Source organism: Colossoma macropomum, unplaced genomic scaffold (genome assembly GCF_904425465.1).
Source record: "Colossoma macropomum unplaced genomic scaffold, Colossoma_macropomum, whole genome shotgun sequence".
NCBI lineage: Eukaryota > Metazoa > Chordata > Actinopteri > Characiformes > Serrasalmidae > Colossoma > Colossoma macropomum.
This window is the reverse complement of record NW_023494793.1, coordinates 28,361,423-28,581,796: the sequence shown is the minus strand read 5'-3', so window position 1 is coordinate 28,581,796 and position 220,374 is coordinate 28,361,423. Positions and strand designations below refer to the sequence as shown.

The window sequence follows — 220,374 nt, the reverse complement described above, 5'->3', positions numbered from 1 at the left end:
AACCAACTTTATCAGGAGAAAAAGTATCACAAATGACCCTGAGTTCCTCTGTAGAACTGTAGTGGAAATTCTCAGCAGATCCAGCATCTTTCAGTACTGGAACTGAAGTTTGTTAGGCTCTATTCTTCTTTTCTTAGGATCATTTTTGGTCTAAATTAACATGCTATATTTTGAAAGTGAGAGGCATGAGCACAGAGGCGGAGCTAGAACTTTAAGAATGGGGTGGTGAGGTAAGACCCAGAGATTTTATTGCTGTGTCACACTGACAAGAAAAAGAGCATTACTGAATTAAAATGACATAAAACGTGATGTGTTGGTTTTTCTCTGTACATGAATAAATCTGTCCATCGTTTCCACATGAATAAAATATTACATCAGCACAACTAAACTGAAAGACAAACTGTAGATGTAAATCTTAGTCATTCGTGAGGATTTGATGAATTTGAGTCAAGTAAATTAAATGTGTCATTGATTGTAAAGCCAGCCAGAAAGCACTGTATAATCTAACCTACAACACCTGCATGTATTCAACTGTAAAAATAGTATGATAAGTGATTATAGCTCATTTTTGATAGATCAGTCATCTTACAATCAATAGCCTATACATAATGTAGCTCACAGAGCAGCAATGCTGAAGGGACCCAGTGCTCATTCACTCGCCTGTTTGCTCAGCAGTTCAACCAATCAGAGCAAGATATGCTAATTATTAAATGCAGCATCATCAGACTCATAATTGACTGGTAACTATTTTAATGGCATAAATCATAAATGATGCTTTAATAATGACAGCTGACTGGTGATGGCTGACTGTCACACTTTCCATAACCAGGGTGACCAGAAGTGTGGCTATGCTTCAGGCTACACCACTGCATGAGCAACAATAAAGCAGTCTAAATGCTGTCACCAACACATCAGCATAAAACACCAAAAGGGAACTGAGCAATAGTTATTTTCTTTTTGATATAAGTAAAAATATATGAAAAGAATGGATCTATCAAAATTAAGTGCATAGAACTGAGGAAGTGCTTGTAACCAGTTACTTGCAGTTGACATTTGTACTCAATAATTCAAATGCATTAGCATTACAAATGCAGCCTTAGCATGTAAATATAGTGCCTAATTAGCAGATAAATAACAATGTAATTACATAGTTTGAATATGTATATGCTATAACTGTGTTGGGAGCAGAGAAATGGTCTAATATGCAGTAGATAAGCAGTTGAGGACCAGTTGCTCCACTGCTTACCTACTGCATAGGCACAATAACCTACCACACATACAGGTTAGACACATTACCTACAAATTTGAATGTAGGTTTGAAATTTATTTTTTAGAATTTTATGACAGTATTATACTTCTCTGACATTCCTGCAGAACTCTATTAGTACTAGTCTTATATGTCCAAAAGTATCCAGATACCCTTTTAATTAGTCAATTCAGCTACTTTAAATTGATGACAGGGGTTCACTTCCTCACACAGCCTGTATAATCTTCATGGAAAAGCATACCAATAGAATGGGACACTGGGAATGGGAACAACAGCGCATGAGCCTATGGTCACTAAAGGCCTATGCCTAGCATCAGCTAGATGGGTATGAGACCCCCCATCATTGGGCTGTGGAGCAGCGGAACTGTGTTCTTTGGAGTTATGGAGCTCCATCCAATACCTCTGGAATGAGCTGGAGTGGCATTTGTGAACCAGAACTAATCATCCAACATCGGTACCTCATCTCACTAATGCTGTTTTGGCTGAATGCAATCAAATCCAATCAAAACATACTGTTTCTCGTGAATAAATGTATGTCTAAATCCAACTAAGCAAACATTTGGTGTACACAGAACTAGGTTTACAGTATTGAATTTAAATGCTCTAACAAACAGAAAACAACATTCATTGAGTATGTTTAGTTGTAGAGCTGAACAAATGAAAGAAACCAAGAGAGCGACCCTGCAGCATCATGGTCACACGCTTCTTAAGGGAATTTTTAAAAAGGGCAAATGCTTTTACCTCAGGCATGCTTGGTCTACGGTTAGTCCCTTAGGCCTAGCAACATTGTGAAATAAATAAATAAATGAAACGTGGCCTAAGAAGCCTAAGAAGAGGCCCACAGTCACTTCACATTTTTTTACATTCTGTATCTGAGCACACCTGGACAGGCTAATCAGCTCTGTACAGGGCGTGATGAGTTGGTCCAGGTGTGATGAGTTCTGGAATAGAATAACAAAGCAAAGAATGAGGGCAAATAGATCATTTGCAAACATAATGAGGTCCGCAAAGAAGAGAAAGTCTGAAGTATAAAATAACTCTTGTTTTATTAGGCTCATAAAACCCTGGAGTATCAGCAGTCAAAATAACAGGGCTACTACCAAACTGGGAATATTTCCAGTGCTGTAGAAATAAAAAAGGGAATATTTCCATTTGAGAATGTGTATTTTCACTTTCTGCTATTTATACTCAGACTTAAATGAACAAAATACTAAAATGCTGATATTGCTTAACTGGGAATTCACTTCATTCATAAAGGACACAAATTCATGTGATCAAAACTGGAATGTGAGTAAATACTAATGGTTATTAGGTTTACTCAAAGTAGGACTATGCTTTATGTAAGTGTGACAGTAATGCAATACAAAATAGTTCCTGTTATAAACAATACTGGACAGTTGTTCTATTTGGAAAAAAAACTGCTAAGAGCTGATAAGAACAGATGATATGAGATACAGTAAGTGCATTGCATTTGGGAAACCTTATACAGCACATAATAACTGCAACATTTCATTATGCTTTATTCAGCTCAGGTACTGGTGAGCATATCAGAAGAAGTTCTCTGAAAACATCTGTGAGGCAGCTTTGTATCATATTTGCCCATGGCTGCTTATACATTTCTTTTTTGTTCCTAAACCTCAATGCTGTGCTCACAGGCTGTTCTTACCTCTTTAAATCTTTGCTCCACTCTGTTAGGTCCTATAACTTAAGTCTTCAGAACTTCAGAACAGTCAGAACCAAATTCATATCCATTCCAAATGTAGAAGCCTGTGCAGCTCAGTAAGGGCTATGGAATCATCAAGTGCTGAACAAGCACACATCAAGACACTGGAGTGATTTAGGAAAAGTAGCATAAAAATGACCCATTTAGCCACTCTTACCTTAACTTCCCTACTTTCTCTTTCAACTCTTCAACTCTCTTACAACTTCCTTGCTTTTCCAACTGCTTGCCTCTGCCTTTGGGTTCTCTCTAAAGTCCTATAACTGCATTCGTTTTACCAAAGGAGGAACTACAATATTAGTGATTTTAAACCAGTAAGAATCTGCAGTGTACATCGTACATAGAAGTAATAATTCCTGGATTGAACTCTGTAAAAGTAAACTTGTTTAAATCGAACTGTCCTGACACAAAAACCTTCTAATAGTCACGGCGATGCTCCGTGTTTTTATTGTTATTGAGTGTCCTGTGGTGGAACGCTGATGTCTACATCTTGGCTATGGCCTTTCAATCCAAGATACCTGTGGTAATTTATGGAAATTACACAAACACTTTAATCCGTACAAATTAGCCAGTCAAATCCCGTACAAATTACATTATGGAACCTCCTGTGGAAAACGAATCCAGCTTCAGTACGCCTTTCTCATTTTCTCTCGCTCTCCTGGACTGAAGTCATTTAGTATGAAATCACACAGTTCATCTCATCAGACAGGTCTTCCTCAAAGCGGCCGACTGGTTGCCCTGCTGTGCTTCGACTCAGCAAGTCAGTTGCGGCTGTCTCCATCTCGTCCAGGGTCATGTGACATGCATCAGCGATCTCGCGTTTTGCAAAGTCTACAAATTTTGGATCTTTAGCGTAGAGACCCAAGCCCTCAGATATCAGGATCTAAGAAGATTAGAAGAAGACAACAGAAACACAATGATTCCGTTTCAGTAATCCAAGAAGATAATTACACACGTACAAGCCCACACAAACACATTTCAATGTTGCACATAAAAAATTAAAAGTTCATCCAGCAAAACGTGTAGACAGCTGCACCAATTACAGCATACAGCATAAATAATCTCCTGAAAAAAGGAGTTTGCAGCAAGTACACAAACCATGGTGTAAGCTGTCTCCATGTCACATTATCTAAATGTGTAATAGACCTTCATTAAAGCCACTGTCAACATGGTTTATATTTCAAGAAATATATATAAACTAAAACAATTCAATAGTAGATAAATGATAGTAATAGTAAAAAAATCCAAGCTGCTGCCTCCTCAGAACTGTGTGGGCGTGTCAGAACTTGAAATGATTGACAGTAGCGTCTCTGCAAATGTAAACAACGCGGCTGCAGTGGCAGAGCAGAGCGACACTGCTACACGTTTGAGCCCCCCCGCAGGAAAACAGACCACTTTGTTCTACTTGACTGGTCTCTGAATGGTGAATAAAATTACAAGAACAAGCCGTCTGATGAACATTTTTTAGAGATTAGCTACATTTTGCAGCGAATGTTGGAGAACTCAGTCTTGTATCTTATGACGGGTAGACCATGGACATATGGTGTCCAAAATTGAAAGCTTAGCAGCACTAACGTTATATCTGAAGGTCACACAAGCTCTTTTCATGAGTCAGCATGGTCATATTTGAGGACACGTGTCTTCTTGTGAATCACGCCTGTACAATTGTGGGGAAACACTGTGAGCCTTGATGTTTGGAGAGTAGCTAACATATAATTTTATTCCTACAGTTATGGTAGACAACTAGCTATTGCACTCTCGTTAATAAAGTTAATCGCTTATAGTAGGATCCAGCAACAAGTGTCTAACACCCTTCCAGAAGAATGGAAGCTGTTATAGCTGCACAGAGGGGACCAACTCCATATTAATGCCTATGGAGGTGTAATGTATAAAGCTACTGCAGGTGTAATGTGTAGGTGTCCACATACTTTTGTCCATATAGTGTAGCTGCTGCTACTATACTGCTACTTATAGATAATATTATGTCATATAGTGTAAGAAACCACATAAGCAAGTCTACTTGACTTTTGCTTAACAATCTGTTGTGGTTTGAGGCAAATGTGTAATGATTTATACATGCAGTTTGCTTGATGCTATTAGTGGGATATACATTTCCATTACTTGTTAGCCACTTTAGCCTCATGGCTCCATTACAAACTTTTTTTTTTTTAACTGAGAGTTCAGCTGTACTGACCGACTCCACAAGACTGTCTGCGCTTCCCTTCTCCACGAAGCTGGGGCTGTGCTGGGAGGGCACCCTCAAGGTGGTGTATGTTCGCTGCTGCTGGGACATGGGGATACCCTGGCCTGTGTTCCACCCAGCCCGGGCTGAGGCCGGCAGGCTGGCGCTGCCGTTGGTGTCGCCCCACACTGGCTGAGTGCCCCCCACCTCATCCACCAAGATGAGGGGGGCATAGAGAAGGCGGCCCTTCTTTGCCTGGCTGTTTGCCCAGGAGGCCGATGAAGCAGCTGAGGACACACTGCTGCGCCGTGAGTCATAACTGTTTTGTGTCTGCAGGAGATGAAGGTTTGACATTGACATCATATATATTATAAATGGTTTCGCTTATAGATATAGAAAAAATGGCTTAAAAATACATTGTGCAAAACATATTTACTGTTCAGTGTTTTTATAACACTATAGTTCTACAATTCTAGTTGTTAGTAGTTTTCTTTATTCATTTAGGGCAGACATGCTAACAATACGTTGATGTATTCTACCTAGCATCGGCACCGAAATCTAAATTTTAATATAATTACAAACCTAACGTAAAGTAACTAAGCAGCTGAAGCATTACCTGTGCATGTGTTCTGGAAGGAGGGGAGTTCTGGTGGTAAGTGCCGGGGATGGGTATATCATCCATACTGTCCTGTCTCCTCAAACACTGTATATTAAAATTTGGCTTCCGTCCTAACAAAGTCAAAGGGAGTGTAAGGCATTCAATGGGGCAGCGAAAATATCATGAGGTAATTAATATGATTAGCTGCTGTGTACGGGACATGTTTATTTACGACCAGTGAATTTTTAAAATAAAAATACACTGCAGAAGCAAACAGCTTTTTCACCTGAAGGTGTTGGAGGAAGGAGGCGTCGTCGAGCTGCATATCCTTTACCATTTTGTCCGTTACCATTGTAACCGTTAGTGCTGTGTCCGCTGGCACTGTAACCGTTACTGGAGTAACCGTTCCCAGAGTAACTATTACTTTGGTAAGTGTTCCCGTTGTAGACATTTTGAGGGTAAGTGCTCCCATTGTAGCCATTTGCTGGCTGCACATTGCTTTGGTAACCATCACTGGCTGTGGTGACATTGTCTGGCTGTGCTGGGGCCACACTGCCATTAGCAGCACTGGGCACTGGAGAGGGTGTGGTCTGCTCTCGAGGTGGGGCTTCTGGATACCACTGTCTGTAGAAAGAGGGTTTACACAAATAGGAAAATTTGTTTTTTTATTCCCCTTAACATTTTTAATACTCAGTTTACCTATCCATTCTCTTCCCACAAAAGCCCACAAAAGTTATGCTAGACAAGCTTTACAGAAAATACCAGTCAACCTAATGAGACATTAGCACACAAATCTTTTGGCAAAACATCTCATTTTAATTTTAAACAATTAATTTTGTATGCATGCGACCGGTCGATTTTCAACTGCTGTCGATTTCAACGTGTCTGTGATTAACAGCACAGTCCAACACAGTAGCGTTGCATTTTAAACTGGAAACTCAATGGGCCTCATTCACCAACCGTTCTTTAGAATCATTTTTTCTTGAAACCCACTTATACAGATTTCACGAAGATTCTGACACTCACCAGTGTTTTCTTATTCAGGATTTGTTCTTAGGTAAGAACAGAATCTACACACTCAGGAGCACAAAGGTGTGAACAAGTCTGCGCTTTAAGAACATGTCATGATTCCGACATTAACTTTTCTTAGGACCGTTGTCAAGAACAGATTTAAGAAAAACTGGGGAAGATATTGGTGAATGGAGCCTATTGTTATCACAATATAAGTGTCTAATTTAAAAAATGTTTAGTTGCATGTAAATTTTTGAAAAACTCCAAATTACGTTTTATTGATTTTTAAGTGAAAATAAGTGAACAAATCCTCTACAAAGAACACTTAAACATGGCATTTTGCACATTTTAGCACACACCTTTCTGTTTTTACCTTTAGCAAAAAAATAAAATCTAAAATGTGACATACATTTTGTGTATAAATGTGCATGTTTTTAAAATTTATTTTAAGCCAGTGTTCTGCTCTATTGTCTTTTGTTTGCCAATTCAAACCCACTAGTTAGGTTTCCTCCTACCACATGATGCTAGAAGCTGGAAGGGTGAAGGCTAGCGCTTGCTTCCTCTGAGACATTCTTCAAAACTGGTTCAACTTTGCAGCAGTGGAACAAATAGGTTTGTGGGTGGAGCATGAATAGGCCAATTTGAAATATGGCGAAATTGAGATATAAAAGACTAGACACTCCTTACTCTGATGGACACGTGTGTCACCACATCTTTACAAACTTCCAAATGCAGCTGCAGACCAACCTCAATGAGAACACTGATTTCATCCCAGTGTGTTTTTTGTGCCCAAAATTGAACTGGTCAGTGTCACATAACACAGCTAAGATATACAGCAGCAATTTTACAATATAAGGCAGCAAACATAAAGATACAGTACACACATACACACAAAGACCTTATTCAACAGTAATTTCAGCTCATAATATCCTAATTAAGTTCTATTTCTGTCTAGTTCTGCATGTTTCCTATGACTATTATGCGGGTTCTATTTATTATGTATTGCTATCTGTCGCTGCCTCGGCTGTAAACAACATCCTGAACAGTAGCTTACTTGTTCCCATTTAAACAGTGTTCTGTTGTGGGTGAATACATAACCCTCTCAACATCCTCTCACTTGCTCAATAATCTTCTCGTCTGTTTTGTATCACCTTCCTCAGTCGTACTGGCTCATTTGTCAGTCTCCAGCTGACAGCTTTACTCACCTATCATGTGAAGCTGTGCTCTCAGTCTCTTCCTTGGTGATGTGACTCTGTTCTGCTGCAGTCGTCACTGCTGCTTCTCCTCCTGTCACGTCCGCACCTCCTCCTCCTCCTCCTTCACTGCCGCCTACTCCACCCTGCACTGCTGTGTCTGGAGGAGGTGGGAACTCAGCGCTGGGTGGCCTAAAGAACAGAGATTAGGCCATGTGTCAAACTCCAGTCCTGGCGGGTCACTGCACTGCAGGTGTCAGCATTATAGCTCATTTAACACACCTGATTCAACTCATCAGGTAAACTGCAAATAGCGAGTTGAATTCGGAGTGATAGAAGAGGGAGAACACTGATCTTGACAGAGCTGTGGCCCGCCAGAAACTGAGTTTGACACGCCTGGATTAGATGGAGACTCCATGGGAGTTAAACTCCTCTTTTAAGCTGCTTTGAAGTCATGGCAAGAAGATAATTTCATCAATTTCTCAGCACACCTTAAAATGCACTGACCTCAATTGTTTAGAGGTAGCAAAAACTAATGCTTTTAGGAATATGTTTAAGGAATATTCAGGCATTTTTCAACCTAATCTCGATTTACTCCATCTGTCTCATACCAATTGTTACTATGACAGATATTTTTGATGCCTGTTTACATGAAATTCTCCTACAAGTGAAACCAAGAGATGAGAGAATGTCTTACCGAAACTGCTCTTAAGAAGTTTTATCCAACTGACAGAATACAGCATCTGCCCAGTGGCTAGTTATACTGGCCACTGGCTGTTACACTGGCTATTATACATGTGTTTTTCTGTTGTTTTCAAAATACAGAGAGACTTTACTGTTGATTATTATGGACAGTCAACAGTCATCAGTCTTTAAGGTACAAAAATAGCACAAAATTAGAAAATGGTCTGGTAAAGTCAATTATGGCTGTTTTGGCTGCATAAAACACACAGATGGCTTAAGTGGACCTCAGGAAAAAATAAAATACAAGAAAAATGTAGTATATGGGACTCGTGTCTGTATCCCTACAGCAGTGTGCAACAAGCATATGTAAAACCACCTGCAGCCAATATGTGCCTGATTGTGCTCTAGCAGTCCAAAACCTCCAAGGTGAGTTCTTTCAACGAGGACTGTCACAGAAATGAAAAAATCAAGGATCTGTCCTTGAAACTGCTCTCAAAGAAAAATCCTATTCCAGTAATTTATAAAAGGTAGGTTATGAATGGGAATCTTATTTGAACAGATGCACTAAATGTGTATAAGCTCATTCATTTTCAATATGTCATAAAGATATACTTCCCTAATGTCTCTTCAATATTTTCAGTTGTAAGCAAAGGTCTGATCACCCCCCATAAATGTTTTGTTGATTTTCTAAGTGAAAATAAGCTAACTCATCCTTTACAGAGAACAAACTTAAATATGGCATTTTCTGCAGACGTTTGTGCACAATTTCTATTTATTTGCTGAGTTTGACATATTTGAAAACCTAAACTATAAAATGTGCCGTAACGTTTTGCAAAAGTCACACTTTATGTTTTTTTTTCAGCAAATAAACAGTAATTGTGCATTAAAATGTGCAGACGTGTGTTCTTTGTAGAGGATGTACACCTATGTTCACTTAGAAAATCAACAAAACATGGAATTTGTCCAGGGGTGCCCAAACATTTGTGCACAACTGTGCATAAAAAAAAAAAAACTGAAGATTTTTTGCAGCCCAAGTTGCCACCATACAACATAATTTTAGTGTCTAAACAGCAGATCTAGAAGCCTCCTTTGCAAGCACTTCAGTGCTCTGTGATTCTAGCAGATGTAGCTACTTAATACAGCAGTTGATGGCTTTTATGCAATTTTAATATATAATTATGCCTGATGTTGCCCAAAAATTGCCCAGCTGGTTTGGATTTAGTTAAAAGATCTTAAAGCTGTAATATGTTTGTGCATCTGAGAGACAGAGTGTTTAGATCCTTCAAATGGTGCACATTGCCAGACGCTGTAAATTACAGAAATTACAACATCTGGATTTCATGCCAAACATTTCTATCCAACACAGTGCAGCTCTCAGGCAAAAATCACAGCTTTAAAGAAATACATCACCCGAAAATGCTAACATTACTAACAGCAAACAAATCCCAGTGTGGACCACCTAGCATCTGATCTGCGTATGCTAGCTGGTCCCCACCACTTTTCATTACTAATTAACAGAGTTAGCAATTTTGGATAATGTATTGATTTTGCAAAGCAAAATGATGCTAATTGGCGTTAGCAGCGGCTAATTTGGAATGCTAGCCTCTAATTTGAACGCTTCTGCTTGATGGTTTGTTCTCGTTTTTGCTGTGCTTGCCTTGAGCCGATATTTAGTGCCCAGAGTGAGTTGAGTTTGTAGTGACTGGCGGCCCACCTTCTGGGCAGGGGTGAGCGCCTCAGAGGCTGCTCCATCACCACCTCATTATTGGAGAGAGCTGAGGTCGGCCGCAAGTCCTCCAGAGCCTCCTCCAGCATCAGGGTCCCGGTGGGGATTCTGGACATTGGCTCAATGCTGACCATCACCTCATCCAGGTGTGGGGGCAAAGGCGTGCCCCCTGGGGTGGACATGGAAGCTGCATCACTGAACACACTGTCACTCTGTGGGCAGTCAGAGGGTAAAGGGCAATTTATCATTATGCTATGATTATCATGATTCTATTATGATAGTCATATTAAATATTACACTGCCTGTCAAACATTTGGGGATGCCTATGTTTTTATACAAATGAGCATGTTTAATGTTTACAGTTTGCAGAAACGTACTATAAGTCTAAATACAGTGCTACTTTGGGAATAAAGCCAAAGGCCACACATTTTGTCCCATTTTAATGATGTCAGCACTGATCAGCATTCAAACGTTTCAGGTGTTTAGACTAAGTTTGGGCCAAAAGCGCTTCAATATATATTTTAAACAATAATTTTTAAACAATAATAAGCCTGCTCTTCATACCAAAAGAGACATTTTGATGCGGAGAGTAGTAGTTCGTTAGTAAATAGTGTCACAGGCACATGAAAAAGGCAATGGTGAAATGACTTTGTATTGAAAATATGTTTACGCATCCTCTACCAAGAACACACTTCTGCACATTTTAATGCACACTTACTGTCTATTTGCTCAATTTCACATACTGGGAAAAATACAACACACAGTGTGGTCTGTGCAAACGTTACGGCACATTTTTTTCCCCCAATATGTTAAACTCATAGAAACTCAAATAAATAGAAATTGTGCCCTAAAATTTGTAGAGAAATTGCAGAAAAAAAATGTTCTCTGTAGAGGATTCACTTATTTTCACTTAGAAAATCAACGAAATGTCATTTGACGAGCAGTGTCAAAACGTTTGCATTACACAGCAGCTGTTTTACATTAACAAATATATTTTGGTAACACTTAATAATAACAGGCCCCCTATAAATAGCAACTTAATCATTACCTCATTGTTTGTTATTGATAGCTAATAATTATATAATTGTTAAGCAATTAATAAGAACTATCTGTTGAGTTATTAACCAGTGAAGTGTAATAAGTAATAATATAAATCATTATACATTCATTATAAAAAGCCTTATAACAAGAGTCAAATTAATGGTTAATAATATTTTAAAAAATTCTATATATTTATATATTTATAAACTGCATAATAACGACTAAGCATCAAGTTTATACATAACAAAGTAGCAAGACGGTAAATAATTACTTAATCGTTTAAACAGTTCATCATCTTCATTATTATTAATTGATTTTAGGCAACTAAGTAAATGCTTAACATTTCAAATTATATAATTTATGAGTTGTGAGTATTAAATAATTAAATCATTATTAACAAACTACATTATTAATTAGGATTCTACACTTCAGTATGACTATTTGTATGCCAATAAGTAAACAGTTACAATTCAAGTAGTATAATTTATTCTATGTAACTATTATATAATTATTAACAAGATATTAGATAATGATTACGCATTTTTTTTTAGAAAGTAACAGTAATGAATTCAAATTAAAAAGCAAGTTGTTCTCAAACTTTCTATGTAAAGTGTAAGTCAAGTAAGTGTAGTGTAGCATAATTATGAATATCAAATTATTGATACTTTGTCTAATGTAAGAATATGTTATGCCAAAATAGTCCTTTGATTGTTATATGGTGAGGAAAATGTGACCCACCCTAAAGAACTCCTCCTCCTCTGTCATCTCTCCATCAAACCCCTCCTCCTGCCCCTCCTCCATAGCCATGGCCAGCCGCATCTCTGGGGCCAGATCCTGCAGGGTCCGCAGCCCAGCCTATGCCAGCAGCAGAGTGGGGTTATAGAGAGGAAGAGCAAGAAAACCTTTGTAATTTCATGTTTTTTTGAACCATGAAATTCAGTCTCTAGATCCTGGCGATAATAACATAACATCCAATACACAGTTGCATTAGCCTCAGTCTATCACTCTGGTGAAAACTCACCCAAAGACCAAAAAAAGTGCAATAAGGAAACTGGCCACAGATTTTTTTTTCTGTTTGACATAAATAGCTGACATGTGGTGGGAGACCACTTTGGCACTGCCTATCCAACCATTATTTAAAATTGTTCGTAACCCTTAGGCTTCATTTCTCTAGAATTTTGGAAAAAGAAGGGAAAAAAAACAAAAATAGCTTCTGGCAACAGTTTTCTCAAAAATCACCTCACATATATCCACAACTCACCCTTATTTTATAGCAATGTGACTTGTTCTAAATCAGGTAGTACCTTTTTATCTCCTTGTGCATTTTGTGTGAGGAAATTGGACGCTGTTTGACCAATTTTGATTTCGTCTTCAGATTCTTGCTCAGCAAAGCTTTAAGAACCTCTTGCTTTAATATTTTTCAAAGAAAAGTTTAAAAAATCCATTATGGGAATCAACTGATTTATTTTTTATAACTGTGCACCTGAAGTGAGGCTGACTTGTCCTTTCCCTTCTTCTTCTTTTCTTTCTCTTTCCTTTTACGGTACTTCTTGAAGTAATCCTGGATGAGGAAACTGGCATAGAACTTTCCAGCTGTCACCTCATCTCCTAGGAAAAAAAACGAGAGAGAGATGACAAAAGATAGTTTTGCACATGCACATTTTTGCATATGCAAAAACCCCAACATATACCTACGTAACACTACTTTGTAGCACTGCTAAAATATATACATCCAGATTCTAAGCGTTTCAGAATGTGGTGCACAGTGGATAGTGTAGTTTTTTTACCTGCAGGGGGCGGTATAACTTCATCTAAGAGCTTAGGCTTGGTGCGCTTCCAAATCTTCTTAATAATGGCTCTCAGCTCTTCATTCTCCTGGTCAATCGGTCCTGAGGGAAACCGAGCATTAAAACCAAGCACAAATTCAATTAAGCTGTTGAATCAATCACACAAAACCAAGGTTATTTAGCATTAATTATTTGCTTTAATTTTTAATGTGTTTGATTTTGTTGGCCAGACCAAGGACACTGGTTTGCCACGTGTCCTTGTTGATTTATAGCGGGACATATTTTAACCACCATATTTATGAGTAGTGAAAAGGCAGATGTTTTGAAGGTTACCCTGTAGTGCTCATATGAATAAATGTTATTAGGGTGAATGTGAATGTGAATGACTATGTCTCTGTGTATGCTGACCTTCAGTTTTAATCTTGAGCGAATTCCTCACGAGAGCAAACAAGGTAGCATTGAAGGACACCGTGCCATCGGGATGGAGTGGCACGTTCATAGCAACCAGCCTCTGCAGGAATTATGGGATGGGAGAGAGTGAGAGAGAGAGAGAGAGAGAGAGAGAGAGAGAGAGAGAGAGATTGTAATAGGATTTCTGAGGCAGGAGGAGGACACTGAGAGCTAAATACAGTTGACAGAGTGAGTGTGTCAGCGGCTTGCTGGGTCTCTCAAACAACTGCAGCTTTGGTCGCCACGCTGGTTCCCTCATATGTAAAAAGTAAACTTAACTTTTCCTGGAACTGTACTTTTATTGTGTTGTTTTATATAGCCAACACTATAGCAATAGGCTGTACTACTTACCCTACAGGCAACTCGATGAGGACAGAGTTTGCCAAAGCCCAGCGGTGGCTGAATTCTGCGTAACATGGTCACAACATCCAGGTGCTTAATTCTTCCTCTGCAACCAAATACATATACATAAACACTATGCCTTTAAAATAACTATGTCTTTATATGTTTGTATATAACAGAAATGAACTCATAAGCTGCTGTAAACTGTTATACCACATTACTTAGCTTTGTTACTGTTTATTACAGTGGTTGTTTTTTCTCATAAATTTATATATAGACAGTTGAAGAGGTTTCTTACGTGGCTTCTGGATCATAGTCTGACCACACTCTCTTAAACTCATCCAGATGGTGAGTGCCCAGCACTGTCCAGTCTCTGGTCAGATACTCAAAGTTGTCCATGATGACAGCAATAAACAAATTAATGATCTGAAATGTGAAGATGAAATGTGAAGTGTGAAGTGTGAAATGTGAAGATACATGTACTTGGTTATAATATATGGATCATTCTACCCAATTTGGTTCAAAGTCAGAGATGAAAATCCATTTGAGACTTTTAACTGACTTGGACTTTAGAGTAAAATCCTTTTAAAGCCTTTATGTCAGTATAATGTCATCTACTTCAAAAACATCTTATGACATCTTACGATAACTGGCATAAGCGGAATATCCATAAATATTTAAATACTGCTTTAGAAAAACATGGTTCAAAGCTTATGCTTGTGTTATGAAGTCCCTATGAGCATAGCCTTCCATAAAGTGTTCCCCAAAAATTTTACTCTCTCTCTTTTTCACTCACCAGAAAGGCGCAGAGAGCGAAGAAGCTGATAAAGTACAGGTAAGCAAGGTTACTTCCACAGGTGTACTCCTCTCCCGGCTCAAAGTCCGACTCGGGGTCACACCGTCGTCCCGGCAACGCTGCCAGCATAATCTCCTGCCACTGCTCTCCTGTTGCACATCTAAAGTAGAAAAGGAGAGTCAACGTGTCAGTCAGTGCAGTACAAAGTCATTATTAAAGGAATAATTCAGGGTATTTTGACTATCTGACTCATTTGTGACACATGGAAAATAAGCCAGTTGTGACAATAAGTTTGTCATGTTTCTCAGTACTTGAAAAGTATATAGCAGCAGTGGGCAGCACAGCGAAAATTTATATCATAGCATAATTAAGATTTTCTGATGGCTTCAGTATTTATCATGGCATAGTCTGCTTATGTATATTTTTCAAATAAAACCGTTTTGGATACTTAAGTAAACCTAACAAAGACATATAATTATGAAATGGCCCTTTCACTTTTAATAAGAACCATTTTCAAGCACTTAATATTACAGACATTCACGTTATCGGTATTAGTTGAAAAGCTATGGTGCCTCTTGGCTTGTAGCAAGGACCAGGAGACCTCAGTGTCCTTTGAAGCAGCTGGATGAGCGAGTCATGCCGTAGGCGGTGCACACGGAAAGACAGCTAGTCTCCACACAAGGCTAAAGGATAACAACTAACCCCAAGAGACTGGCTTTTCCTTCCACTTTCTTTTCCCTGTATAACTCATTGACAGATTATAATCTACTTCTTCAATAGCAAACTGGACTAACCTACTTTAGACTGAAACTCTCTACACAAGAGGTGTTTTGCGCTGTAGCTATGTTGCATTATGTGCAGAATAATTTCAACTGGTAAACCGGATGAACTGATAAAACCCCAACTACTAGTGTATAGTGTTGAGCACAGAGTGCAACTCAGTTTCAAATTTGTATGTTCACATATTTTAAACATTTATTCATGGAACTGCCCTTGCCCTATTTTATAAGTGTATTTCCAGTCAATGTATTTCCAGTCAATGAGTCTTCTTTTCTTTTCTAAGTAGAGGGAATCATGTCAAAATAATTGCAAATGATGATCAATCATACGCTAAAGAAGTGATTGAGCAGAGGTTGAAGAAAGGTGAGGTGTTCCTTAGCATACATATATGAGTAGCATACAACAAAAACTGTAGAAAATGGCATAAGGAGAGTTTGATGTGATTTTAATTGTAATAGCAATAAGATAACAGCTCATCCTCACCTGAAGAGCAGCAGCACTGCCATGAAGAAGGTCTGAAAGTTGTTATTCCGATTGAGCTCTGTGCTGTCATCTATAGCAATCTTCCCAAATATCTGTCATTGAAGCAGAGAGTAAAAAGTGTTAAAGAGATAAGAAAGAAAGCAGAAGAGGAAAGAACCAAAAAAGAGAAAATGACAAAAAATGAACATGCCTGCATCCCAATTACACCATAAATGAAAAAGATCATAGCAATGAGAAGGCCAACGTAAGGTAAGGCCTGGGGGGGAGAAGATGCACAAATAATAAAATTCAAAATAAATGAGTGGCATCAAAATGTACAATTGTAAAAACTGCCGATACACTTTTCGAGATCGTTTTAAGTTATATGTAGAAGACTTGGAGTTTAAAACAGACCTGTAAGGATTTAACAAAGGTCCAGAGAAGAGTGCGAATGCCCTCCCCCTTGCTGAGCAGCTTGACCAATCGCATGACTCGGAAGAGACGGAAGAACGTGATGGACACCTTCGAACTCTCTCCATCTCCCTTCCCCTAAGAAAGAGACATGGTCATAAACAAGAGATAAACACATATAGCATTTATGTGAATCCACAAACTGAAAAAATATTCAGTCAAAGTTCTTCTTCTTGTCTTTCCATTATGTTTTTTTCTACGCACAATTTTTTGTTGTTTTGGCTGCCAATGCTTGGCTGCTATTCAGAGAATCAACTATGCTATGCAGAACATCTAATCAGACACTGGGTGTTACTCTTTTGCACACTATTTTCATCTTTTATCCTGAATATTTGTATTAAATAACCGCCATAAATGGAAGCTGAGTTTGTGCTGAACATGTAACTGAATGATAGTGAATGAACAGTCAGAAATAGGAAGATATGCCTTGGTGGCCGCTTTTAGTCTTAGATCTTACAGGACTAAACGTGAAGTTCCACTGTTTTTTCAAAATGTATACATAATTCTGTCACTGAGATGTGAAATGGTACATTGTACAGAAACTTATGGATTCTTTATACTAGTGGTGTCTAATTCCTATTTATCATCACCACAGCTAACAATTCAGACTGCAAGCTTCTTTCTAATGCTGTATTTCACATCAAACCACTCTGAATGACTTAACCATTTAAATATGCATTTTGATAAATCATTAGGGTGCTGAACTCCACTGATCAAAAAAAAATCAGTATAATTAAACAGTCAAGACTTAAACAAAGCCATTCAGAGTGGTTTGATGTTTAATGCTCTGTTCTATATTCAGAATTGTTCACGGTGGTGGTGATAGGAACCAGACGTCTGAAGAGTTTAATGCTTCTAAACGCTCCCTCACTGAGAGTTATTACATGAACCACGTATGAATACCCTGAGACATTCTGATAGTTTTAATACACGGTATTGGCTTGAAACATATTTTTTAAAACTTCTTTCATAGTATATGCAGGGCATGGCGGCAAAATAGTCCCAAAAGAACAGTTATTTTAAATTGACCACTATTTCACTACTACCCACATTACATGTAAAAATCCAGAAGATGTCTAGGTTTACAGGTCACTTTGGACTGTAAATAATCACCACCATTGGGAAAAAGAGTAAGTAACTGTCTCTACATGAACAATTTCACATCATCAGCACCTCAGAGACAGAATTACAGAATTCTGAAATATATAAATGAATTCCCCTTTAAGAACATGAAATAGCTATCACAAGATAATGGTTAAGTTTTAACATGACAAGTTATATTGTCATAGAGCAAACACTTACCTCTCCATGACCTCCTCCACCCTGAAAGAGGGACACAAGGTTCCAGAAACATGGCAGAGAAGGAAAAGAGATGAGAAAGGGGACTGAACAGAACACTGCAGAACACTGTAACCATGTGTTAAAAATGTGAAGGATGAATGCAGTAGCAGGGGAATCAATGTGGCACAGATGCCTCGACCTAAAGAGACTTCAATAACTTGAATTATTATAAATAAAAAACAAATAGCAAAACATATGAACAAACAAATGTAGACAAGGCTGTGTATCAACTGCTAGCAGGCTGAAATACTCACACTAAACTCTGCAATCATGATATCCACCAAACTCCCCACCACTATCAAAGCATCAAAGGAATTCCAGGCATCTATAAAATAGTGCTACAGCACACAGAGAGGAAGAGAGAATGTGAAAGACAATAGAGAAAAGCCATAAACATCACTGCCTGTGTACTGTACTGTTCACGTCTAGCAATGAAGAATATGTTATACCATTAAACAGGCATTTCAAGCCATTGTGAAGCAAAGCGTGTCTTACGTATGGCCGCAGAGCGAGCAGTTTGATGATCATCTCAATGGTGAAGAGTGTGGTGAAGATCATGTTCAGGATGTCCATGACAAAGTTAAACAGCTTGGACTGCTCATAGTGCTGTTTGGATAAAGACATTTAAACATTCACACTCATCTCCTGAGCTCAGAAAGTAACGGACTAAATAATTAAATCTGTAGCTTCATACTACGGTTAAGACACATGACAATATTTTATCGTATCTTGATAAATTACATCACAATATGTCACAATATACTTTTCTGAGCATGTAGTGGATTTCATTAGTGCTTAAAAAACACTGCCCAACTGCACACTTCATTACAAAAGCATAATCAGTCCTCTTTAAGTGAAATTAACTGCAGCTCAGTATGTATTATGTTATATAGGTGACACTGTGGCATTGCTGGTGCATTCTGTCTGTTCCAACCCATCTAACCCCAAAAAATATTGCAAAAATGTCTTCAAAGCCTATGTGTATTATCTGTTAACAGCTCTGCACTGTACCAAAAAGTTTGAACACACCTACTCTGAGAACACTCACCTCCTTTTACAATATACATATCAAAACTTAAAAAATAACACATATGTAAATACAAAAAGACCAATAATTGAGCAAATCAAAACTCTTTTCACTTGTAGATTCTTTTTTTGGTATTCTCTTAAGCAGCTTCATGAGGAATCACCTAAAATGATTTTCTGACAGACTTGAAGAAGATATGCTGAAAGTTTGTTTCAAAATTAATTTTAAATGGACCATTTGTGCTGTGAATATGAACTCATGCACAGACATCCACTTTTATATGATCAACTTTTACATTATTTCTATTCGTCCTAAGCCTTTACATCAAAATGTCATGCAAACTTTTTTTTATTCTTTTTTTGGGGAATAATTTTTCTGCTTTTCTTCCCTATTTAGTCTTTGCTAGTTCCTCCTGCTGACTAGGTCTCCCTCAGTCACACGACTCTACTAAGCTGAGAGGCTGAAGAGTAGCATGTGCACCTTCTGAGACATGTACGACACCACCGCATCTTTTCAAACTTAGCTCAACATGATGCTTAGAGGAGATTGCTAACTGCCAATTCTGTTACTTCAGCTAACAGATGCCTGCATTGGCTCGCACTGCGCTGAGAGATGTGGAAGAGTTAGGATCATCCTACCCACAAGACAGAGATCAGTTACGCTGTCTTGAACAGCCAGACACGGATGACTGTGGCATCACTGGGGATCATGATAGAGCCAACACTTAGACAGCTGTGCCACTTGGGAGCCCGTGTCATCCAAATGTTTTGACTGGTACTGTAATACGTGCATGATTTTGAAAGCGTGCAGCAAGTATGTGTGCGTGTGCGTGTGTGTGTGTGTGTGTGTTACACACCTGTACAGCCAGCGTAAGTGTGTTGAGCAGAATGAGAACAAACATAATGTACTCAAACTGAGAGGAGTTGACGATCTTCCAGAACTTTAGCTGTGACGGGTTTTTGGGTATGTAGATCTTTATAGGTTGAGCTTTCAAAGCATAATACACACACTGCCTCTGTAGATTGAACAAGACACACAGAGAGAAAAAGGAAGAGTAAAGCTCAGGGCATATATGCTACATTCCTATACAGTTTATGAATTGTTCATTAATTAAATGTTAATTCAGAATTATGGTAAATAAACATTATGTGACTTATCAAATCAAGTCTCAGCTTAAACTGATTAATACTGACTTGATTTTTGTTCAACTCGCAGTTTTTGAACTCGGCCTCTCCCTGTTCACGGAACGTGATGATGACGAAGCCCACGAAGATGTTCATCATGAAGAAGGCAATGATGATGATGTAGATGATGAAGAAGATGGAGATCTCTACACGGTAGTTGTAGATGGGGCCTCTGTTCTCAGCATTGGCATCAATAGCTTTATACAGAAGCCTGAAGGTGAGAACATTTGCACCAAAATAGTTAGAATACAAATCTCAGAGAAAAGTTTTATTTTATTAGGAAAGAGGTGCAAATCTGATTCAATTACTATTCTTTAGTAAACAATTCAGTGCAGCATGAAATCTCTAACTGTATCATGTTTAAATTATTTTGGTACGAATAAGACAGACAATAAAAATAATACTGTTTTCATTGGAAAACAATCTGCAATCTCATACTTTTTTGAATGATCCGCAACTGATGCAGTTAAGTTGTACCCTTCAGATCGATGTGCCTACAATAATAGTGCATATGGTAATAATGAACGTTCTATGAACTCACTGAGGCCAGCCTTCAAATGTCGAGACGGTGAAGAGAGCTAGCATCCCCATCAGCACGTTATCAAAGTTAAAGTCACTGTTCACCCAAAACCTCTCCTTTACCATGGGGTGATTCATATCCCCATCCTTATACACCACAAACGTGCCCCTGCACAACATATAGACAGTTATTAGTAAGCAGCATGTTAAGGTATTACATTGAAATATATAAGACAAATAGAACTAAAGGTTTCATTTTCATTTATTTTCATTTAGTCTATAACGGATTTTAGTTGTTATGTTTTTTATGTTTTTATATTATTTTTTATATTTCTTACACTTTTTCTACAAAGATTTGTTTTGTAGATTTAAATGACCAGTATGAACTAACATACTTGCACTCTTCTGGTGTGTGTTTGGCCTCGTCTGTGCACCGATAGAAACGACCCTGCAATAGCAAACAGCAGCCACATTAGACCTGCTGCAGTGTTCTGCAGGCTTTGTGAACATGTACTGAAGTGAAATATTAAGATTACCTTGAAGAGCTGCACGCCGATACAGGCGAACATGAACTGAAGGAGAGTGGTGACAATGAGGATGTTGCCGATGGTGCGGATAGCCACAAACACACACTGGATCACGCTCTGGGAAAAGAAACATGAAATCAGAACTCAAACTGAGAAACACTGAGCTTGAAGACATCAAATGTTAGATACATGTAAAGTAATAGTTTGGTAACAAATCAAATTTACAGAATTTCCCTAACAATCCAAATATAGTTGATCAACCAAGACATGTTTGGCGTCTGAAGTTTATTTCTTTAGTATTGCACTGGAGCTATGAGGCTAATTTTACTAACAACAAGAATGTACAGAAGTACAGAAATCAAAAATCAGGTTTCAAGATGGCTGCTACAATGTTCTTAGCTGTGCAATGAGTTGTTGTCCAATTTTATAGATAACAGTATGAATACAGTGTCAGAAACCACAAAAGCAAGTCTATTTGTGATTACTTAACGACTCGATATGGTTCGAGGCAAGTGTGTGATGCCTAAATCCTAAACTTAAAGCTCATAGTCCACCAATCAGGCATTCAGCCTGCACAACACTTATGGGTGGGGTACTTCCATCACTTTGTAAATACATTAGATATAGTCAGATATAATCATTTCAGTAAGTTGCAACTCTACCTTCAGTCCTTTGGCGCGGTTGATGGCTCGGAGTGGCCTGAGCACTCGCAGCACTCTCAAAATCTTCACCACGGAGATAGCACTCGAACTAGAGAAAAGTAGCAAACAGTCATCAGAGCAAAGAATACGGGGAGGAAGGAAAGACAGATAGATGGACCGATGGAAGGATGGATAGGTAAATGGATTGATGGATTAATAGATGGAAGGATGAACGAGTGGATGGATGAATGGATAGGTAAATTGATGGATGGATGGATGGTTTGATGGATGGATCAATGGATTAATAGATGGGAGGATGAACGAGTGGATGGATGAATGGATAGGTAAATTGATGGATGGATGGATGGTTTGATGAATGGATTAATAGATGGGAGGATGAATGAGCGAAGGGATGAATAAATAGGTAAACAGATGCATAGATGGATGGATGGATGGATAGAGGGGTAGCTGGACATTTAGATGGAGGGATGCAGAATTGATGGATAGGTACAGAATTGATGGATAGTTGGATATACTGATGCTAAATGGATGTATAGTTGGATATACTGATGCTAAATGGATGGATAGTTGGATATACTAATGCTGAATGGATGTATAGTTGGATATACCGATGCTAAATGGATGGATAGTTGGATATACTGATGCTAAATGGATGGATAGTTGGATATACCGATGCTAAATGGATGGATAGTTGGATATACTGATGCTGAATGGATGTATAGTTGGATATACTGATGCTAAATGGATGTATAGTTGGATATACTGATGCTAAATGGATGGATAGTTGGATATACGGATGCTGAATGGATGGATAGTTGGATATACTGATGCTGAATGGATGGATAGTTGGATATACTGATGCTAAATGGATGGACAGTTGGATATACTGATGCTGAATGGATGGATAGGTGGATATACTGATGCTAAATGGATGGATAGTTGGATATACTGATGCTGAATGGATGGATAGTTGGATATACTGATGCTAAATGGATGGACAGTTGGATATACTGATGCTGAATGGATGGATAGTTGGATATACTGATGCTAAATGGATGGACAGTTGGATATACTGATGCTGAATGGATGGATAGGTGGATATACTGATGCTAAATGGATGGATAGTTGGATATACTGATGCTGAATGGATGGATAGTTGGATATACTGATGCTAAATGGATGGACAGTTGGATATACTGATGCTGAATGGATGGATAGGTGGATATACTGATGCTAAATGGATGGATAGTTGGATATACTGATGCTGAATGGATGGATAGTTGGATATACTGATGCTAAATGGATGGATAGTTGGATATACTGATGCTGAATGGATGGATAGTTGGATATAATGATGCTAAATGGATGGATAGTTGGATATACTCATGCTGAACGCATTGATAGTTGGATATACTGATGCTGAATGGATGGATAGTTGGATATAATGATGCTAAATGGATGGATAGTTGGATATACTCATGCTGAACGCATTGATAGTTGGATATACTGATGGTGAATGGATAAACGTATAGCACTTACTGCAGAAAGAAAGATATCAGGGACACGCTGACGACCAGTAGATCTAATAGATTGAAGGCATTTCTGCAGAAAGAGCCAGGATGAAGGAAAGCGCCATATACCGTCATCTACAATCACACAGACAAACACAAAAAACAGTTCATACATCAATATTGTGTCTAATAATTTCAAGACCACGGAGAGTTTCATCAGAGTTTGACGAGAGTGAATAAACAAAAAAATAAATAAATAAAAAATAAAATAAATTTACCCATTTCAAAATATTATGTGCACTTGCTCACACAAATCTAACGACACTGAGCGTTCAGTCAGGTTTACCTTCAGTATGATCTCAATGGTGAAGACAGTGGTGAAAACATAATCAGCATAGCCCAGCATCTAGGTGAAGGTGGAATGACAGAAGGAAGAAGTAATTACAGCAGCAAGTAAGACAGCACAGCGAATTAATTCATTTAAATTCATTCATGGCAAGGAGGTACATGCAGGGTGTTGTAAAGCAAAGAAGTCCACAGAGAAAACATTTTTATCCAGATTTACCACAATTTTAGTATATTCAACATTACATATAACAATTCAGAAGACACTGCAGGTTCATTGGTGGTTTTAGATAGCAAATAAAATGGCTATATTTGGATTTCGGATATCATGACTTCTGGTTCCTATCACCACCACTGTAAAGAAAATATGTTTCAAATTACATCAATAAGGTTTTTATACAATGTACCATTTAACATTTAAGCACTCTGAATGACTGTTTACATCTCACTGATTGAAGTATGCAGAGATTTTGAAATGGTGGAACATCCTGGAGGAGCTCAGCTATAAGGCGATCAAAATCTTGTCTAAGGGGGCCAGTAAAAATTTCTCTTTTCTTCAAAACATGATCCTTGTCCTGTACAAGCTTTTGCTGACTTACGACATTGCGGACAGAATGGGTTTTGATGGGGTCTTCTGCAGCCAGAGAGAAACTACTGAGGATGATGAAGATGAGGATGAAGTTGGTGAAGTAAGGATGGTAAATGAGGTTGTGACAGGCCACTCGGAGGCTGGACACACATGAAATCAAGGGAATGGTCAAATTCAAGGTCAGCGATAACAAACTAATTTGTGATAGCTGTTGCAATTATTGCAATTACTATCAGCTGCTGTATAAAATATATTAAGATTTGATCACTTACCAGTTTTTCTTCCCAAGGATGAAAAAGGAGCTGCCATCAGGAATGGGGACGATTTTCTCTTTAGGTTGAAAACTTTCCACTTTCATTGGAACGCTACCTTAAGAGTGAAAAGCAAAAATAAGAGTGTAAATCAGCCAAATGATTTAATGTTTGCCACTGAAACTTTGATGAACTGTCAGCTTCAGATGTTCATCAGTGATAATTACATTTCAGACTGTTTTAGTCCTGGGGGCAGCACTAAGACTGTAGCATCTCTTTTAGTAAACAGGAAACATCAACTTTATGCTGTTCCATTACTGAACCACCAAACGTCAACCGTCATTTACATCTACATCTGCAGTTAACTTTCATCCTGGCTGAATTTACCCTCTAGACCCTCAATCGCTCTCAACTCTTCATTCTCCTCCCAGTCATCCGCCTCATTCTGGAGAGAAGGAAAAAGAGGGAGAGCGGAAAAGCAAAGAGGAGAAAAAGGAACAGAAAACATAAAATGAGACCATCGGCAGCTGATAGCAGATACGACAAAAGAAACACAACAATAGAAGGTCTTACTCCAGCCTCATCTTCCTCTCTGTCTTCATCGTCCTCCCACTCCTCCTCTTCTGGCTTCACCTCCCTTTAAAACAGATCAATTTAATTCTGAAACTGTCTTTATGTCACTCAACTGCTAATCCTATTTATAATTAACAAGTAATTATTAAATAATTAAAATAAAATATTAGTTAACATTATGATGCTGAATAAAGTTGTGTAAAAACTGTTCAAAATCATGAAGAAAACTAAGAATGTCTATGTCAATTGGAAGTACTTCTTTATGTGGTGCAAAAAGTATAGTAGTTTTGTCACAGACTATGCATTATTCAGATTTTATTAAAGATTAATATGTGGGAAGGCGTTTACTGTTTTTTCTTTTTGCTGCCACTTCCGGCCAAGTTGTCCACTGCGATAGCCAAAAAGACATTCAGCAGGATGTCTGGCAACAGTGCAAGTAAAGGGCACAACTCAAAAATCAGTTATCAGTTTTGTCTAATTCAGTATTAAGTTGCATTAATACTTCCACAATGACTAGTACTAATTTCCACTCCAGTTGAACCCTGTATAAAAATATGACAATTAAAAATATAAATGTAAAAAAGAAAAATGTAAACCACAGATTTTAAACCTGGCTACTATATTTAAATGAGAAAAGCTACCTACTTTTCCTAAATTATTTTTCATCTTCTTTATTGCCTCGTCTTAAACATTTCCTATTATAAAACAAACAGCCATTTAGTGTTAAAGTGAAAACCGAAGATAGCTACTGTATTAAGTATGACAATCATGTCAGTTAATGGGTTACAAACTAATGCTAGCAATCTTGGTTTCTAGTGGCAATTCTCGCTGCCCACCTGCTCAGATATAACCTATATTCTGAAGCATTTTGCTGCATCTTCCTTTAGCTGCACTGAATTTGAAGCTTAGAATTAGAAGCTTAGAAGCTTTGAATTAGGCTAAATTTAACCTACTGTACTAGACTCATGAGCTGACCATTTATCCACTCCGACATCTCTCGAAAGGATACAGTTACCACATACGAAGAGAATTACAAAGTAGATGCAGACGATCATGTTGGGAAAAACAGGCCCACCGTACGCCATGATTCCATCATACATCACTGAGTTCCAGTCCTCTCCAGTCAGAATCTACAGCAAGAAATTCACACTCATAACTTTAACAGTACAACTGTTCAGACTGTAAAATTTTAACTGATACGTTCAATTTATGTTTATATTGGAACAGAAAAAAAAAAAAGTTGTTGTTGAGCGTACAATCATTTGCATTGTTTACATTCAGTGTTGACATCAACCCTGTTGACACAGGATGTAAATCAAACATAAATGCAATTCACAATGTAACTACCTCTGTAATTAATGTTGTGACTGTATAATTTAAATTGAAATAATTATGAACTGCAAATTGAATGTACAGAAAAGACAATAACAACTCGACCCCAGGGCTATAAAATTCATAATCATAATTATGTCCATGGCTATTACATTTATATGGCATTCCTGTTTATGCACAACACATTGCAGAGAAGTTGTGGTGATTGGACCTGGCTAAAACAGCACAACAGAGGTAACAGAGACAACTTCTAGTGACATTTGCGATAGCCTGGCAACGGTGACGGTTACCTGGAAGCAAGTGAGCAGGGCGGAGGGAAAGGTGTCGAAGGTGCTTCTCTTCATCTGAGTCTCGTCGAAGTTGAACTTGCCTCCGAACAGCTGCATGCCAAGCAGAGCGAAGATGATGAGGAAGAGGAAGAGCAGCAGCAGCAAAGAGCAGATGGCCTTCATCGAGTTCAGCAGAGAAGTGACCAGATCTGAGAGAGCGGCCCAGTGACTATGAGACAGAGAGAGACAGAGAGAGAGAAAGAGCGCGATGCTAGTCAGTGCAGGCGTCTGTTGGCTGATGTAACAGATCTGGCGGTCGGTGCTTTCCTCTGAGTGCATTCGGCTGTCCAGTGATGGTGCGTAAGCGGCAGTTTGAAAAGATGCGGTGGTGCTGCACAGGTCTCAGAAGAAGCCTGTGCTAGCTTATGCCCTCCTAGCACTGGTGGTATTGTGTGATTGAGGGAGTCCTAACTAGTGGGTGGAACTGGATATGACTAAATTTGGGGAAAAAATTGGGGAAAATCCAAAAAATGGATATAAAAAATATTGCATATCAGCATCGGCCCAGAACTCCCATACCTACCCTAAAAACTGCATACCTAAAACAGCATTAGCAGCCATCTGGAAATGTGAAATTTGTCAGTATGGATAATACAATGTCAGACTGTGTCAAAACTAAAGAAGCAAACTTGACACTGACTTGGCTGATGGCCTGATGGCAACAAAGCAAAAAGCTGCTCAAACTGAATTTCTCATTGAATTAGCACTTTAAATCAAATCAAATGTAAATTAGCTGTTTTTTATTGTATGACTATAAAATATGGGCAAGAAACCCAGCCAAAGAACAATAAACTGATTATGATCATATTATGCTAAGGAATAGATCACTGACTCACCGGGTGACTTTGAAGATTCGGAGCAGGCGGACGCAGCGCAGCACAGAGATGCCAATGGGTGGGATCACATCCAGCTCCACCAGCACTGTCTCTAGTATCCCACCACAGACCACGAAGCAGTCAAAACGATTAAACAGGGCTGTGAAGTAGATCTGGAAGCCGAAGCTGTACAACTTCATCAGCATCTCCATGGTGAACAATGCCAGCAGGATCTTATTGGCACGTTCTGAGGAAAACAGAGTAAATCTTTAAAATGGATAAAGTATTTTTGTCTATTTTTATACATAGCATTACCATGGAACTCCAAACAGAAGCTCCACATTTATTGTTTGGTCTGTGTGTGTGCGTGTGTGTGTGTGTGTGTGTGTGTGTGTGTGTGTAAATGTAAACTGTGTGTTAATGAATCTTCACATACCCTGTATATCAGTGAGCCACTGTGGCTGGCCGTAATGCTCTGAAGCACTCGCGGCTGTGTTGAGAAACACCAGCAGCAGCACCAGCCAGTAGAAGTTGCTGGACTTCACCGCCACCCGACAGTTCTTCCTTATGACCAGGTTCAAATGGTACAGCTGCTCACTGAACAACAAGAGAGAAGAGCAGTCAGTGAAAACAGAAGGTGGGAAACGATGATGTCATACAACAAAAACTGTGACGAAACTGAAGTGTGAGTATACACGTTTGACTTACCAGAAACTTATAGCCATCAGCTTTGCCCTAAAATAAAAGAATAAGACTCAATCAGCTTTCAGGTCTATTATTATAGCATAGCTGCAGCAAAAAAACAACAACAACAACAACAAATAACCTACATATCGTCACTGTCAATGTGTAAATCCTCCATCTCTATTTTTGTTTTTTACATAATCTGAAAAGAGCAGCTGTCATTCACATTGTGTAAAAATTAAATGGACAAACAGAAACGGTCCAAAATTACGTTATATTAATTCAATTAAATTACATTATAAGTTGAGAATTTTTATCCTTCTCTTTAAAAGGATATCAGAGATTTTGGAGACGCAAGGTTTTATTTTGACAGCAAGTTTGAAATCACTCGTCATATTCTTATTATTTAAATCTGTCAGATTGTAAAGGATAACTATATTTAGAATATATGTTTCACAATACTTCAAATACTTGGGAAAACAGGAAGTTATTTAATGCATATCTTGATGTACAGCTTATCTGAGTAATTTAGAATCATCTATAGCTCTGTTCATCAAGTTGTACAGGACCAGCATATTAGAATCATTTTATTCATGTTTCTGCATCTAAATTGGTTTTATATTATTGAAAACACATTTTATGCTTTTGAACATTGATTTGAAACTTTTAATTAGTACTATATTATATACTATAATTATAAAATAATGTAAAATAACAAATGATTGTATGTTACTGTATAGAAGCGCAGCAGCCATTGTCATCATCCAGGAAAGCCTCAAACTCTGAGTCTGAATCCGATTCTGTGAAAAGATTGTATCCAACATCTACATTGAACGATCTGGTTTATCCAAAGGACAAACAAAAGCTAAATGATGATGAATGAACAATGACAATAATAAATTAATAATGCTCTTTGAGAAAGAAGAATAATTTTAAAATAATATGTCATTAATTTAAGAAAATATTGTCAACATATCAAAATAATGAGATCTTGAGATTTTTTTCCACTATATATATATATACAAACTCTGTCATAATATATGTATATAACACAGCACAAAATGTTAGTAGATCTGAAGAACCAGAATAATTTTCTGTATTAATAAAGTTGAAAATGAAGAGCTTTCATAATACCTCCATCTTCATTGTGTTTATACCAGCCGTATTTCTTCATCATCTTTTTCTTCGCCACCACAGCACCTTTAAATGAATTTGTAGTTGAAGTGAAGTGAGACCATAAGAATTTAACACAGTTTCAGGTGGGCGTGCAGTGATTTATGCTTGTAGTTCACACAATGTAGGTAATGTAGGTAACAAGTGAGCTTCTATTACTTGTTACTTACATTAACCTTGTAGCTCCAGTTTGTGCTTAGTGCTGTATTTTATCCAAACTATATCTTGTTTTGTGCATGTATGTGTGTGGTGGCTCACGTTTATTGCCATCTTCGTCCATGTCCTCAGCCTCAATGAGCCAGTCCATGTAGCCCACCATGTCCTCTTCCATCTGCTGCTTCTCCTGAGCCTTCTGCAGCTCTCCACGACAAACAGCCTTCTCTCTTTCCTTAGAGAACTCACTGAACACACAAATGCAAGAATATCATCCAAAGCACACTCATCAATTCAGTCAAATCTGACTGTTCAATTGATTGCAAAACTCTTTCTTTCTGAGTCAAGCCTCCCTTAATGTTGCTACATCCTTCAAACATTTATCTCAGACAATCTGGTAGGATCTGCAGTGCTTGTTATAATAAAAGTAGCGCAAAGGAAAATTCAGAAGCACACAGATAAGTACATCTGAAACGTGGAGTTTTTCCTTTGCCTGATAAAGGAGGGAACGTTTAGAGAAACTGTGATTGGCTGAGAGGCATGTGTATCATAGTTTTGCAAAACGGTCAGATGGAGATATCATGCTGGCCTTCTGCAAAACAGACAAGTATATGAAAGCTTCTCACCCGCTCAACACACCCAATACAAGGTTCAGGACAAAAAAGGAGCCAAAGATGACCAGAGACACAAAGTAAATCCAGGGCAGCTCAAAACCAATTGCATCGTTCATCTGGAGGGAGAAAGACAGAGAAAGAAAGAGAGCGAACAGCAGATTAAATACAAATGATGTAATATGGAGATCTGTTTTTTCACTTATTATCCTTTTTAATATGCTTAAAGTGATAATTTGGCAAAAAAAACCCCACAAATGTCCCCTTACCCCTAATGTAACTGAGCAAAAGTATGGCACCAATTCAGGCTGCTATGCTATAAAGTGTCAGAAACCATATTACCAACTCTATTTTATTTAACTGTCTGTGTTTTGAACCAAGTGACCAAAACTTACTGGCTACATTTGGGTAAAGCTTAAAATTGTGTAAATGTCATTTTCCCAAACTATCCCTTTAAATGAAAACAAGTGGCATTCATAGTACAGTAATGCAGTGCTTTAACTTGATACAAGTACTGACCAAGGATCTGCCACAGTGCTGCACTGACCGAGAGAGGGGAGAGAGAGTAAACAGAGGTTCTATACCCAATACAAAACGTCAGTCCACCCCTCCATAGTGATGCACTGGAAGACAGTGAGCATGGCGAAGAAGATGTTGTCGAAGTTGGTGATGCCGCCGTTAGGACCCTCCCAGCCTCCTCTGCACTCAGTATTGTTTCCCACACAGAAACGACCGTTACCCGCAAATGCACACGGCGTGGGGTCATCATCAACATACAGCTCTGCAGGACACATGAGAGAAAACAACATGTTCTCCAAAAAGGTGCTTAAGCCCACTTTCTAGACATTTTTAAAGACTTTCAGTAACAAATGTTTTGAATAGCTTAATTTTTGTTATCTATTTATTTATCTCCCTTTTTTGGGACTGCTGACCACCAACTGTAGTTGTTCTGAGTTCATTGTATGAGTGTTTTTGAAAAGCAATAGAACATAATATGGAAAAAAGTGCTTAAGTCCTGCTACTCTAGTAGTTACAGAAAAAAAGTACACTTTTGCCTTCAAAGTATATATATATATATATATATATATCCCATACGCTCCAATCAGTCTGGTTAACCCTGAGCCACAATTAATTACACATCCTATAGGGATGTTCTGTACCACTTTTTGGGTCCCCAATACTAATAATTAATAATAATCGATCAATGCTACAGCAAAATCACTTTTAGTATGTGCACAATTTGGAATCCACAATCGTTCATTTGCCTCCTGCTGTGTTTAATATTTATGTAGCCTCTTTCAAAATCTAATGAAAAGTTAGTTTGCAGTCTTGTTTCATGGAAACGATCTATCATTTCCATCTTTTTTCTTTTTTTTGTAATAAAGAGTGTTGATATTCATATTATTTTGTGTGTGTGTGTGTGTGTTACCTGTCCCGACATAGAAGCAGGTTTTGTGCATCCTGCCGATGAACAGCTCCAGGCCGATGATGGCGTAAATGATGATGACAAACATGACCAACAGGCCGATGTGCAGCAGAGGAACCATAGCCTTCATAATAGAGTTCAACACAATCTGCAGACCTACATGCGCATAGATACACATACGGTTACAATAATAAACCCTCAAAAGTGCCATGACACATTCAACAGCGAGGCCTGCATCATGAAGTCTTTGAGTGGGACAATTCCAATATTTTATTCATATAATAATAATAATAATAATAATAATAAAAATAATTGTAGTAATTTTATTCTTATTGTTGCTTTTACTGTTACTATTATTACAATTATGACTAACCGATCATTCATTATTAATACAATTATGATTAGTGGTAATACTTTTTAATAAAATCACTACAAGATAATGAAAAAGCACCACTGATAAATAATTGTTTTCATATCAATCATAGGATTATCTTCAAATGTTAAATCTGGGATCCTGCCCTATCTTGGGGCACCTCCATGGTTTCCGGATGCCCCTTTCATGCTTCAGTTGTCATGCTGATACACACAACACACACACACACACACACACACACACACACACACACACCAACACACGCACTTACTGGGCACACCAGAGACGAGGCGGAGTGGCCGCAATACTCTGAAGGCTCGGAGGGCTTTTACGTCCAGACCTCCGGGTTTACCTGCTGCATGATGAGCATCACCAGGTTTGTGTTCCCCCATCTCTGCTACCACACTAAACAGCCTGCACACACAAACATACACCCAGCACAAACCCTTCACACACTGCAGGCTTGGGCAACATGATGATATATTACCACTGAGCAATATGCTTTTCTGAGTATATCATGGATTTTGTCAGTGCTTCTAACACGGAAAACTGAATGTATTAAAAAAAAAGATTAATTTGTCTAATATTTAGACCAAATATAGACAGGCTGTAAGCAACAACCAGCATCTAGTAACTGCATAAACTACATGGTAACATTATGCCATGGTTTTTTATATGTACTTTCACTTTCACCAAGGCCCAATCCCATTCCTTCTTTTTACCCCGACCCCTTGTTTTCGAGTGTCACCCTAACACTACTGGGTAGTGGTTAAAAACTTGCCCTACGAAATGGGACAACCGTCAAATTAAAAAACACATCGCTTCATTAACAACCTATTAGCGCTGCTCGGCAGGCGACCCAGCGCGTCTTCGGTGATAGCAGAGAGGGGAGAAGTTCAGCTCCTCCAGCTTTAGTTACATTTAGGGCATCCAATGCCTTCAAAGAGGGGGAATAAGACAATCATTTATTATCCCCCACTCCAATTATTTGGTGATACGAAGCTGAAGTCAGCTATTCACCAGCTTCTTATTCGAATTTTCCCGTTCCATCTTAAATGGTGCAGCAGTTACATTCTGGCGCTTCTGGCGTCAATACTGCCGGACTATTTAAGGTGGAACGGGAAAGTTAGCTAGCTGCGGAGAAATTAGCATGCTATTAGCGATTTTTTTTGTGTGTTTGTTATGAAGAAAACGACCATAATACATTGAAACGACATTAAACTAAGATAATACAATAGTTATCGTATTTTTTAACGGAGAAAATTCTCACATTTGTGGGTTTCTTTGGTCGCTCGTGCATCTTTTTTTTTTTCATAACACTCCTTTTGGAGGGCCATGTAGCCCTAACACTTCGCCCTACCCCTCTATCTCAACTAAAATTGGGACACACATACCCTAGACGTGAACGCGCAAAACAGAGGGCTAAGGGCTAAGTGGTAGGGGCAAGGGGTGAAATGGGATTGGGCCCAATTGTTTAATTTTTCCTCCTATCCTTCTTAAATTATATTTAATTTTTGCAAGCATTCAATAAAAAAATCAAGGTCACAGATTTCCATGGCCTTTTTCAGATGTGGAGTACCTCATTGACCTGGCTTGTGACCGAGTGAATTAGTGAGTGACAAAGTGACTAAGTGGGTGAGTGAGTGAGTTATTGTGCTGAGTAACTGACTCATTCGCTGAGTAACTCACTTACTGACTTACTCTCTCAGTCACCCACTCACTCACTCGTTTAGTCACTCACTCATTCACTCGCTCATTCAGTCACACACTTATTCACTCATTCATTTAATCCTTCACTCAGTCACTCACGTTTAGCAGGCTTAAGACGGTATCTACTGTGGTGCGCCGCAATAGTGACACTGGGTGTTCTTTAAATTTGGCATTACTGTTCTGCTGGGGCATTCTGTCTGCTGCAACTTTTTTTTTTTTGCTCTTTGAGCCACCTTTAACATACTATTCAGACTGCAGTTTTACGTGAGGAGATTGGCTAATGTAATTTTTTCCAGTGTTTTAGTGCCGCTCAAATGCAGCACATCAGTCACTTTTGTGGAATCGAGGGTATCACACAAACCCGACAATGACGATGACGAAATCCAGTAAGTTCCAGCCGCTGCGGATGTAGGCACTAGGGTGCATGACCAGACCATAGGCCAGGATCTTTGTGAAGGTCTCAATAGTGAAAATCACCAGAAAGATGTATTCCACTTGTTCCTAAGGAGAGACGTACAGGATATAGAGGAGGTGAAAGTGAATCAGAATGGACTAAACTAAAAGAAAAAAAAGTAGAAACATGCGTGTGACATGCTTCACCACCATTCTGAACAATTCTACCCTCTTGAGATGGTTCTTCCGGGGTTCTTTAGTAAAGAAAATGGTTCTAAATAGAACAATAAACACTCAAAGAACCCTTTGCATGATTAATGGGTTCTTTGCATTGTGAAAGAGTTCTTTAGATTGATGGAGGATGTGCTGTAGATGTTTCTGTGTATAACATTTTTGAAAAACTATATGGCACCAAATAGGGGTTTTTCTATTGCTACAATGTCAAGTTTGTAACAGAAGAACCTTTTTTGGTGCTATATAGAACCCTATTTAAAAAGGTTCTTTTAGAACAATCTATGGCACATTTTCCGATCAATCTGAAGAACACTTTCATGAGGCAAAGAGCCCTTTAATCAAGCAAAGGCTTCTTTGTGCGCTCATGGTTCTATATAGAAGAACCCTTGAAGAACCATCTTTTTTAAAAGTGTAGGTGGAATTCCCCTCATTATTGTCAAATAGACTTGCTTATGTGATTTTTTTTTTTCTTAGTCTTTATCATCTAAATGATTGACTGCACAAAACTAAAAACACAAACTATGGATACTGAACTTGCCTTGGTTCATTTTGAAGGAGAGAACTGAGTAATTTAGCCAAAACATTACCATACAGACGTAATGGTTAATGGATGGTTCAGATGTATTAAATTGATAATATATTTTAAGACAACAGTTTTAATATCATAGAGCATGATCGTTAGGCTATTATTTCTGGGGCAAAAGTACAAACTGCTAATGCCAGTGACACACACCGCATATTTTACTGTAGGTGAATTAGATGTAGGTTGTAGGTCAGAGCAACGCTGATAGTAGTTCTCTTTATCTGACACTCACTCACACCCTCCCTCTCACCTGCTTCAGCATACTGAGCTCATTAGCTTGTTGCCCTGTTGGCCCAGTCACTAAGACGCTAGTGCTAAAGGCTGAAGGTGCTCTCAGTAATTCATACTCTCATTATAATGCTAATGCTCATCATGCTAAGGACATTGATAGACTGTCGTTTGGTCATTATCAGCAATAAGTGTCCAATATTACAGAATTACAATGCCTACGTCTCATCACATGTAACGGATCAGCCCAAGCCATTTCCTTAGAAAAAATAATAATGTTTTTCAGTTTTCCAGTGTGCAAAAAAAAACACAGAGGCTTCCATTAGCCAAAACATTACCATACAGATGTAGTGGTTAAACGATGGTTTAGACATATTAAACTAGCATAAATTAGAATGAATGAGTATAGAATGAGTCAGCAAGCAACTCCAATATATCGCTAATATAACCAATGACAGAGTCTTAATCATACATCCCCATCCTGATTTTACTTCCCTTGGTTTCTGGTCACAATTTTCACAATGTTACTAGATGAATCATATGTCAGGGCTGTCAATCAACAACTCTGGAAGGAACCTCAAAAGTCAAAGGTAGATATATATGTATGTATGTGCTGACTTTTTGTGAATATGTTTGTAAATAAACGCAACAAAACTAGCAGACAACTGATTTAAAGTCAGTGACAAGTTTTACAGTTAACTGTAATGATATGCATGACAATGACAAGAACATGCTAACTTGCTATCTCTGCCCGAGGGTCCTGGGACGTGAAAATGCACCCAATCAGTCATTTTTGTGGAATCGAGGGTATCACACAAACACATACATACGTATATTTTCACTCAGGGAAGTGAAATCAGGACGTGGATGTGAGACTGGGTAGCATAGTGAACAGTCCATGCTCACTATTTTTTTCAGGGAGTGAAAGTTCCAGTGCACTAAAACATGTTTTACAATAAAAACCTTATTCTCTGAGTGTCTCTCTGAGACACACCCTTGGCTGTATCAATTTCAGAACTGAAATCCAATAAGATGATCCTCCAATATGGACTAGAATGATCTGTGCTGAAATGCTTATCCCAAATGGAAACAGTGTCACCTTTAAATAAACATACTTATTCCATTTTTCTGAGATCAGTTTACTGATGACTTTGACTCAATGTAGTGGTGTTGAATTCAATACAATAGCAAATTTAAAAATATAACAAAGTGAGCAAACATTCTGAAACTGACCCAGCTTTTCCTTAATTTGTAATATAGGACAGACTCTGTTAGAGGCTAAAAAAAAAACAAGACAAGAATCGCTTTCTTTTCTTACTCTGAAAATACATGGATAATAATACACTCAACACATGAGCTGAGGATTTACACAGTTTTTGCTCCTAAGAGTGGCCTGTGTCGGGACAGATGGTGAACGTCCTGATCCTGTTTGGAGCACTTTCTCTCTCTAATGTCATTAGTGCACTACACAACCTTCACCTTAGACTAACAAGGTTTCAAACATTAGTACATAAACCAGAGCACATCACAAACATTCAGTCTAATTCATTAACATGTGTGCATTCATTGTGTACATTAACATGTGCAGAAAATGTGATGTTGAGAAACATTTTTGTGGCGTTTTTGGTTGTGTTTACTTATTTTTACTTCAATAATCAACAAAATATGTATTTTGGCCAGGGGTGCCCAAAATTTTGCATACAACTATGTACTACAGAGTTCAGCGAGAATGCTCCAAACACGTGGTCAGTAATTTACGGATTTTATTTTGCCTTAGTTCTGTTGCAGTTTTATGATAACAGCCATGTTAGTGCACTTATGCTGTATTTGAGTGCCAAAATGTTGTAGCATATTTATGCATGATTTGTGCTAAATAGCCAGTTCTTACATTTTCTGTAGCATGTTTCATTTAAGAATTTTAAATGCCTGTTTTGGCCCGTTAAAGAGCAAATGTTATTTATATTGCAACTGTGCAAATTTATATTGAAATGTGCTAGTGTGTTTCATGTGTTCATTTAGCCCACATAGCGTGAGCGTTGGATTAAAAAATGGCTAATGAAGTAGAAATGAATCAGAATAAAAATTCACCAGAGTATCACTATATTTTACCATGTTTTTTTTTGGTAATAAACGGTAAATTGTTGGTAAATAATTAAAATTTTATGTAATGTTTGTGCTGGTAAACACACAACTAATGCAGAGATAAATGGTTTTAAACATTTTTGATCAGTGTGCTACAACACTTTACGAAGATTTGCAGTGATATCTCAGCTGAACTGGTGAGAGGTCACGAGCTGTGTCAGAGGGATGAAGGAGAGGTCTTGGATAGGCCATTTTTAGTTTGTAACAAATATGGAGAGTAAAGGAGCATCATTACCAGATTGTGATTGGTGGCATTGGAATCGTCTTCAGGAAACGGCTTCGATACACCGAGGGCAACACAGTTAGCAAAGATGGCTAACAAGATAAATATATCAAAGGGCTTAAGAGACTAGGTTAAGGGGCACAAAATTACAGGCACAGAAAAGGAAAGGATTCAAGTGGGTTATGCATGTCAACAACCTGAAATCTGAGCTGAAATAAGCTGACGTTTGGTGAATTTGGCTGCACTAAAAGATAGAATGCAAAAGCTGTTGGATACAAAGTACAGTAGTAGGCAGAGGAACATCAGTTTGCTAGCATTGTCAAGTCTGCTTAGACCTAATTAGCTTATCAGGTCAACAGCTGTTGCCAGCATTTACACAAACACACATGCACACCCTGCATACACCGCCTGTCAAAAGTTTTGGGACACTTTCTAAATTTAAATTTTTGAATTGTGAAGAATAAAAGAAGTAAGAATAAAACTCCTGCAAAGGTTTCTTTGGGAGCATAAAATTTGTTAATAGTCTTGGTATATTTTGCATCACTCAGCTTCATATACAAGTGTCTTCTTTGGTATTAAAAGGTTTTGCCTGAATGATAGTTTGACAGCTTTCTTTTCCAAATTATTGTTAAAAGCACATACCAAAGGTAGTTTAAGCACCTGAAAGGTTTGTGCGTTAATGAGTGCTTCAAGGGGTGGATTACTGTTGGGCTAGTGGGCCCAGCACCCAGGGGACTCTGACTGCTGGGGGTTCTGGGGGGGTTTCGGATCATGCAAAAATTAGACCAACAAATTGCCCTTGAATATGTAATGACTACATAACTGAAACAAAGGTCCTGCTGCCCATACCTCACTGTCATATTTAAAATAATTAAAATCCCTCTAACACACAAAACGTGTACAGAAAATAATGCACATTCATTTGTTTATACACGAGTCCCCAAAGACGTTTGTTCCCGGGGGCCTGGTGAGACCACGACCTGTCCCTGGTCACAACAAGGGGATAAAAAAAGTGGGGTCTGGCATATTTTACAAAAACTGGTACAAATATTTATACATGATAAATAAAAAAGTGAACTTTTGACAGGCAGTGCATACACGCTATACACACACATACAGGGTGAAGGATATTTCCACTCCACTAGGGCGAGAGCGGCCATGCGGATGGGGTTGCTGAGAGTCAGGCAGCACAGTGCTCTGGGGGCTCGTAGTTTGGACTTATTGGCCTGCATCTGCTTCTTGGCCCCTCCAGTCCTCCTGCGGCCCCCGCCCGAGCCCGTCGAGTTGAGTGTGTCGGACTTGTGGAGGTCACCCACGAGCCCCACAGCAGCTCCATCTGAGAGAAAGGCAAAGAGGTCATTTACACTACTGTTTTAGACACTTTCAGACAATATGAAACGGCAACAAGCCAACATGAAATCCAAATGGATCTTTTTTACCTTCTTAGTTTATGTCCCTGGTCAAATGAATTCATCACAAGACAAAATTCTTCTTTTCCTGTAATCTTTGATCAAAGTGTAGTGATTTTGTCCACCTCTAAAACTCTGAAAAAACTAAAAACTGATTTTTTGGTAACGTCACTGTGCACCACTAAAAAATCATGTTTTTAATATCATGTTTCACCATCCAGAATTCATTGCATTTTAAATCACTAGGCAGAGGGGTTGACGATACATAAATGTAAAGAGATTCTTTATTATATTATGTATAAATATATAGAATCTCTTCAGATATTATATTATGTATAGATATAAAGAGATTCTTTATAGCTATACCTAATATAATTTTAAATTTAAATTTGTTGTTCCCAAAATTGAGATACTGAACATCTAAGAATGTCTAAAACCACAATTTACTGCCTAGTAAATTCCTATTCTAAAGTTATTATTATATATTACAAAGTAACAAAAAATATTCTTATGCTTATCTTAAGCAATTTCAAATTTGAACAGTAAGGTACGTGTAATGTGGAGTTAATGTAACAAGATTTTGTGATTTTCAACACCTCTATTGGTCAATTCACCATGACATTTTTAAACAGTGTAAAGCACATCTGCAGATGAACAAAAATGGAGATACATGCTTTTTTTGGACAGCAACAATAAGAAACACAGAGGACAATTAACCATGTCAAGCTGAATTTAAAATAGCCAAAGCTGCACTGTCCTTATGTAGGGATAACCTGAAACCATGCATAATACAATAAGGTTAAAAAGTGCACCCTGAATATGAATGTGCATACAAGTCCAAATAGAAAAGACATTGAACCTAATCAGAATATTAATGACAGACATATTATTCATGTTATTGATAAATAAGTGACGCTTTAAAGGAGAACCTTTATTCAATGATGTGGTATTGGTTATTTGTGTTGGCTGGGCTTCTGTACAGAGATACTCCTCTTCAATAGGCATAACAGAGGTGAACAGATCAATATAATAGTGTCAATAAGATCACCCTTTAAGAAAGCATCCTCAAACTGTTTTCTTTTAGCAGTAACTTTAAAGAGGATGTGAATTATAGATGTATAACACAGTATCAGGGAGGTTCTCTGAACTAGCTGTGCATTTATATTGCTAATTGGTGGGCATTGTGGGGAGGCAGGTGAGACAAGATATTATTGGTTAATATTGTTTTTCCCTGCCCACTGAAAGGTGAGCATTACATTTTGAGGGATATCACGATGTTCCATGATATCCTGAAAGGTCAGTTTCGATTTCAGGTTGACTTCGATCTTGATTTGTGGATTTGGATGTGCTTTTCATGGTGAAAAAGTGGGAAGAGATGATTGCAAATATCTGTGCAGGACAGGAACTACTTTTCCTTCTACACTCTCCCTCCACTACTCATACACACACTCCTATGGAGTTTTTTGTAATGGTAATCCACTATAGTTACTGTTATATCAAAACCCTGTAACTTTTCTTTTTACATCATTTGAAAACATCAGCTGCCATTTACACTGTGTGAACAGCTTATTACAAATGACCAACAAAAATGGTCCCAAATCAAATCTTGTTACCTTAACCCATATTAACTAATCATTCAAATATTTTAAATTGGTCATTCTGCCATATAGCTTTAGATACTTTTGGTAGGATCCTTATCACAGTTTCCAGTCTTTCCAGTTCCTCTACTGATTTAAATGTCACAATGTCAATTAAGAAATGGTTAAATTGGTGCACTACTGAATTCAGGCCTGACGTTTCATATTCTGACCAACTAAACATCGGCCCTATGTTAGGTTTTATTGCCAATAACGTTTACCTGAATGTACATCTCTGTCTGCAGAACATACACTTGTTATAGTGTGTTACAGTGAGTTATAGTGCGTAACAGCATTTATGTTTTTAACGTGCTTATGAACAGACATTATAATGAAAAGTGCCTTTTTAAAGCTATATAGTCTTGTTTATAAAGTGTTAGGCAAGTTACTATAACTGCTTATAAGCAATTATACAAGCTTATGCATATAGAAGCATATGGACTGGATTGGACTGATGTTTCAAACCAATATTTGATATTTATTGCATATTGTATTTATTGTATACTGGAAGAGGTGCTAAAGTGTCCATATTTTACAGATTTTACTGCATCCACAGCTCAAATAAATACATATAATTCTCCTTAAACCTAATCCAGCTGGATTTAGCTCCAATTTCTAACCTTTATAAATGTATGTGTATCGGCATCGGCAGATATGCACACGAAAAACAGTGAATATCGGCGTCAGTCCATATTCCCGTATCAGCGCATCCAATTTTAACACACAATCCCCAGGCAGTAAATCGAACATCTTTGCTGATCCAGCTGGAGCCTCAGTCCACTGATCTAGCCCAGCTTTCCCAAGCTCCAGTTACCCTGCACTGCACTGTAGGGATGTACAGATATGGAAACCGTGGGATGGTGATATATGACACTGGTCATGCACATTTCCACCAGTGTCAATACACAAACATTTATAAAACATAGAAATTAGGACTAAACACACCTGGATCATAATTGCACAGAAATAAAGCACTTATGTCTTTAGCAATAATGCAAATGCATTTAAACAAATAAAATGCAGACCTTTTTAGAGCCCAGCATCACTTAAACACTCAATACTCAATAAATACGTCATCAAAAATCAGTCTGAAATAATGGCCAAGTCTAAACCTGTCAGATGCCGATCATTTTTGTAATAATTATCCACCAATACCGATATGGTTTTGATATCAGTGTGCATCTGTAATGCACAGGTTTGAATTTTCTTACATCTGAGGTGTCATCAGCTAATAAGTCCTACTTGAGCTGAATCGGCTGTTTACCAAAGTGTGCAGGTGTGCTGCAAGACTAGAGTTGACCTAGTCAGTGCATACAGTATTATTACAGCCTAGTGAGGTCACATCTTCCTGAGATGATGGAGTGAGAATGCAGAGAAATAACCAACTGGCAAGACGGGCAGGCAGAGAAGACATATGGCCAGAGCTGGATACCTGAACAGAAAGGTGCCCTATATGGGATCTGACAGATGTGACCTAGTTCTTCTGAGTGAGGACTGCACCAGCCTCAGAGCACCTGAGAAAGCTCAAAAGCTGAAGGCCACTCAACGCATTGAGAACAATGTAAAAAATACACAGTATAAGATGTCATTATTATGATTACTGAATATTTTTAATACAGCATAGCCACAAATTAATATATTAAGGCCACGAGTTAAGTTTCTCTTAACTCGTGGCGTCAACATATTAATTCGTGATATCAATATATTAATTTGTGGCCTCAATATAGTAAATTGTGACCACGTCTTATTAAGAATAATCACCATTTCAGTTTAGGAGCTCCGTAAAAAACATGCAAAATGAACCTACGCTAAAATGAGGCCATGGCTCACATAAAGCTGATGAATCCAGTCCTCCAAACGTGGAGGACTGAATGTCCCACAGTAATTCAGTTCATTCTGTAACTTAAACCCATATGCAGGTTTAACTCACCTTTAGGCGCTGCGTCCATCTCTTCAGCTTCAGTAGACCAACTTTAATTCTCCTCACCATGAAATATTCCCCTCCTTGAGCAAACTGAAGCTCTTCTGTCTCCACGAACCATCCACAAATCCGGTCAATTCGCCTTCATTTCAATCAAAAAGTAGTCTAGTCCACCTTAAAAGGTTCTCCAGTGGCACAAGTACGTGCCAGGGTTTACATGTTCACCTGAATTTATACCTTTGAAGAACCTATGACGAAAATGAAGAGCTTGTGGTGAGTGAGAAAAAATGAGGGGAAAATGATGAACTGCCTAATGTAGGTGTTTAATATTGTTTCCTCAGGCTCCTTAGCAATTGTCTGTAGTAGGCTAAGCTTTGTGTTCTGGATTAGCCCATTTGAGCCGGTTAACGGGGATGACCATGCTGAAATCTTCTACAGGGAGGTGGGGAGAGGACGAAATTTCTAGTCGGTCAGTCAAACCTTTTTAAAAAACCTGAGGCGTTTGGTTTTCGAGGCCTGTCGCTCCATTATGAACGCAAATATTCACACAGCTAGCTAAGTTAGTTAGCCAAGTGACTGCGAAAGATGCCACAGCTATCATACATTCTGTTTAATGTAGAACGAAAACTCGAAAAAGTCAGAGAATAAAGAGACAATGTTCATACAGGCAGATGACTACGAAGCAGAAGTTAGCTTCTTATTCTAATTTTCCGTTCCGCCTTAAAAGGTGCCCCGGCTATACATACTGTTTAAGGTGGAACGACAAATTCGAGTAAGAAGTCAGAGAATAAGGTGCCTCATCTACTGAGAAGGGTAATATATTACTGACTATAGGCTGCTTAAACATTACACTCATGAAGCGACTGACAACACTTTTCTAATGCGATAAAAATAGAGACCTTTTCTAACAATGAGAAAATGAAACCCAAAATACCCTAAATAAAAACTTTATAAGGTGTACCAGCGTCTGAGTGTTAAAGCAGTGTCTTCAATATTTTTTATGAAGTGGCAAAGCGCCCCCTCCTGGAGACAAACAGAAGCACACACTGCGCATGTCTGAAAGCTCAGTGGATTTAAAATCACTTGCAAAGGATTCAAGAAATCCACGACAGGGTAACGTGTATTGTACACTTTAAATACATACTGCATGACAAAATACACAAAAGAAGAGAAGAACATGTTTTTTTTTCTTCAGGCAGACTTACAAAAGGCAGACTTGGCAAAAACAGAATACAAATAGGCACAAAATATCCTTACACCAAGATCAAGTTCATTGGATTCAAAAGAAAATAAAGTCTCCCAGCCTAAAGTGAAAATCTACAAATTTTTAAAAATATTCTGCGTAATTCAAACCTTAAGATGTGAGCCATTCAGAGCAGAAATGTGAAATCTACTGCAATTTTTACAGTGGTGGTGCAAGGAGCCAGACGTCTGAACAGTTTAATGCCTCTAAAAGCTCCCTTACAGCACACTATAGCTATGCAACAGGGTTTGGGCTGGTTTTCAAACACACTCAGGTTGTTGTAAGGAAAAACAGTACCCAGATTAAGATTCCCAGATTAAGCACTATTTTACCATAATCAAGAGTATATAAAACACAGAAGACACATTTAGGCTCACAGCTTATTTTGGAGAGTAAATAAAATGGCTATATTTACATCATAGACATCGTCACACCTGGTTCCTATCAGCACCACTGTAAAAAATCTGATTCTGTAAGTTTCTCTACAGTAAACCATTTCACATCTAACCGCTCTGGATGAATCTGTTTACACCCCAAAGACTGAGTTATGAAACTCTGAAAAAGCAGAGGAATTCCTCTTTAAATATAATCATCTGTACTGTCCTTCACTGTTTTTGAGTTATTACATGTCCTCAAAGCTGTCCTTAATGTATGAAAGGATAATACTTGAGTATTTATACAGTCTGTTTCATCATTGGGGTCTGAATGCAGACAGGTTACAGGTATGGCAAAGAGATTCAGTCTGGCATTTGAACATTCAGTAAAATAGTGTCTTTCAGACACACTGGAAGAAATAAGCTGTGCACACAATTTAACATAAAATGCTTCAGTAAAGGTACTTACATAAATCTCAACTCAAAGGATCAAATTATATAACCATCCGTAGTGTATAATTCAAATCAAATCAAAGTTAGCAAAAGAGCATTTAAGGTCTATAACATTTTCATTAACAGTGACATCTGTCTTGATTAGACTTTATGTATCATTACTGACTGTATGTCAAAAATTACAAAAGACATGGTTTGCATTATGTGGTAATGTTGGATTAAGTGCAACGGATGTGAGAAGAAAAACTTCATCTTCATTAATTGGTGAAGGTTTGTACTGATGTAAACGAGTAATGCATAATGGAGGCATTATGGGCTTACAGGCATAATCTGTATGTGTGCATCATGAACACCAAAAACAATTACAACAAAGTATATCTTTGGAAGCGATACACTTTAACACAAACAATGAATGTAAAACAATGTTAATATTTTTCCTTGCTTGCCTCAATGCAGCAAAATCACAAGCATTAAATCAAAACCTACAGTAAAATCATCTCAGACATTCACTGTAGGTCTTCATTTAACGTGGTTTTACTTGCACCTTGTCTTTAGTGAAAAGTCATTTTAAGTCCATTGTACTTCATTTAAATGTATCCCCTCCTTCCTTCCATTCATACTCCGCCCAAAATGAACCTTTTTCACCTTTTTCTAGGCCTTCCCTGAATATGTGGGGAAATATTGGCACCATAATAAAAACACATAGCTAATAATGTTGATTACGAAAGGCCCTAGAGGAAGGTTACTGAAGATTAATGTAGGTCAGAGACATACACTATGACCCTGCCTCTTGCTCTTGACCTAGTGCTTCCAGTAGCAGGCCCATGGGTGTCCTCTTCAGCCCTATGCTCTCCAACTTGTTCTCCAGTTTATTCTTTAAGCTTCTCAGCCTCACAGAGGCATGGATCAGGATCACTGAAGGAAAAGGGATGGAACAGAATTTGAACAGAAAGCATAGGAAAGACATAGACAAAGCACGTTCTTTACATAATCTTAAAGCAGGAGTGCACAACTCCAGTCCTGGAGGGACGGTGTCCAGCAAAGTTTGGTAGTTCTCCTGCTCAAACACACCCACTAAACCTGGCAATTAACAGTTGAGTTGAATCAGCGGTGTTTGAGTGGGAAAGTCATCAAACTGTCCTTGACACCAGCCTTCTAGGATTGGAGTTGTGCATCCCTGTCTTGAAGGTGTAACAATCCAACTTTATCATATTTTCATTGAATATTAGCTTCTTAATTCAGTATGCACATCTTAAAGAATACATGCAACGGACCAGAGCAAAGTACTCACTTTAATACTGATTATACTGCATAAAGCTTAATAAAAATGAAACCAGCAAGCCCACAATAGTGGCAGACCCTCTGAAAATATTGCTGCCTCTTTACCTTAAAATCGAGAGCAGTGAGGAGAAGCACACTTTCCGCATGCATATATTAGCTCAAGGAGAACATATTTGCTCATGGGTAGGGCATCATTATAAAATACTGTACTTTTCTAACATTGAATGCTCTAATAAAGCGTTTCTCAAACTAGGGGCACCACAGGGGTAGAAAAATCTCAGAAGCTCTGTCTCTATGTAGTCGTTTTTAATTCTGTTAGTGTATAAAATTTGTATACACTTTAGTATATACCAACAAATTACTATCCACAATCACTCTACACTTCCTCTTAATCTGCCATAACTCTTGTACGTGCAGGTCAGCAATAGCTTTTGTAAGACAATGTCCTTGAGAGGCCCATGACACTAAACGGGGCCTTTTAGCTTAAGAAGTGCTGTGCTAATAAAATCAAAATGGAAATATTACAATGTGAACAAAAGGTAGATTTTCAGGCACTCCTTATTTTAGCTGCATCGACAAATGTACAGAATCGATACATCACTGTAACAAACCCAATTTTATGAACTGTTACATCCGTACAAAAACTGTATCATACAGATGGATAGACAGACTTTACTGGTCCCCGAAAGAGAAATATGGGTGTTTGATTGATCCCCAGGAGGCAATATGGGAAATATGTAACAATACATTCTATTAAGAATCTGTGACAGCCAATATTGACAATAATTTGCAATGTATTTTATGTTCGTACAGGGAAATACAAGCTAATTGTCTTGAATGAGCACTTCCTCCACTAAGACATACAAAAAAGGAACATTCACAGCTTGCACTATGTCTTAGTGGATTAGGCCCAGTGCCCGACATGCAACCTGAAGAATTTGCTGCCCGTTTACAGGCTTTACCAGGCGACACCAGATTCAATCTAAACGACTCAGCAACAGAACACAACTTTAGGTGGGAGATACTAACATAGAATGGGAAAGGTGATGCCAAAGAGGAAGACGGCCACCCCTCCCAGGACGGAGAGCAGCAGATAGCTGGAGCCCAGGATAGCCACCAGACAGATAGAAGGGTGGTTTCTCCTAAAGCGTCTGATCACAGCCTTGTTCTCCGCAGCCCACACAAAGCCCAGAAACACCAGAACCACCACAACTGCCCCGAGAGTGAGCTGAAATGGCTGGAAATACCTGTGAAAGGTAAGAGTTTCAACAGTAAACATGAGGCGTAAGGTGAGAAGAGTCAAAGGAAAAGAGTATGGCATGGTATACACAAAGACAGGCTCACTTAATGCCAATAAATGGGACATATGATCTTATTGTAAGCAAAACAAGCCCTTCTGAGAAATCAAAGCACATTACATTAATCAGGTCCAAATAAAGAACAACTTTTGGAAGAACTGCATGTTTTAATTAGGATTATATCCCTTCAAACCACTTAATAGGCTTTTAAAGCAGTTTACAGTGTCTTCTAATTCAACATTTTTGCCCAGAGGTAAAATCAAGTTGCACACTGCTTTTTCCATTGCGCTTAATTGCCTCGAGCAGAGAGTAGCCCACCACAAACACCACAAAGAAAGCTTAGACCACCCCTGCCTTTTTGGTCAAAAGAAGAACCAGCATGTTTGGGCATTTTCGAAACTTAACTTTGGTCTAAAACAGCTGAATCCAGCAGGTTCTCAGTGGACAACACATCACAAGACAACAGATGTCCTGAATGGACGAACACGTCACGGTTGTTTCCTTACCCGACAAGGAGCAGCACCGCAAACGCGGATACGAAATAGTTCGTCTGGTAATACAGTAAGTTGTTAATTATCCGGTTGTTCCATCTCTCTAAATTGCGAACATCTGGCGCGGAGAATCTGGCCGAGCTCAGAAGAAAATCATCTAGGCTTCGCAAAGGCGGAGGCTGAACGTCCACCATTTTCGATGGTCGTGTAGGACTACATTACCCAGCTTGCAATGCGAAACGTTCAGCTGATTGGGCTGCAAAATTTCCACAAAAATAATGCCTAATTTTTTTCTACGTCCTTATTTTACAACTGTAGAAATATTTTTACTTTTAGTGTTAGAAATTTCCAGAATACAATTCAGGGCTGTTGACTACTGAAACATCCTGATACGTAGAAGTAACTATGTGGGAAAGGTTACGGTGTTCAGATTACTGATTTCACAAAATAAATAAATATATAAAAATATAATCTTTAACCTTAAGGACAACTTTATTAAAGCAATGTAATCAGATTAATTTCCGTTATTTTTGGATTACTTGCCTTTTTTTTAAGTCATTCAATTAAATAAAAACAAGAAAAAAATAATTTCAACAAGACAGCATTTATAAAACAAAATGACGTCATCATTTTCTTAACTCTGTGTGCTATTTGTACATCTATTTGGAAATATTATAAAATATTTTGGTGAAGATAATCAGGTATTCAAAAAAAGCATGTTTAAATAATTAAGAACATTAAATAAATGATGTATGATCTTCTACTGTTTTAAAATGACACTGTGGTGTAGAAACGCAGAGGTGAGGACATAAGCACATAAGGACATACTGTGTCTCACAGAAATGGCCACTGATCAGATGTTTAGCAAACTGGGGCAATTTTAGTACATATAAGAGACAAATTTGACAAATGACAAACTTGCTAAATGTAAGCTGATAGATTTGTACAGTGTAAGTTGTGTGAGTTATTGTTCTGTAGACCAACTGATAGCATGTTAATGCTGCACTATGTAAGATTTGGGGATTTGGACCTCTCTGGTACAAATATTTAATTGCATGCAACATGCAGAAGACCTGACTTTTAAATGATTATTTCAGGCTTTACAGGGTGACTCGCAGCAGCGCGCGCACACACACACACACACACACACACACACACACACACACACACACATTTAACTTGTTTTCTTCCTGACTCATCAATGCTACTTCTTTCAGTTTTAACAACCTTTGATAGCTTTAAACTGTTTATGCTTAAGACTCCTGTGCCTAAAGCTCTCCACAAGGGAGCTGTTAACACTAAAGTATGTTTTCTCTGCATCATTGAAAGAGAGGAAACTGATTGCTGAACTAACAGTGGACTTTAAGTTTCTATGTTTTCTGAATGGTTCACTATAAAGCTGCAACATACAAAGTAAACAATATGCTACTTGAATGTCATACGAGCTTCAGAAGTCTGTATTTAAGCCACAGATGCCATAAGTTGCATTAAACCCAATGTGAGACAAGTCCCAATTTAAATAATGAAGTCTGAAGTTTGTGTAGATGAATGAAGTTTCATCTGGACGCATATCATGTACGCGTATCATATGTATGTAAACTATATTAACGTCTGCTGCTTTAACAAAAACTTGAACACTCCAGATAAGTCAACCATAAAACACTTTATTTATACATCAACATTCTCTTATTCCTATCAATAGTTTACCATAAATAAATAACGCGTCAACAAAAACGACTAAAACAGACATGACTTAAGTCCCTTCCCCTCAACCTAAAATCAAAGAGATAATAAATGAAGGGCAAAAAATGGAAAGAGTGAAGTTTAGGATGAAGGTATGCAAGAGTACATTGTACAGTGAAAATGTGATTTAGGAGCAACTAATTTTTAAATAACCAGCTTTCCGATGTGATGTGAGAAGTGAAGATGACAAATATTCAGGTGGTGGAGGTCCTTTTAACAAAATAGATGTAAAATTCCTCAAATATAAAGATGTGATTTTCCTGTTTGTAGCACTGAATGTTTTGTTTTAAAAAACTACATCTATATTGAGGCATATTGATGCAACACTACTTATTTAGCGTAGTATTCTAATGCATCATTTTGTCAGTATCATCTTAACAATAGTGGTCAAAGTGATACTCCCTCCAACGTCTGACTATGGATATGGATTTTGCTGTTGTTTTGTCAGCTCATTTTCTAAACTGAATAAATGAATTGCCTACACAATCATACAAATAATAATAATGATAATAATAATCATATTGATATTCACATTATGCACCTTAGCAAACAAAAGCTGCTAGAACTTCCCTGTTCAATAAGAACAAATACTGAAGTGTATATCACAGCTCATACATAAATAATATAAATGACTTACTGCCCCTGAGCAATTACCATATATGCAGACTTCAGGGAGGATAAGGTGAAGAGGCAAGTTGTCTCCAGAGGGCACCTTAACAATTGTGAAGGTTGAAGATAGTAAAACCTCCCAGTCTGCAGAGTCACAGTCACCATAACAACATGCTAAGTTTACTGGTATTGTCCATAGCCACGACTGTCTTGCCCGTGGCCCCCGTCTTTAGGAGGAAGCTGGCTAGGGTCCTCCAGAAATGGACTCGCTGGAGAAGGAAGGAAAGTGTGAACAAAAAGCAATGTTAGCACTTCAGTCTCAAGCCCTACTTGAGCTGGATAAGTTTTGACCTAGGAAGGCCTGACAGCCTGACAGTACTAACTGAGGTGTGAATGTCCTTCTGTAATCAAGTGAATCCAGAGCCCCCTCAGTAACAGTAGTCTTGTTCCAGTTCACCTCACACTAATGGAATAACGAAATCCGCTGGACACCGCTGTGCGGTGCATTGTTATTATTACTGAAAGTGGAGCCTGTTGCGTAATGCTGAGGTGAACATCCAGACAATGTGGTGATTGGGAGAAATTACATAGTGACTTATAATAACTCATACTAATTGCACTCTTTACACTAAACACACACACACACACACACACACACACACACACACACACACACACACACACACACAAAAAAAAGCTGTATTAAGTGATGTTAAGACTTACGGTTCTGGAACTGCTGTGCTGTGTATCTGGTGAGTAGGATGCCAAAGCCCTCAATCAGGGCCAGCAGAATTCCCCCCATCATGGCAGAGCCAACCATGGCCAACGGCCCACCTGAGAAAACCAACACACACGAGCTAAATGGGCAAAATCAAATTTAGAAAATCACCAGATCTCAGATCTTCTTACTTCCAGGAAATGATGTCATTGTGCTTAATAGTGTGCAAAATTGTAGGGCTGTATATGATCGCTGGTGGGACAAAAGCTTCTATTTTGAAAATCTGAAAAATTAGCTGCCCTTTACATTATAGAAATGGAAACAGAACATTAGAAAATACCGGAATAAATATCCAATAAATATTGGAATAAATAATTTCAGTATAAACTTCCATTTCATATTTTTTCCTCACTCCCCTGTAAAGTTACAACAAGGTTTTATTCTGACAGAGACGGTATAGAGTATACACAGAGTATACAGGGACCTTAAAAAGTGACATCTCTTTGCCTTAAAAATAAGCTATTAAAAAAAGTTTAAGAAAAAAGTTACAAATAAAAGCACTGTGATATACATAATATATACCAGAATATCAATATTTTTCATATCATTTTAAAGCAAAATTACTTTCACTTTTGTAGCCTTGTAACTTCATGTGTACACCATCTATTGGCCACTTCCTCAATTATTTAGCATATCTGAGATGGTTAGTCAGGAAGCTGTGTGTGATTTCCCATAGATAAACTGACCCTATTTAAAGTTGTATAGGTTCACAATGCATGGAGCCCATTGTGGTACTTTTATGGAATGATTTTTTTTGCACTTGTGCACCGTTATCTCTAAGGAGGCCAATAATTTCATCAGCTGCATAAGTGAAGATATAAGTGGTCTAATAACACTGTGGGCCACAGTTTGATTGCCCCTCCTGTGCTGCCAGTAGTTGACTGCTGTCTGCAGTCACTAGTGCTGTTGTAATGCCGTTAAACACTCACTGCGTGCTGCCAAGATGGCTCCGGTCATGGCTCCACTAGTGATTGAGTTCCAGGGGTCCTCTTTCCCCCTCAGTCGGACCAGGCCACAGTCTATTGTGGAGAAGAGCCCTCCCCATACTGCAAAACTACCTGTAACACACAGCCATTTCAGTACAGATCAGAGCTTTTATTTCACTTGAATTCAAGCAGTAACAGCTATGCAATAAAGCAATTTTTACAGGAAAGGAAGTTGGTGTGGTGATATTTTAAGCAGCATGTACACAGAGACATCATTCTAAATGGCATCCCAAACACTGTTTTCCATGTAATAGCTATAATGTGGAGACAGGCGGCAACACAGCTCTACACGTCACTGATACAGCCAAGATAACTAAAGCACTTAAAAAATACATACATACATACATTATATATATATATATATATATATATATATATATATATATATATATATATATATATATACACACACACACACACAGGGTAAGTATTGGCAGCGACTTCATGATACGATATTAATTTCAATATGAGCTTCACAGTACATACTACAACTTAAGCTCCACTATACGATAAATATTGTGGAATAAGCTTCATTATATGATACACTGCTGATTTGTGCCAGCTCTTATTCATTACTAGTAACATGTAACATGAACATTTCTGGATCAAGTACTCAGTGGAGTGAAATACTGATCCACTCTATGAATTCAGGTCAGTCCCTGCATCTCTGCTATAGAAGGAAAACAAAGAGGCAGCAGTAGAACAGAGAGCACAAAAGACAAACTCACCTCCAATCTGAGGTGCTCTAATTCTCACAGCGTTCGCACTCCCTTTCAGTCGGTGTCGTACGCCCTGAGAAACAGAGGCAATTTTTCAGAATCCTGATAAACTCAACATGAAATAACTTAAAAAATAAAAGATAATATATCTATAATATAATATAACTTATGTTTTTATTCAGGTCACTGAAACGTACCACAGGCGCATTCCTGAAGCCTTTGATGGACTGAAACACCCCCCCACCTATGGCCCCCATCGTAAACGCACCACCACAGTCATCTACTATTCTCCATGGACTGAGAGAGAGAGAGAGAGAGAGAGAGAGAGAGTGTACAAATAAAGAGAGATAGGGTAGGAGTGGGAGAGAGACAAAGAAAAATAGAGGAAGAAGTATAAGACAGGGAAAAAGAGAGAAAGGAGTGAGAGAGAGAAACAGAAGACAGAAGGACAAAGACAAAGGGAGTCAGAAAACAGCAAGAAAACAAAAAAGGAAGAGAGCAAGAGAGTGAGGTAAAAGAGAGAAAGAAGAATGCAGTGAGAGAGAAATCAAAGACAGAAGCAGGACGCAGATGGACAGCAGAAAGAGCAAGAGAAAAAAGAAAATAGTGAACAAATGAGACGAAAACGAGAGAGAGAGAGAGAGGAGAGAGAGAGAGAGAGAGAGAGAGAGATTGACATGACAGCATCGTTAACTTAACAAGCTTTGTTTACTGAACTGAGGGAGAGTAAATGAGACGGCATGAATGAAATCCTTAATCTCTGCACTTGCTGCATTTGAACAGACAGGGAAATGTCTTGAGAAGCTTTTATAAGTCACTCTGTATCAGTATTAAATGACCCGGCTAACTGAGGGAATCCGCTCTGTGAAACGGTCAGCTGCGTTTGTTTGATAGCTACATCTATTGAACGTTATCTCCTCGACCCTGAAGTGTTTATGTGCTGCTAAGTTAGCTCCGCTGGCTAACTACGGGAGCTAATGGAAGACGCGCAGACACGGGCGAGGAGGCCGCGTCCTCTAAGGAGCTATTTTAAACCTCTGTTTTTGGCGTGACGAGTCGGTCTACTCGAGGAGTAAAGCTGTCACAGAAGTTGTACTTTACCAAGGTTCACGGGCATATTCCTCCATGATCGACTGCTGACGTCAGTGCCCTGACGCAGCTGCCTGCTGGGCTATTTAGCGCCATCTGCTGTCGAGGACTGATGTTCTCTCTTTTTCAGCTTCAAACACAACTAGTGCGTTGCAAATTATAATACATTTATTTTTGAAAAGCAGCACACCCAAATACGACGCAGTGCTCACATGTCCGAGATAAAATGAGAAAATCCAGACCACTCAGCCATCACTGAGCGCTGTACTGCTCCTTCCGAGACCACTAGGGGGCGGCGCGTGACGTCATTCGGTGCGACGAGTGAAGCTGTTTGCCTCCTTTGAATGAGACGCTAGAAGTGTGTGGCTTTTAAAGGTAAATAAAGCTAATATTTAATTAATTTATTAGTTTTTACAAGTTGTGTACATGTGACGCGTATCTTCTGTCAGTTTGCGTAGTTATCCAGCTACAGTATTGCTGACAGTAGCTTAAAAAGCAGCCCGGTGAAGCTAACTAAGCTAACTCATGGCTAACTGTAAAGGCTGGGGTTGGTGTTTGGCTGTTTTGTAGCTATTGAGTCTGCAAAATAACACCCTTAATGCTTAATACCCTTAAAAGTGCAGCGGCTGATTCAAAGTTGGGTCACACCAACAGGGAGGATATGTTTTTCAGCAGGTGTTTCGAAAACTGATAGGAAGATCTATGCTTTATTCTAGAATGACACTCTTTATGTTGTACATGTAATTGCAACTTGGAGCAAGCCTGTTAAAAATAGCGTTATCTGTTGGAAGAAGGCTTGGATGCCTTCAAATAAGTATTTGCTGCTAAATAAAGACAAAGAGGTTTCTTATAAACTTATCCACCAAATTTATCCAGTAAAATCCATTTTGGTATCAAGATTTAAGGTGCCGGTTGATATAAACTGTACTTTTTGTGTTTTACAGCCAAAAATACTTTTTCACAAAGCCTGTTATGGCTGTGTGACCACACTCGAAGACCATGGCACAGTACTTGAAGCTTTGTCTTGGACTTTTATAGTGATTTTAACTTTATTTAGAAAATGATTTATTTTAGGTTTATAAATTATGGAAATAATTGAAAAATTATTAGAAAAAATGTAATATACATTTACATTTATGGCATTTGGCAGACGCTCTTATCCAGAGTGACTTACAATGTAATCATTTTTACACAGGTAGGCGAAGGTAGTGTTAGGAGTCTTGCCCAAGGACTCTTACTGGTATAGTATAGGGTGCTTACCCAGGCAGGGGATTGAACCCCAGTCTACAGCATAGAAGGCAGAGTTGTGTCATTTGAAATCTTTATCTACCTCCTGCTATTAAAAAAAAAAACTGAGAAAACCTGCAACCTGTGTTCTAATTTTGGAATTTTTGAGTAAGTAATCTGTTTTATAATATCATACCTAGATTCTCTTATTTCCTTTCTTTTCTTGATATTTCCACTTATCCACCCAGCCACCCATCAACCCACTCATCCACCCATCATCCAACTTATCCAACCAGCCATCCATCAACCCACTCATCCACTCATCCTCCACTCATCCACCCATCAACCCACTCATCTACCTATCCATCCATCCACCCACAATTTTATTGTAGTTTATTGTAGCCATATGAGCTCATGATTGAACCTTTGCATATTTAACCAAACAAAACACTAGTGATGGTCTAAAGGCTTAAACATTTCCTTGTTGTAGTATGAGTTCAGATGAAGATACATTTACCACTGAGTGTAACTTTTAATAGCAATAATGTGATGGTGGTTAGACATTTGACAAAATAACTTCCTTGATGGCAGAGCATTCTTAATTTATCTTGCTAAGCCAATGTTACTCTGCATCTCTAAACAAAAGTCTTTGGTGAAACTGTAACTTGTTTGACTAGAATGCAGTGATGGACTTATTATACCTTATATACCTTATTATTGTATACCAGCACGTGTCTGTCACGGATCACAGCTTTTGTCAAATTACTAATGGTGGTTTGCCAGATATTCAATCAGTGTTTTTTTGTGCTTCCCCAGATGCCTCTGCCACCAGCTCTTCTGGCTCGTTTGGCCAAGAGAGGAATCCTGAAACAGTCAGAGCATGGTAAGATGTCAGTTCACATTGTCAAGCCACTGCACTTCTTGACTTAGCATTAACTTTTTCACCTGTGACTGACTGGATGTATATGCTTGTCTCTTCCTGTCATTAGAAACTGAAGAGGAAATCATCGCAGAGGACTATGATGACAACAATGTAGACTACGAAGCCACAAGGATCGAAAATTTACCCACTAACTGGTACAAAGTTCTGGATCCCACCAGGTAAGTGGTCCAGACTGTAATAGATTTATAATAACGGTTTTCACATGATCACATGAGCACTCCTAAATATATAGATATATTCTCATGACTAAATATAAGCAAGCAGTACTGTTTTTCACTACTGCTATGTGGATCTATATGTACTGAATATATAAACCTAAATAACAGAGTGTGAACATTTGGTCTAAAAACCTTCTCCTTTGTGACCCCCTCATCCAAACCTTTGACCCACATTTTACATTTACATGTGCCCTTACCTATAAATAGCAATACGTTATCTGTCAAAGCTTGGGAACATTCTGCTACCAGAAACTTCTGCGTTTGAAAAAACATCCATAGTTAATTTTATTGCTGCATACACCATGCTCAACAGCTCTTTGCTGATGGATCTACATAGAAATTATAATCTGTCCAATTGGAAGGAAAAATAGTTTTGCATCACTCCATGGCATGTGTTTCCGCAGCTTTACTTTCCTTCAGTGCTTCCTTTGTATAATTCAGAAATGAATATCTAGTGACACAGAGTCCTTTGTGTTTGTCCTCAGTGGCCTTCCGTACTACTGGAATGTGGAGACAGACTTGGTGTCCTGGTTGTCCCCCAATGACCCTGCTGCAGTCATCACTAAAGCGGTCAAGAAGCAGAGAGGTAAAGAGCTGAAGGAAGAAGTGCCTCAATATAATCACTCTAAAATTCATGATTTCACCCAATGACACAGAAGTAATGTGCTGCTCAAATTTGGTTCTTGATGTTCCCAAACTGCCTATTTTGCATGTTTGAGATGCTGCTCTGATGAGATGCTGCTTCATGCACATGACCGTTCAAAAGTTTGGAATCACTGTTTCCAATAATATGAGCCCTGTAAAATGATTCTAATATGATGCTATAACTTCTTATGTTTCAAATAATCTGAGCAGGGCCATTGAAGATTCAGTAATCATTGAGAAAGAAATATGACATTGATGATGATAACTTAAAAACTTTTTAAAAACTATTTGTATTGTATTGATAATTATGGTATGGCTTTCAAAAAACTAGAAGTATTGAATGGAAAATAAAAATACCTCCTGGCATCGAGTGTATAATGGTTAACATAATATGTGTCCTAACTTGTGCTTTTTCTTAGTGGAGATTGTGGATGAACGAGGGGATGGTCACCATGAGAAGTCGGAGAGAGAGCGAGAACGTGAACGAGAGCGAGAGAGAGAGCGTGACCGGGACAGAGACAGGGAGCGAGAGAGAGACGATGGGCGGGACAGAGACAGGGACAGGGATCGGGACCGGGACAGAGACAGAGAGAGAGACAGGGACAGAGACAGACGAGTGAGAAGAGAGGACAGCGGCCCATACAACAAATCAAAGAGAGGTAACCAGTGCATTTCTAAGCATACACTTGAAGCAGAAGGGTAATGTTTTTGACAGGGTTTCTCATACGAATGAATGCTAGCAGGGACCAGCTAGCATCATGAAAATGCAACGTTTCTGATAATGAATGAATGATAGCAGGGATCAGTTGGCATTATGAAATGCTGTTGTTTTTGACCACATTTATAATGATAAAGAAATGCTAGTAGGGACCATTTAGCATTAACATTATGAAACATTAACATTAGCAACATGAAAATGCTGGCGAATTTGACAACATTTATGACAAGGAATGGACATTGGCCGGGACTTGTTTGCATTCTAACAATGCTTGAGTTTCTGACAACATTATTGACAACTAATAAACACTAATGTGAACCGGTTACTATTTTACATATGAGATTATGCTAGTGTATTTAGTGCTAGTCATGTTAGAATGTTAAACGTGTCCTTTAAACCTGATATTATTTCTGCTTCAACCTGTAGTCCTCAAAAAGCATGATTGAACTCAGGCTCTTCATCTCTTTATTCTTTTTATATAGGGGGAAGCCGAAAGCAGGAAGAGATGGATCCCATGGATCCTAGTGCCTACTCAGACGCTCCAAGGTAAGAACAGAATTTACTTACATTTATACAGTGTATCTTTTTTTTTATCTGGATTATGTGTTCCCCCTATACTTGTGTTCTCTGGCAATAAAATAAGCAATTTTATGATTTGAATTGATCGTCAATTCAAATCATAGTCGATTTATCTTGTGCGCACAGTTCCATCTGACAGAAAAAAGGTTTTATAAAAGAGGATTTTTGGGGTTCTTCAGTCAGAGATTTACAGCCTTATTGTAGATCAGCACTCTAGTCTGATGTATAACCACTCTTGTATGTTCTGCTGATGTTTGTGTCTACAGAGGCTCGTGGTCCACTGGTCTGCCTAAGCGTAATGAAGCTAAAACAGGAGCAGACACCACAGCAGCAGGACCCCTGTTCCAGCAGAGGCCATACCCCAGCCCTGGAGCCGTGCTGAGGGCCAACGCTGAGCTCACCAGACGTCTGGAGGAGGAGGAAGATGATGACTGAGCAGGAACACAGCAGCCATAGAGCCTTTCTAACAACTCGGGGAGTAATAAATATCAACATGTGGCAATAGAAAACACATACCATTTTTAAAACTATACACATAACTATGATAACTCTGGCTCACAAAAGGGCTGAAAAAAAGTTTATAAAGGCTCTATAGGGTTACTTGCTGTATTAATATGCCACACTTGTAATGGCAACCCCACATATGTCCTGGTTTGATGGTCTCTTGCTGGTATGCCCGATTGACATTCAGTGCATTTGTAAATATACATTGTATTATACATTTTGTAGTAAGACAATGCAGTGCTTCTTTTAACTGTGAATGTTCTGGAAGATATTAATGTAAAAAGGAACTGTTTTATTTCCTGGCAAATTAAACCTTTTTTGCATAAACACAAGTTATAATTTGTATTTTAAGAAAATCTTCAATGTAGGTCATTTGAGTTTTATTATAAAATGGCAGGCAGTATAAGATGAAAGAGCATTACAGCCACTCTGGGACTGGCTCTAGGTTTTTGAACAGAGAGTTGTAGTGTTGCTATTTTTTGAAAACCTTTGTAGAAGCAGTATTAGATTCAGCTTTAAAAACCTACTTTGAATTCTGGTTGATGGGCACAAAAATACAGTAGCTAAAAATATTTCTAAATTACAGTGAAGCATGCTGGCAAATATGTCAGAAAAACTTTGTAGACTAATATACCAAAAAAATGTTATTATTTAGGCGATCCACAATGTATCAGCTGCCAGTACGTTATTTACCAAGAAATGGGAAAATATATTATTTGCGGCCTGATATCGGAATTACGGCCTATAACTACAACCAATAATTTAGCACCCTATTTCCCTTTGCTGCAATACCAGAATGATAATACCACAATAAAAGTCCTTGGGAAAGACTCCTACTACTGAACCCAAACCAGTTGAAAATATAATTGTCCAGGTTACCATAACTTATGTACATTCATGATAGTACTAAAAATATTTATAGATATGGTATAATTTTGCAAGAAATCTTGCAAATGTTTGCAAAAGAATGTTTAACACTCAAATATCTCACCATTGTGTTTGATGACCAAGGACAGTTTATATAAACTTGAATTTTATTATAAAAACATAACAGTGCAGAGATTCTTATGTCACAAATACAAAATCTAAACAGCCTGACTACTACAAATGTCATTTTCCAGATGAGGTGGGCACAGTTTATACAGCTGGCAGAGAAGAATGATCCAGCTCGTCTTTTTTCCCCCCAATATGTAAATATGTGCAGTCTTTCCAGCCAACAATAACATGACCTTAAGAGGACAATCAATGTCCGTGATCAGGGGAGGAAAAGCCTGTTCAGAGTCAGTCACGGTCCAGCACACCATGGCGTAACATCTAACTCAATCAAGTCATGGTTGGAGACTATGCATGACAAGGCGAGACAGCGGTGTGGTCCCTGGTCTGAACAATATGCAACCTGCAACATGTCACACTAGGGCTGTTGGTGATGGGCTGGTTCTGTGTGTTCTGCTGTGCTTCTCAATGGTCTCCACCCACGTAGTGGCAGATAGCGTCATAGTCCAGAGTAAAGATCTGCTCTTCGTAGCGGTCCAACTGCACCATGGCCCGACACTTCTCCTTGTCTCGCTTCAGAATGCGGCCCACCTGCCCCCCACCACACAAACACATTAATCCAGTCACATTCTATTTAAGATAATATGGTAAAATTATAAAAAGTAAATTAATCTTATACCGTTTCAGTATTTACTGAAATATATGCATATATTCATATACTGTACAGGTTACAACTTAAGAGTATAAGGGTGTGGTACCTGTCCTCTGTGTTCACCCAGCACCACCATAATAGAGTCGGCATCACCTTTGGGCACGATGGTTTCTAGCATTGTCTGTTTTACATCTAACAGAAAAAGAGAGGAAACAAACATCTCAAAACATGGCTCAATTTACCAAGTAGTTTCTCAAAGGCCAGACATAAATGTGCTAAATATAAATGTTCCTCACCATCCAGGAGTCGCCCTTCGTCTGTACGACACACACAGACGTGTGGAGTGAGGACATCTTCAATCCTCATCTAAACAGAATAAACAAATCGGAGTTAACCACAGAAAATATCAATCTATATGTATTATATACATTGAGCGGCCAGTTTGTTAGATAGGGACCAATAGTCCCTTTGTGGACCCAGCTGATAATTGTGCAGCAACAGATGGACTGCAGTCAGTAATTGTGATACAAAGTACATCTACATGTTAGGTGATTCTAATATGAAAATATTCAAGGGGTGTAATAAAATGGCAACAGATTATAGAATCTGCATTAACACCACAGCTGTGGATACCAATGACTCTAAGCAAAACTCAGTGGAGTGTTTCACATATACATATATATATATATATATATATATATATATATATATATATATATATATATATATATATATATATAATATATATAGTATATAGTATATGTGTGCATAAACAGTTAGTCCAGTAACATGTATTCAGCATATTTTTAAAAACAATTTGAAATTTCAGATTTGATGCACTGAAACACAGCAGCTAGCAGCAGGAGTGGACGGTACCTTAGAGTTGTAGTATCTGCCTCCTTTGAAGGTTTTATCTATGAATCGCACACGGAGGTCCCTCTGGAGCCAGGAAGGGGCAGGAGGAGAGGTCCGAGACTCTTTCACAGGAGGAGGCTTCTCTCTAATTTGAAGAAAGCTTCAGTGTCACAGTGCCACTCACCAGGTACAAAACCATCACATTCTTTTACAGGCTTAATTAGTTACAGCAGATGTTTCAGGGATGGAATCAAATACCAAAGGTGACCGAGCCTGCTGGACAGCAAGACAGGTGTCTAATTAGAAGCTATTTTTAGCTCAGTTTTTATTTGGATCAGACATATTGTTCATTTTTGCTGTTTACACTGCATTTATTCACCAAAATGAACTGAGAGGCAATTAGAGGCGTCACCTGTCTGCACTTGTTTCCTGGTGTTTTCTCTTCTTCTGGTGGCGCTCTTGCTCTTTCTCTCTCTCCCTCTCTCTTTCCGAGTGCCTATCCTTTCTTCGTTCGTCTCTGCCATTCGAGCTTGACTCTTTCTCCTCCCGCCTCTGCTGCTCTCGGGCTCTCTCTTTCTCTCGCTCCTTTTCTCGTTCTTTCTCTTTCTCCTTTTCCTTGTGTGCTTTGCTGAGGCGACCTGGAAAAGGGAGAGACACAGCATATAAAAATTGAAATAAATGTTAATTAGCCCAAATGTTGCACATTGCAATACGGGCATCACTGAAGGCTGCAATGTGCAAATGAGACTGCTAATCAACCACAATGTTTTTTTTATTGTGTGCTGTGAGCACCTGACAATTCACAAGTGTTTGTGTTTTGATGAATGGAATCCAACAAAACAATGTAATTTAACAAAAGTCAAAATGACACAAACCAATCTTTGATCATGTGTATCACAGGGTGCATCACAATATTTAGTAGTATAATCTCAATACTATTGACTCTCTATTGAGTTTATGGTTAAACACACACGCAAGTGAAAAAAAGAAAAAACAATCTTGATGGAAGAGCTGCCATTTTGATGGACATTAGACGCATGTCTAGGGCAGCCAGCGTGGACTGAAACACTGATTAAAATGGAAGCATATCTGTTCTGGCAGAAAACACTTCACGAATGCGTCCAGCATTATGATGGTTCCCGAACGCAGACAACGTGCTATTCATAGCATTCATGTATTTATAGAATCACAACAAAATCAAAGCAAAGCTTCTTATCAGCAATTGCAAACTCTTTGATATGAGGGCTCTAAACTAGGTCTGTACGTGTATGCTTGTGTAAGTGTTCTCAGAGCAGCTTATGAGAAAAGTGAGCATTCCAGACCATCTTGCTTGCGAACACAAAAATAAAAGATGAAACAATGCTGTTTTGGGTGAAAACAGCAGCTCTCCTGACAACTCAAACAGCATCTGTCATAGTAGAACCAGTTCTACAATAGGAACTCTTTTGACCTTTAACACACTCTCTCCCTCTCTCTCTCCCCAACATTTCAGAACAGTAGTTACCAACTTGGATCTTGGGGCTGCCTCTGCAGTTTCACACTGGAGAGGGTTTAAGCTTGAATGCATCACAAACTGCAGAAAAACTTTGGATACTATTGACTTCAAGTCAGCAACAGCTATGAAGACACAGGGAAAATAAATGTTGCCAACAGCCATGCAATAAGCCAATAATTAGGCCTAGGTTTCTGTTAGCAAAGATTTTCATTTGAGACTGGTCGAAAACATACGACAGGTAATGTTCACACTAGACTATCTCAAAGATTGTTGTTTTTGCACTGATGTAAGACCAGGAAAACTGGTATATATTGGTGGAGTATAAGCTTTAATTACTTGTTACATTAGCCTTGTAGTTCCAGCACAAAACTAACAAAGCCAACTTAAGACACCAAGCATATCTGGGTCTACTGACTATATTTGGGGTAAGACCCCATTGCGTACCTTTGATTTGGAGTCTTTTACATAAAAGCAGTTTTAACAATGGAGATGCCTCAGATATACTGGTGAAAAAAGCCAGAGACTCACTGAGGTCTTTGCTGTATTTGTCATATTCTTTTTGAGGGACTAGGCGTAGAGAGTACTGGCTGATGGTCACTGACTTTCCTCCAATGGCCAGTTTCACCACCACTCTGGCATTGTCTGGATCCACTCCTTCTATCTGAGAAAGAATAAAAGAGAGGGAGAGAGTGGGACAAAAAGAGAGAGAGACAGATTGAATCAGAGAATGCCTTAGGCTACATTTAGACAGTAGAACAAAGTGCTAAAATGAGATTTGCTTTTCATTGGTTCACATTATCAGCATACAATCATTTGTTAAAACAATGGCATGAGTTAAGAATGTATTCTAGACTTGATTTGATAAGATACAACCTCTGGTCATTTATAATACATCTGGAAATATGGGACCAATTCATGCTATGTTGGGAAAATCAGACTGATTACTCAAAAGTAGGCTTAAATGCATGAAAATGATTCCAAATACACCAGTTAAATTCAAAATAAGGGAAGTCTCTGCCTATCTTCGCCTATCTTCAGAGAGTCTGGTGTGTTTCACACCTTACCACAGCCAAGAACCACTACTTTGACAAGCAAAATAACCAACCATAGATTGTTGTTTTTGTATGACATGTATGGGCAGGTAATTTTTAAAATGGGGCTACAACAAAAACACAACCCAGGAAACAAATTGGTATGTGCATCAGCAAACATTTTTCTTTTATTTTCAAACATGAAGCACATATAAAATCCCAAAACTCGCCACTTTTCAGTGGTGTCTGGCTAGACTTTTCAGTCTTTTTTCTCACATGCGAGCTTTTCAGCTCACCAGTCCTTTTGTTGCTGCTGCTGCACGTCCCTCTCTCTGTTTCCTTTCTGCTCATTTTAAAGGCAGCCACGCTGCCAAAGCTGAATCAGCATCAGCTTGCTTTCATTAAAGGCAGGGTGAGCACCTGAGCTGAGAGGAAAAGAGGGTCCGCTGCCCAGCCTCCACTCCGCAGCTCGGTCACCAGACTCAAACATCAAGTCTATTAGAATGGCCTCGCTGTGGGACAGTAGGCAGTGCCTAGGAGGCGGGGCTCCTACCCAGCCCTCGCGGTTGTCATCCTCCCCATTGGGCTGCCTCTGCGCCATGGGTTCAGGCCCCACCTTCCTGCAGGCTCTCATGGCTGCCATCAGAGCCCGGGGGACGGGCGCCTGGCACACATGCGATTACTCTTTTGAGAGCTTCATAGAAAACTCTTCAATAATTTTCATAAATGTGACGCCATGAACTTCACAAACTTAACAATCTATCTACTATATTGATACCTCTGAAAGGCTCACATCATAGTGCGCACAGCAGGCAACTGTTTGGGCAAGTGTGTGTCCCGTTGAGCTGACAAAAATTACTGCATGTAAGTGCGTTTACACAGACGTCAGAATGAAACTGACAAAATCCATATAGTTGGGGATCTTAGCTTTCCACAGATATCAGATGCTCCTGTGTGCATGTGGGTGGCGCATCTGAAGCTGAGACTAACATAAGGGTATCACTATAACAGCTTGCATTTATGGACAGCCATTCTCACCTTTCCATACAGGTCTTTATGGGCTCCACCCTGAACCTGCACACACCCTCCAGGTCCCAGCACCAGCGCCTCATCTTCTTTTCCCCTCTCATCCCCGGGCTTAGGGGGCCGCCGAGGCCCTGAGGGCTCCAGGTCCTTAACAGCAGAGCGATCAGCTCCCAAACCCAGGCCTTTAGGCCTTAACTGGTGTTCTATAGGCTTAACATCTCTAAAAGAAACAGAGAGAGATGAAGAGACATGGGCATGTGACACATAAAGCTATCACTGAGGGAGTAACAAATTATTACTCTTTTAGAAATTACTGAGCCCTTAGAATTGATCACTGGCGATAGCAAAGGCATGTTGTAATTTAATATATACCGACCAGCCTCTTAACACACTCACTGTCCATTTTATCAGCTCCACTGACCATACAGGTCCACTTTGTAGATCTACAATACAGAGTGTAGTCCATCTGTTTCTCTGCATACGTTTTTGGCCCCTTTTTGCCCTGTTCTTCAGTGGTCAGGACCCCCACAGGACCACCACAGAGCAGGTATTAGAGCAGGTACTACTATTGGATGGTGGATCATTCTCAGCACTGCAGTGATACAGACGTGGTGGTGGTGGTGTGTTAGTGTGTGTTGTGCTGGTACAAGTGGATCAGACACAGCAGTACTGCTGGAGTGCACCTTAGTGCCACTGCTGAACTGAGAACAGTCCACCAACCAAAATATCCAGCCAACAGCGTCCTGTGGGCAGCATCCTGTGACCACTGATGAAGGACTAGAGGATGACCAACACAAACTGTGCAGCAACAGATGAGCTATCGTCTCTGACTTTACATCTACAAGGTGGACCAACAAGGTAGGGGTGACAGTGTCACTGCAGTGCTGAGAATGATCCACCACCCAAATAATACCTGCTCTGTTGTGGTCCTGACCATTAAACAACAGTGTGAAAGGAGAATAACAAAGGAAACAAATGGATTACAGTCTGTAACTGTAGAACTACAAAGTGCACCTATATGGTAAGTAGAAGTGATAAAATGGACAAAGAGCATAGATACAAAGTGTACTTACTGAATCGGTGTACTCTTTTAGCTTAAATTCTTTTGAAAAATGTAAATTCTAAGCTTTTAATAGTTACCACATTTGCGTTACGAAACAGAAGAGGAAATATTTTATTAGGATTTGATTGTAATTTGAGTTTTTGTGTATACAGCCTTGTTGTGCAGAAAGAAAAAACATCCTTTACATTTTTGTTATGGTTTTGTAAGTGACATCAAGAGGAAAAAGGGGGCATACATGATACATAATGTAAATATGTAATTATAAATTAAATACTTATGAAATACAAATTGACAACAATAATGCTACTTGGATTTTAAGAGCATAATGAGAGGAACGCACATGCACCTAGCTCACAGTAGCGTGCAATAGATTTGTTCCTAAATACCCTCCTCTCCCAATAAGCTCTTAAACAGAGCAGTCTGCCCTCCTGCTTGTCTGTATGAGCACAGATGTGCTTTACGGGTTTGAGATTAAAAAGGGCATGGACTTGATGCCTCGAACATTTCAATCCCGCCAGCACGCCCATATAATTCCTCACTGAATTTGCGACATGAAAACATAATCTCTTGTCATTACTGCCCCTTCCCTGTATGATTATCCTAATATGAGCATGACGCTGACATGTCACAAGAGGGGTAAACTTTCTTTCTAATGACAGTGGGCTCCTAGTGACAATTTTTCACCTTACCCCAGGCTTCACTGAAAAAGCTACCTAATGCAGAAGAGATGCACATGATATATAACAATATATCATTCATCTAACATACAGGAAATCCATTCAGCACTTTGCAGTCATAGGATTAGTCTATTCTTTGATAGAGGCTTTTAATTGTACAGATTTTGTTTTTCTAAGGTATTATAAGCAAGACTAGCTTACTGTTTGAAGGTGCGACCAATGCCCACTCCCTCCTTCCAGCCCATTCCCTTCAGCATGGCCATTCCATATGCCGTCACTGGCACACGCTCGTAATCTGCCTCTGTGGACTAAAGCAGAGAAAACCAAAAAATATTATTAAGTAGGTTACTATTCTAACGAGATGGGTCTTCTGGACATAATGGCCAGTAAGATGGTTATTCTTTTTCTAACCTCAGGATAAAAAAACAAAAAAAAACAAAACAGAAAACAAATTTAAATGAACATTCTCAAATTATCTTACCAACTAATTATAATACCACATTTTTTCAGTATTTACTGTGTCACCCTCTGCCTTTATTACAGTTTCCATTCTTTTGGGAGATGTGCATTTAGATTTCCAACAAAATCTGCACGAATATATTCACATATTTTTTAGAAGCATTTTCTTACGAGCCAAGGAATCCTAATTACAAATTTAGACTCACCAGTCCATGAAAACCTTACTCTACAACCAAGTTCTGGTCTTTTAGTTCAATTGTTCTTTTTTGTCTATTTCCTTTTCTCAAATTCTGCTTCTGACAGCCACACACCCTTTTGGAAAGATGGACAGAAACATCTGTGGATTTTTCAGATTTGAAGCAAAGTGGAGCTTGATTTTCTCTTCTCTCTCTCTCTCTCTCTCTTGCAAAGATGAAGGCTTTAAGTACTGTTTACCTAATGTTGACAGTTTACTGGATATACGAGATACTATAGAGTACATAAAGCATTAAATGTTACATAGAATGACACAACAACCACATAGTTACCAATTCATAACAAGGCATCGATCAAAATATCGCTTTTCATAAATGGAAATAAATCATACTACATAAATATGAAGATTATAAAGCAATTAACCTATTATGGAAAAGAACTAGCACAGTGGCAGTGATGACTGCTTTTTGCTTATACAACTGCTTTACTTTCTACTCATTTACATAGTATAGTTTCTTTTTTCAATCTGTAAAAACTAAGCCATTTAACTGCTCTCCATGTTTTAGGTGATTGAATGTTTGACGTAAACCTCACCTGGTAATTACTCTCATTAATCGTAGTGCCTGAATAATTAAATGGTGAAACAATATGATTATCACTGGACTTAATACAATGTTATACATCACTGAAACCATTAAGCATCCCATCCTCAACACACACACAATGCTAAACAAACCTACTAATTATAAATACACTTCATCCTGCAGTAGATGTGATAATTTGCCTCCTTACAGAAAGGGTGCAGTTCCCTCTTAATGACTTTCACCACAAAGGAACACAGCTAACACTTCCACTTGCACTGAGCTGAGTAAATGCACAACTGTGATTCTGCGTGTTATGAGACGCAGTATGGAGGAGGAGGTGGAGGTGGGAGAGGGGTCGAGATCGAGAGAGAGAGAGAGAGAGAGAGAGAGAGAGAGAGAGAGAGAGAGAGAATTATGCTGAGTAAGCACTGTGGACCTGGCAGTGGAGTGCTTCATCACTCATTTCATTAAGACACGTCCTTTTCTTCAGAACACAAACGTACGTGCCCCCACAGACACATACACAGACGCACATACACACACATGCCAGTATACACCGTGTTTGGAGGAGCTGTTGCATGTGTACACGATCTTGAATTACCCCCTGCTGACACAGCCATATGCAAATGACTGAACCAGACAGAGCCAAGACCAATACACTATGGACTTGAGCCTCATCGATATGAACATTTTATAATTGCTACTGGAGCTAAAAAATTCAGACAACTGATAATATATAGTCGGCTGATGTAATTTCTGATTCTTTACTGTTAAAACAGTATAAAACAGTAAAAATTTACACTGTAAAACTATTACACTGTATTCTTTTAGTTAAATAGTGATGTTCTGGGTGAGATGTTCTTCAGTTCTCAACTGTCACACTTCTAATACTCACATTCTTCATTCAAGCAATAGAACACGAGAGCCGTAAACGTGGCATTTAATATGTTTTAATGTTAGCAATTCTTCCGCCAAATTATAGTTCCTTAACAAGCAGCGTGTTGTTACCTCAGAGTAACGAACTCCGCTCACTCACTGCACAGCCGGCAATTTGTTCTCCAGCTCCTTACACAGACCAACACATTAAACTCATTTCACACTTAGTTTTTTCGATATTAAAGTTGTTTTGTTCCGGCCAGTCTGTAAAGCATTTTACAGCCCATTTTGTTTGGCGAATGGTATTCGGTTCATTTCTGGTTTAGGTGTTCTTCTGTCTGTTCTTCTCACAGCTGCCGACTGAAAACCTTGCTCAGTGGTAATGGCAGTTTGGGAATTTAGTGTAGTCTCATCTTCAGAGTCTGACCAAATCGGCTGTCGGTCATATATAATCTTAAAAGTGTCCATTTTCTGTTTGTGCGCAAAGTAAGAAGTAAAAATGTTCAAATGGCTTGAGCGTCTCCTACAGCTGTCAAAGCTCCGTCTCAGTGGAGTGATACAGTATCTGCGAAAAACCGGTTAGAATGCTTCTCGACCAATCAGCTTGCGTGGCCAGCACTAACTGTTGTATAAATTAATACAGCACTTGAGCGGAGTGTTCTTTGCAGCTTTGATTTTTATTAATTGCCTCGTATTTTAGCTTTCATTAGTTCTTTCATAGAAAAGATGTGTTAGTGTTATACAATGACATCATGCTAAAAGTTACAATTTGAATAAATGTGTTATACTAACATACTCAGATACCAAGTGATACCAAAGCAAATATCCTGATACCAGTACTGGTATTTTCAAATGGGGAATTCTGTGTGAGCTCTACATTGAAAACCAGCAAAAAAGTGGCCATTAAAACTATACTTGAAAACCTTGAATTAGTATTAAATAAACTGAGACTAAACTGTCCGTTTAGGGAAAGAACCCAATAATCCAAATGATCTGCCATTTTAGAGCATTCAATAATCTCCTGGCTGACTGTGCCTGTGTGTGAGAAGCAGAGGAGGGGGATGTGAAGATTCTCAAAAAGAACTCATTTCTAATAGTTACGCCGCAGCCCAGAAAAATAAAACAAAAAAATGCTAATTACTGAGTTGGCTATATCAGCTGATACTATTGGCCAACTAATCTATTGGCCAGGCTTTACTATGCACTCGTACAGCACAAATAAAGAAGAAAAAAGCCAGAAACAAGTGTCGCATAGAAAGAGCAGTATTGGTGAATAATTACAGGGCCTAATTCACGAAGTTTCTGTATGTTCAGCAGAAATTTAATACTTAAGAATGTGTATTGCACACACTTTGTACTTAAATGTAGTAACAAGTAACATTTCATTTTTAAAGTAATTTAACTAATTATTAATTACATTTAAATCTTCTAAATAGCAGTGTTGTCTTATGTCTCTACTGTTGTACAGATATCTTTACATCTCCATGATCACTTGTGCTAAAAACTGAACAATGCAAACACCGCCAATACAAAATACTGCCTCCACTCACTGACTCTGCCTCCAGATTGTTGATTCTGCAAATGCTGTGGTCTGCAGCCCAATGACTAATTACACAAAGGTTTGAAGGTCAGTAAATTAGTTTCTCATATTTAGGAACTCTAAAAAGAACTCGTTAGCATATGATATTTTCTATATTCTGTATATCAATTAAGGCAACTGTTTTCTTTGTATTGAGCATAAAGATTGCAATCATCGCTGTTACTGTTGTGCTAATGATGGCTACATTTGGCTGTATTTCCTAGACGTTTAACCCTCTTACAATATTCCACATAAACAGGCCTGTCACATTCATGAAATTATAATTGACAAACTGCCATAAAATAACTGTGATTAACAATTCAATTGTCCAGCAAATGACAAACACAACACCAGCTCCAAGACCAGTTAAATAAACATTCTGTACCGCTGCTCTCTAAACGTGTAATAGCAGCAAGTCAGAAGCTGAACTTTCACTGTTTTTTTTTAAGTCTCATGACATGTCTCAATAAATATATTTGAATAATGCATGCAGCATAAACAAATCATTGTGAAAGCTAACATCTGCTCAAATAATAATGGTCAGGCAATTATGTAATAACTGTGACAGGCCTATACATAACACAGACACACAGACATTCTTCTGTCTGGAGATCATATTCACACCATGAATGTCTCATGTCCATAATGTTGAGCCTTTTGTTGCTACAATCAAATTCCAGAATATGCACTGTCTTAAAACGTCTGTCTAGCCTCTATATAAGAAATTCTTCATCTGATCAGTTATCTGAAGCTCAACTCCTCCACTGGTTGCATTCTTCTGGTAAGTAAAGACTGGCTGATCACCCTTCTAGCAGGCTCTCTATAAGACTTGTTTGGCTAAAATCCTTTAAACTTCTTTCCTCCTTTTTCTGACTTACCGACTCAGGTCGAAGGTCCACTTTGACATGGTCGCCGTCCTCAAAGCCCGTCGGGGCCTGGTTCTGCATGAGCAGAGGAATGGACAAGTTCTGGTCGATCTGAGGGCCATTCTTCCATCTTTCCTGCTGCTTCTGAGACTCTGCGGGAGGACAAAAGGGAGTATTCAAGTAACATTCTAGGCATGATTTACAGCATTAAAGTGGTAGTTGAGCAAAAAATTAACATTTCCACAGCAGTAACATCTGCGAAACTAATATACTGAATATTTACAGGACAGACATAGGGCATTTATCCTATGCTGGAAAACTGTGTTTTTCCCAATATAAAGCATTGGCAATTAACATGAAGCTGCAAAATGTAAGTGAAGTAATTCCCACAATAAGTAAGCAGGTTTGACTTGACTGGAATTAGAAGTACACAAGAAATGCCTTCCTATGATATGCAATGCTCTCAGACAAGCCCAAAAGGATACAGAGATAAGAACAAGCATTACTCATATTTATACAGTGACTTAGCTCTGTACCCTGTAGAAACAGACTGACGTGCAGTGTTTTCATCTGGTCATACTGCAGGTATCAAGTTACGTCACTTGACAGAGGTGTTTAGGTGAAAGATGTTCTTGTGGGCTTACAAATGTCAATGGTTGCCCTAAAACAAAAGAGGACTGCCCTTTCACAAGCAAGTATAGTTATAACGAGCAAATAAGAACGTGTCCATACCTTCAATAAGCTCTCTGACAGCCTGAGACTCCACAGAGTCCTGCTCATCAGGCTGAGAGTTTCCTTTCTCGTCTCTCTTGTCACTCTGTTTCGCTCCTTCTTCTCTGTACCAGCGGTTTTTGTGGATGAGCGGAATGATTAGCTCCTTTGGTTTCTCCGCTGGTTTCGTGCTGCACATAATTTAATATAACAGAGGAAAGAAACCGTTAAACCGCAGTCTTTCATTCAAAATCTGGTTAGCAACCGCTAAAGGCTAAAACAACTTTTTATTAGCTTTCACGAATCAGACCAAATATTATGTATTACGTGAACACGTTAAATTATAATCAAAAATAAATCACGTTCATTTTACCATTAGCGAACTTAGCAGCTAACCAGCTAACCGGTACCGTATCTTCAGTACGTTAGGTTGGTTTAGCCAGCTAGCTTGTAGCATTAGCCTACCTCTTCAGCTCCTTGCCTTCGACTTCTATTAAATAATCTCGCTCCTCTGGCTTCTCGGACTTCGCCTTGATTAGCGTTTTACTAAAACCAAAAGAAATTGGACCTGGTTTCGTTTTTCCATCATCTGTCTTTAACGTCTCCGCATTACCCTCGCTTTCTCGTTGCCGCTCCAGCGAGGCCATGTTTGATGAGCGTGGGGTGCTGCTGGGAAATGTAGTCTAATTGGGCAGTTTTTTCCTAACCAGGGAAAGAAAAATAACAATACATTTCCCAGAATGCAACACATTGTGTACGTTCCATGACCGACCACAGATGAACCTTAGGTAAAGCTACATAGCTAGATCACTCAGTGTTGTGCTCATTGGACGGCTGGTACTAGAAATGCAGGGGAACGATTGGCTACTTGCATTATATGCCAGAAATATGTCATTTTTAGCGATACATCGTTTATTTTTGTAAATGAAACTAACATTTCTAAATCTAACTGAGACTTTCAGCTGACATATCTTCATATTATTTGGACGTTTACAATTTGACTGGTAATTAGTCATATATATGAGAGTAGTTTTTGGCAGATGGCAGTAACGTATACATATACAAACGTTCTTTCTGAATCAAACATACGTAGATTAATCCATACCTTATTGCCCCACCCGCGGTTGTCTCATTACTAGAACATCAGTTCTGCGTCCCCTACCACACACCTCCATACTTTAACTTCTGCACTATTTTTACATACTATTTAGTGTGCTAGCATGTGGTTTTGGACACCGTATAGGTGCTGTTTTTCCTTTTATCTGCTTTCTTTTGTTGTGCCGCTACAAACACACATACACAGTTCAAACCCACCTAAAAGATTTAACTCTACAGCCACCAACCTATAAGGTTTAACAGTTAGAAACAGTGTTAATAACATTTCAAATTGAGAGGTTAACACACTATTGTACAGCTGTTCAGGCATTATTCAGCTTTATAAAGCCAACATTCCCCTTAAAGCCAAATTTCCCCTCATAGTTCATTATCGATTACCATTAATCAATAATGATTGTCAATAATAGTGGATAGTGAACATGATCTGTTTCCTGCTGCCATTTGGAAGAAAGGTTCATTAGTATAGATTTATTATTATGTGTTGTAAACATGAGGAGATGAGAACCCAAGATTAATTTCAACTAGCTCTCTTATAGAAAGGTATTACATTGTCACTGAGGTGGCAACCCTCAAGTCATTGCTGTGGTACCTTTAAAGATATGTCTTTAGTACAATTAGGGGAAGCAATTGCTCCATATTCTATTGCATTTATATATATTTTTAAGATGCACTGACATACGTACAGTCTCGACTCTCAGCTTTTTTATGTGCAAATATTCCCCTAGGAAAGTGAAAATAGTGAACCTGTAAAACCTATGACCCTATGACCACTGTACCTCTGAGAGTACGCTGACATTGTTTGTTCCTCGGTGAAGAGAAATGTACCTGTACTGTACCCTTTATGTCTGACAGTGCGAGAGTGATTCATCGAGTGATTCATAAAGTGTGACACTAGAAGACAAGTAGACCTGCTGACCATGAACTACCCTGGAGAGTTTGGCCAAATGTCCACTTCTGCCCCAAGCAATGAGTGCCAAATGTCCCTAACACAATTTTAATCCGGATCATATTAAAAGTGCGTTCACTTTAATTTAACTTTAATTAAGTTACTCTTCGCCTTTTAACCTTCCTTCTCGCTTATCTGTGCATTTTAACGAAACTGCCAAAGTACCTGACGCGTTTTACACTGTAGGGGCGGTTCTTCTCCCTTATTACTTCTTTTCCCTCCCCTCATCCCCCGTCTCTCTCTCCCGGTATCGCTTCTTTATCCTTTTTACGCTTTTGTTTCCCCGTGTCTGGGAGGGATATTCCACACCATGCGGCCGTGAGCACAGCTCTTACCCCGTGGGAGGGTCGCAGGATGCCTCGGCTACTCCGGAGCAGTGAGACCCTCGGGACGTCCCTGACACGGTTCCCCGAGTTTAACATCAACACCTCGCCGCTTTGAGCCGCTTTTTTTCTCCAGCGCCGCCTTCAATATGTAACCCTCCACCTTCCACAGTGGAGAAAATCCGTCAAACTGGAGAGTTAAATTACGCCCGGGGAGGGGGGAGACACCATGCTGAGGAGGGACGGGGAACTGAAGGTAAGGTTGCGATACGAATGTCTCTGTGAAAGTGTGAAAGTCAGTCGATAAGCTGTTGACAGAATGATAACCTGATGTTAAAGCTGCATCCTTCAGCGGTTTCGACGTGTTTCATTGTTGTTTAACGTTACGGTGTCCAAAACGCCACATCGCCTCGGACTGTCTCCGTTTATCGAAGAGTCTCGACCGTTTTTGTGTCAAACCGCTATCGCTTTTTTTCCTCCTGTCACAGATCACTGCTGCTCTCGTGCTCAGCTGGCTAACGTCCCTCTCTGAGCATCTCTCTGAGCTCGCGCTCAGTTCTGTGGCGTTTAAAAGTTCTCAGCGGTCGTTTTCAGGCAGTCTGCCGTTGAACCGTTTCTTCTGGCGAACATTTATTTTATGTTTTGTGTATTTTTTGTAAAAAAGATTTTTTAAAAATCGCTTTTCGTCTTTTGGCCGTTTAGGGGTCAAGTCTAGTTCGAGGTCAATGTATATAGACGCGTTTAAACGGGCTCTTTTTGAACGGCTGAACTGCTTGAGGAGAATGTGTGTGTGTCAGAGGCCACGCAGGTGAGTTTTAATATAAATACTGGTATTGGGTGTGTGTGTGTGTGTGTCAAAGTGAATGTGGGTGTGTGAGAGAGTAAGATGGCAGTGGCAGATATCTAAACTCACAGATATGTAGAGGCTAAACTAGGCTAATACTTCACTTTTCTCAAATAAAAGTGAGGCCACGCTCATCTGTAACTAGCATACAACTGTTCATCTATTTAACGCAACTGAACGTTGAAGGGGAGCTCCGCGGAATTTTCAAAATTTCTGTATAATTCAGTCACTGAGATGTAAACAAAGTCAATTGGCGTAGTTTGATGTGAAATACTCCGTTCTGGGGAAACTTACCGAGTCAGAATAGTTTATAGTGGTAGTGACAGGATACGTCCAAAGAGTTTAATGCCTCTAAAAGCTAGCTACATAACAGAAAATATTACACTTGAGTAAGATGAGTAAGAATATCCTGCCTTGTGCCTGAGGCATTGTTTTGCGATAGTTGTGAGGTAAGCTTTTGGTCTTAAGTGTATTTTACATATATATCCATGACGAAGAGGTACAGCCAGGGCGTCATAAAGCAAAATACCTATCAGATTTTATTTTACCATTATTTTACCATGATCAGCGATTTTGTACAGCTGAACTGCTGAGGAGAATGTGTCAGAGACCATGCAGGTGAGTTTTAATTTAAATACTGGTATTGGGTATGTGTGTGTTTGTTTGTCAAAGTGAATGAGGGTGTGTGAGAGAGTAAGATGGCAGTGGTAGATAACTAAAATGACTGATATGTGAAGGCTGTACTAGTAAAGCACTTCACATTTCTCAAATAAATGTGAGGTAACATAATATCTGTTTAATGCAACTGAATATTGAAGAGAAATTTCATTGAGTTTTCTAAATTTCTTTATAATTAAAACATTGAGATGTAAACAAAAGTCATAAAAATGCATAGGTTCACTGGTCATTTTGGGTATTAAATAAAATGGCTATATTTGCCATCACAAAAGAATAGTATAAAGACATCAGTATGTTTTTCTACAATGAATCATTTCACATCAGACCACTCTGAATGACTTTGTTTACATCTTAATAATTCAACTGTCTGTATCCATACATTCAAAAAATGATGTAATTTCCATTTGAGTTGAATGTACAGAATTCCACTAAATGTAATTCTAATCATAAACCTGACCGTAACTTCAACACAAAACTTAATCCTAAACTTAAAACCAACCTTAACTTAAACTTTAATCCAAAACCTAACCCTGACTTTAACTTCAACTCAAAACCTAAACCAGACCCTAGCTTTAACTTAATTCCTAAACCTAATCTAAAACCAGACCCTAACATTATTGATAATCAAGTTTCACTAGATAGTTTTTTAAACAATTAACGCATCTGCAGATCATCTCTAGGGGATTCTTCATATAAAGTGTGACAGGGAGTGACTTTTAAACTACTTTCAGTCATGTAACTAAACCTCACTGCTTAAATGTCTTTTTTTTCAGTGTAATACATTGTTATATATTAGTGCATAGTCTTATTATGGACAGATATCTCTAATGGAAAGGAAAGTTATTTACATATAAAAAAGTACAACAAAAAACAGTTGTTTGTTGTACGTTTAGCATTAAAGGACACTTAGGTTAAGGTTTCTGTTTGGTTTGGAGACTAGTTTAGTGGTTGTGTGGTTCTGGGCACATGCAGGGTTAGGAATGTAAGGGAATACTCAGAATATGTGTAGAAAATACAGAAATAAAGTATCTGTATTGAGTCCACATTACATTTTCAGATTAAGTATTCATAATACAGTTTTTTCACCGTTTTTGGAGAAAACCTTTAAAATACATATTCAGTAAATAAAAAAAAACAATCTTATTAGAAACACCATTATTACTTGTTTATTAACAATCTTAAAATACGTGCCTGGTGTGACTCTGAACTCTAAAGCTCTTTACAAACACTGAAGTTCCTGCTAAAGCCTGAGTAGACTGATAAATCAATGTGATGAGCCAGTTATTATTCTTAGCGTTACTGAGCTCTTTTGAGGGATGGCTGAACTGGACAGTCTCCTCAGTTGTGGACATGTTTGCAAGTGTTAGCCTGAGCATTGGTGTTGTACTTTACTCATGCATGCATTTCATGGCATAGTGTTACATGTCATTAACTGAAAATCACGTGTGATTTATCAAATTGTGTTCCAAATGGATTCTACATACATTGAATACATCAAGAACAAACTATTCCGTATTTGGTTATCAAGCTATCACTACTTTTTGAAAGTATTCAGTTCAACTGAGGTCATGTGTGTGTGAATGTGTTACTACTTTCATGTCCAGCATTCATTGCCCTTACATTATCATCATCATCAGGTGTGAGAGCTATCTGGATTTCCCAAGTGAGTGATTTCTGTGAGCTTTTATTTCCGCATCACTTGGTAATTGATGTGTATCAGGTGTGTATGTATGGAGAACATGTATAAACATAGCTATTATGTGTGTCTTAAGGGGACTTGTCTTGTGAGTACAAGTGTGATGTTCTTGTGTGTCACTTATCTTTGTGTGTATTTATGTTTTTAGGAATACTACTATTTCATTGCTAAGTTTTGGTTGGAAACAAAGAGTTAACTTCTTGGAATGCCCAACAGAAAACTGTCCAATCAGGATTTTTTCCTTTTAGTTTTAGCTAAGTAGATACAGCCAAGCAAGCTCTCCCATTGGTCTTCAGGAACTAGACTGGAGGCTTCACACATTGGATTAACTACCAACATAATTAGGAAGTGACAGTGGAATCAACCAATCATGTTGTGATTTCCAATGGGTGGGGCCAATTTAGTGGGCAAAAACATCACTCTAGGCCTTCTGGAAGTCTTAGACGTGTCACTGACTGTGAATCTGAAATATGAAACCAATGAATTTCAGTCAGATGTTATACATGGGAAACAGCAGCTTCACAGAAAAATTTAGTTAAAAAGGCATTTTTAGAACCAACTTTATGAAAGTAACCTACTTGAGAAGAGAATTTATTTGAAATCCATGCCTTCGTGATTGACTAGTTCATAGTTCAAAAAAATACAGAACATTTTTGATTTATAGGTCCCCACAAGTAAATAGATAAAGTTTTAAAAATAAAATTTTATTTTTTTAAATGACAAAAAAGAAAGAAAGAGTCCAAAAGATTCCCTTTGAATCTTGAGGTTAAGGTTGTGGTTGGGTTAGGTGTAGGCTGAGCATTATTCAGGTACAGTAATACAGAAAGACAGGAATACAAACATGTGTGTGTGTGTGTATGACGCAAGGTGTGTCCTGTCCTGTACTGAAGTGATGAATGCTGTGACCCTGACTTTACTATGTGTTGCAGTAGGCTCTCGAAGCAGTCAAGGTTACACTACTATTATGAGTCATTTATTAAGTATGGCAATGAGAGAGAAATAAAGATACAGGGTGATAAACAAAGAGAGGATTAGAAAAAGAAAAGATGGAGGGAAGGACTTGATCTATCATGACACCCAGGATAAGCTTGTATCCGTCTTTGACAGTCACAGTGTCTAATGCTGCATCTGTGAGCGTGCACTCATGGATGTCCATATTGTTGCTGTCATATTAAAACCTTGTAACTCCATATTTTTATACTGATTGTCATTTTAAAAACACAGCCACCCTATACACTTTGTTTTGACAAATTGACTAATAGAAGTGGTTCAAAATACTTGAAATATAAAATTGTTACATTAATTTAAATTAAAAGTTTAGAATTTTTTTTCTTTTCCTGTAAAGCTACCGTTTCAGAGATACAAGGTTTTGTTATAACATCATGTGTAATTTTGCTCTTTTCCATTCTCTAATCCTCTTAATTTCTGACATTAGACCAATTCCTTCTGACATCAGACCAATTGCTGACCAATTAGTCCTAAAGCCTCTTATTGTAGTCAGCTGGCTGTTGCACAGTGTGATCTTCATTTGGGCTGATATGATAACTGAGGGTTCGCTGATGAGACCATACAGATTGCCTGCTTTAGTTCAGCCTACAGAGTTCATGTGTTTTGCCTGCTCATTAATTGTCTGATCATATGCAGGGCGCACGCTTCACCTTCATACATATTCAAGGAGATGTGGTGGAGGTGTGATGGGAGAGAGAGCCGGGTAGAGAGACGAGAGAGAGAGAGTAAGATGGTGGGATAACGGGCTGCAGTTTATCCTTGACAGAATAGGGCAGAGATCCGCTGACAATTCTCCATCTGTGAGTTCTCTCCGGATTGTCTGCTTTGTTATTGTTTGCTCATATCTCTTTTATTCAAGGCCACTATTTTATACTCTTTGCTATCCTGAAGGAATCAATTACTATGTTTGCGTGCATACCAGTAGTTCGATATTAGTCTCAAACTAGACAACCTATGTAGTTTAAGATATGACCATGTAAACAGCTCAGTTCAGTTCTCATGATCTTACTAATGTTGATCTAAGGTTAGTGCAATTAAAATGTGGTTCAGGTCAAGATTTGCCAGAAAACTTAAGATACGTTTGGATATGTAAGTTGCTCACACAAGCGGTGATTTTACATTAAGTCAGACTGTCCTGGCATGCATGTAAACAGACTATAAATAAACTAGAGGTCAGCACAGGCATTAGAATTGAAGCCTGAACTCGAACCCTTACCTGCAAATTTAAGATGTGACCAGATCAGGCCTGACTGGTACTGCTAAATTTCAAACCCAAACCTGCTTACACACCCTAATGTTCACAGAGATGGATTATCTCAGACACAATTTTACAGTGCTTTGCGTTGTTACTAAGAGCTTAAGTTGATGGATGGAAAATGTCATGCTGGGATATTTCACACATCTGTAATAGAGTAACAGTATTTATTATCAGTATATTTTTATGCTATTACTGATCGTACGTAGCGGAGAACAACATCCATTCTCTGATCAACTGTTAACCCTGTAAGTTCCTCTGACTAGTGCTGCTAGTTGCAGAAATGCTTAACACACTTCAAGTGAGCTTAACAAGCAACGATCTTTAAACCCAGCACATCCTTCTCATCATCAGTGGTGTAATAGCGATGTCCTGTTGATCTTCTTCTCTGATTTTCTTCAGGGGCAAGTTCACCCACGGCTGAGACTCTGGCTATTCCCATCGCAGCTATAGACCATAACGTTACTAGAGAGATCCAGCTTGAGCCTGAAAAACTGTCCTGAACAGGCACAAAATCCAATATATTGTTGGGTCCCTTCGGCTTCCGTTAGGCAGCAGACCTCTTAAAATCCCAGGCTTATTATTCGGTATTACTATAGGGACTTCAAAGCAAACTGGCTAAGCTGTCGTTGGGTTATAGAAGTGTGTAATAAAACTCTTGGCCCGCCAGTGGGCCCTGGCCATTTAAGGGGTTAAATGGACTATGCATATGAACATAAATATTGTATTCAACATGGAACTCAGTTCAAAAATGTGGTTTTGGACCCACAGAAAAAGCAACACATTGTAAACTTCAAAATTCACCTTCTAAATGTAGATAGATAAAATGCAACAGTGTACGAATTTATAAATTCCTTTAACGCTTTGCCCAACATTGACAAATGTTGCTGCACGAAGGCAATCAATGCGCTGCATCGCTTCGAACCTTGTTTGTTGAAGAGGTTCACTGAACTGAAGCAGCATTTAGGCATTATATTGTTCCTTATATTCCAACAGTTTAACCCACTAGTCAATACCTTTACTGTTCTTCCTCTTTCTTCATTATCCTGGCCAAATGGGCCTTGACATGTCGGTTGCTCAGAACAACTACGAATATAAATCAGAGAATTGATGGATGGTCCAGGCTGCGTGGATATTGAAAGCAAAAAGAGCTGTCCCCCGTTAAATTGTTACAAGCAGAAAGAGCCACACACAGCCTTGAGGCAGAGCCTTGCATCGTGGCCCAGAAGAAGGAACAGGAGGAGGGGAGTGAGGATCAATATCAGGTGACAAGAAGGAGAGGAGCGAGAGAGAGATGGAGCAAGACAGAGAGAAGGGCAGATGAAGTGATGGTGTAGGAAAGGAGCAAAAGGGCGAATGAAAAGGAGACGAGTAAGGGATGAAGAAATGTACAGGAAAGGGACGACAGAGAAGGAGAACGAGACGTAAAGCAGGGGACAGGAAAAGAGGGATAGAGGGAGCAGGAAGATGAAGAGGGAGGACAAGAAAGAGAGAAAGGGTGGGAGGGAGAAAGAGATGGAGGGGGAGAGAAAAGGAGGAAGGCAGAGAGGGTCACCTTCAGTGATTGAGACTGATTCAGCACAATCTCCTCCCACTCGGGTTACTGCACTGTGACCTAGCAGAGAATGCTGGGGGCTAGGAATGGGCAAAAATACATGACGATACACAGCATATATCATGGTATTTAATTTTTTGTAGTAAGTTGGACCAGTGGTGCTGCGTTTTAAAGTGCTATCAAAGCAATCTAATGCTTTTTGGTTTTATTCAGTGTTTCACATTCTGTCTAGTTAAACAGAGCCAGTTATTAGCTCCTCAGAGGAAGTTTTTTAGTCCAAAGCAGATTTTTGCTTGCTGTTATGGAGTTAGCTTGTTGCAGGACAAGAGAAAGTTCCTCAGTCCAAAGGAGATCATTCATCATTGAGGAGTTAGCCTGTTGCCAGCTGAAAGTTTCTTAGTCTGAAGAAGATTTTTACCCACTGACACAGAGTTAGCTCATTGCTGGCTGAGAGAAAGTTCCTTAATATGAAGACTTTCCACTCGCTGCTACAGAATATGCATTACAAAGAAATCTAACGTTTTATTTCTAAGGCACTGCAAATGCAATACCATTAATAAAATGCAGACATTTTGTTGCAGTAGCCCAGGGTCCCAAACGTTTTACTCTTCCAGAGTATAATAAATTCGTTATCAAATATCAGTTTAAAATCTCGATCAAATCTAAGTCAAATGCCGATAATTTTTTAAGCAATCTTTCTAAATTTTAGCTGCTCATACTGATATCATTCCGATTTAATCATGCTTTGCTAAAAAATCCAATTCTACGTAATGAATTTATGTTAGAGTTTAGATTGGCCTTGTAATGTTGAGTTTAAAATACTACATACCAAACTGGACCATGTTGTTGTGGCTAACTGAAACTATGCATTAATGACAAATTTCCCCTTAAGCTAATGAAAACTCAATCACAGACACGATAAGCTGAGTTGTGCTCTACAGATTCTCATTAGGTTGAATGCATGCACATGGTGACATAATTTGTCACAATGGCGATAACATATTGTCCTATCACCCACTCCTACAGGGGTCTCACAGGCCAAGCCTTTGTATTGTTTCATCCCCCATCTCTATCTCTCCTCATCCCTCATTCACCCTGTCTGTTTAAACTCACCTCTTCCTCTCCTCTCTTTCCTCTCATCACTCATTTTTTTCTACGCCCCCATCTCTCCTGAAACACAAACCTTAGAGTGTTTACAGTGCATCGTCTGATGTCGTGTCTTTCTCCCTCTCGCGCATAGATCTCTTGTCATTCCTGTCGGCTCACAGCTGTTGTGCCTTTCGTGGCTCCATCATTTCATGTTATTCAAAGCCCTGTGCCTTGTTTTGCAAATTCGTTATGTTGCTCTGCCTTGTCCGTTTTTTCCCCTCCAGTTCCTTATATCCCATTGTGTCTGCAGATGCACAATTCTCTCTCTAGCTTAAAACCTCTATCCATCATCCTCTCATTCTGGAGTCGTTAATCACCGCTGTCTCAATTACCTCTTATCTCTCTCCCATAATTGGCACTGTTTAGCTAAGCTCATGTAAAATCCAGATAAATTAAAAGCCTTTGAGCCTTTGATCGCACCTTGTCGATTTGGCCCAACGCTGACAAGTTGTGTTAAGAATAAATTTGGTAAAGAATTCATCTATGTACAATTTCGATGTTATTTTTTCGTACATGAAAGTACCAAGCTGGCATGTTTTCTCCAGCAGAGCAAAACAATAAGAAAAAGAAAACACACTGAACACTAATCATGAGATTAGAAGCTCAGAATATCCAGCGTGTTGTTACTGACATTCACTATCTCATGCAGTAGATTTACACTGATCTGCAAAACTGATTGACATGAGCTTTTCTCATGGGTATAAAGTCCAGCGTGCGTACGTATGTGTGCGTGAGCGCCCCTTTTAGAATGAGAGTTATTTGGTGTGTACTTTTCATCCTGCTGGCATTTAATCTTTCATTTTTAAATCTGCCATGGCTGACAGTAGTGCATTTGCCACTCCAGTGCCCTAGATCCAGACAGGAATGAGCAGCAGCAGGGAGTTTCATCAGATGACCCCATGACCAATACTACTGGCTGATGATCAGACACAAAATTTAACGTGTTAATACCAATATGTGGTCTTAACGAATATAGCATACACGTGCCTGGTTGACTGCAACAGACTGGAGGTTGTTGGTAATAGAAGACAGCTTGGCTGACCTCCAGGCTTTCCCAGTAGAGGATGATGTAAGATTAGGGTCAGAGCAGTCAAATACAGGTTAGGAAAGGCAGGGACATCAACTTTGCTTAAAACCAAGCTATTGCAACCTACGGGGCTTCGTAGGTTTCAGGTTGTATTATGTTAGAGGGATTATAGCCTAGTGTGTTTGACAGAGGGTATGATGCAGAAACTTCAAATTGTTAAGCACCATTAGGCTACTGAGATTAATTCTACGTTGTGCACAATATGGACGTAAAATCTGATTTTGGATAAAGTTGTTGGATATTGCGATGATGATATGAAAAGCTTTAATTTAATTATAATTAAAAAATCATCTCCCTGACCTTTCTGTTTCAACATATGGACAAAATGGACAGTGAGCGTAGAAACGTAAGAGATGGTCATAATGTTATGCCTGATCGGTGTGTATATATATATATATATATATATATATATATATATATATACACACACACACATATATTCTTGGGGTGCTACGTAGCAGCTTAGCATATGTCACCAGTATACAAAAATATGCTAGAGTATGCTACTTAAACTTTGATGATCAATTGTATGGTATGTCATGAATACATGTGTACATGTCCTATTATATGTGTAAGCTGTATTATATACCTTGTTACAATGTACCAAAGCAGGTGGCCACATGTAGGGGAGTGTTAACCTTAGATAGATGCCACCAGAGTCCTCAAGTTCAAATGAATTGAAAGATTAAAAAAAGACATTGAAGACTCCAGGTCAACACAGGTCAAATCATTAATATCCCCAGCAATTCCTTAGGAGAAAAACCTGTTCCTTTTCTATAGCAGTTCATTCATCTTCCCACAACTCATTAGCTCTCGTTATGACCTGGGTCTTTCTTAGCTGTCAGAAATTTCCCTCACTCTTATGCAGTAAGAACAAAATAAATAAGCAGGCCTAGACCAACTTTTGCTTAGTGTGCTTGGCAAAACCAATATAGTAAAATGAGCCAGTCAGTGGTGATCTTTTATTGTTTGTTTGTTTGTTTTTTTTGCTGGCCTGCATGTTCACCACCAGCATACCCCTTATAAGCAGTAAAACTTCCCATGACGTTTATATTGCGGTCATATTTTACACAAAGCACACTGCCCCTCCATTACTGGCTTTAGTGTACAGGGATATTTGGTCATCTGTTGTTGGTGAATAAATGGTCACCATTTGCCCATATCAGGCAAGTTGATGTATTTAAGCAAGAGCTTTCTGTGGAACTATTTAATAGGAATATAACAACACAGTCAGCTGAAGTTTGATTCAGTTCATGATACTGGTTTCACAGTTTGGGATATTTTGAAAAAAAATTGAAAAAAGACAACTGCATCCATGTTGTTGCACAACCTACTAATGAGATTATAGCTGGGAGGCCTGGGTCTGGGAGTGTTTCATATGATACTGAATGTGCTGGTGAGGGTTAACCTAATAAAACTAAGTGTCTCACCAGTAGGAGGGATAACAGTGCATCATGACATTGTGATATTGCAATGCAAGACTGTGACAATGCACATTGCCAAGGTGTGACAATGCTTTGTGGAAAACAAACAAAGCCAAAAATTCTTACATATTTAATTAGCTGTTGTAATATTACTTTAAATAAAAAATAATAATGTGCTTGCTTGGAGAAAAATCATAGTGCCTTCAACATAAAGGAAGCCCTGTGTATCTTCAATGTGGACATGCATGCATCGTAACTCACACATTTAAGCACGTTAAAGGGGCCTTTACCTAATTCTCAGAATGGATTTTTGGCGAGATTAACTTTTTTGAATCTGTCTCCAGAAGTGTTCATGTTGGCCATAGTAAAATGTATCAGAACTTTCCATGTGCTTTTGCATTTACTATCACTGTGTAAAAGATGCACAAGCATTTCTTTATTGTTGGGTGCACTATAATTGTTTTCATTTTAGAGCACAGTTTGGATTGGTAAGCACTTTATTTGTTTAGTTTTCTTTGCATTCAACAGCATTGAGAAATTACATTATTAAAAGAAGAGCATGTAGCACGTTTTGCCTTAGAAGGTTAAGTAGATTGCAAGCTTTCCAACAAGGCAGTTGCACTGGATGGCATAATTAGTGGAATGATATGGATGATGGTACCTCTCAAGGTTTCTTCCTTTTGCTCTTTGGGGGTTTTTCCTTCCACTGTCGCCACTGGCTTGCTCATGGGGGCTTGGACCCGTATTTTTCTGTAAAGCTGCTTTGTGACAATGCCTGTTGTAAAAAGCGCGATATAAATAAACTTTGACTTGACCTGACTTGATATCACCACCACAATACATATTGTCACATTTTTGCTACTTGATGTCTTGTTGTACAGTGTTTTGTAAATAATCAACAAATTAACATTTAAAGTTACTATTTCCCCCATTGTAGGTTCATGTGAAGGACTCATATGTTTGTTGTATTGGTGCTGCATGTTGTTCCCCAAAAAAACTCAAAATTTAACGTTTCATGATAAATGAACCAATAGATATGGTCCAAAATTTCTGGTACAATTTTAATTTAAAGTTAAGAATCTTTCTTCATTCTTTTAAACAGTTGCTATTTTGGAGATATAAAGTTGTTACAACAGCAACAATATATTGGCATATAAGAAGGTACACAGGTAGGTGTGAGATTTCAGCTAAAACAATGTTAAATTTGCAATGGTGACTGAGTTGTTGATAAGAAATGCTCACCCAACAGACATAGCCAAGCCTCTTTGTTATATTCAACATTCCTTGTACAGTACAGCAAAATTTTCAAAACTATAGTAAACACCTTCAGTATTGTTGTAATGGATACACAGCACCAAGGTTATTGTAATGCTCAAGGGACTGTGATTAAGCTTAAGGATCTCAGCTGTTGCAGAGCATGTGATGGCTGCTTGAGACGACTGATGTGTGACACACACACTTCCAAGCTCATTCTGTGACACAGAACAAGCCTGGCAGTTGTTTTTACAATGGGACTGGGACAAGCAGACCGTTACTAAAGCTGACAGCCTATCATTTACAAAGACATGCTCTAATGAGAGGACGAAGGGTAGGAGAGTACTTCTTGACTGAAGGATGTTTGAATTACTTCAGGGCCAATCTTGAGCGGGGTGATAGGAATCATATTAGGGGAGACTGGGGTTGGTTGGCACAGTTTTCATCTCTCTGTCATACATCCACAGTGCTGTACATTAGGATAACCAAGCTATCATCAAATATAAGCTTAAGATCTTGGCTACAAACAGACATGTTAAATGTTGCAAAGTACTTGCTGAGGTTAATTAATTCCTGATTTAAGTCATATTGTGTCTTCCCCCAACATGTGTTTGGTTGGCACACGTTATGGTGATGGTTGGCACAGTGGCCGTTTCTGATACAGAGGTCGAACAGAAACAATTATAGATTTTAATTTAAAACGCAACTAAAAGCACAAACAACCAAATAACCAAACCAAATACATTTTTCGAAAAAAATAAACATTAGACATATACACTTCACAATATGTGCAAGAACAACTAGAGAAACTATTGTGTCACTTTTTCAGAACTTTCTAACATTTCTTTGAAATATTCCTCTGTCATTTAAAAATTGAGAAGCATTGGTAATCATTAGAGCATATATGTACAGTACCGTGCAAGGCTCAGACCACCTTTCAACAAAAACAAATCATTAAACATTAGGGAAAATCATGCTTCACTCTTGCTTCAAATTTGGAAAAAAAATCTGTCCATCCTTCCATATGAGAAAAGGAAATAGACACCAGATCAAGAAGCTTCTGGTATTCTCAGAACAATGGACTGACCACCCCAGAGCCGACACCTCATTGAATGTTACCTGAGGTTACTTGGATTGTGAGAAGCAGAAAATATAACCAATTTCTATGACAAAACTTTGGAGATGTGGAAAAATATCCCTTCAGATTTCATTGAAAATCTGACAGCAAATCTTCTGAAAAGAATGGAAGCTGTAATAAAGAAAAAGAGACACTGAAAAATTAACATTATATTTAGTTGTACTTGTGTTTTGACTGGAAATGAAATAAATGAAGGATGGCCTCTCCTCCATTAAGGGATTTTAAAAATGCACTGTAGGTCAAAACATGGTCAAAAAACCTGTTGTAAAACATGTGTCAGCCATCAGGTAGCTTACAATGAAGGGTGGCCTGATGTTTTTACATTACTATACCTCTTGTCCATGAATGGATTTTAAAAAATACATTGTAGGCCAAAACATTAGCAAAAAAAAATATTGTAAAACAATATGTCAGCCATCAGGTTAATTAATGGAAAGAATTAAAGAAATTATGGGTGGTCTATTACTTTTGCACTGTACTGTATATGTAGGCAGGTGCGCCATCCAACTCCACCAACACACATATTGTTATCCAGCTTGTCACAGCCTTTGAAAAAATATATATTTTTAAAATAGCTGATTCCCATCTGTGTTAACAAAACTGTGAATAATATATTCAGTAACTCCCTCTGAAACATTTATTAAATGTTCTTACTCCAAGAGCCACACACAAAAAAATGGAAATGTTATCCCGACCTTACACAGTCTGTGACCTTCAGATGTCTTGACAAAGTAGATGAGGGTCAAGAGGACAACGTTTTAATGTTGCATTTTTGTGACTGTCCCCTTTTCTGACCTGAAAATTAAAACATAGCACAAAGAACATCTTACTAGAGAGATTCTTCCTGACTGTTTTATTTTAACCTATTATTTGCCCATCTCTATCTCTCTCTTTCATCACACTCCCATGAAATTAGACATGCTCTTAATTAAGCCATCTCCTCTCAAAAGATCTTCAGTGATTTATGCACTCCATCAGAAAAGCAGGCGGGATTTTGTCCTTTCTAAAACCCTCGCTGGGCCTGCCTTCCCAGAATGCCTAAACAAATTCATTAGCTACTGAGAAAGGGTCCATTTTGCGATCCATTCAGCTCTCATTGAGGGGATTATGCACATTAACCCCCCCTCCCTTTAACTTAAAAGAAAGCCACAGCATACTGTAGTGTGAAATTGATCTATCAAAGGATTAAACCTGCAGTACAGATAGTACACAGTGGGGATTTTTTTCCGCAACTGAACATCTGTTACGAAATCTGTGAGATTCCAGCTTGCATTTTTTTAGGTTAGACTAAAACTTTCAAACTTTTTTATCAGTGATTCTGCGTTTATCTGAAAGCTTCTTCATTTAGTTTTAATTATATTTGAGGGGCAGGGGCATCTCTTCTTTATCTTACTTCATTAATTGAGGCTGCTCGCAGAGCTAATAAACGCTGATCGTTCTGGGAAGCTTAATTAGCACCAGACAATGAAGAGTAATTGGTTTTAGTCATATGCAACTTTCAGACTCACCAAAAAGTTGCTACCTAATCAAATATTGACTTCAGTCACCTGAAAATCACTCTGTTATATAGAGTTGCAGCACTCTGGGAGTAATTCATCAGCAATAGTAACTTCAGCTTTTGTACAAAACACCATTGTCATTAGAAATAGATAGGAGAGTTAACCAAACACGATCAATCCTTCAGAAAAAAGAACAAACTAACAAATGATGTGAGAGAAGAGCAAGTCAGTTTGCAAATCTTTCTTAAAGGGTTTTGTAGAGCTAAACTTAATGAGTAAGTGAAAAGAACTTGTTGACTCCACTCCCTGCACCAGCGTGGGAAAAAGTATTGCGAGGTGAAAACTGAGCCAGTGATTTCATTTTGTCAAATGTTATTGCACATGTAAAGTAGTCTAACATATATAATATAATCAGACAAATGGGGGAAGAAGTCCCACTTGAGAACAGTATCCATTTACTGTAAAGTAAACCATATCCTTTTACACTCGTTAATGGCCTCTGGCTTTTTGGTGCAGATCTGCAGGCAAAATTCCAATAAAGAAGCACTCTATGAATCATAAATAGGTCATTAATAGGGGTAAAATGTAAATGTTACTCTTCATGCAGTTGAACAGGTTTGAGTTGAAAATGCTTTTGATAATCTTCTCATATTGCCACAGCAGCATCATCTGTGGATGTTCATAGCAATTGGACAGATACTTCTCACCCTCAAGACTGTTTTTATACCATAAAAGTAACCTTTTTCATCATAAGTGTTTTTTTTCGATTACTATGTTTGTGTAGAAGTCACAGAATTCACACTTATGTGACTCACCCACTTGGTGGCTGCAATACAGCACTGTTAATAACTCACAGTGAGAGCTAGCCAGGCTAAAGTACAGCCTCCACATGACAGGGCTATTTTTAATGTTACAAGTAACCTTCCTAAACTAAACAAAAAAAGAAGTCTGAGTCCATCCATAAAACTGAAAAACATTCAAGCTAGTTGGATTTCGGGCACTTTTTTGCACAGCTTAATCAAAAACATACTATAGATGGCTTGTAAATAAAATAGATACTTTCTGCTCTGCTTTGTAGCCAAACAAATATATATTTGCCATGACACTAATCATTTATTTGGATTTATATGTTTTTTATGTATTTAGATTGCAAAACTCATCTGCATTAAACAGCATAGAATTGTTTTGAATTAATTGCATTTGCATCAAATTTACCAGACTTTTTAACGACCGTTACAACTATCCTTGGTACAGTTAACGCCACATATGGGGTAAGTTGTGATGCACTCCTGTCACTTTTGGCTGAATCATTCATAAGCAGCGAATGTTGGCAACAGAGTTTCTGTTTACATTAGTAGCAGATATGTGTAGGTTACTTGTATGAAAAATATTCATCTTCCTCAAATACTTAAAGAATTATTTAGAAACAAACTAAACGTGTTATGCCCCACTCTCCCCTGCATAGTGTTACCAAGATGGGAAGATTGCGAAAAACACCCCAGAGCAGTTTCAGCTATGATAAATACTTCAAGAGGCAGCGACTCGTGCCACACATACATTTCTTCATTATCTCTCAAAGCAGATCAACTAACACTACATGTGCCTAAATGGTTTCATTCACTCCTATTCCTAGCCCCCAGCACTAGTTATTAATATTCACATTAATGAAAAGGCAGGAAAGTTCCAAGAATAGCTTAACAGCTAAAAATAGCCTTTTTCGGGACTGAGACATTACAGATAGATCTAGGAAAAGAGCTATGGTGAAGCCAGATTGTTTGCTCATGTGTTGGTATAAGATTTCACTGGTGAGTTGGCCAAGTGGAATGAGGGGGGATGAAAACAGATCGCAGGGCCATGGGAAAGGATGTGTAAACGGATATAGAGCGGTCAGCTCTTTGCTGACCTTAAGGGTCAGCATTTTCAATACAGTGCCCTTTACAACAGGGTGCATCTCTGTGCATGGCCATTTACCTGCAGTATCCTGACTTGTCTTAAGGGAGACAGACTGATGTCATTTCAGTAAAGTTGTGCAAGTTACATAACATCTGCATAAATTTCTACACTGTGGTGGAACTAATAATGTTCTGTCATTTCAAATGATTATGATTATCTACTGTAGATTCTAAAGCATATGCAGAATCAGATACATTAATCTGGGCATGTAAACTATAGGGAAGCAAAGTGAACAACAACATGCTGAGCACAGTCAATGCAAATTGTGATTAATTTTCACCATCAGCAGGTTTGGTGTTCGACGCTGGAGATGACAAGGCGGGTTTTCATCCTTCTCCTGAGAGACGCAGTCTTGACCTTTTGTTATAGATACAACGCCTGAGAGCCAGGCTGACACTGCGAAGTGATGTGCATGCGAAGCAACACAGCCCAGCAGTTTTTCCAGCATTTGTGTGGACTTGCGTGTGAGTTCTATGTGTCATTGACGGCGGGAGACATCTTAAACCAGCAGGTCCTCTCCCTAAATGATGTTTCTAGACATTCGAGTGTGTAATGAGGAATTAAACTTGAACTTTAAATTCCGTGCATTTAGCTGAGTTCCCCATTAAGTAGATGTACTGGTAAGTTAGGTTATCTGGGTGATTCCACGATTAGAGTGCCATTTAGCACCTGTAATTCTTAGAAATTAAACTTTATTTCTATCATTTTTCAACATTCACTCCAAGAAAACACGCATTTAACCATTCAAAAATTGTGTTAACCCATGTCAGAAATCTATTTTTTTTTGCAAGGGTTCTTTGTTAATAATGTATTAAATGAGTAACAAGGTAATAGGGTTGAGTTATTTAGCATAGTATTACCAAATACACACTTAACTAGCATCCATGCTAATGGCTTGAGGACATGAAGGACATTCTAACAATTTACTTAAAATTTACTTTTTAAATGAATACTTTTTTTGAGTAATTTACTTTTAGCTTATTTTTTGGATAACAGGGTTGAATAAAGAATATTGAATAACAATAAAACAAATGTTCTTCAGGAAATGTGGATGATGCAGCTTCCTGTTGAACATATGGTTTGTAGAATATTCCAGATATTTCAAATTCAGGGCACAGTTGGCTGAAAAACAAAAAAAGTTGACAATAAATAAAAACGGTTTACATAAAATAAACATACTAAAATTATTACAGTACATGCTACAGTATGTGTCACAAAATGTTACTTCCTTAACATCAAATATGGTTAACAAAGATCATTTGATCATCCAAAGCAAGGAATTCCTTTTTTTAGTTGTTCTTTGTTCTGTGGCTCTGTGATATGTGCATTTCAAAAACTGGCTATAAATGGTATAGGCATGCTAGAGGGAGCTTTCTTTTCTGCTTCTATTGTTTTGCTGTGTCCTGCTTATTAAGTGGAATGTCATGTTTTCAGGTGGTATTAAACTTGTAGTGGAGAAGTTCTTGGGTGTTGTTTCTCCTCCTGATACTTGACATGTACAGAGATCATAAATCGCTTGTGTGATGTCCTTTATAGAAACGGTACTGTGCTGATGCTGTAGGCCTATTTAATCTTTGTTACTTTTGGTCAAAATTTTCAGCCTTTTTGTCTTTCGGTGGCTGAAATTTTGGTGCATCTGTAGGTTTTATTAATGATTTAAGTTAGATAGGCTGTTGTGATGGACTCGTGACGTATGTTTAAAATGTGCTTTGCCTTTACCTCACATACATTTTTGTAAATGTAATATCAAGGGATCACAAATAGCACCCCAATCCCCACTACTCTGGGCAATTGAGACAAGACAGTAAAATTGTTTTAACCCAGTAACCCTAAGAGTAAACAGCATACACTACTCTATATTACAGCTGATTATGTATGCATAGTGACTGAGCTCTCTCAGCAACCTGCATACAATTATAAGTTCCTCTGTGAGTTTGCTGTGTGTAAACAAGCGTGAGTGTGCAAGTGCCGGAGTTATTCTAACCACAGAAGGCTTCACAGTGGGACAGCAAAAAGTGAGGAGGAGACACAGAGCATGAAAAATAGGGTAAACAGTGTGTGTGTGTGTGTGTGTGTGCAGATATATCACTAGCCCTATGACTTTCAGCTCCCTTACCTAATCAATCCACCCATTGACCATGCTTTAGCTCAATATCAACCCAACCAAAATACCAACAGTGCCACGTGCTTAGTGAAAACGTTTTCAGGGCTGTGTGTGTGTGTGTATGTGTGTGTGCGCATCCTGGTCCTCTGGCCATAGACACCTGAGCTCTACTGCTCCAAGGTCATTCACAGGATTCCTCTTCTTGTGCCAGTAGCAGTCGGCATGGTGCCTGGCTCAATCTATCTCCGTCTCTGTAGTGACTGTAGAAAAAAAAAAATCCCTATCCTCCTATCAGCTGCAGGACCTCCAGGAGGTGGGGCCAGATAAATGACCAATCGGCCAATCATTCAAGTGGAAACAATTAGTCATGTCTCCTCAGCTGCTCCACGCTGTGTAATTAGCCTCGTTAAGCCTGGTGGGTAGGCTCGCTCAAGGGGACACACGGACGCATCCATTACCGTGGTTACTCCCTCTGTCCTGTGGTCACATGTAGATGGGTTGTCCATCCCACGTGTCTTTATTTCTTGTTCGGGTGGATACATTGATCTCCAGTTAGGACATATTGGATCTTGTCAACCCCTACAGAATGTGATGAGGGACAGTTACGAGGGAAGGCCAAGCTAACAACGTCATTTTGCATGGGTAACAAATCACTGTACTTGAGTATTATAACGGTTCTAGGGTTCTAAAACTCGCCTTCCCCCACCAGGTTGCCCTGCAGGCCCATGAACTAGTGAATACAGTGAAGGTCAAAATGGTCAGTGTTTCTACCAGGGCTGAGAAGAAACAAAATACATGTAATGAGATTTACGTATTTACAATCCAGAAAAAGTAAGTGTAATCCATTCCAGTCAGCACTCAGATTACAGATGCTTTTGAAAAGTCAGATGATTGCTTGTAGGATTGCATTTATGTTTAACAGAAAAAAGTAGATAGATTTCCAAGCATTTCGATCCATTTCCACGCATGAATCTATAGGCTGAAACAAAAGAAATATTCAAGTGAATCAGGCACTGTGATGATAAAAATGATGTTAAGGGAAATAGATATAACTGAGGTCTAGTATTCAGTTACATTTTAATGAAATTTAATAGCAACCTTGGTTTAAGATTTTCCAATGTTTTTCCAAGGACAGTACTGTGAGAGTCAGAGACCACTTTTAATTTTTTAAAATTCCTTTCAAAACATATATAAACTACAAGTTAATCATTTCTCGATGTCAGAAAAGAAACAGAAACAATATATTTAACAGAAAAATGCACAGAAGCCTCAACATTTCAAAATTACTTCTCATGATCTAAGTAAGCTAAACACATACAGTGATGTTGAGGTCTGGGCTCTGGGGTGGACAGTCCATTGTTCTGAGAAAACCAGCAGCTTCCTTTTTATATTTATAAATTTTCTTCTTTTTGTCTAATTCCTTTTCCCAGTAATGGCTTCTTGACAGCTACACATCCCTTCATCTTTATTGTACTATGCCTTATTTTGTTAGTGTCTACTTCTTCCTTCTATCATGTTTTCTCAGTCCGTTTTCATTGTTGCCTTCTGTTCCTTTGGCCTCTCTGACTCCAATTTCCTCCAAATGTCCTCTACTTTTTACCTTCTTTCCCTTTGTGACTCGACACTGTGCTCTCTTCTTGCTTTCGCTATCTCTTTCTGTCAGCCTTGCGTGGTCTCTCACCATCTGTCTTATCTTCTTCTCCTTCTTTGTTTATCTCCCTCTTGGACAATTGGTCTTGCTGGTTACCTGTGCGTCATCGTCTCACTAAAGTTGGCCACCGCTCTGAGTTGTGTATTCGGTGTGGCCGATGAGGGTTTGACCTGACAGCCCTGTTCCCATACTGTCAACTCTTGAGACTTTCTCTCGCCAACTGCACCTGCCCCTCACGCTGGTCACAGCCAACTGTCACTTTACGGGGCATCCTGTGCCTGCAAAGAGCTTTCATGAGCCAAAAGTCCTTCAATGTCTCAGCCTGGCTGTGACACTGTTTGAGGATCCGTCTTGTGGAATTTCACCTGCTGAAAAAAGTGGACGCTTCGCTGACTTTGATAGATGTTGCAGATTCACTCCAGGTATCCTCAGTGCAATTGGTTGAGCAGTTATGACGTCTTTTTTGATTTTTATGTCATGTGAATTTCATAGTGTACTCACAGGCCAAACAAGCTTCTAATGAGAAATATATTCTTTTAAGTTACACTACTGCTACAAGCCTGATCCATTTAAACTACTGTTGTGTGTGGAAGCCTGTGTGCACTTGTGTTTTGCAAACATTGGCCCATATTCATGAAGCTTCTCTGAATAGTATTGCTGATCCAGGATCTGGTCCCATTAGTAATGCCATAGTAAATAAGAGTGGAATCTGATCATAGATCAGTAGTCCTACTGTGAGAAACTTCATAAACACAGGACACTGAATGTCTCTCAACATGACATAGGTAGGGTATACATAAACAAACCAGTGGAAAATCTTTCTCAGTCTATGTAGTCTGCTTTCTTTGAATTGGTTCACTTATCTAGCAACATGGAGCCTTTAGCTTGAGAATATCTTTCAGTGATGCGGAACAAACATGCACAGACAACAGCTGACATATTTACAATGTGCATATGGTATGATGCAAAATTAGCACGTTAATTATACTACCATAGAAACATGTATGTTTGGTTTCTGAGCCATAATAAGCAATAGTAATGTGGTCATACAGTTATGTAATTACACATGGCATAATGCTGTAAGACTTGCGTGAACTCTTTTCATGATGTGATAGCCTCTCATATTGTTTGACTGCATTTATTGAATGAGACAATAGTATTGCAGTACTGTGCAAAAGTCAACGCACACACTTTCATTCATTCAATGTCTAGTCAAAACGTCCAATAAGTACACATTATTCTTTTTCAGTGTCAAAATAAGCAGGACACATATATTTAACAGAAAATTACACAGAAGCCTCTAAGTATAATATCAAATTTATCAGTATTTAATTTGTCCATTCTTTCTTTTGTGCACCCTACGGCCACTTTCGCTTTTCCTTCCTTCCCATCTTAAAAACGAGTTACAGCTGTTTCCTACCAACAAAAGCTGTTCCCAGTGGTACTACTGGCATTATGTTCCACTTCAAAGAGCCACTAACATTCACACAAGCAAAGACCCCAACACACCTTAGGTACCTCGCACATTTCTTTCTCATGTGTGTATAAAATGACGATGATTTGGAAAAAATATTATTTGTGCGCCACACAGCACAGAAAAAAACAGATCTGTGTTGCTTTAAGACAAAAACATTTGTACAATCTGCTAATGTGAACATAGACCTTAATTTGGAATCAGAATATCTTGGATCTTGAGAAGCAGAAAGTACAATCAAATTCAGACTGAACTTGTGCAGAAAAGTGTCCCTGCATATTTCTTTGAAAAACTGAAAGCAAGTCTCCCTAAAAGAATGGAAACTGTATAAAAGTAAAGTGTAGATACGCCCAATACAGAAAATTTCATATTATATTTAGTTATTTATTAGTTATTTATCATATTGTACTTTGCACTCAAAAGCTGCCACATTTTCTTAATTAATGTATTCCCACCACTTCCTGTTCACTGTGCTCTGATGCATTAAGTCCATACAAAATAGTAAATACTACAACAAATAATAAATAATAATGCATGTCCTGTATATTATCAGTAGTGTTCTTGAATTTTAAATGATACAACCTATGATGAATAAAGTGCGTGTAGTGTATATTCCACCTCCTGCAGAGTAAGCATCTGTTGATTCGTCATCTGTTGAGTCCCAAATGTGCCTCTCAAATGAATGCAAATAAGAGGACTCTGTTCAGGGCTGTTTGGGGTTGGCATTGACCCCATGACTTCTGTGATTTATTTTAGCAATTTTTAGTCTAGCTTTCATAGCTTTCAGCTTTATGATATTATTTAAAGAGGGTCATCTGTTGTGTGTACTCTACGGTTTAAAGCACAACATTTATTGAATGAAACTAGCTGTTGGTCTAGAATGTCCTTTACAGCCTCTGTGGCATACAGAGAGTAGAATATTAGATTTAAGCATAAATTTAATTCTCTCTCTCCTCTGTTCGTCTCTCCCTCTCTCTTGCTCTCTCTCTCTCTCTCTCTCTCTCTCTCTCTCTCTCTCACTCTCTCTCTCAGTTCGTTGGCCATGTCTAAGGTGGCTGTGAAGAAGCTGCACTGGCGCTCCAAAGTGCAGGAGACATTTGTGCCCCTAGTGGGCAGCTCTGGAGAACTGGGTGTGGCCATAGGGGGCGGGGCCGATTATGGCGAGTTCCCATTCGTCACCTCTGCCCCAGGAGGTGGGATCACAGTCGGCGATGTAATCTTGGAGATTGGCGGGACCCCTGTTTTGGGGATGACTTTAGGTGACGTTCGTGGAGTGCTCAACTCCTGCCCCCATCCCATTCGCATCAAGACCGTCTCACCAGGTAATGAAGAAAAGTATTACACAGAGCAGCGTTAAGTTAACCTATGTTCTGCCCACAAATGCATTTTTCATAGAAACTAGAGTTTCCTGGTTAAAATGCTACACTATTGAGCTGGACTATGTTGTCATAACTATTGGAAACTAGGCAGGTTGGGATCAACAATGTTACTTTAATTGCACACCAATTTTTTTTTCAGTCTATACAAAAAGATGGATAAAAATCAGTATTTTCTAAAATTAATAATGCATTCTAAATTCAGACTAGGGCTGTCAAGCAATTAAAATAAAAGATTGCAATTAGTTGCATTATTCAAATTTGACTCTAAAAAGAGGTATTACAATTTAAGAAGCAGTACATTATGTTATAGCGATATGAGTAATCAAAATATGCTTCATCAGAATGTATTCATTTGTTTCAGAAATACAGTGACATTGTTATCATCTTGTAAAAGCAGGGTTTGCTTGAACATGAAAATCACGAGACCATAGAGTAAACACAGTTTCCAGTTTTCATCAACAACATCCAATGATATCATAAATATCATATACAGTATGCAGTCAGTGGTTCCAGCTTTTGTAGCCCTCTCTTGTTCATACAGCTTGTTGAATTATCCATAGGTGTCCCATGAGAACTGTCTAACTTAGTCTGGGAAAGATATCACTTTAGTCATTTAAAAACCATACTTGAATGAGAGGGCTACAATTGAAGGTTCTATCATAGCAAATACATTTCAAAAGCACCTGGGCTTCAGCCTAATCTGCTATGGATGGTCTGAAGGAAAATGCAGCGTTAAACAAATTAGTGGCATTAAGAAATTATTGTATCAACACGTTATTAACACATTTACTTTGACAGCCTTAGTTTAGACAAAAACTGAGGTATGTGGATGACATTTTCACCAATTTTCTGTAAAGCTCGCCTTGCAGCAATTGCAACGGAGGAACACATTTGTGGCAGGAATTTGGGTAGCTCAGTTATACTTGGGGTTTAATATCTAATGTCTCTCAAGAGGTCAGTAGAATTTTTTGAGTGCTTTAACATTTAATACAGCCACAGCTTCTCAAAAGTGACACTCAAACACAAGGATAGCATAGACAAGATGTAGTTCTGTAGGCCTAATTTATTTTGACAAGGTCATTGAGAGTTTGCTAAACATGATCAAGTGGATTTGATTTTGTCTGTACCCGCAGGCCATGCTTCGGCCACTGCTGTAATGGATGTGTTTGCATGGAACAATATGTCACACCTGACCATGACTCCCCCTGCCTTCTCAGCTCAGATTGATGACCAACAGTTCCTCAGTAGTCCCCTTAATCGCTCTCTATCTCTCCCTCTCCTTCTGAATAAATATGTGGCCATCTCTCACCTCTCTAACCCTTGATCCGAAGGTCACTGTTACCATAACTACAATACTGATACTGTAACTTGTTGTGCTTCATCAAATAGCTTATATATTCTTTAAGATTAAGCCAGTCTATGCATGCATCCTTTTGTGTGTGAGGCCATGCATTGTATCGCTTTTGTACATCAACCCAATGTTCCGGACAAAATAGCCTTTTCTAAATCTGGTATATCTATTTTAGTGCAGATCAATACGTATTGTCTCTGCTGAAATTCATCTAAAAGGTTTGTTTTTTGGTCATAGCTACAGAATCATTTAAGTTCATGCTGTGTTTCATTTTAACTTTTGTGCTTTATTGTATGGAAAGATTTTGATAAGCCAGTAATAGTTAATTAAGCTGAATTAAGGACATTTAAACAAATGGCCAAAAGGCAAACGGTACAACAGAATGATGGACCAGAATAGTATTCATTAAGGTACCAGTGTTTTGTGTGTATCTTTGTGTCTCAGTATGTCGGGCTGATGTCAGAACTAATGTTCTATTATAGCTATGAAATATGTTTTATTAGCTGGGCTGATGTTTTGTTGGTGAGGGGTGGGGTCAGTGCATCCCGGTGGCTGTCTGTCATTGTGACGGGCGGGAGAGGCACATGGGTGATCTTTAACGGCCAAGTGGCTTGTCATCAGAGCCCATAAAGCACTCCAGACCAAATGAATAGCTCAGCCAAGCTGAGTGGAGTGTTGGGCTGCCGGCAGGCATCTCTGAACTGTAACCTAAGATGCTGTGGGAGTGTGCACGTGTGTGTGTTTGTTTCTGCACATGTTCATAATGAATCTTAAAGGGCCCATATACTGCATTTTTCTTGTATTTCAGTTTTTTCCCTTAAGAAGTTTTAAATATCAAAAATGGTCAGAATTAATTTTTACTTGACCACTTTTTAAGCTCTCTTCATCCCTGAAAATAAAACAGGCTGTTTTTGTTACTGTGCCTTTAAGACTGAAATATGATAACTGAGCTCTGCTCTGATTGGCTGACCTGTATTGTGACCATAGACAGTATACATAAACTGGATCCAGTCATCCCTGCAGTTTTTGATGGGGACCAGGTGAGGTCAGTCGTGTCGCTTCCTTTAATCTGCTTCTCGTGCAGTGGACGGCGGGAACGTGTAAAACTGTGCAGGCACCCTAATAACGCAAATCTCCAGCATGCAGTGCGTCTACTGTTTATAGAAGCATTTTTACAGTTGTTTGTACCGTAGAGTTGTCTGTACCTGAGAAAAACAGAGCAGGAGAAGTACAGCACAATAAACACCAATGGGCCCAACTAGACATGTATTACATTACTGATTATTATAGAATTAACAAATACATAAATAAATGAATAAAAATAATTGTAAAAAGTTATTGTGGTAATAATAATAATAGTAATTATTATATAGTGAAACTGCTCTGTACTTTGTATTATTAACGAATTTCTACTTCTAATGTTGAAATGTCTCTTTGAGTTGTACATTTATCACAAAACTTTCTGTACTGTCATGGAAAAATGTTTATTTTGAAGCTATAAAGTGACTGACAGGCCTGTGGATAAAATGTCGGAGAGTCCAGTCTCTCTAGAAGAGGACAGGGTCATAAGGTAATCTAAAAGACTGAAGACAGCCCAAAATGAATAGAAGAAAAAAAAAATTACGGTCTCCATGGTGTCTGAAGTGAAGTAAATGACGCTTTTGGTTGCTTTGTCCTGCGTTGCTTTCAAAATCCTTTCATTTACTTACATAATTACCAAATACATGATCTATCTAACAATTTACAAATGCTACACAGTGCTGCAAACTAGGAGAGTGCTGCTGGTTAGCATTAGCTGTTAGCATAGCTAGCATGATAACAGCTCTGCTCACCACAGAAGATGTTAAATTCTGTCTACCTAAAGCACAGACAAAAGTTAAGATTATTAAAAATAATGTTTAAAATCTGAGGGAGTAAAGTCAAGCAACCACCGAGGGAACAGAAACATGAGATTAAAACTGTTTTGTGGTGTATGGACCTACAGGTGTATCAGGTAGCTTAAACAGATTTAAAACAGTCCACCCATCACAGTACAGGCTTGATTTTACTAACTGGTGCGCTGCTGGCACAAGTTTAGATGATAAAAACTGACAGAGCAGAAGTCGAGTGAGTGATAGAATGCCGAAATTTTCGTATTTAGTGTGTCCACTTTTTACCTTTATTACAGTTTCCATTTTTTTTGGGAGACTTAATTTCAGTTGATCTTGTAAAAATGTAACACTGTCGTGTGTTGTTCTGAGGGAAACTGGAGTTTTCCACTTTGCTGTTTTGTTAATTTGCTGCTCGTTGGTTGATCCATAGTTCTCCCGCGATCATCGTCCTGCATACTCTTCTAAATTAGTGATACTGATGGCATCAGCAATGAGTTTTTCTTGTAAATGATACTTAAGACTCTGGTACTCCAGTGATAAACAAATTCACGTTATGGCAGTAGCTGAAAATAACTCAGAGGGAGAGCCATTAATGGAAGTCGCCATTCAAAAGCTGCATTTGAACTAGAGTGCTTCGGTCACAAAGTCAGTCACAGCAACTTACAGCAAGTGAGCAGCTTTGCTTCAGGGTGGATTAACAGAAGGCTTGAAGGGTCAGACTAGGGGAACGCTTAAAATTGTTAAGAAATGAGTGGTGTCAATCATTTATCGCATTGACATCAGCTAGAATCCCTAGCCTAGTTAGTGATACAGCCGCGCCATCTCTGCTTTCTTAGTCATGTCCTTGGCAGTGCGTTCTTGGCAACGTGCTTATGTGTGCTCATACAGGCACTCATATTTCGGAGTAGGAAAGGATAACATGCTCCAAATATGAGCAAAACCGTGACATTTCAGTATTCAAATACTGGCACCTCAAACAGTTAATGGAGTATCTGAGTACCCCTGCATGTCTCTTTTTATTGACACATGACGCCATACTGAAAAAGTAGTTTTATTGGTCTTTTTTTCTGTGCTTCTTTTCTAACTTGTTTACGTGAATTCAGCTTGCACTGTGTCTGAATTAATTCCTGCTTCCCGTTGGTTGATTATAAAACACCTTTAAGATGTGCAAAGGTTAATCAATACTGCCTCCAGAGTGCTAATGTGTGTGGGTATATGTGTGTGTGTGTGTGTGTGTGTGTGTGTGTGTGTGTGTGTCTATGTGTCTGCATCTTTGTGTTTTTGCAAGCTTTCAAGTTTGCAGGTTTAGAGGTTGGTAAGGACACTGTTGCATGTGTGAGTGTGAATGTTAATTTCTGGGACACATTTTCATTTTGTTTGTTTATGGAATCAAAACAACTCTCTCTTTCTCTCTCTCTGTCAGGCTCAACGCTGTGTAAGGATCTGAGGTTGTACCTGAGTAAATGTTTTACGCCTGGATCCATGGACAGTCAACTTCAGCAGGTCATACGAGAAAATCTCTACCTGCGTGCTGTTCCCTGTGAGTCTCTCATACACATACACACATGAACATACACATACTTACATAGAGGAGAGTAAGGCACGATCTAATACAACCTAATTTGTTTTTTGCTAAATAATTTCAAAAGTATTTGAGCAAGATTTGTACATTTTATTTAAGTAGTCTATGCATCTCTGCGACAAATGTAGATTTGGGTTTCCAGCACCTACACTGTAAAACATAATGATAGCACTAACTTAATTATTTTGCTTTACTTTACCGATTTGTTTAAATTACTAATACAAATCTAGTAACATATATTGTTTCTTGTATAATCCTTATATAATGTTACTTGGGTAAGTCCTACAGGCTGAAAAGTCAGCTTCCCAGCATTTTTAGCAGGGTTTGTTGGGTTCTGTTAAATAAATTTTTCTCATTTTTAATTTATAAATATAATTCTCTTTGCAAATTATGCACTTTTTATTTTTAATAAAAAATAAATGTTAAATGTGAAGTTTGGACGCCTTTTACATGTTTTTTTTTAATCTCACCATGATGATGTGTTTCAAGCCTGTCATGATGAATGATAACATAATGGCAAATATGCATTAAATTATTAGAATTCTCATAAATGGGTGAATCTGTTCTTATCTAAGCCATTTATTCATTACTGCACAAAACAGTCCATTGAATATAATGGAGCTGTTTTAATTGATGCCAGCACCATGTATATATATTGGGCTGTTTGAGTTAACTTCACTTGCTGCAGAAGTGTGAATCACTGAAAATTAGAAAGTAACTCATTTATAAACTCATATATAAAGTTATATAAGCTTGAACCTGTTAAGTAAAATGATTTTTAAAGGAAAGTCAACTATTTTAAGTTTACACTGTACCATTTATAATCAGTTCAGTGAAAAGCGTCAGAATGCAAACATTACATCTTACTTAACAAACTAACAGTTGGAGGGGCTGATTGTAAGAATCTATTAAAACAAGTCTAGTAAATTGATGCAAACACAATTAAGTCAGTACAATTTTGTGTTCTTTGAACCAGATGAGATTTCCAACAAAAATACATAAAAATATATTCATCAAAATAAATATGATTACTGAAAAGAGGCTGTGTCAAATGTGGCTAATTGATTTTAAGTAGAAGAGCCAATATAAGTAGTATGCAATGCATATGTATATCTGTAGTATGTTTTTAATGAACCAGCACATAAAAACTTCCAAAACATCAACTGTTTTGAATTGATGTGGAGGGATATAGACTTCTCTCATTGTTTAGTTTAGAAGGCTTAGTTGTAACACTGTGTTAAAACTAACCCTGCCATGTGGAGGCTGTACATTAGACTGGCTAGCTCTCACTGTGAATTGTTTATAAACTTCAAAATGGTGCTGTGTTACAGCCACCAAGAGGGTGATAAAATAATATAGATGTGAATAATTCTGTGACTGATACAGACAACTCAGTTATCAAAAACACTTACGATGAAAAAAGTTCAATCTTGAGACATATCTATCCGATTGCTGTAAAAATTTGCTGATGAAGTTCTTATGGGAATACATGCACATGACTAAAAGCACAGTGAACTTGAATCTGTTTCACTACATAAAATATCCATGTTACATTTTATGCTGCCTTAGTTTGTGCCCTGCTCTCCACGTTATAACCTGACACCTGAATACATTCAGCAGCACATTTCAAATAGTGCTTAGCCATGTAACAACTCTGCAAGTACCAAACATGATCTTGTCTGCATTTTTAGGCGAGATGTGCTTGTGGTTAATGTCTGAGGTACATCTCACAAAAGGTTGTGTTAAAAGTTTCACATGTCTACAATTTGTGTGAAACAGTGTATAACATATTTACATAATTTCTTGCGTGATCTTTACTAGGCATGGTTCCCTAGCTTATATCTGACACACAGACTCTTCAGACTGGAAGAGTACGTGGCTGTCGCCAAGAAGCTAGTTTTAATTGGTGTGAGATCCGTTCTTCAGAAAGCTGCCACTGACACCTTTGCAGAAAGAGTGTGCAAAAAGACAGAGGGGAAGAGGAAGAGGAGAGAGAACAAGGAAAGAGGGCATTTTCAGCGAGGAGTTGGGTTGCCAGATTTCAGCCATGGCAAAACTGTGCAGGCCGTGGTAGGGTGTGGGGTGAAAAGGTGGGACAGGAATGGAGGATGGATGGGTTAGAGAGTTGGAGGAGGTGTTCAGCAAGCATCCAATTTGTCTTTATCGCATCAATATGCAGATGCATTCTGTCATTTCTAATGTTTTTTGTGTTTTAAATGGCCCATATAAGGAAAAACTGAATGTTCCTCATTTTGTAATGAAAGCATGTGATTCACTATGTACATACTGTTAATCTTACAAAAAATACCATTTATTCCTCTGCGCATACAGTCCAAACATGGAAACTAAACTGCTAAAACAGTGCATTTTGAATTCATATCTTTTATGATATCCTAAAAACCAACATATTTACACGTCTGCCTATGGGCTGATTTTTTTATTTTTTAATGGGGCACAGTACAGGGCAGCCAATAACAACAGGGTTTATATACATATATCAGTTATAAAGGCCCTTTGTCAAAAACAGTCATTGTGAAAAACAGTCAGTGAAAATTGCCAAATACCTGTAAATCTAAATGAATTTGGTATAAATCATTGAAATAGCTTGCAAATTCTCAATACTGATCAAGATTTATGTTTGCCTATTGAAATTATTTTGAAACCAACTAAACTGACTAAGATTTGTGTCTGTTATTTAGGTAGATCTGGATGGTATTTAGGTGCTATCTAGCAGAGTTCCAGTCTGACTCATTTCTCTCCTTATCCGATATAACATTACAACACATCTGTCTCTAAAAAGGTTGCCACCTATCCATGGGGTTCTTTTGGATTAGGTTGCCTGTTTTGGAACACAAAATGTCCAGAAATCCAAGCATTTTCATATGTTAGTATTTCTTAGGAAGTTTAAACTACTTCCAGTCAAACCATTTGTCCACGTAGAGACAATCGTTTGGGAAAGGTGCCCTGATGGTAATACACTAAATGGCGAAAGTATATGGACACTAGACCACCTATATGAGCTTGTTGGAAATCCCTTTCCAAAACCATGGGCATTATTTTGGAGTTGCGGACTATTATGGACTCCATTATTATGGAGTAGACCATTATCACTCCTCTAAACTTTACTGTTATCACTATGCATTCTGGTAGGTGGTGTTCTCCTGGCGTCAGCCAAACCCAAATCATCCAATGATACAGGGTCCAGGGATTTCACAGGGCTGAGGTGGCACACCTAAACTCTTGGCCTCAGAAATTGAATAAAAGAACTATGTAAATGAAAGATCATACCTGAATTTATAGTTAATTATAAAATGATTACAGTTGTTAAGGATTTCAATTACTTTACTCAAGTACTTGTTCGAAAACGCTAACGAGTATTGGAAACTTGTTAAATGCTCTTCGGGCCAGTCTTAATTTAGAATGAGATTCGACTGGACATTCTAACGACAGCACCAACCAGACACCAGACAATGACACTCAAAACTGAGAGTACCAGCGGAGTGATGTATGAATGAACTGTAATCAATGCTGTCGAGATGTCTTTTTTTTTGGTTCCACTTTCTTTTTGTTTCTTTTCACCCTCTATCTCCTCCTCTAACCCTTCTTTGTCTCTCACACTTTCACATCCGCCCTTTTCCTCACCATGCTGCTGCCTTTTCTCTGCTCTCACTCTCTCCCTCAGTGCTGTGTTTAACCCTAATTATCTTTTAGGTAATTTATTTGACATTTAAATCATCACATTAAGATGAGAGACAGATTTGGATTAGCCGCTATCGGAATCATAATCCGTAATTACGCAGATGGAGTTCTGCCAGTTAATAAAGAAATGGAAACATAGCTCTGTGAAAATGCTGGAAAATCAGAGATCTTCTCTCTTGCACGCTCTCTCTTCCCCTCTCTCACCCTCCCTCTTTCTTTCATGCTTCCCCTCTTTTATCTTTGTTCGTTCTGTGCTATCAAAATAGTGCTTGAAATTCTGAGAACAGAACATTAAATGGTGAGAGCGCTACATTAATCTGAACACATAATGACAGTCACTGAGTACTCGTTAAGACTCTGCTTGGGAGCACATATTTAGCTAAATCCAGTCAGTATTGCCCTTTACTCTAAGTATTTAAGTACACCTGGCCTCATTTGTCAAATGTAAGCATAGATTTTTGCACAAAAAAGCATATACAGCTACCTGGTGGGATTTATCAAAGTCATGTAAAGCAGTGATGAGAGAATAAAAAGGCCTCGTCTGGTGTGAGATCTCATCTGAGCGTAAAGTGCCTAAGGCACGTTCATAGTGATGAACTACCATATGCATCAATTTACTGCCATTTTTAGTGAAAACTTCTCACATTGAAATGCACAAACTAGAACAGCCCCGTATGAGAAACAGAAGGGCAAACCTTTAGATGAGGGAAAAAGCGCAAACCTGATTTTATAAGTGGCTTGTATGGGCCATTTTTGCACAGTCATTCCATAAGCTTATTAATATTAATTGCGTTGAAGCAGTGGACATGATTGAGTCAAATATTTGGTGTGACCAAATGCACTTAAATGCAAATATGCTGCAGATGTACTGTGTGTTATGAATATAGCAGGGATGCTAAGAAAGGCCAAGCTAAGAATCGACAGATTTTTTTTCTAAGTACAGGACTGGTTTTCGAACAATGTATTATTTTTATTTTGGCTGATCTGTGTTGTAGTTTTGTAATGTAAACAAAATGAGACAGGTAAGTACACTTGTGCTATATTTGAATGCTTCAGCTACACCTGTACCATGTTGTTGCATAATTATGCATGACTTATGCTAAATAGCTAGTAGCCTCTTAATTTCAATGTAATCAAATGTTATTTGATTCATGTTATTTAAAAATGCTCAGTTCAAAGATAAATATTAATTCAATGGCGTAGGAAATTGTAAAGCAGAGATTTGCTTAAAAACCTTAATAAAATATGTCCCTCACCACTGTAGCTTGGTGAGTAGTTTACTTTATTGTAGAATTACGAGGCTGTGTCTCTTTGCAAGTTGTTCTGTTCAGGGCACTCGCTAACATTGCTAATGTTGACATTGGTTGAATGGGAAGAATTTAACCTGGTTGACTTTTTCTTTCTTTTTTTTGGTTAAAAGAAGCTGTTTCCTCTGTTTTCCTGCGCTGCTCTTTACTGGCACATTCAATCAGCCTCACAACCTGGTCAGGACTTTCAGTCATTTTTAAAGACACTTTACCACTGACTTCCATGCATATTTATTAGCTTATTATTTACATATTCGAGGGCAGTTGCACACCTTTTCCTTACATATTTATTTATTTACTGTGCTATGTGGAATTTATTATGAAAGTATCCCACTGTCATTTGCAACTTTCCATAGGAAAAGAATGTACACAGAATTTAGAGCTGTTACAAAGGTTAACACTTATGTTATGACATTTATAATGACAACATTCAACGTATGTGTGAAGATGCTCACTATCGATTATATTTTATAACTGAACAAAATAACAAAATAAGTAACTAAAATCTTTATTGGAACAAAATAAGTATGTAACATGTAATGAGTGTGTATAGAATGTGATAGAATGTCCCTCTTTGGTGGTGTGTCGTCTGACCTCCCTAAACTTTAAAGGAGGTTCTTTACACTTGCAAATCTCATTTGTAAAAATATACAAAAATCTAAAGAAGCATCAGTTGAAAGGCTCTTTAGGGAACCAAAATAGGTTCTACTGTGGCATTACTCCAAAGATTCCTTTGTGGCATCTTTTTAGAGTTTATTACACACTTCTGTAAATTAAGAATAATTCAGCCAGCTTGGACTGTAGTGCATGTAGTTACTGAATAATAAGTCAGTAGATCCAATAAGCCTGGACATGAACTAACAAGGTGAAACAGATGAAACTCATTTCATTTTGAATTCATTCTAAAATGACTTAAATAAAAAAATAAAAACACTATGCATAAAACTACACGTGTCCATCAGGCTCTTTTTTTTACGATCAGAGAGCGCAGTAGGGGATTTAAAATATGCATTATAATCATGCAAACTGATTACCAACTAATTGCCAGTGCATTAAGGTAAATTTGAATCAGTGAAAGCGCTTGTCTGATTGTAAGCAGGTTTGATAACTAATGAACCTTGTGATGTGCACAGTCACTGATTTCATTCTCACCCTGCTCTGTTGCTACCCACACAGTTCATTCTGCGGACATGCAGACATGTAGTCCACTCTGCCCTGGCCAAGTCTGGTGTGTTTGTGTGTGTGTGTGTGTTATAGAGACGCGACTCCGGTAATCTCTGGTTTATACTGTGAAGTAGGTCATGTTGAGCTCGATGCTGCCCACCGCCTGCCAAGCCCTCACCCTATTTGCTACGAACTCACCCCCACACATGCATGCACACACAAACGCACACATAAACGCTGTTGGCGGTGTGTCTTGAGCTTTGGCAGTGGAGAAATGTTACCATGTCTTAGAATTTGACAACATACGCGACAAGTGTCTGCTAAAGTGTAAATATACACATACAAACGATGCATTCATGCATCTCAGACACGCTGATCACCGCCACAGACATGCGCACATGTGCTGAAGACGCAGATTGCACTGTCCTCATTTTCTCTCCTCTGGGGGTCGTTGCCTTCAGTCTGAGTCGTGATGAAGTCGTGGAGGTCGTAAGGAGGAGGGGCGAATGCCTCCTTCGCCACAGCTGCCTGCTTCAGCGCATGCAGGGCATCGCTTAACGTTGCTAAATTTAGTTAAAAAAAAAACAAAACACTTGTTTGGCCTAACAGATTTGTTTACAGATGTTTCCCACAGCTGTATTTTATTGTTGCGGAAGGATGGGACTAACCCAACCAATCTGAGTCCGTTATATAAATGATGTAATGAATTGTGGGCCCACAAACAGGCTGAGGGTTTAAGAGGTTACCAGTAACGCACTGATCTGATTTCTGATCTAGATCAGTATCAACACTTATGTTGATTATGCAGATTGATACACGTTTGGTACATTTTCTTAATCATAGTTGTCAAAATATTGTAACCATTCAACCAAGTTTATAAATCTTACAGAACAGTGTGATTAAATAATTTTACAATCCTAACAAGAATGTTGGTATATGACCATTAAAAATATGGATTAATAAATATTTAGTGCAAAGACAAATGAAGAGTTTCATTCAGTGTTTCAGCTATTATTCTTTTCAATCCTCTTGTTGTGGATAGAATGGATGTGGACCATTCTACCAAATTAGTTTCAAACTTCGGTTCCCAACCCCAAAAAACCCTATTTTAAAAAATATACTCAGACATTTTATATTTACAAGGATTATGTAAATGTTATGATCTATTTAAACCCAAGACATTAATAGAAATAGTAATAAACTAAATATATACAAGATTATTATTTATAGGGTGCTTTCTATTGAGAGGTAGCTGTCACAAACTCTAACCCCTTGAGAAACTTGTGAAAATAGTACTGACTAAAATAGTCATTTTTTTGTTTTGTTACAATATTTTTTTAAAGATCTTTTTAAATTTATTTTAAATTAAAGTTGAAAGAGTTAGATTGATCATGAGTGTAATTTTTAAATAAAAAACTTTATTCAAAAAATGTCCCATGTTTTTATGTCACTAGGAAACATAAACATTTTTTAGTCCATAGGCAGAGCCTTATTTTTGCTGCAAATGAGACTGCATCCCTCTCCCTCATGGCCGCGTATTGTTCAGATAGATCACATTAGTTTGAAGTGAATGTGTCCCAAAGTCTGGAAATCAAATGCTGTGTACTTGTATATAGCTGAAATGTCAATAAAGCCTCTTGAATTTGAACCTCTTGAAAATTGGTGTGTAACAGTATTGATTGTCACACTTTCTTCAATTAAGTAATTAAGATTTTTGTGTTTTAATAAAATTATTATGATTTTACTTGTGTACACTTGGCCCTGCGATAGACAGGCAACCTGTCCAGGGTGTATCCTGCCTTCCGCCTAATGACTGCTGGGATAGGCTCCAGCTCCCCCAGAAGGGAGGAGCTCTATCCCAGAAGGATAAGTGGCTTAGAAATTGTGTGTGTGTGTGTGTGTACTATTCAAAGCTGTGTCTGCTAGCCATGTACTGGCTAGCATTTTTGAATTATACTAAAAATAAGCTAAAATTGTCACTACCAAAACAGTCACTACTGAAACATTTGATAAAGTTTCAGAAGTTTTATAATTGTTTTGGTTGTAACAGAATGAAATGTTCACTTAATTATTTTAATAAAATTAACATAATTAAGGCACAGGGTCATCCAAAGCAAAGTGATTTTAGTATAAAGCTCAGTCAGGTAAAAGTCTGAAATATGTTTTCAACTCTGACTACCAGTTTGGTAGAATGATCCATGTGCAAAAGTGTAGAATGAACTTCAAATATTATTTTTTTTACTACTAGGGAAGGGCATTTCAGTCAAATTTGATAAAAAAAGCACCACCTAGCATCTTACCATTGCTACATTAAGCCCAGATTACTAATCCAGGGTAAGTGACGTAGATATAAATGTACAATGAGAAAGGCTGAATGGCATATCGTTTCTTGTCTAGTGTCCAGTAGTTTTAGATGGCTGCAGTATTTTTTCCATGCTTCCTTCTTTGGATTAAACAGGAAAGAACCTCTGACCAAAATGTAAACTGCAGGCTCTAAACTGACACAACACAATAAATGCCAAAACAAGTAAACTTAAAGGAAGCAGTGGTGTAACATATTTCTCTTGTGTGCAACCATGTGACATAATAAAATTATGAAATATTTTTTTTCTGTGTAATTCCTACTAACCGGAGCATTAATTTTTCATTTTCATTCATTTTTTCTCCTTTGTGTCTAAGATGTAGTGTTTAATTTCCTGTATGTTATGTTAGAATGAAAAACATGTGCCTTAAACAGAGCATCGATATTAGGTCAGTTCTGGTGTTGGAAAGTTGGATTGGTGCAATCTTAATTAATACATATGTCGTTACATTAAAAAACACCATACCAGTGAAGGTTTTTCTGTGAAAGCATACAGGTATCAGTATGGCATAACTGCCATTTAAATTTTCAACAGTTGGCTGTGTAGATAAGAGCGCATTGCTGTGTAGTCCACGTGCATCGCCCTTTAAATGAGGCATTGCTGCTGAGTGGATTTTTTTCAGGCTGAGCCGAAGGCACTGTGTATGTTTCCACTAAGCCAGGCAGACAGGGCGAGCTGCCACATCCTCGGGCTGGCATCTCTAATCTGACTCGACTTGGCTGGGGAAAATCAGAACAAACAGTTTGGACAGCATCACATATGCACAGTGTAGCAAGCTTACAGTCCGGTTCGGTGGCCAAATTAAAAATGTGCAGAGCAAGTTCGCAGTAACAGACGCAGGGATTGGCAGCGACAGAACATGCTGCCCAATCAATGAATGCATCGCTGCTGTTACAACTGTAGTTTTCCTGCTCTGCTGTTGAAGTAAGTCAATCGGAACAAATACCACAGTTTTCAGGTGATGCATGTGGGTTGTGAAATGATGTGAAGTGAGAATTTTATAGCTCTATACAGGCTCAGTTAAATACAGCTGAGAAGTTGTTCACTTTAAGGTCGTATCCGTGGAGACAGGGTCATCTGGCAAATCAGTAGAAACCCTTGGGATATTAATGTCCATCTTTATAATCCTATTATGCACATGTTTGAAGTCTGTGTGTGTGTATGTGTGTGTGTGTGTGAGTGATTCTCTGGCCATTATGTCCAGTCAGGCTGTTTTAGAGTAAATGAGCAGTTAAAGTGTCATATTGCACAGCACACTATGTTGTATGTGCTTCATGTTAAATAACTGCAGAAGACTATATAACAGAACCTGCTCACAGTAAACAATCTGAATAATTCTTGCTGTAGATGTTACATATACAGTGCTGTACAAGTGACCACTCTTAGGGACAAGTTATTTGTTTCCCAGTATACATTTCTGAGATTACATATGAGGTAATCCACTGGCACAAAGAAGAAGACAGTCAAAGGGAAAATAGGTGAAAAACAAGAGTTTCCAAAACTGGCCACCCAAATTGTCGGCGTATAAACTGTAGTTAAAGCTTACATCTTTAAGAGATAGAAGAAAATCAAGCTGCTTCAGATCTGAAAAAATCCACAGGTGTCCATTCTTCCACTGTGAGAAGACAACTCAGTGGGTCTGAAAGGATGTGTAGCTGTCAAGAAGCCCTTATTTAGAAAAGGAAATAGTGAAAAAAAATTTGCAAATCAAACAAAGAAGCTGCTGGTGTTCTCAGAACAATGGACTGACCACCCCAGAGTCCAGACCTCAACATCAGTGTATTTGGGATTACTTGGATTGTGAGAAGCAAAAATGCAAGCAACTTCCAAGACTGAACCTTGGATTTGGGGAAAATATCCTTGCTGATTTCTTTGAAAAACTGAAAGCAAGTCTTCTAAAAAGAACAGAAGCTGTAATAAAGGAGAAGGGTGGAAACACTAAGTATTTGAAAATTATTTAGTTGTTGAGGATTCTGTGTTTTTTGTTACATTTATATCTTGTATAACTTGTACTGTTTGGACTGGAAATTACATAAATGAAAGGTGGTCTCTGACTTTTGCACAGTACTGTATCATCCTCAAACAGAACACTTTGGTGGCGTCTCTCATGAATGTATGTCCATATTAAAATGTGTAAAGCTTGTGAGTAAGCAAGAGGTCAGCAGAAATCCCCAGGAGCAGAATCAGCTATTTTTACACCATTTATTATGACATTCAGTGCAATTCTGTGACTAGAGGTTATTTTATGCTTTTAATTCATCTCTCTCTCTCTCCCTCTCTCTCTCTCTCTCTCTATTTTTATCTGTTCATCTCTCCTATAGTTCTTTGTTTTGACCCTAATTTATTCAAATTTGAATTCAAATACTTTACTATACAAGAGAAGTGGATGCACTTATGTAATTATTGTTCATTCTTTAAACCAAAGCAATGGAATAGTGTGAAGAGAGAGAGAGAGAGAGAGAAAGAGAGAATGAGTGAGAGAGTGAGGAGAGAGAGAATGAGCGAGAGAGTGTGGACAGTAGGAATGAGCGAGAGAGTGAGGAGAAAGAATGAGCAAGAGAGTGAGACAAGAGAGGGAGAGAATGAGCGAGAGAGTGAGAAGAGAGAGAGAATGAGCGAGAGAGTGAGGAAAGAAAGAATGAGTGAGAGAGTGAGGAGAAAGAATGAGCGAGAGAGTGAGGAGAGAATGAGTGACAGAGTGAGAAGAGAGAGAGAGAGTGAGCAAGAGAGTGAGACGAGAGAGGGAGAGAGAATGAGCGAGAGAGTGAGAAGAGAGAGAGAGTGAGTGAGAAGAGAGAGAGAGAGAGAGAGAGAGAGAATGCTTCACACATATTCAACAGCTTGAAAGTAGGGCATAAAATATTATACCTCTTAAGCAAATTAAGTAACAGTGGGACATTTATCAAAAATTCATGAAGTAGAATCATATTAAAAAGCTGCTTCAATGTTTAAGTGACTCCAAAGAGAATAGGCTACACACTGTTGAAACTGCTTTGCTGCTGGTTGCGTTTCATGTATTTCATGCAAAAATCCTCCTATAACCTCTGTAAGGACAGAACTGACTCACAGATATGACTGAATCTGTTGAAAATGTCCTTTGGTATGTATTTCATTACAGGATAAAATATAGTTAAATGAATTTTTTTATTAAACTTAATTTGCCCCCTAGCACAATATGTTTACCCCAAAGCTTGTTCATTAATTTTTGCTTTTTGTGCCATGAGCATTTGAGCAGCCTCCTCACCACAGTGGACATGATTAGCATCATTGTGTCCTTCACCCTATCTTCACCCTTAGAGAGGCACATAGAAATACTTAAAGACATATAAGAGAACTGAGCTGTTTACATTCAGCTGTTTGGATATATGTTGTAATTTTTGTGATTTCTTGTTTTTCAGAAGAGAAATGCATGTGGGTCAGTATGCATCTTATATGTATTATATGTATTTTAACAATCACTTTCTTAGTAGTCAAAGCTGTTATAGAAAAAGAGACTGAATTACTGTTGAATTGCAATCAAAGGAGTGATGAGGCTCTAGTTGTGTTGTGCCGGATTGTGTCTTGAATGAATGAATTTGTTTGTAATATCATCCAATCAAATTAGTCTGTTAGGTAGGCCTATCACAACTATTACATAATCTGCTGATGACAGTTATATGAGATGATTGCAGTTATTTAAACTGACCACGGTTGTGTTCCACTGCTGTTACATGTTTATGTCAGAGATGTTCATGAGTCGCTTCATGTGAGCCTGAGTTTCTAGTCTGAGGTGTGAGTCAGAGTCAAGTCTCGAGTCTTTAGTAGAGAGTTTTAGTTTAGTCTTCGTATGAGGTGCAGGTACTATGTTTTACAAAAGGAAACACCAGCTATAAACCTGTCAGGTTCGGCACGGCTTCAAATAACGAGTCTATCGTTACAGGAAAACCTGTCTGATGGACAGAAGTGAAGTGCTACATGTGCTTTTTAAAGGAAAGAGGCAAGACAACTCAAAAGTTAGCTAGTCTGTAGTTTGTATAGCAAGAATGCTAGCTAGAATGAGAGAGACCTATATGAGAGACTTATAAACCTGAAACTAAAAGCCATAATAAAGTTTCAAAATCATATTTGAAATCACTTGTAAAACCTGACCAAAAATAGTTTGTAGCATTTTCCTCAAATAACGCACGAAAAAAATTGTTTTTGCAGCTTATTTTAGCTATTGCGCATACTCATATCTCCACAACTAGGGAGGGCTTTTACCGCTTGCGGCTTTACTACAAGCTGATTGGCTCTTTTTTATTATAGCATAGACATGATGTTGAGCATAATGAGTTTCACTATTCATTTTTCACCCAGTGAACTGTTTCATACTGCTTTTTAATGTCTAATACTGTGTCTGTCGATATGTTTGAAGCTACTAATCAGCAAATTTGGCCACTTTAGGCTTGCATTTTAATAGTTGCATGCAATGAGCAAAAGATTTTTTAATGAAATTATTTATATGAAAATGAAACGTCAGCAAAATATCATAATTGTGACAGGCTTACTAGTAGGAAATTATTTCTGTTACATTTGTTAGTATTGACAGCCTCAAGGTAGAGCTGTCATGCAGATTGTGTTAAAGTTTAAGTACAATCCCATGTAACATTTCCCCTTTTACAAGAAAGCATACTACTGTTGACCCTTCTGAATGTCACTATGTGTATCCTGTGATTATTTATTGATTAAACTACTAAATAATGACATTTAGAGACATTTTCTATTATCTTGCATTCTATTAATCAATATGCAATGAGGCAGTGTGCGTCTCTGCATGATTTTTTTTGTGAGGTTGAGAATTCTCTTGGCCTTCATCAAATACGTAGGCACACACACACGCTCAAACTCCCTTAGGGTCACTCTTCTTATTGGACAGGCTACCCATCACAAACTCCTTCCCCTTCCCTGATGGCTTCTGGTCTTGCGGTGATTGACGTGTGCTGGGTGTGGTGATAAACAGCTTGGTCTAAGTACACCACTGGGCCTCTGGCTGTGTGAGCTATGGCTGAATATGTCAATACACACACACGCACGCGCACACACACACACACACACACATTCACACAATGCAATAAAGTTCAGAATGCAGCACCTCAGGGGTGAAAAGGACGAATAATGTTCAAGTCGAAATGCATCATGGGATTTCACTATCGGGTTCTTAATTTGAGAATTTGGAAGTGTGTGTGTGTGTGTGTTTGTAAGTGTGTCAGATCACACAAGATAGTGAGAAGGACGAGGGAAAGGAAGATTGATGGCATGCCAGTGTGTTACCATTCAGAGCCTGTAGGAAGGCACATGTCAGGATTTAGATGGTTGAACAGTGTGATCAGACTGGGTGTTGTCATTATAAGCCTGTTAACCTCTACATCACAAGAGGATGTTGGATGCTTTAAAAGGATGATAAGATAGACAAGACCCCCCCTTAAAGTACAAAACACTAGCTGTGTTCCAAACAGGGCTGCATTTTTAGATCGCTGTGTCATAAAATGCTTTCCTATCAGAAAAATCCCTCTAATAATGAAGCCTACATTACTGTGTAAAAGTGAAAGACCAGTCTTCATTTATTTAATTTACAGTCAGTACGTCCATTAAGTGCAAGCTATCCATTTTTCAGCATTAGAAAAAAACAGAAAATTACACAGACCTGTCCAGGTTGTATCCTGCCTTCCGCCCATTGACCGCTGGGATAGGCTCCAGTTTCCCCCATGAACCAGAAGGATAAGCGGCTTAGAAAATGTGTGTGTATGTGTGTGTGTGTGTGTACACAGACACCTTTTTTACACAGATACCTTTTTTCAATACTTAGTGTGCCTGTATTGCAGTTTCCATTCTTTTCGGAAAACTTGCTTTCAGCTTTTCAAAGAAATCTGCAGGGAATATTTTTCTGTACCTCCAAAGTTCAGTTTTAGTTGATTAACTTCTGCTTCTCACAACCCAACTAATTCTAAGCACATTCAGTAATGTTAAGCAAAATGGCTATTTTTGCATTGTAAATGTTGTGACCCCTTATTCCAATTCTTTCTGTATTTAATATGCATTTTGCTCTCCGTTGCATCCTGTAGGTACGACCAGACAGCCTCGAGATGGGGAGATCACAGGAGTGGATTATAACTTTGTGTCTGTCGAGGAGTTCTTCTCTCTAGAGGAATCAGGAGCTCTTTTGGAGAGTGGCAAGTTTAAAGGTCAGCTCACACTCAGGACATTCCTTCTGGTTGTTCAAATTGCACCATAGTATCTCATCTATTTTATCAGTAAAAGGACACATTGCTCTGAGTTCTGTTCATTCACATTAGAGCTACATGCTCCTCACACTGTGAATAAAAGGAGCAGTGGGGACTAAGAGATCTCAGACCTGGTCTCTGTTCAACAATACACTAGACGTCCTCTATCATCACCTGGTTTTTTCCCTCTCTGACTTTGGTTCAGTCTAGGTAACATTCAGTTGAGCCTTTCTGTCTTGTATCGTCTTTCCATTTTGAGATGACCTAGCCTAAGTGCCATTTCAATACTTACATGATACTCCTCTTCCTTGAAGGAGTTTGCAGAGCCTGCAAAGAATGAAAAGTTATATGAGGTCTCTTGGCATAAGCATTCATTCAGTCCCTGCTTAAGGAGCAAGATGCCTCCTTACAGCATAAGTGGGCCATGAATCAGTCAGACTGCTTCATTTTCTGCATTTTCCTTTTTTAACCCTGTAATGCAGGGGCAAAAAAGCTGCCATTTAATCAACTCTTCTTTGTCAATAATGTGATTTGTTAGTGCTCCTGTCTTATTTATTTATTTATTTAGCAAAGATTATAGCAACGCCAAAAAGTAGTTCGTTTTTATTTTGTTTGTGTCCCAAACTATCATTTTGAGAAAGCAGACAAATGAATAAAAACATAACACCTAATCTACTGCGATTAAACCAATTGGTAATAAGCGCTTTCATAGCAGTGTGAGCACACTTGCTCAAAAACTGTCACAGTGCATCCAGCAATAAAGACAGTATTGAGCTTTTTCTATACGGTGATTGGAAATACAGTAGCGTACAGAAAGGTCCACTTCCACATGCTGATCTATTTTATTATGACCAACACGGACATACACACATCAACTGCTCTGGGGGCAGATTTTAATGAGTCATAGGTCACAAAGCCAAAGTCTCTGAATGTATTGCTAGTAAGACATTAGATTTAATACCATCACTTATTGTTTTGTAATAGATGATATAGACCAATGTGTGTTTGTCCAGTAAGCGATATATACCAGAGACCAAAGTGATGTGACCCAGAGAATTTAGCCATGCAAGTACTCCCGAGACATCATTATTATATGTATACTGTACGGTTGTTAGCCTCATTGTGGTGCACCTGGTCAAATTGCATGTTTTGGTAATTTTCAAAGTGAAAATAAGTGAACACATCCTCTACAGAGAGCACACTTCTGCACATTTTAACACATCACAAAAAAATAATAAAACATAAACATGTGGCCAGTGCAAAAGTAATGGTACATTTTATTTTGTATGTTTTATTTTTTCCAAAAAGTTAAACTCAGCAAAAGATCAATTGCCACCATCCAGGCAACACTGCTCTACCACTGTAAGGCTACGTTGTCTTGTCGAACTCCACAGCATTTTAATATTGCAGTAGAATATACAGAGTCTCATTGCTTAAATGATCCTTTTTAATATTCAGCACTGGTGTTACCGCCTGGGTAGCGCTTGCAGGGTCTACACATGAGTTACAACTCTCAGGGGCGGGATCACTCCCGCTCTTGATTAAGAGAGTGAGATGTATTAGCATAAAAGATGCTGCGACGTTTACACAGAGCCATAAACGTCATTCTCACCTTGTCAGACCGGCGAGTGCTATGATTTACATTCTGCTGCAAAGGCAAGCTACTCAGTCAATAACTGGCAAGCCTTATATGTGGCTTAAAAACCACAAGGAGAACAAAATAAGCACTTCAAGACTATTCTTGGGAAAGAAGTGGAGAAAAACAGTAGTACTGCCTTTGCTCAGCGTTTCTGTTCTTTCTGGAGTAGAATCTTAGAAAAAAAGTGCTACATCAAAGCATTCTTGCATTGATTACTCACTGCCAAAAATATCAAGTTGACCTTGATATCTTGAGTGTCTCATTACTGTAAATATGAGAAACAGCATTGATATGTTACTAATAATACATAGTATGTGTTCCTTAAACATCTAGCTTCTGTGTCTGTGTTACATGATATAAAAGGGAAACTGCAGATTCAGCAGCCATGTGTGTTTATATTGATTATGCCATTACCTCGCTTATTTGTTCTGTGCTACATGCTAAAGTACAGTCTCAGTGCAGCAACTCCCCACATAGATACACTTAAAGGAGAATACTACAGTTCACAGAGATGTAAAGAAAAGTCACTTCACAGTCGTTTGATGTGAAATGATGTAGAGGAACCTAGACTTCTTTACAGTGGAGGTAATAGGAATCAGAATCAGGGGTTACAATGCCTGCAATGCAAAAAAAGGTACAATTCAAAACTGGCAATGTGGCAGCGAATGTATGTGTTTTTTGAGTGTGTATATATATATATAATGTTGATAATAGTAAACTAGTGAAAAAAATGCTACTTTGCCTTATAATGGCCTGCATGTAACTCACGAGCACAAATGTATTTAAAAAAAAGTTTTAGGTCTAAAGCATATCTCAAAACTAGTCGTAGGGCAGCATATACGTAGACATTGCATGTTGTAGCCTTATGTGAGGTAGCTTTTGGCGGCATTAAACTCTTTGGACGTCTGGTTCCTACCATCACTGCTGTGAACAATTTGTCGGCAAGTTTGTCTAGAGCGGAGCATTTCACAAAGATTCTGATTTTTATATTGATATACAGTAGCATGTTTGAGGTCCTTGGTCAAACTACCTGTCTTTCTTAATTTTCTAAATGATAAATAAGTTATACATCCTCTACAGAGAACATACTTCTGGACGTTATAGTAGCAATATTACTGTTTGTTTGCTGAATTTCTTTATATGGAAAAAATGTGGCCTGTGCAAAAGTCACAACACATTTTGAACTTGAGGTAGTTTTTTCAATATTTTAAACTCAGCAAATAAATATAAACTAAAATTTAGCACAAAAATTTGGTGAAAATGGCATATTTAAATGTATTCCCTGTAGATTATGTGTTCACTTATTTTCACTCAGAAAATTTCCAAACATGTACTTTGACTGGGGCTGTTCAAACTTTTGCATACGACTTTATGTTGATATTGGCTAAAGGCCGTTATAGTGTTGTAACAGATATGCCAAAGCTCAGGCCACTATGGTTGAGATAGAGAACGAGAAATTCTTTATCCAGCAGTAGATAAAATACTCAAGGCTCTTTTCCACTTTCTTTCTCTTTCAGGGAACTATTATGGAACCCCTCGGCCAGTCCACATCGGTCCAGAGAGCCCCCCAATCACCTACCAGGAGCACCGCAACCTGCTGAGGAAGTTTCGTACACGCAGCAAGTCCCTCAGTAACCTGGAGAAAGCAGCTGAGGAGGGCTACAACAGTGAGGAAGATTCCGGTCTCTCAGGTAGGGGGAGAAGAGTGAAGAAAGAGAAGGGATGTAAACAATACCTGAGTATTGACTTGGAGGTGCTTTAGTTTTGTGTATAATAATGGAAGCAGTGAAATAGAAAAGTGTGTAACAGAAATGCTAGAAATTATACTATTCAAACCAGACTTAGTTAGTCCTTTTGATAGTCTGTGTAACATTGTTAGTGGCAAAGTCCTCAGAATCCTGCCTTCTTTTAAGCTTTTGTGGCTGCATTTCAGAAGTTGAATCATGACAAAATATTCTTGTGGTTTCCAAATGACCAGATGATTCACACCTTAAAAAGAAATTCCACCAGTCTAAAATAACGCACAGTCAAATTGTTAAAATGAATTCCAAAGTGATTCAGAGTAGTTTGATGTGTCCCCAGCGACTTTTTTTTAATTTCCTTATTTTTGCAATTTACCAGTATTTTACGCTTATCAACATTACATATAACAGCTCAGCAGACACGTGTAGGCTCACTGATCGATTTGGACAGTAAATAAAATGACTATGTTTGTGTTGTAGACATTGTGACCCCTGGTTCTTATCGCCGCCACTGTAAAGACATCCAAGTCGGTAAGTTTCACAATGAACATCAAAACACTCTGAATGACTTTGTTTACATCTCAACAATTGAATTATACAGAAATTTTCAATAAATCGGTGGGATTCTCTTTTAAGTAGCCAACAGAAATATTTGTTCTGCAGTTCAGGTGGAAATGTTCATTGTGAGATCTTGCAAATGCATTGAACTCGAAAGAAAAGAACTGCAATAAATGGTCAGTGAGCTGTCTAGTTTATGAGACTACAGCAGCAATCTAAGTTTAGCATTTACAATGATATTTTGCTTTAGTTATAATAGTTGCAGTAGTACACACTTAAAAATATGGTTCTTCAAGTGTTCTTTGGCAAAGGCAATGGTTCTATTTTGAACCATGAGTTCTATATAAAACTATTTCATGCTTACATGGTTCTTTGCCAGGTAAAATTGTTCAGATTGATGGAGAATGTGTTGTATATGGTTCTATATTGAATCTTTTTGAAAATACCTCCATATAGCACCAAAAAGGGTTCTGCTATTGTTCCAGGCTACATCATAACAATAGAAGAACCCTTTTTTGTGCTATATAGAACCATTTTCAAAAGTTTTTATATAGAACTGTATACAACCTATGAACAATCTTTTTTAAATGTGTAGTAGTAGATAAATGTGCTAATTAGAAGTGTATATTTATGACCAAGGAACTGTCCAGGGTCCTGAACTTTAGACTCTTCCTTATGCAGTTTCAACCAGTGCTCTTGATGAAGTGTCCAGATAAAACACAACACCTGTGTTTATTTGTGTGTGTGTGTGTTAAGGGTTATGTCCATACTGGGAGCATGCTAATTAGCTTAGCACTGGGGGGGCAGGTTGCAGCTGTTCTGGTCCCAGCTGGGGATGCTTACGGTTTAAATTAATAAAGCTGGAGAAAATATTTTACAGCTGGGTCATATACATGCTGCACTCCTTATACATGAGACACTGAACAGATGCTATGTTGCATTACTGTAATCATTAAGCTGTTTGGAAAGAATAATTCTTCAAATAGTAGTTGTGGTGCTCCCTCGGTTTTGCATCTTATGAGGTAATTCAAATTAATTTTATGTTCATTTAGTTTTAAGCATATATTCTGCTGAAGATAATAGGACATAGCAAATACTGATAACAAATATAACAGTAAAACTTAAAATTTTAGAAACATAATAGTGATAGCTTCATTATCTTGCAGTGAATTATAAGTCGTTTATAACTCAAAAGAGGAAATGGGAAGAATGTCATTTGATCTCATGTATATCAGCAATACTGTTCTAATAATTAGTGTTTTTTGGTCAAAGCTTTGCCAGTATTTAAGCTCACTGTCTTCTATTGATAGGGGAAAACCTTAGATTAGAGGTCTGCATGAGCATGAAATTGAAGACCAAACCTGTCCATAAAATCCTTAGCTTTCTGTTGACTATTCCACCAATCTAAGCTGTTTCATTTAGGGGCAAGTTCACCCACTTCTCAAACTTCAGAACTACCCCAAATAGTTTTTACTATATTAGTATTAGTATTACTATATTATAATGTTACTAGAGAGAGAGAGAGAAATAGAGAGAGAGCATGTAGAGTCTAGGCATATTTCTTTATACAAAATATCACTCATTAGGAAACAAACAAAACTTGACCCAAGCTTGATGTTGTATGTGGGAAAAAAACAGCCCAAATCTGTCTCAGAACCCAACATTTTGTCAGCCCTCAACAGGTAGCAGACCTCTATTTGAATGACAGGTTGTAACACAAAAAAACTTTTTATTAGGAGACCTAATGAAAAATAAGAGGGAATTAACAGGACCCATAAGCATAGAGCATTATGGGTAGCACCACCCTCTAGTTCTACAGTATTTGTATTATTTAAGACTGTGCTTTTTAGCTGTTTGTTTTAGTTTAAGAAGTGCTACAGTTGAGACCTGAAAATCATATGAGTCACTAAAGTACCATTTAACTAAAACTAGAGTGAAAAGTTGTTATATAAAATATACATTTAAAACAACTTTGGCCGATATTAGCAGTTGTCTGAATTTTTTAGCTTGCAATCAGTATCGGTATTGACTGATAAAGATCAAAGATGAACAGTAAATCAGTCAGCAGGCCAGTTGCTTCATAAAGTGCAGCAGAATATCATGGACAACAAATCTAATTTCTTTGTCTCAAAACTTGAAGTTATGTGCCAGGTAGAAGAGTAACAATACAACATGTCATATTGTGTCATTCAATATGACCTTCTCAATTCAATACACACAGGACTCAAACAATACATTTAACAGAGTGGAGCAAATTAAGTACTCAGTTTAACATGATTATACTGCATGAAGTATAATAAAGATTAAACATGCAAGCCCACATTGAGGCAGGCCCTCTTTCCTTTGAAAATATTGCTTCCTCTTCACCTTAAAATGTAGAGCAGGGAGTAAAAGCAAACTCACTGTAAGTGGATGGAGCATTACTGTAAAATTTTGTACTTTTGTAATGTTGACTACTCTAATAAACTGAAAATGGAAACATTAACAGACAGATTTTCAGGCACAGTTTTCACTGTATTGAATAATTGTACTGAATCAAGACACCACCATGCTGTATAAAAATGAATTATGAATTTTGTGAATCGTTACACCCCAAGTACCAGGTATAATGGCAACACAGTGGAAGTGCCTGGGGTATTGGAAGGGATATTGTATGCCACCCAGGAATCAAACCAGCAGTCTCGTAGCTTCCAAAGTGGAGCCTTCTAATCTTCCATCTAATCACAACTGATGTGTGATTGAGAGCTTATTGAGATTCTCTGAGGCAGACACTACTATCTTGAGCCAGAATCTTACTAGGAACCCAATAATGAGACTAGCTACTGAGAAGAAAGCTGTTCAGTTGTTTACACAGTTCTGTTGTATGACAATACAATAAGTTGTGGCTAAAGTTTACTGCAAACTGTTGCAATAATATGCTGTTATATGCGTTAGAGACCAAAGCAAAACCTTTGAAGGAGCAGTGAAGAGGTTGATGATTGGATAACCCTTTTTTCCGTTGACCAGTCGATGGTTCTCTTATTGCTTTTTGGACTCACATATTGCTCTAACATGTGTTAAGGGCTTTAGTAAATCCTTAGTGAGTTTGGCTCTTTTCTGATGGATGTAAGTGGATGTCACTTCAATCCACAATTCACTAAAACTGTCCATTCAACTCTTTCATAAGTTCACTTTAGTTTTGTTTGTCTGTGCACTTTTGCTGCACTGGCCCTCTTGTCTCGCGGGAAGTGGCACGGATGTCACAAAGCCATCGATCAAACTGTACTATCGCAGCCAATCAACAGTGGAAGCTTACATAGTGATCTGTCTCTATGGATTAGATATGCTTTTCCCTCAGTCAAAATGGAGGGGGAGAATGCTGACCTCACTTAGATGCAGATATTGACACGGTACTGATTTCCTTTGGACTTTGGACGGAAGTCATTGAACTTCTGTGCACAAGACAGAAATCTGGTTCTGTTGTTAGTTGGATGAATCTGCTGCTTGTAGCACTGGCACTGTCTATAACATTATGAGGCAGTATAGCATGCGGTCCAGTTGATGAAACCACTGTAGAGCTGTTATCATCTTTAATAAGGGTGAACCAATTTCAGTGCACCCTTGAAAAGTTTTAAAAATAAACATTTGAATCAGTCTATCAAAAATGTAAAACTATATCACTGCTATGCCTCTTTCTCTTCCAAGGGTCTCTCATGTGCCGTCTTTGTGTGGAAACTACTGTCAGTGATCAAAAGGCCTCTAGGTGCATCCTGTCTATTTTTGTGTTGTTTATAAGTCAGTCGCACAGTATTGTAAGATCATTATTTTGCACAAGGACATACTCAACGATCTTCTGTTCTGAAATAACATTTGTATTATAGCTTTATTTTACCATTATATCTGAGCCAAATCAAGTTCTGTAGTACATAATTAGAACTTTAAATAAACAAAGACATTATTAACACATAAAATGTTAAAAATCAAATCCAATCTTGCCTTGAAAATAACAAACAAACCTGCAAATATGTATTATTACCCCCTAATCCTCCCTCTGCCAGCCTCCCAATGGCCATTTTACCAGCAGAATGGAAATCAAGTTAATTTGCTGGACCTGCAGAAATTGAATTTTATGACTACTGAGAAAAGGGATTAATAGATCCTGCATTGTAACACTTTCTTTACCTGACTTCTTTTTCTGTCTGCTATCAGTAATAATAATTTGACAGACTGATGTTAAGGTTATGATAACTAGACTAGGTGCCTGTTTTGACATGAATAAAGACCTTTGATCACAATCTTCCTCTTTTAGTGCTTTTTTGTTTCAAAATTTCTTACCTTTATTTCAAATTTCTTCCTGCTACTGGTGTTTTAGGTGGCTCGGGAGGTGCTAGCAGTGTCCCCGCCCCCACATTATCCCCCAGCCAATCACGTGACTCCAGTGGAGGGGACGGTAGTGCCTTGGAGAATGGTGGTGGACCTGGCAGAGGGAGACGGGGGGCGGGGCTGGAAACCTGGGAGATGACCTACAGTGACTCAGGGGAACCATACTTTACAGAGTAAGACATCTGTTCATGACCATATAGTACTGTTGTAATATTTATATTCTCCCAAATCCTGATGCTGAGTTTAGTGTTTGTTTTTTTGAGGTAGTACACTTTATATTACAGAGTGGTTCAAGATAAGAGGACGAAACAATTAATGCAGTATAGTGAATGAATGTCATAATGTAAATTATTACAACCAATACTGTATAATGCATGTGTGCAGTGTGTAGAACTGTGCAGTGATATCTTCTGTGTTTTTCAATAACAGTCTTGTAGTGACTCTAGGGTGCTTGTCTTTTTCTCATGCCAATACTGACATCTTGTGTTGTCATGTTGTTTTGCAGTCATCAGCCCAAGCCAGCCTCCTGGCATAGCCGCCGCACATCAAGCAGAGAGACGGTTTGCATGACTGAATGTAAGAACTAAGAATGTAATCTCTGTTATCACACATCTATTCCATTCTATTTTAAAGAATGAGAATACCATAACATTGGATAACAAAAGATAATAATGTACTGCTACACAAATGATTTCTTATTATGTTATGTATTTATGTATTATAAAATATCCCTTGCCATTTCATAAAGATGCACTCTAGAATTAGTAGTAGGTGCCTGACAGTGAGAGTAATAGATTAGTTACAGGTGTCATGATCTATTAAGACTTGGCCAATGCTCCATATGTAACACTAGAGGGTGCTGTAATAATATATTGCTGCATTTGTCACGGTGTGAGTCCGACAGACTCATAATGACTTCAGAATATTTATTTATTTGTTTGTTTGTTTGTTGTTCACTATTCCACAAGCTTCTTTAGGGTTTAAACAGTTTCTGCAGATACATGATACATACATTTTTTCCCCCTTCATCTGATTCCCTTTCCTCATATTGAACCTGGCTTTTCCTTTCCTCTCCGTCCTCTCAGTGGGAGAGTTTACAGATCAGCCAGAAGAGTTGAGGGGTTACTCACTCCACACTCGGATTTGTAAGGGTCCTCGTGGCTTCGGCTTCAACATTGTAGGGGGCAGCCGACCCAGAGAATTCCTACAGGTCTACAGCATCACACCCGGAGGACCCCCCACTCTCAACCCAGGTAACCAACCCAAGCACACATATGACAGCTGCAGCAGTTGCAGGTGGTTTGATTAGTGTCTAAAAGTTCAAATTTATTTTAGAGAACTTTTTTTGCACTAATAAAAAAATCTGCTAAACTAATGATTCTCACTATGTTTATTTTGCCTTGCAATATATTAAAAACCGAACAAAACACAAAATGTGACATGATTTAAAATCATTGGGCATTATTTTGACAAAAATTATTTATGTTTGTTGTGTCAGGAATATGACTAGATTAAATAGATTAATCAGAGCCCCCACAGAAATTAACAGTTGTATGCAAAAGTTTGGGTACCCCTAGTTCAGATGACATTGCGTTGATTTTCTAAGTGACAATAAGTTAACAAATCCTATACAGAGAGCACACTTCTGTATGTTTTAATGTACAATTACTGTTTGTTTTGCTAAATTTAACATATTGAGAAAAAATAAAACATACAATGTGGCCTGTGCAAAAGTTATGGCACGTTTTGTTTTTTATGTTTTTTTCCAAAATGTTAAACACAAATACATAGAAATTATGCCTTAAAATGTGCAGAAAATTTAAGTTTGTTCCCTATAGAGAATGTGTTCAATCAGTAAAACATGTAAAATGACCAGGGTTGTTCAGGCTGTTGCAGACACCTGTTTGTGGAATGTACTGTTATTTGTTAGCTTTTAATTTTAATTCGTTAGAGAGCTTTTTAACATTGCATTTCAATTTTGCCCCAGTGAAGGCCAGCTAGGCCAAAACATTGACAGCGTGACTTGATAAATAGTGGTGCTTTCAGAGGTATGGTCCATGACTAACTTTACTGATGTGAGAACTTCAACTATTCTTCACCTATTTCAATGTTTTTGTGATTTGTTAAAGACTATATTTGAATATTGCAGCAATATTACATATCAACGTTTGAAAACCCAATATTACAACAACAGTTAACAAGCAGTATATTATGCAGAAAAACAATATTTCTGCCCTTGCCAAATAGATCCTGTAGTCAGAGTATCCTCAGGAGAAATTAATTTTATTATTAAATCTATTATTAAATTGCTAAGAGCTTTCTAAAGAGCCAGAGCTTGCAAACTGCATTTTCCTGTTAGAGGCTTAGCCTGTTGGAATTACAGTCACAAAATTAGTATCATTTACATTCACAGAATTAGTATCATAGCCACAGAATTAGCTTAATGCTATGGTATAGATAGACAGTATAGTCTGTTGGCTACAGATAGTTGCAGCATATTGGCCTGGGTTCTGCTGATAGTATATGACGGAGAATCTGAGAATAGATTGTAAACGAGACAGCAGTGTGGTCAGTCTGCAGGAGGGTCATATGTCACAGTCAGAGGACGTGCAGCACTGGATTACAGAGCTTTATGGCTGTCTACTAATGGACATTTGCTTTTATCTTTCTCTCTCTTTCTCTCTCTCTCTTTCTCTCTCTCACACACATGCACACACACACACACACACACACACACACACACACTGACCACAAACAGACACTGGGGAGAGGGGAAAGTCTGCAGCACTGATGAATCTTGCATAATGAATAAAAGCTAAATGAAAGTATAGCAGTGAATGTCAGTAAAATTAAATATGTAAATGGTACCTAAAGGGAAATTCTATCGATTTTCACAGTTTCTACACAATTCACAAAATGTTTTTTTGTGATTTTGATACAAAATAGTGTATTGCAGATGAATACATTGACTCAAATATCTTAGTAACAATGGATAGCAATGTCTACAGTGGAAATATATCCGATTTATTTACTATCAAAAATGGCTAGTCAATCTACATAATTTTATATGTAATGTTGAAAATGGGAAAATAATAGCACATCTGAAGAAAAATCATTTTAGGAGACTGTTTTGCCTTACTCTGTACATCCTGCATGTACAGTACTGTGTGAAGGTCAGGCTCCCTTCATTTATTTAATTTCCAGTCAATTTTAGTATAGGTTTTCCTAGAGATATTTCTGAGGAGAGGAGATATGAGATAATATACCCGTATAAGGAAAAGGTAAGTCAAAAGAAGCAGCTTCCAAAAATGAAAAGAAAATTAAAAGATACAGAGAAAATTGGACATCCGTGCAAGACCTGATAGACCACCAAAACTGTCAGCATCAGATAAACAGCACCTAAAAAATCTGAAAAATCCATGTGTTTCTGTCCATCCTTCCACTGTGAGAAGACAACTTAGTGACTCTGAAAGGATGTGTAGCTGTTACTGAGTAAAAGAAATAAACAAAAAAGAAGAAAATATGCAAATCAAACAACGAAGTTGCTGATGTTCTCAGAGCAATGGACTGGCCACCCCAGAGTCCAGACCTCAACATCAATGGTTTTGTTTAGGATTATTTTGATTGTGAGAAACTGTAGAAAATGCAGCCAGCTTCTAAGGATGAATTTTGAAGGTATAGAAAATATCCCCTGCAGATCTCTTGGGAAAACTGAAAACAAATCTCTTGAAAAGGAAGGAAGCTGTAATAAAGGCAAAGAGTGGACACACTAAATAAAGAAAAAAATATATTTAGTTCTATTTAATTCTTTGTCATTTTCTGTTTCTTTTTTCCTGATGATAAAAAAAGATAACCTGTACTTAATGGCTGTTTTGACCAGAAAGCATATAAATGAAGTGTGGTCTCTGATTTTGCTCAGTACTGTATCTCTCCTCCATGATTGCATCACATTTTACATTTTTAGGCCAAGCAACAACGTCTTAGGCATCAGGTAACATATTTATAACTATTTAATGTAAAAATGGTGCTTTTAGAGACATTAAATGCTTCAGACGTCTGGTTCATATTACTATGAACAATTCCGACTCTGTACGTTTCTCTAGAACAGAGCATTTCATATCAGACCACCCTGAATGACTATGTTTATGCATTAAGAATTTAATTATTCAGAAAATTTGAAAAACCTGTGAAATTTCTGTTTAATAGTTACTGTCTTTGCATGGATAAGAACTAGAGCATCCTTTGCTGGACTATAAGACATATGAAAGGTGACAGGACTCAATAAGTAACAGTATAAAACAGTGTACTTATGCAGGTCGATGCTGACCCTAGTGGACGTTCTCTCTCTCTGTCTCTCACGCTGGACCAGATCTTTTATTGTATGATCCTATGCAGCATCTCAATCTCTCCCTAATCCTAATGGCCCGTGTACTGTAATCCAGCAGTGCTCGGGCCAGTACTCTCTCTAGCTTCTCTCACTTTCTGTCTTTTTCTCTCACTTGCCTATTTTCCCATTGCCTTTCTAAATTTTTTCCTCTGCACGGAATTCATTAAAAAGTATATTTTGATAATAGATATATTTAGGGATCAAGACATTGAACCAAGTGCTTAGTGAGCGACCATAATGAGAAATGCCATTAGGGTGGCAATATGAATATCGTCTCTTCAATCTTACACAATCGTAATTAAACCAACATAATTCAAAGACTCTCCCACGAAATTCAGTGCACTTACAGAATGGAGGAGTTGTGGTAGCGTGAAGTCTATTGGTTTTTACAGCATTAAGTGAAGAGGCAATTAGCAGGCTCCTTTGCTCCATTGCGCTGCACCAATGTGTCAGGCAGTTTGTCACTTTCTCAGTAAGTTTGGCAACATAACCTTCCCCCCCACATTCTTTAGGTCCCTCATCAAAAAAACAACCCAAACATTCTGAGCCAGATGTATGAGAGCAGATGCAGCGCAAAATGGGCTGTGGTGCAGCCGCTATATGTACCCACAGTGCACTCCTGAGTTTTAATGATGCAGCAAAATACTGGATTAGAAGAGTGGACAAAACAGAAAACGGAATTGCAGTGATGAAGGGATAGCGGTGTTAATAAATTAAGTTTTCCCTAACATTTTATAGGGATATAATTCTGTTGCACATAAAAAGCAGAATTTCTGAAACAGTGACACAGACTGTAAGAGCATATTTCGGTCCTGTCGTCACATTTTGTGCTTTGCCTGCTCACTCAAGTACCTCTCAACTTGAAATAGTGTTATTTTGAAGGCAAATATTTTTTAAGCACTTCTCATGTTGCCTTGCTGCCACTATTACTGCTTCTATAGTTAAAGGAAGCCTCCTATAAACATTATCATGAAACCAGCTGCTACTTGTTGCTCAAAAATAAACTTAATCGAGTGGAATATGTAATCAGATGCATTACTAATACCTCTGACCCTTGTCTGCACAATCCTTCCCCAAATGCATGAGGGAGAGAAGCACATTCTGAGTTTCCCATATGCATGCACCATAAATTACTTGTTCAGACTTGTGTGCCAGTTTCGTACATAACAAGAGGGCAGAATGCGTCTCATTTTCGCCTGAAACTGGTGCAAAAAGCTTAGGTCAAAAACATACTCAACACAAATGACAACAGTCAACTAACGCATTACAAACACAGTCTGAGGCTGGTAGAACTGTTGGTCTGTCATGACATTTGACTAGTTGAAAGCGTACTGGCAGTCTAAAACATCTCAGCCAGGCTAGGCTGTCACTATAGCAGTGCTCAGAATGAATGATGTCATGGCACATTTTAGTATGTGACAATGTGCAAAACTGTGTTTGCATAGCGTGAAGCGTCTGCGTTAGTGTGAAGCAAAGCGTGAAGCATCTGTGTATATTGGGTACATTGGGTGCTCAGCATACTATGACTATGGACTGTCAAGAGCATTAGATGTTTACTGTTGTTTGAATAAAAGAATAAGTCTTCCACATTCACATTCTCACATTTAAATTTACCTGCTAGTTACTGTTTTCCAAGTTCTATGAAAGTGAGTTTATATAAGGTAGTCTCTTAACACAACACTATTAGCTTTCCCGTCACAATTTCAGTATCAGTTGCACCGTTAGATGATATCTAATAGTGTACTAATTTTTACCATTTTCTATTTTGTCCTCTAGCGGATATCCTCGTGTACATCAATGACTGTTGTGTGCTGGGCACGTCTCATAAGGAAGTGGTAGAGTTGCTTAAGGCTGTTCCTGTGGGCCAGAGTGTGGATGTGGTGGTCCAAAGGGGCTACCCCATGCTCTACAACCCTGACGGCTGCCCCAAACAGCGCCGTCCTGGGCTTCTGGATGCCCGAGAACCTGCTTTAAAACCTCCACCTCCACCTCCACCCACCACTACCCAGCCGCAGCCCCAGGCCCTACTCCCAACACTAGCACAGCTCAACCTCAACGGGATGACATCAAGTGCTGAGGGGAGGTACGCTCGAGCCCTCGCAGGAAGGGCGTCCAGGTTGAGTCTGGATGCCAACGGCAATGCTTCGCATTTTTCTCCTCCTCCAAGAACTCCACCTTATTATGCATACTCCAATGGGAGTGAGAGTGGCTTCCTGAGGCCACCTCGTTCTGCAAGAGGGATCAGGCGGCTGCAGAGTGCAGACCTGGCCAGCCAAAGCGACAGCGAGGTGGTGTCAGCTATAGGATCACACAGGTAATGTTAATGGGAACCACAGAAAAATTCACAGTACAACTCACAGCTTATTTTAAAATCAATGTGAATTGGAAACATAGTGCATTTTCTTTATGTACTTTGATGCCTTTCTGAGGTGGTATCAGTTAACTGGGCATTTTGCTCAATGATAGGTGTGGAGGGGTCAAATATGACATCATTGTTTAAGTTTTCCTGGTGCGTTTTCTTTTGCTGACTTTTCCACTACCCTCTCAGGGCCTCCCTCATCCGAAACCACAACAACAACTCCCTCTGCCCTCCATCGCCTGTGCGCTTTTACTCCACCAAGTCCTCTGAAAGTGACCTCTCTTCCTATGCCCCGACACCACCCACCTCTCGATCACCCCTCCGTTACACAGAGACCGGTTCTGCACCCAGCTCTTCTTCCCCGGATGGAGGGCGCAGATACTCGCAGCTTCGAAAGCCCCAGCGCTCCCTGCTCACCCCTCCCACCAGCGCCCACTCAGACGGACCATACTTCACCTTCAACAGTGGCGCCAGTGTCAGCAGTGGCAGCCCCGGCAGCAGCATCCCCTCACCAGGGGCGACAAGTGGTGGCAGTGGGGTCAGGCCCGGAGGCAGAGAGCTGGTGCCAGTCGCCCTGGCCAAGTGTGAGGAGGGCAGAGGGATGGGGTTCAGCGTGATGGCTGGCGGGCATGGAGGGAGATTGACAATGGTGAAGAGAGTGTGGGACCGGCAGCAGTGTCACGGCCTTCAGCCTGGAGACATCATAATGAAGATCAACGGAGCCGACGTGCAAAGCCTTAGCTTCACTCAGGTATACATGGGTAAAAATGGCTTAGTCAAGCTGTTGTTGTTTGGCTATACATTTAGAATTATTTTAATGTGATTACATAACTACATACAGTATTGTACAAAAGTCAGATTTATTGAATTTTCTGTCAAAAACGGCTTTATATACAAGTTATTAATTTTTAAGCCTCAGAAAAGAAAAAAAAAACATTTAACAGAAAATTACACATAAGCCTCAATAACTAAATATATTTTTTTTCACTATTTAGTGTGCCCTCCAAAGTTCAGTCTTAGGAGTTGTAGTTAGCGTTGAGTTGTCTTCTCACGATAGACAAATGGACAGGGACACAGATTTTTTCAGATCTGAAGCAAGAGCAGACCTTTATTGTCTCCTGTTCCTCAAACAGAAAGCTCTAAGTAGTTTATCCAATGGAGACAGTTTTGGTGATCTCATTTTCACTACATCTTTTAATTATGTTTGGATCTGCAGTTTTGGAAGCTCTTGTTTTTTCACTTATTTTCTTTTGACTTTCCCCTTCATTATGCAAGTGAATTATGTTATCACCCAGAAATATCTCCTTTAGATACAAAACCTTGAAGGCAGCTAAGGTATGTTTGGGAAGTAGGTTGTTTGTTTGGAGTCTTTGCAGGTGAACAAAATGTCAGTGACTCTTTGGCAACAGCTTGGTTTGGTTTTAGTATTGGAAGGATGGAATAGTTAAAGTGGCAGTAGTGTGCACAAAAGTAAAGAGTGGACTTAAATGCTGATAGATTTGATATTATTATTATTAGTGTTGTAGGCCTTTATGTAATTTTCTATTAAATATGTTTCCTGTTTTTTTTGACACTGAAAATGTAGCTTGTAATTAATGGCCATTTTGTTTGTAAATTAAATAAATAAAAGAGTGGTATTTGCACTTTAAAGGTTTTGTCCCTCTTGTTTCAAACATAATTACAAAAATAATTGCAAAAAATTACAACATGCTTATTTTATCCCCTCTGATAACTGTGATGTCTAAGGTTGGCCTGATACTGAGATGTGGAAGTAGAAAATAAAATGTTGAATATCATTCCAGGTTCAGCGAATTCTGCAGGAACACACAAGTATAGGAGAGGTCATTCTGCTGGTTCAGAGAGGAGGCAAGTGACATACAGAGCTGTTCAGTTTCAGATTCTACCAAATGGACAAAAACCCATCATTTTGCTGATTAGAATAACTCAAGGTGTTTCTAATTCACAAACTGACAGTTTACCCACTGTTTCTCCTTCTTTATTATTTCTGTTTCCAGGCTCTTCACATTCTCCAATTTCTCCAAACTCTATGCATCAACACAGCTCCACACCACCACGCCCTGCTTCTGCCTCGCAAGTCCCTCTCGCCAACAGTCCACCTGTGCCACGGAACGCCATGACCCCACCTCCTCAAACACTGGTGCGCTCCTCGCTAGTCCAGAGCACCAGCTTCTTAGACTCAGTACCTGTCACACTGACGCTGGAGCCACGTGATTGGATGAGCTCTGAGGATGGTGGGACTGCACTCAGCCCCAGAGTGAGGATAGAGGAGAAGGTTCGGCCTCCTGCACTGCAGGGATTCGAGGTGGAGCTCAAGAGGAGGCCAGGAGAAGGATTCGGATTTGTTATTGCGTCACAGGATGTGGAGAATGGGAGAGGTGAGTACTTCGACAACACTGAAGTATAAACATGGTACCAAAGATGTCTTCTAGGATTTCAGGAAGCTCCGATTTTTTTGAAGCTCTCTTGTTTGTGTTCATGTTTAACGTACTGCATGGAAGTCAGAGATCATCCTTGATCGATTTAAATTACAGTGAAGTACAGTTTATTCAGTTTTGGGAGGTATTTCTAAAGAGCATGTAGAATCAGTGCTATCTGTAAGCTACTTTGTATCACTATGTAAAAGATACACAAGACTTCTTTTATTTCTGGATGCACTCTAATAGTTTCTCTATTGAGCTCCTCAGCCTTAGGGGGTTAATGCTTTCCACTTTGAGAGGAGAAAATAACACTCTATGCTTGCTTCAGATTTGAAAAAAATCCACAGGTGTTTCTGTCCAACCTTCCACTGTGAGAAGACGTTCAACACTATGAGTCTGAAAGGATGTGCAGCTGTCAAGAAGCCCTTAGTGAGAAAAGGAAACAGACAAAAAGAAAAATTTGCAAATCAAACAAATAAGCTGCTGGTGTTCTCAGAGAAATGGACTGACCAGCCCAGAATCCAGACCTTACAAAATATGTTTGAGATTTTTTTGGATTATGAGAAGCAGAAAATGCAAACAACTTCCAAGGTATAAGTCTTCTAAGTGGAAAAATATCCCTGCAGATTTCTAGGAAAAACTGAAAGCAAGTCTCCCTTGAAAAGAAGCTGTAATAAAGGCAAAGTCTGGGCACACTAAATATTCAAACATTTGATATTTGATTTGAGGCTTCTGTGTAATGTACTAAATTTATATTTTCTGTCTTTTTTGCAACACTGAAAAATGAATAACTTTTACGCAATAGTTGTTTTGACTGGAAATTACATTAATGAAGGGTGATCTCTGACTTTTGCACCAAACTGTAGTTTTCTTGGTGGCAAATAAGTTTCTTTCTGCAGTAGCTGATTTTTAAATCCCTTTGTGCTTGACACTCATAAGCCTTAAAAAAAGATGACCCAAATGCTGGTTACATAGATGTACCCTCAGCCTCATAGAACTCATGACACACAGGGGGATTCATAAGTCAAATTCTCATCCTGGGCATGTTTGGAAATACCTGAATACTTACGTGTGTGATCATGTATCATCATATATATTGTCTGTGAGTTTAGTGCCACCTGCTGGTGCACAGTGTGTTTTGGCCTCAGGTTCATAGTTTGTGTTTAATTAGTCTCTGGGCACACTTACAGTGAGGTATTCGATCTCTCAGACAGATTGGAGGCAAAGTTGATTAACTTTGATTTAGTCTTTTCCTAGTTTAATGAGCAAAGCCGGAACCTCCATGAAGCCCTTAAATGTAGCCTGCAAAGTGAGTAAGAGAAAACAGACTTTCTTTGATATGCTAATAGTTCTGCTGTGTATTTAACAGCATTGGGCCACACTAACTGACTACAAATAGCTTCAGGAAGCTTTAATTTTGATCCATGTCGCTCCCTACTCCTTTATGAACAGATATAGTTCTTTGTCTAGGGATATGTAAATTATGTAAAATAAGTTGTGGTTGTAAATGAATGCCTGTACTCTAAAGTTATAATTTAAACCATAAGAAGAATCTCTGTTTAATAATAAATTGTTAAATATTTTTATGACTTTTGTTATGTCCCTGGAAACTACTAAAAGTGGAATAGGAACATCCTTAAGTCTTAACACTTGTCACTCCAACACCAGCAATTATACTTCATTCACAAATATTTGTGTTTTGTTCTCTAAACTTGCAGATATTGAACCTGAGTTGTGGTGCATGAAGCCATATTAGTCTGCTCACTGCACACTAAGCTAATGCTAGCCTTTAGTGCTAATGAGGAGTAGCTCGTATAATGGTTTTGCACACAAAAACAAGTTTGCTGCCACAGGTTTGAGGTTCATTTTCAAAATGTTTGTCAGTGAAGCATCAGTGAGCAAGAATCTGTGCTGTGGTGTGTGAAGCAGTTTTACCTGCTTGCTATGCTAACGCTAGACAAAATAAAATCCAATAAAGAAATTTAGATTTAAAAAATGTATTTGATGACATTACATTGTTTTGTTACTAAAATACGTAAAAAATACAAATGTAAAAGGAAAAGAAGAATTTAATAAGTTATATATAGCTTGAAAATATGTTTCGCTCATTGGGTCAGGGGGTCAAGTGTCGTTATAGGCCACTTTGGCCCACTGGACACACTTTGGGCAGCCCTGCTGTAGTGCTAACAAGGACAATGGAGCAAGAGTAGCTTACCTAACACATGACAAATATGTTGGCTCCCTCAGAGTTGATTCTTTAACCTCTAAACTTGCATCAGTGGGGCTTCAGTAAGCCAGAATCAAACCTGTGCTGTGGTGTGTGAAGCTATAGCATACTAAGCTGCTGCTAACATTGTAAGCTCTACAACATATTTGCCAGTTTATTAGAAAGATATAGAATATAAATTTGACACCGTTGTCATTTTAAATAACACCATATCTATTTTAGTCAACTGCAAACTGCACTGTTTAAACATCTCAAATATTAAGTTAGCTGTGTTAGTGCATGAGTGTATTTTAGTATTGGACCTTGATAGGTTCAGTGTTTGATGTACAAAACTAAGCTGCTACGTAGCGTCTACAAAAAGCTTTTTTTGGAAAATCTGAGAAAGCCTGTGTTTTAAACTTTTAGGCTTTAAGTAACAGATACATTTTTGTAGAAATTGACAGATTTGTCTTATATGAACTTGAACTTTACTGATAATGACTCAGCACTTTTAATGCTAAGGCCTTCTAACCACACACACACACACTCTACCGTCCTCCCGCTCTACCCTACCTAAACCCATGATGACCTAATTTTGTGCAGTGCGCCTTTGATTTTTAACGAGGCCATGGCATCACTAAGTGCTTAGGCTTCTAAAAAAATGTCCCTAGTGTTACAGTGCCTGCTGTGGGTGTTGGCTGTTGTGAGGTGTTCTTGTTTGAGTTTGAGCGATAGACGCCAGATTGAATTAAGGACGCTCGACCAAGCTGAAATACTAAAACAGCATAAAATCACAAGTGTGAAATTATCACCTGAGGAGTCTGCTGGAGGCTGGGGTATTTACACAGCCATGAACTGAAAAACTTACTCAAGATTAAGAAACTTTTTGCAGACATAAAAAAGAGCTGGCAGCAAACAGTCTTAGTGGTCATATGACTTTGTAAGTCAGGAATAAAGAGTTGAATGTTGCCCTTTGCGTTGGAGCATGGAACAAAGGATAAACCAAAATTAATTAAGATTAGACAAAATGAGTTGCATATTGAGCAATATAAAAGCAGTATGTGGTAAAATGGAATGTTAGAACAAATTTGTGAAGAAATATTTGTCCATTTTTTAACCTCTTCTTTGCTGCATTTGTAGCATATGGATTATCACAGACAGTAATTTTGACATATTTCCACCCTGATTTCAATCCAGAAGGATAAGTGGAAGTTAGAAGATGTGTGTGTGTGTGTGTCATTTCACATAATGGTTTTACATAATTTACAAATTTGAAGCACCAGTACAGGCCTTTTAGCAGCTAGAACACAAGTGATGGCCAATAAGAGTTTTTGGAATGACCTCTGTTTATATTTATTGTTGATGAGGAGTTTCAAAAGAAGATTTCTTCCACATTTTGATCTGGTAGACTTTGGTATGGAAAGCAACAGATTTTTAACAAATAAAGCAATGAGCGGTATAGTTTACAACTGTATTGCATTTGCATAGTTTTTGAACAAACATAGTTGTTGACGAATTAAGTGGATCATTCTACAGCGATTACGTACATTTCGTCTCAGTGTGTCAAATCTTTCTTATTTTCCTGTTAAAACCACTCCAGTTTTCTCCTGGGGAGCTGGGCCTTGATTTCTGAGCTTGTCAGCTTTTTGACTGCTGATGAGTATACATGTCTAAACTAAACAAATTATACTGCACATTTTGTCGTCTTTATGTTTGAAATGTTTTCGTATTGCTCTACTTAGATTTGGCCGTTTTGCTAAATGAGAGATCATTGACCATTTGTGTGAGGCTCAATATCAGCTGGATTAGGATGAAAAACACTGGAATATTTCTTTAATTTCTCTGTGCTTCTTTGAGAAAAAATGAGCAACATTTGTTTTTTAGTGCAGCCTTAACATAAGCACTGCTATTTTGGTTTCCTGAGGAGGACATATTTGTTAAGGGTTTATTTTTAGCTTTCGTTGGGTTTTAAATTATTGTAGGGTGGAAGCTGAAGAAAAACTGAAATTTAACAGGCTATATGTAGCCAGTCAGCAGTATTTGTTACATAATCTGTGACACTGTAAACTGATGGCCTTGCCTATTAGCTGTTCAGCCAAACACTAATGACCATATTCTGTCTTGCTTCTGCCCTTGTCGAAGACAAGTAGCATTTGACTGCTGAGTTATCAGAAAGATATTTTTGGCTCATGTATGTGTGTGCATGTGTTTGTGTGTTGTTGTAAATGAAGTCAAGATTTGAAGTCTGAGCACTATGAAATAACATATGGGACAGCTATAGGGGAGCAAAGTGAAAGGAGCAAAACAACCAAGATTTGCGTTTTCATTATGCTATGAGGTAGATTTATGTACACTGTACATATGTTTGCATCAAATATTAGTGTAAGTATAGGTGCCTTAATAAGTGATTACCAGGTTACAATTCAAGTTTTTAACAGATAATCTGTATCTGTATCTGTAACAGAATACATTTTCAAAGTAACCACCCCACCCTGGCAATCAATGAGAGCACAAGTGAAAGCTCTTTTGATAAAGCAAAACAAAAAAGCTACTGCTAGCTGTAAGTTTATCACAGAAGTACACTGAATCTGAAGTATTTACAAGTAAAACACACCACTGATCCCGGCAATATCGTACCCTGGATTACACTGGACACTGGCTTGTGGGACAACTATGGCTCAACCAATGAGCAGCAAACTAACAAAAGCAACAGCAATCAGAAAGCTTGACACAAGACATAACGTATGAGAGCGAGAGGCTCTCAGTGGATGTTAGTGATGAAAATTGGAAACTATTTACCCTGTTTTCATGTTTCATGCGTTCATTTGATTTTCATGTTCAGGTTCATGCAAGCCTGTATTGGCATAGTAATATTATTGTATTACTGTAAGTATTAACCCTATTGAACTGGCAATCCGTTTAGCCCCTTAAGTTTAATACTGCTACCAGAAGAGTTATGGCCCATGCATGTCCAAGTTAACCTGTAAAATCTGAGCTTTCTGTGACCTAACATGTTTGTATCACTGTTTAATGAAGGCACAAGGCTTCATTTATTATTGGATGCGCTGTGGTTTTACATAGTAAGTATGTAAGCTCATTCAGAGAATAGTTCTAATCGGTAAGAGCTTGTCATTCATTTGTTTATTCAGAGAAACTTAAAATGTGATTGATGCATGACTTACTTTCCTATTCATATGTTTTCCTGTTTCAGAAAGGCAGTTTGTGACACAAAGTAAATAACAATCTATGAATTCTTTAGCAGATTAAATGAAAGAAATGTATTAGCCATGTATTGTTGTTAATAAATCTGCTGTCAATATATTGTGCACACGCAGTAAAAACGTGTACTTGAAGGAGAGAAACACACAGGGGACAAACAAATATATCAAGATAAAGAGAAAATGTAGATAAAAAATATGTCATCAGTGAGAGAGAGAGAGAGAGAGAGAGAGAGGGATAGAGGGGGAAATATAAAGATAGAGGGCATTGGATGGAGGGGGGAAAAATGCCAGTGTGCAAAATGCGAGGGGGTGAATGATCAATAAATCAATAGAGCGATTATCCAGGTTGAAGCAGCATGTCAGTGGGGATGCGAGTGTGTGGCTAGGGGTTTAATACGTATGTCACTAAATGGACCTATTGACTATTTTTCCACGCACAGCTTCACATCTGACGTTAATCTGCTTATACACTCTGCTCTGCTGCAAGGACAGGGTATATATAAATATATGTATTTGGATTTTTATATATATATATATATGTGTGTGTGTGTGTGTGTGTGTGTGTGTACAATTTCATGATGAATGGACCAAATGAAATGGCCCAAAATGACTTGGGAAAAATGTCAATATGTAAAATATGTTAAAGTGATCCGCACTGTTGGACTGGGTGGACTGGAGTTGATTTGGAATGAAAGGATGTGTTCACCAAAATAGCACCAATGCAGTGTGCAGCAGATTAGCATGGTCTAGCCTAGAGCTAATCGTGCACAGCTTATTAATTTAGACTGATTGGTCTTCTGTGTCTGCCTTTCTCATTTTCCTCTCTTTCCTCCAGTCTCTCTCCCAGCCTCTTTCTGATTCTCTCTTGGTTTCTAAGCACCAAGAGAAGTTGCAGGGAGGGACACAAGGGACAGGTTGATTACCAGTTTTAATGAAATACCATGATGTAAAACCCAGTGGTAATTATACAGTTTCAAATTTTAATCATTCTGATAACTATGTACATTGTGAAGACACTGCAGATCCAGTTTGCAGTGTTGTTTAAGAACTTGTTGCTCTGTGAAAACCGTAACAGATGTAGTTGATTTTTGATTATTTTGTAGCTGAGGTTGAGGTTATAAAGAGATAATGGTTCAGCAAAAAGTCTGTCAATACTGTACCAATGATAAAATGATCTCAGCCTATGTAATGTAATTCAGTGTTTTTCAGAGCTCATCAGGATATTTTAACAATTCTTAAACAATGTCAAAAAATGTATCATTTTGGTCACTGATATCATGATAGGATTTTTTTTTTATCTCATTCTATCCCTGGTTGTATGTTTTATCCAGGTGCCTTCATGGGGGAACATCAGTTTTGACCTTGGCCCTATGTTCCCAGGGTGCTATTTTCAGGGTTCTATGTTCCCAGGGTCTTGTGTTCAGGCCACTACGTTCACAGAATCCTATGTTTAGGGCCCTCTGTCCCCAGAGTCTTATGTTCAGGACCCTGTGTTCCCATTGATTATATGTTCAGGGCCTTACCAGAATCTTATGTTCAGGGCCTTATGTTTTCATGACAATGTGTTCAGGTTCAAGGTTCAGGTGTGCAGGGTGCTATATTCAGGGCCCTGTGTTCCCAGGGTTCTATGTTCAGGGCCTTATGTTCCTAGAGTCCTGAGTTCAGGGCTCTGAGTTCCCAGGGTTCTGTATTCCCAGGTCCTATGTTCACTGTCTTGTTTTCCCAGGATCCTATGTTCAGGATCCAAAATTCCCAGGGTCCTGTGTTTGAGGCCCTGTGTTCCTGGGGTCCTATGTTCCTGTGTTCTCTTACAGAAATTTTCTTGGAAACTCTGTGATCCTGGCCCCACGTTTCAGTCCCGTGTGTTCTTAATAGTGTTTCCTCAACATGAAAATAAAACTAACATTCACACTTCTGGTATACTTACAAATGTATATATTCTGATATAAAATGTTCACTAAGTCTGAAATTGAATTCTGTAAGTGTTATTTTGATAGTAGACATCTCTATAACATTAGAAATGTACAAATGAACACGAATTCAGTGAAAATCAAGCAACAAGAATTCCTTTTTTTAAAAAAAGTAGGTAGATTGTGAGCTAGTTGAGCTGGAGTGAGCTGGTTCCAGATTTTGCTTTTGGGTGACTATATGATTCGAGGAACCCTTTTATAGGTGCCCTGGTATGCTTCTCTTAATTTCTTCTTGTTGGTCTAAATTTCTTGAAGCCCTCCTATCTTTAATACTTACTAGCGCTACAGCACAGCATGTCAGCTACACAGTTTAGAACAAAATGTGCTATGAAAAATAAATTCCTATGTATCTGTTATAGAGCAAGGTTGGCATCACTCTTCATGTTCAACTCCTGCTTCTCTGTCCTGCGTTGGAAAGCCTCACTGATGTTCACCCTTGTTGCTCTGATTTGTCATTTTCTTTTTATTTCACTTTTGTTTGGCAGTGTGAGGTTATAGGTAGAGATGAAATTGGCAGTTTTGGTGTTTTTTTCTTTACCATTGTTTCTTTGAAGACCTAACAAGCTGTCGCATTGAGTCTTATCACGACTAGCCATATGGCAAGGCTATGCTGTGAACACACAATATGATTATGATTAACAGGCATGTAGATGCGCCTCCTTTATGTGGTTGGTTGAACGTTGGGTGGTCTACTTTATTTGGTTTTTCTGCTATTTGCAGAGACTGATTGTTGTATTGATACCTGCTGGAATGTGAAGAACATTTTGCCAAGAAAGTGAATTGAAAATCACTGACCCTCCCTTTAAAGCTAAATCTATACACCAGCACACCAAGAGTCTATGCTAATACCATCTCATCCTTCTATGAACAATAAAAATAGAATATAGGACAATGTTCAAAACATTTTTGGGCACTTTATGCATGATTAACTGTAAAGTTAATATAACAAATTAATATAACACTTAATATCTGTAAAATGTAGTCATAAAATTATGACCCACTCTAAATATAGCACGATTTAATCTGGAACATCTTTGTGATTATACAGCACAGAAATATGGTTCAAACATTTTGAGATTAGAGGCGCCCTTTCCATTCCATTTTACCGCTGCATTGTATGGGACTTAGATCCAAAGTTCTGAAGCTATGAAGATGGGTTGAGATACACGTCATCTGCCTCTCACCGTGTGTAATTGGTGGATTCGTGTGTCCATCTACATTTTGTGTGAAACTGACTAATAGACACTCAGGAAATCACTAAGGACTGACCCATCACGACGGAAACCCTTCATTCTTCATTAAGTCCACATCAGAGACACGTGAAATGGTGAGCAAAATGTTTGAATTTGCCGCAGCAGTTTTGGAAAGTAACAGCGAAGATAATAACATATTGGTTTCATGTTATATGCCAGTGCTTTTAAGATGAAATTAACAAGATGCCTTTAGACCCCAGACGGTTAAGGTTAGAGACCTCTGATATAAGGTAAAGTTAAGCTTCTAAGACAAAAAAACATAGAATGCAAGAAATGCACTAGCATGAATTTGTTGATTATAGACATCTGTGAATGGAAAGGCCTTTTTTAAGGTTTATTTTAATGTGAACAGGCACCAGAAGCAGACAAGGATTGCCCCCAAGCCTGAACGTTTCTAGCCCTGGATAAAATGCTGTCATACATATACACATAAATGTATTTATGCATTATAGATGTGTTTATATGTATTGTGTGCTAAGCATATATTCTGTGTGCTCCTATCTGACATTTGTTGTTATTGGGAATCAGTATTATGGTAGTTCCAGATTTTAAGAGAAAAATGTAATGTAAACAAAGCAGTTTAATATTTAGGATGGTCAGTTTTCACTTTGGGATAGCTCACAAGCACATACTAAAATGTAATTTCTGAGTTGCAGCACTACGAGTTGTAGTGTGCTTTAATCCTAAAAGTACACACACACACACACACACACACACACACACAGAGTGAGGAGGGATCATGCCTGTTATGAGCCCCCACTGCAATTCAATTTGTTCTGTTGGCATAACCAGCATGCGTCTACAGCGCCAAAGCCAGATTACACTCATAGGTACATCCTCCCTCATCCTCTCATCTGCTTTCTGCATCAGTTTATACATATCCACATCTACTCCATCTCTCTCCCTCCCTCCCTCTCTCTCTCTCTCTCTCTCTCTTCCTCTTCTCTCATTTCCCCTTCTCTCCTGTCCTTCTCTCACTCCCTCTCTCTTATTTTCCCCTCTCTCTGTTTTTCCCATCACCCCCCTCCCTCGCTCTGCAGTGGTTTTAAACATTCTCTTTCCTTCCTCTCGCTCACCCTCATTCGCTCCTCCCATCACTCTTTCTCTCTACCTCACTGTCTTTACTCCCTCCTTCTTCTCTGACCGTCTGCCTTTCGCCCGCTCTCTCTCTCTCTCTCTCTCTCACTCATCTGCTCTCAGATGCTGAAGATAAAAATGAGCGCGCTACCTTGAGCAGCTCTCTCAGTGAGAGACGGAGGCATGCTTTGTTTTTGTTTTTTTATTTTTCTTTCCTTTTTTCTTTTTTCTGAAATTTTGTTTACTTGTTTGCTCACACACACGCTGCGCTCGTTCTCTTGCGCTGGCCGGCATTTTCCATGTGACTGCTCTCACATGTGTTGGGATTTAAGAGGAGTGTGATCTAGCATCAGGACCCTGCCACACACACGCTGAGCCATGTTGGAAAGACTGCAGTCAGCCCTGAAAAGTGTGAAGGAATCCAAACGTAACTATATGTCTTCTCTTGTTTCATGTTTTTCTGCTTTCTTTCCTCTGCCAGTAGCTGAGGAGCTGTAATTGCTGTAATTTCCCAGTAGACTTGAGCCTGGTGATGCTGTAGCTTCAGTGCAGACCTCTGTAGCAACATGCAGTATAAGTGTGAGGTCTGCTCGCATTTATGAGACCACACACTTAAGGGATGCATTTCATGATTTGCCAAGGTTCTTTTATCTAAAACATGAACTAAGAAAAAGCTTGAATATGAAGACATTTAACTACACCTTGTCTGTGGTTGATATAAACATTTGTTGGGTGCATTGCAGCATGTGTTTTCATGACAGTGATTCTTGTTTTAATATTATTATCTGTTTGTAAGTTTACTGTCTGAAGAGAAATATATGTAAAGGTTTAAGAAATTATATCACAGAGACCTCACTCATACACTTACAAGCACACATCACCAAGGGCCTTTGATGGGGATTCCCTCCTCTGACTGTTCCAACAGAAGGCCTACTGCATTCACTGTCTCACCATGCTATTATAGGCTAATCAATACCAGCCACACATGCAATATTACCACTGTGTACTAATGGTGTAGTTCTGTAATTAATTAATTAATGTAAGTATTGTGAGTGTTTTAGGAATGAGTCAGAGAAGTTTTGGATATTTGAAGTCATGAACGTTAAAAATTGGGTAGTAAATTAGGATTTTTGATATGCAAACTAGCTCCTCTGTAACATTATATTGTTTAGTCCAAAGAAATAAACGTAGAAAGACTGGTGCAGGCATCTAAAAGCTACCGCACACTAGATGAAAAGCTCTGTGTTGTAGCAGCAGAGGCTCTCTGCCACCAGATAGCAGACAGTACAAAGTGCAGCTGTAGCACATAGGGAGCGATGCAGGAGAGCACAGATGAACAAAAAAAAAAACTCAAGTTCATTTTGCACTTTACTCATGTAGATTTAATGGAATAAAACTTCTAACTTCATTTTGTGAATTTAGTGTTTGGTATCAGCTAAACCTGCTGTTTTCAAGCTAAAAGGTGAAATAAGCTGTGACGTGACTAGGTTAGTAACATTAACTGAGGTGCAAACAGGTGATTAGCATTGGTCTGTTTATCTTTAAGACTTTAGATTGACTGCTTTTCTTGGTGTAAATTTCAAGCCACATGTCACCTGATGTGGATTTGTGGGAAGTAGTTTTTTTTTTAACTCAAAAAAAGTGCTTGGAAGAATTGTTCATTCAACGAATTTGTTTAGTTTGAATATGAAGTAATTATTTAGGTTGAACTGATGAACGATTTTTTTACAGTGTGTTTAGTTTTATGAATCAACCCATGAAATATAGTCTTCTCAAAAGTCATAATGTCTACAGCACTGCAGCCCTGTGCTCTTTCTGTATAGAACTAAGCTAGAAAAAGCATCTGTACTTGGTGCTGTCATGGTTAATGTCCCAGCCAGCTTTGGTTTGTGCTTTTGGTGAGGGCTTTAAAAAGCATGAGCTCCCTTTATGGGTCAGTATGTGTTAGGCCCTGAGACAGCACACTGCAGCATGGATAAGCGTTTTTGTTTATGTGTGTGTGTGATGGAGAGATCTGTGTGCGTTCAACTTCTGACATCTAATGAAAAATGCATCAATTTGAATTTGAGCCTTGATTTATAATGCAAACATCACTAGTTGCTGTAATGAACAAGTTTACAATAGTAATACAAAAAGTCTGTAGTAATAATAGTAGTACATGTATACTACAAGTACATTGTAGTACATTGTTTACTACAAGCTCTTTTGGAGGGCTGCTTTTTCCACAAACAGGCTACTGAAGAAGGAAGCCAGATAGCTAGCATTACTGCTAGAAAGCCAAAAAGCACACCTGTATTTATTAGTTTTCAAGTCAATACATTATTCGAATATTGGACTGAGGGATTCTCAGTGGTTGTATGGAATATTTCTTTTCTTTACAATGCATGCTGGGTATTGCAGTGCAAGAATGATGAAAAATACAAAAAGGATGCAAAATCATGAGTTCTAAAAAAAATTGTATAACATGACGAATAACATAAGTGCAACTTTTACAATAGAATGCCTCTATAATAATGTTGCATCATTAGTTATATAAATGAAAACAATGTAGTCCAGGGCAGGTCTAATACATGTACACTACTGAGGATTAAAAATGCAATGATTGTTTAAATTTTTATGGCTGATTCCGATTTCTATGCAGCCAATTCACCCTTTTTTTTAACACTACTTTTTATTCGCCAAACCTCCGGTATGAACAACGTTTTTGTTTTATAATGAGCCAAACTTGAGTTTCAAATCAGTTGCCTATTTAAATAACAATTAAAGTGCTACATTGAAAGCAAGAGGCAACTGGCAGTTTAGCACAGTCATGCATAATTATGCTATGACATTTTTGTACAAGTGTAGCAGCAGCATTCAAATACAGCCTGAGTGCATGTATGCAGTGTAGTATGTAGTAATCTCTTTCTTTCTCTCTCTCTGTCTCTTTCCCTGTCTCTCACATTGCACTTATATGTGTGGTTTTCTAAACCAGCCAGTATTACTGTGCTAACTTGTGTGTTTCAGTTGTGGAGCGCTTTTATTATGATGAAGAGGATGATGATGGTGAGATGGGAGGAGGACTGTTGCTGCTACTGAATTTTAATTACTACCAGCACTGTTAATCAGGCTCTGATGCAAATAGCTGTGTGTGTGTTTGTGTGTGTGTGTGTGTGTGTGTGTGTGTTTCTGTGTGTGTGTGTGTGTGTGTTTGTGCGTGTCTTGTGCTTTGCACATGCTTCGGCTTAAATCCATAGCTTACTTTGCGCTTGAAGGTAGTCCAGTGTATCAAGGCTAAGCCTAGTAAGTGTATGTGTGTGTGTGTGTGTGTGTGTGCGTGTGTGTGTGCGTGTGTGTGTGTGCGCGCGCTTATGTGTGTGAGGTCAGATTTAATATGAAAAGAGTATTAAAAGCCCAGTTCGAGCATTAGAACCAAAGCTAGCTCAAGTAAATGAACATATATGTCCCATGTACAACAATAGATCAGACCCTCCAAGAACATCTAGAATTTAACTTCTGCATAAGTTACAATGTGTTGAAATTAGTTCAGATTGAACAGACCAACATGACATCATTTCCGGCAGCATTGAGAAAAGACATTGTGTCTGTGACAGCATGAATAACGTGCGCTTGGAATTAAACATAAGATTTCTGAAATGAAAACCCGGGACATTTCCAGTTTGCTGGTCAATATACCATTAAAATATTCAATGTTTTTATCTATGAAATAAAAAAGGGGGAGATTTCCAGTTTTTATGTATTTTGACCATGTAACTGTTGTACTGTAATAAACTATGGTGATAAAATTGGGTACCATTATGGCAGTAAAATGAGACCCGTGACTACAGAAAAAAGACTTGTGGCTACAGGAAAGGACCTGTGACTATAGCCCAATAGCCAGACCCTAAACATACACCTGGGCTAACTCCAGTTCTGAAGAGACAGAGACGGCTGCTGTCAACATATGCCATATGTCATATATTAATGGATGGATGAAAAAGTGACTCAGTTTAAAAAAATTATGCACCATTTGTAGATTGCATGTAAGTAGACTGTATGCCTACACAGTCATTTTCCATTCATGGATGTTTTTAATACAAGTCTACCTATCAACTGGTAGTCAGGTAACCCCACAGCAGTATTCTCTAAAACTAAGCAAGCAAATGGTAGAAGTGGTTAGTTGATAGCAGCAGCCCTCTGTTGGCCAAAACAAGCACAATGCAAGACGTCTGCCCATCTGCTCTGCTGCAGGTCTTTCTTAGGACTTTCTGGTGTGTTTTTAATTCATAGTTAGAAACGAGGACATTTCTGGAGACACCTCCAGCTGGGGACAGGCCAACAAAACAGGGATGTTTGGTCACCTTTATTGAAAATGGTAATCTCAGGCTTGGGTGCAGCTGCTCAGCTATGGGAACCAAACCCATGAAGCTTCTGATGAACAGTTCTTTTGACGGCATTGCTTCCAGAGGCAGTTTGGATTTTTATATGCAGTCCTATTCTTTGAGCCTGTGTGGCCTACAACTACATGACTGACTTATTGTTGTTCCTAGTTGTTTCTACTGCACTGTCACAGCACTTACTGTTACCTAGGGCAGCTCTAGCAGGACTTGACAAACATGACTTGTTGGAAGGGTGGCATCCTATGGAGATGGCATAAGTAGTTAGCAGTTGGTGTGATTGAAATATCTCAAACTGTGTCCATGTACTTTTGGCAATATAATGTATTAAATGTAAATGTAAATTTCAGCCAGAGCGGTTCTACTAGGTACTGGCAACATATTGGATATGAGTCAAATTTCAGTACTGCGTGTGAAAGTGGCCCAAATTGAAAACAAAAACATCTGATTGAACTGTGTTTTTGCTGTAGCTGTTTACAACACCACACAACAAACAGATTTGTGTCATATATGAAAACAAAGATGGTATTTAGGCCCATTTTACCTGCATCTCTATAAGCTGAGATTTGTTTTTTGTCTGTTAGTAACTGTTAATGGTCCAGTTCTGAATCAAAGTAAAACTTTGTTAACTCTGAAGTACAGGCCCTCTGATAGTGTTGCATATGGCAGCTGAGTGAAGCTATCCAAGTGGACATGCTGAGTGTATTGTTTGGGACGGAACAGAGGACAGCGTGCAAGTTTAAATGTCAGCTTGGCTTTATAGACGGATGAGCTTGCATTCTGTATGCGCGCACTGTTTACCATGTTTGATGGCTTATATAACAACTCCGGCTCAACCTCTGAGACACAGCAGCACCCACCGTACTGTGAGATAGAGTGAGTGAGTGATAAGTGGCACAGAGACAATGCGGAGAGAATTGTCAGTAAGATTTAAAAACGAAACAAAAGGACGGACAGGTGCCAAGCAGGGAAAGAGGAGAAGAAGAGAAGTACAGGGAAGAAAGAGAGGGTCACACAAGGATGACAGAGAGAGCTAGAGAAGAGGAGGGGACAGATGGGGAGAGAAAGGAAAGAGAAAAAAGTTTGAAGAGATAGTTTTCCTTAGGGCTTAATGGTTGTGTTGGCTTTCTTTCTTTTATTAACCTAAATGTACTGAAGCAACAAAGCATTGCAAAACAAAGGATGATGGGTCAACAACAAAAAAAAAACACAAATAGGAGAGAGAGAGAAATATAGATATAGACATCACCATATTTTACTGCTATAGAGCTTGTGTGTTTCCCGGGGCAGTAACAGTGTGAGTCATGCTGGTTGCAGCATTGTTAGAAAACTAATGATTTCAGTGGCAGGATTGCAGCCAACTGCTGCATCTCTCTGTTTCTATCTGGGTCTTTCTCTCTATCTCTGAGACTATGGAACCATCTCATTTTAAACAGACTATTTATAATATTTAAATTTATTTTAAAAGGTATTTTTTCATAAAAACTATACAATACAGCACAACAGTCATAAACCTTACATTTATTTGATTTCCAGTCAAATTAAGTACATTTTATTTATTTTTCACTGTCAGAAAATAAGCAGAAAACATATTGTTACTGCAGAACGAAATCTTGTGTCTCCTTTTCTGTTGTATGTAATTTTTTTTACATAATTTTAAAATGACAACTGCCTTTAACATTGTGTCAATTTCAATTTCATGACAAATTGGCCTACAGAAATGGTCAAAAATGACTTAGAAATTTATAAAATCTCACTCCATGAACAAGGTTTGTTCCAAAAGCAATAAATTTAACAGAAAAGCCTCCAACATTAATTTGTCTACTCTTTACTTCTGTGCAGCTACTGCTATTTTAACTCCTCCATTCTTGTACTTTCCCAAAGGAGTGACTGACATTAGGTTCCCCTTCAGAGAGACACTAACATTCACACAAGCAACTACCCAAGCGCACCTTAGCTACCTCGCAAATTTCTTACTCATGTGCGTCTAAAATGACTCAATGAGATATTTCTGAGGAGATCAGATATAAGATAATCTATGTGTATAAGAAAGAAGAAAGTCAAAGGAAAATCTGGACAAAAAATTGTTAAAATGGGACTCCTAACAACTGTGCAAGACCTGGTAGACGACCAAAAACCCCATCAGATAAACAGTACTTTTTACATTTTTTAGACAGAGGACAAAATCAAGCTCCACTCTTACTTTGTATCTACTGTATCTGCAGGTGTTTCTGTCCATCCTTCCACTGCGAGAAGACAACTCAGCGCAATGAGTCTGAAAGGGTGATTAGCTGTTAAGAAGCCCTTACTGAGAAAAGGAAACAGACAATTTTGCACTGAATTTGTGCTGCTCGCAGACTGGGAATAGTTAGCAAAATGACAAATTAACCTTGTAGGATCAATAAAGTACATCGAACACCAAGACTGTGTCATGTGAAATGTGGAGTAAGGTATGTGGACGGATGAGTCTACATTGTCTTCCATTTTTTGGATTGTGAGAAGCAGAAAATGCAACCAGCTTCTAAAACTTATAGAGGTGTAGAAAAATGTCTGCAGACTAAGGTGAATGGTCCTAAAATAAGACACGGGTCGAAACAGAATTCAAGGCTGAGTAGAAAGGTAGACACAGTTACTGAGGCAGAAACGGCTACTGACTAAGAGACAAATGAACACTTATCTCCGACCGCCCACAAAGCACCTGGATGATCCACATGAGGTCTGTATGCTTTATGGACACATGAAGCAAAAGTGGAACTTTTAGGTCAGCACGCTCCTCGGTAAAAGTTGGAGAATATGAAAGGTGAAGCCTCGTTATGAGACATTTTGTGATGAGTCTGAGAAATGAAGCTGAAGCAAAGATGGATCAGGCAGCAAAACACTAGAAGTGAGCAGTATAGCAAAATATAATACCACACTACTTGAAGTCTGATACAATACTTGAACTTGATAAATTGGAAACTACTCCACATAGAAGCCCCTTTAAAATTTCTTTTTAATGAAGCATGCAGCTGGTTATTGTTTTTAAAGCCCTCATGATAACTTAGGTATCATCAAGACATCATTTATTATGATATTGTCACCCACCCCTGCAAGACCCAAGAAATTGTACATGAGGATGGTTTGAGAAGATCATGTAAGTTTAAGAAGGAGATATGAACCACACTAGCAGAGTTTCTATTTAAATGTTTTGCAAATTTGAAGCGAATTTCCAAAAAGTCAGTAAAAGAAGTGTTTCCAATCACTCTTATGAGCAAATTTCCAAAGATAACATCATATTCTTGCAATGTATGGCACAAGACAAGAGTCTCACTCACCGTACATAGAGGGCTTTGAATTTTTATTCTGACAGCCCTCTGTCAACTATTCAGGGCTGTAGCTCTAACAGACACCAAGCGAAGCAGGTAGTGGCCCTTTAATGAGGTTGCGGTCCCACTTCACCATTGCCCACCAAACCCCTGGGAACGTCAGTCCAGACGTATCACTGATGGCTGTGTCACAGTTTGCACACTACCGTACTAAATATTAAAATAATAATGGCACCATGCGGTCTATTATTTTGATCTGCCATTATATTTGGCATCAGTTGGAGAGTGAACATATGACTTTTGCTTCTGCAATGTCACCTTTTATTCATGTCCATCACCATTTCCACCATTTCCAACACTTTCCTAACTCATTGAAGTGTAAAAATGTGTTTTTTTGTGATCTTAAGGCTTTTTTTTGTCCATTCAGACATTTTTTAGCACATTTTCAAAATTTGCATAAAAGAGGTAAATGGAGAACACTTCAGAACCTGAGGTGAGAAATCTGTGCCAGAAAACCCAAAAATGTGTTTTTTCTTTAGTTGAATTTGCGAGTCTGATCAGAACAACATGCTCAGTCTAATAGCTGGCTTTGTTTAAAGGTGAGCATTCTCTGAATGTCAAAATTATGCAAATTTATCAAAACTCATACTGTACCTTTTTAACAGCATTGTGACTTTCTGGTATAATGGTCAATTAATTGTGAAAGGAGGTCTCTCAACCTCTTCTAGAGTTTAGAAGTAGTGAGACTGCAGTGTTAGCATTAAATCAGATCAAACCACAGCATCAGTCCACTGGGCTAATGGAACCCCATGTTAGATAGTGGAGAGTTTGCTACCATTAATAGAATAGCCCCTGGGCTAGCGAGAGACAGGAGGAAATACAGTTTAGTACTGTTGTCTCTTCTGAAAGTTTAGCATGAATATTTCCCTTTGAGATAAAGTGAGCTAGTCAGCATTAAACATCAATGAAGATCTCTGCTCACTGAGAGTTTGGCCCCAAGAGACAGAGCGTGTGTGTGTGTTCCTAAGTAGGTCAGCACAGGACGACTTGCTGTTCTGCGTTAATGGCACGCACTAATGGAGAGAGTCATATTGAGTTTAATTTGGGGACAGAAGCATTGGACTCATATCAGACCAACAGTCTGTGCACGTACATGTGACTTTAGCATTTTCATCCTAGCTGCCACTCATGACAAGCCAAGCCAAACTAAGAGAAGTTAGAGAATGCACAGTAACCCTGGTGCTACAAGTGGAAAGTTTAAAAAACTGTTTGCAAAGAAAATGATGTATTTGTTAGACTCTCTAGTAACTGACCTTTGCATGTTCTGGCTAGCTTTACAGAACATTGGCAAAAATCTCATTCAATTTTATTTTTCAAAATATGTGGATTATTCATATTTGCTGCATTTGTTTACAGGTACTACTTAATGTTGAGTTTCTAGTTTAAAGGGCTACAGAATACTGTTTTGGCAGATCAAATCTAGCCATGTTGAAAACAACAAAAATACAGAATTTGCTGCCATGCCTGCCATATGGATATGAAATGAATCATTTGAATAAATGACACACTCTAAACGTAGGCATTTTATAGTTGTTGTCATGTGCTACAATGGCTCATTAGGTTGAATTGAATTTTTTGGTAACCTTCTATAAACTTTGTCCAACATTGCAACAGCTGCGATGAAGGAACACATTTGTAAGGTAGATTAATCCTTGAAAATAAGAATTATTGACCTGGTGTTTGTTGGAACGTCTCTACTCAGTGTGCATCATAGATCTGGAGGGTTATTTCACAAGGTCAGATTTCTCAGTTAGCTGGATTGCCTAATATGAATGTCTCCTTTTGAGCTCTGAGACTGCTTGTTGGGGTAGCTACTGAAGTATTCCATTGCACATCACTAATTACTTTTCTCAAACTGTAAAGGAATTAATAATAAAGTAGCTTTTTCATAATTTGAAAAACATTGCTAAAGTTCTGCATTTTCTATCCCATGTATTTGTCATACTGTATTGCTTTACTGTAATTCTCTTTTTACTGGCTTCCTAAGAAAAAAGACATCCTCTAAAACTTACACAAAACGCTGCAGCACAGATCCTAACAAAAACAAAAAAAACAGTGCCTGTCACTCCATTCAGAAAGAACTAGACTGAAAAGCTGCCTGAAAGAGCATCTTTTAAGATATATTAAATTATTTTATTAGCTTTTAAAGCTTCTGCATAACTCAGAGAAATTTGTCTTTTTATGTTCCAACATAAATCTCCAGATCTGCAGATACTGGCCTTCTGCAAATACCTTCCATAAAATACAGAAAACAGGGAGAGGCTGCTCTCTGTATTATGCTTCTGCACTGTGGAACTCAATTTCACCTTTTATTAGGCAGTCAAGTTCAGTACACACTTCTGAGCAACAAGAATTCAATTTCCACTTTTTTCCAGTTTTTGTATTTGTCTTTTTAAATTGAGCTTTATTATTGCTTCACATGATTTTAATTAGTAAACTTGACTTTCATTTGTTAATTTTTGTTTTTTATATTACTATCACCCAACTAAAATAAAAGAAAATCTAACTTTTCTAATACTGTTAAAACTTAAATAACCACTTAAACTTTGATCTGCCACTGGTATAAAAAGTACATTAAGTTATTGTTGTTGTTGTTGTTGTCATTACTCATTACTTTTGTGTTACTCTCTAAAACTCCTCTGCTCTGAACAGATCGCCAGTTATTCTTGATTAAAATGATGTACAGAGAAACTAGACAGTAGAAACTGTTCAAAAACAGCTGAATAAATCTCTGTAAAGCTAACAGAGATGTTCCTGAATGAAAATCAAGTCTGTGTAGTTGAGGTCCTCCTCAGTAAGGGAGTCTTTGTTTATCAGTTTCATATTAGCGTGATTAGATTGTTTGCCAGGTTTCAGGTGCTTCCTGTGTTTGCACTACAAGCAGTTGCTGCTAGCACATACATAGACAGCCACAAATACCCTGTATAGTTCATGTTTTTTATATACTTTGTTTGTGTGGGTTACGTTTGTAGTGGTGTTAGTTTTAATACTGTTATGTGGATATATGCATATGTTTTTGCACCATTGACTAACTAGATTTCCTCCCTGGATAATAAAGTTGACTTGACTTGATATAGAAGAAATTGATATTTTAAATGCACTGCACGAAAATAATATTGTTCTCTTAGAGACACATGAGTAACACAAGCAACAAAAGACCTATTAATTCAGTAGCTGTAGTGTGGTTACAGTAATTGTAACTATAATACTATAATGAGTAACACAAGCAACAAAACACCTATTAATACAGTAACTGTGATTATAGTGACTGTAACTATAATGCTTCACACTACTTCATTACAGAAAAAAAAACTCACATTACTGTAATTTGTTACTTTGAATCACATTAAGCCCCAACACAGGAGAAATAGCTCCTCCTGCATTTTCCAGTCCTTTCACTGTTTTTAGCTTAAGCCTTTTAGACCTTCTGCTTCTGCTGCAGGTCCTTTCTCAGTCTATCTACGAATGACTGATGCCTTTGAAGGCCACCCAGGAATGAGTCTGACATTGAGAGAGATACATAGATAGACGCAGAGGGAGAGAGAGAGAGAGAAAGTAAGAGACAGAACGTTTTTGGCCGTGCTGATGAATAATTGCACTCTCATAGGCACGCTCTGTCTTTCTCTCCATCCCCTTCAAATGCTCCCCACTTTTCTACTCCCATCCATCATTTATCTATCTGTCCTCCTCTTCGCTCTGGGGAGGACTCTTGGGTACTTCTAAATTATTTTATTCTTTACATATCTTCAAGGGAATGTTAATTTCTTCTGTCATTCTATCCATCAATGCCTGTGTACAGCCTGAGATGTAGAAAGTGTGGATTTTTTCCACTCACCAGTATTCAAGAGTCATTTTACTTCTTCACTACTTCAGCTTCTTCACGGTAGCAGTGGCGGGGATTTTAGAAATCAAAATTACTCACTAAACTGGATAATCTAAGTCCAAATTGAATACTGCCTAATAGTAATAATTATAAGTAATGATGACAGTAATAATGTCCCCTATCTCTTATACTATTGGACAGTTAGTAGTAATTATTAGTAATTTTGCTTTGTGTCATACCACTGCAGTGCCATTTATTTGTAGAATTAATTTTAGGCAATATAACACAGACTTTATTAAATATTAGTGTGATCAATTACAAATCTCAATTCCAAAAATGATGGGTAGGTGAAATGCTAATAAAAACAAGAAAAAGTGATTTGTAAATTCACTCTGGCCTTTATTTGACAGTACAATAAAAAATGTTTTTTTTTGGTTTACCTTATCAATTTATTGTTTTGGTAAATGTATGTTTATTCTGAAATGGATGCCAGACTAGGAACATTGCAAAATGTTCAACAAATATCTTAAACAGATAATGCAATCATACTTGAGTTTTTCTAGGAGCATCCAGGAATGAGCAAGAATGGGTCAAGGCTCACCGCTTTGCCAAAAAATGCGTTAGTGAATAATCCAACAGTTTAAAAACAACATTCCTGAATGAGTAATTGCAATGATTTAAGGTATTTCACCTCCTATATTGCACAATATCATTAAAAGATTCAGGGAATCCAAAGAGATTTCTTTGTGTAACAGGCAAGGCTGAAAACCACAACTGATTGACCGTGACCTTTGATCCTTTAGATAACACTGCATTATACAGCATGCATTATACCACATGGGCTCATTTTACAAACTGCTGTGAATAAATGCTGTTTGTCACTGTATCCAGAAATACAAGTTAAGACTGCACTATGCACAGCCATATGTCACAGTCCAAAAATGCTGCTGACTTTTTTGGGCACATCTGAAATGGAAATGTGTATTGTGGTCTGATAAGTCAACCTTTCAGTTCATGCAAATAATGAACATTGTGTCCTCCAGGCCAAGAAGGAAAATGACTGTCCAGATTGTTACCAGTGTAAAGTTCAAAAGCCAGTAAATAAAGCGTGTAATAGTGTGGTGTGTGTTAATCTGATACTGAATAATATCTGAGAGTACAGGTGCTAGACGTGCAATATACAGTAAAAATGTCCCCGTATGAAAAATCCCTTTTTGGTTTTAATAGCATTTCTCGTACTGTCCCAACATTTTTGAAATTGAGGCTCATATAATCAGTTACCTAACTTTACAAAATTGATGCAGCCGTGTCACTACCTTTAAATCGATGCTTCATTCTCATTGGCTAGCATCGCTCTGTATCAGGGAGATAGGAACTAAACCTACCCTCTCCCCCAATGAGAATTGAGCCAGTGCTCACAGTGACACCTCCTAAGCTGATAGCACCACACAAGAACCCTGCTTTGACTTTTTTGACTAAACATTGCTTGAACAAGTTGAGCATTTGGGCTAGGAGTTGATACTGAAAAGAACTGATGCCAGGCAGTCAAAAACTTTGGACTCGATTTCACGCAGTGATGTTCAAGTTTTCCTGCACCAGCACACACGGAATGAGAGATATTCTGTTGTCACTGTCTAGACTAGGGGTCACCAGTCTCATCCGCGAAGGGCCAGTGTGGCTGCAGGTTTTTCAAAATTTGTGACCCCTGATAGTCCAGTTGAATTTTACTTCAGACGAAAGGGAAAGAAAGTCAAATGTACAATTTGTAATGCAAATTGGCCTACAGTCAAAGAGCATTGTCAGAGCCAAAACAACTACCCACCAGAAGGGGTTGACAGAGGAGAATCAGCTACAAGCCAGCCCCTGTTAGTTAGATTATTTGGTGGAGTCAGCTCTAATGACCATGTGTTTTGCTTTCAGCCATTACATGATCATTGAGTGCTTTAATCTTTGTATTGCTTTGTATTGATCCAAACCTTCATCTCATCTCTCCCACTTCCCTTCTCTCTCTCTTTCTCTCTCTCTCTCTCTCTCTCACACACACACACACACACACACACGCACACACACAGTCATATCCTCCTGGCAGGGTTGAGATGGGTTGACCATGGCCAGTGAAACAGCAATACATTGGAGTTATTAGCATTGATGGTTTGATCCTGGGCCAGGGCTAACAGTTCATAACCACAGGTTTATTAGAGCTCTGCAGGAGTCCACTACCATCAGCATGCTCCTGACACCTCACCTAGAGCTATGCTTAACCACTAAGACTTGTCTGAATTGTCTGTTCATTACCTGTGATGGCAGACACTGGAAGTGATATGTGACAGACTGAAGATTAACTCCATTACTACTCTGAAATATGGATACTGCACTAATGATGTTCTTAATGTGTTTTTGTAATTCAGACTTATCTGCCTCACCTCTTCTTTAAAACTGCACCTTTTTAGTACTTTTCAACTTTTTCTTTTTTTTTTTCCTCTTACTTTTTCTCTGTCTGTCTCTCAGATGGCCTATACATACTCTGCCCACGGATGTGTACTATTGTAGAAACTGTTGCAAGGTTGGACAAGCTATACAGAACCCTGACAAAAATGCCATTTAAAGTGATGAGAAATAGTAGGACAATTTATTTAAAGTAGCTACTTAATATTGAGTTGCCAGTGTAAAATGGGACATAATTGAGCTGGGCTATGTTGTAGCTGATCAAGACTAGACGACTAATGCTAACGATTCCTAACTTAATTACATGACAAAGCTACTACATGCGATTTATTCTAACAGTTTGAACTGCATAGTCAGTTATTTTGTTGTGCACTAGTTTGGGATTAGATTGAATGAGATTTGTTTCTACATTCTGTAAAGCTTGTCCAACCTTGCAACAGTTGCTACTATACAGTACATTTCTGTGCATGGATAGGTCAGTTTGTGTCATTGGCATTACTTTATCTTGTACAATAGTGCCAAAGCTGTAGAAATTCAGCTTGTACTAAACAAACAATATATTTCTCTCTCTCTCTTCATGTCCAGCGGTGTCTCTGCTGCCCCATCGTTTTGTGACGGTACGTCGGGGCAGTCCTGCTGCGCGGAGCGGGCAGATCCGTCCAGGGGACCGGCTGGAGGCTGTGGAGGGACGCAGTGTGGTCACCCTGCCCCACAGGGAGCTGGCACAGATACTGCGCCGAGCCGGAAACACACTCCGCCTCACCATCGTCCCACGCTCCAGTGCCCGTGAGTGATAGCAGACACACGACACAAGGCCTTTGAATGAGAAACAGACAATAAAATCTGAAATGTGCTAACACAGTCCAGCTCACACATACAGTACAAACACATCCAGGTACACGTAGAAATCTTTTTGTCAATTGCCTCTTGCCCTTTGGATCACTATAGCTAAATACTGCTATGCCTGTGTCTAAACCTAACCCTAACCTTAATCTCAGTAGTATATGCAAATCTTTTGGCTCTTTTGGATACAGCCAGGCTAACTCTCACATTGGTTAGGCTTTCTTTAGCTAAACTGGTGGCCTAATGTGTCAGATTAGCCACCAAGACAAATGCAGTGGCAGTGGAGCTAAACAATAATGTTTTGATTTACATTGGGTGAGAACAATTTGTTGAAAAAAGTGTCACTCTAGGCCTAGATACGTCACTGACTGCAGTCCAGTCAGTTGTTAGAAAAGGAAAACAGGAGCCACTCTGTGTCTGGGATCTTTACTAGAAGAGTCATGGTAGAAATGCTACGCACATGGTAAAATGTATGTTAATATATCTGTTACAAACTTTATATAAAACATAGAATGTCTTTTACAAGCTTTAAATGTCTGCGTTTTATGTACAACGGGCAACACGTTCATGTGAATCACTGTTAGCTCGGCACTAACATACTGTTAGAATCCCACAGACGTAGAGGTATAGAGCTAAATGATATATGCATGTTTATTCTTTAATTTATATGTAAAGTCAATGTAGTATTTGAAACATCATTTAAAAAATGCTAGATACTCTTCCATTGTGTGAATATTTTGTGAGTCCTGATGAGTGGACCAATAGGAAAAGTCCAAAATTTATTGATATAAAATATCATTCCGTTAATGTACATTAAGGTTACCGTTTCAGGAATAAAGATACATTTTACATACATATTCTATATTTTGAATCTTAACCATACTGTACTTTCTCACCTTTCCTCGTCTTTCCTCGCCTTTTCCTCCTCTGTTCTGTTTTCTTTGCTACTCTCTCCTCTCCCTTCTCTCAGATTCCTCCGAGAACTCAGACTATGATACCAGTTACAGAAGCCGAAAGTCTCACAGGTTTAAACAGAAGGTGAGGCAATATATCACCCTCTATTGCTTACTTTTAGAGTTGGTATGGCAGCACATGGCTTTCAGAGACTAACCCTTTCTGTCGCTCTGTCTCTCTATGCCTTTCTCTCTCTCTCGCTGTCACTCACACAGCAGGACACTTCGCGGTACTACAGTGTGGATCTGGAGAGAGGGCCCACTGGTTTTGGCTTCAGTCTGAGAGGGGGGAGTGAGTATAACATGGGCCTTTATGTTCTGGGCCTGATGGAGGGAGGACCAGCCTCACGCAGCCGCAAGATACAGGTGTGTGTATGTGTGTGTCTACGTGTGTTGCTTTCATACATTTTTATGATGAAAATGCCTTGACTTTGTAGAAAACCCAGAGAAATAAAGGGTAAAGAAGAGTGTCAGGACCTACGAAGTGAGATTACAAAAAAGCTTTTATTCTGTTAAGTTTTGGGTTAGCTTTAGGGTTAGGCTCAGAAAATCTTTATGACATATAGAAACTTAAAACATATATATTATATACTTATCCCATGTATATCACTACCATATAATATAGTCACATCATACATATTGGACATATATAACCCCACATCTTGTCACTGTATAAAAATAAACTTGTGTATGTGTGTTTGTTTGTTCTCACTGGATGAATGACTAAAGAAAGATGTTCAGGAAGTTTGCAAATTTACAGAAAATTTTTGACCCCTTTGTCTGTCTGTGCTTTGTGAAGCCAGCCAATAGATCAATTCACAACAAATTCTGTTTTGTTTTATGCAGAGACTGTAAGCTGTAAACTAGTTTTGAAAATGTGCCTTTGTATTATAACAGATGTGGTGCTTAATTACATGCCAGGTTTGTTTATTCCATGCTTAACACAATGAGACACTGATGAATGTTTCAGGTGAGCGACCAGTTAGTGGAGATCAATGGGCACAGCACAGCAGGAATGACCCACAGTCAGGCCGTGGAGCAGATCAGGACCGCTGGCCAAAGGATCCATCTTGTCCTGAAGAAGGGCAACGGATACGTTCCTGACTATGGTAAGGCTGACTGGACTGAGGAGAGGGCTACGATTAACAGAGCTAAGCATAAACTCATTTATACAGAAATCCTAACTTATTTAGCATATTAGTCACAGCTTATATATCACAGAGAAATCAGATGTTCAAAAACAGTGCATGTTTTAAAAGGCCATTAGTTGAGTAAATGATTTTTATAATAGGTTGATACAAACAGGGCTGTAATGTTACTGAGCTCCCAGTTCTAGGTTCTGTTTTATCTTTCTGTCTTTAAAAGCTTACTAACATCATACTAACAGCTGTTTTCTTGTGCTTTTTTTTCTTCCGGATTCTCTTTTTCTTTATTTTCTTACCTGATATTAATATTTTTATTTATTTCATTCACATTTTTTTGATTCCCTTTACCTTACATATTTTTATTTTGATCTTTCAAATGATGGGGTCATCTTATCTCCTTCTGCTTCCTTTGCTTCTTTTCTTTCTCATTCTATACTACTCTTTTAATTTCCCTGACCTTTTCATATCTTTTCTTCTTTCCTTCATTTAAATGCTTCTGTTCTGTTTCCATGACGCTGGGGGAAATTTTTGTACCTTCCTACTTTCCTCTTTCTCTCTTTTTTCCTTTTTTACACAGTGGAGCTTTCAAGTCTCTCTCTCTGTATGACCAACTCCAAGCTGGGCGAGCCTTGCTTTTATGTGATCGGGCGGACCGAGAACACGCGGTTGGTAGTCGTTCCTGTTAGTTCTCCCATTTTCCTGTTTTCTCTACATCTCTCCTCTTTTTATGTTGTCTAATGTCACTCTTTAAGCGTGCTCTCGCGTTTTCCCCTCGTCTTACTGTTTCTGTCACTCATGCGTTGCCCTCCATTGAGCGTCCCTGTGCTGTATTACAGGTAATGTGTACTTTTGAGTGGAGTAGCATCCTGTAAAAGTAAAGCAATTTCTTAGGATATTTCTTAGGAAATGTTGCAGAGTAGCTCATTGCTGTTTTCAATACAGACTGTTACCTTTTATATCTTTGTCACATTTTGTTCAGTGTCAGTTAAATCATATTTTAAAGTATCTACTAATTCGAAGTTAAATATAACTTAAACATCTATTATAATGTACATTGGTAATATATTCATTCAACAGCCTGAGTCATAAAAAAGGTTCTCTCCTTCTTTGTCCAGTACCAGTTTATTGACAAAGCAGTGATGTACCTGTATTCAGCAGAATTTGTGCTGAGTCATTAGCACATCAAAGACTCGTTTAGCATTTCAAAGCTCTACTTGGCCTTTATTCAGGAGTTAGGTTTAAGTGTTGGGCACGGTACATCCAAAGAACGTGGAAGCAGTTCATTAAGATGGGATATTCAGAAAGGTTGAGGGGTGAATGCTTATTGGAGGTTGAATCAGCATGCTTTTAAATGTTCTACTGTTTTCTCAGAATATCATCTCTTGTCTGGGTTTAACATTTTAGTGGCATTCATGGATTTCAGGTTGAAAGAATTTTTTAAAGTTATCCCATATATTGCTAACGCAACCCAAGCAGCATTTGCTTCAGCTGGTAGGACGATTTTTAGTACTGCAGTAAGGTTTCAACCAAAAACAGGGACATATTCACTAAAATATATAAAATACAATACAGTGCACAGAGACGACCCTTTCACTTCTTAAATTTCTAATCGAAACATCCATTAAGTACAAGTTTATCAAAAGCAGAAAACATATTTAACACAAAATTACACAGGAGCTTCAACAACGTAATATAACATCAATTTTTTAGTATTCAGTATGTCCATGCTTTGTCTTTCTTATAGCTTCTATACTTTTCAGGAAACTTGTCATCAATTTTTCAAAGAAATCTGCAGAGATATTTTTAAGTTCAATCCTAGAATTTGGTTGCATTTTTGCTTTTAACAATCCAAGCAATCCCAATTACAAATTCAGACTCATCAGTCTATAAAACCTTAATCCACATCTCAGACGTTCTTTTCCTTAGTAATAGCATGACTTTGTCTTCTCACAGTGGAAGGATAGACGGAAACACCTGTGAATTTTTTTCAGATCTGAAGCAAAAGTGGAGCTTGTTTTTCTCTCAAAGATGAAGGCTTTAAAAACTCTGATGGTGACAGTTTTGGTGGTCGGGCTGCAGAGCAGATTAGGACCACAGGCCAATCCTTGCGTGGTTGTTTAGAGTTATATTTTCTCTGTATCTTTTAATCCTTTTTTGATGTTTTGGAAACTGTTTTTTCACTTATTTTCCTTTGACACCCCCCTTCATTATGCAGTGGGATGATCTTATATATAATCTCCTCGGAAATATCTCCTTTAGCCATTTTAGATGCACGTGAGAAAGAAATTTGCAGGACAGCTGGTGTGTTTGGGTCATTGCTTGTGTCAATGTTAGTGTCTCTTTGAAGGGGAACATATTGTCAGTTAAGGGTGGGCAATATGTCAGTTTTAGCATTATCATGATAAATGATGTCACAGTATTTCTGGGCATATTGTGGAGATCAGTACTTAAAGAACACTGAGCAACTGCATGTTTCATCATAAAGATATCATATTTAGTCCCGGTTCATGGATTCATATTCACAGTTTTTGACAGTATCTTTTGAATGTGGCATTGCTGTGGCTTTTTTGTCTGTTCTACTTCATCAAACGTATCTGTTCCACAATAACGAAATATTGTGATATGTATTGCGTATCATGACAACATTTTTAAATATCATGATATTGTATTTTTGCCATATCTTTAAAGTGGCAGTAGAGTTTGCAAAAGAGTGGACAAATTATATTATGGGAGATTTGCTATTACACATAGTGTTAAAAGTTTTTTTCTGCTAAATGTATCCTGCTTTTTTCTGACATCAAAAATGAATAACTTGTACTTAATGTCCATTTTGACTGGAAATTAAATCAATGAAAGGGTCGTCTCTGACTTCTGCACAGTACTCTACATGTAAAGCCCTTGAGCTAGATTAGTTTTACCTGGGTGCTGTAAATGAAGTGATTACCAATGGGATGTTCTACTTTAATCTAGTATGAATCTGCAGTGTCAGAGTAGTACTTATGTAGTTAATAGCTTTCTGTTGACTGAATCTGAAGCTCCCACCTCACACTACTCACACTCAAACACACTACTACCCCGCAGGAAGAACTACATAGCTACCAACATTCCGTCAAACAATGTGAGTGCATGCTGTTTCAGGCTAGGTTTGTTACAGGACTGGATTAGATGCATTCTTTTTTTCCCCTTCTATATTCGATCCAGTATTTTCTCCAAACATAACCCCATTGATGTCGATACCGAGTGTCAGAACGGTGCAGTCTCTAGTAACAACGACACCTGCTACTATTCACAGCTCTGTGCTGTATTGGCATGAACATCCAGACTATGATCTTCCATGACAGACTGTTTATGTTAATTTGGGGAAACGACACAAATATTTTATCCTTTATGAATTGACCACTCAAGTCCCTTTGAATTATATTACAGAACCTCCATGAAAAAACTAATTCAGTATTTCTACTCAAAGCAAGTGCTGGAGTACTATTTTGGCACGTCCACTATATTTTGAATTTACCTGTGTAACAGTGCTGCAATGTGATATTTTGCATGCATGAGTTAAATTCTGTCACCTGCCACTTTCTCTCACTTCCCACTGTTTCTTTTTCTCCGTCTCTCCCCCTTTCAAGGCCGTGATCACAGAGCAGCCGTCTCCCCCCTGCCCCCAGCCCTGCAGCCGCGTCTGGCTGCAGTGAGCCGCCGCCACCTGGACACCACACCCAGCCCTCCAAAAGCAGGCAGGAGCCAGAATCGGAGAGGGAGGACAGAACAGCAGGGGTGGGGGACGGACCAGGGAGGGGAGCTGAGCCCTGACAGCCCAGAGGGCAGGGGTAGAAGGTCAAAGGACAGGAGGAGGAGCCAAGACTCGCACAGCTTATCCAGAAACAGGCAGAGAGGGGACAGTAAGGAAGAGGAGGAGGATGGGCCAGTGGAGAGAGGAAAAGCGAGGAGGCGACAGGAGAGGGAGAGGAGGAGCAAAAGCGAAGAGAGGCGGAGAAAGCTGGAGAGAGAGAGAGAGAGTGAGGTTGGAAGAGAAGAGAAGTGGCAAAAAGAGAACCATAATCTACCCATCCCTAAGCAGAGATCGCCAAGTCAAAGCTGGGAGGAGGAGAGAGAGTGGGGAGAAAAGGAGGACAGGACGTTTTTTAGAGAAAAAGTAAAAGAGAGACACAGCGAGACAGAGAGCGAGAGAGACAGCAGTCGAGAGCTGGAGGGTGAATCGGACAGTGACAGAGAGCAAGTGATGGCGAGCGAGGCGGGGGGAGAGAGAGTGTGGAAACGCGAAGTGGACACTCAGCAATCCAGTCTCAGCACCTTCAGCGACAGCAGATCCTCACAGGGGTCCCTAGGAGCCTACGAATCCCAGAAGGCTCCTTTCTCCTTCCTCATGTCCCCTGAGCCAGAATACACAGATTCCGAATCTGAAGTGAGTGTTTCCGAAGCTAGTGTTTCAGCCTCCAGTATCTCTGGCCTCTCTCTCTACTTGAATGAGGGCTACAGTTCAGGGGCCACGAGTCCCTTACTGCCAGGCCCCTGGCTCAAACCCAGCACGCAAATGATCAGCAGAGTGGTGGAGAGAAACAGACTGATGGGGAGAGGACAGGAAAAAGCAAGAAGACAGAATTCTATCTCCTGAAGTGCTGTAGGAGGTAACTTTGGTCATATAATGTCATGTCATGTAAGGCATCAACTAAGAGGGGTTCACACTGCGTTTTTCTGAAGGCAGAGAAAACGCAAGGCAGCCATTTTTTCTTAGGTTTCCACACTGTGTTCTTTTGACTGCCACTTCTGTCTGTTTGTCTTCCTGTTGACAAGCAACAGCAGCATTGTAACTGTCTGTCAGCTGTGCTATTAAGCTATCATTTCAATACGTACAGGCAGAAGGTTTCGCTACTATTAACTAGCAAATGTGATGCTGCTAGTAAAAACATGCTAAACGAAACCAGAATGCTTTTTGTGTTGTAATTTCAATTCGTGCTGGTAATTCCTTTTTCATAAGAATGTCACTGAAGGCCCAGCACAGGAAAAACACTGGTGATGGAGGCTGCCTGACTGCTTGGAGTTGAACATTTTTACAACTCAGGGAGCCTGGAGGCATCCAATGAGCAAAATAGCATGCAAAATAAAACAGGCACATTTGAAAACAAAATAAAAAAAAAATAACGCATACAGTGTGAACCCACCTTCAGGCCTTATTCGAGCTGGATTAGTTTTATCTCTATATTGGATCTATCCAGACAAACCTTTAGTATATAGTAATATTAATTGTGAAATATTAAGATATTATTTGTCATTGAATAAACATGTTATAAACAATTTCTGCCAGTTTTCCATTGGTCTTTTCCATGGCAGCTATGTCCCACCCCTCATTCCAGCACTCTGTCTGGGCTAAGTGGTCTCATGCATTGCATTCAGTTGTGAAACATAATTATGTCCTGATAGGCGCTAATTGTAATTGGAAGTCAGGTAGCTAACTTAAATCAGCCTGCATAGTCTCTCTCACTTACACTTATATACCGAAAAGGAAACACCCCTTTATTACCATTTAAATTATTGGCAACAAGATCTATTATTTTAATCAAGTGTTGTAATTAATCATTTCAGAGAGAATTTCGTAATTATTGAATGTGGTGCCCTTTACCTAACACAAACATGGCTACGACCTTTCAAGTGAAATCCCTTTCACATGATGTTACACAACCTTCTCTGGTAAAACTAATCCAGCTCTAATAGTGCTTTTCTTTGTCCACCTAAGGATGGCAACAATCTGAATGTTTGGAGTGTACAGCCACACTGTGGTCTTGAGCATAAGCTGAATATAGAGCTTATGCAGTGTTAACATATGTTTGAAAGGTGAGAGACAGGAAAACAATGTCAGCCCTCTCTTCTCTTCTCTTCTCTCTCTCTCTCTCTCTCTCTCTCACCCCATTCTCAGATGTGGGTTTGGGGAGAGTTTTGTAAGCTTTCTGTGCCCGTGTTCATTGTTCGTACTGTGTGCCTGTTTTGCTGAGTTCGGGTTGAGTGCTGTGTCACCTACTTATCCAAAAGCACTATTATTCATCTTGCCCCTGGACTCTCTTCTACTCTTTCTTCTCTTTAGTTCTGAAATCTCTTGAAGCTTGTTGTTGTAGTAGGAAAGTGATAGTTTTATCTCAGAATGTGGAGCGAACTTAAAGCAATAACATGCCTGAACCCAAAACTTATTTTTGATAAAAATATATATATGAAAAATAACAATATACGGTACATGCTACTTCAGTTGTGCATTTGCCCATTACAAATAGTATAACACAATAATCATAATTAATCAAACGTATTGTACCCCTTTTTGTTTGGAAATCCTCTATCAAATAGCAATTACTGGGTTTCACCATGAATATTAGACCAGTGTGGTATACTGAAAATATATGAATATATAGAATGTTGATAGCTCTACTGTAAATACAAATCCTATATATTTCAAAGGATTGTGGTAAATACTCTAGAAGTCATTTTGAACCCTAGTCCTACTGACTTAATGTCCTCTAAGTGCCCCTTATTGTTGCCTTGGTCACTGAAACCTTTTTGACTGTTTCCCCTATAATTTCAGTGACCAGAGCGTTTGAGAAACTAGAATATGAATGACTGATGAATGATAAGTAGGTGTGACCACTTGAAAGTCATATGGTCCTGTGATATCAGATGTAAAGTATTGGAAACTATTCCACTGAGGGACACAAGTGTGAATCCCAGACACAGGTGCACTATTATCAACAGCAAAATAGGTCTGTCACAATTATTGTGTAATCGCCTGTTATTCTACACAGTTTATAGATGTTAAAGTTATACGTTTATGTCACAACAAACAGAATGTGAATTGCTGAGACATCATGGGTCTTATGAAAACAACTCATGTTCTAAATTCTGACTGGTGCTATAACACCTTTAGAGGGCAGCAGTGAGTAAGGTTTGTTTATTTAAAATGGAGCTGTTATTGTTGTCATTTAAGCTGTCATCATTTTAGACCTTAGTATTGACAGCTAGGAAGCAAGATAGCTAATCTGCCAAGTTACCCATGTTAAAAGTTCAATACAATGAACAAAAATATTATTAATTTGGTAATTGTGATTATTTATATACAAATTAATTGGCAGCTAAAATTTCATGATCTTGATAGGCTGACCAAAATCTCCATTCCAGTAAACAATTTTGTACATTAACATTCACAGCTGCATGTAGTTGCACATAACATATAGCATTATGGGTATTTCCTCTACTGTACATCATTTGTACATTTGTACTTGTGGGATTGTAAGAGTGGGCTGGATAGTCTCTCAAATATGTTTTCAAACGTCGCTACAAAATAACGTAACCAATCAAAATCTTTGGTCTCACAGACTTCACTTTTTTCTCGTTTTGTTCACTGAAGTGCTCGATGTTGTCATGACTCATCTACAAATGTAAAAAAAAGCTAATGAGAGGACTTCACATGCTTAAAATGGAATTGATCAATGCCTGAAAATAGCACATGAATTGTGTATTGCTTGTTTTTGTTGTTGTTTTGTTGTCCCATTTATGTTGATTTCACTGTGAATTTAGGGTAATTCTACACGCAGTTTTCTGAAGTTTGCATTTAAGAGCAGACTCTCCGGAAGTTCACATGATTCCCCTGTGCACCAAATCAATGACAGAGTTAAGCCCTATTCAAGCTGTATTAGTTTTACCTGGGAGGTGCTATAATTTCAGTGCTTATCGATGAGATCCATGAATTTAATCCAATACAAATCGGTATTAACTGTTTTGTTTTCATTGTTCATTTGGATCTGTTTAATTCTTACCTTAACGCTGATCGTGAACGTCAGGGCTATGACATTTCAATCTGGGCTATCTAAGGTAATTATCTCGCACAAATCAGCCAGTCAAATCTCTAACAAATTTCATTGCCAGACCTCCTCTAGTAAAAAGTAATACAGCTTGACCAAGATTTTAGACCAAATTTGACAGCAGGGCCTACAGCCCTGTGAACGTTCTGGTTAACATGTATTTTAAGTCATTGAGTTAAGTCTTGGGAAGAGCAGAGATTTTGATTTGGCAATTAACTCCCAAAATAGTGCACTAGGGCAAAATTTCGGACAAATCTAGACGGAATGATAACTAAATGTCCTCTGTATTTAAGCTCTGTGCAGTAGGTCCACACATTTAAGAGACATCTCCATCTCCCACCTTTGACTTTATTGCTGAGTCTGATGTTCTGTGCTGATAGACGTTAGGTTTTTGGGAGTTTGTCCTTTTACTGTGGCAGTTTTTACCTCCTTCAACCAAAGACAGCAGGAAAGCTGGAACTGAGAGTGTGTGTTTGCAATATGCGGTGGCTTCAAGCCAACCATAAAAAGCGTCTTTAGGGAGATGACCTTTTGTCTCTATTGATGAAGTGCTTGTTGACAAGAAAGAAAAAATGAATGTGAGAGTGAATTGTGTGTGCGTCCTTACCTCATTAGGTATAAACGATCAAATAAGTGGGCTGTACATCAGTATACTGATCAACCTGCTATTCCATCCTGATCCAGTGCACACCATTGCTGACTTATTATATATGACCTTATACCTTGGGAGAAATTATCTGATGGAAATGCTTTATTTCCTGTGAAGGCACAAGGTTCCAGTTTAATATTTTAACCCCCTCAAACTGCAGACATATTATTCAGTTATTAACTTTATTACTTACTCAGTGACGGCTATAAATTGTTCAGTTACTGCTATGGAATGAATTTGTAAACTGCGTAAGATCCCACATATGGTTCAAGGGGTTAAACAACTAAGAGGAAATTTTAAATATTTTGTATTAAATAATACAGTGCCAGATGCCAGATGCCAATCATGTACTACTACAGACCTGTATGATGTCACCGTTTTAAAGCATTCAGATAACAATACACTTTGTACATTCCCAGCAGGTCTGGGGTCAGTTTCAGTGGCAGTCTTTCGTGTGTACCGTATGTATTAGACTAGAGTGAGAGCATTTATAAACCTTAAATCTTAACATACGAGCCAATGCCAGACAAATCTTTTGCACATTTTGGTTCCTGTTTCCTCCTTTTTGCCATATACTGTACGTGCAGTGTGAAATCTGAGCATCACAGTTTCTCTGTAGTCATGTATGGCCATGTATGTATTGTAAATATATATAAATATGAATGTCTAAACAAGTGTACAGTTTATTATTGCTATGGAAATGACAAATATTATCTTGTTATATTTCTGTTATGATTGTTATGTTCAATTGTAACCCAAATGCAGGTACCAAATTATATAAATAAAGATTCATGTATCTACCGTAAAGGAAAAGTGGTTTGATGTCTTCTTTGAGATACCATCAGTGAAATATTATCATGTCAGAGTAGGAAATGTTATAGCTTATTTTCCACCAAAGGAATTTCACCAATTTGTAAAAAAAAAAAAATTGTTCCTATGTAAATTAATTCAGAGTGGTTTGAAGAAGGAAAGAAACTTCTTTACATTGGTGGTGATTGAAGCCTGGGGTTGTGAAGTTCACAATGCAAATATTTTCATTTTATTTACTATCGAAAATGAGCATTGAACCTACACGTCTTTCTTCTTATATATAATGTTAAAGATGGTAAAATAGTAATAGATATGAAAAACAATCCCAAGGGCTGTCAGTGGGGTTAAGGTAAGAGCTCTGTGCAGGCCACTGGAATTCTTCCACACCAGACTCATCGAACCATGTCTTTATGGAGCTGGCTTTGTGCACAGGGGCGGTGGAAAAACAGTCCCTGAAAAACAGCCTCACACCATTATCCCTCCTCCACCAAACTTTACTGTTGACACTATCCATTCCAGTAGGTAACGTTCTCCTACATTCACCAAACCCAGATTCATCCATCTCACTGCCAGATTCAAAACTCCACGTTTCCTCTGCTCCAGAGTCCAGTAGTGGCATGCTTTAGACCACTCCAGCCAACACTTGGCGTTGCGCATATTGACCTTAGGCTTGTGTGCAGCTGTTTGGCCATGGAAACCTATTTGTTTAAAGCTCTTGACACAGTTGTTGTGCTGATATTGCTTCAAGAGGCAGTTTGGGACTCTGTAGTAAGCATTTACCTGAGGACAGGCGATTTTTTATATGCTATGGGCTTCAGCACTTAACGGCTCCGCCCTGAGTTTGTGTGGTCTAGCGCTTTGTGGCTGAGCTGTTGTTGCCTTTAGCTGTCTCCATTTCACAGATGACGGGGGAAGATCTAGAAGGTCAGAAAATTCACAAACTTGTGGCAAAAGAGGAATCCTATGACAGTGCCATGTTTAAAGTCACTGAGCTCTTCAGTACAACCCATTCTACTGCCATGTTTGTCTATAGAGAATGCATGGCTATGTGCTTGACTTTATATACCTTTTAGCAAAGGATGTGGCTGAAACTCCATATACTTATATTTTTTTTAAAAACTGCATCAAACCTATTGTAAAATGATATCTCAGGAATCAGGTAGCGTCTTCATAACCATTCCATGAATTGACTTTCTGTGTAGCTTTTGGAGGTATTAAACTCTTCAGACGTCTGGTTACTATCACCACCACTGTGAACAATTCTGACTCAGTAATTTTCAGCACTCCCTGCTGCACCTCCCATCCGCACATAGTGTAGAAAACAACAGCCAACACGACAATTTTAGCACAGAGCAAACCTTTAAAGGGCACTTTCTTTTCTGAACAGCAGATGGAAGCAAAGCATTTCATGAAAATATGCATAACCTTTTTATAAAGGAGTTTTCATAAAATAATGCTTATCTGAGAGAGTCCACTATGGAATACTGGAAATGAAGGGCTTGAAAGGAATAATTAACAACAGCATTAGTATAGGTGTTTATCTCTCTGTAGGTTTATAGATCTATATGTAGAAAGACCTATAAAGAGAGATTGATTTAGTTCAGTGATCACCACTCCACCTCTTGGAGATATTACCTTCTCAAAGCTTAGTTCCAACCCAAATCTAATCAGTCCAACCATTTAGTGATTTTAACTGAGGGGGCTGCTAACAGAGGGATGAAGTTTCTGGTTCTAGAGTTTTGTACTGGAGTTGAAATTGGCAAGAAGGTAGGAGATGTGTTGGTAACCATCGCTGTAGTTGATGTTCTTACAAACATTTATTTTTAAACTGGAATTTGACAAACTTTTTTAAATTTCTGCATAATTCAATTATTGAGGTGTAAAAACAATAATTCAGAGTGGTTTGGTGTGAAACGGTTAATGTACTGTTAATGTAATCTTAGAAATGTACGGAATCAGATTTCCTTACGGTGGTGGTGATAAGAACCAGAGTTTGATATCTACAATGCATCACGCAGTATCTGAACTTTTATGTGCAATGTTGTTAATGTTAAATAGTGGTAAATACAAAACTAGGTTTCCTTAGATACTATTTTGCCTCACTACACCCTGCATGTAACTTCGCCCTTAATTAATGTTAAAAATGCACGTGTTTTCGGCCAAAACAATGTTATCAGGCAACCATTTCGTGTAATAATGTCATATGAGGTAGCTTTTAGAGGTATTAAACTCTTCAGACGTCTGGTTCCTATCACTAACACTGTGAACAATTCTTATAGGTTTCTCTAGAACGGAGCTTTTCACGTCAAACCACTCTGAACAACTTAGATCTTAACCAAATATTTGAAAAGTCGATGGAATACGGAGTATGTTTCCTGCACTGTGGTTCTATTTAACAGGAAACTCTGAGAGGTTCTTATTTGGGTTTGTGTTCAACCTGAGAGAGAGAGAGAGAGAGGGAGAGAGAGAGAGAGAGAGAGAGAGAGAGAGAGAGAGAGAGAGAGAGAGGCGACTCTTTTTCAATTCCATAGGGGTGTAGTGGGAGGCAGTAGAACATTCCTCCACACCTCCACTCCTCTATCCATCCCTCCAGTTCTGCAGATCTGCTCGACAGGAGCCATCACTGTCCATCATATTCGCGCGCGCTGGGTGGATGTTTCACGGCTGCAGGTCAGTTCAGTCAGATCCATCAGCAGCTCTCTTCACCTCCGCACCCGAGGGACCACCTGAACGCTCCAGTCAACTATTTTGGGCGAGTAACGACGGCACTTCGGCTCTGAGCTGAAACGGTCGCGAGAGAAGACCAACGAGCGGTAAACTCGCTTTTCAGCAAATTCACGGACGTTGTTCGGGGCTCTCAGGTGGGCTGTGTCTGTGAAGTAGCCTAGCAAACAACAGAAGATAGATACGGCGTTAGGCGGACAAATTGCGTGTGGGCGGCTTCGTTTTTCTATCCCTTCATCTCGCTGAGACGTTTATGGAAAGGTTTTCAGTCAAGAGCCTCGCAGAAAAGAGTGAACGGAGTCAACCAGCGGTTCGGACTGTAAGGTGGGCGACTGAGGGGGGCGACAGGAACCCGAGAACACAAACAGAACTTTTAAGGTCCGTTTAGCCGGTTCGTCGCTCAGGCTTTCCGTACAACTTTTATAAATTGGTTCGTACATATTTTCGACGCAGGACTTAGCAGAACTAAAGAGGAGCTAAAGCTTTAACCGTCGATTTCTCTCCTGAGGGTGAAAAACCGCGGGAAGCGCGAGGGAGTGAAAGGCGCGCGCACCTTCGCGCGCGAGACTCAGCCATGGGGTGAAGGAGAGCAGTGCGCTAACTTACACAGCAGTGTGGAGTCGCTTCTTTTCTCGTTTTTTAACAAACGTGTTCACCAGGCAGCCTCACTCGACTCACAAGAGCCTCTCCAGTAACACTTCATTTGCTAAATGTTCATAAATGTAGCATTTTCTCTTCATTACCGTTTTAAAAACGTCTATCAGGCTACATAAAAGTGTGTCAGGATGCTTAAGTGATAGCCTCGTTACTACCTGTGGCTCTTCACGATGCTGGACATTTGAATTGCTTTTTGAGTGTATTTTTTTTTCGTCTCAAGATGATGAAATTGAAGTTGATGTGAAGTAATATATTCGTCTCTGCTAACCGCCTCCCCGTGCTTTTTTGAGTTGTTACCTCAGCATGTGGGAGTTGTGTTTAATGCGGCAGACCTCAAAATGGTGGATTGGATTTTATGCTAATTGAGCTTGTTTAAGCACCAGAAAAGAGTATTATACAAGTCTTAATTTTTCGCTGAAACTTGTTTCAGCCTTCCTGCTGGTGTCCCTGTTTGTTTGGACTTAAATGGATCTCTGTGGGGAAAGAACCGAACAACACCTGATGGTTTATTTTTATCTTTTCTTTGGTCACTTGCTGGTTTCCTTCATGAAATGACTGAATCAAAGAGTACTGCTCGCACCTGAGAAGATGGGAAGAACAGCCCAAGATTGACTCTGTGCATCAGGTTCTTGTATTGGAATCACACTGAAGAATATTTTCCAGTTTTCTTCTTTTCACTATGCCCTAATGCCCAATACTGAACATGAACCAAACTGTAACAGTGGTTAGTTGAACGTATTTTGTCTCATTGAGCCACTGAGATTTGATTTCTTGAATAAGGTAAATCAAACCTTCCATATTGTTTTTACCTCTTCCATTCCTGCATTTATCTCCCCCCCCACTGAATCAGTCAAGTGGGGGGGGGACTGAAGATTACAGGGGTCACTTAGTGTCCCTGGCACCAGAGCTTTGGCCATGGAGTCCAACCCGGACAGCCCAAGTCGGGCTGTTGAGTACCTCTTGGAGCTCAACAACATCATCGAGAACCAGGCGAAGCTTCTAGAGACACAACGACGTCGCATTGAGGAGCTTGAGACCCAGCTTGACCGCGTCAACCAGGAGAACCAGGACCTCCGTCTGGATCGGAAGCCTGGAGGTGATAACTCAGCACAAAATCACAACCACGAGCCAAACTCTAAGCCCAACCAGCCCTCATCTTTGTCTAACCACAATGTCAGTAGCGTCCACCACAACAGCAGCGGTAACGTACCTTCGTCCACCGTACCTGGCCCAGCTCGGAGGACTCACACAAGGCTGACCCGAGGCCTCTCATGCGGTTCGGCCCCTGTGGAGAAGGAGAGGGGGAGGCTGGAGCGTACTGATAGCACCGGAACCAACAGCACTTCTACACTGCGGAGGCAGTAAGTTGCCCTTTCTTAATTTGCTTATCAGAAATACTTTTGGAGTAGGTGCATTTTACCAGAGGAGGTTCAGTCATTAAACTTTTAAGGGCTTTCACTGGCCCCTTCATATGGGATAAAATGTCTGTGCAGTTTACCCAAATTATAACAGATATTCTGGATTGAAAGGTTATAAACCTTACATTAAACTAGACATCAGCATGACAAGCACCACACCCAATAACAATAACAGCATGGCACATGGCCATACCTGTTAGCAGGGTCGCGGGAGGGGTGCTGGAGTCTATCCCCAGCGGTCATTGGGCAGAAGGCAGGAAACACCCTGGACAGGTCACCAGTCCATCCCAGCGCAGACACACAAACATACACCTTCACGCAAACTTTCACACTTAAGACCAATTTAGCATCTCCATTCACCTGACTGCCTGTCTTTGGACGTTGGGAGGAAAAAGCAGAGGGTGTTGGTGTTTTAGGGGATTCGGAAGCTGTTGCCTGCAGTCCAACATTTTTCTGAGTTCAGTGGGTACAGTTTGCTTCCATGTATAGCTAGTGTGTGGGCTGCTCAATACGGTAACTGCAGTCAATTGTGTGTGTGTGTGTGAGCACATATGTAAGGCAAAGAGCATCACTTTGAAAAACAGTAAGAGAATATCTGCTTTTTTACTGTGTGGGAGTGCTATTATATGAGAATGGGAGGTTGATCTATGGGGTCGTGAGGTTTTGTGTGTTTGAAGGTGAAGACTGATACATTATATGTACGTGTGGGAGTGGAATATGTAGTGTTCTATGGAAGACTGATTTTTAAAGGGCATACATCTTTCATTCTTTTTAATTCTTACTTTATTTCTACATGACTGTTTTCCAATCTCTCTGTAACCCTTAGAAATAAACAACATGTTTTTGTTACTGTGTCATCAAGACTGATATATATATAAACAACATAATGTTCTGATTGACTGCTCTGTATTATGCATCATTCAAACAAGACTCTAGGCTGAAACACTCCTTATAACCTTTGTGTGAATGGGCGAAGCTGAAGTACTATAGGCTTAATAGGTCAAATGTATGTAGATGTGTTTGTTTTTGTGACATAAACAATCACAAAAACAATCAATTCAAAGTGTTTAGTCTCTATATATGCACTGAAGAGTCAATATGTTTTGAAACTTTTAGGTCCCATATCATGGAAAACCAAATTTTCCTCACTTTTTTGAAATAAAGGAGTTTGAAATAATGTCAAACTTTGTGAACATTTGCAAACATATCATTCACTCCACACTGTGTGCAGTCCATGTGTGAAACCATACTACAAAAACAGCCTGTTCTGAATTTACTGTTTCTGTGATGTCATTAAAACCAAATCATGTACACTTTTACACTTTTATATACACTTTTCAGCTCATAGCACATTCATTTTGAAGTTCTAGGGAGTGTTTTAGTGACTCTGAGTGATTTTTGCATAAGGCACAATACAGGATATTATTTCAGAACTAAAATGCAAGAAACATATAGAATATGGTCCTTTTAACAATGTTTATATTCCACATCCAACTCTTAAACTTCAAAAAAAGTGAATGACAGTTGGTTTTCTTCTATGGGCCCTGTAATGTGCATGTCTATGCGAACCCGTTCAAGATGAAAAATAGCAGCCAAAAGTGCCTGTGAAATTGTCCCCTGAAACTCGAGTGAAAAAAATTTCACCTTCACTTAACCTTGATAAACAGAAAATCTATCTTCATTTTCATCCTCTGCTTGAGGCCTTTCTCCTTTGGACTTTTGAACAGGCAAAATGAGGTTTGGTATTGCACACTGAAAGGTTAAGGTCTTTGCAGATGTTTGTTCGTGTCCTTGGGTGAAACAGGCTGTAATGAAAGCAGCAACTAGAGAGAATCAGGCCCAGCGTGTTGCTTCCTCTCTGCCACAGTAAGCAGCATTCTCTACCCGCCTTATATAATTATGTTTGCTTTCTTATTGCAACCAGCTGCAGCTCAGCCCGCAGTCTCCATTCAAGAGCCTCTGGAGTCCTTGCGTCAGTTCACGCTCCATCTTTTGCTCACTTCTGTCTAATAGTTTAGGCTGGACAAAAATTCCATCCCTTCACATTGGCAGTACGGCAGAAATATCACAATACTTGAAGTTATTTTAATCACACAAGATGCTCATCACAATATTTAATTTTTCTGATATTTGATAAGACGTTTGATATGAATCACACCAGTCATGCTACCAAAACCTGAGTACAATGATTATTTAATGTTTCACATATATGCAAAGTGTTGATGTTGCGGGTCCTGCTGCCAGCAGAGAATTCTGAAGAGGAATGCACCTCTCCAGCAGAAATTTGCAATCTTTTATCTGACCAATCTTTTCTTTTTATTTGCCAGACAACTATGATCTGCAGGTTCTGAAGCAGGTACTAGTTTACTCTGGTTTTCCATATCACCAGTTTATAAAGCAGCAAACATGAAATTCTACAGGATAGTTTACAATCGTTTGCTATTGTTAGCTTTGCAAATAACATAAATGGTAAAGTGAGCTGACATTTAAAGTTATCTAACAGTTCATGTGGTTAAATGGAACCATTCTGTAACAGAAGGGTACAGAAAAGTGAAAAAGTGGAGTCTCTAGAGCAGTTTCAAGTTAAATTTTTGCATATATAAAGTTTGTTCATAAGCTTTTGACGACGGGTGCAAATTATCTCTTAGGTCTTGTCTGCAATTAATACTTTTAAAAACTCATGAGACACGTTGACGTCTGTGGACTGCCATAAGCGCTGAGAGCTAAAGGTACTGTCTGTAAAGTACATCACAAGTAGCAATTATCGGGGTCCAATCACGACACGCCAGTATGGAGCCTAATGAGCCATTATGGTCCTTTTAGCAGACAGAACTTAAATGATAGGGCATTCAGACTTTTAGACTTTTAAACTAATGTGTAGTGTTGAAGGCCTATCCAAAAATGCAAATGAAATATTAATTAACATTTAATTTTTGACTCTTTGTTTATTTTTTAATCAATGTTATCACAGTTATTTTGACTTTTGCTGGGTTACCCAACTTTGTGGTGTTTATTACTAAGCCATTTTGAATTAGGAAAGCAGTAATGGAAAATAAGATTAGTATTCATTCACACCTCCTCTCTGCGTCTCTCTTATTACAAATGCCTGCGTTCTCCTCCTCCTTCCCTCTACTCCCACGGGGCCTGTTAGTCATTAGTAAGTAACACATATTAGTTATTTATGTAGGTGTAGAACACTGCAGTGATTGGCCATGGAGCTTGGTTGGTAGTGCAGGGATCACAGTCGAGGCAAATTCTTCCGTATATGTATAGATTTGGTTATACCCCTATAATCATCTGTCACACTTTATGGATTGGAGGAGTGGATTTTTAGCACCATAGATAGTTCCTCTAACACCAGTAATTACTGGGTAAGAAAGATGTGTGTATTTCTGAGTAAATTCCTATGTGCGTATCAAGCGGAGCCGCCTTCAGTCGTTATTGACAAAGTGATACTGAACAGCATTCTTAATAAAAGTATCAGTTTTTAACTGAAAAACACCTTCAGTCTCTTGAACACATGATCAAAACACAATTCAGCTCTTATTCATCAGGTGAAACTGGCTGTTTCAAATGACCTCAAGCGAAATGGCTTCAGAAACAAAAGCAAATGCAAAGGGCTAAGCCAAACAACCACAAGCTGTCAGATGACAAAGTTTTTGTGACATTCACAATTGCCCTGTTCTAAATCCAATGAAACACGACTAATTATACTCTCTTCATAATCAAACATGCAGTTGTTCAGTGTGCTTTAGGTATTGACAATATCCTTAATATGCTTAGAACAGCTTATTGTGACGTATTACAGCAATTAACCACGGGAAGAGTGTTCTTAGCGCAGTGTCTAAAATGATGAAATCACAGTAACGCACATCATCAAGTGGCTTATTGCTTTTATAAAACGGCAGCCAACGTGAAATATGATTAAATACACACTTTTTCAGAAAATTACTTAGTATTATAAGTTAGAAAATATGTTGGTATTAATAATAATTGATATCAACAAGTGTTCCACCAAGAAATGTAGTTCCTTTAGAGTATGGTATTGTTGCTAAACAATCATGGACCACTGAATGAGAACGTTCAGTCGCCCTTCGCTGTATATTGCGGTCATTTAATGTTTTTTTTTTACTTTCTGTCATACAGCAATGAACATACATTAACAAAGCAGTATTTAATGCAAAAACTTTCACCTTATAAGTACTTTTTGGTCACCAAATTACTACCTAGTCGTATTTAGCACCAATCCAGCGGCGCCCTCTTATTGCGCTTGGGGCTCAATCTCATCTTCCTGTTCCCTACATAGTACACTACGTAGTAATTTAAATACCGTACTCCTGCGGCCCAACGGTAAAAATACAGCTAAGAAACAGTCATTTGGGATTCAGCCACATACATACTCGATAAATGATGCACTATTTGGCTGTAGAGGCTAAAATTTCTATAAACACTATATAAAATTTCTAACACACTATATAGGGAGTACAGAGCTGTTTAGGATTCAGCCTGGGTTTGACACGACTTCTGACTAAAACACGAACGTGTGAAGCCTGTAAGCCGTTCAAGTGATATTTTTTAGACTTTTATACTGCTGTTCTACAGTTAATCATACTGTAAGTACTGTACTTTAATTTAAGCCTGTGATACTGAAGATGGAGTTGTTCAGGCTCTTGGCTATCTTTTAGCCTGTTAGCTAAGTGACCAGCACAGTTCTAGTTAACAACATGAGTTGCCAGCCCCTCAGTTTAAACAAAAACGGGTCTTACTTCATCAATATACTTGGTGGTCCATGCGAGCAGCATGTGAGTCAAAGATCATTCATTAACAGCAGGGTTTTTTCATGCCGTTCAGTTGTTGTGAAGCGGTCACAGGTGTGGGTATATCATGGATTTAACAATGACTTTGAACGCGGCTCAGCCAATCGGATTTTAGGACCAGAACTATCCGTTTCATAATGTAATGTTTTGTGATTGTAATTTTACTGACCTGTGCTTTATTATGTTCTATTACAGGATGAAATGGTATAGCAATGGACCACAGGCCATCCAAAGGCCTGCATGACTTAAATTAGTAAATAAATAAATAAATAATTTCTTTATTAAACTGGTGGTAAATGTGTGGGAGCTGTCACTGTGGTAAACATCACTGGGCACAGGGCTTCTACATTATGTGTTTTGTTTAAGATGAGTTTGTGCTTTTTATTTGAATTTAAGAAACTGATAATTAGATCACTCACTATGGCACTGTTTAAATATTAGAGCTTGTAGCTCTTTAAAATTGGCATCAATACTGGATACAGAATATTCATATTTGGCCAGGCTCCATTTCTAGTGCATTAGCGAGTATGAACGGTACGCTATTCATATCCATTTGCATAGTAGTATAAACACACTATTTATCCTACACTAGAATCCTACAGAAGTACTTGATATGAGACTCAGGGCTGCACTGCACTCTTGGATCTTCAGCAAAGAGGCTCCAGTGTTGTAATCAAAGCAGAGGTCTAGGTCTAACCATGTGAAACCAGAGTTCTTTCCCCTTTCTATAGTTGGCATGCTGTCCGCTTAAAAAAAAGTATAAATCTATCTTTGTGGACCTAAACGCCTGCGTTCACTGTGGTGATCCTAATACTTGCTTCCAGTGCGTGGGGTTATTTTTGGACCACTTTTCCACCATTAAAAGGCTTTCTTTGCCTTGCATATGGTATGCGGTTCTCGACATCACTTTGCTCTTTGAATCTTTTTCTGTCCCTGTCTCTCTCACCTGTTTTTAATCCCTCTGCACCTGCATTCTCTTCTTTTCCACCTTTTCAAGGCAGTGATGTGATTCATCACTTACCTTTTTCATTTCCTGTTCCTCTGTAGTGATTTTTTCCCTCTGCTCTAAACGGTTTGGGTGAAGTGGGTAAAAATTCTGAAACTCTTATTGTCACGGCATGCTGATGAGTTAAAGTGCATTGTTTTTTCAGGTGCACAATGAATTTCCATCATCATCATGAATTTTCTTCATCTATCTCTTATGCTGTATCTCACAGCCTCTTTCTGCCTGTTTATCAGATTAGGATCTGTATCTACTTCAGTCCCCCTTCCTCTCTCCTCCTATGTCTCTCGTCCTCTCCCTCTGTCTCTCCCGTTCCGTCACTGATAACAGATGGAGAATCAGTGTGTGTCCCACGGCTTCTCTTTTAGAGTCGAGCATGCTGGGAAGAGGTCTCTCTCTATCTCTCCCCCCCCCCTTTCCTCCCTCTCTTTTCTCTCTCTCTCTCTGCTTTTCTCCACTCTCTCCCTTTCCTCTCTCTCTTTTGCCTCTCGCTCCCCCCTTTCCTCCTCCTCTCTCTCCTTTCCTCCCAGCTCTCCTCTACTTTAGCTTTGTCTTCTTTTTACATACCTTCCTCTTTTTACCTCCACCCGCCATTCCAGCTTCATCTTTCCCTGTCTCTCTTTTCCTCCCTCTCTCTCTCTCTCTCTCTCTCTCTCTCTCTCTCTCTCGCTCTCTCTCTCTCTCTCCCTCCCATTTTTTCCCTATGTTTCTCTGTCTTGGTCTGATCTGATCTGATATCCCTTTCTCTCTCTCTTTCTCTCTCTTTCTCTCTCTCCCCCACTTTCTACACTGTTCCTCTCCCTCTGTTTATCATGTGGTGTGTAGCTCATCAGCAGAAGGTCATGCTAATACTGAAGGTGCTAATTATTGACCCGTGGTGCTTTAAACTGCCACTGACGACCCAGGCTACACAGCAGGCACATCCAGCGACATCAATCTGCTCCCCCTGCTTTGTCTCATTCTCTGTTTCTCTCTTTCTCTGTGTCTCTCTGTTTCATTCTCCCTCTCTTTTAGCTGACCTGACTTTAACTTGAAAACTGAAAATTCAAATGCTTTTATTTAGTTTGTCTTACATTCTTGTGACTGGAGTGATACCCCCAAGGGTACATCTCAGTACCTTTAGTCAGTCAATTGTAGTATAATCTATTAAAATTATATTTTCTAAGTTGTAACGACTCCACAAACCCCATCTCATCTCCAGGCTTTTTATTTTATTGTTCTGTTTTGAAATATTATGCTAGGTAAAGCTACAAATACATACTTTTGACCTAGGAAAGACTTATTTAAGGTACACAACTAGAATGAACTTTCTAAACAAGAAAACATAAATATGATCATAAGTAATGTCCTTTTTAATCTGATTAAACAAATTAATAATAAGCACTTACTCATCCAGATTGTGCTTTGAATTACACTATAAAAAATTTCACTGTAAAAAAAACGGTAAAGGACTGGCAGCAAGGTTGAATTAACAGTATCCTACTATTGTAAAAATGTATGGTTTAATATTGTTTTTTACAAATACAGTATAGAACCGTAATTTACTATGTTTACAGTATAATACTGCTAGAGGTTAACAGTTCATTACCACTTTTGATGGGGGTGCACTAACTTTCCTGACAGGTATAGCTACAGATTTTTCTGTACTGATAAAAAACATTGTGTTTTTACTGTTTGTTAGTCTTTCTGGAAACGTAACATACATCAAAGGGTTCATTATTTCATTTGACGTGGCATTTTAAATCATGTGACTTAAAAAATCAGACTAAAGGAGAGTATATCTTGCACAATGTGTTGCTTTATTGTAAATAAAGTCTTAACGATGCTACTTGCAAACGCTTTGCATATTTTTCACATTAGAAAATTTCAACAAAGGAAGGCACTTAGGCATGAACATTAATTGCGAATTCACTTCGACATTACCCATATAAAATATATATATTGTTAAAGCTTGTTCTCTTTGGATGTCATGTCAGCATAAACATGAACTTTGACAGTAATCTTTGTACAACAGTTTACAGCTGTAAAATCCTGTCTTGTCCTGCTTCGTCTTTTATTGTTTCTGTCTGTGTCTACCTGTCTCTTTCTGTCTTGGGCTTTTGTTTATGTCTGCCATGTGCTTTTGTTGTTTTGGTCTGTCTCCTCCCCAGTCATCTGTCCCACCTATGTCTAGCCTGTAGCCCTGCCCTCTCGTTAGCCCCAGGTGTTAAGTTGTATTGACTCCACACACCACGTCTCGTTTCCAGGCTTTTTATTTTATTGATCTGTTTTAAAATATAAGGTTTTTAAAAGCTACAAATACATAATTTTGACCTGGGAAAAACTTATTTTGGACATTTAGCTTGCTGCTTCTCCTTCAATAGCCAAGAACCAAGTGCAAGCTCCAGTGCAACCGTATGAAATCACACTGCAACAATGGTGACTCACTATTAGAGGCAGTTTGAATAAATGTTCTAGTTAATTTGGTTTATACAACGTATTTTAATAATACTGGACTGGACTAAAGTATATAAAAGCTTACAGGTTTCATCAGCCATGGTTCCATGTGAAATGGGTATGAATTCCTAACTTTTGAATGAATTTCAGTGTACATGCGGCTTCTCTTTGATACTAAAGATTTAAGGTGTATGTCGTACACACAGGAGCAAGCCTGGTTAAGAAAGTTGGCTGTATGCCCTTACAGATGATGTGTCCCTCATGACTGACCATCAGTATTCAGTACAGCTTGTTGTTTTCTCACCTAAAAAAACAAATGAAGAGTTTATGACTGGCAGCAACGATAGTACCGTTTTGCTGAAATACAAAATTGTTGTCGACAGATTGTTTATAAACATAGCAAGCAGTAGCAGCCGAGGAGTTGCCAGTAGGGCGTGCATCCCCTTCACATCAGCTGCAGTGGCAAACAACTAGAACACGTTTCAGTTTAATAGTTTAGTTTAGGCAGAATAGCAACAGCGTGCACCACTGATTGCTTAATTTCCCCTCTTCAGAGCTAGTTATTGAAATAGTCTAATATCAACCATAGGCCAGCATGCTGCAAATGCTTTCAGACACCAACTAGCTAAACTATATTAGTGTGGTATTTTGTGCAGAGAGAAGATGTAATGTTACTCAGTTATCAGTTGTAAGTAACTGCTACACAATATGTTGTGACTACTATGAAACTAATATGTGAGATGAAGGGTTGGACCCTCATGCAGGAGTTTAAGGGATTAAAATCTAGTGCTTCTGGAGACTTGGGAGATCACGTGTTTCATGCCCTAAAAACATGATTATGTGAAATGAGTCTGAATGTGATTATGGCTGTGTTTACACAGCAGGTAAAAGTGGCCCAAATCTGATTTTCTCACCAAATCCAATTTTTTTGTTTGGCTGTTCACATTATCTTTTAAATATGACCTGTATGCGACATCAGTCTGAACAGATCAGCTCCTAAACCGACCCGCATGCGTGAAAGAACAATGCTTCATGTGGCTTGTCCAGAGGTAAACAATCATAACGGCCAGCAAATGGCGGTCGCTCCCACAGCTTTCGGTTTTGTCTTTGCCAGCGTCACAGGAGCGATTATGAAGTTCCAGTGATTGACAGCTGGACTCATCACCCAGAATGCGTTCGAGTTCGCCGTAAAAAGGGCACGTTTTTCGCCACGGGCACTTCTTTGGTTCGTGTCCTCGGATTCTTTAAACTGTTCTCTGACGCTGCAGCCTCGGTCTCCTCCGGCCGCGTTCTTTGAACATGGAGCGGTTGCGATAAGTCTCTTTTAATTTTTAGTACAGAAACATCAGACTAAATGTTTATGAGTCTCAGCAACGCAAAATTATGACGAATGTCAAGTTCAACTGACATAAAAGTCGCATGAATTCCGATCTGGCTGTTCAGACTGTGTCGCATTGCCGCAGATCAGATACGTGTCGGATTTCAGTACCACATATGAAAGCGTCTCAAATCGAAATTGAAAATGTCAGATGCAGTGCGTTTTTTTGCTGTTCACGCTGCCACACAGATGACATATCTGAGTCACATACAGAGAAAAAGATCAGATTTGGGCCACTTTTACCTGTGTGAACGTAGCCTAACAGGCCTTAACTGTAACTACCCAATTTGGTTACTTTGTAAAGTACATATGTCTCTGACTGTCCCAATTACTTGATTAAACTCAGGTATTCCGTGTTTATTCAGTTTGTACAATGCATTTTTAAATTAGACATCAAGACAGATGGAGTATGTAACTATAATATAATATATAAGTAATATATAACTGCAACGGAATATGAGACAATTATGTTCCTAACTAGAAGTGTGACAGCTTTTGTACCTACATTTTTTTCAGAGATTTTACCTCTGATTTATCATGACAGTCTTAATTGGAGCTAATCATGCACACTTACATACTGCGGTGGGAAAGGCTTATGCGTGTGCAAAGCTGTGGCCTACGGGCTTCGCACTCTGAGGAGTTATTTCTGAGCTCATCTTTTCAAAACTGGGCTAATTCAGAATGGTATGTCTATGTGTGTGTGTGTGACTCTGTTGTTGTGAGTCAGCCTGTACCATGTAAACTGCGCATGTCTGTCTCTGTGTGAGTTCACCTGTTCTTCAGGCGGACAGTGAGACACACACTGTGTGTGAGAGGATGGGAGTGTTTAATTAGTGTGACCTGACATTAATTACTGTAGCCCAGGGGTGTTAATTACTGCTGTGCACTCTGTTTTATGCAATCCTGTTGCCTCTGAATTCCTTTGGATATGTCTCTGGCTCAGCAAAACTTTGACCTCAAACCATCACCCCATTATTTTAAAAAAGTTGGCCTAGGCTAAGTGTTTCGCGAGGAAGGAAATGTATATTTCGATACCCCTAGATGTTACTAAGCCATAAAATGAGACGAGGGACACAAGTGAGCAAGTAGGCAAATTCCCACAATTGACAGGTCTAGGAATAGCACATTAATCATGTCTGAGACTGAAAACACTCTTTCTTTACTACATTAATTATATTTTAAATTACTGTTAAGCACAATTAATCATATTATATTAAAAGGCAAAATTCTTGTTTCTCCGTAATCATTGACAGAAATGTAGTGACTTTTTCCTGCCTCTAAATGTCTTCTGATATGTGATAACATTACTGTGTACTGTGCAGAGAAAAATTATATTGAACAATAATAGCATGTTTTTCTTCTGCCTCCTCGTCTTGCGTCTCCTGTACTACCCCAAATTTGCTCTCCCTCCTCCAATGCAGCTGTCACACAGGGAAGAAGTGTAGTCAACCACAATCGACTGTAAACTAGTGCCCAGGGGGTGTTTCACCAAGCAGATTTCTCAGTTTATCCAGATAACTTAAGTGCAAAGTCAAGCCTGTCCAAATTCTGATGTATAAAATAATACCCTGCCCATTATTCCCTACACAAAAATATACTGTTTCACTTGGAAATGCATCACGTTAAGGAAGAAAAGTGATTTTCTGGTTCATGCTGACTTTAAATATGGACAGAGTCAAATACTTTATTCCATCAGTAGAAATTTAAACGAATGAGGCACTGTGAACTGTGTGTGGGGCAGGGTGACATGAGATGAGTGATGAGTAATACTGTACTGTTCATAAATCATGGAGTTGAGCATGACCTAAAGACCTGTGAAAATGGCTACCAAATGTAGATCAAGATAGTGAAAGAGAGCGAAGTGTGGAAGATTTTTCCCCACCTCATTGTCTGAAACAGCAGGAGAGAGCTCATTTTACCATGGATGAACCTGCTGTTTCTGAGCCAACGGCAAGAGGACAGACGTTGTTCGAAAGAGAAAATGCAACCATTAATCATCAGGATCAGGCGTAGGAATCTCTAGACACCTCATGATTTATTTGGATTTTGATTGAGAGTGCTGTGATATAAGTATAAAACAAGTCTCTAGGCATCTTTAATTTTTTTTTTTTACGTTTTTGCTTGTATTTGTTCATCTTTACAAGTAGCTACTTAGCTTAAATTAGCTCAGTAGGTCTACAGGCCCATGTCTTAGGCCCAATCCCATTTCACCCCTTGCCCCTACCACTTAAGCCTTAGCCCTGAAGCACCAGAATGCAACTGCTGCATCATTTAAGGTGGAACAGGAAAATTCAAACAAGAAGCTGATGAATATGTGACTTCAGCTTCATATCACCAAAGAATTAGCGGTGGGCGATAATAAATAATTGTCTTATACCCCTCTTTGAAAGCATATGATGCCCTAAACGTATCTAAAGCCCAGCAGCGAGGTTGCTGAACTTTTCCCTTCTCTGCTATCACTGAAGACAGGTCGGGTCGCCTTCAGAGCACCGCTAGTAGCCTGTTAAAGCAATGTTCTTTTTTTTTTTATTTGAGGGTTGTCCCATTTCGTAGGGCAAGATTTCAGCCACTACCCATTGTAACTCACTTCCAAGGGGCTAGGGTGACACTCGAAAACAAAGGGTAGGGGTGAAAAGAAGAAATGGGATTGGGCCTTAATGTTTCACCATTTAATACGCTTAAACTAGAAAATAATCAAATAAAGTTTATCCAAAAAATAAACTTAATTTTTAACCTGCATCGCATTGTGTACTTACAGTATGTGGTGTTTAATTTTCTTCAGAAATACTTGGTGCTACGGACATTTTTCAATTAAGCCAGCAAATATAAAGGGTTACAATTTTTCCCATAAGCCTAGATAGAGGTCCAATAATGACGTTTTGTGCATTGATGCAGAATCTTTTACTAGAGAATCATAAAACACCCACAAACCCTACTATGGTATGGTACATGTCCTGAAACACAGAAGAGTGCATTTTCATTCCTAAAACTGTGTCTTACTCTCAGTGACATAAGCACAGAGGAAAAGTATAGACATCAAGTATAAACATTGCAGTCAAATTTGCTAATAACTGTGTAAGTTTTGGTATTTAAGCTATTTTTAAAACAGCATTAAACCTAACATGACATCATTGCTTTTCAGAATATCTGTTGGTTTATGTAAAATGTAATGAAAGGCTACTGTTTTCAAATGAACTAAAGGAGTTCCAAAGTTATCTTATAACAGCAGCGATTAGCTCTCTACACCACCTCGCCACAGTGGCTTTGTAGCATTTGCTTCCAAAACCTACGTTTATAGAGCTACTTACAGTGTCTTTCAGTGGTGCTAAAAGAATCATTTTCAGCTTCTTCACCTGGGAAGGCATATTGTCAGCATTTTCGCTACAGGCTAGTGTCTGCCTCTGCTAACTTGTGGCTGTTCTATTTTTACACTGTCCCTTCTTTCTCTTCCTCTCACTCTCTGCTGTTCTCCCTTGTTTGCAATTCTGGAGCGCATGAGGACAATTAGATTTACATACGGTTGTTTTACCAATCACTGTTGAGGAGTGATAACGGGGTCATTTCGTCAGTAATGTCCGAAGAGATTTATTTTTTCTGCTCTGACTCTGTCCCTCTCTATGGTAAAGGTGTGACTCAGAAGAACAGATACAAATGCCATTGTGTGTCTTTCTGCCTCTCAGTCAGTGTTTTTTTTCCCCTCATTCTTATCAGGGGTGTTGATAGACAAATTTCACAATATGATACGAATTGTGATTTTTGCACAGCAGTATGATGGCAAAGAGCCATTTTTTCTGTTTTTGTTTTTTTTGCTCAAAGTTCAGTTACTAAAACACAAACAACAAAAAGCATTATTAACACTTATTAATAATTAAGATGATTTTCTTAGAAAACAGATACATTTAAATGCATATAAAGTTTGTATGTTTCTGTTTGCAAGGGTGTTTATTTATTTATTTATTTTACATTTTAATAGAACAGTGGAAACCTTAAAATCATGTCAGTTGATATTTGTGTTAACTGTGTTAATGTGCATTTAAATATCAGATGATATTTATATATGCATAAATACAGTTAATGAGCCCATTAAATTAGCATTAATAAAGTTAATGTACCATTAGAAACAAAAACTAACAACTTTTGCAATAGGAACATGGCTTTTTGGGCATTATATCATGGAAAATAATGCTCATTATCAGTCAAATGTATTACCTGAGGCAGGATACATGTACGAAAAAGCTTTAATAGTGGGCTTTCAATACTCATCATTGAAAAGGGAGATGTCAGTAGGATTTAGGGCTGCCGGAAGCATGCAGGCATTTTACCCACCACTTTTCAAAGTACTGGGGTGATGACCCACCACTTTCTGGCTGAGTTCAGGATGCTTACATCATAAAGAAATTAAACTGACCGATGGACATGAACAGAGAGAAAGTCAGACTCTGGCAACCAGTCAGCCAATTTACTGTGATACACACACTAATGCACAGTCACAGTTTATGTTTCTGCACTATGTGAATTTACTAAATGTCGGTTTGAATATTTCTTACTGCTGCACTGCTAAACTAAGATTGCTTTCAGATCTACCGTGGTTGCTGCGGATGTATTGAACTTTTTCTTTAGTTTGTGAACCCTCCATCCGTATTCAGGTCCACACTGAAGAACTGACTCACAAGAAAATTCAACACCAGAGTGCGTTTTCCTCAGTGCATGGCAGTGCTGTATCTTTCTGCTTTAACATTTTACTCTTTACAAACACTCATATCATTTCTGCAGCTCGAGCTGCAGTGAATAACAAAAGATGAGCAATAAAACAATAGGAAGATTTGTGTTTGATTTTGGCTCATGGATCACGGAGCGTATTTTTTTGACCAAGCGTCAGTGACCTGATTGGTTACATTTAAATCAACAAACCAATTCTAAAGAAGGAGATATCAAGTATGATGTACTACTATCACTATGATTGTGATGCTCTTTTTTTGTATTTTTGTCTATTTTTATGGTGGCAAATGTAAGAGTAACAGACTGCTTGCTTCCATGCTAAATTGGTGTGGACTTTAGACAATGAGTTGGGCACAAAAGCAGCCTGATGTTCTTCAGAGATCTGGGGCTAAACCCAGTGAAGTGCAGGGTCAAACAAACTCTGATCTGTTCATGAATAGATTTATGGAGACATGCTATTAGCACAACATGAAAAGTAGTTTTAGTTAGTGGCTAGTTAGTGCTTTTTTGTTTTTGGAAACAATGAGTGCGTCTATATGCACTCAATAATCCGATCATAATCGGATTTCTGCAGTTATCCAATTATTCAAACGGTCATGTAAACACCATACTCCGATCTAGAAATCTGATTAAGAAATCTGATAAAGAGAGCTGGATTTTAGCTCAGTAATCAGATTTCTTTGTGCATATAAACTCTTACTCAGATTTCTTTCGGATTTCTCAGTCTGCACATGTGTGAGAACAGACAGCAGTACCAGACATAAGCAAGCAATAGAAAATTAAGATACTTTTGCGGGTCTTGTGTTTGACACATGGGTTCTACATCGTGTATGTTCATATTTTCAGCTAAAGTGGTGCAATATTAAAAAAAAAAAAGCCGCAGCGCAAAGTTTGATTTTACATTATGTTTACGTCACGTCTTCTTCTGTGAGTTTATTGGCTGGTTGCAAAGCAGAAGTCTGATTACTGTCTGACTCATGTAGACCCGGAGTTTTCCCGTTATCCGATTGCTCAAGTACATGTAAACGTGTTGATTGGATTACTGACAAAATCTGATTTTCTGCAGTTATCATATTATTAAGTGCATGTAAAAGTTTTGCCCCAGCACTTTTGCAGGTGTGGCACCACCCCTGGTACGGCTGCAACAACTGAGAAAAAAAATTGTTAGCAACAAATCATGTTTTTGGTTAGTTGGCTTGATTATGTTTGTGTGTCTCATTTATATCACGTGATTAAAAGATGGAAACACAGGCAGACTGAAGTACAGCATCATACATGACCCAAAAAAAAATAATTATAAGAACATGTAAGTCTAACGTCATCCAAAAAGACAGTTTTCCTGTGTGATGTGTAAAACTGAAAATTGGTGGACAGCACCAAGGCACAAGTATGAGAGAGAATACATACTGCATTGACAGCAGAAACTCGACACGGTGAGATATTACTAGCTTTTTAAAACTGCAGTCAGAAGCTTTTCGCTGATCCTGTTTCAGTTTAGCAGATAGAATAAGAAGTGCTGGCTGAAGTGATGAGCTGCATTTTTGAAACTGTTTGTCTGAACTACACAGTTTTCAGGGCTGCTTGTACGCTAACGCACTCAGATTAGCTCAGATGTTGGCCTCCTGCCCAAAGCGAAACCGGAGCTTTAGGTCACTGAGACAAACTCTGTTTTCAGTATCTGAATGTGGACTAATAAAAACATATATATTTAATACACCGTGTGCATGGTTATTGCCATTTTATGTGGTGAGCTACTTTAGGTCTGGATCTGATGTGGCTGATTACTGGAAAATATAAATTAAAATTTAGGAAAGGTGTTTTATGTTCTTTTTTAATAAAGGAAGAATAATCCTTATATTTTTAATTTGCTGAATGAATCATTACTGCCAGAGTAATATCAAATATAATAACTAATATAATTAATCAAAGTCATAATGGACCAACTAATTGATTACGGAAATTATCGTTAGTTGCAGCCCTAGAGGTCAGTACACAGGCAGGCAGGCACGCTCGGAGGTAACCCATAGCACAGAGCTGACAGAGTAGAGCAAGAGTCAAAACACTAGAGTGCAACATGGAGAACAGCCTAAAAATGCACAAGAGACTTTGCAAGGAGACAAACCAGACAATGTGATGTGTGTATACTGAAGGTAATGAGTTCAGAACTAGCTGCAGGAAAGTGTGATGATGAAAGGGTGGAGCCGGAGAGCCAGGGTGGGCCAATCCAAATTGGGCAGGTAATGTGCTGTCTCCCCCAAGATGCCTCAATACCACAGTATTCTGGTGTGCATGATATGTTGCCCAGAACTAGAAAAAAAAAACTAGAACTAAAAAAACTAGAAATAAAATCTAACTACATTAAATCACGGCATGTTTTGTTTCACATCCCCCTGTATTGAAACACTAATAATATGCGTATTGTAACACCTCTGCCTCTTATATGTCTTTGCACTGAGTGTTCACTTTTTCCACTTTACATCTGTCTCCTCCCTCAGCTCGTGTATCCGTTGGCTAGTGTAATTATGTGAGATTATCATTTTGACCTGCCGTTTCTGCCGTTAATGCATTCCATTTCTCAGATTCCCTCTGCATCAAAATCATCCATTCCTCATTATAAACAGCTCTACTCTGCAGAGGACCGCTCTTGACAAATCGTATTCAAAAAGCAATGTGTTAAAAGCGGATTGGCCACTCTTAGACTTTCCCATTAGCCGATCTGACAAATCACAGGCAATCACACGTAGTGAGTCGTGACTGTGTAGGCTTCTGAAATCTCTATTAATCATCATCCGTCATATTGGTCACAAGAGCAGTCAGAATAACCACATTTTTACATGTCTGAGGAATTCCTAATCATGAACCAGTTACAAATAACAATGTGGTGTATAGTAGGTCTTTTTTCAGAACATTGTCTTAGGATGTAGCAATTGTAGTAGTAATAAAAATCAAAAGATTTTAAGATTATTAAAAATTATCAGTTGTTTTTGGTGACTCTTGGCAGTATTTATGCTCAGTCCTTGTGTAGCTGAAGTCATAGGGTCTTTTCAGAGAAAGCACAGCTACTCAGGAAGCATTAAAGTCTGCCCTGTGGTCAAACCCTTTGTCTGTGCTTGATTTATTTCTTTATTTATTTTCTCTGTCACTCAGCAAAACTAGCTTGACCCCTTCACTGGTGCTCTCTAATGCTGGAAGAGATCTCTGTCAGATCCGTGTAATCCACGTGCTTCACAATTTCATGGTTGTGTAAATGTCGTAAAGACTCAATAGGAAGAAGCTACCTTCTTAATTACCCTAAGATTACCCTGAATCTGTACTGTTCAGTGTTATCTGAGCATTAATGAAAGCTTAAACATTAACTAAGTACAACTAACATTCACCAAAGCCTGTATGCTCTGGAAATCCTCTTTGCATCACTGGCAATTTTCACATCCTATTTACTTCCATTGGATTTGCTAAAGTATTGAGTGTAACTGTTATATGTTCTTAACTCAGGACAGTTTCTTCCAAAGCCAGTAGGATTCAGTAGGCTCACACTTAGTTCTTTGGGTCAGCTGACAACCAATACACTCAAAGAACAATGGAGAAAAATGGTTTCACTTAAAAGGTAAACATTTTCGTAATAATTGTGTCCAAATGGTACTTATTCTGTAAAATGACTGATATTCGATAAAATCAGTTTTCCTGAGCTGGACTTATGACACCCATAAATATTGTGCAATAGCAAAAAAAGAACAAAAACAATCTGCTTATTCCAGTTAAAGAAAAGCTTGTGTCTTCTTATATAAATAATGCACTACATCCCCCAAAATGCTAGCGTGACTTACAGGGACCAGAAGTTGTTGTGAATCAGCATCAGCTAACTTTTTTTGGCTTAATTTGCTTAATGCTGATTAGCTAACTCTGTAATCATTAACATCAGCATTTTTAGGTTAGGGTTTTGGTTCTGTTATAATGAGAGTAGAGCAGGACTGATCTCACTGATAAAGCACATCATCTCACATCATTCTGGTGCCTTTATTGCAGAGTAAATAATGTTGTGCTAATTGGAAACTGACCTTAACCTGTCGTCGTTACAGTTTTTTTCAGTTATGAAACAATGCCAGATGATTAATGTGATTGTTGCTTATACAGTATGATGTTGAGTATGCTGGCCATATGTGCGTGTTTCAGTGGAGAATTCTCTGACATGTTTGGTTTGCACTCATTTGTGCATTTGCACTGTAAATCATGTCTTGTGTCATGTCACGTCAGTGAATGCTGTAAGCAAGAGAAAGAGAGAGACAGAGGAAGAGAGAGATTCCTGACCTCCCCCAGTAATCTGATTTTAAGTGCACTCTCACTTTGCATATTATGTAAGCCATATGTTTTTCCTTGGCAGGGTGTGCACACATGCCCACACACCCCCACACACACACACACTCGCAGCAGGAGCCTACACTTGGTACACAGATAGCCCCAAGTGATGCTCCATAGTGCAGATTTCCAGCTGAGGATCTACCTGTGTGTGTGTGTGTGTGTGTGTGTGTGGTGTGTGTGTGTGTGTGTGTGAGTTTGTGCGCAGTTCCAGGATAGAAATGTCCTGACTTTGTGGGAAACCAGAGGAAGACAGAGCTAACCTACAGGACCAATTTAATTGTTCTGACTTGTTTTGAGGTAAAAAAAAATCTTTTGATTAATGAGTTTAAGTGTAGGGTTACATTTAGTATTAGACCTAGATAATTCTTATTACATATAGACACTCTGTAGGGATGCGCATTCTGTTTACATTTGATGTTTGAGTATCTGTAAGAGTTGGCTGGTTAACCACAGTAAGGGAAAACCTCAACAAGAAAAAGAAAAAAAAATAAACCTCCTCCAAAATTAGCGTGCAGCAGTAGGCTTGCTTTTTAGATGTTATCTCTTCAGCCCCTTCAGACGAGCTAATGAGCTAATACTAACATGTACAGTATTGTGGTGATAGAGACTTGTATAGCTCAGTGTATGACGTCCTAACGTTACTTTGTCAGAGAAATATGTATATATATGTTTTTTTGAACTTACCATGGATATCGTCAATTTTTGTAGAACACTGACCAACTGCATGTTTTCTAATAAATAGAGCAAAATTAGTCCCATTCAACTGGATTTAGTGCAACACAGTATGCCAAATGTTGAATAAAAATAATTGTGTTCATAGTTTGAATACAAGTATATTTTTTAAATGTAGCGCTACTGGTTGTTCCAACTGATCACATGTCTGAAAAAATAAATATTGTAACATAAGATGTATCATGAAAATTTCTTAAAATATTACAATATTAGATTTTTACCATATCGCCCACCTCTAACACTCTTTGGCAGTGCGCTCACGTTAAGGCACTTGTGTTTATGTTCCTCATTTTGCAGTCCTGACATATTTTACATGTAAATACATGTAAAAGAAGTGCAGTGGTTCAGACTTCTGGCACCTTTGGTTTGTGTCAGTGGCAAACAAAGTTGAGCTCCGGCACTGTAAATTGATGGAAGTGTAGATTGTTTCCAATACAGTCATCATGAAATCCATTTTACCATTGGATGTGATCAACCTTGTTGAGAAATAACCTCTAAACAGTTACACAATTCTCACACTCCACCCCTCAAGTTTGTTTTTTGCCACTGTATATTTAAGTAGCACTCCCTCCTTGCATCATTATACCAATTTTCACAATTGTGCAAGTACTTATGGGCTCGTTCCTGCTGTTTCATGATGTTTTAACTTGCTAAATAGATTTGTTTAAATTACATCATACCTCAACAAGTAGACTAGGTTATTTGCTGTTGTTTATCCTGTTAAATCTGAAGTAATTTAAAACATTTTGTCGCAGAGGAATCTAACCTCTGTGTTCTTGATGGGCTCTTGTTGTCAAAAAATATCTCGATATAATTTTGATGCCAAAACTGACAAACAAGGAATGCTTAAATTAACTTAATTAAGCCATTAAGACATAAACAGATTATTATGTTTAAAACATTAGTTTTTTGTTGTCCATTAGGTAGTTTGAACACTATCTACATGATTGTAAACAAAGGGTCTTGTGAAGAACAGAATACCCAAAGGTTTAGTTTGGAACTGTAACGTCATATGCAAAGTCTGCAGTGATTTAGGATTTCTTTGTTGCTTGCTGAAAAATGGTCAGCCCAAAACATCTGTGGACTTCAAGGTGATACACCTCCTACTAGTTCTACTGCCGTCTTTGTCATCTTAAGCCTATATGCTTTTTCTTTTTTTTTTTTTTTTACAAGTAACAGATTAAAAAACACTTTTTGTCTTTACGTGATAAACTGTTTTGCTTCACATTTTGAAATTTGTGACTGAAACCATGCATGCACTGGTGAGATCATGGTTGTTTGGGTTTTCTTTCTCTATGAAGGCAAAAATGCCACTTGAGTGCTAATAGCACCTCATTGTTGAGTGGAGAAAATGAACCCCTTGAATGGCCAGGGCCCACGGGCAGGCCCAAAGTTTATTACACACTTCTAAAACCTAAGAATAGCTCAACCAGTTTGCACTGAAGTGCCCCTTTTTACTTCAGACAGTGCTTCTCTCTTATCATCATACTCTAGTAAGCCTCGTACTTAATCCTTTAAAGGGCCAGGGCCCACTGGTATGTGTAAAGTTTTAATACACAGTTCTATAACCTAAGAATCATCCAGTTTGCATTAAAGTCCCCCCTACTGAATAACAGGTTGTAGTATGCAATAAGCCTGAGATTTTAAGGGGTTAAATGAGTGTTTTTAAACTATGGGGACTGACACACTTGTGGATCACAGTGTGGGGACGAATAGGTTTAGCAAATCTGGCTCTATATGTCCAGATGTTTGTAGACACATGCTTCTGCAGCATTTCTTCTGAAATCTAAGGCTTTAAAAGTATTGATCTGAAATTTGTCTCTCTTTGTCTGCAGAATTAGACTCTAGTAGCTTTAGCTAAACAGTGCTTTACTGACTCATATGACCGTCACATATGATTATCAGTTCTCAGCTGTCACATTTTTTAAAACTCAAACAACAGTAGCCTACAAAGTCTTAAGTAATGTAGAAATTTTGTAGAATTTTTAGTGAGTTTGTTGGTTTCTGTTAATTAGCTCTTAATTTTCTCATTTTTCATGTTTTTTATTTTTGCTCACCATAATGGTGTTTTCAGTCCTCACGTCAGAGCTATCTGTTTCCTACATTATAAAACAAGCCACTAATTATCAGTGCTCGCATCTAAGTTAGGGAAGATTAGTCTTAGTGACTAAGGCTTTGTTACCCCCGTTTGCTTGTGACTGTTTGTGAGACACTGGAAAAAAGAGAGAGAAAGTGTTAACAAGTGTCCATGGGTTTTCTGCATTTCTGCGCCAGTACGGCCTATTGAGAGTCTATAAAAAATGTTTATCTTTTTTCTACTCTGAATGCCGAAGTGTGGTGTGAATAATGCTGTTGCTGTGGAAACAGAAGATTTCCCCCTGGCTGTTTGGAGGGTTCGAGGCACCCTTCCACCCTCTACTTCCCACCCACGGACGCATATCTCTGCGTTTGTGTGAAAAAGAGAGAGATTGAGAGAGATTGTCCTCCTCACCTCTCAAAGCTTGGACGGATGGATTACTCATTTACTGTACGTCTTTCAGAAGTCCGTTGTGTAACGACAGGGACAAATACTTTTTAGTCAACTCATTACTTAGATGTCAGAATCCGGACACAGAACAATAATTTGATTATGATGTGTCCATAGGTAGCCGTTAACACTTCTGCAGCCTCGTGTTTTCTTTCATTCCGTCACAGCTTGTGCCAAACAGACAACAATTCAGTAAATAAAAAGTAGATGTGTATTCATGGGTTCATTTTCATTATTCATTTTCAGTTGTTGGAAGACAGTAATTGCAGCAGCGTACCAGAAAACATCATTTTTGTTAACTGTTGTCTGTTTGGCTCATGCTGTGATGAAATGAAAGAAAACACGAGGCTGCAGAAGTGTTAACGGTTACCTATGGAACAGTGCTGCAGGTATATGGTTATTAGCAACACAGCTGTTTTGTGTGAATGCATTTTGTGTGTGTGTGTGTGTGTGTGTGTGTGTGTGTGGGAGGAGAGGTTATGCAGGAGATTTGGACGTTTCTGGCTGTTGTGAGAAATGAGCAGTTGCTGCTGCAGGTCAGCCCTGCTGTGCTGATTGATCCACTTGCATGCGCACACACATACACACACATACACATGTTCATGGTTCCCTCACCTGTCTCTCTCTCACACACACACACACACACACACACACACACACACACATACAATATCGGTACTGACACAATCCAAATGACACATATTACAAAAGCCTCTGTTTACTCTCACACAACGCCAAATCCTTACATACATAAAAACTGAAACTTTGGCCAAATTTATGTGACTTGGAGTAAAAAATCCAAAGGCAGTCATGTGCCAAAGTTTGAATACATATTTTGTTGATTGTCAACAAACAGTGAAAACACATCCTCTACCAGGAATTTAAATCTGGTATTTTCTATTTATTTACGACTATTTATATTTAGTTGTACATTGTAATTTTTTCACAGGTCATATTTTTAAATTCAGCAAACAAACAGTAATTTCACATTAAAATTTGCAGGTGTGTTTTCTCTGTAGATGATGTCTTAATTATTTTCATTTGGAAAATCAACAAAACATGTAGTTTGACCAGGCACGCCAAACATTTTCATACAACTGTAACTCACTCACGTTTAGCAGGCTGAAGATTCTCCACAAGAGGGCACTAGTAGCACTAAAGTAGGTTCTTGTGCTTCACATCAATGACACTGTGTGTCCTTGTTTTAAAAATGTCCCTATCTAATCTGAAGGATCAGAATTGAAGCAGAATCGATAGATTGGGTATGGGATATATAAAGTCCAATCATTTATATTTTTTGCTCTCTATTAACTTCACTGCTACAAAGGTGCCGTAAACTGACATCATCCCTGTCTTGCATGTCAATGAGGCATGTTTTCAGAAGTTATTAAAGCAGTATGGTGTTGTCTCAAACTTGATTAAACCAACCACTTATGAAATGTGAATGTGTGGCTTTATTAGTCGGTTTTTACCACTTGCCGTGTGCAGCATTCGGCCAGAAGTGTGCACAAAATACTCTTTCGCAATGTTTTTCAATCAATCATGACTGAAGTATGTACAAAAGCATCTCAGAAATGTTCAATTTTACTATCTGTGCTGTGTCTTTTATTTTAAAAGCATAGTTAGCAGTAGCCCAGAGAAAGTTTTCACAAACAAATTGTTGTTACTGGAGCATTAAAAAAGCACCTTGTAGCCACCAATCTTTCCTAAATTTGTTTTGCAAACTTAAGTGTACTTTAAGTGTGCGCTGTGTGGTCGTGTTATCTACAAAAATACAAATAATAAGAGAATAATGCTTGGGCACAGGGACAAAGAAACTGAATCAGAGCATCTCTTTTTTAGGTTTTCCGCTCCTGAGTGGTCTCAAAAGTACACATAATAGTAACTGTGACATGAAATGCATTCATCTTGTCAAATATTAGCATATTAAGTGGGTATGTGACTGGAATTGATCAAGATAAGTATTGATATTTGCTCTTAATGCTGCTAACCAGAGATGTGTAGTGTAATCTCATACTCAGCTAAAGTTATTGCTATTTTGGTGAAGTAATGACTCAAGTAGTAGTGAAAGTGTCTTTTCAAAAAATAACTTCATCAAAAGTACGTAAATAGCGGGTCAAAAACTAATTAAGTACTAAATAACTTATAAAACTGCAGTGGATCTTCCACATCCTGCATCTATCAGCATAGAAACAGAAGTTTGCTAGGAGTAACTAAATGTTACTGACTAAACTGTAACTGTAAACTGTGAGTTAAAAGTAGATTCCTTGCCTCATAAATACACTTAAGGAAAAGTACATTCATTTGAAATTACTCAGGAAAGTAGAAACCCATAACAAATTGAAAACGATTTTATGATGTAAGTAATATAAGCCAGCCGGGTACACATTTACATCATTTGAATGCTGTGTGGGCTCATGCATGCACGTGTTAGGCCCACCCACCAGCCTTTGTATTTTCATGTTATTCACTTAAAGTGCAAGCTTTTGGTACAGATCCAAAAAACAGTGTTATTGTTTTGTTGTCTGTTGCTTTAAAAATACATTTTGTCTAATAAAAATTGGCTGGGATGCATTAGAAACCACACAGATAGCAGCACTCCAGTTTTCAATATTTCAGCTGAGTGAGTCGTGTAAGCATGCTGATGGCACAGCTAAGAAAGTCAAGCTCTGCAGGATTCTGGGGTTTTGTGACCGCATAGTTCAGCGCAAAACTCAACAGAGTGCTTATACATTTTACTTTCTCACGTAGTTCTTCATGAAACTTGCCAGACAAGTAAGGATTCACAGTTTCAAGTCACACCACATGTATATACAGTTTTTCTCCAGGGCACCGCACTGAAAAAACTAAGGCTGTGACAATACATTGATTTTGATTGGCACGTCAGTTTTAAAGACCAGAGCACTTTTCCAAAAAAGTCTTTTCTTATGTTTTGTGTCAAAATTAAAAGATCACCTCGGGGTTTTTTCATGGAACTGGAACTTAAACTTCATTACAACTGTGGTGGAATTTATTGTGAATAGAAAAAGAAATGCAAAATTTGCTACATGTATCGACTTTTCTGAGTCTTGTTTTATTTTTGATGCATTCCATGGATTCAGTCTGGTATTGATAAAATGGTGAACTTTTCTATCGGGCTTTGAATGAACGCTGCTTGGAGAAGAGCAGGTTTGCTGATAGGTTTTTTGTAGTTATATTTCAAATGCCCACTATACCCTGTATTGTAATTGCATGAATGTCAATCTCAAGAGCTCGAGCCGTTGTTTTGGTTTTGTGTTTTTGTGCCCACTGTTTCAAACATTGTCACTAGCTGAACTGCCCTGTGACTCATCAGCACACACTGTATGATGTGGGTAAAAAACGGACACTGTGCCTTGCTATTAGGCTAATGCCAGATTTAATTAGTGGAAGTGAAACCCTATGAGGATGTGTGTGTAAACCTACACTGTGACATTGAGTGGCAGGCAGTGGCTCCCAAATATATGAATTGCCCAACATCTAGCATAGATGTGGCATACAGTAATTTAGTTATAACATTAGTTATTACTGAATTAGTATTTCACTATTGCTGATCAACTACCCTAAGAGTACAAATACATATTTAAAGGAGTAAATAATTAAATTTTAAAACGTCATTGCAGAAATCTGTGTATTGGTTCACAGATATCATAGAGCAAATCTCGATTTTTAAGCACTCTTGGCCTTTCTCTATACTGCAGTTCAGTGAAATAAGCTTTAAAAGGGTTTGTTTTTGTTTTCAGACTCTGGGAAACAAAGAAGAACTACCTAAATAGTAACTTGTCTCTGATACTGAGATTACAAGACAAGCAACAGTAAACCCCTTATCATGATGTCTCTTCTCCTCTGAATACTGTTATTTATACTACTTGAATTCATTATTTATTCATAAGTCTTACAAACTAACAGTGGTGTATGATCTTAGTCTCTCTGGTGTTTCATGCCTCGTCTCAGAATCTCTGCGGTTAGCATGTATGATGCTCAGCTGTAGAGTTTAAGTCTTGTTTGCTCCCCTGTGTTCAAACAGTCATATTCATCAGGATGTGGAAGGAAAAATCTTGGCTTGAGGTGGATAAACATGAAGTGAGGACTGTAAATACTTCCGTTAAAGTTAGACTCCAGCCAAAAGTTTGGATAGGCCTACTCATGAAGGGTTTTGATCATTTTTTGCTATTTTTTCAACAAATCTTCTCTTTTTAGATTTTTCGAAGTAGCCCCCCTTTTGCCTTGATGTGACTTTGCATGCTCTTGGCATTCTCTCTAGCAGCTTCACGAGAAACCAACTAAGCAGGTTTAAGTAAGTTCAACACATGCTTTACAATTGTTAGCCTTTAAAAACAACTTGTTGCATAAGCCTCAAAAATCCTCAAAATGCCTTCAAACTTATGAAAAAGTATACAGATGGGCAAAATTACAATATAAAGACAATTAATCTTTGAGCTGTACCAGTTTCCGCTTCTATTTTGGATCAAGATAGCAAGAGAGAAAAAATAAAGAGAGCATGGATGGCAGTGTTTCAATAAGAACAGGGACTAAAGTAACAACTATATTAAGATCAATGGGAAAGGGTTGGAAATTGTGGTCAAAAGCGCACATTTAATGACTGAGCAGAGTTCCCCATGAACCTTGGGAAGGTTGAATTACATCAAGTTTGTTGTTTACAAAGTTACAGATACACATACTATCATGCGTTAATACCATCGAAGGTTACCTTAAAATGGTTAACCATTAACTATTACCCCACACAACTAATAAAATAAGACACATCATATATATTTTGGTAAATTGATTTATTTTTAACTATTTTCGGAACTACTTTTATAATCTAACGAGCATTTTGAAAGTGTATGGCTTTTGGCTTTTGTTTGTAAAATAAATAATGTGGAAAATATTATGGAAGAGAAAAAGGTTTAAAGAATTCAAAATGTCTTTGAAGAAAATGTACATATCTGGAGGGGGAAATAAAATGTAGGCTTCTGATAATATAAAATAAATGAAAAATGAAATTAAATAAAAAATAAAAAATAAAATCTATTCTTAACGAGCATTTAACACTCTTGCACTATCAGGAAGTGAATGAGCACAGTGGTGGACCTGGAGCTTTGGGTTTATTTAATATGATCTATTTTATGTGATATGTAGTTATTTTTCTCAGATCTGAATTTTGTGGGTAGATTCATTTGAATGCTGATGCTTAACAATTCCACTTTTGATGAGCACCATTGACCCTTTTTTTTTTTACTTCAAACGGGGAGAAAATGTACAGTTCTCTTCTTTTTTTTTTAATTTTTCCCAATTTTCTCCCTAATTTAGATGTATTAAATTGCACCCAGTAGTTAGGACTCTATCAATCACATGATACCACCAGCGCTAGGAGGGTGAAAGCTAGCATAGGGTTCCTCCAACACCTGTGAAGTGAGTCACCACATCTTTTCAAATGGCCGCTAACGCAAGGTCATTGGACAGTTGAAGGCGCTCAGAAGAAAGTGCCAATTGCTAGTTCTGTTACATCAGCTAACAGACGCCTGCGCTGGCTAGCATCGCACAGTGATAGGGGAGACAGGGGGCCATCCTACCCACCCAGAGAGCGAGGCCAGTTGTACTCTCTTGAACTCCTTGCCGCAGATGGCTGTTGCATCACCAGGGATCAAACTGTTTGTTAGTTTTTAACACATTTTTTTGTCATTGGCTTTATCTTGTGCAATTATGTGCAATTATTTGCTTTTTGAAATCTAACGCTGTAGTTTCTGTTAGAATGAGCTTCTTTTGGCTAAAGTCGTTTACATAAATGCATCTAATTTGAAAAATTGCTACATAGGACTGCTGCAGAAGCCGCACTTGTTCCTTTTTATGTATGTCACTATAGTATGACCATTTTTATGGCGTTAATCACCTTTGCAGCAGAAATTTTTCATGTGCTTGGTTCAGTCCTCCAATTGACAACCCTTGCTGTAGAGGGAAGGGTCACTGCATTTCAAAACTGATCAGCTTTTTCCTTTGTTAAACTATACACAACATGCTAAATGCTACAGTGTCTTACTGAATCCTCAGTTTCCAGCTGTATGCGAAAGCCGATCTGTGTCTCTGAATCAGATATAAAACGGCTACGGTTTTGACTAATTTAGTCTCGTGGGAAATATCCTAAACTGGCAGCGATTATGATGGACTGCTGCATGCGCACGAGTGAGGCGGACTGCTCTGTTTGTTTTTGGTTCGGTGGTGTCTCCTGGCCTCTCGAGCTCGAATATGTAATTTTTGATGAGACATAAGCAGCTCTCTCTGGAGCCTCTTTAATACACGTCCCTCTCGTGCGAGGGGGAGATCGGTTGCCGAGGGAACCGCGTGAGCTCAGAGCGGCTCAGTGGGCGAGAGACAGCGGAGAAAGGGAGAGAAACATGGGTGGGAGGAGAGCGAGAGAGAGAGAGAAAAGAACTGAGTGAAAAAGAGAAAGAGGGGGATGAAGAAGAGGAGAAAGAAGTGGGTGTTCTTTTTTCAAAACATGAGTAAGCGTTTGTTTTTAGAATAAAGCCATTTAGTTTTGGTTATCCAGGGTTATCCAGATTTTGCTTTAACCAGTTTAACTTATTTACATTTGTTTTCACTCACCAGCTACCATGTCTCCATGCATTAGTTTGTTCCTCCAACACAAGATTTTTTTTTACAGACTGAAAGAATAAAAACAGTACCTGTGTCTTTTTTTGACTCTTCAAAAGTTAAGAAGATGTTTATTGTTAAAAACACAGTTATTTCTCGTGATAAAAAAGCTGGAATTTTGGAATTTTATGTTATGTCCCACTTGTAGCTCATAGAAACAAGTGAAGAAATTCTGCTGGAAATGCAAATTCCATGCAACTGATACCTGATGATGCCTCATGTGTAATGTCCACAGCAACAATAACAAAACCTAAATAGTATTACAAAGAAAAAAATTTAGTTTTCATGTTTTTTTCTGCATGAAGGACAGTACAGAAGTGAATTTGTTCTATGTCAAACTTTCTATAGCAAGAAGAAAGCGATGCCTTTGTAGCATGGTTGAGCTTAGTCTTCTGTTGAGCTAGTTTAGCATTTCAAAACTCATCAGAAGTAAACATCCTCAGTCAAAATATTCACCATGCTATAAACCAAACACTGAAACTAAATAAAGCTAGCCAAAAATGCTTAGTTTTTATAATAAAATTAAAATAAAAAACAAAACTAAAGCCCTTGATGCGCTCTCACTAAACTAACTAAAGTAAAACTAAAATTGAAAACCAGAACAAAAAAGTACATTTCAAAACTATGTTTGATTGGACATTGATCTAAAGCTACTGTTGTGCGGTGCTGTCTTGTTTTGTGAAAATAAAACTATCCTTTAAATTTTTGCCATGTTTTAGTAATTTCTGATCCAAACAAATGGAAAGAAGTCTGAAGAACTGAAAGTAACTTGGTAATACAGAATGTAAGTTGGATGTAAATGTAATTAATAATGTAAAGAAATATTGAATTGTTAATGTATTTAAGTATTCATGTAATGTATAAGCAAATATATTGCAAAGTGATAATAACTAAGGCTAAAGCATATCAGAACACGTCTTCCCAAGCAACCGGCTATCATTACCAAGCTATGTGCTTGACTTCGCTGTGTGCCACTGTTGATGACTAGTTGGCAGGCGTGTCACTGAGTAACAAGGAAGAGAGGGACCTTATTAATCATCTCCCTGACTGAGAATGTGGCCAGTTGCTGTCTTGGGACTCCTGGACATGTCCGGCATGTCTCTCAGCTGAGATTTAAACCTTAAACTCAGCAGTGTGTCTCTTCACTGCACTGCTAGCATTTTTGACTTGATCTTATTAGTCATTTTATGTTCCCCTACGCTTAATTTAGTTTTTATCAGGTTTGCTTAGGCCACCATTCATTTCAGCGGCAAGCAACCTTATCAACAACATTAGAAGACATTTTTCCCCAGGTAGCAATTAAAATCTCTGCACTTCATTTGACATTAGTCCTCAACAAACGAGCTATAGAGGGACACTGTATTCTGAAAGTCATGGAGATTAAAGTGTGACATTTCGTAGATTGTTTTTCTTTATCCTTTATGGAGCTGGATAAAGGCTAATAGAGTTTCTACGAACTGTGGCACATGGGACAGTTGTTAAAGGCAACTTTCAACCTAGCGAATATGTAATCTCTGACATTCACCTTTGTAGACGAAAACAGCAGCAGGACTGAACTAGGGGTGTAATGATACACATTTTCAGAGGTCTGAGGTCAAAATTCTGTTTGCTTTTTGTATTTTATGTGTTAAATATATCTTTTTTCTGCAGAGCTCTGATTATAGAGTACACAGACAAGTTTGGCTGAGAATTTTTTGTCAACATAATAGGTGCAAAATAGGATGCTCCTGTAAGTAGCATGTTTGTGTAAAACAGAGCAACTGAGCTATAATCTAGGGGTTCGTGTCAACCCAACCTATGCATGTTTTTGTGCTTTATCTCATCAAGCACATCTGATTCAATTAAGTAATTGACAAGTGCCTGTTGGGCTGGGTAAGGTGTGCGGAGTAGGGAAAACACAAAAATGTGCAGAGTTAAGTGTCGCCAGGACTTTACAAAATTAATAGGGTGCATTGTGATGCCTAGTTTTGATGATTGACAGTCTTTTCCACAAAAGATAGCAAATGAAAGACCCTCAAAAGAGGGTCTGGATTGATACTGTTACACTATTACACTCAACGAAAGCACTAGTTCCATTGTCACAGCATTGTGATTAGATGGCTCAGAAATCGCTCTGAAGCCTAACGGTGCTGGTGCCGTTACTTTGAATGCGATAATTCTGCTCCTCTCCACATCTATCTCTAAACATACTGGAACGCTTCTCCTGGCACCTGGCACACTACACCCACGTACACGGCCGCTGGGTTGCCAGGCAGCAGGAGCAGTTTGTGCTGGGATATGGCTGTGCCATGGTGCAGGACCATCTCAGATTGCTGCCAGCAGGGAGCCTAGTTTTTAGTGGGTCATAAGTTGAATAGGGTCATGGTGGTTCAGGAGAGCAGAAACATCTAGCATGCTAGCTCTGCAAAACAAAATAACATGTTACATCCTACTGTTTTTTACACATAGCAGAGCTTGATTCATGCTGGGTGTTACGAGCCTGATGTTGCAACATTTTGTTAAACCTGACGCTTAACGTTACCTGTAAGCTGTGCATTCTGAAGTTGTTGAAAGGTATAGCCTGCTTATGTCGTATAAGCTGCTCTTCCAGCCCTTTGAGTAAAAATTAATTGCTTACAATTGCACAGTTGTTCAGAAATATTGTATTCACTTTTGTGTATCAGCTAGCGGACTGCTGGAATATCTCCCGTTCAAGTAAAGACCTCTATCTCAGAAAGTCTTTTAAAATCACCTTACATAACACAAAGTTTTCTCTCACATAAGCTGTAGTGTCTGTCAGAAGGCCAAAGCAGACTGGAGAGGTCATCTGTGTGGGAGTAGTCAGGAGGATAACTTTATAATGGTATTTGTAGCTAATGTGACCATGGAATCCCCTAGATATTCCAGTAAACCACTACACATGATATATACATCTAACAGCTATGTTTGCTTGAGGTGCTTCTCATATCTTTAATTGTGCATATTTGTTTCCTGTCCTTGCATCGTTTTCTTGCATGTTAGACCCTCTCTCTGAGGATGCAAGGAGAAGACGCAAGAATAAGACGCGAGGACAGAGGAATCAACGTCGTGTATTTGCCGAATTAAACGTCCTTGACTCAGAAGTCAGTTTTATTTGCTGTTACTGGGCTTGAAGGATATGCCAGTATTAAACACTTATATCCTATTATCAACTGACTTTTCACATCAGCGAGGTTTACTGAATTCAACCACATCACATTCTTTGACAATACCCTCCCATAAACGCAAACTGCAAAAACTCGGATTTTGTCAGTAATCCGATCAATGCGTTTACATGCGCTTGGGTAATCAGATAATGGGGGAGCTCCGAGTCTATGTGAGTCGGACAGTAATTGGATTTCTGCTTTGCAACCAGCCAATAAGTTCACAGAAGAAGACGTGGAAAACTCAAACTTCATAACGTCTTTTTTTTTATTGCGTCACTTTACCTGAAAATATGAACATACATCATCTAGAAGAAAAAGAATATTTAGATCATTCATTTCGTCAGGCATGTAGTTGGTTTCAGCGTCTCTCCAGAGGTGTTTTCTGCAGGTTCCGTGGTCTGTTTTCGCACATGCGGAACTTAGAAATCTGAAAGAAATCTGAGTAAGAGTTTACAGAAATCTGATTACTGAGCTAAAATCCAGCTCTCTTTATCAGATTTTTAAATCGGATTTCTAGGCCATACTCCAGTCTAAGAAAACGGAGTATACTGTTTACATGATGATTTGAATGATCAGATAACTGCAGAAATCTGATTATGATCGGAGTATTACGTGCATGTAAACGTTGTCATTGTGTCTCATGTTAACAATTGGCTACACTGCCCCCACAGTTTTTGGTGGTACTGCTCCATTTCATCTATATCCGTAAGCTTTTTAGAAAACAAACACAAGTACAGATGAAGTGAACGGAGAGTACGGACAGAAGGCTCCATCTGTATCCATTATTAATGTTAAGCAGAAATGAGCCTTTAGTGGCTCTAGCAGTATTGCCTGTTAGCTCATCTGAAGGGGCAGCGTCCATCACTCAAGCCCAAAGACTTAAAGCAAGTGTTTTACAAGCCACCTTATCTAACACAGATTCTTTTGTCCATAGTCCTTTTTTAGCTTTAAATAGGCTTACATTTGTACGTTCTCTGTTCTTGTGGGCAAAACATGTAGATATGTATTTTGTAAAGGCAAACAGTCTTTTAAAATAGAAAGCAGAATTTTGTGTATAAGAAGTTTCATTTTGCTCTATTGTTTACCAGCAGTTCAGGCGTAAAAACGATCTCCCATTTTTTCTTTGCTGTGGCATCCGAAGGTCACTTGATAAATCTGCATCAAAATGTACACAGTACATTAAGACTAATGGTAGAATCAGCCCTGAGCTGTGACTTACTGGAAAATGATTACTGATTGGGAATTGCCTGGTGTTGTGTCCGTTAAATGTTGGTCTTCTGTTTGTGCTTTGGTCACAGAGTGAATGGACTTTATTAATACATGCTATGAGAGATCACTTTAGTGCTGAACTGGAGATACCTCTTCACTGCAGGCCTGCTTTAATGGCTCTTACTCTCAGTTGACTGGTTCTCTTCAGAGTGCAATATTCTGTCTGTCTCTTTCTGTCTGTGTGTCTGTCTCCCTCTTTCACGATTCAGTCATTCACATGCTCTTATCTTTCTTCCTCCATCCACTCTTCTCTGCGTTTTCCTCTTTTTTTTCGTCCTCGTCTGTTCTCGCTCTTTTTTCCTCTATAATAGATACAGATGCACCCACACACTGGCACTGCGCACCACACAATCTATCATTCTGTGAGTCAGTGAAAATCAGATTTCACCTTTATACATCCTCGCTCTGTCTGACAGTCTCTCTCTCTCTCTCTCTCTCTCTCTCTCTGTCTTCCCTCTTTCCATCTTTCTATCTGTCCTTTTATTCTTTCTGCCCTTGGCCTCACCCATACATCCTTTTCTGCAATTTTGCTCTCTCTCTCTCTCTCTCTCTCACACACACACACACACATACACACACTTTCTCTCATGTTTCTCAGTCTTTCTTTTCTTTCTGTTGCCCCATCTCTTCTCTCTCTCGCTTGCTCTCTCTTGCTTTGTCTTTCTCTACCACTCTTCTCTTTATATTCTCTCTTTTCTGCATCTCTTTTCCTCTCTGTATGTCTCTTTCTGTCTCTCTGTGCCTCTCTCTCCCCATTTACTCTCTCTCTCTCCCCCATTTCCTTTCTCTCTCTCTCTCTCTTTCCCAGTCTATCTCTCTCTCTCTCTCTTTCCCTCTCTCTCTCTCTCTCTCTCTCTCTCTCACTCTCTTTTTTACTCCCACTCTGCTCTCTGTGTGGAGTTCCTCACCCCTCCTCTGGTGGTCTTCCTCTCTGCCCTCTAAACCTCCGTCCAATGCCATCCTCAAGCACAATATCGACCATTTCTCTGTGTGGGTGTCCTCCACACTCCACATATTGTAGTTTCTCTCTCTCTCTCTCTCTCTCTCTCTCTCTTTCTGTCTTGCTCTTTCTCTCTCACACACACACAATCACTACTGGACCATTTTTCGGACCCTGCAGCGTGCCAAAAAAAGAGAGGGAGGCGGAAGGCTGGAGCGATGGAGGGTGGATGGAGGTGTGGAAGGATGGGGGGTTATAAATAGCGAGCTCTGCTGGAGAGAGAGATAGTCTTTAATTACAGCTGAATGTGACAAGAGGAACGAGAGGCTAAGCTCGGCTGTGAATCAAGACTGGAAAACATGTGGATTAGGGGTGTAATGATACACAGATTTCACCGTGCAGTATGTATTGTGGTTTTTGCCCCACAATTTTGATAGTTTTTCTTTTTTCTTTTTTTTTGGTCAAAACAAGACGGTCTGGTGAAAGCATACTTTTCTTGTAAATACACAGAAAGTGTAAATGCTTTTGGATGTATTGCAGGGGTATTTTTTTACTTTTGTACTTTTTGTCATTGAGTCATTTCGGAATATCATGGAGCGTTTATTATGGAACAGTGGAAACTATTCCAATTTACAACAGTATTTCTGAAATCATAATTGTTATAGCGTGAAATCTAAGTGTAACTCATGAGTGTATTGTCTCACAACCCCTGTATCAAAAAAAACTCTGAACATCCATAACTGAAATCACAGAGTACATGTGGGTCAGTGTGTATGATGGTAGTTCTGTGTTGCTATTGGCTATTGGAAGTCAAAATTTGGAGCTGGAGAATTAAGTCATTTTTGATCTTCTTGCATTCTGACTGCCAAGTGGGGAAAAGATGTCTTCATAGACGTCTCTATGAAAGCGAATATTGTTAGCAACAAGCTAGCCGGCTAACATTCGTAATATGAGTGATAACTTGAATGTTCATGTATTTACATTTTCAAAACAGTGAACTTTATGGTCAGTGTTGCTGAGTTAACCAATTACTATGTCTGTATGTTGGGAGATCTAAAGCAAGTCTCATTTAAATGTAGAAAAGTGGTTCTTTATTACTGTTTATCATGTTGATTTGACTTCATACGCTGAGCCCAGAGCTGAGAAGATTTGAGAAATTCAGAGAAGGAATTCACAGTTGACGGGCTGTTTTCTTTTATTTTTTCTAGTCGGAGGTGGGAAATTCCAATTTCAATTGTTTTATAATTAAAATAATCATTAGTTTTATACAAAATGGTTCAATAGAGCTTCACTTCACCAAACTACAACAGAAAATTCCTTCACTAATTGTGAAATACTGTGTACTGTGAAACCGTGATATTAGACTCTTATCATAGCGTTGCAACCCTAGTTACAAAGTACAACACTAGCCTGCCAGTTATGTCCTCTCATCTAAGCTGGGTGGCATGGGAAACATTAAGGGTCAGTCTTAGAATTTTGCTGTTACATATACAATAATACATATTATTACATAGATATTTATATATGTAAAATACATATAAGACATATTATTACATATGGGTGATTACACAAATATAATATATAGTTTGTTATTATTACACATATATGTTATTTGTCTTTGGTGTTTAACCTTTATAGCTGCTTATCTTGGCAGCAATGGTTTATGGGCTCACTAATATTAGGATAAATATAAATAATATTCATACCATAAGTAGTGATTTTATGTGTATCAATGCTTATCCATTTCCAAACCTCTCCTCATGGCAGTCTAGTATTATTCATAGTTATCATACACTACCTGGTTTGATTAATCAGTACTGCAGTGTGTTAAATCAGGTGTCCTGGTGATGGATTTCAACAAATCCGTACAGTGACTAGAGACATCGAAAACAAATCTGGAAACAAACCTGTTATCTTCTAATCAGCTCACAAGCTATTAACTACTTCTTAAAAACAAGAAAATTTTATTGTATCTTTATTTAAATCTTAAATCTGTGTTAAAATATCTGCATTTTGCAAATGTCTTTATTCATTTTACTGCACCCTACAGAGATTGTTATATTTCTCTCTAATGCTAATCTAGGTAGATTTAGCCTCAATTTTTAATTTTTTATATTGGTATTGCAAGAGAAATACTGGATATCAGCATTGGGCCGTAATTCCCATACAGCCCAGTACATTCCTAGTACTTACATGTACATGCATATGCAGATGTTTGAATATCCCTGGTCAAATTACATGCTTTCGTTTTCTATGTGAAAATACGTTAGCACAAACTTAAATATGGCATTTTCTGCTAATTGTAATGCATAGTTTCTATTTATTTGCTAAGTTTAGCATAGAGGGGAAAAACTTTAAAACATAAAATACAAAATGTGCCATGAATGTGTTGCATTTGCACATTTTATGTTCTATTTTTATAAACTTAGCAAATATACTGTAACTGCACATTAAAATTTGCAGGAATATGCTCTTTGTAGATGTACACTTACTTTCACTTAGAAAACCAACATAACTTAATTTGGCTAGGGGCTCCCAGACTTTTGCATACGACTGTATATTAGCGTTGCACTGAGACTGATACCGTATTATTGTCGCCATCAATAATGCCACTTAAACATTGTATTAGTATGAATGATGGGGATACCGATACCTCAAAGCAATTTCTGACATGTGTTGCGCTTTACTGAGTTATGTATGCGTGTGTGACAGTATATGAAACTGAAAATTCATCTAAAGATCCATCTAAAAATGCTCACGGCAATCTATCATGACAGTATTTCAAGGAAAGGTAACATTGGAGGCTAATACACCAGTTGTAATTCTTCCTAAGGTATGCCACAAACAATAACAGTGTACAGATATCACAACATACAAACCATGCAGAACACACCAACAGTAGCCCTTTACCTGAATGGCTGAGCTGCTTCGTTCAGTAATCGCTCACCTTTTGCGGCGTAGTCAGTTACAGTTACAGAGTTAATATTAGTCTAGACTTTTTGTTGAGGGAGTGAATATTAGAAAGGCATTTGAAAGGAACTGCCAGTCTCTGAGGGTAATTTAGCCTGGGTTTAGCATTTAGTATAGCTGCCTGCAAGCTGATCTTGTGTATTCACTAGCCCACCTGTGGTTCGCATCTGTCGATCAGCTGCATCAGACAGCGCCATGGTCTCACGGGCTGGTGCTTCAATCAAGCCAAGATATCCACTGAAAACAGCTTTTACTGACAGCGTGAATGACTGTAATGTTTACTGAACTCCAACTGTCTGATGCTCTGAGGTATGGCATGAGTGTATAAATAAATAAATAAATAAACAAACATATAATCCAACAAGTCAAGCTTTGTATGTTTTATTTGTGACCCAGAACACGGCCTTTATCCAAATATAATATTTAAAAATTGGAATTGTGTAAATGTCAGGACTTAATAACTACCTTAATAATAGCTAACTTAATAACTAACTTAATAAGCTAGTTAGATGAGACAGAGTAAGTATCGGAACTGGTGATTGTTATTGGTATCGAAAGAGAAAAAGTGTTATTAGTGCATATACTATATTATATATGGGTATTTATGTATGTATAATACATGTGGAACATATTATCACATATAAGTGCTTAAATATATACATCATACATATGTAATATAGGTATGGCCACACATCTTGAGAAAGTATAAAAACAAATGTGTGTGTGTGTTTGAGTGTGTGTGTGTGTGTGAGCGTATGTGACTGTGTGTGACCGTATGTGTGACCTTGCAGTCGACCCTGTTACCCATGCATTAAAGCAGAAACGCAGCCTGCTGTGTGTAGGTAATAAACACGGCTCTGTAGATCTGGAGCTGCATGCTTTTGTTGGGGTTACATAACCATCCGCACTGGGAGCTCTCGCCTGGAGACTGTCTCTCACACACATACACAGTCTCTCTCTCTCTCTCTCTCTCTCTCTCTCTGTGTCCCTGTCACAAGCATATCGAGATTTTGGAGAAAGAGAGAGATAATATGCTGCTTGATCAGATGTCTATAATAATTTGATGTGACACTTCACAGTAAGCGCAGCCGCTCTACACTGTTATTACACACATCATTGTGATGCGAGGAGATTTTTTATTCTCTTTGGTTAGACATATTCTCTCTGATTATAACTCAGCACTCAGGCTACCCTTGGCATATTCATATGTGGTGCGTCCGCTGACATAAAAGCCTCCTGCTTTTATGACGTTATAGAGCAGTTATGTAACATGCATACGCACTCAGAAATAACATAAAGAACCAAGGGGAAGTTGCATGAGCAAACGTGTGAGAAAACCTCTGAGAGACCCCTTCTCAAAATAGTGTGTCACCTTTGTTGAATCATACATTTGTAAGGACTGATTCATTGTCCAGATTCGCTCTTTCACTCATGGTTTGCATGCCTTGTTACAGTCTATTATGATCATTATTATTCTGTCTGGATTCTTCCTTTATTTTGACAGAATGGCCTGAATTACTTCTGTTGAACAACTGAATGCAAAATGGCTTTTATATGGGTTCATACATTAGCAGCAACATGAAGCTGAAACAGTCCTGTTCCTGACAGGATAATCTCTAATTGGAGCCCTTATTAATAGTAGCAGAGCACTGCTGCAGGATAATGATGACGATTAAGGACATCTTTTATGTACCCCAACATGTCTTACTCAGATTGTGAACAGCTTCTTCACTGGGAGAACGAGGATTGCAACAGCTGTTTTTCTTTCAGGGGTCAGTTATTGGAGGTAGCTTGAAGGCTAAAACCTTCTGTTGTCTAGTCTGCTAGTTTCTAATCTGTGCCACTTTTTATGTTTGGAAAATAAAGTTAGTTCATGTATAAACTTAGTTTTATGTAATTTCTTTCCGAGTTATATTTAAGAAATCAGTTAAATATATTACAGGATCTTTGTAAAAAAAATAGAATATGTTAATAATAAATTTATCAGGACTGCCAGGCCTGCCTAACTCTCCTCCCACACTGTTAGATGAAGGAACCAAAAAAACATATTTGGTTTGGGAAAGCCTATATTGTGAGTGAATCCTCACAAAAAATGTGCACATCCCGCCACAGTCGGGTGCAGGCGCAGGACACAATGGAAATACTGAAAAAACACACTGATTTTTCAAGCTCCCGTATAATTTACTGGTGCAAGATTTTTGACCGTTCTGTTCTTTATGAGGCAAACACAGCTGTCGTAATCAGTGTGCGGATGTTTCCCCTTCTTGAGTGTGTTGTGAGTGAGCCACTGACGCAGGCGTTTTTTAATTCATTCAAGCTGGCTTTGTTTGAAGAAAAAAAGAAAGCTCTTCAATCCCTAATCCTAAAAAAAAACTGACCTATTGGCATGAATATGCAGATAGTCAAACTGTGGCAGAATAAGTCAATTTTTTTGTGGCAGCAGCAGGACAACAATTAAACCCACACAACCTTGTGTTTAGTGAGAGGTCTTAGAAAGCATTCTGGAAAACGCCATTGAATGAACTAAGTATGAACTAATGCACTTTGTCAGTTTTATCTGTGTTTTAGAAATAGAGAGATGTTTTCTCTAAAATGTTTAAAAACAGAAATTAAATAAAAAAAATATATAAATGTGCAATTGCCATGGTGTGTTTCTGCACAATATTAATTATACTGCAATATGCGTAATTGTAAAAAATATGAATTTATATGTAATTTTAACCTTTTGTTTGCATTTTATACAATTTCTGTTTTACATGCTAATTGTAATACACAATCAAAGTTGTGTTTTCATGATTCTGTTTAATAAAGATAGGAAAGTATCTTTATATACCGTAAAGAACTAAGGATGCATCGGTATGATTACTGGTATTGGGTATCGGGCCGATACTGTACTCCTTTACTTGTACTCGTATTTACAAGCTAATACCATGTGACATAAGCTTAGTGTGTACTGCCGTACTAATGGACAAGAACTGACTTTGTGACAGTCAGATACAAAGTTGTTGCTCACTTTAAACATTCTGCCTTGTACACACTGTGTGATTTTAGCCCGTTTTTAAACATGCACTGTTACAGCCACTTTCCCAGTACAGTTGGAGACACGTAGGCCAGCTAAACGAGGCGGAAAAAGTCAAAGTGTTTCCTGCCGTCTCTGTACTACAGAGACTGTTGAAGGAAGAGACAGATGAGGAGCAAAACTGTTAATCGTACTTTACAGATATGCTTTTCTGACAAAGCCCACTCTTCTCCACTGTAGTTAGCCATAACAAAATTGGGTAATAAGAATGAATTTTGCTGTAATTACATTTACAGAAACAAACTGTTTTTAACAGTGTTCTATTTAACAACGTTGCCCACCTTTTACAGTATTTTTATAGAATTATTTTTAAACATACATTGCATATTTTGTTTTTAGGAGAGTCAGAAAGTCTTGTTTTTGCTCAATGCACAAAAGCTTGTCTGTGATTTACTCTCATATCCATTAGTAATCCATAAAGTTTCCTCAAGGGGATGTGAAGCTTTCACATTCATTTTCAAACACATGAATTTCATAAAATTTTAACCCCCAACATTTTTGGAGGTGTGGTGCCACCTCATTAATATAAACGTTAAAAACAGTAAGGTACCTGTTAAGCTTTTCTTGTTTATAGTCCACTTCAAATGGCAGTGTATGAGAGTTATAGTTGACTTTCTCCAAAACTATATCTGTTGAAAACATTTGATTTTCGATGTAATTCACTCAAGTCTACACACTAATGCATTGTCATTATATGACAGAGCTGGTTTCTGAGTCTGATTCTCAAAGTTGACCCTGATATCAGTGCCAGTGTGGAGCACATTTAGCTGCTCTCTCACTGATTATGACGGATGTCATAGTTCCTCTGAAGTGTGTAGAAAAGCGAGGATATCCCAGCCACATGACTGACTATTTCCCATATCTATCTTTGCGTATATTAGCAAGCGAGGTAACTAGTGAATTACATCAGCGCATTCAGAAAATTTTTCCTCTGCAATTATAAGGTCTATAGATTTAGACTTTTCCAGAAAGGCTTCAGACTCTGCACACTCTCACATTCACCCTCACATTCATCTCTCATTCTCTAATAGTACCAGAGCCAGTCAAAGGTGTCAATTTTAGTAGTAATTTTTGGAACATTAGAACTTCTTTGTGACTATATAATTACATGACAATTAACAGTGCGGTATCTGACAAGATCTCTCTAAAGACCAAAGAGCCCCAAAGGTGCTCATTCCTCATTCTGCTCACAGTGAAATCAAATGCAATAATAACACTTGTCAAATAGTATATTAAATGATAAAGTGCAGTTTCTGATGACAGTGCCCTAGAGAATGTGTGATGGACAGGGTGGCTCTCAGCAGGAACACTTTGCTAACATGCTGCACAGTAAAATCCCTAGTATAAAAAAAAAGCTTGAACTAACTCTTAAAATCGTTCATTTGTGTCCAGCTGTATTTACATAAATATTGTAGTCGTTCGTTCAACATCTGGGCTATATATTATTATGAATATTAGAAAAAACAAGAACACACATGAGAGGAAGCGAAATAAACACCCAATTGTGCTTTATAGTCAAAAGTATCCAGACACCCCATTTAATTAGTGAATTCAGCTTCAGTTGTGCACACACAGTTTATATAATCTCCATAGAAAAGCATTGCCAGTAGAATGGGATGCTGTTGAGCAGCCACACATGAGCCTAATGTCACCATGCCTAATGCCAAGCATTGGCTAGAGGGGTATAAAGCCCTTCAGCTTTGGGCTGTGGAGCGGTGGAACTGCATTCTCTGATTTTATGAAGGTAAAATATTTTCTCTGAGGGGAAATTCCAATTAGATTTAGACAATTAATACTTTAAGGGTTGATGACTTTATAATTATTCATCAAGCCACAGTTGCATTGACAAAACGGCCAATGCCAAACTTCGGCATTGAGCTGTAAAAATGTGGAATCGTGTTCTTTGGAGTGGTGGAGCATTATTTAAGACCTTTCGGGTTGATTTGGAGTGGCATTCGTGATCCAAAACCAACATCAGTACCTGACCTCACTAATACTGTTGTGGCTGAATGCAATCAAATCCTTGCAGAGGCTTTCTGCATAGAGGCTGTTACTGCAGCAAAGGGAGGACAATCACCTTATTACTACCCTTGAGTTCTTAAGAAATTTTGAATGATCAGGTGTCTACAACCTTTGGACCCGTGGTGTATATAATATTAAGTCAGTAAAGACCGTGTTTTAGGAGATGAAACCTTGTTCCAGGATTTAAATACAGTGGACATCTCCTCCCTAGCACCTTAGAACTACATTTTCAGTGGACTGATCTACATGGTATGGACAATTCTGAAATTTCAATACATGTAAGGACATCTTTCCACAGAGTTTTGTGGAACTTGTCTTCACTTTCATATTAGCGTCTTGGTTCACTGCAGAAAAGCAGAATAGAGCTTCAAAGATATCATTCACCAAACCAATAAAATAGCTCGGCAGCAGCAAACACGGCACTCTGACCTGCACTCCAATTAAACTCCTGAAGATCCAGCTCACCACTCTTGGTGCCTTTGAGCTCCTCCACTCAGGTTAACCCTGAAAACATGTTTAAAAACATATTTTATCCCAGCTTCAAATGACACCTCTGAGTGACACAAAAAGAAGCAAAACCTTTCAGGCATGGCTTTAACTAAGAGGTGTATTTAACACTTAAATACTCTCTCACTCTCTTAAAGTTGCATATCATTATCTTCTCTCTCTCCTTCTCTCTTAATGTATCTGTCTACTGATGCATTTTTCATATCAGACAGTGTAACAGTAAAACCGTAGAACTGACAGCTCAAAGTGTTAAAGCTTTTGTCCAGTTATAAGAAATATGTCCAAAAGCAGCAGACAGTGACTGTCCTTTTGACAGCAGTCAGCATGTCACATTTTCAGCATGTGAAATCCTGTCAAGATTCTTTTTCTTTCAACTCGATGTAACGTAATGCTGGCCATTGTTAGGGTGAGGGGTGGAGGGGTGATGGTGATGGGAAATGTTTCAATCAGAGAGTGCCACAAGAACAGTGAGTTCTTGGACCACAGATTTTCCATCACTTGATTGATTTGTTTTTCTTCAAAGGGCGTTGACAGTTGTAGACGGCTCTTAAGCCTTGGGTACACTACACAACTTTTAAAGTCTGAACAGATTATAAAAAGACTGGGTATCTCACACTATCAGACTGGTTTTTGCAGATTTTTTTGGATGACTGAAATATTTGGGATCACACACTAAACGATTAGGGATCACACACTACTCAACTGTTCAGCTACTGCTGAACCGAATGGAACTTACTGAACTTGCGCAAACTCACGCAAACTCTCGCGTTCACCTGTTACTCAGAGACCCAAATAAACAAATGTGGAGCAGCTACAAACATGTTTAAGTGTGGGTCATGGTGCTCATGCCTTAAACTCAGCTCATTAAAAAGCTTTGCTCCACACGTGAGTGACTTTTCACCATTTCTTTGTTTACTTGCTGTATTTTCTTCTCTCTGTTTTCATAGGCTGTTGCAGGAACCTGCAATTGAGCCATTGACCAGTTTACACTACTACATTATGCTCGACTCGATTCTCTCTCCAACTGTTGACTTCGACTGACCCAAAAATTTGCAGACTGGAGCCAACTAGCACAGACTCGGCCCAACTAAAAATCGGGGCTAAAATCAGGGAAAAAGTCGTGTAGTGTAACCCCGGCTTTAAGCAACTAGACAAATGTAAGCTCTTTTCTGAAAGTAGGGGGAAAAATGAGGGGAAAAATCTAGCTAGTTTCAGACAACCAGTACTTTTAGAGCCTGGTGACTTTATAATTGCTCATCAAGCCACAGTTGCACTAAAACTGGTAGTGGTAAAACTAGCACTTCTATGCTTGTACTATACTTGAATGCTTTGTAAAAGAAAAACTTGGTTATTGGCTGACACCAATTTTACAGCTAACACAGCGGTAATAATGCACAACTACTAACATGACATCAATGTACAGCATAAGCTTTAGGCTAGATTAGTTACAGCTCTGATACTGTTTACTGGTGTATTTTGTCCACTTCAACTTGTTGGCAAACCTTAGAAAAAATAAAAACAATACCTTTAAGTTTCGTGATGCTTATATTCTGGCCAGAAATCAAAAGTTGCTCTGTGATGAGCTGAATGAAAAAAAATGCACCAATTGAAAGTTTGCCACACAGGCTTGCTCAACTTCCTTAGTCTTAATTTGTTGCCTGAGTCTTTCTCAAGAACACTCACTCAAAAGAAACACTCGCAACTGCACCGCATGGTGTAGTTTCCATGGTGAAATGAGAGGGTTTGGATCAGTGTGTTTGACAGCAGCTGGCCCCGCTAAGGAGCCGAGAGCATTTAGATGCTAATGTGAATCAAAGCCCATTCACAGCGCTAAAACACTAACATGCTACAGATGGAATGAGTCATATGCACTCCGACCGTTTCAGGGAGGAAGGTGTGGTTACCTTTGAAAGACCATTAAGGGGAGTTCTGGGAAGTTCTAGATAGGTATGATAGGTATCAGACTTGTTCCATGTTTTTGCTTTTTATGAAAAACTAATACATCGTTCAATGAGTTTTATTGGAATGAATGGCACATTTTTACAGATTGACGTTAAAAAGCCGTCGAGAATAAAGCTAAATAAACAATAAGTGAAAAAATCCCACTCGTGTAATAAGAGGACTTATACAATATGCAGAGATCAGGCTGTATAGGCTTATGTAAGACTGTGGAGTGGTGGGAGTTTTCAGTTCTAATCAGTTCACAATAGAGCTATCTTTCTCACGCTCTCACTCTCTCTCTGTTACATACACACAGTCTCTTTTTTCCACTCACTAAATTGCAGTTGCCCAGTACAACTGAAAATGAAGTATTCATACCTCTACATGAATAGCATCAGAGCTCATGAGCTTTCGAGGTTTTCTCTGTTAGCTATGTTCTTTATTCACCTTAACCATTGCCTCATAGTATAGTAGATTGTAGGGCTGAAAGATTTTTTGTTGTCATGTGGAAATTCCGATTTGAAAGAATGCAATTTCAAATCTCAAGAGCTGCAAATTTTATTGTAGCCTACATCATCAAAACATAACATATTTGTATAATATAATATAATAACACTGTGGGGACATTTAACCTGATAATCTGGAACTTGTGAACTGCCTGTAGATGAATTTGACCAACCAGAAGCAAGAAAACACCCATGTACTGTGGCATCAGCATTCATGCCTCAAAAAGAGAGGATATGCTGGTGTCATTGGCCATGGATGGGGTCCACTGCCAAGAGAGGCACGAGTTGCAGTTTTGACTAGGGATCAAAGGACTGGTCTAAACAACGCTTCTCTTACTGCAACCTTTACTAACTCATTATCAGCAACGTTCCATCAGTTCTGTGACATTCGTTATGTGCTTGTACTGCTTTTGCCTATTTTTATGTGTTGCTTTGTCAAGCTGTCATCTGCTTATTTCTGCTGTCTTGACTTTAATTTTCTCTCTGTCCATTTCTGTCCCTCGCTCCACCTGTTGCCCATCTCTCTTTCTCCCTCTCTCTCTCTCTCTCTCTTTCCCTCTCTCCTTTGTACTG

The 220,374-nt window shown here is 38.5% G+C and overlaps 6 protein-coding genes across 6 annotated transcripts; 2 read left to right on the top strand and 4 right to left on the bottom strand.

Annotated features, from left to right (window-relative positions):
- Positions 1-12,699: 12,699 nt before the first annotated feature.
- cacna1fa (calcium channel, voltage-dependent, L type, alpha 1F subunit a) lies at positions 12,700-42,521 on the bottom strand. Its single transcript, XM_036579077.1, has 40 exons — positions 42,425-42,521; positions 38,558-38,784; positions 37,461-37,565; positions 34,007-34,146; positions 32,207-32,349; positions 31,566-31,718; positions 30,721-30,917; positions 30,152-30,255; positions 29,631-29,773; positions 29,334-29,399; positions 28,933-28,999; positions 28,224-28,250; positions 27,952-28,112; positions 27,537-27,762; positions 26,662-26,869; positions 26,049-26,169; positions 25,388-25,460; positions 25,040-25,103; positions 24,854-24,911; positions 24,488-24,584; positions 24,226-24,355; positions 23,628-23,687; positions 23,310-23,416; positions 21,771-21,858; positions 21,118-21,225; positions 20,977-21,029; positions 20,604-20,750; positions 20,072-20,273; positions 19,735-19,893; positions 18,347-18,457; positions 18,106-18,189; positions 16,454-16,582; positions 16,251-16,316; positions 16,061-16,152; positions 14,798-14,957; positions 14,300-14,427; positions 14,011-14,107; positions 13,612-13,720; positions 13,210-13,308; positions 12,700-13,030 (listed from the first exon to the last, which is right to left on the bottom strand). Exons 1-40 carry the CDS (start codon positions 42,441-42,443, stop codon positions 12,885-12,887), a joined length of 4,674 nt encoding a protein of 1,557 aa, XP_036434970.1. The 5' UTR covers positions 42,444-42,521; the 3' UTR covers positions 12,700-12,884.
- Positions 42,522-43,517: 996 nt separating this feature from the next.
- Positions 43,518-47,771, bottom strand: praf2 (PRA1 domain family, member 2). The gene is made up of 3 exons (XM_036579076.1): positions 47,571-47,771; positions 46,796-47,013; positions 43,518-45,400 (listed from the first exon to the last, which is right to left on the bottom strand). Exons 1-3 carry the CDS (start codon positions 47,747-47,749, stop codon positions 45,261-45,263), a joined length of 537 nt encoding a protein of 178 aa, XP_036434969.1. The 5' UTR covers positions 47,750-47,771; the 3' UTR covers positions 43,518-45,260.
- Positions 47,772-49,199: 1,428 nt separating this feature from the next.
- timm17b (translocase of inner mitochondrial membrane 17 homolog B (yeast)) lies at positions 49,200-53,554 on the bottom strand. Its single transcript, XM_036579074.1, has 6 exons — positions 53,492-53,554; positions 52,588-52,687; positions 52,400-52,463; positions 51,615-51,743; positions 50,631-50,741; positions 49,200-50,176 (listed from the first exon to the last, which is right to left on the bottom strand). The coding sequence occupies exons 1-6, from the start codon at positions 53,515-53,517 to the stop codon at positions 50,088-50,090; spliced, it is 519 nt and encodes a 172-aa protein (XP_036434967.1). The 5' UTR covers positions 53,518-53,554; the 3' UTR covers positions 49,200-50,087.
- Positions 53,555-53,756: 202 nt separating this feature from the next.
- pqbp1 (polyglutamine binding protein 1) lies at positions 53,757-58,645 on the top strand. The gene is made up of 7 exons (XM_036578045.1): positions 53,757-53,854; positions 55,523-55,589; positions 55,696-55,807; positions 56,353-56,453; positions 56,932-57,171; positions 57,713-57,776; positions 58,076-58,645. The coding sequence occupies exons 2-7, from the start codon at positions 55,523-55,525 to the stop codon at positions 58,242-58,244; spliced, it is 753 nt and encodes a 250-aa protein (XP_036433938.1). The 5' UTR covers positions 53,757-53,854; the 3' UTR covers positions 58,245-58,645.
- A 679-nt stretch (positions 58,646-59,324) lies between these two features.
- On the bottom strand, positions 59,325-72,051 carry gpkow (G patch domain and KOW motifs). Its single transcript, XM_036579073.1, has 11 exons — positions 71,841-72,051; positions 71,397-71,566; positions 70,677-70,816; positions 66,307-66,413; positions 64,378-64,585; positions 62,837-62,969; positions 61,226-61,451; positions 60,835-60,958; positions 60,255-60,324; positions 60,065-60,150; positions 59,325-59,897 (listed from the first exon to the last, which is right to left on the bottom strand). Exons 1-11 carry the CDS (start codon positions 72,020-72,022, stop codon positions 59,772-59,774), a joined length of 1,572 nt encoding a protein of 523 aa, XP_036434966.1. The 5' UTR covers positions 72,023-72,051; the 3' UTR covers positions 59,325-59,771.
- Positions 72,052-73,996: 1,945 nt separating this feature from the next.
- LOC118813629 (membrane-associated guanylate kinase, WW and PDZ domain-containing protein 3) lies at positions 73,997-166,642 on the top strand. Its single transcript, XM_036579069.1, has 18 exons — positions 73,997-74,016; positions 96,562-96,851; positions 101,554-101,670; positions 116,326-116,445; positions 119,641-119,814; positions 120,346-120,396; positions 124,775-124,958; positions 125,291-125,361; positions 125,871-126,038; positions 130,949-131,486; positions 131,721-132,282; positions 133,334-133,397; positions 133,547-133,927; positions 158,291-158,491; positions 159,519-159,586; positions 159,718-159,867; positions 160,472-160,610; positions 164,273-166,642. Exons 2-18 carry the CDS (start codon positions 96,572-96,574, stop codon positions 165,277-165,279), a joined length of 4,275 nt encoding a protein of 1,424 aa, XP_036434962.1. The 5' UTR covers positions 73,997-74,016; positions 96,562-96,571; the 3' UTR covers positions 165,280-166,642.
- The last annotated feature ends 53,732 nt before the right edge of the window (positions 166,643-220,374 follow it).

Excerpts from the sequence above, each read along its gene's own strand:
- LOC118813629 (XM_036579069.1), top strand. The coding sequence starts at position 96,572 with ATGTCTAAGGTGGCTGTGAAGAAGCTGCACTGGCGCTCCAAAGTGCAG. Across the intron at positions 101,671-116,325 it reads CTACCTGCGTGCTGTTCCCT|GTACGACCAGACAGCCTCGA; the intron begins GTGAGTCTCTCA and ends TGCATCCTGTAG. Across the intron at positions 120,397-124,774 it reads CTGTAAAGACATCCAAGTCG|GTGGCTCGGGAGGTGCTAGC; the intron begins GTAAGTTTCACA and ends CTGGTGTTTTAG.
- cacna1fa (XM_036579077.1), bottom strand. Across the intron at positions 23,688-24,225 it reads CCCATTCTGTCCGCAATGTC|ATGCTGGGCTATGCTGATTA; the intron begins GTAAGTCAGCAA and ends ACCTTCACCTAG. Across the intron at positions 13,309-13,611 it reads GATTAAAACTGAAGGTCAGC|CGATTGACCAGGAGAATGAA; the intron begins ATACACAGAGAC and ends TTCCCTCAGGAC.
- gpkow (XM_036579073.1), bottom strand. The coding sequence starts at position 72,022 with ATGGCCTCGCTGGAGCGGCAACGAGAAAGCGAGGGTAATGCGGAGACG. Across the intron at positions 62,970-64,377 it reads ATAAAGACCTGTATGGAAAG|ATAGAAGGAGTGGATCCAGA; the intron begins GTGAGAATGGCT and ends ATTCTTTCTCAG. Across the intron at positions 59,898-60,064 it reads TGGGTGAACACAGAGGACAG|GTGGGCCGCATTCTGAAGCG; the intron begins GTACCACACCCT and ends GGTGGGGGGCAG.
- praf2 (XM_036579076.1), bottom strand. The coding sequence starts at position 47,749 with ATGGTGGACGTTCAGCCTCCGCCTTTGCGAAGCCTAGATGATTTTCTT. Across the intron at positions 47,014-47,570 it reads GCGGTGCTGCTCCTTGTCGG|GTATTTCCAGCCATTTCAGC; the intron begins GTAAGGAAACAA and ends TACCTTTCACAG. Across the intron at positions 45,401-46,795 it reads CATCACCTTTCCCATTCTAT|TGATCCTGATCCATGCCTCT; the intron begins GTTAGTATCTCC and ends CTTTTCCTTCAG.
- timm17b (XM_036579074.1), bottom strand. The coding sequence starts at position 53,517 with ATGGAGGAATATGCCCGTGAACCTTG. Across the intron at positions 52,464-52,587 it reads GCTTCAGGAATGCGCCTGTG|GGCGTACGACACCGACTGAA; the intron begins GTACGTTTCAGT and ends TCTGTTTCTCAG. Across the intron at positions 50,177-50,630 it reads AGCACAGCAGTTCCAGAACC|CGAGTCCATTTCTGGAGGAC; the intron begins GTAAGTCTTAAC and ends TTCCTTCTCCAG.
- pqbp1 (XM_036578045.1), top strand. The coding sequence starts at position 55,523 with ATGCCTCTGCCACCAGCTCTTCTGGCTCGTTTGGCCAAGAGAGGAATC. Across the intron at positions 56,454-56,931 it reads AGCGGTCAAGAAGCAGAGAG|TGGAGATTGTGGATGAACGA; the intron begins GTAAAGAGCTGA and ends GCTTTTTCTTAG. Across the intron at positions 57,777-58,075 it reads GCCTACTCAGACGCTCCAAG|AGGCTCGTGGTCCACTGGTC; the intron begins GTAAGAACAGAA and ends TTGTGTCTACAG.